General features: G+C 45.6%; 1 protein-coding gene and 1 long non-coding RNA gene across 2 annotated transcripts; one reads left to right on the forward strand and one right to left on the reverse strand.

The window, feature by feature from the left end:
* The first annotated feature begins 66,275 nt into the window (after positions 1 to 66,275).
* Positions 66,276 to 71,454, forward strand: LOC143962240 (uncharacterized). The gene is made up of 2 exons (XR_013270655.1): positions 66,276 to 66,572; positions 70,095 to 71,454. It is a non-coding gene; the product is annotated as an uncharacterized LOC143962240 (long non-coding RNA).
* Positions 71,455 to 113,030: 41,576 nt separating this feature from the next.
* LOC143963521 (NACHT, LRR and PYD domains-containing protein 3-like) lies at positions 113,031 to 234,547 on the reverse strand. Its single transcript, XM_077473190.1, has 10 exons — positions 234,398 to 234,547; positions 194,753 to 194,820; positions 192,672 to 192,974; positions 188,759 to 188,797; positions 186,083 to 187,799; positions 165,942 to 166,085; positions 130,789 to 130,959; positions 125,294 to 125,470; positions 124,131 to 124,204; positions 113,031 to 114,391 (listed from the first exon to the last, which is right to left on the reverse strand). Exons 2-9 carry the CDS (start codon positions 194,787 to 194,789, stop codon positions 124,165 to 124,167), a joined length of 2,628 nt encoding a protein of 875 aa, XP_077329316.1. The 5' UTR covers positions 194,790 to 194,820; positions 234,398 to 234,547; the 3' UTR covers positions 113,031 to 114,391; positions 124,131 to 124,164.
* Between the last annotated feature and the right edge of the window lie 53,811 nt (positions 234,548 to 288,358).

Below are 288,358 nucleotides of genomic sequence, written 5' to 3' on the forward strand. Positions count from 1 at the left end.
AGTTTGGCGAAGCTGACCATTTTTACAAGGTGGCACCTTCCCAGGAGCGAGAGGGGAAGATCCATCCAGTTGGTCAATTCTTGGGAGATCTTCGATAACAGAGGGGGGTAGTTTAGATGATACAACGAAGAGGGCAGTTTCCCAATCTTAATACCCAAATATGTAATAAAGGAGGGGGCAACCGAGAATAAGGAGTCAGTGGACCAGGAGGGAGTGGAATGGGAACCAATGGGAAGAATTTCACTTTTAGAATAGTTAATGCGAAGCCCTGAGCAGAGCCTAAAATTGTCAAACACATGTTTGATAGTGGGGATGTCAGCTGCTGGGTTAGAGGTGAAGATGAGCACATCATCTGCAAACAGAGATGTGCGGAGCTCCTTACCCCCTATGTCTATGCCGTGTAGTGGGGCGTTAAAAGTTAGGTGTCTGGATAAAGGTTCAAGAGCGATGTTAAAAAGTAGCGGGGATAATGGGCAGCCCTGTCTGGTGCCCTTGTGAAGCGTGAAGCTAGGTGAAAGGAGGCCCGCCGCCACCAGGCTAGCAGTGGGGGAGGCATACATGGAGTTTATGAGGTGGGAGAAGGGGCCCGTGAAGCCTAGTTTGGAGAGGGTTAGCGAGAGCCAATCGAAGCTAACATTATCGAAGGCTTTTTCGGCGTCTAACGTAATAATAGCATAGGACCCTTTAGGGTTTTGTTTGGCCGCTTCCAGGGCCAATAGAACCTTACGGATATTTAGAGTGGCTGTTCGCCCTTTGGTAAAACCCGATTGGGCCGAGTGGATCAGGTGAGGCATTATGTCGGCTAGACGTGTGGCAACAATCTTTGAAAGGATTTTGACATCCAGATTTAGGAGAGATATAGGCCTGTAGGAGCCGGGCTGCAATGGGTCCTTTCCTTTTTTGGAAAGCAGTTTGATAATAGCTTGATTCCCCGAAGGGAGGTATGGGCCTCCCGCCCAGATAGCTGAATAAACAGATAAAAGAGTGGGGGCCGCAATGTCAATGTGGTTTTTATAAAAATCGCTGGTGAAGCCGTCTGGACCGGGGGCTTTGTGGGAGTTGAGATGTCGTATGGTGGACTCTATCTCAGAGAGAGTGATGGGGGCATTAAGCGTGTCCAACTGGTCAGGAGAGATTGAAGGGAGGAGCAGGGTGTCTAGGAAGTGTCGAGCCTTCTGTTGTACTATGGGGTCCGGGGCATAAAGATTAGTGTAAAATTTCAACATTGCCTCGTTAATGGCTTGTGGAGTAAAAAGTGTGCGACCCGTATGATCAGATAAGGCGGTGATGTGGGTAGGGCGATGGCTACCTTTACAGAGCCGTGACAGAAGTCTTCCGGCCTTATTACCGAATTTGTGGAAGGTGGCATCTAGGTGGGCCCGTTTTGTATGTTCAAGGGTATCTGCCCAGGCATCAAAATTGGACTTGGCAGAGACCCATTCGTCGTGATGAGCAGGGGAACTGGCAGAGGATAGCTGCTGTTGGGCAGCGTGAAGTCTGGCACTGGCCGACTTGTAGTGTTGGAGAGCGTGGCGTTTAAAAGATGTGGCATAACTGATGATGCGTCCCCTGAGGAACGCCTTACCAGCGTCCCAGAAGAGGTTTGGGTCAGCGGAGTGGGGGGCATTTGTGGACGAGTACTCTGCCCAGGCCTTATCTAGATACGTACGAAAGTCAGAGTTGTTGTTTAGGAAGGCAGGGAAACGCCACAGGTTAGGATGAGGAGGTAGATCTAATCTATCGAGGGTGACTACTACCGGAGCATGATCCGAGATCACAATGTCTTGGATCTCGGTGTCGGATATGAGGCCTAAGAGATCGTCAGACCCAAAAAAGTGATCTAGTCTTGCAAGAGATCTGTGAGGGTTGGAGTAAAATGTAAATTCTCGGTCAGAAGGGTGTGAGAGGCGCCATAGGTCCGTTAAGTGTAACGAATCCATGGTGGACGCGAATAAGGTAGGATTATGGACGGTCGTGTTCGAGGATGGTGACTTGGGAGAGGATCTGTCTAACGAGGGGTGCATGACATCATTGAAGTCACCACCTACCAAGTGGGGTAGGTGAGTGAAATCAAGTAACCATGTAGAGAGTTCCTTATAAAATTGTCCAGTAGGACTATTAGGAGCATAGACGTTGGTGACGAACAGCTCTTTAGTACCCAGCCGAAGCTTAGCAGTGAGAAAACGGCCGTTGACATCTGAGGTAGAAGATAGGACAGTACATGGGAGGTTTTTGTTGATCAAGAGCAGGACACCAGCCTTCCGTCCCACAGACTCCGCTCCATGTACAGAGCCCACCCACAACTTTTGCATGCGAGGGAAATCAGATTCAAGTAAGTGGGATTCCTGCAGGAGGGCGATATCCGTCTTAAGACGTTTAAGATGTTGTAGGACTTTCATCCTCTTATGCGGGGAGCGGAGGCCCTGGACATTCCAAGAGACTACTCTAAGAGGGGCTTTTGTTGGGGGTATGGAAGGCTGGTGTGCTGGGTATAGGGCGTTGCAGAGATCAGATGGCCTATGCAATGGAATGATTGGATCAGGGGAGGAGGTCCTTGTATGAGGGATCTAAACATGTAGGGGGGGGAGCCCCGGTGAACAATGAGGAGGGGAGGGGGGGAGAGGGGACCGGGAGACCCAAAGGGGTAAAACAACGTAAATAAGGGAATAACCAAACAAGTAAGCAAAAAAACACACTTCACTTTTTTCCGCATGAGTTCACTGTGTAGATAGGTACGCTCCCCTGACAGAGCCCCAGGGGGGAAAATAGAGGTGCCAGCGGATCGTCACGAAGAATCTCAGTGAAACAGATAGTTCGGGGACGAATTTCGCTGCGGGGCGGCTGATAGGCAGTGGGAGATAGAAGATACACAGTGAAATCATGACAACTCTGAAAAACCGTGGTGACTATAGTAGTGCAAGACTAGACATAGCTATTCGAGGGAATACAACTTGCATGAATATAGTAACACAGTAAACAAAAAAGAAGAAAAGACACAAGGAAAACAATAAAAAAAATCGTTACCAAATATAACCTGAGTGGCCCTAATTGAGCATACAGAAGAACCGTGGCGGTGGGTCGGAGGAACATGATGTCTGCGGAGCCCAGTGTCCGAGTCCTCCATGGCCTGTGGGAGACCAAAACCGGGAGCTGGAGAGACAAAGGCCTCGTGACTCAGGCTACGGAGGAACAGATAATGTTAGAAAAAAGCAAATCATCAGTGGGAGAACAAGAGAGGTTTCAACGTGGATTGTTGCGGAGCCGGTGATCCGGTGCAGATGCCCTAAAGCGCTTCGGTGAGTCTTTTCTGGGGCTCCTCTGGTCTAGCGCACGCAGTGTCGAGGCCTGTTTGGATGGTGTAATTGGCAAGACGTCCGAGCGGATAGAGCGCAGAAATGTTTCTGCCTCGGTAGGGTCCTGGAAGGAAAGTTGTTCCCCCTTGGGGGACTTGAGGCGTAGAACTGCGGGGAATGCCAGGGAGAATTTGATCTGCATTTTAAACAGTTCCGAGCAGATTGGTTGAAAGGCTTTACGTTTCTTAGATACTTCAATAGAGTAGTCCGCAAAAATTAGGATTTTAACACCATCAATCAGTAAGGTGGGAGATTGCCGGAACGCTTGTAGAATACTGGCCTTATCTGCATAGTTAAGATACTTGGCAATAACCGGGCGAGGGTTTTTGCGATCAGCGTTGAAAGCGCCCATGCGGTGCGCCCTTTCCACTACGAAAGGACCTGGAAGACCCATGGCCTCTGGTACAAGTTTGGAGCAGAAATCGGTTAATTCAGCCGTAGGGAGAGCCTCGGGGACACCGACAAATCGCAGATTAGAGCGTCTGGATCTATTCTCTAAATCGTCTAATTTCTGGATAATGTATTGTACAGTTTTGTCCTGGGACCGTTCTGTGGCCTGAAACTGGAATAAATCATCCTCCACTTCTGAGACTCGGTGCTCAAGGTCATTTAGTCTGGTGTTATGTTCAGTAAGCTGGGCCTTAATTTGCTGCATCCCTGCCTGCACGGCTTTTTCGACCGAGGCCGTGATCATGGGGGTCAGTAAGGCCGCCACAGCCTTGGCAATGCGCTCGGTGTGGCCGTCTCCACCAGGGGATGTCAGATTGGCCTCCCCACGTGGGAGGTGTGGGGGCCCAGTGGCTTGATCCCGAGGTTGGGGAGGTCCGGCGTGGGCTGGGGAGGCGTGGGAGGTGTTCCCGCTTACCTCCATAACTGCATCTGCGAGATCCGGGGTTGAGGCCTGCAGCGCTGAAGCGGAGTAGGCCGAAGCCGGGGGCTCGATTTGCGGCCGGTCCGGAGGCGCCGCCGCGGCCGCGTACGACCGGGTCCCTGGCTTTTCCAAAAAGCGATCCATGCCAGGGGGATCGAATGGGGGGACACACCGGTCCGGTATCGGGTTGTGGATCCGCCAGAGGAGGCTTTATATGCCGATTTGTGAAGCTCTGTGCGGGAGCTAAGCTGAGACGCAGCTAGCCCATGCGGCGCCGGAACCGGAAGTTTCCCTTTTTTTAATATGGGTATGGGGTTCCCCTTAATATCCGTACAAGACCCAAAGGGGCTGGTAATGGGCAGGGGGGGCTACCCATGCCATTTTTCTCAATGATTTTCAACCATATTGCAGGAACCAGATATAACATTAAAACCGCAAGCAGTTTGAAATGACATTATTTCCGTTAAATATCATTTTGTGCAGGGACTGTTCTAAACACGGGAAACACGTGGCACTTCACAGGCATACTATATACTGTGATGGCCAGGGCTCATGATCAGAACAAGGCTTGGTTACGACACAGGATGGATGCTAATTTATGCCCAAGATGTGGAAAATCTTTCATATCCAAATATTCAGTCTTGTTTATATTTTGGATATTTGGTGGACATCTCTGATGGGGGTGATGCTATATGTAAGGATAATAAATATATATGGAGGAGTTTTTAATATATACACTTCCGGAACATGTGACCGAAAGTGACAAGTGCTTTCCGGGGTCATTGGTTATTTTGGGGTCATTTTGTACTAATAAGCAATGCTGTTTGGGGGGTCCACACCCCAGAGGATGACTGTTTAGTTGAAACGCGTTGGGTGGACCCCCTTACAGACATCGCTACTCTGTTTTATGTTATTACGATTGAACCAAATGTGAGTGTAATTTTATGAATTTTTAATAAATTGGATGTTAAAACGTTATCACGCTATGCTAGTTTAATACTTCCATGGTCTTTGATACCTGAGCCCCCTATTTTCGTGGGATGAGCACTATAGGACGATCGCTACGGATGATTTCATGACCTGAAGACTTGCGGGAGATTACACACTAGATGTATGATTATCTGGTTTGCTAACCTACAGGCCCATATGACTCGAGAGGCGTAAGCCTTCCTCTGAGTCCACGTCATTTGGTAAGCCTCCTCTCCCCTTCTTTATCACGGTGGTGGTGGTATTATTCTACACAGCAGAAGTTGAATTTCACCTTTTTTACATCACCTCCAGTTTGGAATTGTGATTGATATTACACATTTCAAGGACTATTAGACGTTCACTTGATGGACTGTATATGTTAAATTAATTGTATTTACTTTAACCTTTTGTGTGCATGAGGTTCATGCACTCTTCCACCTGGGAGTAAGATCTCTTGATATATAACAGAATTGACACATATTTTCCTTTTTTTGAAGTGTATGTAATTTTCTTTTCTTGAATTAGTGCCTTACTGTTTCATGTGGTTTGTTGCCACCTAAGCGCCACACTTTTTTGTTTTAATTTTTGCATCTTACTGTGTAGTCTTCTGTAGAGTTGGCAGCTGGGTAGAACACATCTTTTCATAGTGCAGTATTTTTTTAAACCTTTATTCCAGTAAGTGTGAACTTACCTGTGCTGAGAGTTGTGTACATGTAGTGTGTGTACTTACCTGTGATGAGAGTTGTGTGCATGTAGTGTGCGTATGTACTTACCTGTGATCAGTTATGTGCATGTAGTGTGTGTGGACGTACCTGTGATGAGAGTTGTGTGCATGTAATGTATGTGTACTTACCTGTGATGAGAGTTGTGTGCATGTAATGTGTGTGTACTTACCTGTGATGAGAGTTGTGTGCATGTAATGTGTGTGTACTTACCTGTGATGAGAGTTGTGTGCATGTAGTGTGCGTATGTACTTACCTGTGATCAGTTATGTGCATGTAGTGTGTGTGGACGTACCTGTGATGAGAGTTGTGTGCATGTAATGTGTGTGTACTTACCTGTGATGAGAGTTGTGTGCATGTAATGTGTGTGTACTTACCTGTGATGAGAGTTGTGCGCATGTAGTGTGTGTACTTACCTGTGCTGAGAGTTGTGTGCATGTAGTGTGTGTGTGTACTTACCTGTGATCAGTTATGTGCATGTAGTGTGTGTGGACGTACCTGTGATGAGGGTTGTGTACATGTAGTGTGTGTTTACTTACCTGTGCTGGGAGTTGTGTGCATGTAGTATGTGGACTTACCTGTGATGAGAGTTGTGTGTAAGTAGTGTGTGTGGACTTACCTGTGCTGAGAGTTGTGTGCATGTAATGTGTGTGGACTTACCTGTGATGAGAGTTGTGTGCATGTAGTGTGTGTGTGTGTGTGTACTTACCTGTGATGAGAGTTGTGTGCATGTAGTGTGCATATGTACTTACCTGTGATGAGAGTTGTGTACATGTAGTGTGTGTGGACTTACCTGTGATGAGGGTTGTGTACATGTAATGTGTGTGTACTTACCTGTGCTTTGAGTTGTGTGCATGTAGTGTGTACTTACCTGTGCTGGGAGTTGTGTGTGTGAACTTACCTGTGCTGCGAGTTGTGTGCATGTAGTGTGTGTACTTACCTGTGATGACAGTTGTGTGTATGTAGTGTGTGTGGACTTTGATGGAACCAATCCCACACTCCAATTGAGTGCTTCCGTCAGTATATCCCGCTTCCTCCAATCTGACTATCAGACAATATATTCTCATAGCTGCACTGAATAAGTCTAGCCGTAAATAGCTTGTAGAATCTTGAACTCTTTATTGGACAGAATACAGACTTTTATACACATTTTACACAAGGGGGTAGATAACGAGGTAGGGCTGCTCATGGATACTCCCCCCTCCCCTATAGCAACAACTTAAAATACAATTACACAATTAACATGTTAATTACCCCAGCACTTAAGTCAGCCTAGGTGACCAGACAGTCCGTCTCTGGAGGTCAATGTAATCAGCTCTTTCAAGGATTGTGTATTGTTCAGAATTAACAACCTAAGAATAGTCTTTACATATATCCTGGGAGATACTGGGGATAAATATTACTTATATTTTAAGTAATCCAAGATATATTCTCTCACTCACCCTGCATCTGGATGGCATAGGGTGACTTAGACATAAGAGTTATGTGGGGAGCTGAAACATGGGTTTCCCAACCTTTCCAAGGGATTCTGGGTTTCATGTGCCCTCCCGTCACATCTCTCCCCTTTCGGCAGAAGACTAACACAGGAGGAGACCCCAGGGTGGTTGGGCTCAGTTCGTCATGCTTTTGAGCATCTGGGCCTACTGTCCAGAATCCCTGGGGTATACAGGTGGAGACTGAGGTCCCATCTACCTTTACAGGAAATCTATCCTCTGTTTGTTGTGGGCAGAGGCCAGCAGTGCTCTGTTCCATTGCCAGCAGTTCAGGAGCTTCTCTACATCATCTGCTCCAGCTAACTGTTGGGGAGAGAGGCTGACTGCCCCAGATCCTTGGAACTCCAAAGTTGTTACCGGTGCTGGGCAGAGGTTGGTAGCACTCTGCCCGGTTGCCAGCACTTCTGCTGGTTTTCTGTTAGTGGAGACCACAGGCCCATCCACAGACACCAGATCAAGCTGCAGTTGTGAGGTGACAACTACATCCTCTCCTTGGAACCTGATCTGCAGCTCGTGATAGACTGCCACCTCCTCACCCTGGGCCTCCCAAATTGCAGCAGGTGTGGGGCAGAGGTCTTGGACCCTCTGTCCGGTTGCCAGCACTTCTGCTGGGGGTTTGCTAGGTGGTTCCTCCTCTATAGAAACTTCTATTAAATCCCCAGTCTCTGGAATTGCTAAAACTGTGGGACAGAGGTCTTGGACCCTCTGTTCAGTTACCAGATCCTCAGCTGGAGAAGATTGTTGTAACTCCATAGATGCTGCTGGCAGAAAATCACATGTCCCTGTCAGTGTTGTGGGAGAAAGGCCGACTACCTCTTCTCTCAAGAAGGCCGAAGCCACTGTTGGTGCTGGGCAGAAGTTAGCAGAACTCTGCCCTGTTGTCAGAACTTCAGGTTTGGGGATGACAATCTTCAGAGTTTTCACTGCCGATTCTCTGGCATGCTGCTGAGCGTGTTCTAGCAGTTTCCTGTATGCCCTTTCCAGATGCTGTTCCTTCCTTAACAAATGGTCCAGATCAGGTTTAAGCTTTGAGACCCCTGAAAGATCGAGCATAGCCTCTCTATATTCTCGCAGGTCCTCGAGGGTAGGTTCCCCTTCATCACCAAACACAAAACGATCTGTAAGGCTCTCCCACAGCAATCCAGGGCCTCCAAAGTCATATCCCTCCGGAGAGCATTCTGTTGTCTCCCCTAAATATCCCTGCTCCACGTGCCATTGCAGAGCCCGATAATGATTGTCCAGCTCAATCTCCTGCTGGACCAGCCTGTCCAACTCAGTCACCCATTGCTCCTGGGGCCACTCTCCCAGGAATGCCATCCGCAATGCCCGTTGGTCACTGGCCCATTGCTCTTGGGTTGGAAAGCACTTGCTCTGCTTTATACCAGCGAGCTGGAGAGCTCCAATCCAGAGCTCCACCCGAATCCGCTGCCTGAGCTCCAGGTATTCATCCTCAGACACAGTCCTGGTGTATGCTGAAAGGATGATCCGCAGCAGCCCCAGGAACTCTGATGCCAGGTCCATATCTCTACTTAGGTGACTTAAGTCTGCTATCCTGAGCATGGATCCCAGTGGAGGTTTGGATGTCCGAGACTGCAGGAAGCATCCCACTGCTTGCCACCAATGTGACAGAACCGATCCCACACTCCGCTTGAGTGCTTCCATCAGTATACCGCTTCCTAAGTCTGAATATAGATATCAGATATTCCAACCGCTCACAAGCACAAAACAAGACGACACTTGCTTAGCTGCTCAACATGGACTCATTTATTAGAACCAAAATGCCAAGTATTTATAATAGAGTAGAAGACTAAAACCTAACCTAATTAGCATGAGCTAATTGTCTAATCATTGACCCAGACTAGTTGTCTGAGGGATAAGACTTTTCGGCTCCTAGCTCACTAACAATTCAATAAACATTACCAAAAACATCAACACAGGGTTAATTAGCCCAAACAACAATGTGTGGAATACTATTACAAGCCAGAGTAGACTCGTTTAAATTATACAAGCCAACAGACAGGTGGCTGGAGTTCATGACATTAGCATCTGACAGTGTGTGTCCCAACAGCATGAGACAACACACATTATATATACATATATACAGCATTGAATCTGACTAGCACAGATTATTGTGGGGTTTTCATTCACCCTGTGCCCCTTAAAATCCAGGGCCCATAATCAGTCTGCAATAGGCTCGCATTCAGTCCTCTCAAAATGCCTCAGTCCCGGTAGGGTCTGTTACACATACTATACACACCCCCCAGGTATGAAATTTAAAGGAATATTACACTTTTATTGTTTCACTTTAATCATTATTTAAATCACTGCTCCTGAAAAAACTTTAAAACTTTTTTTTTTGCATTGATCCATGTCCCCTGGGGCAGGACCCGAGTCCCCAAACACTTTTTAGGACAATAACTTGCATATTAGCCTTTAAAATTAGCACTTTAGATTTCTCCCATAGACTTGTACAGGGTGTTCCGCGGCTTCTCGAATTTGCCGCGAACAACCCAAATTGTTCACTGTTCGCTGAACAGGCAATTGTCGAGTCGAAACATGAGTTCGACTCAAACTCAAAGCTCATCCCTATCCCCCACCCAATTCCAGAATCTTTTCTCTATATAATCTTGGACTAATAGAGGTAAGGTTAGGCACATTCCACCACAGGTTCAATAGACAGATTGTTATTGCCAGAGTCACGTCAAATCTCCTATTCTATATTGAACTGCTGTAACAACGAAAACGAAAATAAAGCATTTTTTTGGATCCTGCACTCTCGTTACCTTTAATTTTTTGGATCCTGCACTCTCGTTATCTTAAATTTTTTGGATTCTGCACTTCCGTTATCGTTTGTCAAAATGAAAACGAAAATACCTGAAATTCGGACAAAAACTAATGCACATGTCTACATATAATACTGCCCCCAACCCGATAACATAAACCCCACATATAATATTGTCCCCCCCACTGATAACATAAACCCCACATATAATATTGTCCCCCCACTGATAACATAAACCCCACATATAATACTGCCCCCCACTGATAATATACACCCCACATATAATACTGCCCCCCACTGATAACATACACCCCACATATAATACTGCTCCCACACTGATAACATACACCCCACATATAATACTGTCCCCCACTGATAACATACACCCCACATATAATACTGCCCCCCACTGATAACATACACCCCACATATAATACTGCCCCCCACACTGATAATATACACCCCACATATAATACTGCCCCCCACACTGATAATATATACCCCACATATAATACTGCCCCCCACACTGATAATATACACCCCACATATAATACTGACCCCCACATTGAAAATATGCACCCCACATATAATACTTCCCCCACACTGAAAATATGCACCCCACATATAATACTTCCCCCACACTGATAACATACACCCCACATATAATACTGCCCCCACACTGATAATATACACCCCACATATAATACTGCCCCCACACTGATAATATGCACCCCATATATAATACTGCCCCCCCACACTGATAATATACACCCCACATATAATACTACCCCCACACTGATAATATACACCCCACATATAATACTGCCCCCCACACTGATAATATACACCCCACATATAATACTGTCCCCCACACCTATAACATACACCCCACATATAATACTGCCCCCCACTGATAATATACACCCCACATATAATACTGCCCCCCACACCTATAACATACACCCCACCTATAATACTGCCCCCCACACTGATAATATACACCCCAAATATAATACTGCCTGGTGCCCTCCACTGATAATATACACCCCACATGTAATACTGCCCCCCCCCCCCCACCCAGGTTGTTATGGTGTCAGGAATATTGAAGCACATCATTTATATTATTACATTGTAATTTAAAATTTAATTATTCAACTCACCATAATGCAGAATCAGTGGAAGCCCTGAGCGTGTCACCTGCCACATCGCCTACAACCAGATGCCATCAGGTGTCTCCAGCAGAGTCCCTCCTTACATCAGGCATTGTCAGCAGAGTCCCTCCTTACATCAGGCATTGCCAGCAGAGTCCCCCCCTTACATCAGACATTGCCATTATTATTATTTGACTGAGTTCTCTAAAGGCCCGATGGAAAATGTCAGATGGAGCCTATACACGGTCAGAATTTCTGAAAAAAAAAATCTCCCATCAAACATTTTCCATTGGAAAATCTGACCGTGTGTACAGGGCATAAGACTGGGATGTCATTAAAGTTCATGTGTGTGTAAAGGCAGGTGTCCCAATACTTTTGGCAATATAGTGTTTCTCAGTGCTGCTGACTTATTGAAAACGATACTATTCTGCCCTGAACGATCGACTCCATTTGATTGAATCCTATCAAAATTAATCGGATGAGACATTAAGGCTATTAAATTGTTTGTGGATTTGATTGTTTTTATGGAATTACACAAAATGCAGCAAGCTGTACTATTTTTAAACATACATAAAGACAACACAATGGTATAAACAAGATTTATTGAAATATGTAAACATTTTTTTGCATATGCATTTGTACTGTGTTAAAAAAAAAAGGTTGCATCTGCATGTTATAAACATGTCCTGAAGGACTTGTACAGGCCCCTCTTGGAGAGCTCAGGAAACACAGGATATCCTGCTATGGGTGTGGGAGAGAGATACAATTGTGACAGATCCGATCCCACACTCTGAGTGCTTCCGTCAGTATATCCCGCTTCCTCCAATCTGACTATCAGACAATATATTCTCATAGCTGCACTGAATACAAGTCTAGCCGTAAATAGCTTGTAGAATCTTGAACTCTTTATTGGACAGAATACAGACTTTTATACACATTTTACACAAGGGGGTAGATAACGAGGTAGGGCTGCTCATGGATACTCCCCCCTCCCCTATAGCAACAACTTAAAATACAATTACACAATTAACATGTTAATTACCCCAGCACTTAAGTCAGCCTAGGTGACCAGACAGTCCTTCTCTGGAGGTCAATGTAATCAGCTCTTTCAAGGATTGTGTATTGTTCAGAATTAACAACCTAAGAATAGTCTTTACATATATCCTGGGTGATACTGGGGATAAATATTACTTACTTTTTAAGTAATCCAAGATATATTCTCTCACTCACCCTGCATCTGGATGGCACAGACTTAGCCCTTGTACACACGGTCGGAGAATCCGTCAGAATGTGTTCTATCGGACCGTGTTGTCGGATAATCCGACTGTGTGTGGTCTGCATCAGGCTGATTCCGTCGGAATATCCGTCCGACCCAATTTTCCAACTTGTTGGAAATATTTCCCGACCAACTGGGCCGATCGGACATACTCCGATCATGTGTAGAGAATTTTGTTCGGACCGAGTGCCATGCATGCTCAGATCAAATTCCTACATCAAAGCTATTGGCTACTAGCCTGAATGTAGTCCCATCGTAACAAAATTACGTCATCACGTTCTGAAAGATCGGATTTTTCGACACCTTTGTCCGACCATGTGTGTATGCAACAGTTTCGGACAAGATCCGTCGGACAAAATCCGATGGATTTGGTTGTCGAAAATCTCCGACCGTGTGTACAGGGGCTTAGACATAAGAGTTGTGTGGGGAGCTGAAACATGGGTTTCCCAAACTTTTTGAAGGGATTCTGGGTTCCATGTGCCCTCCCGTCACAACAATAGACTGTTATAAGGTTTTAAACATTGTCAGATTCCTCTGAACGTGTCACAGTGGTAAGAATTTGTATTTCTGAGTATTTGAGTCTGAGAAGAATGAGGAATGGAGGGAGAAAGAGAGAGAGAAAGAGAGAGAGAGAAAGGGAGAGAGGAAGAAAGAAAAGGAGAAAGAAAGAAAGGGAGAGAGAAAGAAAGAGAAAGAAAGAAAGGGAGAGAGAGAGAAAGAAAGGGACAGAGAAAGAAAGAGAAAAAAAGAAAGGGAGAGAGAGAGAAAGAAAGGGAGAAAAAAAGGGAGAAAGAAAGGGAGAGAGAAAGAAAGAAAGGGAGAGAGAGAGAAAGAAAGGGACAGAGAAAGAAAGAGAAAGAAAGAAAGGGAGAGAGAGAGAGAAAGAAAGGGAGAAAAAAAGGGAGAAAGAAAGGGAGAGAGAAAGAAAGAAAGAAAGAAAGAAAGAAAGGGAGAGAGAAAGAAAGAAAGGGAGAGAGAGAGAAAGAAAGAAAGGGAGAGAGAAGGAAGTAAAAGAAAGAAAAAAAGGGAGAGAGAGAGAGAAGGAAGTGAAAGAAAGAAAGGGAGGGAGGGAAGGAGAGAGAAGGAAGTTAAAGAAAGAAAGGGAGGGAGGGAAGGAGAGAGGAGGAAGTAAAAGAAAGAGGGATGGAGGGACAGCAGGCCCAGATCCTACATCATAATAGAAATGTGTGTATTTCAGAAAGTTTAACAATCAGCAGATAAAGATACTTCAAACACCTGGTGTTAGCGATTCAATTATCCCGGCACCATGGTTGTTATGGTGTCAGGATGATTGAAGCACATTATTTACTTTTTTTTTAAAACATTTAAAGTTTATTTTATTTAATCATTAGTACAGGTAGATTTAGTCATGCACAGTAATCATGTATGGATATTAATTGTATATCGTGGTGAATTTGGGTCTGAGAGTCTTGGCTTTGTTAACATTCAACTCAGATACAAAGGAAAAGCAGCAGAACATCTATGACTCAATAAACGTACATCACTTAAGATTTCTATGGATTGTGAAAGCCTGTGGCTGATTTACACATAAGTTTTTGAATGAGGACCCATGCAGGTGCTCCTTCGTGTTACCTGAGTTCTATACTAGTGTAGGTTAGTTAACTGAAAGTAAGGAACAGTTAGAGATGAAAGGGAATTCCAGTAAGAGTAAGGATTAGGGAAGTTTTGAGGTAGGTTTTGTTGATTGTTGTTTTGAAAATGTGCAGGTTATAGACATGTGCAGTGTAAAATATTTTGTTTCGGAATTTCATTTTCGTCCGAAAAATTAATTTATTTAGTTACTACCGAAATTAGTTTTTATTTATTTTGTTTTTCGTTCAAAAATTGCATTCATCCGAAAATCCACATTAATTACGGTCGAATCTGTCTTTAAAGGCTTATGGTGTCTGTCGAATGTATAAAGAAGATTCGACGGAGCTAGAATATAGCATACTTCGTGTGAACTTTAGAACCCTATTAAAGTCTATGGGACTCCAACGTTCAAAATCTAAAGTGCTCATTTTAAAGGATAATATGCAAGTTACTGTCCTAAAAAGTGTTTGGGGACCCGGGTCCTGCCCCAGGGGACATGGATCAATGCAAAAAAAAGTTTTAAAAATGGCAATTTTTTCGGGAGCAGTGATTTTAATGATGATTAAAGTGAAACAATAAAAGTGTAATATTCCTTTAAATTTCATACCTGGGGGGTGTCTATAGTATGCCTGTGAAGGGGCGCATGTTTCTGGTGCTTAGAACTGTCCCTGCACAAAGTGTCACTTATGCAGGGAAAAAAAGTCCTTTAAAATCACTCGCAGCTATTATGAATTGTCGGCTCCGTAATACAGAGAACACTCATTGAAAGTCATTGATAAATAAAAAAAAGCGTGGGGGTCCCCCAAATTCAATTACCAGGCCCTTCAGGTCTAGTATGGATATTAAGGGGAACCCTGCGTCAAATTAAAAAAAAAATTGACGTAGGGGTCCCCCTAAAAATCCATACCAGACCCTTTATCCGAGCACGCAACCTGGCAGGCCGTCACGGAGAAGCCTGGGTTTCCCCTTGTGTCAGAGGGGGGCGGAGTCTAGTGGGCCCGCCCTCCGCACATAACAAACTTCAGGCCGCCGGAATCCCCGTAGGGTCTCCTCAGTGGAGACAGATGGATTTGCTGAGCTCATTCAGATCAGCCGTTGCTGGATAGCAAGAGTGGATTACCACCACTGGAATCTATTTTTTTTTTTTTTTTAATGAAGGAATTTTTCAAAAGTGTGTTTGTCTTATTAAACTATTTTTTACACTTTCTTTGTGAAATGGTAGAGGTACTTTTGTACCCCCTTACCATTTCAAACAGGGGGGCGGGATCTGGGGGTCCCCTTGTTAAAGGGGGCTTCCAGATTCTGATAAGCCCCCCGCCCGCAGACCCCCACGACCACCGGCCAGGGTTGTGGGGATGAGGCCCTTCTCCGCATCAACATGAGGACAAGGTGCTTTGAGGGGTCATAGACCCCCAAAGCATCCTCCCAATGTTGAGGGCATGTGGCCTGGCACGGTTCAGGAGGGGGGCGCTCTCTCGTCCCCCCCTCGTTTCCTGCGGCCTGCTAGGTTGCGTGCTCGGATAAAGGGTCTGGTATGGATTTTTAGGGGTACCCCCACGTCAATTGTTTTTTTTTTTTTTGAGACGGGGTTCCCCTTAATATCTTTACATATTTAGGGGAACCCCACACTTTTTTATTTTATTTATTTTTTATCAATGACTTTCGATGAGTGTTCTCTGTATTACGGAGCCGACAATTCATTATAGCTGCGAGTGATTTTAAAGGACTTTTTTTCCTGCATAAATGACACTTTGTGCAGGGACAGTTCTAAGCACCAGAAACATGCGCCCCTTCACAGGCATACTATAGACACCCTCCCATACAAAATTTAAAGGAATATTACACTTTTATTGTTTCACTTTAATCATTATTAAAATCACTGCTCCCGATAAAACGGTAGTTTTTAAAACTTTTTTTGCATTGATCCATGTCCCCTGGGGCAGGACCCGGGTCCCCAAACACTTTTTAGGACAGTAACTTGAAGAATGTTTTTTCTCTGTCGAATATTTTCTCTATATAATCTTGGACTAATAGAGGTAAGGTTAGGCACATTCGACCACAGGTTCTATAGACACAGATTGTTATTGTCAGAGTCACATCGAATCTCCTATTCTATATCGAACTGTTGTAACAACGAAAATGAAAATAATGCATTTATTTATGTTAGATCTTTTGTTTTTCGGATTCTGTGCTTTTGTTATCGTTTGTCAAAACGAAAACGAAAATAGCTGAAATTCGGACGAAAATGCATTCGGACGAAAACGAATGCACATGTCTAGCGGGTTACTCTCATTCTGCTTCATTACACTCAGTGCAAATCCTGACCTCCCTGGGGCCCTAAGCAAAATTCTGCCAAAGGGCCCCCTACCTGACCCGTGATGCCGGGAGCTATGTAAACCATTTTCCATTGCCACATAGTCACACCTGACACTGTGACTCTGGTGTAAAGGGTGCTCTGCTCACAAAAGCCTGCCCCCACACTGATAATATACACCCCACATATAATACTGCCCCCCCACCCTGGCTGTTATGGTGTCAGGATTAGGGATGAGCCGAACACCCCCCGGTTCTGTTTGCACCATAACTTTCGAACGGACCGAAAATTAGTGCGAACTTTAGAACCCCATCTATGGGACTCAAGCGTTCAAAATAAAAAAAGCTAATTTTAATGGCTAAGATGCAAGATACTGTCCTAAAAAGGGTTTGGGGACCCGGCTCCTGCCCCAGGGGACATGTATCAATGCCAACAATGTTTTTAAAACAGCCGTTTTTTTGGGATGTTAATGACGTTTAAAGTGAAAAAAGTGAAATATTCCTTTAAATATCGTGCCTGGGGGGTGTCTACTTTATGCCTATGAAGTGGCACGTGTTTCCTGTGTTTATTGCAGTCCCTGCACAAAATGACATTTAACAGAAAAAAAGTAATTTAAAACTGCTTGTGGTTTTAATGTAATATCCAGTTTTGGCAATCTGGATGAAAATCATTGAGAAAAATGGCATGGGTTATCACCCCTGTATAATTTTTTTGCAGTCCATCTTTTTTCATCTCACTTCCTGTTGTCTCCTTCCGTTTGCAAGTAGGAGACATTTGTAAGTTGGATGTTTGAAAGTAGGGGCCTGCCTTATGTGCTCTGTAGAAATGGCGGAACAAGGTTTTGGTGTTGACACAAAACTGTAAGCCCTCAAAGTGACTCTTGGTGGGAGCGCAGGAGCGCTCTGCAGTGAACGATTATATCAAGAATTGTAATTACATGCCATTGTTGAACAGTGGTAGAAAAATTGGGCCTTTGGTGGTTGTGGTGGTGGTGCTGATGTCACAGTTGCTCTCGGTGGGCACAGGAACGGGCCCTGCTGTGAAATATTATATCAAGAATTGTAATTACATGTTAAACAGGGGATGAAAAGTCGGGCCTTAGGCACTGCTTGCTGGTGCCACAACACTGCAACCTCTCCCAGATGCTCTAGTTGGAGAGCAGGAATGAGCCCTGCTGCAAAGCATTGCATCAAAAATTGTATTACATGCCCCTGTTAAACAGGGGCTGAAAAATTGGGCTGGTGGCATCACCCAGAACCAAAAATGTTCTTCCAACATATCAGCGGAGGAGGAAGAGGATAGACAGTCAACATAACAGGACAGTCACTCAGCATCAGCATAGGCAGTCTTGAAGGGATGTGATATTTCAAAAAAATAATAATTTGGTTACATCAGCTTCAGGTGCTTGGTAGCTGGTGGTGATCCAAGACTGATTCATCTTTATGAAGGTCAGTCGATCAACCGAGTTGGACAGGTGCACCCTGTGATCGGTAACAAAGCCAACAGCAGCACTGACAGTGCGTTCCGAAAGAACGCTGGATGCAGGACAGGCCAGTAGCTCAATTGCATACTGTGCAAGCTCTGGCCAGTGATCCATCCTCAAGACCTAGTAAGCCAGAGGATTTTCGGTGGGAAAGGTGTCCAAGTCTGACCTGCCCCAAACATCCAACTTACAAACGTCTCCTACTTGCAAACGGAAGGAAACAACAGGAAGTGAGATGAAAAAAGACGGACGGCAAAACAAATTATACAGGGGTGATAACCCTTCCCTATGTTTTCCAAAAAGCTTAAAAATATATTTTTTGACTGGAGCTACACTTTAAAAATGTACCAGTTCAGAATTACAAACAGATTCTACTTAACACAACAAACCTGCACAGTCCCTGTCTTGTTTGCACCGCCTGTATACTCCTGTTCTGAGTATATAGGGCCTGGGGGTTCCACGCCTCTTCTTTTTTTAATATGGGTACGGGGTTCCCCTTAATATCCATACAAGATCCAAAGGGGCTGGTAATGGGCAGGGGGGGTACCTATGCCATTTTTCTCAATGATTTTCATCCATATTGCCGGAACCAGATATTACATTCAAACCGCAAGCAGTTTTAAATGACTTGTTTTCTGTTAAATGTCATTTTGTGCAGGGACTGTTCTAAACACGGGAAACACGTGGCACTTCACAGGCATACTACAGACACCCCCCAGGCACCATATTTAAAGGAATATTTCACTTTTTTCACTTTAATCGTCATTAAAATCACTGCTCCTGAAAAAACGTCCGTTTTTAAAAACATTTTAGGCATTGACCCATGTCCCCTGGGGCAGGAGCCAGGTCCCCAAAACCTTTTTAGGACAATGTCTTGCATATTAGCCATTAAAATTAGTACTTTTTATTTTGAACGTTTGAGTCCCATAGACTTCAATGGGGTTCTAAAGTTTGCAAGAATTTTCGGTCCGTACGAAAATTCTGGTGCAAACCGAACCGGGGGTGTTCGGCTCATCCCTAATCCTGACACCATAACAACCAGGGTGGGAGGGCAGTATTATATGTGGGGTGTATGTTCTCGGTGTGGGGGGCAGTTTATAGGTGTATATTATCAGTGGGGGCAGGCTTTGGTGAGCAGAGACCCCCCTTTACACCAGAGTCAGTGTCAGGTGTGACTGTGTGGCAATGGCAAGTGGTTTACATAGCTCATGGCATCACGGGTCAGGTAGAGGGCCCTTTGGCAGAATTTTGCTTAGGGCCCCAGGGAGGCCAGGATTTGCACTGAGTGTAATGAAGCAGAATGAGAGTGTAACCCGCACATTTTCAACACAACAATCAACTAAGCCTACCCCAAAACTTCCCTCATCCTTACTCTTACTGGAATTCCTTTTCATCTCTAGGGATGGCCGAACAGTTCGCCCGGCGGTCGTTTCGCGGCAAATTTTGGCTGTTTGTGGTCCGCCAGTTCGGCGGACTATTGGCGCCGTTCGCCCGGTGGACTTCCATGTTTTTACTGTGTAAAGGAACTTTGACCTGATGACACATCCATCATGGGGTACAGGACAGCCAATTGAGACATGACAGCACATGGACACTTGGACATTCCCCCTAACTTATAAATACACCCGATCCGGCGGCTATTTTACATTCTTTCTTCTGTCACTATAGGGAAAGGTTGCTGTGTGGAGCAGGGACAGATAAAACGCTAGCTATTTGGTACACAAAAGTTCTTTTCAGGACTGGTATAGGTGTTAGGTGTATATAGGTTTGCAGTGCTACTGATTGTTGCAGCAGCCTGAGTGTCTTTTGTCAGTTTAGATAAAGGGACAGAGCGCTGTGTGCTGCTATTTTAGGGACAGCCAGATTAGTCATCATCATTATCATCATCATTAGCTGTTACTATCAGGTCCACAAAAGTGCTATTCGAGTAACCAGTAATTGTTCCAGTCTCCTCTGTTTTGCCAGTTTGCATAGGGACAGGAAGGAAGCAGTGTGTCAGGCAGTGAGGGTCAGTTTAAACAGTAGCTGTTACTATTGGTTCCACAAAGGTTCTTTTCAGGACTGGTATCAGTGGTATGGTAATAGGCTTGTACACGTATAATATTCTTTCTTCCAAATATAGAAAGAATATTATACTTGACTGCTGCCCTTCTGCTGCAGTCTGCTAATCATTCACAACTCACTTGTTCCACAAAGCTCTTTATCAGGACTGGTAACTTGGTCTGTGTAGGGTGCTACAGTACATAGGGTTGAGTGAGGTACAGTCTGCCGTTCTGTAAGGACCGGTATCGGTCCACAATACATAGGGTTGAGGTGCACCACTGCTGACCGCTGCCCTATACTGCAGCAGTCCTTCATCGGTATAGGGACTAAGAGTTTTGTCACAGGGTGATTTAAAAAATGACAGGCAGAGGAAGAGGCAGGCCCTTCCGCAGGGGTGGTAGGGGTAGGGCAGGAGCACCAGCCTTGAGCCAAAGTGGGAAGTTGCAGAAGGTGCGTTCAATTACTTTAAAGGACGCACCAGACTTGGTTGAGTGGCTCAGTCAGCCTTACTCTTCTGCACCCTCCTCATCCTCTCGATCTGCACCCTCTTCTTCACTCTCTGCTATGTGCACCCCCAAAGACACTACCACCACCACCACCACCACATACCTTCCGCTTGAGTCACAGGAATTATTTTCCGATCCATATCAAGAGGACATTTCTGATGCGCAGCCACTCTTGGCATTGGATCAGGAAGAGGAGGCAGCAACAACCGCTACTCAGCAGTCTGATGACAGTACCCAGATCAGCCCAAGGAGGAGGTTGGTCCCCGGTGTTGCTGCTGCCTACTCCGAGATCTCTACTTATAGTGGTGGGGAAGGTGACATTGATGATGACGTGTCTAGTGATGTCACGTGGGTGCCCACAAGAGAGGAAGAGGAGGGGAATTCAGAGGGAGATATGGACCAGCAGATAGGGAGGAGAAGCAGGAATAACTTACATTGCACAGGAGGGACAAAGCAGACTGCAAATGTATCAGGAGCGAGTCATCGACCATGTACGGTCACATCTGGTGCTCCCTGGTAGTGATGGCCGAACAGTTCACCCAGCGGTCGTTTCGCGGCAAATTTTGGCTGTTCGCGGTTCGCCACTTCGGCGGACTATTGGCGTCGTTCGCCCGGCGGACTTCCGTGTTTTTACTGTGTAAGGGTCCTTTCACACTGACGTTCCGTATGTCCGTTTTTCATCCTTCCGTTTTCGGAAGAAAAACGGACATACATGTATCTCTATGGAATAGCGGATGTCAGCGGATGAATGTCCGCTGACATCCGCTGACATCCGTCTCCGCCATGTTCCGTTTATTATAACTAGGAAAAAACTATTTTTTCATCCGTATGAAAAACGGAACAGACGTAAAATGGATCTCAGCGTACGATCCGATTTACATCCGATCCGCGGACATCCGTTTTTTACCAAAAATATGGTGTTTTATTAATATTTCAATAAAAAGATAACCTATGACCCAGGTAGTGGTCTAACCAGGAAGTCACATGCAGCCCATGAGCCCAGTGTGTGGAGAGAGAGAAGAGAGAGAAGAGAAGAAGAGAGAGAGAGAAGAGAATAGAAGAGAAGAGAGACATGGCTAAAGATGTGTCCCATGAGCGCCTTATCAACCTGGTGCATGCCAGGCCAGCTATCTGGGACAAGAAATGCAGTGAATACAGTGACCGTATTACCAAATCCATCATCTGGGAAGAAATATTCAAAGAGGTCACACCAAACTGGACCACAATGAATCAAAAACAGCGCAAGATACGAGGTAAGAAGTTTGGGGTGGCTTGTGAGACTTGTAGCACATCCATATGTCACCCATCTGTCATCAGTGTCACCTGTCAGTGTCATGTGCCATCTGTCATCAGTGCCACCTGTCAGTGTACATTCCAGTGTCATCAGTGCCACGTCTTAGTGCCATGTTTTGGTGCCACATATTAGTGCCATGTGCCACGTATTGATGCCATGTGCCAACGTGGCACATGGCACTAATATGTGGCACAAAAACGTGGCACAAAAACGTGGCACCAAAACGTGGCATGTTGCACTAATACGTGGCACCAAAACGTGGCATGTGGCACTAATACGTGGCACAAAAACGTGGCACGTGACACAAAGACGTGGCACATGGCACTAATACGTGGCACCAAAACGTGGCACATGGCACAAAAATGTGGCACAAAAACGTGGCATGTGGCACTAATACGTGGCACCAAAACGTGGCACGTGGCACTAATACATGGCACCAAAACGTCGCACGTGGCACTAATACGTGGTACCAAAACGTGGCATGTGGCACTAATACGTGGCACCAAAACGTGGCACGTGGCACTAATACGTGGCACAAAAACGTGGCACGTGGCACTAATACGTGGCACAAAAACGTGGCATGTGACACAAAGACGTGACACATGGCACTAATACGTGGCACCAAAACGTGGCACATGGCACAAAAATGTGGCATGTGGTACTAATACGTGGCACCAAAACGTGGCACGTGGCACTAATACATGGCACCAAAACGTGGCATGTGGCACAAAAACGTGGCATGTGGCACTAATACGTGGCACTAATACGTGGCACCAAAACGTGGCACATGGCACAAAAACATGGCATGTGGCACTAATATGTGGCACAAAAACGTGGCACGTGGCACTAATACGTGGCACAAAAATGTGACACGTGGCACTAATACGTGGCACAAAAATGTGGCACGTGACACAAAGACATGGAGCATGGCATCAATATGTGGCACCAAAACGTGGCATGTGGCACTAATACGTGGCACAAAAACATGACATGTGGCACTTTTTTTGCCACGTATTAGTGCCGTGTGCCACGTTTTGGTGCCACATATTGATGCCATGTGCCATGTTTTTTTGCCACGTATTAGTGCCACATGCCACGTTTTGGTGCCACGTGCCATGTATTGATGCCATGTGCCACGTCTTTGTGTCACGTTCCACGTTTTTGTCCCACCTATTAGTGCCACGTATTGATGTCATGTGCCACGTCTTAGCGTCACGTGCCACATTTTGGTGCCACATATTAGTGCCACGTGCCACGTATTGATGCCATGTGCCACGTCTTAGTGTCACGTGCCATGTTTTGGTGTCACGTTCCATGTATATTAGTGCCATGTATTAGTACCACATGTCATCTGGTCACGAAGGGGGTTTAAGTGCCCAGGTGTCAAGTGGTTAAGCTTTTTACAGCTGCTTGCATGTGTTTTACAGATAACTAATAATTAATTTTCTGTTAATTTTGTCTACTTTTCATATGCAGGGAAAAAAATTGTGACACGTTGGACATCAATTAGGGACAGTTTTCGATGTGAATTAAATGAGGAAGCAGAACAAAATAGAAGTGGTGCAGGAACGCAACAAAAAAGAAGAAGCCCCTTCTATGAAATGTTGGGGTTTTTAAGAATAGTTATGGACTTAAGAAAGCAAGTACTAATTCCATACCTTTTTGCTCTCCAAAATTAAATTAGTTGACCAAGTCTATCAAATCATAGACTCATTTAGAACAGTAATGGGACACATGGATTCAGGGATGGACTGGACATTGTGACTACCGGGAGTTTCCCAGTGGGCCGATGGCTCAGTGGCCCTGGTTCAGCAGCCTCCTATTGCCTCTGAGGTCCGTATTGATCTACCTATCATTTGCTGACAGCTTGCACCTGACAGGTAGATCGAGATTTAGCCAGCATGCAGAGTAGCGCAAGAAGTGTCTGTGTGTAGTAAGTTCTCTCTCACGTCACGCAGCGCTGCTCGTTTCCCGGCAGCCCCTCCTCTGTTCTCGTCTATCCCAGATGATGTCACAAGCCAATGGGGATAGACAAGAAGAGAGGAGGGGCTGCCAGGGAGCGAGCATGACATGAGAGAGAACTTACTACACACAGACGCTTCCTGCGCTACTCTGAATGCTTGCCAGGCTAGAAAACAAACACATAATGTGCCCTGATGATGTGCCCATGCCCTGATGTGCTGTATTCTGATGTGTTGTGCCCTGGGCCAGTTTGGATGAATTCCAGGGCCACATTTTTTGTCCCAGTCCAGCTCTGCATGGATTATGTATTGTAATAAATCGACTGTGCTGTCCTGTAATCCATTGATCAACATAACTTTTTACAGTACAAGCACCAACATTTCAGCAACGGAAGAGGAGGAGGATTCGGACTCTGCAAATATATCCCAAGCCACAGAGATTGGAGCCGAAGAGATACCAGCTGAGCATGGTGCCGAACAACCCGGGTCATCCGAACCCTCTACAATTTCTGCATCATCAAGAGCAATCGCCCAGGAAAGACGTGTGCCTGTAAGAATCCCATACAAAATGACTCATTGTAAAATGTTTACATTGATAAATGTTCTAAAAACGTTCTCCCTCAACAGAATCGTTCTGTTCGTGTCACAAGTACAAGACAACGCGGAGGACAAAACAGGCCAGATTTGGAAGGAGCAATGATTCAATTCATGGAAGACATGAAGGAAAGGAGGAGGGCTGACCCAAGGGATCCTTTTTCTGACCCCTCAGATCAAGATGCAGTTTTCCTAAGGAGCCTGTACCACCAATTGGCACAGGTCCCCATACATTGAAAACTGGAGGTGCAAATGTTGATTTTTAGTTACACAGGTGCATGTGTAAGGTCTGCAATTTCCAATGACCCCATGCTACCACTCATAAATGAGCAACAACGCCCCTACCAGGGTTATACATTGGACCCTGCTACAGTTAACTTTTCACATCAGATGTATCATTACCCTCAAAGTATTACCCCCATCACCAAAATCAACTGGTGTCTGCAATGTACTGACCCAACCTCAAGTGGCACCTCTTAGTAGTAATCCCCATCAGCAACATCAAGCAACCACCAGTGTCCACAATGTATTGACCCCACCTCAAGTTGCTCCTCTTACCCAGCCTATCTCCAGTTCATATGAGGCATCAAGGTCTCAGATGCACTCCTTTCCTAGTTCCTCCCAATCGACCAATATATATTCTAATTCCCCCAAAGAGCCTTTTTACCAGGATCTTTAAAGTCATTGCACTAGTGTGACCCGGCACGTAAGGTCTGGAGACTGATTAGGTCAATCTTAGATCGTCTTGAGCAACTTTTTTGTTGGCTTGACTGTGAGTTTTAGCTGTGAGATGACCTGAGTTTGAGGATGCACCACAGATGATCAATATGGTTTAGGTTTGAAGACATGCTTGGCCAATCTATCACCTTTTTAACCTCAGCTTCTTTAGCAAGGTAGTGGTTGTCTTGGAGGTATGTTTGGGGTTATCAAGTTGGAATAATGCCCTGCGGTCCAGTCTCTGAAGGGAGGGGATCATGCTGTGATGCTTCAGTATGTCACAGTACATGTTGGAATTCATGGTCCCCTCAATGATCTGTAGCCCCCCCACTGTCGGCAGCACTCATGCAGCCCCAGACCATGACACCCCCACCACCATGCCTGACTGTAGGCAAGACACACTTGTCTTTCTACTCCTCACCTGGTTGCCACCACACACAATTGAACCAAATATGTTGATCTTGGTCACATCAGACAACAGGACATGGTTGCAGTTATCCATGTCCATAGTTTTTTGGTTTTTATAAAATGTGAGGGGTTTACTCACTTTTTTGTTCGCAAAATATGTTTATATACATGTTATTTTTTATGGTTACACAATACATGTTTGCATATAATATATTTTGAGATATATACTGTGGTCACTTATTTTATATGACATGAATAAAAAATATTTGACTGCATGGAAAACTGCATTTTATTTTTGTACTCTCAATACACTAGATAAAAATTTTAAGACAAAGTAGATGATGGATTACATAGGCAACGCATAGCAATGTTGGCACTACTTAAACATGAGCATACTGTCATGGAACCTCTCCATCAGGGGACATAAAATGGTCTGCAAACTGGTCATGCAGAGCAAGGATAGAATAGCTTGGGCGCAGTCCACAAAGATTGACAGAGGGCAAATGGATTTCATCTTCATCTTCCATGCTGATGCCTTCCTTCTCACAAATTAAGTTGTGCAGCACACAGCATGCTTGAATAACACCTTCAGCATTGGCCAGTTTCAGTTGCAAGGCTCTGTGGAATATGCGCCATTTGCTACTGAGTATGCCAAATGTGCATTCAATGTACCTCCTTGCTCTACTGAGTCGGTAGTTGAAGATTCTCTTTTTGCTGTTTAAATTATGTTTTGCATATGGCCTTAAAATGTGCCTTGAGAGCGCAAAAGCCTCATCAGCCACGAGGACATGAGGCATATCAGGTCCAGATGTTCCAGGAAGTGGTTTGTCAGACGGTAAGTTCATCCTGCCCTCTAGAAGCCTTCTCCCCATCCTGGATGCCCTAAACACTCGGGAGTCAGCAGTGCTGCCATACGCGCCAATATCCACTGCGACAAATTTATAGTTGCTATCACAGATTGCCATCAGAACCACTGAAAAATATTTTTTGTAGTTGTAATAGCTGGAGCCAGATCCAGGAGGCATTGTAATCCGAATGCGTTTGCCATCCAAGGCTCCAAAGCAGTTTGGAAATTGTGTGTTCTTCAGGAATCCATCTGCAATTTCCAACCACATTTGTACATCAGGAACTGGCATCACAAGCGGTTTTAACTCCTCCCATATAGCCTTGCAGGTGTCATGTACAATTTCTGATATTGTTAATATACCCAGCAGAAAATAGTGGCTTAAACTGGTGAAAGTTTGACCCGTGGCAAGAAACCTAAGATGAATATAAATGAATGTTACTAGACTATAAACGATAGTATATGTGCATATAAGCTCTATACATCCAATACCAGAGGAGGGGGAGAGGAGCGATGTGTCAGGAGGATGCTTCGCTGGACCATGGGACAGGTAAGTGGTTGTTTATTAAAAGTCAGCGGCTACACTTTTTTGTAGCCAATTACTTTTAATAGGGTGGAAGTCCGCTTTAAGCGGGTTTTAGGTGGCAGTTGAGAGGGGTCTAGGTGAGTGGCGGGGGGAGGGAGTTATGTACATGCCTTGGCAAATATCAAGGGTTTTGACTATTGGCTCACGGAAGTAGGGGGCTCATAATCTAAAATAAATAACAGCAAGGCTGGTGTACCTGAGAGTAAGTATGAGGCGATCTTCGGGGGGCACACAACGTCTCATGTTTGTGTCCAAACGCTGCAGACGTGGTTGAAGTTTTTCAAGGACGAAATCAAACGTGGGGATAGTCATCCTGGTAAAATTGTAGAATTTTGTTGGGTATCTTCGCAAATCGCCATAATGCAGAGAAATGAAACCCTCATAGGGCCTCTTCAGCAGCATGGGATGTGTCCAATAGGTACGACATTTTTGCTGCAATCTTCCCCTCCTCCGACTCTCCACTCTCCTCACATACTCCATAAGGACAACACATGTCACGTCGTCCCAAAATCGGGTAGAAATCATAGCTAAAAATACTACAAACGCACAGAGACAGGTAACAGGACAAAAAAAAATGTCTGCACACAATCACTGGGACCACAAAGCAGCATGGGAAACACAATGCATGCTGGGGAAGAGCAAAATCTCATGGGAGATTAGATAAAAAAAGGATGTAAAACGGATGAGAAACTGAAGAAAAAGCAATGAAAAACAGATGTCAATTTAAAAAACGGATGTAAAACGGATGTAAAACGGATGTAGACGGATGTAAAACGGATGTTTACGGATGTAAAAACGGGTGTCAAAACTTACATCTGCATCTGTTTTTCAACCCCCCCAAAAAAAAATGAACTGAACTGAACGGACTGAAAAAAGGAACGTCAGTGTGAAAGGACCCTAAGTACGTCAAACAGTTCGACCGTGTGTACGCGGCATTAGACATTGGTTTAAAGTTTGAATAACTACCATTGTTAACGGTATTAATAATCCTGTTTATTTACATGAATGGTGCATTATGACACATTAATATACGAGCACTATGCAGCACAAGACTACACTGACTCCCTCTAGTGGCCAAACTATTCACTTACACGTTCATTCTATCTATATATGTAATTACTAAAACACCTCACCTGTTTTATAAAATATAAAGTATCCTTCTACTGTACGGGGCATTATATCTTCTTAATATTGCAGACAATACAGAAACAAACCGGCTCATACACTTTACAATTAGACACCCAACAATAAAAAAGGAAGGAGAGGAAAGAGTGTGAAGGAGAAGGAAAAGAAAAAAAAAGGAAAGAAAAGAGAGAACACAAAAATTCTCCCAGGTCTTCCACAACATACAAACAACCTGAATCATTAGAACAATTTATTTGTGGCTAGCTTCACCAGAGTGCTAGAAAACACAATAAAGAAAAGGTATAACAAAACTGACATCTGGCCCTACTTAGACCTCACTCCACACAAGGGCTTGTCCTGGAAATGTTAGCCGTATGCAGAGCACACAGCCAGATCTCCTGTTTCTAATAACATAATTTCCTGTCTTAAAGATATAATACTTTACCTTACCTTTCAACCCACTCATCCAAATGAACAGACATGACCATCCTTCTTACGTTCTCAGTTCCATCAGCCTGACACCCCCTGCGAGTCATCTGCTGGCTCTTTTATTTACATATCAACAGGAAGCCACACCCTGGAGGGTTTGCCTCCAACCAGCTAAACACTTTCTACAAAGCTTGTGACCTCACAGCAGCAACACAGGATGTGAATGACCATATAAAGGACAATACAATACAATACAATACAGAAAAAGGTGGTGTCTTCACAGAACAATCAGACAACAGGAGCACCTCATCACGGCATATAGAAGGAATAGAGACAAAAACAACATGAGTAAATATACCCCGACTTCCTTCAACTATGATACGCTGCAAAAATAAAAATGAAATCCCCACAGATTCCCAGACCCTTAAGAGGATTCCAACCTTCACTAGCTATAGATCTGGCTTTGCCTTTTAGGTTTCTTAGCCTTATCCATATGGGCCTGAACTTTGTCACCAGTATCCCCGATCCAGGTATAGCAATCTTTACTTATGAAATCCCAGGAACCACCCTTTGGATTGTGGGAACTTCCTTGTAGCTTCAACAGTTATATAAAAACATCCCGTCCTCAATGGATGAGAAATTGTTCAATCATTTCATAAGCTCAAGTCCCACCGTGTACAAGCAATTCCCTTCCAGCTGTCCCTGACATTCTTACCTTCTCTCCCGCCATCAGATCCTCATGATCGGCCATTACATAAGATGCTGGGACAAGATTCACCAGCACACATGAACCTCTTGCCTTAGGGGAATTACCTTATAAGCTGTAGATCTACATTAATACTAAACAAAAGTTGAAACATACTTGTGGACTATCTAGTTTTTCCGATACCAAAGCTGGCAAGAAGCAGAGCAATTGTTAAAATTATAATAATTTTTACCCTCTAGAAATATATTGTTAAATTCTATTGACAAGTGTCTGTGTGGATTTTACTAGTTTTTCAAAACTCCTCACACCAAAATGAACGTCCTATATATCATACACCGCTGTCATTGCTGGGGCACTTAGAGCTCAGTGGAGACTCAGAGTAGACCCCACCATGTGTCATGTTCACTTTCTTAGCTAGTTGGAAAATGCACTTTGAAAATATAAATAAAAAGATACCACTCATCCTTTTCTAGGTCTTCAATCTTCTTTACAATGACCCAGTCACCTGTCACAGACTTGGCTAGAATAAGAGTAGTTAGGATTATTGGTTTGAAAATTTGTCATTCTCACCACTCTCATCCCCCTTTTCCTCCTCATTACAAACTGGAGGAAAACACACAGGGTTTAGAATGGAGCAGAAAAAAACATTCGTGTACATTGGTAAATTGTCATTGACATTCCTCAAAACCGATAATAACGAAACCCTCTGTAACCCTTACTTTCACGTTCTTACTAAAATACAACACCCGCCACACGTAAGAGGGCTGCTGCGGTGGGTTCAGACATCTTATTGTTACTACATACAAACACTTAGATACAAAATGTGGGGGAGATATTTAATAGTTCCAAATCAAAAACAACCAAATGGAATTCTGTCTTAACTCTTAGAGAGAGAAAAAAATACATACAATGGGAAAGACACGAGAACATCTCAGAATATTGTATGGACCAGCCACACAAAGTTCTAAAATGGGCATGAGAATTTTAACCACAGTTCCTCCTCTGAGAATCACAAAAGCAAGTACAACACATCCATCAACTCACTCACCATTACAGATTTCTGAATCCGCAGTTGCGCTACATCAACTCCAGAGGGATACCCAACATAGTATCCTTGGACCACCTATGTCAATCTTTAAAGGGGTCTAATGGCCTTAGCCCCAAAACTAGGCTGTTTATGTACTGTGCAGCAGTCTGACTGTGGGAATCCTCCAATACTTGCCTTGCATGGACCTCCTAGTGCCCATGGCGATTCAAATCGGCTTATCATCTTACCCCTGCGTCCAGGGAAACCATTTCACCTATTTAGGAGAGCACCGCCCGGTGTCTTCTTCTGCGGTGGATCGACAGACTACAGCGAGTCCCCCAACTAGAAACCCCATCCAAGGTGTAAACCCTACCCCCCGAATTAAGACTCTACCCCTCACAGTGTATGCATACACAAGCGTTTCCTTGGTACGCCCATACACTGCGTCGCCAGATTATGCCACACAGAAAACACAATTATGCCCGCTTACTCTACAGAACAATGTGGCTTCTCTCTCTGTATCTAGATATTACAACAAACAACATGGATGCCTGCTGTTTGCTCTCTACCCAAAACTGTATTACAGTATAAAACTAAAAAGATAACTGGAATTAAATTTAAAACACTCTTTGAAACGTCAGTGTTTTCCCATTGTCCTTCCAAACATGAGTCAGAAGACCCCAGACTCCTCCCGGCTCCTCCCACCAACTTCCTGCGGATACATCAACATGAACCCATCAAACTGGTTCATTTACATATCAATGTTACAGGAAAAGGGAGGGGGAGGGGGAGCCTGGTCCCATATGCAGGCTATACAATACAAGCCTAAAAAACAATGAATTGCCCTCTGAGAAACTCCCATACATTTGTAAAATAGAAATAACACACCGCTGTGTACAAAAACTCAGTTAAAACTAGTTTCACTATCCACTGAAATCCAGTGCAAAGTAGAGATTTCAATGAAAACCAAAATTCTATACAGAAAATGCTTAACTGAAAAATCATGTAAAAAGTACTAAAATAGAATTCGCTTAAAGGGAAATGGCGCCTAGAGAGAAGGCGACGGCCCAGACCACATGGCTACACACAAAGGAATTGGAGCAGTTTCCACTCTGGGATGATTTACAAGCACCTCTTAAAATGGCCGCCGACCATGACCTCATGGTGATTGCAACAAAAACCAGGCCACCACAAAATGGCGATTTCCCCGCCAAAACCAAAATCCAATACAAAAATCGCCACTCTGTATACTGAAAAAAAAATGCTAAAAAGTACAAACAGCTAACCTACAATAGCTTACATTAAATGATGCCTGGAAACAAGATGGTGGCTGCACCTTCCCCTATAGGAGGATTCAGAGATCCTCAAAATGGCCACCGACCCTGGTCACATGGCAGACAACAAAAGCTAGGCTACGATAAAATGGCGACTTTCCTGTCAAAACCAAAATGCAATACAAAAATTGCCACTCTTATACTGAAAAGCTGATAAAAAAGTACAAACACAGAAAATCTAAATGATGCCTTAAACTGCACCTCTATAAAGCAAAATAGAAATTCCACCAACAACACAGCGGACACAAAATGGCAGCTGGGACCAACGAAAATGACACGGCCACATGCTGCCTACAAGAAAATCCAGGCCACAACAAAATGGTGATTTTCCTGCCAAAACTATCACAAGCTTCCCTACTAGCCAAACCTTCTCCCCACACAAACTGACAAACATGAGACATCACATTTAACACATAGACACACACTTTAGGCTAACTCACATTTAAAAGTGTTAGTTTCATGAAAAAGCACAACTGAAACATACAATCTTGTCCCCACCTAAAGTTCATATACTCACTGTGACATCACATTCCATAACAAGCCATTGAGACATACAGTGATTGCTCAGAACATCAGAGATCCCCTCCCCCAGGGTGTAGCCCGTTCAACACAAAACATTTTCCTATTGCCCACAACCATGCCAGCCCCTCCTCCACTGAACCTCATGGTAGCTAGCAGGCATTTTCTCACATCAAAACTTTAAATCACACAACACAACACAATGTCTCCATTTCTCATTCAGTTTCATACACATACACTTGAGCTGATCCAAATCACACACACACACACACACACACACACACACACACAAACTTCCAGCATTATTTCAAAAAGATGAAAAATGTATTCTTTTCGCAAAGCAGAACCTCCCCAACACATCAGGCAGAGAAGACGTACCCCTTTTATCTCAGAACAACAAAGTTTTGATGTCCTGGACTAGGATCTGTTCTCCCCCTCTCTGCCTGTGTAGAGGGGGCTCCGTTTGCTCCATAAGACCCTGGCCCGCCATCTGTGCTAGCAATCTGGCTGTATGCTATGCACACAGCCACATCTACTGTTTCTAATAATAATAACATTTCCATCTTAATGCTATAATCCTTTACCTTGCCTTTCAACCCACTCATCCCAATGAACAGACATGACCATCCTTCTTACGTTCTCAGTTCCATCAGCCTGACTCCCCCTGCGGGTCGTCTGCTGGCTCTTTTATTTACATATCAACAGGAAGCCACACCCTGGAGGGTTTGCCTCCAACAGCTAAACACCTCCTACAAAGCTTGTGACCTCACAGCAGTAACACAGGATGTGAATGTCCATATAAGGACAATACAATGCAATACAATACAGAATAAAGTGGTGTCTTCACAGACAGCCAATCAGACATTTGTTTTCCTTCAATAGAACCAATCACAGACATGTATACATTCAAATAGTCAATGACATAAACTGACCAAATGCTTTCAATGATGGGAACCATACAAAACCAATGAACGATGACTACAATTTCACTGATAGAAATCTTTAATATACATTGATCCAGAGAACAATGTATAGCTGGATTATTCTACACCTCCGTGTGGATGGAAGGTTATCCACAGATGTGTGCTGCCTATCTCCATGTGGTGATCAGACACAGCAGAGACAATGAGTAGTGATGGCCGAACGGTTCGCCCGGCGGTCGTTTCGCGGCGAATTTCCGACTTTCGCCGTCCGCGGGTTCGAACGCCTTTTTCCGTCGTTCGCCCCGGCGGACTTACGTGTTTAATGTATACAAGAACTTTAACCTTTCGTGACACGTTTATCATGTGTTACAGGACAACCAATTGAGACATGACAGCTCATGGACACTTGGACATTCCCCCTAACCTATAAATACACCCGATCCGGTGGCCATTTTACATTCTTTCTTCTGTCACTGTAGGGAAAGGATCCTGTGTGGAGTAGGGACAGAGAAAACGCTAGCTATTTGGTACACAAAAGTTCTTTTCAGGACTGGTATAGGTGTTAGGTCAGCAGCCTGAGTTTCTTTTGTCAGTTTAGATAAAGGGACAGAGCGCTGTATGCTGCTATTTTAGGGACAGCTCAGCCAGATTAGTCTTTCTTCATCATCATCATCATCATCATCATTAGCTGTTACTATCAGGTCCACAAAAGAGCTGTTCCAGCTAATCGTTCCAGCCTACTCTTTTTTGCCAATTTGTATAGGGACAGGCAGGAAGCAGTGTGTCAGGCAGTGAGGATAATTTTAAAGACTTGCTGTTACTATTAGTTCCACAAAGGTTCTTTTCAGGACTGGTATCAGTGGTACAGTAATAGGCTTGTACACGTATAATATTCTTTCTTCCAAATATAGAAAGAATATTATACTTGACTGCTGCCCTTCTGCTGCAGTCTGCTAATCATTCACAACTCACTTGTTCCACAAAAGTTCTTATAAGGACTGGTAACTTGGTCTGTCTAGGGTGCTACGGTACATAGGCTTGGGTGCGGTACAGTCTGCTGTTCTGTAAGGACCGCTATCGGTCCACAATAGATAGGGTTGCCGTGCACTACTGCTGACCGCTGCCCTATACTGCAGCAGTCCTTCAGCGGTATAGGGACTGACGCACAGTCTGCTAAACACTAATACACAACCTGCTTGGTCCACAAAAGTTCTTATAAGGACTGGTAACTTGGTATAGGGTGCTACGGTACATAGGCCTGAGTGCGTTACAGTCTGCTGTTCTGTAAGGACCGCTATCGGTCCACAATACATAGGGTTGACGTGCACTACTGCTGACCGCTGCCCTATACTGCAGCAGTCCTTCAGCGGTATAGGGACTGACGCACAGTCTGCTAAACACTAACACACAACCTGCTTGGTCCACAAAAGTTCTTATAAGGACTGGTAACTTGGTATAGGGTGCTACGGTACATAGGCCTGAGTGCGTTACAGTCTGCTGTTCTGTAAGGACCGCTATCGGTCCACAATACATAGGGTTGCCGTGCACTACTGCTGACCGCTGCCCTATACTGCAGCAGTCCTTCATTGGTATAGGGACTGACGTACAGTCTGCTAATCACTAACACACAACCTGCTTGGTCCACAAAAGTTCTTATAAGGACTGGTAACTTGGTATAGGGTGCTACGGTACATAGGCCTGAGTGCGTTACAGTCTGCTGTTCTGTAAGGACCGCTATCGGTCCACAATACATAGGGTTGCCGTGCACTACTGCTGACCGCTGCCCTATACTGCAGCAGTCCTTCAGCGGTATAGGGACTGACGCACAGTCTGCTAAACACTAACACACAACCTGCTTGGTCCACAAAAGTTCTTATAAGGACTGGTAACTTGGTATAGGGTGCTACGGTACATAGGCCTGAGTGCAGTACAGTCTGCTGTTCTGTAAGGACCGCTATCGGTCCACAATACATAGGGTTGCCGTGCACTACTGCTGACCGCTGCCCTATACTGCAGCAGTCCTTCATTGGTATAGGGACTGACGTACAGTCTGCTAATCACTAACACACAACCTGCTTGGTCCACAAAAGTTCTTATAAGGACTGGTAACTTGGTATAGGGTGCTACGGTACATAGGCCTGAGTGCGTTACAGTCTGCTGTTCTGTAAGGACCGCTATCGGTCCACAATACATAGGGTTGCCGTGCACTACTGCTGACCGCTGCCCTATACTGCAGCAGTCCTTCATTGGTATAGGGACTGACGTACAGTCTGCTAATCACTAACACACAACCTGCTTGGTCCACAAAAGTTCTTATAAGGACTGGTAACTTGGTATAGGGTGCTACGGTACATAGGCCTGAGTGCGTTACAGTCTGCTGTTCTGTAAGGACCGCTATCGGTCCACAATACATAGGGTTGCCGTGCACTACTGCTGACCGCTGCCCTATACTGCAGCAGTCCTTCAGCGGTATAGGGACTGACGCACAGTCTGCTAAACACTAACACACAACCTGCTTGGTCCACAAAAGTTCTTATAAGGACTGGTAACTTGGTATAGGGTGCTACGGTACATAGGCCTGAGTGCAGTACAGTCTGCTGTTCTGTAAGGACCGCTATCGGTCCACAATACATAGGGTTGCCGTGCACTACTGCTGACCGCTGCCCTATACTGCAGCAGTCCTTCAGCGGTATAGGGACTGACGCACAGTCTGCTAAACACTAACACACAACCTGCTTGGTCCACAAAAGTTCTTATAAGGACTGGTAACTTGGTATAGGGTGCTACGGTACATAGGCCTGAGTGCGTTACAGTCTGCTGTTCTGTAAGGACCGCTATCGGTCCACAATACATAGGGTTGCCGTGCACTACTGCTGACCGCTGCCCTATACTGCAGCAGTCCTTCATTGGTATAGGGACTGACGTACAGTCTGCTAATCACTAACACACAACCTGCTTGGTCCACAAAAGTTTTTATAAGGACTGGTAACTTGGTATAGGGTGCTACGGTACATAGGCCTGAGTGCAGTACAGTCTGCTGTTCTGTAAGGACCGCTATCGGTCCACAATACATAGGGTTGACGTGCACTACTGCTGACCGCTGCCCTATACTGCAGCAGTCCTTCATTGGTATAGGGACTGACGTACAGTCTGCTAATCACTAACACACAACCTGCTTGGTCCACAAAAGTTCTTATAAGGACTGGTAACTTGGTATAGGGTGCTACGGTACATAGGCCTGAGTGCAGTACAGTCTGCTGTTCTGTAAGGACCGCTATCGGTCCACAATACATAGGGTTGCCGTGCACTACTGCTGACCGCTGCCCTATACTGCAGCAGTCCTTCATTGGTATAGGGACTGACGTACAGTCTGCTAATCACTAACACACAACCTGCTTGGTCCACAAAAGTTTTTATAAGGACTGGTAACTTGGTATAGGGTGCTACGGTACATAGGCCTGAGTGCAGTACAGTCTGCTGTTCTGTAAGGACCGCTATCGGTCCACAATACATAGGGTTGACGTGCACTACTGCTGACCGCTGCCCTATACTGCAGCAGTCCTTCAGCGGTATAGGGACTAAGAGTTTTGTCACAGGGTGATTTAAAAAATGACAGGCAGAGGAAGAGGCAGGCCCTTCCGCAGGGGTGGTAGGGGTAGGGCAGGAGCAACAGCCTTGAGCCAAAGTGGGAAGTTGCAGAAGGTGCGTTCAATTACTTTAAAGGACGCACCAGACTTGGTTGAGTGGCTCACTCAGCCTTATTCTTCTGCACCCTCCTCATCCTCTCGATCTGCACCCTCTTCTTCACTCTCTGCTATGTGCACCCCCAAAGACACTACCACCAACAACACCACCACCACCACATACCTTCCGCTTGAGTGCAAATGGGGGCCTTCATGCTCCAGTGTTTTAATAGGGACCCCCGTATAAAAAGCATGAGGGTCAAGGACCAGTACTGGGTGGCAACGTACTTAGATCCCCGGTACAAACACAAAATGGCGGAAATGTTACCGCCGTCGCAGAGGGCTGTCAGAATGCAGCACTTCCAGGCCTTGCTTCGAGAAATGCTGCATTCTGCTTTTGCGTGCGCTGGCAGAGGAGCAATTCCCACTCCCAGAGAAGGATTTGCGGGTACCAATCCAACAGCGCCTGCAAGAAGAGGCCGGTTTGAAGATGTGTTGGTGACTTCGGATATGAGGTCATTCTTTCAGCCGACCCATCGACAGGTGTCATCCGGATCCAGCATCAGGGAACGCCTAGACCGTCAGGTGTCCGACTACATTGGGTTAACGGCCGATGTGGACGCTCTGAGGAGTGATGAACCCCTAGACTACTGGGTGGGCAGGCTTGACCTCTGGCCAGAGCTTGCCCAATTTGCAATCGAACTGTTGGCTTGCCCCTCATCCAGTGTCCTGTCCGAAAGGACGTTCAGCGCAGCAGGGGGGATTGTGACCGATAAGCGTACTCGCCTAGCTCACGACAGTGTTAACTACCTCACATTTCTAAAAATGAATGAGGCATGGATCTCGGAGGAATTCAACACATGTGATCAGTAGACCATGTATATGTCTATAAACAATTTTTGGAATCAAGCACACAGACCTTCTTAATTCATTTGGCTCACTTCCCTGACCCAAAAAAGCACACCGTACTATATGCCCCTACCCTCCTCTTTGAAGAGGTTGAGCGGTGTCATATTTCTACTGGGGCTGCTTATTATGAGGGGTTCCCACCATCCCTGTGCTGTGCTGACTTCCTCCTGGGTGTTCTTATTATGAGGGGCTCCCACCATCCCTGTGCTGTGCTGACTTCCTCCTGGGGGTTCTTATTATGAGGGGCTCCCACCATCCCTGTGCTGTGCTGACTTCCTCCTGGGGGTTCTTATTATGAGGGGATCACACCATCCCTGTGCTGTGCTGACTTCCTCCTGGGGCTGCTTACGGTGCTGCTGTCAGCGCTGTATGTCACGGAGCTGCTGTCAGCGCTGTATGTCACGGAGCTGCTGTCAGCGCTGTATGTCACGGAGCTGCTGTCAGCGCTGTATGTCACGGAGCTGCTGTCAGCGCTGTATGTCACGGAGCTGCTGTCAGCGCTGTATGTCACGGAGCTGCTGTCAGCGCTGTATGTCACGGTGCTGCTGTCAGCGCTGTATGTCACGGAGCTGCTGTCAGCGCTGTATGTCACGGAGCTGCTGTCAGTGCTGTATGTCACGGAGCTGCTGTCAGCGCTGTATGTCACGGAGCTGCTGTCAGCGCTGTATGTCACGGAGCTGCTGTCAGCGCTGTATGTCACGGTGCTGCTGTCAGCGCTGTATGTCACGGAGCTGCTGTCAGCGCTGTATGTCACGGAGCTGCTGTCAGTGCTGTATGTCACGGAGCTGCTGTCAGCGCTGTATGTCACGGAGCTGCTGTCAGCGCTGTATGTCACGGAGCTGCTGTCAGCGCTGTATGTCACGGTGCTGCTGTCAGCGCTGTATGTCACGGAGCTGCTGTCAGCGCTGTATGTCACGGAGCTGCTGTCAGCGCTGTATGTCACGGAGCTGCTGTCAGCGCTGTATGTCACGGAGCTGCTGTCAGCGCTGTATGTCACGGAGCTGCTGTCAGCGCTGTATGTCACGGTGCTGATGTCAGTGCTCTGTATTACGGTGCTGCTGTCAGTGCTCTGTATCTCCTGCACCCTCTTGTTTGCCTACCCTGGTCCCTGACCTTCCCTCTCCTCCATTGCCTTCATTAGCTCCATAGTCCTGAATTGTCAGAACAATTTCCCAAATAAAAAAAAAATGCTTGTAGTTATCGATCCCAAATTCACCTCATACATGTATTATGCTATTGTCCAGGTGGTGGGACTACGTGCTACCCCCTAATAATTACCCCGTGGCCGCAAATTCGACCTAAAGGTTTGCGAAATTCGCCTCCCATTGAAGTCAATGGAGCCCGCGGCGAACGGTCGTTTTCGCGAACGTTTGTGCCCGTTCGCGTTTCGCGTTCGCGAAACGTCCCGTCGGAAGTTCGTCCATCACTAACAATGAGCACACATCCGCCTACAACCAATCCTTGCAGAGAAAGTATATGCCCCCAGACGATCATCTGTACAATGTACAGGGGCCTTTTCACTGGCGGACATACCCCCACTCAGCAAACACCTCTTTCCAATCCCAGGAAGTTATCCACTACCCACCGGATCTCAACCAGCATCAGTCTACCCCAGTCAGCTCCTTAGAGTGGGGGCAGGAGAGAATGAACACAGGGGGACTCTTATGACAATACATATACATTTTCCACAACAGTATGTCAGGTAGGTCATTGTATGTCAGTGTATGTATGTCAGGTAGGCACCTTCCTCCAGGGGAATTCATCCTTTGAAGTCCTTCATGAAGTACAATCTCCATTCTGGGCTGAGAGCCGCTCACAAGATCCAGAAGGAAGACCGAGGAGAGTCCAGAGGTGAGTCCAGCTGAGAGACCTGAGGTAAATGCTGACTCCGCCCACTGATAGGAGGGGATAAAGGGAACAGGTTACACTCATTGGCTAAGTGTTTCCCACCAAAGGATTTGTCACCAATCCGGTGCTCAGCAGCTGAGGTAAATCTTCCTAGCAACAGCAGGCGGCTTGTCACCTGAGAGCACTTCTAATGACCTCAGTAGACATGAGGATTAGAGCCCATTGTAAATATGTACACCAATAATAATAATAATAATACGGAGATGAGGAGATGAGAAGATGAGGAGATGAGGAGATGAGAAGATGACCCATAAAGGTGTCGGTTTATGAAGCAGTGATCAATGGGGATCCAGAGGAGCACCGCTGATCGCAGCCCATAAACAGTTTATGAAGCGGAGATAATCGGGGAGAAGTGTTTGATGTTCTCCCTCCGATGATCTCCACACACTGAGAGTCCTCATAGACTGACACCGTAACGATCGGTTTATGAAGCTGCGATCTCAGCGCTTTACTGGCGATCGGTGTCAGAATTCCCCCTCCCAGGGCCGATCCTAGGGGCACAGGAGCCTGGGTGCAGAAATATTTCTGGCACCCCCATGGGCGTGGTCATCTTACTAACTCCTCCCCTTTACTAATGTTTCTATGGCAACACTTTGCTTTGACAATAACTTAGTTTACAGCTTTGACAAGTGAAAATAAATGTTTTATTTATTGACAATTCCGTCTCAAGTGCTTGTACATCAAATAGTGTAGCAGAAAAAAAACAAACTTGGAATATAAATATGAACTGAACAATATTAAACTTTTGAACAGAAAATGAGGTAGCAGAAAATCTCTGACTACAGATGGAAAACATGCATGATAGATTTTAAATTTTCAATAAATACAAGGTATAAAATCAATCACTAAAGTGCAAATAAGAGATTTGCATAATGCATGCAATCGCAAAACAGTGCAAATATCAATGAAATAAAGATAAAGCAGCCGGCTTCCCATCCTCCTTAGGAACCAGCCATATACAGTGTGTTTAAAGAGAAAAAAAACCTGCAAAATGAATGAAAACTGCAAAAAACAAGGGTTTAAAAGTGCAAAACATGCCTGAAAAATGCATCAAGCACAGCAGCATAGATGTGAACCTAGCATCAGAGTGCTCGGATTAACACCAAATAAAGTTCAGCTGTTCTAGTAGGTCTTTCCTGACATTTTCTTAGTCACATCCTACAGCACTAGCCATGGTCCTCAGAGAGCTTCCAAGCATCAGAGGCATCTCCTTGTTAAAAGGTATCAGTCAGGAGAAGAATACAAAAGAGTTTCCAAGGCATTAGATACACCATGGAACACAGTGAGGACAGTCATCATCAAGTGGATAAAATACGGCACAACAGTGACATTACCAAGAACTGGACGTCCCTCCAAAATTGATGAAAAGATGAGAAGAAAACTGGTCAGGGAGGCTTCCGAGAGGCCTAAAGTAACATGAAAGCAGCTGCAGGAATATCTGGCTGTGTGCTACATGTGAAAATAATCCCGTATTATTCATATGTCTGGGTTATGGGGTAGAGTGATCAGCTTTTTCTTAATAAAAACATCTGTTGAGATACACGCGATCGTCTCACGGGGCAGCTGCCTAGCAACAAGTGATGCTGATCTCTGCTCCATGTGATTGGAGCAGAGATCAGTGTTCACTAAATGAAAGCCCAACCCCCCCACAGTTAGTAACACACCCCTAGGAACACTTAACCCCTACACTGCCACCCACTGGTTAACCCCTTCACTGCCAGTGTCATTTACACAGGAATCACTGCATTTGTATAGCAGTGATTGCTGTATAAATGACAATGGTCCCAAAAATGTGTCAAAAATGTCCAATGTGGAGGCGCATGCGCGGCAGCTCACAAGATGGCCACTGGCTACTAGAGCTCCGCTCCACCACGGCCCCGAATTGAAATCCGGAGCCCTCAGAACGTCCCACGACGATCACCACCGGGTCAGGCAGATAGACGAGACCGACCGGAATCCACGGATGTCGGTCTCGCATCTGCGGCGCAATCTCCTGGGGCAGATGTCAGCTCAAAACGTTCCTGTCAGCTATGCCAAGATGGCGGCGGCAGGACACAAGGCAGCTCACAGCACGGATCTCGCTGAGGATTCAATAGCTGACCAGGACCTGGCCCCGCCGTGCTCCCCAGGTACAGACTTTCCTCCTCTCCCCCAGGCAGCCTCTCCTGCATCCACAGAATCCTTACTTAGCAGAATGGACAGGGAAAGTCCTTCCTCCCCCATGCTGGATCCTCACACAGGCATGCTTCTCTCACATGCTGATTCAGATACTGCAGCCCCTGCTCCTAATGACTTTCCTTCCATGATGCAAGCATTTTCTCAGCTTTTAGCCAAAAGCCTGGCAGAAAATGCGGCACAGATTATTGCATCCATACACTCTGATTTGCAGCACATTGGGGTGAGAATTGACACTATTGAAAAGAAAGCAGATCAGGTAGTAGCACAAATTAATCAGAATACAGCCAGATTACAGGATCTGCAGGATCAGCTAGAAACCGCATGCGCAAAAATCGACGACCTCGAGAATAGATCGAGACATTATAACTTTAGGATCAGGGGACTCCCCGAAACCGAGAAAGATGTCCCTGCTGCTGTGAAGCAACTGATTAAGGACCTAATACCTGATATTGCTGAACAACGACTGGAACTCGACAGGGCGCACAGGGCCCTACAGCCTCCCCGCTCAGATGGCCTCCCTAGAGACATTATTGTCAAAACACACTTTTACTCTGTTAAGGAAGAGGTTATGAAAAGAGCCAGGTTCTCAGACAACCTCAAACTGCTGGGACATAAAATTCAGATTTTCACAGATTTGTCACCCTATACGGTACAGAAAAGACGTGCCCTCAAGCTCCTACTTCAGATTCTGGCGGATAAGCAGATTCCATACAGGTGGTCTTTTCCTCTTCGCCTTAACTTCTCTTATATGAATAAGAGTCATGGATTCTCATCGTTTGCTGACGGTGAGAAACTTTTACTTCAGCTGGGTTTGATCCCTCAGGACACATCCTCCAGGCAAACCATCAGAGGGACCCCGGCTTCTTCAAAGAGGCCTCCTCTGGCCAGTCCTCTACAACCAAATTGGCTGCAACAGCACTCCAAACGTTCCAAAGAAACTCTCCCTCCTTGATGCGGATTCATCTACAGAAGAATGGATCATTGTTCTGGATTTTTGCCAGAAACTTCCTTTTTTTTTCTCTGGATTTTTGGCCACTTCCAGAATCATCCAATGACTCTCTCTGTGTCTCCCTCCTTTGGCCCGGGACCATTAACTTGTCCTTCCCAATTTTTACCCTTTCTTAATTTTTTTTTCATTGTTTTTGGACTAGGGGACTCAGGTGGGGAGGGGTGCAGGGGAGTGATTGAGGGGTCTTGGCTCTTGGGGGGAGGGGGGAGGATGGGTTGTGAAAGTTTTGTTTATTTACGGATTTACAGGACTATAGAAGATTGTATTTTTCCTGACATGGGGGTTACTTTATTGCTCTCTACTTTCCAAATATTTCTCTGAGTTTTCCCCCGGCAGGTTCCACGGTTTTTGGGACAGGGGGGCATGCCTTTTTCAGTTGGCAATTACGGGGGGGTTTTCTGGCAAACGAGGTCCATACTGCTGGACGGGGTAGCCTGACCCAGCCCTACACCCGGCTGGTGTAGGCTGCTCTGTCGGGGCCTTGTAGGGGGGAGGGGGGGATATGGGAGTGTATGGACCTACTGAGTAGGCCTCTTGACTGCATTCACAGTGACCAGTAACAGGGTTCTGCTATTTGTTTTTTTAAAATTTTTCCGTTTCAATACTGGTGGTTAGTAATATTTCAGATTTGTTTTTATTTTCAGGGACGTTCTGCATATGAGTGTTATTATGGGCTTGTGTTTTAGCTCTCATTTTCTTGTTTTTTACTCCGGTTTCTGGGGCTGTGGTGGACCCAGTGCACCTCCGACAGGTTTCTAGAGCACCTCTGGTGCCCCTGGGAACTATACTGGTGGTCCTATAATTAGGACTTACCGGTCCTCTTAGATTACGGGGGCGGAATGACCCATACATTCCGCCTGAGGGGTGGGCAGGGGTCTGGGGACCCCAGTTTTCATGGGGAGACGTTTTTGTTAAGGCCTATGATTACATTTGATGTTACACTGGTGTCTTTAACTTTGTCTCTTTCTTCCCCTTCTCTATCCTTCCTTCCTTTTTTCACCTCTTTTCTAAGGCTTCTCTCTTTAGCTCAATTTCACAGTGCCTGGATCCGTGGCGGACCGTGGTCTTCCTTCCCATGCTCCGGCGAGTTGTCCTCCACTTTGCGCCTATTCCTCCAAGTAGTGTTGTTTCGCTACACAGGTAAGAATGCAGCCTATCAGCTAGCCGCTACACACATTTCTCATGCCTAGTCCCACTACGTCAGCTCCCACACTCAAAATCTTTTCTCATAATACTCAGGGACTTAACTCCCCTGTCAAACGCAGGAAAATGTTCCAAAGTTATCGGTCTATGCATGCAGATGTTCTCCTATTACAAGAGACTCACTTCCCAGCATCATATAATCCTGCCTTTCTCCACCAACACTTCCCCCAGTTTTTTCTATCCTCCGCTTTGAATAAAACAAAGGGGGTGGCCATATGCCTGGCCAAACATGTTAATTTCACACACCATGAGACTGTATCGGACCCACTGGGAAGATACATTGTGATATCGGGGAAGATTGATGGAGAGATGTATACTTTTATTTCTTACTATGCCCCCAACAAAGGGCAGAGGGCTTTCTTTGACTCCTTACTTCATAAGATTAAACCTCATCTTAGGGGCACTATCATCCTTGGGGGGGACTCGAACATTGCCTTTGATTCTTCCATGGACAAATCGGGTAACGGCTGTCAAAAACCCAGACATCCACCTAGACAAAGCGTTAAGATCGCCCAATCACTACACTCAGCAGGACTGATAGACATTTGGAGGGAAGTCAACCCCCATACAAAAGACTACACACACTTTTCAGCGCCCCATAATACTCTGGCCAGGATAGACCACATCTTTGTCCGACCCACGTCGATCCCCCTTGTCATTTGCTCGAGGATTGTGGATACTCCATTGTCTGATCACTCCATGGTTACTCTGAGTATAAACAGGCCTCTGGGGACGGGGTCCCCACCTAGTTGGCGTCTACAAGAATCCCTTTTAAGTGATCCGGCCCATTGTTTGGCTATTGAGGGCTTTATTCAAGACTATTTCCGTAACAATACAACTGATGACGTTTCCCCTATGACGATCTGGGCGGCTCATAAGACAGTAGTTAGAGGAGACATAATCAAATTATCGGCAAAACTTAGAGCGGAACATAAAACTGACACGGTTAAGCTGACTAATGAATTTAGATCGTTGGCTAAGCTTCACAAGCGTCACCCTACTCCGGCCTCCCTAGCACAATTAGATAAGGCTAGGACACTATTAAATTTGCACTTAACGACAGCAGCAGAAAGACATCTCAGATGGACAGGAGCTAGATTTTATAGTCAACGAGATAGGATCGGTTCCAAACTTGCTGTTAAACTAAGTCCTAAACACCGCATCTTAGCTTTTCCTAAAATTAAATTGCCATCAGGTGAGTTATCACAGAATCCAGAGAAAATAATGAAGGCTTTCCCACAGTTTTATACTAAACTTTATGAAAAGACACCTGATCTCTCGGATTCGACTAGGAAGACCTTCCTAGATTCCCTCCCACTGCCCTCCCTGACTACCGATCACAAAGACCTCTTGGAAACCCCGCTTACCCAGGAAGAAGTGTTACGTACAATAAACTCCTTGAAAACAGGCTCTTCCCCCGGTCCAGATGGTTTTTCTACGGGTTACTATAAGAAGTTTAGCTCCACCTTAGCACCTCATTTGGTCTCCCTTTTCAACTCCCTTAGGAAGGGGTCACCTCTGAGTGTGGACCTTAATTCGGCTTATATTTCGGTAATACCCAAGCCAGGAAAGGACGTCAGTGAAGTGGGAAACTATCGTCCTATATCTCTCATTAATAATGACATTAAAATTATGACAAAAATATTGGCCAATAGGATAGCGAGTTTTATTCCCTCATACATACATAGAGACCAGGTGGGTTTTATTCCCGGGAGACAGGGTCTGGACCAGATAAGACGATCCATCGATGTCATTTCTCTCCTCAATTCCCAATGGGATGGAGGTCCACACCAGGAAGGGTTCCTTCTTTCGATCGATCTACACAAAGCGTTTGACTCGATCGACTGGGATTATTTATCAGATATCCTGCACAGATGGGGATTTGGCTTTTCTTTCCTTAACTTAATCAATTCACTTTACTCCACTCCTTCAGCACAAATACGATTGATGGGTAGATATTCTACTCCATGCTGCATTAGAAGAGGTACTAGACAGGGCTGTCCACTATCCCCCCTGCTGTTTGCAATTGCAATAGAAACTTTAGCGATAGCTATTCGGACGAACCCTGACATTCGGGGGGTGGTATGTGAGGACCAGATTCATAAATGTGCGTTATATGCAGATGATCTTCTTCTGTGTATTACCTCCCCCCTAATTTCTTTACCAATGATCTATAAGGTGTTGGGTAAGTTTAGTGGGATTTCTGGACTTAGAGTTAACATGCATAAATCAATGGCATTGAACGTTAACATTCCTCCGGACCGCCTTCTGCAGCTTGTTAGAAACTTTGATCTTGTATGGGCTCCCAAAGAAATCTCTTATCTGGGGATCAAACTGACTCCTAACATCAAAGATCTGTTTAATGCAAATTATCCCCCTATGTTAACCAACTGGAGGAGAGATCTGGAACAGTGGTCGAAGTGTGGTCTGTCCTGGCTAGGTAGGGTACATGCTGTTAAAATGACGCTCCTTCCCCATGCTCTGTACTTGTTTCGCTCTCTTCCCATTCCGATTCGAAAACAGTTCCTTAACAAATTACAATCTGAGATCATTCGCTTTGTCTGGGGGAAAAAGGGTTACTGATGCCCATCTAGAAATTTGCTTCGCTTAAAATCACAAGGAGGGTTGGGTCTCCCTGATCTTTGGAATTATTATATGGCAGCACAATTGTCGCAGATTTCTATGGTCTTCTCCAAAGGTACTAAACCGGACTGGCTCTCTATGGAGAGGAAAGCAGTCCCACTTCACACTATAGACTTCCTTCTTTGGTGCGATCCGAAGGTGCGACCAGCCATCATATCACCTACACTATCTCACTCTGTAGCCCTCTGTTCAAAGCTATTCAAACGTAATACTCTGACCTCTCCACTGAAACCGCTGGCCCACATATTTAACAACTCCAATTTCCCTCCTGGGTTAAACATTCAGGCTTTTAAATGGTGGACTGACAAGGGGCTATACCGCATAGGCCACTTTCTTTCCCCGGGGGGTCCCCTGACCCTTTCTCACTGTAGAAAGAAACTGGAAATGCCAGATACAGAATTATTCAGATTTTCCCAAATATCTCATTTTTTAAAGTCAATATGGTCTGATCAACGGACACTCCCCTCCATCACGCCTTACGAACACTGGTGTGTCAATACTACAGACCAGAAAGGCGGCATCTCTCTGATTTACACAGCGCTCCTGACGAGGATGGGAAAGCCGACCTACGCTCAGGCATGGGAGGAAGACACAGGAAGCTCATGGTCCCTAACTGAGTGGTCTCAGGCAGCCACACGCTCTTTTACAGGTATTTATAATATTTCATTAGTAGAAGCTAGCCTTAAAATTTTATTCCGTTGGTATTATGTCCCAGCTAGATTGGCACGGATGTTCCCAGGTACATCATCTCTATGCTTTAGAGGCTGCGAGTTGGAGGGTACTATGATACATATATGGTGGTCCTGCCCACATATCCGTTCTTTTTGGCAGAAAATTTTTAGAACCATCAACACAGTTTCCGATACCAATGTACATCCTAATCCAAAAGTAGCTCTTCTCAATCAATTTATACCCAACCTATCCAAACATAAACAGAAACTTGCCTTCTTCATACTGTTGGGAGCTAAAACTACGATAGCGAAGGCCTGGAAAAAGCCTACGGTCTCTTTCCAGTGTTGTAAAAGGAAAATCTCTTGGATTATGTCGCAGGAACACCTAATGGCTAAATTGAATGATAAGGTTGAGAGATTCTATGCCACCTGGGATCCATGGGCCGCTTATTGCCACCTTCCACTTAGACCTGGTTTGTCATGTTAATTTGTCTTTGAATTCTCTTGTAGATACACAAGTACTACCCTTTCTGTTTCTAATCTCCTTTTCGCCCTTTCTTTTCCCACGTTTTCTTCTTTTCTCTCTAGGGGGGTATCTTTCCCTCGCTCCCTATTTGTTCTACTAATCTTGTTATGACACCCACACTTTTTTGAAGGTCAGAAGCTGGTTAAGGAAGTGGGGGAACATGGTCTGAGCTACTTCCTAAAACTACATATAGTACAATTTTCTATTTTTGACTTTGAGGCCCAGGAGGCCAGTTGAGTAGATAAACTCTACCATTAGGGGGTGGGTTTGATGGGGGATGTCGGGGTGGTCTCTGGAAGTCCTAGGCCCTCACACAGTTTGCTCCCACTGGGGTGGGGGGGCCTGGACTCTCGGGGGTCGCTCTGGGGTCTTCTACCGAATCCCCCGTTTTTATAATTCTTTCTCCTAAATTTTTTTTATTTTTTTTCCTTTTTATTGTTACTCTCGATTTTATCATACTCCTGATTTCCTGAACCTGCTTGATCTGTATTGGAGGGTTCTCCCCTTTCAGTTTAGACCATTTTTGAGGATGTTCATGAACAGGTTAAGTTTTGCTTTTTGTTTGGCTATCCCAGGATATTCTTTTTGTCTCAATTACAAGTATTTCATTTGTTTAATGGTACATGTTTAATGTTCGCCTTACTGTTCTATGTATCTTTCTGGCATTGGAGCCAATGTTATTCTGTTTAACTATGAAAATTCAATAAAACTTTCTTGAAATAAATAAATGATCAATGCAATCAGTGACACTGTGACTGGGGGGGGAGGCGGGGGGCGATCGGGGGGGGGGGGGGTTTGTGTGCCTGTGTGTTAGTTAGTGTCAGTGTATTGTTTGGTGCAGACTTACTGTGTCCTCTCCTCGTAGTCATGTCAATAAGTCCGCCCCGAGGAGAATGACATCACTTCCTCCCTGCCTGTGTTTACTATACACAGTGGGAGGAAGCTTCTCATTCGCCAGGAGCGATCCAGAGGGGATGGCCAGAAACCAACGGCCATCCCCTCATCCCAGATCGCTCCTGAAGCGATCCTCCACCCGCTGGAAGGCAAACACGTACATGCCATTGTGATGACGTCCAATGGCATGCGGCGGTTGTTAAGTGGTTAACAGCCAAAATGCAAACAAAAAACACATTAAAAAAAGCATCAAAAACACGTGTTCAAAAAATGCAACAGAAAACTGCATCAAACTTCACCGCATAGATGTGACCTGAGCCTTAGTCTTGTAAAAGCTCCAGCCTATTACAGTAACAAAAATGTCTGGTTTGACAAACGATGGAAAATCTGGAGCAATCAGTATAATAATAATCGTCTATTGTTCTATACTTTTTTTTATTTCATTACTCTGATAATCTTTGATATGTTCTTTCCTTTGTTACCCTGATTACTTCCCTCACTGATAATCTGCTAAGTATAAATCACAAGATGTTTGTCTGGAATTCCTTCATCTATAATCTTCTTCTCATTGAGGTTTGTGAATACTGAAGTGAAACACAAGAGACTTGTACTGAGCGTTTTCCTTCGCCTACATTATTATTATTATTATACAGGTTTTATATAGCAACAACAGTTTGCGCAGCGCTTTACAACATGAGGGCAGACATTACAGTTACATTACAATTTGGTACAAGAGGAATCAGAGGGCCCGGCTCATTAGAGCTTACAATCTAAGGCCGCGTACACACGCGGGGACTGTTTGCCGAAACTAAGTTCGTCAAGTTCGTCAAACTTTTGAATGAAGGAACTTGCCCACACACGGCACTTTTTTTGAGCGGACTTAGTTCGTCGTACTAAGTCCGCGCAACTTTTGAAAGCCCACACACGAGGCAACAGTCCGCTCATTTTGAGCGCGTGTGAAGGTAGGCGGGGCCCGCGACGGAGACGTCGCGGGCTCCGCCGCCTGGAATGGACTTAAAGGGGAACCCCAACGCCGAAAAAAATCGGCGTGGGGGTCCCCCCAAAGTCCACAACAGACCCTTGTCCGAGCACGCTACCCGGCTGGCCAGGAAAGGGGGGCGAGCGAGCGCGCCCCCCCTCCTGAGCCGTACCAGGCCGCGTGCCCTCAACATGGGGGGTGCCTTGGGGAAGGGGGGGCGCACGGCCCCCCCACCCCAAAGCACCTTGTCCCCATGTTGATGAGGACAAGGGCCTCTTCCCGACAACCCTGGCCGTTGGTTGTCGGGGTCTGCGGGCGGGGGGCTTATCTGAATCTGGGAGCCCCCTTTAATAAGGGGGCCCCCCGGATACCGGCCCCCCACCCTATGTGAATGAGTATGGGGTACAATGTACCCCTACCCATTCACCTGTAAAAAAAAGTACCCAAAAAAAAAACACAACACACGAGATAAAATATTTTATTGCACAGCTCCGGGGGTCTTCCGTCTTCGGGGGTCTTGTCCCCCTCTTCGGTTCTTCTGCCGGACCACCGCGCCTTCTTATAGCTCTTTTGCAGGCGGTGGCCCGGTCTTCTGTCGCCGCCGCCTTCCGTTCTTCTGTCGCCGCCTTCGGTTCTTCTGCCGGGCCACCGCGCCTTCTTATAGCTCTTTTTGAGGCGGTGGCCCGGTCTTCTGTCGCCGCTGTCGTCGCCGCCTTCCATTCTTGTTCTTCTTCTTGTTCTTCTTCTTCTTCTCCAGGAGATGTTGACACGTCGCTCTCTCCGGCCAGAATGCCAGAGCCGCGCTGTGTGGTCACTTATATAGTGACAATGGGGCAGGGTCACATGGTATATGTCACATGGGTTGGTCACATGGGTTGATGTCACATGGGGACTGTGACATCGTAAGGGGGCGGGGTCACCATGTGACCAACCCATGTGACATATACCATGTGACACCGCCCCATTGTCACTATATAAGTGACCGCACAGCGCGGCTCTGGCATTCTGGCCGGAGAGAGCGACGTGTCAACATCTCCTGGAGAAGAAGAAGAAGAAGAACAAGAAGAAGAACAAGAACAGAAGGCGGCGGCGACAGAAGACCGGGCCACCGCTTCAAAAAGAGCTATAAGAAGGCGCGGTGGCCCGGCAGAAGAACCGAAGGCGGCGACAGAAGAACGGAAGGCGGCGGCGACAGAAGACCGGGCCACCGCCTGCAAAAGAGCTATAAGAAGGCGCGGTGGCCCGGCAGAAGAACCGAAGAGGGGGACAAGACCCCCGAAGACGGAAGACCCCCGGAGCTGTGCAATAAAATATTTTATCTCGTGTGTTGTGGTTTTTTTTGGGTACTTTTATTTTACAGGTGAATGGGTAGGGGTACATTGTACCCCATACTCATTCACATAGGGTGGGGGGCCGGTATCCGGGGGCCCCCTTATTAAAGGGGGCTCCCGGATTCCGATAAGCCCCCCACCCGCAGACCCCGACAACCAACGGCCAGGGTTGTCGGGAAGAGGCCCTTGTCCTCATCAACATGGGGACAAGGTGCTTTGGGGTGGGGGGGCCGCGCGGCCCCCCCTTCCCCAAGGCACCCCCCATGTTGAGGGCACGCGGCCTGGTACGGCTAAGGAGGGGGGGCGCGCTCGCTCGCTCCCCTTTCCTTGCTGGCCGTGTAGCGTGCTCGGACAAGGGTCTGTTGTGGACTTTGGGGGGACCCCCACGCCAATTTTTTTGGGCGTTGGGGTTCCCCTTTAAGTCCATACCAGGCGGCGGGGCCCGCGAAGTCTCCTTCGCGGGCCCCGCCTACCTTCACACGCGCTCGAAATGAGCAGACTTTCCTCCGAGCGGGAACAGTTTGCTCATTTCGAAAGTAGCCTACACACGGGTGGACTGTTCGCTCAAACCAAGTTTCAGCGGACAGTTTTTCGGAATTTCCGAAAAACTTTGTTCGTCAAACTGTCCGCTGAAACTGTCCGCTGAAAGCCCACACACGGGCGGACTGTCCGCTGAAACACTGTTCAGCGGACAAAGTTGAGCGAACAGTCCGCCCGTGTGTACGCGGCCTAAGACTTTCTTCTTATGTCACACTTTGTTACCGAAACTTTTTTGTATTTCTTTTGCTGGACTTGTAAAAATGTCTAATAAATATCTAATATAAAAATGTCCAATGTATCCGCCATAATGTCGCAGCCACAATAAAAATCACTGATCGCCGCCATTACTAGTAAAAAAATATATTAATAAAATGCCATAAATCTATCCCCTATTTTGTAAACGCTATAACTTTTGCGCAAACCAATCAATAATCGCTTATTGCGATTTTTTTACCAAAAATTTGTAGAAGAATACGTATCGGCCTAAACTGAGGAAAAAAATGTTTTTTTATATATATGTTTGGGGGATATTTATTATAACAAAAAGTAAAAAACTATGTGTTTTTTTCAAAATTGTCGCTCTGTTTTTGTTTATAGCGCAAAAAATAAAAACAACAGAAGTGATCAAATACCACGAAAAGAAAACTATTTGTGGGGAAAAAAGGACGTCAATTTTGTTTGGGAACCACATCACACGACCGTGCAATTGTCAGTTAAAGCGACGCAGTGCCGAATCGCAAAAAGTGGTCTGGTCTTAAGCCAGCAAAATGGTCCGGTCTGAAAGTGGTTAAGTAGGCCAGTAAAAAGGATGTCCGTCCTTCAGATGTTGTATTGTATACTGGGCAAAAATCCAGGAAGTCTTCTCGAAATTACTATCTTTTTGCACTTTGATCTAGAAGAACAAATCGGACAGCAATGCTAATCTGCTGTATGTGGCTCACATCAGGAGTACAATCCAGGATAATAGCCACAACATTAAAACCACTGGACAGGTGAAGTGAATAGTATTGATTATATCATTACAATGGCACCTGTCAAGGGGTCGGATATATTAGACAACTACAATGGGGTCTAATTGGATCTGGGGGGGTCTCTTTACTGGAGGCCCTCTTGGTGTCCATTAGAGAGTCTGTTATAGCCCCCACCAGGCCAAACAGGGATATGCAATTAATGGACCTCCAGCTGTTGCAAAACTACAAGTCCCATCATGCCTCTGCCTCTGGGTGTCATGCTTGTGGCTGTCAAAGTCTTGCTATGCCTCATGGGACTTGTAGTTCTGCAACAGCTGGAGGTCTGCTAATTGCATATCCGTGATGTAAAAGAACAAAGCATGGTCATTGTGTGCATGTGACAACAATATCACAGATCCTACACAAATGTGGCTTGTATGGGAGGGTTGCAATTAAAAAATAAAACACTCCTCACGAAAAACCACGTGCATTTACTTGAGCCTTGTGAAAACACACCTTGAAGATTCTGAGGCCACGTGGAGAAAGGTGTTCAGGTCCGATTAGACTAACATTGAATTATTTGGCCTCAATACCAAAGAAGATGTCTGGCAGAAATCCAAATACTGCTCACCATCCAAATAACACCATTCCTATAGTAAACCACGGAGGTGATAATATCCTGGTATGGGGGTGGTAATATCCTGGTATGGGGTGATAATATCCTGGTATGGGGGTGGTAATATCCTGGTATGGAGGTGGCAATATCCTGGTATGGAGGTGGTAATATCCTGGTATGGAGGTGGTGATATCCTGGTATGAGGTGGTGATATCCTGGTATGAGGTGGTGATATCCTGGTATGGGGGGTGTAATATCCTGGTATGAAGGTGGTAATATCCTGGTATGAGGTGACAATATCCTGGTATGGAGGTGATAATATCCTGGTATGGAGGTGATAATATCCTGGTATGGGGGTGGTAATATCCTGGTATGGAGGTGGTAATTTCCTGGTATGGAGGTGATAATATCCTGGTATGGAGGTGATAATATCCTGGTATGGGGGTGGTAATATCCTGGTATGGGAGGTGGTAATATCCTGGTACGGAGGTGATAATATCCTGGTATGGAGGTGGTAATATCCTGGTATGGGGGTGGTAATATCCTGGTATGGAGGTGGTAATATCCTGGTATGGGGGTGGTAATATCCTGGTATGGGGTGGTAATATCTTGGTACGGGGGTGGTAATATCCTGGTATGGAGGTAGTAATATCCTGGTATGGGGGGATTTCTCTGCAGCAGAAAATCTGCTGCCCACTGCCAAAAGGTTGTTAATGGGAAGAAGGTTTACCTTCCAACATGACAATGACCCAAAGCACACAGCAACAATGAGCACATGGTGATTGAAGGAGAAAAAGGTGAGTGCCCTTGCATGGCCTAGTCAGAGCTCAGACTTAAATGCCATTGAAAACCTGTGGAATGACTTGAAGACTGCAGTCCACAAACGGTCAGCATGAAATGTAAGTGAACTTGAGCAGTCCTTGCAGTGGAATGAGGTCCTTACAGGATTCTCCATCTTACAAGCCACCCTCAATGCTCTGTTTTATTGGGGGACTATGTGGTAAAATGAGGTTTGATGTTGATAAATGAAGAGTTGTGCCCTTGGGTGTAAGAATTTGCACACATGATAAATAGTAGATCAGCTGGGGGATTAATGGGGGTGAAGGGTCTGGTGTATCATAAGATTAATAATAGCGTGCAATGCAGGGGGGGTTTGATTTCAATCCACTCGATAGAAATCATCATTTGTAAAGAGCAGCTGTCATCTCCGTCCCCCACCAGCTCCTCCCCCGACTCCCCGACAGTCCCATTCACTTTAATGGGAAGGCTGGTGATTGGGCGGTGACACAACAAGGTGAGGGGCGTGGTGGCAGCGGACGAGTGGACGCCGCTAACAGGCGCCGCCATGATGGATGTGAAATGACCGGCGCTCTTTTCATGGAAGGACTCGTTCTCGCTGGTAGTGAGAATCTTTAATATTCGCAAACAAAATGATTTCCTCTTTAGAATAATAATCTGTCAGGTTTAGTAAATCAGCGATATGAGAAGCGATTCAATCGTACAGTTTGTAGTGCACAGAGATTTGTAGAACAAGGAGATAAAAGAATATTCCTGAGCTTTGTTTTCTCTCCTGGGTCCTGTGACATTGTGTGATCATCAATGCAGGGCGTGTGATCTCAGCTTTCACAGCTTGGATGTATTGAGCCTGGCTTCATACATATGGAAACACAGACTGTGCATGCGATTCGCACTGCACTGATGGGGCGGATCACATGCGATTTCTGTGCGATGCAAATCCAGTCATACAGTTGTACGGCTGAACTCACATTGGATTCACACAAGAAAAAGGTGCAGCGACTTTATTTCTCCCCCACAATGAAATTGGATTGCATGGATGGAACTCAGAGTTGGCCCTGCGATCTGTGATCCGATCTGGGGGTGTCATTACCAGGGTACTGACCCCTGCATCGGTCTGCAGAATGGGGGAGGGGTGTGATGAGGGAACCGGCGCTGCGATTGTGCCGCTTCCTGCATTGCTGTAGTGTGATCCCGGGCTAAATGAGTTTACCGAAAATGTAAATATTGCAGAATATACAGCCTCATGTTACAGAACTCAACTCCATTCCATGCCGAATAAACTCCATTATTCATCTTCTATACACAATTATCTTCACAGCCATTTTTACTACAAGAGCATTTTATTACATCGGATACAAATTAAACACATTGGTTTAAATTTAAAAAAATCATTTTTTTATTTATTTTTTATTACAAATGATTGATTTCTATCCCCCCTGATGCAATGCCAAGCAGCGGTTTCCAGACAGAACATAATGATTTTTGTATTGCGCCCCCGGCCAGATCATGGTGTATTTGTGCCCTGCATACTGCAGCTGTGAGAAGAGGGGAGGGAGTGAGTTTCAGTATTACTGACGGGCGCACTGCCCATATAAAATGATATATACGCGGCACTCAGCGCTGACAACCCCCACCACTTCTTATATAAAGCCTAGAAAATGCCCCGACAGGACGCAATGTTTACTAACAATGTGACAGAAACTATTCACAGCCATTTCCCTTTACAATATATGGAAAGCGTTTCCAGTAAACATTATCAATACCTATACAGTGATCAATAATCTGCCGGCTTTACACTTGGAAAGTCAGCTTGGTAAAAAGTGGAGCCACTAAAATGATGGAAAACCAGGCAAAATCCTGGATGGGGGAGGGGAACACATGGAAAGATTCGTATAGCGCACTGAGAAAAAGCATTATTGTGGGCAGAACTTGGGCCTAGTCACTTTATACACTGCACTCCTATGTCATATTTACCCCCCACATTCCTCTAATTACTGTGCCACCGCTGACAGCCCCACCCCCACACATACACCCGGGGCCCACACATACACCCGGGGGCCCACACATACACCCAGGCAGGGCTGCTGTTAGAAATCATGGGGCCCCGTACAGCTTACCTGACAGGGCCCCCCTATAAAATATAAAAACAAAATTTTTGCTAAAAATACACAAAAATCATCATTAGTGGATACAAACACAACATAACTTATAAACTTATGGGGGGAACAGGAAGGCACGGTACAGCAGTTAGGAGGGTACAGTACAGGGAGCCACAGAAGAAGGGGGACTGGAAGGTACAGTACGGAGGGGCAGGAGGGCACAGTACAGGGAGGCAGGAGGGCACAGTACAGTGGTTAGGAGGGTACAGTACAGGGAGGCAGGAGGGCACAGTACAGTGGTTAGGAGGGTACAGTACTGTATTATACAGATACGGCCTCCTGAAGAAGAGCTGTGCAGGGAAGCTGACATTGCAGATTCTGACAGGCTGCCACTGGGCTAAATCTACAAATGGAAGAGCAATTCCCCCTCTACCTTCCCCTCCAAAGTTTCTGGTTTCTTCTGGTGCTTTGCAGGGGTTATGGAAGAACTCCAAGGTGGAGCATCTCATTACTGCTGCTACTTGTGTGGGTGAGATATGTACTGTGCCAATCACATGGGATGAATAGGAGGGGAGGGTCAGCAGGGATTGGGTGAGATATGTACTGTGCCAATCACATGGGATGAATAGGAGGGGAGGGTCAGCAGGGATTGGGTGAGATATGTACTGTGCCAATCACATGGGATAAATAGGAGGGGAGGGTCAGCAGGGATTGGGTGAGATGTGTACTGTGCCAATCACATGGGATGAATAGGAGAGGAGGGTCAGCAGGGATTGGGTGAGATATGTACTGTGCCAATCACATGGGATGAATAGGAGAGGAGGGTCAGCAGGGATTGGGTGAGATATGTACTGTGCCAATCACATGCGATGAATAGGAGAGGAGGGTCAGCAGGGATTGGGTGAGATATGTACTGTGCCAATCACATGGGATGAATAGGAGGGGAGGGTCAGCAGGGATTGGGTGAGATATGTACTGTGCCAATCACATGGGATGAATAGGAGAGGAGGGTCAGCAGGGATTGGGTGAGATATGTACTGTGCCAATCACATGGGATGAATAGGAGGGGAGGGTCAGCAGGGATTGGGTGAGATATGTACTGTGCCAATCACATGGGATGAATAGGAGAGGAGGGTCAGCAGGGATTGGGTGAGATATGTACTGTGCCAATCACATGGGATTAATAGGAGGGGAGGGTCAGCAGGGATTGGGTGAGATATGTACTGTGCCAGTCACATGGGATGAATAGGAGAGGAGGGTCAGCAGGGATTGGGTGAGATATGTACTGTGCCAATCACATGGGATGAATAGGAGGGGAGGGTCAGCAGGGATTGGGTGAGATATGTACTGTGCCAATCACATGGGATGAATAGGAGGGGAGGGTCAGCAGGGATTGGGTGAGATATGTACTGTGCCAATCACATGGGATGAATAGGAGAGGAGGGTCAGCAGGGATTGGCACAGTACACATCCCACCCACACAAGCAGCAGCAGTAATAAGATGCTCCACTTTGGGGTTCTTCCTTAACCCTGAAAAAATGGTGGGGGGAGGGAGGGATAGGGATGGGAACCATGGGGTAAGGGGAAATGAGGAGAGTTGGGTGGAGGTGGGTAGGGGGTGGGTAGAGAAGAACTGGAGTGAGACTGGGGGGATTCTGGGCTGTATAGAGATAAAAAAGGAGGATTTGTGATAGGATATGGGAATGGGGAGGCATATAGACGGGGTGGAGGGGAGGCATATAGACGGGGTGGAGGGGAGGCATATAGACGGGGTGGAGGGGAGGCATATAGACGGGGTGGAGGGGAGGCATATAGACGGGGTGGAGGGGAGGCATATAGACGGGGTGGAGGGGAGGCATATAGATGGGGTGGAGGGGAGGCATATAGACGGGGTGGAGGGGAGGCATATAGATGGGGTGGAGGGGAGGCATATAGACGGGGTGGAGGGGACTGGATGGTCAGGGATGGGCATGGGTAATACTGTTGGCTGGTGAGGAATTGCCACAGTATAATAAAAGCAAATTGTATGTCTGTCAAGGAGGGGTAGAGGGTGAGATTTCATTAACTAATAAAGATTCCGTGTTGGGGGTGTGCAGGGTGGGGGATTCCAGCAAGTTATAGTGTTTGTGTGTGGGGCACGGACCCCTGTGTGAAGGTGGGGGGCACAGGTACCTGTGTGAAGGTGGGGGGCACGGGCACCTGTGTGAAGGTGGGGGGCACCTGTGTGAAGGTGGGGGGCACGGGCACCTGTGTGAAGGTAGGGGCACCTGTGTGAAGGTGGGGGGCACGGGCACCTGTGTGAAGGTGGGGGTCACATGTACCCGTGTGAAGGTGGGGGGAACCTTTGTGAAGGTGGGGGGCACATGTACCTGTATGAAGGTGGGGGGCACCTTTGTGAAGGTGGGGGGCACGGGCACCTGTGTGAAGGTAGGGGCACCTGTGTGAAGGTGGGGGGCACATGTACCAGTGTGAAGGTGGGGGGCACCTTTGTGAAGGTGGGGGGCACATGTACCTGTGTGAAGGTGGGGGGCACCTTTGTGAAGGTGGGGGGCACATGTACCTGTGTGAAGGTGGGGGGCACCTTTGTGAAGGTGGGGGGCACATGTACCTGTGTGAAGGTGGGGGGGCACCTGTGTGAAGGTGGGGGGGCACCTGTGTGAAGGTGGGGGGCACCTGCATGAAGGTGAAGTGTCTGCAGAGAAGAGGACTGGGAGGGGGAGGGGAGTGAGGGACTCTTTTTTTGTGAAGTGTCAGGAAAAGAATGTGTGGAGAAGAGGCTGGAAAGGATGAGAAGTGGCGATGGGTTCCCAACATGTGGGAGAAGAGCCGTGTTACAGGCAGAGACTGAGGAGTGACCTGTGTGAAGATGAAAGGAAAGCAGGAGCAGAGAGTGTCTGAGGTGGAGGAAGATGGCGGGAGGGAGGGACACATTAGGACAGCCGGACACAAGATACATGACAGAACTGACCTGTACCAAACAGCCGACCAAAGCCAGAGGAACTTCCTAGCAGAGTACTGCGGGGGGCAGTGGGGGGCACCAAGGACCCGGGGCAGTTCTCAGAGGTGCCGGTGTTTTCATACAGCCTTGGGAAGGGGCCGTATATGACTTCTCCCCCGCACTTCCCCCGCTCTCAGTGTCCTGACACAACTCTGTGTTCCATGAGAGGAGAACAGACAGCGCTGCTTCCAGAGCCGCTGAGAACCGACAGGAGGAGAGAGATCGCCTTTCAGCTGCTGGATGGATCCTTTCTGTATTTGTCAATCCGCACCGACCTGCCTCCCTGCCCGGGCCCCTGTGTGTGTGCGGGCCCCGTACAGAAGGACCGGTGTCCCCCCTATCAGCGGCCCTGCACCCGGGGCCACAAACATGCACCCGGGGCCCCACACATGCACCCAGGGACCACACACATGCACCCAGGGACCACACATGAACCCGGGGGCCCCACACATGAACCCGGGGGCCCCACACATGAACCCGGGGGCCCCACACATGAACCCGGGGGCCCCACACATGAACCCGGGGGCCCCACACATGAACCCGGGGGCCCCACACATGCACCCGGGGCCCCACAATCATTTTATACAACATTTTCAGTAACATTTGTAGAGAATGATATGATTTCTCTGAGTCCACCTTACAGAAGATCTTTGTTCCAATCAGTAACTGGTGAGAGAATGAAGACTTTGGTCAGGACTGTACAACATACAGCATGGACTATGGGAACGAGAGAGGGGGGAGGGGAGAGATCTATGTATTATGTGATCTGACACTCCCGAGTCTGGGGAGTACATGTGCACCACCAGCGCCCCCTTCCCGGGGTGATTACACACAGTGGGATCTGATCTGCGGGTAACACAGACTCGATGCCCACCACAAACCGCGGATCATTAGGCAGAGAGGCAGAATGGCGTTCTGTGTATGTAAACAAGGCAGACCGCCATTCTGTCTGCAAGAACGCAGAATCCATTCCTTCCCCTAGTAAAAGCACTTCCCACAAAGTGCACAAGAAACAGCGAGGCACACAGCTAACCCTTTAATCACCCCTTTTGTTAACCCCTTCCCAGCCAGTGTCATTAGTACAGTGACAGTGCATATTTTTTTAGCACTGATCACTGTATTAGTGTCGGAGAAGGGATCTCACCGCTCCAGGAGCGCACATGCAGGCTGTAAACTGTCTCTTCGGATGGGAAGTCACAGGCGCCGGCTATTACCACTACCAACAGACGAGAAGCAAGCTCTGGAGTGCCGCACTCTTCAGAAGATCACTTTCTTTTATTGGAAAATCACATCACAGCTCAACAAACACAGCGAACAAGGAAACATTTCACCATCGGGGGCTTCATTATGGAGATCTGGCCTGGGGGGGTCTTCATCCTGAAGCATTTTTGTTGCTTCACCTTTTGGGCCAGGTTGTCGTGTTTCTCCCTTTTTGTGTTGTGAACACTTAGGGCCCTTTCACACTGAGGCGCCAATGGCTTTTTGGCCCCCAGTGGGGCATTTTTAGCAGCCAAAAAAAGGGTTAAAAGTGCCGGCAAAGCACCGCTGCTGATTTCCATGGCGGGGGCACTTTAGGAGCGGTGTATACACTGCTCCTCGGTGGCGGTGCGTCCATTAAGGGCACACGGGTGCCGCCCCCTCTCTCCAGCCACCCCCTTTTGTGTATAATGCATAGAATCTATCCATGGCCGCTGTAGCCACCCCCTATTCAGGCACCTGGCCTCCTTTTTGGATGCTACAGAATTACAACAGCGGCAGGGTTTTTTTTTTAAAGCACCCGATTAGAGCCATAGGCTCTAATAGGCTTCAAAAAAGGTGACCTGCAAGTGCAAAGCAGTTCACTCAGGTGTGTTAGGAAAGTGAATATTCATTTGCTTTTCTAACACTTTACCGCCTCTCAGGCAATCAGGTGCGTGGGCTACCCATCACCTGATTGGCTGAAATGACAGGCGCTACAATTGGATGCCTATCGGGAGGAGGGGGGAGACGCATGGAGCAAAGAGAGCCACTGTCTGACATGCTGCAAAGTCCCACCGCTTGCCGTCGTCACCTGCCACCACCGAGACAGGGTAAGTGCCGGGCGGACGGCGAGTGGGCATAGTGGAACAATCTGATGGGCACAGTGGCTGCGTTTCATGGGCACAGCGGCTGCGTTTGATGGGCACAGCGGCTGCGTTTGATGGGCACAGCGGCTACATTTGATGGGCACAGTGGCTGCGGTGATGGGCACAGTAGCAGCCTTTGATGATAGTAAATAGTTATTCCTAATAAGGGTTATGTATATGAAGAGCTGTATACACCGATATGGACCAAGCCGTGTCCAGTAGGGAAATATGTGAGGAAAGTTGATGTGGCGCTATTCTCACTCTATTGTGGGTTGGGGGCCGTTACACCTTCTACTTTATTTAGTAATGTATAAATGACTCTCATAACGTATATATTGGGATATACGATATCCTCTAAGTGGTTCTATATGATTAAACATTCATTATAGTGCGGGAATTTTATAGAAAAAAAATATAAAATAAGGTGCCAAGAAAAGGACTAGATTATTGAAATTGCACTCTAAAAAAACTGTAAACACACTTGCAAAGATGCTAACACCCAGTAATGTTGGGTGTATATAAAACTAGCGGGAGTGTGTTAGTGTTGGATGTTACCGCGTTATAATCAAATATGATACCAAAAAACAAAAACAAAAAAAAACCAATATAAATAATATAAAATAAATAAACGCACTACAGAGGCAACTATTATATGCATATAACTTTTCACCTGTTGAACTATATGTATATAAATGACATGAATATTACGTGGAAGAAAGTGCCACGTGCTCATAAGAGAAGTGCAACTACTTCCATATACTAAACACAACTAGAAGCTGTCTGATTGCATCATATATTGCCCAGTGTTGGCTGGGATTGTAATCAGTCGTAATAACCGTGTTAAATAGAGGAAGATATAAAAAAAAGTGTCAAAATAAATATAAAGTGCAAAGTGACAAAATGTAAAAACACCCTGCAGAGGTGTTAACACACAAAAGTATAAATGATCCAAAAAAAAACTTATTAATGTGGAATAATAGGTATCACACTCAGACTTGAAGTCCTAAAAACAATAAATATAAAGTGCAAAGTGACAAAATGTAAACACCCTGCAGAGGTGTTAACCCACAAAAGTGTAGATGATCCAGAAAAAATAAAAGTATTAATGTGGAGTAATGGGTATCTCACTCAGACTTAAAGTCCTATAAAGTGCAAGGGTGTGTAAAATAATATCCAAGAAAAAAAAAATGTGGAGTAAAAGTGAATGGTTTGAAAGAGAAAATGTGTGTGTGGAAGTTGAGTGGGGAGTGTAAACCGGTCCCATCCACTGACCACAAAGACTGCAAAGTATCTAATAATAAAAGAGATCTCTAAGGAGTCCAAACAATAGTCATTTGTAGTGAACAATGAATAAATGAACAAAACATTTATATAAGTAAACACCCTACAGAGCTAATAGAAAGCAGGGTGTGTAAAAAATATATATAAAAGAGAAAGAAACCAAAAGTTCAACAAGGAAGAGAAACAAAAAAGTCTCTTAAAGTGCCGGTGCTTTTCCGTGACAACCAATGTGCATACGAATCCAGTAACCCAGGGGTGTCCAAACTTTTTTCACAGAGGGCCGGATTCCAAGGAGTGAACATGCGGGAGGGCTGAACATTTTTCCCGACTTTTTTTGAACCGCTAAAATGAAATGCAAATGAAATTTTTCCCCAACGTTTATTGCAGGCGGCACACTTTTCATTCCGTCACACGGATGAGAAATGTAAAGAGGTGTTACACCCTCTGCCTGTCATTTATGAAGTCCGGATGAAAATAGAAATGCGGGAAGATGAAATATGTCGGGAAGATTGTAAAGTACATTAATAAAGGCCGTCTGGCGACTTTGAAGGTAAAAAGAAATGTGAAGAGGAAGATAAAACCAAAGTGTCCATCTTGTGAAATAGTCAGAGCTGAGATTTTCCATGAATGTGATTGGAAGAAGAAAACTTGTGTGCAGTAATGTGAAGGGTGAAATGAGATGTGGAGGGCGGCACATAGGCGGGGTGGGGGCTGGGTGAAAGGTGGTGGAATGAGATGTGGAGGGCGGCACATAGGCGGGGCGGGGGCTGGGTGAAAGGTGGTGGAATGAGATGTGGAGGGCGGCACATAGGCGGGGCGGGGGCTGGGTGAAAGGTGGTGGAATGTGGAGGGCGGCACATAGGCGGGGCAGGGGCTGGGTGAAAGGTGGTGAAATGAGATGTGGAGGGCGGCACATAGGCGGGGCGGGGGCTGGGTGAAAGGTGGTGAAATGAGATGTGGAGGGCGGCACATAGGCGGGGCGGGGGCTGGGTGAAAGGTGGTGAAATGAGATGTGGAGGGCGGCACATAGGCGGGGCGGGGGCTGGGGGAAAGGTGGTGAAATGAGATGTGGAGGGCGGCACATAGGCGGGGCGGGGGCTGGGTGAAAGGTGGTGAAATGAGATGTGGAGGGCGGCACATAGGCGGGGCGGGGGCTGGGTGAAAGGTGGTGAAATGAGATGTGGAGGGCGGCACATAGGTGGGGCGGGGGCTGGGTGAAAGGTGGTGGAATGTGGAGGGCGGCACATAGGCGGGGCGGGGGCTGGGTGAAAGGTGGTGAAATGAGATGTGGAGGGCGGCACATAGGCGGGGCGGGGGCTGGGTGAAAGGTGGTGAAATGAGATGTGGAGGGCGGCACATAGGCGGGGCGGGGGCTGGGTGAAAGGTGGTGAAATGAGATGTGGAGGGCGGCACATAGGCGGGGCGGGGGCTGGGGGAAAGGTGGTGAAATGAGATGTGGAGGGCGGCACATAGGCGGGGCGGGGGCTGGGTGAAAGGTGGTGAAATGAGATGTGGAGGGCGGCACATAGGCGGGGCGGGGGCTGGGTGAAAGGTGGTGAAATGAGATGTGGAGGGCGGCACATAGGCGGGGCGGGGGCTGGGTGAAAGGTGGTGAAATGAGATGTGGAGGGCGGCACATAGGCGGGGCGGGGGCTGGGTGAAAGGTGGTGAAATGAGATGTGGAGGGCGGCACATAGGCGGGGCGGGGGCTGGGTGAAAGGTGGTGAAATGAGATGTGGAGGGCGGCACATAGGCGGGGCGGGGGCTGGGTGAAAGGTGGTGAAATGAGATGTGGAGGGCGGCACATAGGCGGGGCGGGGGCTGGGTGAAAGGTGGTGAAATGAGATGTGGAGGGCGGCACATAGGCGGGGCGGGGGCTGGGTGAAAGGTGGTGAAATGAGATGTGGAGGGCGGCACATAGGCGGGGCGGGGGCTGGGGGAAAGGTGGTGAAATGAGATGTGGAGGGCGGCACATAGGCGGGGCGGGGGCTGGGTGAAAGGTGGTGAAATGAGATGTGGAGGGCGGCACATAGGCGGGGCGGGGGCTGGGTGAAAGGTGGTGAAATGAGATGTGGAGGGCGGCACATAGGCGGGGCGGGGGCTGGGTGAAAGGTGGTGAAATGAGATGTGGAGGGCGGCACATAGGCGGGGCGGGGGCTGGGTGAAAGGTGGTGAAATGAGATGTGGAGGGCGGCACATAGGCGGGGCGGGGGCTGGGTGAAAGGTGGTGAAATGAGATGTGGAGGGCGGCACATAGGCGGGGCGGGGGCTGGGTGAAAGGTGGTGAAATGAGATGTGGAGGGCGGCACATAGGCGGGGCGGGGGCTGGGTGAAAGGTGGTGAAATGAGATGTGGAGGGCGGCACATAGGCGGGGCGGGGGCTGGGTGAAAGGTGGTGAAATGAGATGTGGAGGGCGGCACATAGGCGGGGCGGGGGCTGGGTGAAAGGTGGTGAAATGAGATGTGGAGGGCGGCACATAGGCGGGGCGGGGGCTGGGTGAAAGGTGGTGAAATGAGATGTGGAGGGCGGCACATAGGCGGGGCGGGGGCTGGGTGAAAGGTGGTGGTTTTGATGCACAGAATGTCCCGCAGGTGAGAGTCGCTGATCCATCTTACATCATCCTGACCCCCGACTGATCCATCTTACATCGTCCTAAAGTCCTAAAGGTAAAGTCTACAGGTTTGGAAATATCAGTTTGTAAATGAATAGAAAACTGGCTTAATGACAGAATTCAGAGAGTAGTGGCTATTGATTCTTACTCTGAATGGTCTAAGGTTATCAGTGGTGTACCCCAAGGGTCAGTGTTGGGACCCTTACTTTTTAATATCTTTATAAATGATATTGGGTCTGGGATCAAAAGTAACATTTCCGTCTTTGCAGATGACACCGAGCTATGCAGTGGAATAACGTCCTTACAGGATGTCTCCAATTTACAAGCCGACCTCAATGCTCTGTCTAATTGGGCGACTATGTGGCAGAAGAGGTTTAATGTGGAGAAATGTAAGGTTATGCACTTGTGGGCTAAGAATATACATCATACATGCTAGGGGGAGTACAACTGGGGGAATCCATAGTGGAGAAGGATCTGGGGGTTTTGGTAGATCATAAGCTCAATAATAACATGCAATGCCAAGCTGTGGTTTCCAAAGCAAGCAAAGTCCTTTCCTGTATTAAGAGAGGTATGGACTCCAGAGAGAGAGACATCATTTTACCCCTGTACAAATCATTAGTAAGACCTCATCGGGAATATGCAGTTCAGTTTTGGGCACCAGTTCTCAAAAAGGATATCAGGGAACTGGAGAAAGTGCAGAGAAGGGCAACCAAACTGATAAGAGGCATGGAGGAGCTCAGCTATGAGGAAAGATTAGAGGAACTGAATTTATTCACTCTTGATAAAAGTAGATTAAGGGGGGGATATGATCAACATGTACAAATATATAAGGGGTCCATATAGTGAACTTGGTGTCGAGTTATTCACTTTACAGTCAAAGAGGACAAGGTGGACTCTTTGCGTCTAGAGGAAAAGAGATTTCATCTCCAAATACGGAAAGGTTTCTTCACAGTAAGAGCTGTGAAAATGTGGAATAGACTCCCTGCAGAGGTGGTTATGGCCAGCTCAGTGGATTGCTTTAAGAAGGGCCTGGATTATTTCCTAAGTGTACATAATATAACGGGGTACTAACATTTATAGGTAAAGTTGATCTGGGGAAAATCCGATTGCCTCTCGGAGGATCAGGAAGGAATTTTTTCCCCTGCTTTAGCAAATTGGATCATGGCCTGCTGGGGTTTTTTGCCTTCCTCTGGGTCAACTGTGGGTATAGAATTGGGTACATGGGCTGGTATGATATTTATTATATATATATATTTTATTTTTTATTTTTTGGTTGAATTGGATGGACTTGTGTCTTTTTTCAACCTGACTAACTATGTAACTATGTGTGTTCTCAGCCTGTACACATGACAGCCCAGCACACCCGGCATACAGTCTGCTATCCCAATGGTTGGATGGAGATGAGTGTGTGGCCCCTGCCATGGTGAGGGCCCCTCACTTTTCCATCATTTCTTACAGAGCTCAGTATGAGCCCCTCCCCCTTCCATCATCACAGCAACATTTCCTCCTCTAACACTCTCATTTTATTCTTCTATGAAGGATTGGAGGAGGCTGGGATGTATCTATAAAGAGGTGAAGATAAGAAGATGGTGTGTGGGAGCCCCTCCCCCTCTCAGGTAATACACGGATCCGGATATGAAGAGAATGTCCGGAATGGATGATATCAGAGTAAAGTCACATCAACTCTCAGCTTTTATTTTCTCTTTCTGATCCTTAAATATAGAATTCCAGTAATAGTAATCTTTCTCTTCTTTTCCTCTTCTAAATGGTGTCATTTCTGCTCAGTATTGCCCACTTCCTGTGTTGTTGTGTGACCGGTGCCCCCTTCACACCACTGATCTGATAGGGGCACCCGCGCATCCGCGCTCCCATCTATTGTACTACAAGCCTGCGGTGACACACTGGCTGCACCGCCCATCACATCACCGCTACAGCTCCGCCTCCATTGTCATCTGATTGGAGCCCCGCCTCTGCCCTGCCTCCTCTCTATGAGTGACAGCGGTCACCTGCACTTTCAGAGCTGCATGTGGATTGTCTCCTGGATGGTGTTCTGTGACAACGGCACAAGGACCAACCATTACAACAAACTTTATTCATACAACACACCGTCCTGTTGTGTCAAAGTTTACTGACAATACATTTTACTGACATTTATTTTCATTGGAAAAAAATGGTTTATTTTATTCATCACCACCAATCATTGTGTGTCACCCCCAGGAAGATTCTGTGTCACCCCCAGGAAGATTCTGTGTCACTCCCCAGGGCATTGTGTGTCACCCATCCCACTGCAGAGCATTACATGTCACCCATCCCACTGCAGAGCATTAGGTGTCACCCATCCAATTGCAGAGCATTACATGTCACCCATCCCACTGCAGAGTATTACATGTCACCCATCCCACTGCAGAGCATTACGTCTCACTATTTTGAAGGCTTATATGCAAGCAATTGACCATAAAGAGGGTATGGGGGCTGGGTACTGTCCTGGGGGACATCAATAAAAAAAAACATTTTTTTTAAAAACAATCTTTTTAAAGGAGCAGTGATTTTAATGATGCTTAATGTGAAACAATAACAAATAAAAATCCCTTTAAACATAGTGCTGGGGGTGTCCTTAGTCTGCCTGTAAAGTGGCACATCTGTACCATGTATAGAACCTGCTGCAGCAAAACTGACATTTAAATAGTTTTTTTCCTGCAAGCTTTATTTTATAAATAACGGCTTGGGGGCCAGTCTGTATGATGAGGTCACAATGCAGTGCACTGGCAGCAAGATTAGAGGATTATGGATACATTCTGGTGTCTCTTTGGCAGACTTTGTATGGCGATAACACATTGTTTGCACCACTTTGAGCAAGCCTTACTACTCTGCATCTGTTGGTGTGCTGCTGGAAGATGTGTTGCAAGGACCTGGGACACCCTGCACTATAATATCATCCCTGTCAGTGGAGGCTGCTGAGAGGTCATGGGGCATAGCGGGGACAGACTGAGGTGAGGAGGAGGGGCATATTTGTTCCCCTTTTGTATGGCTTTTGTGTACTCTTGCAATGGGCTGAGTGGTGGGAGGATAAATGCCTTGTCAAGCATGTGGAACCCAAATGGTTGGAGTTTTTGCCACGCTCGATGTGCTTGAGAAAAAGTTTGCAAATTACAACAGTGCGATCGGCTGCACATGTGCAAAAAATGTCCAGACATCTGAGCTGTGGGAAGTGGGCCGGGAGATGATAGCTCCACAATGTGATGGAATAGGGTGGCTGCTCTCTATTCTTCCATGATGGCTGCCTCGTTGGGGTTGTGCCTCACCCTCACTTTCCTCCTCTGCTCTATCCGGAACCCAAGTCACATCAGTGACCTCATCATCATCATCATCATCATCATCATCATCATCATCATCATCATCTCCTCCTCCATCCTCATTTCCACCGGAGACAACTTGGCAATACGCTGCAGCTGGGGAAACATGACTGCCAATTTGTGTACCAGTGTTCCTCCCTCTCTGTAGGCTCATGTTCCTGCCTTCCTCAACCTCAGAACCAACATCTGAATCCAGTAATGGCTGTGCATCATCAAGGAGCAAGTGGCTGACACTGTGTTCAAATAACTCCGCTGACTCCTCCATGCCTGATGCTGGGACTAGGGCAGGAATAGATGTGAACAAGGAGGCAGAATAAGCTGCTCTGGCAGCTGCAGGGGACTGTGCACTAGTCTCTGCTAGGGTGACAGAGGATGAGGAGGATGAGGATAATGAGGAGGGTGACAGAGGATGACAGAGGATGATGAGGGTTTAGAAAGCCAGTCCACCACCTCCTCTACATGCTGTGGCTGGATAGCACGGGCACCATCACTAAACAGAGGAAATTATGTCCTGCCTGAGGACTGACCACGTCCACCTTGGCCTGTGGTCACATACGCTGCTGGACCCCTCACAGTGCCATGGGGAACGTCTGCCTCTCCTTGTTGTCCTCCCAGACATGATGGGGGGTTATTACCCAAACTTATTATAAACTGGGAAATGTGTCATTGGATGCACTTTATTCAATGAAAAGTGGTGTTTGCTGCACTATAAATTGAGGACTTCCACTGACAGAAATGTAAAAACTATAAAAGAATAAAATAAAAAAAGGGAACACCAATGTCACAGTCAGAAAAAACTGCAGCTGACAATTTAAAAAAGGGGACAGGAAAAAAAAAAACATGCAGCAACCAAGAAGAAGGATATACAGCACTAAATGTAATGTGGTGTTAAACACTTCATTGCACAACACACTACACTATACTCACACACTATACTAACACTCTACACACACACTACACTATACTCACACACTATACTAACAGTATACTAACACACACACTACACTATACTCACACATTATACAAACAGTATACTAACACTCTACACTGACACAACATACTCGGAGTCACAATAAATGAACACACTAACTCACTAGTAGTAAACTGAGCCCGGCTCTATATATCTCCACTCCAACACTGCAAAGGCTTCCTATGAGAAGGAACCATTTATAGTGGGGGTGGGACTATGAGCACTGAGCCCTGGTTGGCAAAAGTCATCATCACTTTGTCCAATCAGGGCCCTGAAAGTGCTAATTGGCGAAACCTTGCACCTGACCGCTGGCTTCATCCAATTAGGTCCTGTAGAATGCACTGCGAAGCGCACAGAGCATTGAGGGGCGCTCAGCGGGCGAATATCCCGCCGAGCTAACTGCAAATTTGGGTGTTTGCCGAGTGGGTGAGCGGTTAATGTTCGGGGGAACTTCTGCCCAGATAGAACTGTTGGCCCATCTCTAGTGCTGATCAGTCCCAGTTCCTGGATTCCGACTTCTCCTCTCTATAAATCTGGATCACTTCCTAACAGAAAATAATAAAACCCGTCCTGGCTGAATACAATTGTCTCCTCAGTCAGCTTTGCTGCTGATATTGGGATCTGCAGATCTTCCTCAGGTCACATGATCCCAATTCTTCTGTGGATGGAAAGTAGCCAAATTACTGATATGACGAGTCCCTGTGTAACATGGAATGATATTCACATCACATTCACATATATATGTATTGGTGACACATTTCATGGAATGTATACAATGTAATATCGCTGTGTAATTGTACAATTATCTCTTGTAGACGGCCAGAGATTTGTCTGGTGATTGTGTCCCGGTGTTGGGTCTGCTGGACCTCTTCCATGTATAGAGGATCTCCTCACCGACACCTCAGACTTCTCTGCAACCTTCTAAAGGAAAGTCTTCTACTCTTCATGGATATAATGGTCGCCTCCCATTGTGAATTCCCTCTTCTCCCCTCTGTAGGATTCCACACTTTCCAATATTATCAATACTACTATGATGGTGATGAGGATCCAACTCATTTTTAGGACTCGTTCATGGTGGGAAAAAGACATTTTCTAAAGTTTCTCGTTACTAAAAGCTGACTGGAGCAATCACTAATACAGAGAAAGAGACCACATCTTCCTCTTACTGCTGTTCTACTCCTCTCCATCCTCCTCTCCACCCTCCATACTCCTCTCCATCCTCCCCACTCCTCTCCATCCTCCATACTACTCTCCATCCTCCATCCTCTGAATTCTCCATCCTCATTTCCATACTCCTCTCCATCCTCTATACTCCTCTCCATCCTCCCACACTCCTCTCCATCCTCCATACTACTCCCCATCCCCCATACTACTCTCCATCCTCAGCTCAATTCTCCAACCTCCTCTCCGTCATCCATACTCCTCTCTGTCATCCATACTCCTCTCCATCCTCCATACTCTACTCCATCCTCCTCTCCATCCTCCTCTTCATCCTCCATACTACTCTCCGTTATCCATACTAATCTGCATCCTCCATACTCCTCTTCATCCTCCGTACTACTCTCCATTATCCATACTCTTCTCCATCCTCCATACTGCTCTCCATCCTCCATACTCATCTCCATCCTCCTCTCCATCCTTCATACTCTTCTCCATACTCCTCTCCATACTCCTCTCTATCCTCCATACTACTCTCTCTCCTCTCCCTGCACTCTCTCCTCTCCTTGGATGTAATAAAGTGATGCGGCTCTATCTAACATATACGGCATTCCCGGCTCCCAGTCTCTCTCTGCAATGTCTTTCTCCATGTTGCTGACATTATCTTGTATAAGAACAGAACCCGATCCATCAGCAATCCCAAGGAGAGACGGAGATCTCATAGCCGGCTCTCTGCTGCCTTATATCAGAGTTTTTCTTCCACATCCAGAACTTTATCCCCCTGAATGACAAGCTTATCCAAGTCATCCCATTTCTAGAAGTTCATCTTTACTTCTGCCAACTCCCCCATCTCTGCTCTGCATGACTCTCTGCCAACACGGCTCCTAAGATTTCATTGTGCTGAGTCCGTTCAACCGCTTTGCCTTTCACTGACAACTTGCTGCAATTTTTATTATATCATCTAAATGGATTTATCCACCGATTGTTCTGATTACATTTCATGTCTGATATATTGTATATGAGGATCATGTATTATTCCCGGAGGATTTCATGCCATGGATCATTACCCAAAGGCGATTATCCTGATTGATTATTGGGCCACCAATATTATTACCTGGTTATTGGAAGGTGTTATTCTCTATAGATTTACCCCATTGAGAGTTTTTACTCATCAATAAAGTTTTGTATATTTTATTAGCCTTATTCTGTGATTACCAACTCCTTCTCAGCTTGTTCTCCACAGCCGATACCCTCTCACCTCTCCCTTCCCCCCTCACCTCTCCCTCTCTCCTCTCCCTCTCTCCTCTCCCTTCCCCCTCTCACCTCTCCCTCCCCCTCTCACCTCTCCCTTCCCCCTCTCACCTCTCCCTTCCCCCTCTCACCTCTCCCTTCCCCTTCTCACCTCTCCCTTCCCCCATCTCACCTCTCCCTCCCCCTCTCACCTCTCCCTCCCCCTCTCACCTCTCCCTTCCCCCTCTCACCTCTCCCTTCCCCTTCTCACCTCTCCCTTCCCCCATCTCACCTCTCCCTTCCCCCATCTCACCTCTCCCTTTCCCCCTCTCCCTCCCCCCTCTCACCTCTTCCTCCCCCCTCTCCCTCCCCCTCACCTCTACCTTAACTCTCTCTCCTCCCCTTTCCCCTCTCCCTTCTCTTTTTATCTGCCTTCTCCCCATCTTCACTTACATCCGTCACAAGTCCGACCTCCTTGGACAACCTCTGAGCGTCATTTAGGGAAGGAGTTATCATCTTCATCCGCTCAACAATGGAATCCACTTCCCTGCGTAGAACCTGTCCCGTCTCCCGTGCCTGGAGAGAAGATCGGAGGATGAAGGTGACCCCGGGAGGTCTTATATTTTATTGTACAGGATCAAAATAACAGTAAATTTCACTGATTTTTAATTCTTAATCATCATCAATAATTAAAAGAATTATAATTAAATTGTATCACAGAATTGAACACAGAAAGTAAGAGCACAGCGCACTGTTTCCACTGAGCGAGGGAACTGAATTGGGAACCATCAAGACTTTATTTTTCTCTCCAAATGTACAGTCCAGACTCCACCCCCTCCCCCCATGCCATGGCTTGTTGCCCATGACTGAATTATACACGGCTAAATCTGATCATCTTCATTGATCATGTTGATGACATTTGGCTGCTATATATTCCAATGATTATCATGATAGTCACACATTACAGGTGCTTTAAGTCACATGACCTGTACTGTGTGTGTAATTCTCATGGTGATGATGATGGGGCGGTGAAATGCATCCTTGGCACTCATTTAGGGCTCATTCACACAGGGCACAGACATCCATCTGCCATGCACAGACTTTTACCAGCGCAGTGTTGTGTGCGTCCCCATGTCAGTGTCCCGTTCATTTATTTTGGGACACAGAGACTGCGCCCCAATATGTCTTGAGGGGGCATGTCCTGATAGAAATGGAAGATCGGCCTGATGATGTACACAGCACTGTGCTGCTAAAAGTCTCTGCATGAGACATGGGTGCCGGTGCCCTGTGTGAATGTGCCCTCACACTTGTGTTTGGGAGGGAGGTAAAAACGTCACGCGTGTCTTTTTACCATCCCCAACCACTTCCCCTTATTTTGTAAATCAGCCGAAGGTGGATACTATATGCTGTGGCCATGAAGTGTTTTCCACAGCAAAAATGATCCCTGCTGTGTTCAGCCCCCCTCCCCCTCCCCCGCTCTCCCCTCCCCCGTTCTCCCCTCCCCCGTTCTCCCCTCCCCCGCTCTCCCCTCCCCCGTTCTCCCCTCCCCCGTTCTCCCCTCCCCCGCTCTCCCCTCCCCCGTTCTCCCCTCCCCCGCTCTCCCCTCCCCCGTTCTCCCCTCCCCCGTTTTCCCCTCCCCCGCTCTCCCCTCCCCCGTTCTCCCCTCCCTGTTCTCCCCTCCCCCGCTCTCCGCTCCCCCGCTCTCCCCTCCCCCGTTCTCCCCTCCCCCGTTCTCCCCTCCCCCGCTCTCCCCTCCCCCGTTCTCCCCTCCCCGCTCTCCCCTCCCCCGTTCTCCCCTCCCCCGTTCTCCCCTCCCCCGCTCTCCCCTCCCCCATTCTCCCCTCCCCCGCTCTCCCCTCCCCCGTTCTCCTCTCCCCCGTCCTCCCCTCCCCCGTTCTCCCCTCCCCCGTCCTCCCAGTCTCTCCCATTCCATCTGGTGGGATTGGCAGCACACAGAGAAGGAGGAACGTCAGTTTCTCCCTCTCCTCTGTGACAACTGAGGCCATGAAGATCTCATCACTTCCACTATCAGTTCTGCATTTCCCTGGCTGCTCCCAGCTTTCTCCATAGGATATGTCACTGCCCAACGTATCACAAGGATGATAAATATCACTGGAAGACAGCTCAACTCTTTTATGAGGTTGGGGCCGGGTCAGGGATGGGCCCAGGGGTGGGGTCATGGGCCCCATCAAGTAGGCTGTAGGGGGCCCCATGATATCTAACAGCCGCCCCTGCCTCTGATAAGAAGGGAGGGGCACAGACTCTGGCAGAGGCTGTGTATGTGCAGTCATCATTCTCAGTCATACTGTGTGGGGGGCGCTAGGGAGCCACAGAGAAATAAGAGCCCAGACTACTATGCTGGAGTTTGTAGTCCCATGGAGGTGGGGAAATGCTCACACATACTGGGGAGGGGGAGGGGCAGGTCATATAAAGTAAAAGGCTCTGTGCTGTTACAGGGCTGCCATGGCTGACCTGAGCCCTGTCTAGAAATACTTATTGTCTGGCTGTCCTTTCCGTTAAGGTTTTGATGGGGCAATTTTGATGGGACAATTTTGAAGGGGAAATATGATGGTGCAATAAGATGGGGCAGTTTAGTGGGGCAGTGTAATGGGGCAATTTTTATTGTGGCAGTATAATGGGGAAATTTTGATGGGGCAGTTTTGATGGAGAAATTTTGATTTTGGCAGTATAATGGGGCAATTTTGATGGGGGCAATAAGATGGAAACATTTGATGGGGCAATAGGATAAGGGCAGTTTTGATGGGGGCAATATGATGGCTCAATTTTGATGGGGCAATTTTGAAGGGGCAGTTTTGATGGGGCAAGTTTGATATTGCAATATGATGGGGCAATTTTGATAGGTGCTGTTTTGATGAGTCAGTTTTGATGGGGGCAATTAATGGGGCAATTTTGATTGTGGCATTATAATGGGGAAATTGTAATGGGGCTGTTTTGATGGGGCAATAGGATGGGGCAGTTTTGATGGGGGTAATTTTAATGGGGCAGTTTTGATGGTGGCAGCATAATGGGGCCATAGGATGGGGTAGTTTTGATGGGAAAATTTTGATGGGGCAGTTTTGATGGAGAAATTTTGATTGTGACAGTATAATGGGGCAATTTTGATGGGAGCAATAAGATGGCAACATTTGATGGGGCAATAGGATAAGGGCAGTTTTGATGGGGGCAACATGATGGCTCAATTTTGATGGGGCAATTTTGAAAGGGGCAAATTTGATGGGCAGTTTTGATGGGGCAAGTTTGATATTGCAATATGATGGGGCAATTTTTATAGGTGCTGTTTTGATGAGGGCAATTAATGGGGCAATTTTGATTGTGGCAATATAATGGGGAAATTGTAATGGGGCTGTTTTGATGGTGCAATAGGATGGGGCAGTTTTGATGGGGGTAATTTTAATGGGGCAGTTTTGATGGGGGTAATTTTAATGGGGCAATACGATGGGGTAGTTTTGATGGTAAAATTTCGATGGGGCAGTTTTGATCGAAAAATTTTGATTTTGGCAGTATAATGGGGCAACTTTGTTGGGGCAATTTTTATGAGGCAATTTGATGAGGGCAATAAGATGGCACAATTTGATGGGGCAATTTGATGGGGCAGTTTTGATGGAGAAATTTTGATTGTGGAAGTATAATGGGGCAATTTTGATGGGGCAATAAGATGGCAACATTTGATGGGTGTTGTTTTGATGAGGCAGTTTTGATGGTGACAATTAATGGGGAAATTTTGATTGTGGCAGCATAATGGGGAAATTGTAATGGGGCAGTTTTGATGGAGCAATAGGATGGGGTAGTTTTGATGGGGGTCATTTTGATGGGGCAGTTTTGATGGTGGCAGCATAATGGAGCATTAGGATGGGGTAGTTTTGATGGGAAAATTTCGATGGGGCAATTTGATGGGACAATTTTGATGAGGCAATTTGATGAGGGCAATAAGATGGCACAATTTGATGGGGCAATAGGATGGGGCAGTTTTGATGGGGCAATTTTAATGGTGGAAATATGATGGGCAATTGTGATGGGGCAATTTTGATGTTGGCAGTTTGATCGAGAAATTTTCATGGGGCCGTTTTGATGGGGGCCATTTGTATGGGGCAGTTTGATGAGGTAGTAATGATGGTGGCAATATAATGGGGCAATTTTGATGGGCCAATAGGATGGGGCAGTTCTGATGGTGGTAGTATAATGGGGCAATTTTGATGGGGGCAATAGGATGGGGTAGTTTTAATGGGGCAACTTAATGGGGTCAATATGATGGTGCAGTTTTGATGGGGCAATATGATGCACAGTTTTGAAGGGGCAGTTTTGATGGGGGCAATAGGATGGTGCTGTATAATGGGTCAATTTTGATGGGGCAATAGGATGGGGTAGTTTTGATGGGGACATTTTAATGGGGGCAATATGATGGGACCGTTTTGATGGGGAAATTTTGATGGGGGCAATATGATGGGACCGTTTTGATGGGGCAGTTTTGATAGGGGCAATAGGATGGGGCAGTTTTGATGGGGCAATTTTGGTCAAGTTGCATAAAAAATTGCAGCAAAAATTGCGGTAAAGTTGTGGCAAAGTCACGCAACTTTGGGGTTGCAGTGGTGGAGACCTAGCCTCAGTGGCATATGTGATCTTCATGCATCCAATTTAGTATGGAATATGACCACTTATATTAAACTATTGATTTGCACAATTTATCAGTATTTTTTATTGTGATATTAATATGTTATAAATGAAGCACACATTGGGGGGGTAGTTTACATCGCGATTTGCATTATCACCTTGGCTGTTAAGCCGTTGTTTCTTCTGCCATACACAGTGCAATCAAGCAAGATCACGATCTGCGGGGCGATTTATTAGAGGGTGACAAATGTGATGTAGATCATGTTGAATATATAATGTTTAATGATATCCCTGGTTGGATATAGGAGGTGTGCTTGGATTTTTGAATTGTTGAAATGCTCATATTGATTGTAGAATGCAGTGCAGCCCTTATGAGAATACAGGATAGCTGGAGAGTGCAGCTGGATGGGAGGTGAGAGACGCTCAACAGCAACATGAACACACGGCGGGGTTAATGTCCTTCTATGGGTATAAAAGGTTGGGAGGTGCGTTGTATGGCCATGCAGTGACCCACACCACCGAATCACCCTGCCAGCTCTCCAGTTGGCCTCACCCGGGATCATGGCTGTAGTGGTATAGAGGTATATAGAGGTATATAAAGGTATATAGAGGTATATCAGGGGGAGGGGCTTCATTATAATTCTATTCATGATTTTATCATCTGTTGTTATAGTAAGTGAACATCTAGGAGGAGCTACGGGATAAACACACCTTATTGATGAATTGGATTACGTTATGAGAACCTCTTTTCTCCGCTTATAACGAGCGACATATAGATGGAAAGATTCAGTGATTGCTGATTATAACCACCTGACATCCACACACCTTCCCACCGATATTGGAGGAAGATTCACAGAGCCACACCCAGAGATACGCCGTATATCCCCTAATATCTGGTCAGTGACCTTCCTTTGGGGGATGGTCATACAAGTGTCACGGAGATGGTCAATCGTCTGGATCCATGAATTATAACTCACCTCTAATTCTTATCTTCTGGAGAGGATCACCTTTCATCTCTTTTCTTACATTTTACTTCCTATTTTATCAAATCTACACGGAGCATCAAGTCTGAGGACTCTTGGATTTTATAAGCTCTATTAGTGTTTTATATATTTATATTTGGAGACATTTTCTGATGTATTGTTATCCTATTATAGTAGCAGCTTTGTAGATATTATACTGTGAGTGCTGAGGGAGAGATCTCTACCATTGTTTGATCATTTCTCATTTCTCTGTCATGTAGAAGAATAAATATCCAACTAAACTCAGGAAGAAATTCCATTTTATACATTTTCTTTGGATATTTATTATAAATAATATATTATATATTTTTATATAAAGTCAAAAATATGGTTTTGTTTTCAAAATTGTCACTCTTTTTTGTTAAAAAAACGCAGAGGTGATCAAATACCACCAAAAGAAAGTTCTATTTGTAGGGAAAAAAGGACGTCAGTTTTGTTTGGGAGCCGCGCCACACAACCGCGCAATTGTCAGTTAAAGTGACGCAAAAAGTGCTGTGGTCATTGGCCAGTGAAATGGGCCGGGGCTGAAGGGGTAACACGTTCTAGGTACCAATTTATCTACATCCTTTAATACCATTTGTATAAAAATCTCCCGATGTCTATTGGAAGGTTGTGGAGGATTAAATAAAGATTTATTGTTTAGCCCACTATCGCCCCCTCTGGTTGTGTGGTCAATTCTATTCCTTGGATCCCATTGAATTCCTAAGAAGTATCTTTTCATCTTTATTTCTCTTCTATATTTCTGCACATCTATATAAACACCACATTTGTTCATCGCTTTATTGGCGGCACGTTTGAGTCCGTCGTTTACAATCTTCATTTCTTTATGGTTGAATTGTATGTTTGGTAAATTATATATTATATTATTATTACTGGTAAGGGGCTGCGGGCTATTTCCCATTGGGGTGGATTCCACCCCCCTCGCTCCCTGGTGCATCGCATACTAGTCCTGTGTGGGCAGCATCCATCTTCTTGCCCTCTTCCTTTGGGCCCGTCGACTCCGGCAATGTGATTTGCCGGAGCCGTGTGATGTCACTCCCACAGAAGCCATGACTAGCGGCATAGGCTAGGGAAGAAACGGCATTTAGCTTTGTTTCTTCCCCGTGCATGCACTGTACAAATTTCCGGCAGACTACAAGTGAAATATCTCCTAAACGGCACATGTTTAGGAGATATTTCCACTACCTATAGGTAAGCCTTATTCTAGGATCACCTATAGGTAAATGTATAAAAAGTGGGTTTACAACCACTTTAACTATGGGTACTGTCTGTAGCTTTGGCTGGTTCCCACATCCTCTGTGGCTAGCTGGTTCCCACATCCTCTGTGGTTGGCTGGCTCCTGTGTCCTCTGTGGTTGGCTGGCTCCTGTGTCCTCTGTGGCTGGCTCCTGTGGGTGGCTGGCTCACTGGAGTGGGTCGGTCACCATGGGTGGCTAGCTGGCTGGCACCCTGGACCTGGTGTGGGTGGGTCACCATGGGTGGTTGGCTGCCACCCTGGCCCTGCTGTGGGTGGGTCACCATGGGTGGTTGGCTGCCACCCTGGCCCTGCTGTGAGTGGGTGGCTGACTGGCACTCTGGCTGGTTGGTGTGTCATCTTCTGCCATTTTGGGCACTTTTTGTCAAGGTGAGGGAGGTACTTGGAGGGAGTTTGTGACCTTTGCCCTACCCAGGACGGTAGATCTATAAGGTTTGCAGCAGGCCATGGGACATGTGGCGCAACACATAATGACGTTGCCCGTGTGTGTGGGTCCTCTCTGTGCCCATTTGAGAGTCTATGTTAGAAAAATCCCTCATCAGTACCCATCAGTGTATCCTCTCCAGTGCTTCTCAATGCAGCCTCACCAGTGCCAATCAGTGCAGCCTCACCAGTGCCCATGAATGCAGCTTCACCAGTGCCAATGAATGCAGCCTGATCAGTGCCCATCAATGCAGCCTCACCAGTGCCTATTAATGCAGCCTCACTATTGCCTCTTAATGCAGCCTCACCAGTGCCCCTTAATGCAGCCTCACCAGTGCCCCTCAATGCAGCCTCACCAGTGCCCCTCAATGCAGCCTCACCAGTGCCCCTCAATGCAGTCTCACCAGTGCCCCTCAATGCAGCCTCACCAGTGCCCCTCAATACAGCTTTACCAGTGTACCCTTCAATGCAGCCTCGCCAGAGTGGCCCCTCCATGCAGCTTTATCAGAGTTCCCCTCCATGCAAACTCACCAGAATGCCCCTTCCATGCAGCCTCACCTAGAGTGCCCCCTCCATGCAGCCTTACCTAGAGTGCCCTCCATGCAGCCTCATCTAGAGTGTGACCTCCATGCAGCCTGATCGGTGCACGGGAATAGAGAGGAGAGCCTCCGGATCACACAGAGCAGGTAACTCCCACTGTGACACCTGGAGACCGCTGTTATCGGATGTCCTGCCTCCTTTGTTAGATGTCACACGTCCCAGAATTGGACCAGTGAGATATCTATCAAAGGAGGCAGGACATTGGATGACAGCGTCAAGTGGGAGATCCCTACTCTATGTAATTCAGCGACGCCTGCCCTCCCCTTACCCTCCGAGGCAGTGCTGGGGCCCATGTGGGCCGAAAAGGTGATCACCAGCCCTACAGGGTCCAGCAGGTGGATCTGGCAGGCCCCCTTTAGTGTCTGGGCCCCCGGCCTATGTCCAAAGGGTCCGAATGGTCAGTCTCCTCCGTCTAAGAGTCACAATCACCAATATAAACTCACAGAAAAAGCCATTTGTAAAGTATAGAGTGACTACAGTTACCGGAATAGAGAAGAGCAGCGTGCCGGAGTGTCTCCATGCTGCTGGGAGCCGCTTTAAATACCATCCCTCCGATGTGAATATCGGATGCGGACGTAAGAACTGCGCTGCGCATGCGCAAGCCTCGCCGCAGTGACTCGCTCGTCCTGCTGGGTCCTAAGGCCCGGTTTGATGAATGGAAGCAAGACTCCCTCTGCAATTGGAATGACGTTGGATTTATTTATTGAAAGCTACAGCTTATCCCGGGATAAATGAAATGCTTTGTTACAAACTGTTCCCATAAGACCCTTATTTTTGGTACTTTGTTACTTGTCCCTCATCTACTTTATGGATTGTCCATCCTCCTCCTTCTCTCTGCCTTTCCTTTCCATTCCCCCTTTCCTTAACCTTCCCCCCTTTTCTTTCCCCCTCCCCCTTCTTTCCTCTCTCTTTTTCTCCCCCACCCCATTTTCTATTTATCCCTGTTCCCAGTGTCTTCATCATATTGTATTGGATCTCAACAACAAACCCCCTCTTTAATTACCCCCTTGACCTGCAGACCACATTCCACCTCATGTTCAGATGACTAAATGTCCTTACATAAAGTGGTGTCTCTGCCTTATGATTTGCTGAACCATTAATGGGCTCCTAATTATCACATATTTTTCATGTATATTATCGTTAAAACAAATTTATGCTCCCTTTATTATATTATTGCTGTCTTAAGTTTTTTCTTGATTTACTTTTGTATTTTTACTGATTTGGGTTCTTTTTATTATTATAATCATATATTGTAAATGCCATTGTGTCTCCAAGTTCATGGCTATGCCCCGCCTCCTTATGTCCACCTCTCTCCTAATTCCATCCAGCCGACCGCTCTGCAAAATCAGGATGTTGTTTTGCTGATTTTGAATCTCATATGGCATTAAGGTGAATGTATGGATGCCCCCAGATTGTCCTGGCGTACAGCCGGGCGCCCGTTCTGCTGTGCCCGAGGTGTGTGCGTCACTGCCTGTGTGAATTCTTTCCTGTCCTTGTGACTGGAGAGTTCTCCTCCCTCCACCCCCACAGGGAGTCTTATTTCCATTCATTGGACTGAGCCTTAGGACCTGGTGAGAATGGAAAAGCGAGTCACTGCGGCGAGGCTCACGCATGCGCAGCGCAGTTCTTACGTCCGCATCTGGTGTTCACACCGGAGGGATGGTATTTGAATTGGCTCCCAGCAGCATGGAGAGTCTGCGGGAAGCAGGGGACACCCCCGACATGCTGCTCTTCTCTATTCCGGTAACTGTAGTCACTCTATACTTTACAAATGGCTTTTCCTGTGACTTTAGATTGGTAATTGTGACTCTTATGCCCCGTACACACGCTCCAACTTTCCGACAGAGAATGTGCGATCGGAGGTTGTTGTCGGAAATTCTGACCGTGTGTACGCGAATAAGACTATTGAAGATAATTATTTCAGTTTGCTGGCCTTGTACAGCAAGTTACAAGTGTTGTTCTAATTGTGTTTACCAGATATCCCCAAAGTTACCTGATTATTGGGAGGTGTGTGGCCCTGGGCATTTAGCCAGCTGCTGAACCTGCCCCTGTAAGTAGACCCCACTTTAGCTTCTTGCCCCCTTGATGTCTGAAAGGATATTCCATCTCTCCCTCTGGCACTATGGGGGTCATTACTGTTTTCCCGTTTTCAGTTGGTCTTTATTCACCATTTTAAAGCCAGGTTCCTCTGATGCAGTAAAACATCCGGCCACCCCGGCAGTTCTCGGGCCCCTCTTAGGAGAGGTAGGTAAGCAGTGCTACCTTGAAAGAGGAGACCCATTTCTATAAGAATGTTTTCTGATATAAAAGTTTCTATTTTTGTATTCTTGAATTAATCCAATATGTCCAATTGTCTGTTTCTTGGTAGAAGGCACTGTACGTCACACATGACCAGCATCCCCTGAGGAAGCCCAACTTATGGGCGAAACATGTTGGGAAGTCCATCATATATTACTGTGTTGCCGTAACTGTAACCTATTGTACTAATAATCATTGTATCTCCTTTCCTTCTTTCCTTTTAATAAATGAATTCTTATTTTGTTCCTCAAAATAAAATATTTTTATATACTATTTTTGATATTAATTTTAATTTATGTGCACCTTTTAAAATTCCAATTTCTGTACCTTTTGATTGTCGCATCCTATTGCCCCATCAAAACTGTCCCATCCTATTGCCCCATTATACTGCCACCATCAAGATTGCCTCATAAAATTACCCCATCAAAATTGCCTCATCAAATCTGCCCCATCAAAACTGCCCCATCAAAACTGCCCCAACAAAACTGCCCCATACCATTGCCCCATTATACTGCCACCATCAAAATTGCCCCCATCAAAATTCTCCCATTAATACTGCCCCATCAAAATTGCCCCTGTCAAACTGCCCTATCAATAATGCCCCATCAAAATTCCCCCATAAAAATTTTCTTATCAAAATTGCCTCATAAAAACTGGCCAATATAAATAGCCCCATCTAAATTGCCTCATCAAAACTGCCCCATCCCATTGCCCCATTATACTGCCTCCATCAAGATTGCCCCATAAAATTACCCCATCAAAATTGTCCCATCAAAACTGCCCAACAAAACTGCCCCAACAAAACTGCCCCATATCATTGCCCCATTATACTGCCACCATAAAAATTGCCCCCATCAAAATTCTCCCATTAATACTGCCCCATCAAAATTGCCCCTGTCAAACTGCCCCATCAATAATGCCCCATGAAAATTCCCCCATCAAAATTGTCTTATCAAAATTGCCTCATAAAAACTGGCCAATATAAATAGCCCCATCTAAATTGCCTCATCAAAACTGCCCCATCCCATTGCCCCATTATACTGCCATCAAAATTGCCCCATCCTATTGCCCATCAAATTGCCCCATTAATACCTTCCCATCAAAACTTCCCCATCAAAATTGCCCCATCAAAATTGCCCCATCAAAACTGCCCCATTATACTGCAACCATCAAAATTTCCCCATCCTATAGCCCCATCAAGACTTCCCCATCAAAATTGCCCCCATCAAAACTGCCTCATCAAAATTGCCCCATCAAAACTGCCCCATTAAATCTGCCCCATCTAAATTCCCTTATCAAATCTGCCCCATCTAAATTCCCTCATCAAAACTGCCCCATCTAATTGCCCATCTAAATTGTCCCATCAAAACTGCCTCATCAAAACTGCCCCATTCTATTGCCACTATCAAAATTACACATCCTATTGTCCCATCAATATTGCCCCATCGAAACTGCCCCATCAAATTTGCCCCCATCAAAGCTGCCCCATCTAAATTGCCCCATCAAAACTGCCCCAACAAACTTGCCCCTTTCAAAACTTCCCCATATAAATTGCCTCATCAAAACTGCCCCATCAAAACTGCCCCGTCATTATGCCTCGCACTGCCACCATCAAAATTGCCCCCACCAAAATTGCCCCATCAATACTGCACCATCAAAATTGCCCTCATCAAAACTGCTTAATCAAAATTGTACCATCAAAACTGTCCCATCTAAATTGCCCCATGTAAATTGCCTTGTCAAAACTTCCCCATCCTATTGCCCCATCCTATTGCCTCATCAAATCTTCCAGTTTCAAAATTGCCCCATTCTATTTCCCCCTCAGCACAGGTATTTTGTCCCCACCCCCTCATGTGTTGTGTAATGGAATATTGATGGGTTGGTCACATGACATGTTTTGAGATTCTACTTCCAGCACTGGGAGTCTGGGATTATCTCCTCACAATGGATTTTGGCATTTTGGCGCCACCCCCTCAGGTGATGTATAATGACTTGGTCATGTGACATGAGGTAATGACTCATACACATACACTGTGATGTCATTTCTCCATGTATATATAGCACACATATAGGACTAAGCTCCATGCTGATAGAAAGATCAATCCACTGACATATGTGGGGATACAGATACCAGGTGTGTCTAAATAGTTCATCCATCGCTCCCATATCACAACACGGGCCAGGTGCACGCGCATGTACATGTCTATCCAGAAACACGCTGAGAAGAACCACCTAGTGTGGAATACATGTGACTGTCGGGGTAAATCCACTGTGGGCGGGGGGGCACAATGGGACAATGATGGAAGTTCTGCTACAAATGGGGGAAAACATCAATGGACACACATGAAATGTCAGACGATTGTACGGGACGGAAGTCGTGAGCAGAAGATGAGTTTATGACGGTTCAGGAAGGAAACGACTGAGGAGGAGCCACGCTCGGGTCACCAATCTACAAGCAGGACCCCACACACCATCCAACAAATCCCACAAATGCTGCCACCAGATTGGCCACTGACTCTACAATGGATGGTGGAGGAATTGGGCATTAGCCAGGACACGGTGCCCACCATCCCCCACCAAGATTTGGGGAAGCAGAAGATCTCTTCCATCATTCACAACATTTTATAAATTGGAGATGAATATCTCAATCCTTTCTTGTGATTGGTCAGCGCTGCCAATCTGATCACTTTTCTGGAGCAGATTTTTGTGACCATCGATTGATTGTTATAGTGGCTGCTTATGTTGTTTTGGGTCCTCATTCTGTGATTGGATGAGCGCTGGGGGAGGGGCCAACCTTTTATGTGACTATTTCTCATTGATTAGATATTGAATTTTGTTCCCTATAGCAGCCATGGAGGCGGGGAAATCGATCAGTAACCGAACAATTAATTCAGATGACTTATTTGCAGTAGATGCGGCACCAGGTGAAAATGTGGATCATCAATAATTCCTCACAACATCGGGGGACACATTAGAGAAGACAAATCGGCACTTGGTGGGATATTTGGACGATCGAACAATACCTAAAAGAGACAATCATCATGAGGAGCCTCAGGGGGGAAGGGACCCCACAGGGGGGTCTAAGTGAAGAAGGGTCTATGATTGACGGCTTACACTTCTTCAATGGGGGGTTTAAATTGCACCAACTGGTGTTATAAAGGAAAAAAAAGGTTATTATAGAAAACGATTGATGATTTGTAAATGACGTTCCATCCGATCAAAGACACAAATTTTAATGGAGACATTAAAGAAAAATTAGAAAAAAAATTGATAGAAAAACACAGAAAAAGATAATAAAACAAATCCACAGGGATATGGGAGACTTCAGAAATCATTCCATTTCCCTATGGCAAAACACTACCAGTGAGCAGAGGGATGTGGATGAGAAGGCTGAACTAGCACCACTGCCATTGATGAGGGTTCCAAATAATGGGGTAGAAGCTGGTCCGTCATCACCAAAATGGACTCCCATGCCCCAACCCTTCCCCCAATGAGGTAGAGGAGGCAAAAGAGGGAGGAGAGGAGAAGAAATGATAAAAATGAAGATAATTGATATTTCAATCAACCGTATCCTCAGAAGACTTCTGGGCCCCTATCAAGGCTCCCTACTAATAATTATTATACAAATAATGGTAATAGGGATCATTATAGACCACATCCTATTAATATTAGGGAACAACAGTATAGGAACCCATGGACCAATCGCCATCAGTATTCTGATGATAGAGATCAATGTAGTCCATCCCCTATACCCCCTTCTAATCAATATGAAATGTTACACCACTAGAACACCAATACCCAAAAACCAGCAAGGAGGAGGGGGAGGGGTGGGCAGAGAGAAAGAGGAGAGACTCAGTGGAAAGTCCACGCCCCCAAAGATGACACAATACCCCAGGGAGAGAGGGGGTGGAATCCACCCCAATGGGAAAGACCCCGCAGCCCCTTAACAGTAATAAGAACACAGGATATAAAGGCTGTAGATGGTGACAGAGAGTCAAAAAAAAGGGAGACGGATTAGAAGGATTTATAATTTACCAAACATCCAACTCAACCATAAAGAAATGAAGATTGTAAACGCCGAACTCAAATGTGCTGCCAATAAAGCGATTAACAAATGTGGTGTTTATATAAATGTACAGAAATATAGAAGAGAAATAAAGATGAAAAGATACTTCTTAGGAATCCAATGGGATCCAAGGAATAGAATTGACCACACAACCAGAGGGGGCGATAGTGGGCTAAACAATAAATCTTTATTTAATCCTCCACAACCTTCCAATAAACATCGGGAAGTTTTTATACAAATGGTATTAACCACTTTGCGCCTGTGCTATAGTCAAATGACGGCTACAGCATTGACGCTAACTGCCGGGAGGGCGTCCCTGGATGTCCTCTTGTTTACTTCCCCTCTGCGTACCACCGTGGGCGCGCATCGGGGAAGTTCTGTGTTGGCCGTGTCCCTTGGACACAGCCCGTCACAGACCACAGTAAATGGCCAATCACAGCGGTAAACATGTAAACATATGAGATCATCTCTCATCACCGGCTCTCCCTCCTCACACAGACAGCATGTGAGGAGGGAGAGATGAACCGCTGAGAAATGCAGCAGTTAGTGTAAAAAATGAATAAAACTAATGTGCCCATCTGTCCCCACTGCCAACTGTCCCCACTGCCTCACTGTCATCTGTCCCCACTGCCACCTGTCAGTGTCATCTGCCCCCAGTGTCACCTGCCAGTGCCATCTGCCCCCAGTGCCACCTGTCATTAGTGCCACCTGTCATCAGTGCCATCTGTCCCCAGTGCCATGTATAAGTGCCATCTGTCATCAGTGCCATGTATAAGTGCCATCTGCCATCAGTGCCACATCAGTGCCACGTGTCATGAGTGCCACATAGTGTCATCTGTCATCAGTGCCATGTGTCATCAGTGCCACATAGTGCCATCTGTCATCAGTGTCATATCAGTGTCACGTGTCATCAGTGCCACATATTAGTACCATCTGTCATCAGTGTCATCTGTCATCAGTGGCACCTGTCAGTGTCATGTGCCATCTGTTATCAGTGTCATGTGTCATGCCAGGTATCAATGCCATCTGTCATCAGTGTCACGTGTCATCAGTGCCACTTATCAGTGCCTTGTGTCATCAGTGCCACGTGTCATCAGTTCCACGTATAAGTGCCATCTGTCAGTGCCACATATTAGTGCCATCTATCATCAGTGCCACGTATCAGTGCCATCTGTCATCAGTGCCACATATTAGTGCCATTTGTCATCAGTGCCATCTGTCATCAGTGCCACCTGTCAGTGTCACGTGTCATCTGTTATCAGTGTCACATGTCATGACAGGTATCAGTGCCATCTGTCATCAGTGTCACGTGTCATCAGTGCCACGTATTAGTGCCATGTGTCATCATTGCCACATATTAGTGCCATGTGTCATCAGTGCCACGTATTAGTGCCACATGTCATCAGTGCCACGTATAAGTGCCATCTGTCATCAGTGCCACATATTAGTGTCATCAGTGTCTCGTGTCATCAGTGCCACATATTAGTGGCATCTGTCATCAGTGCCATGCATCAGTGCCATCTGTCATCAGTGCCACGTCAGTGTCACGTGTCATTGTCCTGGTGCTCCAGGGCCTTCAAAAGTGTAATAGGTAGTCAACAAGTTAGATGTGTAATTTATGCTCCTAGAACACGTGACAGTGCTCCCTGCATGTTGGCTATCTCTAAGTGGCCAGGCTGTGGAAAAGTCCCAGACATGTGGTATTGCCATACTCAGGAGGAGCATTTTGGGGCATTATTTGTGGTATACACATGCCAAGTGAGAGAAATAACTTATTACAATGACAATTTTGTGGAAAAAATAAAATACAATAAAAAATCTTCAATTGCAAAGAATTGTGGGAAAAAATGACAACATCAAAAAGCTCACCATCCCTCTTACTAAACACATCAGAATGTCTGCTTTCAAAAAAGGGGCCATTTGGGGGGTATTTGTACTTTCCTGGCTTGTTCGGGTCACAAGTACATCAGATGTGATCAATGTTGTATGATTTGCACCACAGCTTGTGGACTCTCTAACTTTCACAAAGACCAAATAATATCCACTAATTTTGGTTATTTTTACCAAAGATATGTAGCAGTATAAATGGTGGGCAAAATGTATGAAGAAAAATTAATCATTTGCAAAATTTTAGTTTTTTTTCATTTATACCACAAAAATAAAAACCCCAGAGGTGATCAAATACCACCAAAAGAAAGCTCTATTTGTGGGAAAAAAAGGATAAAAAATAAATTTGGGTACAGCATAACATGACTGAGTAATTGTCATTCAAAGTGTGAAAGCACCAAAAGCTGAAAATTGGTCTGGGCAGGAGGGGGTTTAAGTGCCTAGTTAGCAAGTAGTTAAAGGATGTAGATAAATTGGTACCTATAAAGTGTGTTACCCCAAAATACATAGCGCAAGGTTTAATCCCTTCAGCCCCGGACCATTTCACTGGCCAATGACCACAGCACTTTCTGAGTCCCTTTAATTGACAATTGCGTGGTCATGTGACGCAGCTCCCAAACAAAACTAACATAATTTTTCCCCACAAATAGAGCTTTCTTTTGGTGGTATTTGATCATCTCTGCGGTTTTTATTTTTTGTGCTATAAACAAAAAAGAGCGACATTTTTGTAAACAAAACCATATTTTTTACTCTTTTCTATAATAAATATCCCCAAAACATTGACCATCTCCGTGACACTTGTATGACCATCCCCCAAAGGAAGGTCACTGACCAGATATTAGGGGATATACGGCGTATCTCTGGGTGTGGCTCTGTGAATCTTCCTCCAATAGGAAGGTGTGTGGATGTCAGGTGGTTATAATCAGCAATCACTGAATCTTCCCATCTATATGTCGCTCGTTATAAGCGGAGAAAAGAGGTTCTCATAACGTAATCCAATTCATCAATAAGGTGTGTTTATCCCGTAGCTCCTCCTAGATGTTCACTTACTATAACAACAGATGATAAAATCATGAATAGAATTATAATGAAGCCCCTCCCCCGATATACCTCAATATACCTTTATATACCTCTATACCACTACAGCGGTGATCCCAGGTGAGGCCAACTGGAGAGCCGGCAGGGTGATTCGATGGTGTGGGTCGCTGCGTGGTCATGCCCTGATGCATTTCCTAATTGCTGTCATCAGAGGGCGTGGCCACACAACGCACCTCCCAACCTTTTATACACATAGACGAACATTAACCCCTCCGTGTGTTCATGTTGCTGTTGAGCGGCTCTCACCTCCCATCCAGCTGCACTCTCCGGCTATCCTGTATTCTCATAAGGGCTACACTGCATTCTACAATCAATATGAGCATTTCAACAATTCAAAAATCCAAGCACACCTCCTATATCCAACCAGGGATATCATTAAACATTATATATTCAACAAGATCTACATCACATTTGTCACACTCTAATAAATCGGTCCACAGATTGTGATCTTGCTTGATTGCACTGTGTATGGCAGAAGAAACAACCTTAATTGGTATAGAACGGCTTAACAGCCAAGGTGATAATAAAAACCTAGAAAACTACTCTCCCCAATGTGTGCTTCATTTATAACATATTAAAATCCCAATAAACAAATACTGGTAAATTGTCCAAATCAATCGTTTAATATAATTGGTCATATTCCATACTAAATTGGATGCATGAAGATCACATATGCCACTAAGGCTAGGTCTCCACCACTGCAACCCCAAATTCAAGCGATTTTGCTGTAATTTTTATGCAACTTGACTAAAATTGCCCCATCAAACTGCCCCATCAAAATTGTCCCCATCAAAATTGCCACATCCTATTGCCCCATCAAAATTACCCCATCATACTGCCCCCATTAAAATTTCACCATCAAAACTGCCCCATCAAAATTGCCCCACCAAAACTGCCCCATCAAATTTGCCCCATCAAAATTGTCCCATCAAAACAGCCCCATCAACTTGCCCCATCATACTGCCACCATCAAAATTGCCCCATCATATTACCACTATCAAATTGCTACCATAAAACTGCCCCATCAAAACTGCTCCATCACATTTGCCCCATCATACTGCCCCCATCAAACTGCCCCATCAAATTACCCTCATAAAAATTGTCCTATCAAAACTGCCTCATCATACTGCCACCATCAAAATTGCCCCATTCTACTGCCACCATCAAAACTTCCCCATCATACTGCCACCATCAAAATTATCCCATTCTATTGCTACCATCAAAACTGCCCCATCAAAATTCCCCCATCAAATCCCCCCATTAAAATTGCCCCATCATATTGCCCCCAACAACACTGCCACTTTCAAAACTGGCCCAACAAAATTGCCCCGTTATACTGCCATCATCAAAATTGCCCCATAAAAACTGCCCCATGCTATTGCCCCCATCATATTCCCCCATCAAAACTGTCGCATGCAATTTCCCCTATAAAAATTGCCACCATCAAAATTTCCCTATTATATTGCCCCATCAAAACTGACCCATCAAATTTTCCCATAAAAACTGCCCCCATCATATTGACACCATCAAATCCACACCATCAAAATTGCCCCCTCAAAAGTTCCCCATCAAAACTGCCCCATCGTATTGTCCTATCATATGGTCCCCATCTTATTCTTGTATTATAAATGATTAGTAATGGTGTGTCCCCTCCCCCTGGGCTCTTCCAGCCCCTCCCCCACCACACATCACTGTGTATAAGAAGCTTTGGTAACCATGGCAACAAAACCCTGGATACCCTTTTTAACCGCTTGCTGACCAGCCGCGTCATTATAGTGTGGCAGTTTGGCTCGGTATGTTGGCTCGCAGTATAGCGGGCATTAGAGGCAGAACAGGAAGGTGTGTGAGACAAATCCCAGTTCTGTTACCTGGGACCAACGATCCCTCATCTCCTCTAGTCAGTCCCCTCCCCCTACAGTTAGAACACACAGTCAGGAAACACATTTAACCCCTTGATCGCCCCTATTGTTAACCCCTTCCCTGCCAGTCACATTTACACAGTAATCAGTGCATTTTTATAGCACTGATTGCTGTATAAGTGACAGTGGTCCTAAAAATGTGTCAAAAGTGTCTGATCTGTCCGCCGCAATGTCACAGCCCCAATTAAAATTGCAGATCACCACCATTACTAGTGACATAAATCTATCACCTATTTTCTATAACTTTTGCACAAACCAATCAATATATGATTATTGCAATTTTTTTTTACCAAAAATATGTATAAGAATACCTATCGGCCTAAACTGAGGAAAAAAATGTTTTTTTATATATTTTTGGGATATTTATTATAGCAAAAAGTAAAAAAATATGTTTCTTTTTTTCAAAATTGTCACTCTTTTTTGTTTAAAGCGCAAAAAATAAAAAATAAATCAGAGGGGTGATCAAATACCACCAAAAGAAAGTTCTATTTGTGGGAAAAAAGGAGGTAAAATGTATTTGTGTACAGCGCCGCAGGACCGCACTATTGTCAGGTAAAGCAGGCTCCCCCGCTGACAGCTGAATGAAAAATATTGCCAAATTTGATGACAATAGAAAAATTATTTAAAAAAAAAAGGTGTGGGGGTCCCCCCAGTCCATACCAGGCCCTTCTGGTCCGGTGTGGGTTTTATGCCACCCTCTAAATGGGACTTTTTAGGGCATCCACAAAATCAATAATGTATATAAAAATGATATTCTTAATTGGAACAAGTTAAACAGGAAGTAAACCCTGGTGGGTTTTACTTCCTCATTTGCTCACTGCAAACCCTGCAAATGAAAAGCATAATGGGCTAGTATGTATCGCTTCGCATACTAGCCCATAATGTACCACTTACCTGCATAAGAATCCAGCAATGTCCCCTATGTAGGCAGCATCCATCTTCTGGCCCCTCCTCCTTCCGGCTGTGGACTCCGGCTCTGTGATTCGCTGGAGCCACCTGACATCACTCCCGCCCATGCGCACGGGAGCCGCGTTTAATAGCACTGGCTAGGGAAGAGACGGCACTTAGTTTTGTTTCTTCCCCGTGCATGCACAGTTGGAATTCTCAGCGGACTACACGGCACAGGTTTAGGAGATATTTCCAATACCTATACGTAAGTCTTATACTAGGATCACCTATAGGTAGAAGTCCAAAAAGTGAGTTTACAACCACTTTAAAAATAGTTACATATACAAGGTTACAGATCAGATGCAGTTTACATGGCAGATAACTATTGGAACAGTCAGCACATAGGATGGTGAAGACAAGGACAGCCCAACGCGTTTTGAATTTCATAAGCTATAACAAATTCTTGTTCAGGGGCGTATACATGACAAATATGAGGCAAGAAGGAAGTTCTGGACAGTCGCACTCTGGAATAGATCCTTTATTTGTAAAAAGTCCAACAGATACAAGCCACAATCAGGCTCCAACTGGCTTCACTTTAACCGGTTCCAGACCAGCGCACGCCGATGTACGTTGGCAGAATGGCTCGGGCAGGCATATTGGCGTACAGGTACTTCCAATCTTTAATGCCGCCCTGCCATCGCGAGCACGCAGCCGGCAGCGCTCTCGCATGCTGGTCAGGACCCCCGTGAGTCCGGTCGCCGCGGGCATACCCGCGATCATCTCACGGGGCGGCTGAACGAGGAAATGCCGTTGTAAACAGCATTTCCCCGTTCTGCCTAGCAACTAGTGACGCTGATCTCTGCTCCATGTGATTGGAGTAGAGATCAGTGTTCACTAAATTAAAGCCCAGCCCCCAACAGTTAGTAAAACACCCCTAGAAACACTTAACCCCTACACTGCCACCCACTGGTTAACCCCTTCCCTGCCAGTGTCATTTACACAGGAATCACTGCATTTATATAGCACTGATTGCTGTATAAATGACAATAGTCCCAAAAATGTGTCAAAAATTTCTGATGTGTCCGCTATAATGTCGCAGTCACAATAAAAATCGCTGATCGCCGCCATTACTAGTAAAAAAAACAAATTAATAAAAATGCCATAAAACTATCCCATTTTGTGAACGCTATAATGTTTGCACAAACCAATCAATAATCGCTTATTGCGATTTTTTTTTACCAAAAATACGTAGAAGAATACGTATCGGCCTAAACTGAGGGAAATTATTTTTATATATATTTTTGGGGATATTTATTATAACAAAAAGTAAAAAATAATGCGTTTTTTTTAAAATTGTCGCTCTATTTTTGTTTATAGCGCAAAAAATAAAAACCGCAGAGGTGATCAAATACCACCAAAAGAAAGCTCTATTTGTGCAAAAAAAAGGACGTCAATTTTGTTTGGGAGCCACGTCGCACGACCGCGCAATTGTCAGTTAAAGCGACGCAGTGCCAAATCGCAAAAAGTGGTCCGGTCTTTGATCAGCAAAATGGTCCGGGGCTGAAGTGGTTAAAGGTAACTTTAAATATGATAATAAAGGATGTGACTATTGTCACTATAATACAAGAGTGGTGAGCTGTAGTGTAAATGGGAAAACGTTTGACATCACATCCTTTATAAACTGTAATTCCAGATTTCTCATCTATGTTATCACATGTGAACAATGTCAGGTCCAGCATGTTGGCCGTACTACACGTAGGCTGAAAGATTGATTATACGATCATCTACACGACATTGAAAAAAACAAATCCACAAATGTAGCTAAACATTGGAACCTCATACATTTTATGGATGTCACTGGACTTTCTATACAGGATGTGGAGAAAATGACTACCCCCCAAAAGAGGAGGGACAAGTTCAGAATACTTTGCAAGTGTAAAGAATTCTGGGATATTTATTCTACACACCAGAATCCCGACAGGAATGAACTTTGAGTGGGACGTTTCTCACTATTATGAATAGATTCATGGCGGTGTATAAGGGTTGTAGTGCAGACAAGAGTTGCCATTCAGGCTTCAGTTTACTATGGTTCATACAATTTACATTGTCATGTGTATGCCCGTTTTTAACGGGAAGTGTGGCAATACTTTGGCCGTCTTGATACCGACCACTCTTTTTGCATAGTGTTGTGGACATGAGTGGGAGTATTACATTTAGACGGCTTTTACCTACATGTGGACAGTTTAGGTAGTCATCAGGACTCTAAACGGAACATGTTTTATGGACCATTGGGAGGTTTGAGCGAGTAAATGTCCACAAGTTAAAACGTGATTGGCCATACATAGCTATGTATTCCACTGCCTGTTCTCATTAACTATAATATTTTCCCTCATCTCCTCTCTTCTCCCTGCCTGGTGGTTGTTTTTTGTCTTTCTTTTCCCTCGTCCCCTTTACCCCATTCTAGTGCCGAGAGGTTCATTTGGTTTTGCATTATTTTGTATTCATTTATATAATTGGATTCTGTTTCAAGTTGGACACACTTATCACCAATGTCCCATATTATGTTGACCTGTTTGTACCGGTAGCTGACATCTTGCAATTCTTGGAGGTTTGCAATGCCGGCATGGGTTTAGACTATTCTGATGTGAATAGTGATTCTTTGATATAGAGGTTTGTTCTTATAGATATCCTCTATGCACATTTGCTTAGATACATTTATAGCTCTATAGCATGACAATGTGTGTTTCTTATCCAGCACCGGATCCAGTACCCCGTCTAATAGTTATACTTTCACTATGGTTGTGATATCGACATCATGAGATTGCTGTTTGTATGCCGATCACTAGCGGCCACTACACATTAGGGCAATTGTGGTATTTTTTGGATAGAGGAAATATAGATACCCCATGTCATATTTATTATATGTCTATATGGATACATGAAGGTTTCTAATTACAGTATCATTTTAATCATTTTTGTACTTGTGTTATGGTGGCCTTCATGTTTTCGATTATTTGACTAGTTACCATTTTTCTTATTTATCATTACTTATTTGTTCTACTTTTTGCTAAAGGTAGTTCCTGGATCTCCCAGATCATCATCATACCTAAAATGAGGGTTCTGCTATACGTTCTCCCCATGACCATTTCTTCGGTGTGGTCCGTTATAGAACCTTCACAATATAGTCTTTACATTTCAATGAATGGAGTGATTCATAGACTAGATTTGCTCAAAAGTTCTTTTGGACATCACTAGAATGCTCATAGATGCATATATATATATATATATATATATATATATATATATATATATATATATATATATATACACATATATTTTGTATCTGGTGTATATGCTATGATACAGTTCTTTTATACATAAATTAAATATTTTTAACATTTTGTGATAATAACATGTATAGAATTTTTCAATGATGATAAGTGTTTAATTGGATAGGCTATTAATTTACTTTTTATATGATGATAAATATTTTTGCCAAGTCCCAGAAGATGCCCATTTGTGACAAAACGTGTCGGGGGAGCCTCCAAATGGTGACATCATTACGCTATCCGTCTGCAACAGTGGTGAGATGAATGCTTTAGGAAATATGGAGAATACAACAGAGACGCCATGGCTTACATGACACAACCGCTCTTATGACACTTTGTTTTTGTAAGTGCAAACTCTCTTTTTATATTAAATTATTTGAAGTGATGTAGTGCACCATGGGAGTTTTATTTTTTATTCTTTGAGTAACAGCAGAACATCGGCAGGTCCGGATATCTATAAAGTTTTGAGGAGACTGTTAATTCCCTATGCTGTTAATCTAACAATGATCTGGACCTGTCGTGATCGTGGGGTGTAGGCGGGCAGGGATAGTGTAGGAGTCAGGAAGCGGTTGTGCGGGTAGGGAGTAAAGGTGGGTAGGGGGAGGGGGGAGGTGAGACGTGTAGGGTGATTGAAAGGGGTAGATCACTCTGCCCCTCCTGGGGGAGGAGTCAGCCCGGTGTCTGACTCGTTCCAACGTATGGTGACCCTTCCCCTGTGGGGGATAGTGGGAGGTTCGGTAGCAAGGTAGTGTTACGTGTTGCGCTATTTAGTAGCGCGGCGTATTTCTACCTGAAAGAAGGTCCGATGGGACCTGGGGACCCAAGACTTCAGGCCGGGGGGAGTTCCCCCCAAGAGGGTAGGATGTCTGGGATCAGACATAAAGCTAATCTTGTATAAAGGTTTAGCAGCGTGAGACGTCGCCTGGATTGACGGTGCTGCGTTTGGGCTATGCCCGAATTACTAATTATTGTCTTAAACTCTATCAACAGTGTATAACAGTGAAGAACTTACAAAATTGTCAAAGAGAGGGGACTCAAAAAGAGTAACAAACCTAGGTAATAACATTTCAGATCATATAGAGATAAAACATATCAAACTGCAAGCTAGAAGTGGGAGTGTAATACTCCATAACCCGGCATGTGAAAGTAAACATTAAATAATTCTACAGTTTAACAAGCCCAATGAACCTGATAGCAAGGAATATAGGCCTAAGGTATCTACTTAAGTCCGTTCAGCTACAGTCCCGTGCGTGTATCAAAGCTCTCCGCTATGGTAGGGTTAAAGTGTCCTGCATAGGGATCAGGATATCGCAGGTGGTACCCGTTGAGGCGTTTTGCCGCAGCCAGGTGCGTACTGTACCAAGCTGTTCCCGGAAGCCAACAGATAGTATGATTATTGGTACTCACAGTTCAGATGGAGGCAGAGGTGCAAGCTTGATCGCAGGTTACTCTGACCGGGGGTAAACTTTGCGTTGGTCTGTAAGTGGGGCTGGAAAAAAAAAGGGGGGTGGGAGGGGAGTAGCCGAGCCACCCTAAAGGCAGGTGCAGAGATGGGTTAAGCAAACGTTGGAGGCCAGCTTAATATGCTTGGCGGTCACAATTAGCAGTCGGGTGTAGCGCTCGCGTTAACATTGCGCATATTAACCTTAGGCGATCACGCGCTCGTATTGTTCAAAGGGTGGCGGGGTTCACAGTTTGTAGGTTCAGAACTTGTGTGCTGCTTCATCAAGTCAGTAGTCCCTCGCGTCCCTCCCTCTCAGGCTTCTGGCATTTATGGAGGGATATGGAGGCTCAAAACTGTTCCTGTCTGGGTTCCTGCGGTGTTTACCGGATTGGTAAGGCGACTGCGCATGGGACGGTCCCGGTGAAAATTGTGGGTTGTTTATTTCTGGAGGCGGACGGAATTCTGCGTACCATTCTGGGAGGTCCACGGTGTCAATCTGAAGGTCGTTACAGAATTTGTTAAGGTCCTCTGGTACTTTAAGCACATATTGTTTTCCCAAGAAATTTGCTTGGGGCGCAAAGGGGAACTTCCATCTGTAGCTTATACCTTTGTGCCGTAGCACCTCCAGCAATGGCTTCAGGGCCCTCCTGTTTTTGAGTGTAATGGGCGACAAGTTCTGGAGGAGTTGGATTACAGCTTCTTTATGCACAATCCATTCTCTGGTCCTGGCCTTCTGAAGAATGTCTTCCTTCAAGCAATAGTTGGGTAGACAACAAATGATGTCCCTCGGGGGATTTCCGTCTTGTGCTCTTGGCCTGAGGGCCCTATGCGCCCTGTCAAAATCAATAGGGGATTGTTCTGGCCTTTCTATGAGGGTATTAAATATGGCTGTGAGGGTCAGCCTAATTTGTTCTTGGGGCACAGTCTCAGGCACTCCTCTAATTCTGATATTGTTCCTACGTCCTCGGTTGTCTAAATCTTCGATTTGCCGGTTCATATCAATTAGGTGTTGGGAATGCGTGGCTGCAATGTCATCCAGTCTTATCAGAGCCCTGTCTCTTCTTTTCCCTGCCCGGTCCGTTATTGCCAGTTGTTCCGTTAGGCGCAGAATTTCCGTTTTAATGTCAGTAATTGCTGCTGTAAAGGAGCTTTTAATGTCAGCTGCAATGTCAGTCATGGCTGCGTAGGTGAGTAGGTGGTCAGTCTTATTGGCGCCAGCCGCAGAATCTTCAGAGGCCGGTAGGGAGACCTCATCATCCTCCATGTCTTCTATAATGCTGTTGCTCAGCGGGGGCGCTTTTTTGGTATTTTTACCGCTGCCTGAGTATTGAAATTTACTTAGGTTTGCAGATGATGTTTTGCTCTGTGGGGTCCCCAGAGAGCGCAGGGTATGGTTATGTGTACTTCTCCGTGAGTGCGTTGACATCCATTTTCACTACTCAGGTCCCCAGGTCATCAGGGTTCTCCTACAGCAACAACATATAGGCCATGCACCAGGCCACTGCCCCTACTGAGAGTGTATGGCAGTCTAGGGACTAAGTGGGGTGTACCTTAAGCACAGTCTTCGTTGGGATCTTTTTGTGGTCCGAACGGCCGACTCAAGCAAATTCAGTTAGGTGTAGAAGTGGGATAAGCAAGCAGGGTGTAGCAAGATGGCCGCTGGTGTCTTATCTGTGGGCCTGCTGGCTCTTGTTGTCCCACAGTCAGATTCAGCTCCCTGAAAGTCCCAGTGCATGCAAGGTGGGGCGGCAGGGGGTACTCTCCAATGGATAAGCCTCTGGCAGGGACCAGTTGCCAGGTAGTGTCAGCTATAGGGGGGGGTGGCGTGGGCTCTGTGGTACTCACTGTGTGCCCAGGAAGTAGGCCCAAGTTGCGGCTTATTCTCCTGCGGGTCCTGTCCACAATGAGGGGCTCACCAACAGTGGCCTGGATCTGTCCTGTGTGAGGGGCTGCCTGGAGGCCTTGCGTCTGGTGGCGGTGTGGAGCGGCCTGGCCATAGGCCCCAAGATGGCGCCCGTCTTATTACAAGGCCTCACTGCGGCCTGCTTCACCAGTGCCGCCCCGGGTGCATAGAGGGAGTCCTCGGCGGTGGTTTACTACCGCTCTGGGCCCGCTTACAGGCCGCAGCTCACGGCCCTGTGTGGATGGGCTCCGGTGAGCTGTGAGGCCAGCGGAGATGTGCGGCGCGCGGCGGCCTGTCTGTAGGCCCCAAGATGGCGCCCGTCCATCCTTGTGAAATCGCGGCGGCCCGCAGCACCGGCACTTCTCCTGGAGCTCAAATGGTCCTGCGAGGTGTTGCCCAGTAGTCACAGCAGCAGCCCCCTGAAGGATGGGTGTTCGGCTGTGCTCTTATTGCTCCGGATGGCGGTGGATGGTAGTCGCTGTCCTGGAGCTCTGCTATCAGACGTCCGCTCTCGTCCGCGGCTGGCCACGCCCCCCTGTGCTGTTAATCAACAGTCAGGGACTTTGTGGTAAGCAAGCTACCATACACTTGGGTGTTGACCTGAACGCACGTTTGATTTGTTTTGGGAAGATTGGTGTCACAACTGCTTTTTTCCTGTAATTCATCCTTTATCCACTGGAGACTGTGCATGGACTTTTTTTATTGATTTCTATGGCATGTTGCTTTAGTTTTCTCTTTTTTTTCAGTTTTTTCTTTTTTGAATATTTTTTCTTTTTTATATTTTTTTTGGAAGATTAATTTCTTCCATCTTTTATAGGTTATTTATGCTATGACACATATTATTCAACTTAATTTTTATCACATTTATATCATCTTTATTAGCGCTGCACTCATTTTGCTATAAATATTTAAGTGTTTATTTATATTTGGAGTCTATGTCCACAGTTAGTTGGGCAAACAAGGATTATGTTTATATGTATATATATATATATATATATGTACATAGGCTCATGTATATATTCTTTGGAACATATGTCCCTTCATGATATACAGTAGGTGGCCGCGATATTGTGTCAATCTCACCGCTTTTATCGGCAAGATTGACATCCTGCGAGCCCCATCGAGAGAGCCAGCACTGAGCTGGCTCACATCGGGAAAGGAAAAATGTGTTTTTTCCTTTCCCATTGAGTAACAAGCATTGCTGACATTGAGGCCAGGTTCACACTGGTGCGGGGATCCAACTTGGATCCTCGCCAATACCAGGCACTGTGTTTGGTATGAATCTTGAGGGGGAACTCCACGCCAAATTTTAAATAAAAAACTGGCATGGGTTCCCCCTCCAAGAGCATACAAGGCCCTTAGGTCTGGTACGGATTTAAAGGGGAACCGCTATGCCGAAAAAACTGTGTGGGGGGTCCCCCCAAAATCCATACCAGACCCTTATCCGAGCATGCAGCCCGGCCAGTCAGGAAAGGGGGTGGGGGTGAGAGAGTGCCCCCCCTCCTGAGCCATACCAGGCCGCATGCCCTCAACATGGGGGTTGGTACTTTGCTGCCCCCCACCCCAAAGCACCTTGTCCCCATGTTGATGAGGACAAGGTCCTCTTCCCAACAACCCTGGCCATTGGTTGTCGGGGTCTGCGGGCGGGGGGCTTATCAAGATCTGGGAGCCCCCTTTAATATGGGGGCCCCCAGATCCCGGCCCCCCACCCTATGTGAATGAGTATGGGGTACATTGTACCCCTACCCAATCACCTGGGGAAAAGAGTCAATAAAAAAACACACTACACAGGTTTTTAAAGTAATTTCAGGGTCTCTTCCGACTCATTTGCGCATTATTAACACAGGCTTATCATTATCATATTATCGCTTATTTAATGTAAATGTTTACATTGTATCACATTTTATTTTTATTTCATTTCATTTCATTTATTCACCAACTATTCAGGTGTTCACATATTTATTGGACAAATTTACAGCTCACAGTTTATTGGAATAATTTATTAACCACTTGACCACTGGGCACTTAAAGAGGAAGTAAACCCTGATGAGTTTACTTCCTCTTTCATTCCCTGCAAAGGTAAAGCATAATGGACTACTATGCATCGGATGTCACCACTGTCCCCTGTAGTCCGGTGCATCCATCTTCTCGGTGGGTCTCGCTGCTCCGCCGCTGTCATTCAGCGAAGCCTCGATGACGTCACTCCCATGCATGCGCACGGGAGCCACCACGCGTGGCATATCGCAGTTGACGGTGGCGCCATAGACAGCGGTGCCTGTCTTTCGGCAAATATCTCCTAAACCGTGTAGGTTTAGGAGATATTTCTTGGACCTTCAGGTAAGCCTTAATCTAAGGTCAAAGTGTGTTGTAAGGGTTTATAACCACTTTAACCCCTTAATAACCAGACCAATTTTCAGCTTTCGGTGCTCTCACATTTTGAATGACAATTACTCAGTCATGCAACACTGTACCCATATGAAATTTTTGTCCTTTTTTCACACAAATAGAGCTTTCTTTTGGTGGTATTTAATCACCGCTGGGTTTTTTATTTTTTGTGCTATAAAAGAAAAAAGACAGAAAATTCTGTAAAAAAATGAATTTTTCTTAGTTTCTGTTATAAAATTTAGCAGATTAGTAATTTCTCTTGATACATTCAAGCCAAAATGTATACTACTACATATCTTTGGTAAAAATAAGTACAAATTGGTGGATATTATTTGGTCTTTATGAAGGTTATAGAGTCCACAAGCTATAGTGCCAATATCTGAAAATTGATCACACCTGAAGGACTGATGGCCTATTTCAATTCTTGAGACCCTAACATGCCATAAAAGTACAAATACCCCCCAAATGACCCCTTTTTGGAAAGAAGACATTCCAAGGTATTTAGTAAGAGGCGTGATGATTTTTTTTTTAAGTTGTCATTTTTTCATACAATTCTTTGCAAAATCAAGATTTTTTTTTCCTTTTTTTTCACAAAATTGTCATATTATCAGGTTATTTCTCACAAACAGCATATGCATACCACAAATTACACCCCAAAACACATTCTGCTATTACTCCCGAGTACGGCGATACCACATATGTGAGACTTTTACACAGGGTGGCCACATACAGTGGCCCAACATGCAGGGAGGACTGTCAGGCGTTCTGGAGCACCCAGGACAATTCTGACATTTCTCTCCTACATGTAAAAATCATCATTTATTTGCTAGAAAATTACATCGAACCCCAAAACATTATATATGTTTTTTAGCAAAGACCCTATAGAATACAATGGTGGTTGTTGCAACTTTTTATCTTGCACGGCATTTGTGCAGCAATTTTTTGAAAGCTTTTTTTTGGGGAAAAACTGTTTTGTGCTTTAAAAAAAAAAAACAGTAAAGTTAGCCCAATGTTTTTGCATAATGTAAAATATGAAGTTACACCGAGTAAATAGATACCTAACATGTCACTCTTCAAAATTACACACGCTCGTGGAATGGCACCAAACGTCGCTTAAAAATCCCCATAGGCAACGCTTTACATTTTTTTTACTGGTTACTTATTTTGAGTTACAGAGGAGGTCTAGGGCTATAATTATTGCTCTCACTCTAACGTTTGCAGTGATACCTCACATGTGTGGTTTGTACACCGTTTTCATATGTGGGCAGGACTTACATATGCGTTCGCTTCTGCATGCGAGCACATGGGGACAGGGGCGCTTTAAATTTATTTTTATTTTTTTTATTGTTCATTTCACTTTATTTATTTTAGTTTGACATTTTTTTCCGCCAAAATAACATTTTTGATCACTTTTATTCCTATTACAAGGAATGTAAACATCCCTTGTAATAGGAATATGGCATGCCAGGTCCTCTTTACAGTGAGATATGGGGTCAATAAGACCCCGCATCTCACCTCTAGGCTGGGAAGCCTGAAATAAAAAAAGATTCTGGCTTTGATCGTTTTGACGAGTCGGTAGAAGCACCGGAGGGTGGTGGGAGGGGGGATGTCCCCTCTCGCCTCCTGTAAGAATGATCAAGCAGCAGAACAGCCGCTATGATTGTTCTTATGGTGTAGGTAATAACCGGCTGAAAAAGCTGATATCTGAATGGTGCCTGTAGCTACACCCATCATTCAGATATCCCCACACAAAGTCAAGGACATCATATGATGGCTGGCTGGGTATTGCAGGATATCACCAACTATGGCTGGGTATTGCAGGGTATCACGACTATGGCTGGGTATTGCAGGGTATCACCGAGTATGGCTGCTTATTGCAGGGTATCACCGAGTATGGCTGGGTATTGCAGGATATCACCGACTGTAGCTGGGTATTGCAGGGTATCACCGAGTATGGCTGGGTATTGCAGGGTATGGCTGGGTATGGAAGGGTATCTCCGAGTATGGCTGGGTATTGCAGGATATCACCGACTATGGCTGGGTATTGCAGGGTATCACCGTGTATGGCTGGGTATTGCAGAGTATGGCTGGGTATTGCAGGGTATCTCCGAGTATGGCTGGGTATCTCCGAGTATGGCAGGATATTGCAGGGTATCTCCGAGTATGGCTGGGTATGGCAATTTATGGCAGAGTATTGGCAGGGTATTGCAGAGTATTGCCAGGGTATTGCAGAGTATTTGCAGAGTATTGCAGAGTATTGCCAGGGTATTGCAGAGTATTGGTGGGTATTGCAGAGTATTGGCGGGCAGAGTATTAGCGGGCAGAGTATTGGCGGGCATTGCAGAGTATTGCCAGGTATTGCAGAGTATTGGTGGATATTGCAGAGCATTGGTGGGTATTGCAGAGTATTGCAGAGTATTGGCGGGTATTTCAGAGTATTGGTGGGTATTGGCGGGTATTGCAGAGTATTGGCGGGTATTGCAGGGTATTGGCAGGGAATTGAGGGGTTAATTTTTGGTGAGCAGAACTGTGGGCACTGCAGATGCAGCCCACAGCACTGCTGACACCGATCTTTTCCCCCTCTGCTGTACCGATCGGCACAGAGAGGGGAGGGAGGAACCGGCGTCATAACATGACGCCGGTTTGTTTACAAGTAATCACTCCATCATCTGACAAAGCGATCACATGGTAAACTGTCACGATGAGCAGCCGTTTACCATGATCCGTGATGTGCCGGGTCCAGAGGACCCAGCGGTCACGGATGCTCTCGAGTGCGCTCCCCAGGGGGCGCGCAAGAGTGGAATTCTGGGAGGACGTTATATAACGGCCTCTCAGAGTTAAGCAACTGCCCTGTAGCCGTTATTCGGCTATGGGCAGTTGTTAAGTGGTTAAAACAAAAAAGTTATTTAGACACTTTATTTTAGTTGGTTTAAATTTAATTTAAAACATTATAAAAGCATTTGTCTCATCTTTGCACTGAATTCACAAATTCATGTGTTTTCCCCCAACTCACATACGTTGAACACGTTTGTTAATCAAGGGTTTCTTTCAATTGAAGATCTAATTGAGTAATTAACCACACACAGAGTCACATATTTGAATTTTTTTATTAAGTATATATATTGCACTGTTTGTGGTGGTAAGGTAGCTATGACTAAGCACTGTTAAGTGTGAAGCGCGTCAACTCGTTTGTCCCATTTTTTGCTGTGGCTTGTATCTATTGGACTTTTTACAAATAAAGGCTATATTCCGGAGTGCAGCTGTCCAGAACTTCCTTTCTGCCTCATGTTGCTATATGCTTAGCCGGCACCTGGTATTCCAGTTCCAAGGAGAGTTCTATATCCACATTTCCCATACATGAAAAATAGTTCTCTATAATACAGAAATAAATGCTAAACTAAATATTATCTGAGGGTGGTTATGGGTTCACTCTATTTGTTGCATATATATATTAACTTGTCTATTCCTATAGTTAACTAGTCTATTAAAACTCTGATAGTTACTGTTGATAAGCACAATGATATAAGGTTAGCTATGGAAACAAACACACTGCTTATTAAAACAATGTCTTATTTATTTCCCAAGAAAATAGGAAAATGTTAACATGAAAACACTAAAGAAAAATGTTACAGAGACTATAACAAAAGAACATCAAAGATACTTATTGCAAGGCTGTCCTCTAGATATTGTTTTATCAGCTGGGCTCAAAATGGTAACAGAGAGAGGCATGAGGCTCAGAGAACCATCAGGCAAAAAAAGGACGACTTCCCTTCTGTGTGAACTTTTACACTGCATTCAGACCCACTCATAACCACACCCCACTAGCCTCCTGTCCAATGAGATATTACCAAGAGGCAGTCCTTTCAATATATTATATTTCTGTCCATCCTGATGTATTGGCCTCTAAGGGCAGTATTCGTCCATGGATCATCGCTATGTGACCCGAGCCATCTTCAGTCTTAGCTGGCCCTTTGATGAATGTCCTGCTACAGAAGATCAAACATCTTTCTTTGAAGCTTGCTTGCAGGAGTGCTAATCAAGGATTTCCATCACACCAGTTGGTCAGGAGTCAAGCTTTTGTTCTACAAAGCTTTGATGTGCAACTTGTTACATTTCAGTCACCTGGTATCAACCAGAAAGAGAAAACCCAGAAATATGATATTAAACCATGTTGCCTTCACACAGAGGACATGTGACAGATGTGGACATCACACAGGAAAACATACGTGTATATTGGGATGCTGCAGATGGTGTTATAGGGAGGAGTCATCTCCATGAACATGTCAGCTGGGATTAGTGCCACCATATTGGGGGCCCAATTTATATCCAACCAATCAGTACACGAGGAGCCACACACGGTGTCATCATATCTCACAGTGATTTGTGGATGGACAAAGATGGAGGCTGGCCTTCCATCCTTGGCCCTCAAATGGAATCAGACTTTAGATTTACATTACTTCTGTTGGGTGTGACTTTAATAATGTGAATGTGCTTTGCTGTTCCATATTTCCATGGTTGTAGTTCCTATGCAGATATTTTCTTTATGTATAACAAGGACAGTGAGTGGCATTGCTGAGGAATAATGAAGATAAGAGGACCTGCCCATGGATGGAGTGCAAGCAGAGGGCCTGGATCTGCACTGGGGGCCCCACTCCTGTCCACCAATGATTAGATCCCAGTGATCTGATAGGAACCCATCTGGGAGCTCATTTGAGGGGCAGCACATACTTTTGCATCAAACTGATGCGATCACACCCTACCCAATACCATCCCCTCCACCTGAAGAGATCCCTCTCCACCTCATCCGAAACCACCCCCTCCACCTGAGGACACCTGAGGAGACCCCACCTCAACCAATACCATCCTCCCTGCATGAGGAGACCCCATCTCACCCAATACCATCACCTCCACCTGAGGAGACCCCACCTCACCCAATACTATCCCCACCACCTAAAGAGACCCCACCTCACCCAATACTATCCCCACCACCTGAGGAGACCCAACCTCACCCAATACTATCCCCACCACCTGAGGAGACCCCACCTCACCCAATACTAGCCCCACCACCTGAGGAGACCCCACCTCACCCAATACTAGCCCCACCACCTGAGGAGACCCCACCTCACCCAATACCATCCCCTCCACCTAGAGAGACCCCACCTCACCCAATATCATTACCTCCACCTGAGGAGACCCACCTCACCCGATACTATCCCCACCACCTGAGGAGACCCCACCTCATCTAACATCATACACCACGTGGAGGACAAGGGTCTAGCTCGGCATTGCTGTGCAGAAATGTTGTGTCACATCCTATATCAACAGAAAAAAGGAGAGAACTCCCTATTGTTTGGACTTTAAAGGCAGGAACAATAGTCAAATAAAGTAAGATTTTTTTATTAGAACAAAGTATAAAAAATGTATAATAACAAAAAAAGGTAAATATCACAGAACAATTAAAATACATGCAGCGATGTCCGTAGTGTGATATGGATAATAAATATACAAGTCACCCATATAGAGTAAGGTGAACCGAGGTACTCAATACTCTACGCATTTCGGAGATATTCCGGTCTCCTTTATCAGGGTTGAGTATAGGGCAAAATATGTATTTCTAATAGAAAGCACAGATAACAAAACATTAAAATGTAGAGACGGCCAATAGGAAATGGGGGGGGGGTACATTGAAGCATTGTTGTACTTACAAATCAGGTTACAGAAATAGACACATGTAGCATATTGGTGGTTAAGAACAACACAGGTCAAGCGAATCTCATATGTGGTCTTCCAGTATCCAGGGCTCGCCTATCCAGGTGGGTATACAATGAAGTAGAAGTGCTCCAGTATGATGAGGGGACCAAAAGATCCCCAATCCCCTGTCCGATGGAATGAGAATGGCACCAGGGTATAAGATGAGGGGCCACTGAGGCGTAAGTGGCAAGAGACCCTGAGGGAAAGAGAGATAGATATAGGCAGTGACAAAGAAAGAAAAAAAGGGAAAGGATCCTTTGCGGCCAAAAAATGGGTCGTACGGATGCACACCAATGGGCACAGACAGCCGACGGTGAGTAGTGGAATAAAGGAATACTGAGGGCAGTTCCCTAGAGAGATAGTGAGTCAGAGACCACAGGACCCTCCGCTCGGCATCCCACAGCAATCAGCTGTGGAGTGCCGGCGAGCGCACAAAAGTTTACAAAGACACGTCCCTCCAATCAGCTGGCGCAAAGCTAATTGCAGCAGCTGATAGAGGGGGAGGAAACACAGGGTCAGGTGCCGGCACGCCCCCCGAGCCCCCCGTCCCAGCGTGCATGCCCAAAACACCAGTGTCGGAGCGTGGCCCCGCCCACTCCACCCACCGACACATCAAGCTTCTCGAGTGCACAGCGCATGTCCGCTGGAGTTGCAAGATGGAGAGCAGTCAGCGTACAATGAGCCGGTCACATCTCCACATAAGCCGCCATAGGTAAACAAACCCTGGCAGCTTAGTGTGCTGGGTGATCCCACATTGAATCCTGAGACCAAGGGGGAAAAAATAAAAAATAAAAACAGGAGCTAAGAGGTTGTGGAAAATGTAAACATAAAAGAAGATATAATGTAATGCAGGGAAGGAGGAGAAAAGAGGGGACAAAAAAGAAGGAAGCCAATGATCAATACATAAAAACCCCATAATGTGGTTTGGTAAAAAAAACACTTTAGCCCGGGAGACATCATACATGTCTTACATATACAGGCAAGAGATAATAACAGTATTATCAACAAATATGAATACAAGTGATACAAATAATGGAATTCTTACAAATGTTGATCCTACATACACTGGTATATCAGAATAGTGCACAACATACAAATATGGTGTACAAGATGGGGAATACGAATATAGAGAAAAAATGGTAAAAAAAATAAATAAATGAATAAATCTTTTTTTACCGATTGATTTATTTTTCCCTATGTCCTGTTGAAAAACCTTCGAGAAATGGTTTAAGCCAGATGCATTCATTAAGGCCTGGTGGCTGTGTGACTTAATTTAGAAATCCAATGGGATTCCACTTGGAGGAGGGTCTTATTTCAATCTCCCCCCTTTGGATTGGGGTGTACACGATCTAGGATTAGAAATTGAATCTTGGGAAATTTACCATTATGAACTACGGTCGTGTGTCGCCCCAAGGGTAAATCTGGGTCACATGATTGCATGCTTGTGATATGTCTGTAAGCTCTTCTCCAAAACTCCACTTTTGTTTTTCCAACGTAGAAACATTGGCATTCACAGAGCAGCAAATAGACTACCCCCACCGTACGGCAATTGGCAAAATGCCTCGGGTAAAAAATGTGGCCATTGGGTAGAATCTAATTTTTCTGTACTAGCATGTATTTACAATAATGGCATTTGCCACATATGAAGGTGACCTTGTATTTACAGTGGTGGTTCCTGTCCTCTCCCCAAAATTCGCTATTCACTAATCTATTGCCAATGGAAGTGGCCCGTTTAAAAGTGAAATGAGGTGTAGGGGTGACAAATCCACCCAGGGTCGGGTCGCAGACCAACAGATGCCAGTATTTATCAATGATCTATTTTATATCATTATGTTGGTTGTTATAACTCGTAATGATTCTAGTGATATTGGTATCATTGGAGCAATTGGTCGAGTAGAGTAGGGACTCCCTGGTATGGGTGCAGGCTTGCTTAAATGAGCGCTTCAGGGAGGCATGCAAATATCCCATGACAGTAATTGGTCGCGGAGTCTCCTCCATGAAGACCAACTCATCAGAACAGTTGCAACGTATTCTCAGATACTGACTGTAGGGAATGGAGTTCAACAGGGATTACGGGTGGAAGCTGGAGGCGTAAAGAATAGAATTGCCTGCCATAGGTTTTCTATACAGTTTGCTCCCAATAAGACCCGTCTCTTTCCTATATACTTCAACATACAGGAATGTGACGTGTTGTGAATCAAAAGACATGGTAAATTTCAAATTGAAATAATTTTTGTTAATTCTGGACAACCACTGTTCCAAGAGGTCAGGGGGTCCATCCCAGATGATGAAGATGTCATCGATGTACCGGTACCAACATAAAATGTGGTCCGAGTACATCAATAAGTCATCATCATCTAGGACCATAGACTCCTACTCCCCCAGGTACAGGTTGGCATACGACGGGGCACAACATGTCCCCATCGCTACTCCCTGCACCTGGAGGTAGTGGGAGCCGTTGAAGGTGAAAACATTATTTTGTAAAATAAAATCCAACATGGAGACGATAAATGAATTGTACATGGGATCCAGTTTATGTTCCCTTTGTAAAAGGTGTTTAATGACCGCCAGGCTTTTAGTATGGGGAATACAACTATACAAGGATGCTACATCCATTGTGACAAATAAAGCATTATCCGGGATTCGTAGATGTTCCAAAATTTGTAGGAAGTGTTGTGTGTCTTTGACAAATGAAGGCAGAGCCATAACCAATGGTTTGAGAAATTCATCTATGAGCTCACTCGCGTTATTTCTTATTGCCCCAACGCCCAAAATAATGGGCCTATCTGGGGGGTTTTATGTCCTTGTGGACTTTGGGTAGCGTGTAAAACATTGGCGTGTGAAGAAATTTATTTTGAATGCATTCCCAAGTTTGTTTAGTAATCACCTGGTTAGAGTATGCAGTGTCTACAAGAGAATAACATTTATTGTTGTACTTAGGGACAATGTCAGCCGGAACCCGCCGATACCACTCAATATTTCTCAATATGTTGGTATACATGATAATGTAGGAGGCATTGTCAAAAATGACAATATTGCCTCCCTTATCGGCCGCTTTTATAGTTATTCGATTATTGTTGGAAAGGTTTCTTAGGGCGCGGTGTTCCCTTGCAGTGAGGTTAGAGGGAGATTTGGTCTGGATTTTTAAAGTTTCCAAATCCTTATGAATAAGTCTAAGGAAGGCCGCAGCATTGGGGCATGTGCTTGGTGCTATACAGAAGTCCGATTTTTTCTTGAGGAGGGATTTGTTAGTTAATTTCGCTGGATATACCTGGGTTTTCTACTTCCTCAAGAATAGAGGACAGGTCAACACGATCAATAAGATCGGTTGGATGGTTTTCTTCCAACAGAGAGATTAATTGACTGATGGCAAGTTCCTCATGTGGGGTATATTCAATGGGGATTACCTGATGGGAAAATACATTTTTTTTAAAAGTAGTTTCCGGATAAAATCCTTAGAGATTTTAAAAGTGTCTACATTTTGGTGCGGGCAAAAATTAAGGCCTTTCTTTAAGACAGAAATTTCATCCATGGACAATGTGTATGAGGACAGATTAACAATGTTGAGATCAATAAGGGATCCATGGGTTGATGGTAGGGTGCTACTTGTGTGTAAGTGTTTGGGTTGTCCACTGAGGGAAGGGTCCCTGCTAGGACCCACTCTAAAAAAGATGGGTCATTGTAGATGGTGTCGAATGAGTCAATGGTGACAGTGTTATGTGTAACCAAGGAATCCTCTGTATTAACTGAAGAGGATTATGTGGGCGCCGATGGTGTAGGTGCTGGAGAATTGCACATAGAGTGCAACGGTGCGGGGCCAGAGGTGATTTTTTGGTAAAATCTAGAGTAATTTTTTTGCCTGTTGCTCTTTAAGGAGTCACCAGGATATTTGCACTTAGTGCTGGGTCCCGGTTTTGAACTTGTGACTCGCTGAGGAGTGAGATTGTTGAGGTGCAGGGGGCATATTGTTATTCCTCTGGTAAGTGCTCTTTGTAGTGTGCATAGAATTTGGGGGTCCTCTATTCAAGTTGGATTTGGTGGAAGTTGAATTCCATTTGTAGGCCCTGCCATCATTAAAGGCATTCTTATCATGGGAGAATTTTTGGCCTTTCTTCCTAAGGATGTCTCTGTTAAAGTTTTCAAAATGAGTTTTACGTGCAGGGGACCACAAGAAAAACATAAATGGGAGGAGCACACACATAGCTCTGAGGAAGGGGGTGCGCCCAAAAATGTGTTAGCTGTACCCCATGTTCTGTGCATGTCCAAGCATTGTTTTTATAACCTTTTGCCAGTTGCATTTTGTGAGTACCCACTTTTATATAAAACATTTTATTATTAAATTATCTTTGGTAATGCACTAGGTGTGTGCGCCTTCCATTTCTGTTTTCCTTGTAGTTCTTTTCGGATTACCCCATCTGAGGAAGGCGCATCCACCCAGTTTTGCATACCATATATACCTTTCACACCACCATTTTATTTAACATCTGTTACTCCTCACATTGGAAGACCTATTAGCGCTGGAAGTGACTGTGTTTTGTATCACAAGGTGGAGGGGATGGTATCTGTCAGTCTCTTATTCCAACTGTCTACAACACGGACATCTATTCCCTATTCCTACCTATAGCATTGGATGCTGCTCTGACAGACTCATATTTCCAAGGGAAATGTGCTTCACCAGAGACCTCAGGAGATTTCTGCTTCTTCTGCCTGCGCCTACCTTCTTACTAGGGATGAGCTCGGAGTTTGATTGGAATGCATGTTCGTCTCGAACATCGGCCATTCGTCTGTTTGGCAAATTCAGAACTTTGTGGACTGTTCGCACCAAATTCGTGTGGCACAAATGGCCCACAGTGCACTACACCATCGCAGTGCATTGCTGGCTCATGATTGGCCAAGCATGCACTGTGACCCCGCATGCTTGGCCAATCACAGCGCCGGCAGCAAGGAGAGCCATAATTGGCCACAGGCAGGGTGCCTGTGGCCAATTATAGCTCAGGGGGCTTAGTACACGCGCCACACTATATACGGCTGCCAGCACGGCAGTCTTGTGTAGTGTGTTGGTGTGCAGGGAAAGAGCTAGATAGGCAGGGACAGTGTGTTCTTTTCTTGTCCATCTGCAGGAGTTAGTAGGTGTTGTGTGCCTCCAGCGCAGTATATACTTGTATCTACCCTTTATTGCTGTTGCTCTCTAATACAGCCATCTGCAGGAGTTAGTGGGTGTTGTGTGCCTCCAGCACAGTATACACCTGTATCTACCCTTTATTGCTGGTCTTCTCTAATGCAGGCATCTGCAGGAGTTAAAGTGGGTGTTGTGTGCCTCCAGCACAGTATACACCTGAAGATACCCCTTATTGCTGGTGTTGTCTGTTGCATAGCTTGCATATTAGCCTTTAATATTAGCACTTTTGATTTTGAACGTTCGAGTCCTATAGACTTTAATAGGGTTCTAAAGTTCGTATGAATTTTCAGTCCGTTCAAATGTTCTGGTGCGAACCAAACCGTGGGGGGGGGGGGGGGGGGGTGTTCGGCTCATCCCTACTTCTTACTAACCATAGCAAGGTGTGATTGGACTGGGCTGTCATTTCTTCACCCACCATTAGGTGTCCTCAATGCTCCACCTGCATTCTGTGCATCTAACTTGGGGCTAATATATAAGAAACAAGCATGTATTTTATGGTAAAAAAAAAATATGTCATATTTACAAACAGTATATGGTAGGAATATATTATGTGGTAAATATATATAGAGAGAGAGAGGAGAGTGCAAGGAAAGGACATAATGGAGTGAGGGGGAGGGAGAGGTGAGGGGGGAGGGAGGAGAGGTTAAAGGTGAGAGGGGGAAGGGAGAGGAGAGAGGGGAAGGGAGAGGAGAGAGGGAGAAGGGAGAGGTGAGAGGGAGAAGGGAGATGAGAGAGGGGGAAGGTAGAGGAAAGATAGGGAAGGGAGAGGAGAGAGAGAGAAGGGGGAGGGAGAGTAGAGAGAGAGGGAATTGAAAGGAGGGGGGGGGAAGGGAGAGGTGAGAGGGGGGAGAGGAGAAAGGGGGAAGGGAGAGGGGGAAGGGAGGAGGGGAGAAAGGGGGAGAGAGGAGAGGTGCGAGGGGGAAGAGAGGAGAGGAGAGAGGGAAGGGAGAGGTGAGAGGGGGAATGGAGAAGTGAGAGGGAGAAGGGAGTGGTGAGAGAGGGGAAGGGAGGAGAGGTGAGAGGGGGAAGGAAGAGGGGGAATGGAGATGTTAGAGAGGGAAGGTAGAGGTGAGAAGGGGGAGGGAGAGGTGAGAGGGAGAAGGGAGTGGGGAGAGAGGGGAAGGGAGGAGAGGTGAGAGGGGAAAGGGAGAGGTGAAAGGGGGAAGGAACAGGGGGAAGGGAGATGTGAGAGGGGGAAGGGAGAGGTGAGAGGGGGAAGGGAGAGGTGAGAGGGTATCGGCTGTGGAGAACAAGATGAGAAGTTGGTAATAATCACAGAATCACAAAATAAGGTTAATAAAATATACAAAACTTTATCGATGCGTAAAATACCTCAATGTGGTAAATCTATAGAGAATAATACCTTCCAATAACCAGGTAATAATACTGGTGGCCCAATCAATCAGGATAATCACGTCCCTTTGTGTAATGATCCATGACATGAAATCCTCTGGGAATAATACATGATCCTCATATACAATATATCAGACATGAAATGTAATCAGAACAATCGGTGTATAAATCCATTTAGATGATATAATACAAAATTTCAGCAAGTTGTCAGTGAAAGGCAAAGCGGCTGAATGGACTCGGCACAATGAAATTTTAGTATCTGTGTTGGCAGAGAGTCATGCAGAGAAGAGATGGGGGAGTTGGCAGAAGTAAATATGAACTTCTAGAAATGGGATGACTTGGCTAAGCTTGTCATTCAGGGGATAAAGTTCTGGTTGTGGAAGAAAAACTCTGATATAAGGCAGCAGAGAGCCGGCTATGAGATCTCCGTCTCTCCTTAGGATTGCTGATGGATCGGGTTCTGTTCTTATACAAGATAATGTCAGCAACATGGAGAAAGCTATTGCAGAGAGACACTGGGAGCCGGGAATGAAGTATATGTTAGATAGAGCCGCATCACTTTATTACATCCAAGGAGAGGAGAGAGAGTGCAGGGAGAGGAGAAAGGACAGAGAGAGTGTGGGGAGAGGAGAAAGGACAGAGAGAGTGCAGGGAGAGGAGAGAGAGAAAGTGCAGGGAGAGGAGAAAATGCAATGAAAGGAGAGTGCGGGAAGGGGAGGGTCCAAGAAGAGGAGAGAATGTAGGGAGAAGAGAGAGAGAGTGCAAGAAAAGGAGAGAGAGTGCAGGGAGAGGAGAAAGGGCAGAGAGTGCAGGAAAAAAGAAAGAACATGCAATGAAAGGAAAGTGCAGGGAGAGGAGAGAAAGTAGGGAGAAGAGAGAGATAGGATGGAGAGTAGGGTGGAGGATGGAGAGGAGTATGGAGGATGGAGAAGAGTAGGACAGCAGTAAGATGAAAATGCAGTCTCTTTCTCTGTATTAGTGATTGTTCCAGTCATCTTTTATTGATGAAAAACTTTAGAAAATGTATTTTTCCCACCATGAATGGGTCCTAATAATGATTCGGATCCTCATCACCATCATAGTAAGTATTGATAATATTGGAAAGTGCGGAATCCTACAGAGGGGAGACAAGGGAATTCATAATGGGAGGCGACCATTATATCCATGAAGAGTAGAAGACTTTCCTTCAGAGGGTTGCAGAGAAATCCGAGGTGTCGGTGAGGAGATCCTCTATACATGGAAGACGTCCAGCAGACCCAACACCGGGACACAATCACCAGACAAATCTCTGGCCATCTACAAGAGATAATTGTACAATTACACAGAGATATTACATTGTATACATTCCATGAAATGTGTCATCAATACATACAGTGGTGTGAAAAAGTGTTTGCCCCCTTCCTCATTTCCTGTTCCTTTGCATGTTTGTCACACTTAAGTGTTTCGGAACATCAAACCAATTTAAACAATAGTCAAGGACAACACAAGTAAACACAAAATGCAATTTGTAAATGAAGGTGTTTATTATTAAAGGTGAAAAAAAATCCAAACCATCATAGCCCTGTGTGAAAAAGTGATTGCCCCCTTGTTAAAACATACTATAACTGTGGTTGTCCACACCTGAGTTCAATTTCTCTAGCCACACCCAGGCCTGATTATTGCCACACCTGTTCACAATCAAGGCATCACTTAAATAGGAGCTGCTTGACACAGTAAGGTTCACCAGAAGATCCTTAAAAGCTACACATCATGCCGAGACCCAAAGAAATTCAGGAACAATTGAGAAAGAAAGTAATTGAGATCTATCAGTCTGGAAAGGGTTATAAAGCCATTTCCAAAGCTTTGGGAATCCAGCGAACCACAGTGAGAGCCATTATCCACAAATGGCGAAGACATGGAACAGTGGTGAACCTTCCCAGGAGTGGCCGGCCGCCCAAAATTACCCCAAGAGCGCAGCAACGACTCATCCAAGAGGTCACAAAAGACCCCACAACAACATCCAAGGAACTGCAGGCCTCACTTGCCTCAGTTAAGGTCAGCGTTCATGCCTCCACCATCAGGAAAAGACTGGGCAAAAATGGCCTGCATGGCAGAGTTCCAAGGAGAAAACCACTGCTGAGCAAAAAGAACATCAAAGCTCGTCTCAATTTCTCCACAACACATCTTGATGATCCCCAAGACTTTTGGGACAACATTCTGTGGACCGATGAGACAAAAGTGGAACTCTTTGGAAGGTGTGTGTCCAAGTATATCTGGCGTAGAAGGAACACTGCATTTCATAAAAAGAACATTATACCAACAGTAAAATATGGTGGTGGTAGTGTGATGGTCTGGGGCTGTTTTGCTGCTTCAGGACCTGGAAGACTTGCCGTGATAAAAGGAACTATGAATTCTGCTGTCTACCAAGAGATCCTGAAGGAGAATGTCCGATCATCTGTTCGTGTACTCAAGCTGAAACGAACTTGGGTTCTGCAGCAGGACAATGATCCTAAACACACCAGCAAGTCCACCACCGAATGGCTGAAGAAAAACAAAATGAAGACTTTGGAGTGGCCTAGCCAAAGTCCTGACCTGAATCCTATTGAGATGTTGTGGTATGACCTTAAAAAGGCCGTTCATGCTCGAAAACCCTCTAATGTAACTGAATTAGGACAATTCTGCAAAGATGAGTGGGCCAAAATTCCTCCAGGACGCTGTAAAAGCCTCATTGCACGTTATCGCAAACGCTTGGTTGCAGTTGTTGCTGCTAAGGGTGGCCCAACCAGTTATTAGGTTTAGGGGGCAATCACTTTTTCACACAGGGCCATGATGGTTTGGATTTTTTTTCACCTTTAATAATAAACACTTTCATTTACAAATTGAATTTTGTGTTTACTTGTGTTGTCCTTGACTATTGTTTAAATTGGTTTGATGTTCCGAAACACTTAAGTGTGACAAACATGCAAAGGAACAGGAAATGAGGAAGGGGGCAAACACTTTTTCACACCACTGTATATATGTGAATGTGATGTGAATATCATTCCATGTTACACAGGGACTCGTCATATCAGTAATTTGGCTACTTTCCATTGTTAAGGCTAATTTGCCTACCTCACTTATATACTTATCTATACATAAAATAAGTGGATAAAAAACCTTTTATCTATATGAATCAAACCATGAAATTAAGAACGAATGATACATGTGCAAAAAGGATAACAATCTAATTTATTTAAACATACTATAGTACAGAAAAGAAATGTTAGAGAGTATACCCCATATAATGTGGAGGATACAACCTTAAAAATAACGATGTTACCAAATATTGCTATAATGGTCATACACATCCTTTCAAAAGATTAATAGTATATTAAAGCAAAGTCCTATGGTAGAAAGGGTTACAGAAATGAAAAGAGACATAATAATAATACAGACACAGTATCTAGTTTTTCCCTACGTTACCATGTTTGCAAAGAGGGGGGCACAGCGGGATGAAGAGAGATAAAGGAAAATACATTACATAGGAATCTTATGTGTCCAGTCCATGAGAGCTTAAGAGAGAGAAAGATTTATCATCTCTAGGGACTGATTTTATGTGGTTAGAAAACCTCATGCCTACTAATCAGAACTCAGGGACACCTCATTGGTTTGAAGTTGCCTCCAATTCTGATTGGTTATAATTTCAAGCCCAGTTAAGCATCAAACTTCCAATGCCTTTCTGTCTATATATATATTGAGCAACTTCCTTTGATCCCCAACCCTACCAGTTCCGACATTACACTTGTTTAATTATCTCTTGATTTACAACCGTCGGCCCTCTTTGATACAACATAAATTAGCATTTTAAGGACTTGATATAGATTGTGTCGTGTGAAGTTTGTTCTCAGCTACTGACAACCCACCCAAATGACCCCCCTTCTTTCTGACCAAGTCAGTGAGAATGTAAAGCAAACTGTATTGACATGCAAATGACCTGAGCCAAGATTTGTACTAAGGAATTGGAAAGGTGCATTTACTAAATTGTGTTTGTTTTCCAGAAAAGACAGTTCTGCCAGAGGAAATGGTACCCCTAAAAGGTTTATTACAAGTTGCAATTTTTTTCTCTCTCACCATGGTGAATACATTTTTTTGGGGGAATTATTGGTATACCATAAAACAAAAATCCACGTGGTATTAATATGTACTAAGTAATACATATTAATAATGAGTTGAGCTCAACAATTTTTTGGTCATAAAGTACACTATATATGAAATTTAATGTGATGTATATTGGTTTCACATGCTAATGTCTTATCACAGGTATATGACCAGTGTTTGTTTTTTCAGGCGAAAAAAAATGGAATGTTTATTACTAAATTCTATTGGTGTTGTATCCCTCAGATTCAATAATTGGGTTTTGTGGCTTACAGAACAAAGAATGTCACCACCTCCATAGACAATTTTTTTTCTTTTTCCTGGTGTCAGCGCCATTGTCTAGTGGATGCTTCTATTTGTCAGCTCAATCATCTGTGTTTTTGACTACCTAAGTGTGTGTGGTATGTTCTGATCCAACATGTATGAAGCTCTGGTATGAACAAGTTTCTTGCTCCACTGATTAGCCATGTTTATACTTGTAGTTCCATGGATTTAACTGGTAAGACTTGTGTTTAAGACTGCTTCACCCCCCTGCTGTCATTATAATTAGTTACACACCCAGCCAGTGCTTTCTTTGCAAGCGTAGCTCTTTGCCTTAGGCTAAGATATGTTAATGTGCCTAGCTATCTGGGTGTCCCCAAGTGTAGTTCACAACTGTTTCCTTCCGTGTCACCATGAAATCCTATTTTCTCCTAGAGTTTCCTGTTTGTCTGCTTTTATGTGGCTATTTGTTTTCAATTACCTAAGGAATATTGGTGTGTTTTAAGACACATCGGTCAGCTCGTGTACCTACTACTGTTCAATGATCTCAGCGCCTTAGTCCTGCAAGGGATTTTTCTTTGCCTGTTGGCCAGTTGTGTCGGGTAGCAACAGTTCCTCGAGCTGGATATACTTTATGCAATTTTTATTTTCCAATTTCCTTGCATTCAATTTACCTGCAGATATGTAGTTTGCATACTGTATGCCAGATGGCATACAAGTTGAAAGTGTATAGGTTTGGCCCCGTATTGTATAGTTTGGGTTGAGTCTGGAGAAAAGTTGTGCAGGAAGTTTGTATGGGGTGCTACCCGCTCTTGGCTGTTCCAAGGACCCTCACTTTGGTTATATGTGTGGGCATGCTGTATTCTCATCAGTTAATACCTATCGGTGTCCTCCCTGTCCTAGTGGTCTATGTCCTGCGTGCCAAGAAGACCAGTGCCCCAATGTTGCACTATGCCCCTGTCATTCATGGGAGTCCGGTCTAAAGAGTGTGGACAGTTTGTTTTGTATGGGTGAAGGATAGCATGGTCTGATTACCAAATTGATAAAGGAGGGAGAAGGTGTGCAGCCTCTATTAAGAAACTAGTGTACCTGTTGGCAGATGGTTTCAATTCGGGTACTCAGACCTTTTCCCATACTTAGGATAAAAGAGAGGGTTAAGGGAGACTGCCTTTGGAACTGGAGGTGGCACACTGGGTGCCTTATAACACTATGGAGCTGGAGATACTCAGGACCACATTGGGAGGTCTTGTGCTACATAACAAGGAAGGGGTTAGGAAAACCAACTTGCTCTGTCCAGCATCACTTTGCAAGGATAGGCAGGCAAGGGGTAGTATCCAGGTTGCCTATGAGTCGTAATAGATTGGTTGAGACTCAGTTCCAGGATCGTAAAAAAAATCTAACTTGCAATGTTCACATCCCTAATGGCAGGGATGGAACGTTGTGCAGATATTGTGGTCAATCTGTTACACCCTGGAGTCCATCTTGTTCTGATGGTTTGAGTCTGGACAGCCTCAGATGACTGGTACTGATGAGTGCTGGAGAAAGGAAGGTGTTGTGCTATGGGAAAAGACAACAATACTGGCACAGGAGGGATCATGTCCAATGGAGTCCGGGGTAGTGTCCCAACTGGTCCTAAACAAAGTTAAAAATAATCAAGACCTGAGACAAGGGTATTGGTGCTGGTATCGGATGTACAGTGATGCCCTATATTCTGCATACGGGTTGAACTGTTCTCAGCGTGGTACACTACGTCAGGCAGTCTATTGCACATCTTCCCCTGTCCGGGTAATAGATATAGCAGGGACACGAGGGTAGACCCCTATTACCCCAGAGAAAACGTTTTTTTTATAAAAAAAAAACTGACATTCCCTATTGAAGGAGTTAAAAGTTGGGTAGTTGGGTGGTTTGGGCAACAGAATTTAGATAGTGCCAACAGCCTGTGCAGGGCATAAATAGAAGGGCCCTGCTCAAGGGGTTTATGATCTTAGGAGAAGAGGGTGGTACAAAAAATAATAGCGGCTGGGAATATGGAGCTGGCTGAGGTAACATTTTAGGTGGAGGATGGGTAGGCTTCCCGTAATAAAAGTTTTTTTTTTAGGGATCACCTAGTGGTGCTCAGGGTAGGGGCTGGTTGGACATATGGGGATGGTGGAGTTCCAGAGGTTCTGGAGCGGTCCTGATGTTGAGCATGGGAGGAGGTAACAGGAGAGCTGAAAATCAGGATGTCTTAGGAGGAGTGAAGTGGACGATTTGGGTGAGCTCACAATCAAGAAATATTTAATCTAAATATCTCCAACTAAGATTTCTTAACCACTTGGCGCCCATACTACGTCTATGGAGGTCATGGGCTTTCGGAGGTTATATCTGAATGATGCCTGAGGCCACAGACATCATTCAGATATTGGCATTTTCAGCCGGCGATTCCCTGCACCATAAGAATGATCGTAGCGGCTGTTCCGCCGCTTGATCATTCTTACGGGCGGCGGGAGGGGACGCCCCCCCTCCTGCCGCCCTCCGGTGCTTGTACCGACTCACCGCTTCCATCGGTGAGTCGGTCACAGGATCTGCCGGCCCCCGCCAGTTACCATAGAGATTTCCGGCACACCAGATCGTCCCCAGAGTCTCTATGATTGTTTGGAGGCCGGGTGCGATGTTATGATGTCACGCCCGGCCTCGGTATTCAAATTAACGGCGCCGATTTGGCAGGGAAGCCAGGATCGTTTTTTTTATTATTAATTTATTCTTCCCAGCCTAGAGGTGAGATATGGGGTCTTATTGACCCCATATCTCACTGTAAATATGTCCGATCGTGCCATATTCCTATTACAAGGGATGATTACATTCCTTGTAATAGGAATAAAAGTCATCAATTTTTTTTTTAAGTGTCAAACTAAAAAAATAAAAATAAAATTAACAATAAAAAAAAAATGTAAAGCGCCCCTGTCCCCGTGAGCTCACACACAGAAGCGAACGCATACGTAAGTCCCGCCCACATATGAAAACGGTGTTCAAACCACACATGTGAGGTATCGCCGCGAATGTTAGAGCGAGAGCAATAATTCTAGACCTCCTCTGTAACCCAAAACATGTAACCAGTAAAAAAAAATTAAAGTGTCGCCTATGGGGATTTTTAAATACCAAAGTTTGGCGCCATTCCACGAGCGCATGCAATTTTGAAGCGTGACATGTTGGGTATCTATTTACTCAGCATATCCTCCTCTTTCACATTATGCAAAAAAATTGGGCTAACTTTACTGTTTTTTTTAAATCTCTGAAAAAAATGTGTTGGAAAAATTGCTGCGCAAATACAGTGCGAGATAAAATGTTGTTTGGGGGTTCTATGTAATTTTCTAGCAAAAAAAAATAGGAATTTTACATGTAGGAGAGAAATGTCAGAATTGGCCTGGGCGCGAAGTGGTTAATGGGGAAAGTTTATTCAGGTACCGTCTTAGGGCCACAGCTTTTAGTAAACTCCACCCTGTTGCTGCCCTGATGTGGGTAGCTATTAAGGGACTGATGTAGAGTATTGTGCGCATTTAAAGAGGACCCTTGAACTATATTTTTTCTCTTTTTGTTATTTTGGGAAAAAGCCTCTAAGAAAATTTGAGCAACAAAGTGCAGTCGGGTTTGACTAAATTCTAAAAGTTTTTTGGCAACCATTGTTTTATTCTCTCCTTTTTTTAATATTCTTTTTGTACCCAAATTTTTAGTGACAGTGATCCGGGTTACCTGTTGATCTTTAATATGAAAGAGTAGTTAACTATTTTTATTCTTTTGTTCCTCTTTATTTTTAATTTTATGCTAAGTTGCTGCGGTAACATTATTTTTCAAGGCACTTTGTAATAATTTTACAGGACAGTTATATATTGTTCATTTGTTTTTATGAATGCAGATTCAATGTTCTTTGACATCTGGGTTGAAGTAGCATTAAACCTGTATGTGTTCTTTTTTTTTTTCTTTTTTTTTGCTTATTTGATTTGTTTCCTCTTCTTTCTTGTTCCTACTTTCTTTATTTCATATTCCTATCTTTAATTACTTTAGGTGATGGTACCAGTCCATTAGCTGATAATGTACTTCTATATCTTTAACAGTAAATGTATTAGTCTTCTGCAGAGATGAGCTGTAAATTGGAAGGCTTTACCTTTTCTGCCTTACTTAATGTAATTCTACCTCCTGCTTTAACCTGAGCCCCGCAAGCATGTGTGGTGAACCCAGGGACCTGGCAATAACAGGCAGTGTTGACTATCCCTACCATCAAGGGCCATGGATGATACTGGCTGTTGCCTGGACTCTTTTCCCTGTGTGGAGCCCACTATACTCGTCCACGTTGCACCCCTTATAAGTATTAAGTCTTAATGGCCAACCCGCTGCTCCTGTCTGCCATTCCTCCACTATCTGTATACTGACAGTCTCCCTTTTTTGTTGTTTTTTTTGTATTTATGCATGACTGTCCGGAGGCCCGCCCAACCACCACTGGAAGACAACCAAGTCATCTCTTGAGACAAGAGCAACACATAAGACTCTCCTGAACTGTCCTTCACCATGCTGAACAGTGCTGTCTCCTGTTTCGATCCAATCGGAGTAACCATTACATGGTCTTACCAAATTACAGGACCAGTTATGCCAGGATCCCGTCATCAATGTTGGAGTTCTGCTCTTCCAAGGCAGAGGGGCGATGAAACATTGCAAGAAAGGAAGAGGAGGCCGTGGTGGTGGTGGGGAAGGGTTGGGACTTCTGGGCTGTTGTGTGTGGGTACAAAATCACTTAAGGAGGAAATAAATTCAAGAATGAACTTCAGGGGGAACTGTGGTGGAGATTTTGAAATATAATATTTATAGCAAGGAGCTTAAAGGAAGCCATTCTAATAAAATTTCCATGCTCCGTTTTAATTTGTGTGTGTGTGTGTGTGTGTGTATATATATAGGAATGTATGACTTAATCTTTTGAGGTTTATGTGTGTGTATGTGGGCAGAGGTTTTTACTGGAAGATATCCGGATGAGATTACCTTTTAGAAATACAGAAATGTCTCCTATCTCGTGGGAACCATTGAATGTCCCCAGGTGGTAGGTGCATTCCCTTTTTGTGTTACCAATCATCTTTGCAGTCATTGAGGCTCCATCTCCCCAGGGGACATTAAAATGCTAATGTCGGAACTGTTTGGGCTGAAGGATCAAAGGAGGTGGTTCATTAATTTATAGACTAAGTGGCACCGGAAGTTCAGACCTTAAACATGGACATTTCCGGGAGCTCCAGAATTAGCCAAGTATGTGTGAGCCGTCTTGAACCAATCGGCATTTAGACTTCAGAATCAGCCAATCAGAGGTTGATGCAAACTCTGAGCAGATGGATGCGTTCCATCTTCTGATTGGCCGAGAATGCATATAAAATAGGGCGAGAGTTAGCTGATGGCCTGTTCAGTTCCAGACCATCGGGGCGACAGGGTGTCTGTGTAACGTATACTTGTATCTCTCTCTCTCTCTCTAGTGCTCTCATGGACCGGGCACGTAAGATTCCTGTAATGTATTTCCCTAATCTCTCTTCATCCCGGTGTGCCCCCCGCCTTTTGCAAAAATGGTAACGTAGGGAAAAACTAGATACTGTGTCTGTATTATTATTATTATTATGTCTCTTTTCTATCTCTAACCTATTTCTTTCCTAGGACTTGTCTTGAAATAATGATAAATATATTGAAAGTGTATGTCTTTTGTAACCATATGGCCTAAATTATCTTTGCAGCCTAAGCGACACTGTACTTGTAACATCACTTGAGTTATATGATAAGTTCTAATTATTCTAAAGTTTCTTTTCTGTATAAATAAATGTAAGTGTTTATCTTTTCACACTGTTATCGTTCGTTTTTATTCTTATGTAGACAAAGGTTTAATCACTTATTTCTTGTATTGTTAATCATTTAAGTGAGATATAAAAATCGCCAGAACAGGAGTAACACAAAATCTTCCTGGGGAGGGTGGCACAGAATCTTCCTGGGGAGGGTGACACAGAATCTTCCTGGGGAGGGTGACACAGAATCTTCCTGGGGAGGGTGACACAGAATCTTCCTGGGGGTGACACAAAATGATTGGTGATGATGGTTAATATAAAACATTTTTTTCCAAAGAAAGTAAATGTCAGTAAAATGTATTGTCAGTAAACTTTGACACAACAGGACAGTGTCTTTTATGAATAAAGTTTGTTGTAATGTTTGGTCCTTGTGCCGTTGTCACAGAACATCATCCAGGAGCCAATCCACATGCAGCTCTTAAAGTGCGGGGGGGCGCTGTCTCTCATAGAGAGGAGGCGGGCAGAGGTGGGGCTCCAATCAGATGACAATGATGGCGGACCTGTAGCGGTGATCTGATGGGCGGTGCAGCCAGTGTGTCACCGCAGGCTTGTAGTACAATAGATGGGAGCGCGCATGCGCGGGTGCCCCTATCAGATCAGTGGTGTGAAGGGGGCACCGGTCACACAACAACACAGGAAGTGGGCAATACTGAGCAGAAATGACACCATTTAGAAGAGGAAAAGAAGAGAAAGATTACTATTACTGGAATTCTATATTTAAGGATCAGAAAGAGAAAATAAAAGCTGAGAGTTGATGTGACTTTACTCTGATATCATCCATTCCAGACATTCTCTTCATATCCGGATCCGTGTATTACCTGAGAGGGGGAGGGGCTCCCACACACCATCTTCTTATCTTCTTCTCTCCATAGATACACTCCAGCCTCTGCTCCTTCATAGAAGAATAAAATGAGAGTGTTAAAGGAGGAAATGTTGCTGTGATGATGGAAGGGGGGAGGGGCTCATACTGAGCTCTGTAAGAAATGATGGAAAAGTGAGGGGCCCTCACCATGGCAGGGGCCACACACTCATCTCCATCCAACCATTGGGATAACAGACTGTATGCCGGGTGTGCTGGGCTGTCATGTGTACAGGCTGAGAACACACATCTGATTGGCTCAGTTATACTGCCACATTGGATGGACCTCGGGGGATGGGGGGTATTTTCTGTAAAGGTAAAACCTTGTGGAAGATTGTAGGACCTGACTAAGATTATTATTGGTGGATCTGATTTTCCCCATCCCCCATCTGTAATGATAAAACTTGGGATGAGGAATAAATTCTCCATCATCTGGGAAATCTGTGACTGGCACAGGAAATCTCAATCATCTCTCTCATTATCTGTATAACTACAGAGACCTCCAATGGGCTCTACAGAAATTGTATAGAATGTTTGTCACCCGTCCTTCCATCTTCATTACAGAGCAGCCCGGGTGTCAGAAGACCTCCCAACAATGTCCCACCTCCATCATCTCATCTCCATCATCTCACCCCCATCATCATCTCACCCCCGTCATCTCACCCCCGTCATCTCACCCCCATCATCTCATCTCCATCATCTCACCTCCATCATCTCATCCCCATCATCTCATCTCCATCATCTCATCTCCATCATCTCATCTCCATCATCTCATCTACCTCATCTCATCCCCATCATCTCACCCCCATCATCTCACCCCCATCATCTCACCTCCATCATCTCACCTCCATCATCTCACCCCCGTCATCTCACCCCCGTCATCTCACCCCCGTCATCTCACCCCCATCATCTCATCTCCATCATCTCACCTCCATCATCTCATCCCCATCATCTCATCTCCATCATCTCATCTCCATCATCTCATCTACCTCATCTCATCCCCATCATCTCACCCCCATCATCTCATCTCCATCATCTCATCCCCACCCAATGTTGTCTACATTTTACTATTCACATTCTAAGACTTAGTATGTGTGTTACCTCCAATATAACAGATCTTACCCTCTATCCACAGAGAAGCCGGCATTCCGGAGGACCTCACAACGTCGTCTCACTTCTGACTCCGACATCTTCTCATCATCATCCAATGATATATGCAGATCGGTCAGAGTTCGGTTTGTGGAGATAACGGAACAAAGATCATCACAGCTCCATAATGTCACTTTACAGCCCCGGACACTGGAGGGAGAAGCAGGAAAGAAGGGGAATGTTCTTCCAGGGAGGGGCAGAAGTAGACACAGCTAATGAATAATCAGTGGGCGGGGTCTTAGGAAATAAAATGCAAAGCCGCCTCATATGAGCCCACAGCAGCCATTAATCAGTGCCCACCAGTGGTGCCGATCAGTATAGCCTCATCAGGCAATTTGATGGGGCAATTTTGATGGTGGCAATATAATGGGGCAAATTTGATGGGGCAGTTTTGATGGTGGCAGTATGATTGGGCAGTTTTTGTGGGGAAATTTTGATGGTGGCAGTATAATGGGACAATTTTGATAGGAGCAATTTCATGGGGAAATTTGATGGAGCCAATTTGATGGGGCATTTTGATGGGGCAATTTTGATTGTGGGAGTATAATGGGGCAATTTTGATTGTGGCAGTATGATGGGGCAATTTTATGGGGGTAATTTTAAGGGGCAATTTGATGGGGCAATAGGATGAGACAGTTTTGATTGTGGCAATTTTGATGGTGGCAGTATAATGGGGAAATTTTGATGGGGGCAATAGGATGGGGTAGTTTTGATTATGTCAGTAGGATGGGTCGATTTTGATGGGGAAATAAGATGGGGCAATTTTGATGGTGGCACCATGATTAAAGCAACAGACAACATGGATTCATGAAAGACAGAAGTTGTCAGACAAATCTGATTTCTTTTTATGAGGAGGTAAGTAAAACCTTGGACAGAGGGGTGGCGGTGGACGTGGTATACTTGGATTTTGCAAAAGCATTCGATACAGTTCCCCACACACGGCTCATGTGTAAGGTAAAGTCTACAGGTTTGGAAATATCAGTTTGTAAATGGATTGAAAATTGGCTAGAAGACAGAATTCAGAGAGTAGTGGTTAATGACTCTTACTCTGAATGGTCTAAGGTTATCAGTGGTGTACCCCAAGGTTCAGTGCTGGGACCCTTACTTTTTAACATCTTTATAAATGATATTGGGTCTGGGATCAAAAGTAATATTTCTGTCTTTGCAGATGACACCAAGATATGCAGTGGAATAACGTCCTTACAGGATGTCGCCAATTTACAAGCCGACCTCAATACACTGTCTAATTGGGCGACTGTGGCAGATGAGGTTTAATGTTGTTAAATGTAAAGTTATGCACTTGGGGGCTAAGAATATGCATGCATCATACATGCTAGGGGGAGTACAACTGGGGGAATCCATAGTGGAGAAGGATCTGGGGGTTTTGGTAGACCATAAGCTGAATAACAACATGCAATGCCAAGCTGCTGTTTGCAAAGCGAGCAAAGTCCTTTCTTGTATTAAGAGAGGTATGGACTCCAGAGAAAGAGATATAATGTTGCCCCTGTTCAAATCATTAGTAAGACCTCACCTGGAATATGCCGTTCAGTTTTGGGCACCAGTTCTCAAAAAGGATATCGGGGAACTGGAGAAAGTGCAGAGAAGGGCAACCAAACTGATAAGAGGCATGGAGGAACTCAGCTATGAGGAGAGATTAGAGGAACTAAATTTATTCACTCTTGAGAAGAGGAGATTAAGGGGGATATGATCAACATGTTCAAATACATTAGGGGTCCATATAGTGAACTTGGTGTTGAGTTGTTCTCTGTACGGTCAACCCAGAGGACACGGGGGCACTCTTTACGTCTAGAGGAAAAGAGATTTCATCTTCAAGTATGGAAAGGTTTCTTCACAGTTAGAGCTGTGAAAATGTGGAATAGACTCCCGCCAGAGGTGGTTCTGGCCAGTTCAGTAGACTGCTTTAAGAAAGGCTTGGATACTTTCCTGATGGTACATAATATAACTAGGTACTAACATAGGTAAAGTTGATCCAGGGAAAATCCGATCGCCTATTGGGGGATCAGGAAGGAATTTTTTTCCCCTGCTGTAGCAAATTGGAGCATGCTCTGCTGGGTTTTTTTTCGCCTTCCTCTGGATCAATTGTGGGCATAAAATTGGGTATCTGGATTGTACGATTATTTTTTATTTTATTTATTTGTTTTTAAGGTTGAACTGGATGGACTTGTGTCTTTTTTCAACCTGACTAACTATGTAACTATGTAACTATGATGGGACAATTTTAATGGGGGCAATAGGAGGGGGCAGTTTTGATGGGGAAATTTTGATGGGCAATAGGATGGGGCAAGCTCATGGTTCAAGAGGATGAGGCAGTTTTTATGGGGCAATTTTGGTGGTGGCAGTGTAATGGGGCAATTTAGATGGAGGTAATAAGATGGGACAATTTTGATGGGACAGTTTTGAAGGGGCAATTTGACGGGCAGTTTTGATGGGGGCAGTATAATGGGGCAATTGTGAAGGGGCAGTTTTGATGAGGGCAATAGTATGGGGCAATTTTGGGGGTGGCAGTATAATGGGGAAATTTCATGAGGAAATTTGATAGGGCAGTTTTGATTAGGCATTTTTGATGGGGCAATTTTGATGGAGGCAATTTTGATGGTGGCAGTATTATGGAACAATTTTGATTGGGGAAATAGGATATGGTAGTTTTTATGGTGACAGTATGATGGGGAAATTTCGATGAGGACAATTTTGATGGTGCCAGTATAATGGAACAATTTTTATGGGGCAATAGGATGGGGCAATTTTGGTGGTGGCAGTATAATGGAGAAAATTTTATGTGGACAATAGGATGAGGCAGTTTTGATGGGGCAATTTTGAATAGGGCAATTTTGATGGAGAAATATGATGGGGAAATTTTGGTGGTGGCAGTATGATGGGGCAATTTTGGTGGTGGCAGTAAAATGTGGCAATTGTGATGGGGCAGTTTTGATTGGGGCAATGGAATGGGGCAGTTTTGATGGGGCAATTTTGATGGGGGCAAGACGATGGGGCAATTTTGATGGTGGCAATTTGATGGGGCAATTTTGGTAGTGGCAGTATAATGGGACAATTTTGATGGGGCAATTTTAATGGGGCAATTTAATGGGGAAATTTGATTGGACAGTTTTGATGGGGCAATTTTGATGGGGCAATTTTGATGGGGGAATTTTGATGATGGCAGTATTATGGTACAATTTTGATGGGGCAATATGATAGGGCAGTTTTAATGGAGGCAGTATGATGATGCAATTTCATGGGTCAATTTTGATGGTGGCAGTATGATGGGGAAATTTTGATGGTGGCAGTATGATGGGGCAGTTTTTATTGGGGCAATAGGATGGAGCAATTTTGATGGTGAAAGTATAATGGGGCAATTTTGATGGTGGCAGTATTGTGGGGCAATAGGATGGGGCAATTTTGATGGTGAAAGTATATTGGGGCAATTTTGATGGTGGCAGTATTGTGGGGCAATAGGATGGGGCAATGGAGATGGTGGCAGTATAATGGGGTAATTTTTATGGGGCAATAGGATGGGTAAAATTTGGTTGTGGCAGTATTATGGGGCAGCAACTGGAAAAAGTAATTACTTTTTAATCAATGCCAATTGTAAATTATATCCCTCTTTCTGTGTTGATGTTATATACACACACACACACATCTGCACATAAACAAGGGATATCATTTACAATTATCATCTTTTATAAAGTAATTTCCTTTTGCAGGAGATTTTTGTATTTGTAGATTTATAATCTTTGTAAATGTAGATAAACTTCCTGCCTCCTGGAGGGGGAGGGGAGGTTTCCATAGCTAAGGGGCGGGAACTTCCTTTGACATTGCTGTTGCTATGGAAACCCGACTTACAACCTATTACACGGCTCGTGCTGCTCTGAGCATGTGCGAGATCTGGAGGTGCATGCTGGGTAACCTAACTTCTAACAAGTTTTTGGATGTGGCACTACTGAGAGGAAATCCTCACCGACTCCATTTCTACAATTACCGGGATAAAGTTGTTAGTTTTCTGTATAAAGTGTATTAATAGCAATTCATTATTCTGCAGCACATTGTTCCAGCACTGAGGTTGTGGTAGTAGCAGACATATATTCTATGTAGTATTTGCTTTGTATTATCATTTTTGTTGTGTAATTATTATTTGGAAGTTTCAGGATCAGGTGGTTAGGTGGTTTGTTACATAGTTACACAGCCGTATAGTAACACTGGGGTTGTGGTAACACTTACCTCTGTCTGCAGGTAGGTTGTCTGTCTGTGTAATATAGAGCAGAGCTACACTAGTTTGTTATTTAGTGTATAAAATATGTAGAAAGATAAAGAATGAGAGAAAATACAACAAAGACAAAAGGACAGACACAGTCTGGCTGTGAGAATAAAAGAGAAATAAACTTTTTCTGAGGATTATCCTGTGACAGGAACATGTCAGGAACATCCACTATTCACTGATTAGACCGGCACCATGGGAATCACCCTGTTAATATCTCAGGATCCTCAATTTATGGATGTGGGTGGAGTTTAGCCATCAGCCAATCAACCCTGGGGGGTGTTCCCTGCCCAGCCCACAAGCCGGTCCTGTGTTCTGAAGGAACCAGAGCTAAATGGGCCATGAATGGTTCTGATGGATAAGGATTGGATTTCCAACACCGGCATGTCAGTCTGATCCAAACAAGACCAATCAGTGCTTGTCTGGTGTGATCAGACCCCATAGAACCATTCTGGGGGTTCTCCTGGATTCTATCCTCACTACACATACAATGTTATATGTACATGTACCCCAACATGTCTACAATCAGGGGCAATTATTTCCATCTCTCTGCAACCAATATTTTATTTTGTATGAGAGATAAAATAGATTCCTCTGATATAAATCAATGTCTGGCAGACAGTTCGGGGTCTTCTCCCTGTATCGGCCTCCTCCCCTGCTGGGCTTGTAGATGAAATGACTAGGACTTCTCTTTGAGGCTCAGTGAGGTGACAATTTTATATCTACAAGGATGGGGGAATTTTATTGGCATCTAGGGGTCACTTCTGGTCTAGAGACTCGCTCTGTCCTTCCAGATTCTAATTGAGGACCATCTGTCTATGATTGGTCACTGAATGAAGAGAATACGGAGTCCTGTGCGTCTTCTGGTCTGTTTCAGGTCCGAATTCAGCCCAAAATTCAGACAGAAATCGGACCTGAAATGGTGAATGGAGACGCACCGGACCATCTGCTGTGACCCGCTGTGACCTCCAGTGTGACTCCAGCCAAAGACTGATCTCTGATAGTCAGTGGAGGGGATGAAAGCCAATAACTGTGAGTGACCTGAAGGACTATGATGGAAACTCCCAGTGTAACCGGCCAATTAGAAGTCTGTCTTTGTATAACTTTCATCTAGGTGACATGTCTGGATCCCTCACATAGAAGATTTATATCAGAATCCTGCAGAAGATTATATCATTTATAGGATAATTCTCACTTCAGCCTCTGCAGAGTACAGCCAGGATCTCTGAGCCCCTCACATAGAAGTTTTATTCCAGAGTCTTCCAGATTTTTCTCTGATAAATCCAGTGTGGTGAGGGATCGATTATTGATAAGAATGGATCGAAGATCATCACAACTGGAGGAAGTCACACCACAATCAACCAACCTGCAGAGACAAATCCAGACACATGATAGTATATTATAACATGAATATGAGGAATTATTATTATTAAGCAGGACCTCACACAGTGTCTCATACAGGGGCTTCTGAAATTGATAGATAATGGAAAGGATCTGGGGGGTTTATGAAATAAAACAGCAGAATTTCTGATGGTGGATACCCCAGTGACCCCAATATTCCATCACCTTCCTAAAGTCCACCAATCAGGAGTTCCCATTGAAGGTCACCGGATTTTGGCAGGAATAGGATCCCTTATAGAGAATGTAGGGGGAGGGGTGGATATACATTTCCAGCATTTATTGCTGAGACTTCTGGGATATATTAGAGATACAAGTACTATATTGGTGGATATTCCACATTTACAATGGGATTCTACATTCACGTGGGGAACACTTCACATTAAATCACTTTATTCTTCCATCCCCCATTCTTTAGTGTCTCCACCAATCAGATATCATCTCCATAGATATAGATCATATACTAGGAAGTTACAGGAATTATTACAGAGGATGGAAAGGATGAAGGTTTTTTACCTTAATCACTTTAGCCCCAGAAGATTTACTCCCTGAATGACCAGAGCACTTTTTACAATTTGGCACTGCGCTGCTTTATCTGGTAATTGCGCGGTCATGCAATGCTGTACACAAACAAAATGTTATCCTTTTTTCCTACAAATAGAGCTTTATTTTGGTGGTGTTTATCAGCTCTGGGAATTTTATTTTTTGCAATATAAATGAAAAAAGATGAAAAATATTGAAAAAATGATATTCCTACATTTTGTTATAAGAAAAATCCAATAAACTCAATTTTAGTCAATGTTGGAAAGTAAAGTAGATCGCCTCCAGTCATATATCTGCCAAAATATGCCGATAGTATCACACTGACACTGAATGAGATAACAACTGATGCAGTGTCAGTGTGATACTATCGGCATATATTGGCAGATATATGACTGGAGACGATCTACTTTACTTTCCAACATACGGGATACCAGCTGAAAGGCAGCCAGGTGATTTACAGACGGATACTGCAGTGGATGCCGACACCGTGATTCTCGGGTGACTGTGGTACTGATATACATATTAAAGTGGTTGTAAACCCGTACAGACCACTTTGACCTACAGGTAAGCCTAGATTAAGGCTTACCTGTAGGTCCAAGAAATATCTCCTAAACATATACGGTTTAGGAGATATTTAGAAAAAGACAGCCACCACTGTCTATGGTGTATGCGCCGTAGACAGCGCCACGCAGGCGCACTGGGCAGGCCGCAGATCATGGCGATATGCCGCTCGTGTCGGCTCCCGTGCGCATACGTGGGAGTGACGTCATTGCAGCTCCGGTGAATGACATCGCTGGAACAGTGAGACCTGGAAGTCACTCTGGGATACATGGCAGCGGTGAACATGAAGACGGAGGACCACTTCGTGGGCTTCGTTCTCAGGTAAGTTATTCATAATGAGCTAGTATGCTATGCATACTAGCTCATTATGCCTTTGCCTTGCAGGTTGCATTTTTTTTAAATAGCCTTTACTTCCTCTTTAACACTCGCTGACCAGCATTTGACTTGAGTTGCCTTTTGAAATAGCAGCTGATAATCTTTTCTGTTTATTCACATCAGAGACTAGTAATGTCATTCTGCCTTGCTACTTTGTCTGCCTAAATAAACAAAGGAGATAACTTGTTGCCAGTTGTTGAAACATTATAAGTCGGCCGGCCGCTTTGGAATGTGCATTGGAAGTGCGGTGAAGTGATTAAATAGAAGGCTGTTGCAATTAAATGCCACGGATTGGACGAGATTTCCTACTGTGCATTGGCTTTTTCTATCGTTACACTATTGTACATTGTTTAACCCTTCCCGCCGAGCGTTCGCAGATGTGCGTACTCGGCTTCCGGGGGTATACCGGGATGATGCCCGCACCTGCAGGCATCATCCCGGTACCGTTTTGTTCAGCGGGCGATTGGCTATCCAGGCATAACAACCGATGCGGCTAAAAGCCGCTCAGCTGTTATGCCGGAGGAGCGGGAGGGGGCGTCCCCCCCTCCCGCCGCCTCCCGCCGCTGTTACCGGTGCTCCCGCTCGATCGGGAGCGCCGATTCGCCATCCGATGCCTCCAGCTGCTGGGGAGGAACTGGAACGAAGCCGTAATCGGCTTCGTTCCAGTCTCCTCATAGTAAACACGGAAGCAATGTCATGACGTCACTTCCCGTTTACTCGGCTGCCAATGGCGCCGGTTTTAAAAAAATATCCGGTATTCAGAATCGCCGTTTTCGGCGATCTGAATACACTGAAGTCTAAAGGAGGGGTGGGGGGTCTTTTAGACCCCCGATCCCTCCATAAAGAGTACCTGTCACCGCCTATTACTGTCACAAGGGATGTTTACATTCCTTGTGACAGCAATAAAAGTGATCATTTTTTTTTTTTTTAAACAATTTAGTCATTTTAAAATAAATAAAAAAAATAAAAAAAAAATGTTAAAGCGCCCGCCGTCCCCGCGAGCTCGTGAAGCAAAGAAAATGCATACGGAAGTCGCGCCCGCGTATGTAAACGGTGTTCAAATCACACATGTGAGGTATCGCCGCGATCGTCAGAGCGAGAGCAATAATTCTAGCACTAGACCTCCTCTGTAACGCTAACCTGGTAACCGTAAAAAATGTTTAAAGCGTCGTCTATTGAGATTTTTAGGTACCGTACTTTTTCGTCAATCCACAAGTGCGTGCAATTATAAAGTGTGACATGTTTGGTATCTATTTACTCGGCGTAACATTATCTTTCACATTATGCAAAAAAATTGGGCTAATTTTACTGTTTTTTTTTTTTTTAATTCATGAAAGTGTCCCTTTTCCCAAAAAGTTGCATTTAAAACACCGCTGCGCAAATACCGTGTGACATAAAATAATGCAACAATCGCCGTTTTATTCTCTAGAGTCTCTGTTAAAAAAAATATATATAATGTTTGGGGGTTCCAAGTAATTTTCTAGTAGAAAATATGGATTTTAACTTGTAAACACCAAATTCCAAAAATAGGCTTAGTCATGAAAGGGTTAATCTTTCCAGCACCAAGGGATGGAGACATGTGACTATCATAGCAATATTATTAGCACTAACTACAGATAGGATTTAAAAAACATCCCAAAAACAAAAATATAAATATATACCCCTAGAAATAAACACACCCCAAAACTTGAGAAGTGCATGAGATGAAAGGCAAACAATTATACTAAATATGATCAACTCTATATAACATCCATATAATTATATGACAAATTATTAATGCAAAGTGTCCATATGGTTAAACCAACATCAGTGAGAAAATCTTCATGTGAATAACTGGATTTGAAGCACACAAATTAAATTTCCTCTCCAGAAGTGTAATGTGCTCTTTCCCGTCACCAGACAAATGAATTGGCTCCTTACCGGCTCCAAGCGACCCCCCGTTACAGAGGGTCACCACAAGCAGAATGTAATCAGATGGATATCCAGGTAGCTGTTCCCCTTTAAGCGATCCCAGATCTTTCACACAGTGGGACTATAGCTGTTACTCCATATATCACTCCCAACACAACGTAGTATCACATAGGGAAAAACATAGGCTCCAGATAGTGTAAAACCAATGACTTTAATTCACAAACAATGGACGTATACACTTACATGAAAGACTTTAAAAGCAGGCTCAAACAGAAGCGTGTGCCGGCCGGACACACGCCACAGGAAAACCAACCCGTCCTTCCTGGTATGTAACAAACGCGACTGGGGTGACGTCGACCTGTTCGCACCGCCCTACATGTTTCGTAATAACTTATGTCGTCCAGGGGCACGGGCGGCGTGCGACGTCACCCCTTTTATACCCATCCCCATACCCAAGCCTCGCTTTGGGTCAGCGGCCATCTTAGATGTCATATCAACGTTTAAAATCAATGATCGTGGACCAAGCCTCGCTTTCAATCCACGGACACCATGTGTGTGTGTATCCCAGCAAAACATCCTATAATTGCGGACCAAGCGGCGGCCATATTGAAAAGTGCTATCTCTCCACATCCACCCAGTGAGTGTGGAGACCCAGGGGAATGGTAAGTGGTTAAAACCAAGCCTCAGTCCCAATGGACCCTCGTGAAAGGTCAGTAAGAAACCAAACCTCATTCATGGTGGTCCATAATTGTTTGTATCGTTTGTATCCTCCTCCATTGCGGGATCATACTGAAGGAGTGATGCGATTAGCCGTTATCAACTATATGTGTCCAAGAGCTCCAGTCTAACCAACAATGCTATCTACTGAGCAGGAGGGAATATCTAGGTACCCAAAACATGTTGCACATATATCTGTGCTGCATTCGTATTCTGGGCGATCACGTGTAGTAGGGCACCCCCCAAAGGGAGGACTATCGTGTCCCAGGTTACTTAATGAAATTGACTGGAGCAAGTCCCTGTCGTTTTAGGTTATGGAGCTCGCACCCATGAGGCTGGGGGCGGCACCAAGCTGAGGTATCGCATTCAGGAGGATTTTCATTTTTATGGGGAGGAAAGATGAACGACACCCATGGTGTCACGAGAGAAAAGAGGGGGTAGCTTATAAGAAAGAATAAGGATGGGGAGGGAGGAGGGGGGGAGGATAAGGTGAGGCCCCGGCGAGGCCGCCGACCCAAGGCCCCATTGCCCCTAAGGGACTGTCTGTTCATGTGTAAGATTTGTAGCCATCTGAATATCGAAACAGATCCCAGTGTGACCACCGCGCACTATGTTCCTCCTCTCTTTCCCCTATAGCCGCCGTTAGATGTTCCATACGCTGTATATCGCTAATCCTGGCAAACCACTGCATAACCGTTTAGTTATTGGAAAAAATAGGGAATTTTGACCCTGTAATATTCAGTAGGTAATCTAATACGTGGGTTGCAATGGACTAAAGCAATTTGTCCGGACCTGAGAAGTGTTTTGTGTTGTTTTATGTATGTCCTGTTTGTCTTATTGTCTGTGGGTACACAATTAATTATATGAGAACCAATATTTTTATGAACTGCGCAGGTTTTTTTTCTATTTTTGATACTTTAACAAAATTGGTTAACTTATTTAAACTGGAATCAATTCATTTAGATTTATTTATTGTTGCCATTAGTAACCCCTTGTTAGCCTGCTCTTAGCAGGCTAACATTCTCTTTTTTCTATGTCTCCTATTCCATGCCCACAGCTTCTGACATCTTCTGTACCATGCCCACAGCCTCTTACATCTTGACATATTCTGTACCATGCCCACAGCCTCTGACATTTCTTGAACCATGCCCGCAGCCTCTGACATCTCCAGTACCATTCCCACAGCCTCTGCTATCTTGACATATTCTGTACGATGCTCACAGCCTTGACATCTCCTGTACCATGCCCACAGCCTCTACCTTCTTGACAAATTCTATTACATGCCCATAGCCTCAGACATATCCTGTACCATGCCCACAGCCTCTGACATCTCTTGTACCATGCCCACAGCCTCTGACATATCCTGTACCATGCCCACAGCCTCTGACATATCCTGTACCATGCCCACAGCCTATGACATCTCCTGCACCATGACCACAACCACTGCCATCTTGAAATCTTCTGTACCATGCCCACAGCCTCTGACATTTCCTGTACTATGCCCGGAGCCTCTGCCATATTGACATCTTCTGCACCATGCCCACAGCATCTGACATCTCCTGTACCATGCCTGCAGCCTCTGCCATCTTCGGTACCATGCCCACAGCCTTGACATCTCCTGTACCATGCCCACAGCCTTTAACATCTTCTGTACCATGCCCACAGCCTCTGCCATCTCCTTTACCATGCTCACAGCCTCTGACATCTCCTGAACCATGCCCACAGCCTCTGGCATCTCCTGTACCATGCCCACAGCCTCTGGCATCTCCAGTACCATGACCACAGCCTATGACATCTCCTGTACCATGTCCACAACTACTGCCACCTTGACATCTTCTGTACCATGCCCACAGCCTCTGACATTTCCTTAACCATGCCCACAGCCTCTGACATTTCATGTACTATGCCCACAGCCTTGACATCTCCTGTACCATGCCCTCAGCCTCTACCATCTTCAGTACCATGCCCACAGCCTTGACATCTCCTGTACCATGCCGCTGCCTAGGACATCTCCTGTATCATGGCCACAGCCTCTGACATATTGACATCTCCTGTACCATGCCCATAGCCTCTGCCATATTGACATCTTCTGTAACATGCCCACAGCCTCTGACATTATCTGTACCATGTCTGCAGCCTCTGCAATTCTGACATCTTCTGTCCCATGCCCACAGCCTTGACATCTCCTGTACCATGCCCACAGCCTCTGATATCTCCTGTAGCATGCCCACAGCCTCTGCCAACTGACATCTTCTGTACCATGCTCGCAGCCTCTGACATCTCCTGTACCATGCTCACAGCCTCTGATATCTCCTGTAGCATGCCCACAGCCTCTGCCAACTGACATCTTCTGTACCATGCTCGCAGCCTCTGACATCTCCTGTACCATGCCCACAGCCTCTGAAATCTCCTGTACCATTCCCGCAGCCTCTGCCATCTTGACATCTTCTGTATCATGCCAACAGCCTCTGACATTTATTGTACCATGCCCACAGCCTCTGCCATCTTGACATCTTCTGTACCATGCCCACAGCCTTGACATCTCCTGTACAATGCCCACAGCCTCTGACATCTCCTGTACCATGACCACAGCTTCTGCCATCTTGAAATATTTTGTACCATGCCCACAGCCTCTGACATCACCTGTACCATGTCTGCAGCCTCTGATATCTCCTGTAGCATGCCCACAGCCTCTGCCAACTGACATCTTCTGTACCATGCTCGCAGCCTCTGACATCTTCTGTACCATGCCCACAGCCTCTGAAATCTCCTGTACCATGCCTGCAGCCTTTGCCATCTTGACATCTTCTGTACCATGCCCACAGCCTTGACATCTCCTGTACAATGCCCACAGCCTCTGACATCTCCTGTACCATGACCAAAGCTTCTGCCATCTTGACACATTTTGTACCATGCCCACAGCCTCTGACATCTCCTTTACCATATGCACAGCCTCTGACATCTCCTGTACCATGCACGTAGCCTCTGACATCTCCAGTACCATGCCCACAGCCTCTGCCATCTTGACATATTCTGTACCATGCCCAAAGCCTTGACATCTCCTGTACCATGACTATAGCCTCTACCTTCTTGACATCTTCTATTACATGCCCACAGCCTCAGACATATCCTGTACCATGCCCACAGCCTCTGACATCTCCTGTACCAAGCCTGCAGGCTCTGCCATCTTGACATCTTTTGCACCATGCCCACGGCACCTAAAACTCCTGTACCATACCCGCAGCCTATGACATCTTCAGTACCATGCCCACAGCCTCTGGCATTTCCTGTACCATGCCCACAGCCTCTGCCATCTTGACATCTTCTGTACCATGTCACTGCCTCTGCCATATTGACATCTTCTGTACCGTGCTGCTGCCTCTGCCATCTCCTGTACCATGCCCGCAGCCACTGACATCTCCTGCCATCTTGACATCTTTTTCACCATGCCCAAAGCCCCTACATTTCTTGTACCATGCCCGCAGCCAATTAAATATTCTGTACCATGCCCACAGCCTCTGACATTTCCTATACCATGCCCACAGCCTCTGACATCTTGACATCTCCTGTACCATGCTCACAACCTCTGTCATCTTGACATCTCTTGTACCATGCCCATAGCCTCTGACATCTCCTGTACCATGCCTGAAGCCTCAGACATCTCCTGTACCATAACCACAGTCTCTGCCATTTTGACATCTCCTGTACCATGCCCGCAGCCTCTGACATCTCCTGTGCCATGCCTGCAGCCTCTGACATCTTGACATCTTCTGTACCATGCCCACAGCCTCTGAAATCTCCTTTTCCATGTACTATACCATGCCCGCAGCCTCTCACATCTCCTGTACCATGCCCACATTCTCTACCTTCTTGACATCTTCTATTACATGCCCACAGCCTCTGAAATCTGATTTACCATGCCCACAGCCGCTGGCATCTCATGTACCATGCCCACAGCCTCTGACATCTCCTGACATGCCCACAGCCTCTGATATCTCCAGTACCATGCCCGCAGGCTCTGACATCTTGACATCTTTTGCACCATGCCCACAGCCCCTACATCTCCTGTACCATGCCTGCAGTCTATGACATCTTCTGTACCATGACCATAGTCTCTGCCATCTTCACATATTCTGTACCATGCCCACCATGCCCACAGCCTCTGACATCTCCTGTACCATGTCCATCATCAACATCTCCTGTACCAAGCCTGCAGGCTCTGCCATCTTGACATCTTTTGCACCATGCCCACGGCACCTACAACTCCTGTACCATATCCACAGCCTATGACATCTTCAGTACCATGCCCACAGCCTCTGACATCTCCTATACGATGTCCACAGCGTCCGACATCTTGACATCTTCTGTACCATGTCACTGCCTCTGCCATATTGACATCTTCTGTACCATGCCCACAACCTCTGACATTTCCTTTACCATGCCTGCAGCCTCTGACATATCCTGTACCATGCCTGCAACCTCTGACATTTCCTGCACCATGCCCGCAGCCTCTGACATCTCCTGTACTATGCCCAGAGACTCTTCCATCTTGACATCTTCTGTACCATGCATACAGCCTCTGACAGCTCCTGTACCATGGCGCTAAACCCTATAAGTGAAGTGATGAATTAACTTATCATCAAAACCTGGTGTTTGTTTTTAAAAGATTTTTTGTGATCAAATGTGGAGTTAATTATCGTGTTCCATCATAATTAAAAATAAAATTAAAAATAAAATTAAAATTAAAACCAAAGTGGGTATTGAAATTATCTTATACGTGTCAGCCTATTATAGGTGGATGCTAAAAACATGTAAACTTTCAGTTAAGTGTGCAAAAATGGTGAAGTTATTGCTTATGTTCAGCGATGTGCTAATTTAACCACTTGCCGACCGCCGCACGACGATATACGTCGGCAGAATGGCACGGGCAGGCATATGGGCGTATATATAAGTCCCTGCCTGCCTGCGGGTGGGGGGCCCGATCGGGCCCCCCCCCGGTGCCTGCGGCGGTTGGCATTCCTTCGAGAGCGATCCGGGATGAGGGGGCGGCCATTCATTCATGGCCACCCCCTCGCGATCGCTCTCGACGAATGGAAATCCCCGGTGACATCACTTCCTCTCCTGTAATGTAAACACAGGAGAGGAAGTGATGTATTCTCTCCTCCGTGTCGGTATTTTTCGTTCCGACACGGAGGAGAGCGGATCGGTGAGTTGCACCAACACTCTACACACACAGTAGAACATGCCAGGCACACTCACACCCCCCCTTTACCCCCCGATCACCCCCCCAATTACCCCTGCCCCCCAGTCACAGTGACACCAATGTCATTTTTTTTTTTTTTTTTTTTTTTTGCATTGGTGTCATTTGTGACTGTAATAACTGTTAGGGCAGTTAGAGTTAGCCCCCTTTAGTTCTAATGTGCCCCCCTAACCCCCCCCAATAAAGGTTTAACCCCGTGATCACCCCCCGTCACCAGTGTCACTAAGGCTGGGTTCACATTGCAGCGGTTTATGAGAACGAATGTGATTCGCACCGCACTGCAGTGCAAATCACATCCGATCTCTGTGCGATTCGAGTTCAGCCATTCGCCGCACCCGCCGCACCCGCCGCACCCGCCGCAAATTCGCACGGGACCCTTTTTTTGGCCCGCAGCAGAATCGGATCGCATGGGTGTTCACACCATGCGATCCGAGTTTGCAGATCGCACTGCGATATGCGAACTGATCTGGGGGTGTCAGTAACATTTCACTGACACTCCCAGCAGTTCGCATAGGGCAGTGTGAACTGCCGCCGGGAGGCATGCGATGCGGGAACCCGCCGCGGATTCGCGGCGTTTCCGCATCGCTCCAGTGTGAACCCAGCCTAATAAGCGATCATTTTTCTGATCGCCGTATTAGTGTCACAGGTGACGCTAGTTAGGCAGGTAGGTATTTAGGTTCGCCGCAGCTTTTTATAGCGCCAGGGACCCCCATATACTACCGCATAAAGCCCCCTGATTGCCCCCTAGTTAACCCTTTCACCTGTGATCACCATATAACTGTTACAGGTGACGCTGGTTGGTTAGTTATTTTTTTATAGTTTCAGGGCACCCGCCATTTATTACCTAATAAAGGTTTAACCCCCTGATCACCCGGCGGGTGTCATTTGTGACTAATAACTGTTAGGGCAGTTAGGGTTAGCCCCCTTTAGTTCTAAGGTACCCCCCTAACCCCCCCAATAAAGGTTTAACCCCGTGATCACCCCCCGTCGCCAGTGTCACTAAGGCTGGGTTCACATTGCAGCGGTTTGAGAACGGATGTGATTCGCACCGCACTGCAGTGCAAATCACATCCGATCTCTGTGCGATTCGAGTTCAGCCATTCGCCACACCCGCCGCAAATTCGCACGGGACCCTTTTTTTGGCCCGCAGCAGAATCGGATCGCATGGGTGTTCACACCATGCGATCCGAGTTTGCAGATCGCACTGCGATATGCGAACTGATCTGGGGGTGTCAGTAACATTTCACTGACACTCCCAGCAGTTCGCATAGGGCAGTGTGAACTGCCGCCGGGAGGCATGCGATGCGGGAACCCGCCGCGCATTTGTGGCGTTCCCGCATCGCTCCAGTGTGAACCCAGCCTAATAAGCGATCGTTTTTCTGATCGCTGTATTAGTGTCACAGGTGACGCTAGTTAGGCAGGTAGGTATTTAGGTTCGCCGCAGCTTTTTATAGCGCCAGGGACCCCCATATACTACCGCATAAAGCCCCCTGATTGCCCCCTAGTTAACCCTTTCACCAGTGATCACCATATAACTGTTACAGGTGACGCTGGTTGGTTAGTTATTTTTTTATAGTTTCAGGGCACCCGCCATTTATTACCTAGTCTCACTAGTGTACCCCTAAATTTAGGGGTGTCTACTTTCCAAAATGGGGTCATTTGGGGGGGGTTTGTGCCATCTTGGCATTTTATGGCCTTCAAAACTGTAACGCCCTTAGAAAGCCTGAAGGCGGTGCTTGGTTTTCGGGGCCCCGTACGCGGCTAGGCTCCCAAAAAGTCCCACATATGTGGTATCCCCGTACTCAGGAGAAGCAGCAGAATTTATTTTGGGGTGTCATTTCACATATGCCCATGGCATGCGTGAGCAATATATCATTTAGTGACAACTTTGTGAAAAAAAAAATAAAAAAATAAAAAGTTTGTAATTTTCCCGCAACTTGTGGCAAAATATAAAATATTCCATGGACTCAACATGCCTCTCAGCAAATAGCTTGGGGTGTCTACTTTCTAAAATGGGGTCATTTGTGGGTGTTTTGTGCCATCTTGGCATTTTATGGCCTTCAAAACTGTAATAGGTAGTGAGAAGTGAACTCAAAAATTTACGCCCTTAGAAAGCCTGAAGGCGGTGCTTGGTTTTCGGGGCCCCGTACGCGGCTAGGCTCCCAAAAAGTCCCACATATGTGGTATCCCCGTACTCAGGAGAAGCAGCAGAATTTATTTTGGGGTGTCATTTCACATATGCCCATGGCATGTGTGAGCAATATATCATTTAGTGACAACTTTGTGAAAAAAAAAAAAAAAAAAAAAAAAGTTTGTAATTTTCCCGCAACTTGTGGCAAAATATAAAATATTCCATGAACTCAACATGCCTCTCAGCAAATAGCTTGGGGTGTCTACTTTCTAAAATGGGGTCATTTGTGGGGGTTTTGTGCCATCTTGGCATTTTATGGCCTTCAAAACTGTAATAGGTAGTGAGAAGTGAACTCAAAAATTTACGCCCTTAGAAAGCCTGAAGGCGGTGCTTGGTTTTCGGGGCCCCGTACGCGGCTAGGCTCCCAAAAAGTCCCACATATGTGGTATCCCCGTACTCAGGAGAAGCAGCAGAATTTATTTTGGGGTGTCATTTCACATACGCCCATAGCATGTGTGAGCAATATATCATTTAGTGACAACTTTGTGTAAAAAAAAAAAAAAAATTTTTTTTTTGTCATTATTCAATCGCTTGAGGCAAAAAAATAAAATATTCAATGGGCTCAACATGCCTCTTATCAATTTCCTTAGGGGGTCTACTTTCCAAAATGGGGTCATTTGGGGGGGTTTTGTACTGCCCTGCCATTTTAGCACCTCAAGAAATGAGATAGGCAGTCGTAAACTAAAAGCTGCGTAAATTCCAGAAAACGTACCTTAGTTTGTAGATGTGACAACTTTTGCGCAAACCAATAAATATACAATTATTGACTTTTTTTTTACCAAAGACATGTGGCTGAATACATTTTGGCCTAAATGTATGACTAAAATTGAGTTTATTGGATTTTTCTAATAACAAAAAGTAGAAAATATCATTTTTTTTCAAAATTTGCGGTCTTTTTACGTTTATATCGCAAAAAATAAAAATCGCAGAGGCAATCAAATACCATCAAAAGAAAGCTCTATTTGTGGGAAGAAAAGGACGCAAATTTTGTTTGGGTACAACATTGCATGACCGCGCAATTACCAGTTAAAGCAGCGCAGTGCCAAAGTGTAAAAAGACCTCTGGTCATTTACCAGCAAAATGGTCCGGTCTGAAAGTGGTTAAAGTAGACGGTGCAAACATGTGCAAAGAAATGTGCAAAAAATTAATGTGCAAAAAACAACTAAAGATCAAGACACACAACGTTGTGTGCACTCGTTTGAGACGAACGGCTGAGTTTTTCTCTATACGCATATGCTTTTAATGTCAAATGTGAGTACATTTTAATACTAATAAACGAACGATCTGGTTAAGAATGTATTACGCTATGGATATGTCTTTCCTCATATATAATTAACGTTGGATACCATACGGACGGAACAACGAAGCTTCACCCAGTGCACCAGCAACAGCCAGAGAGCGGCACAGTGGCTTACATTGTGAAGGTCCATCCAGCCCCATTAGGGGCATTAACTCTGGTGAGAGCATTCACATACTATAGCACTGAGTGGCGCACCGGGGATGAAGTTCTCTTATTGAAAACCTGCACCATTTGCACGAGTGAACCAATTATTCCCTATTGATTCTATGCACCAATAACAACAACAATCTGCAGAGGCAGTATTACTAAGCCAAACTTTTTATTTTTGGACTTATATTGGACATAAATGCGTCTTTATGCGATTATTGGTTGAAAATATTTCTGATCCTTAGCTGCTTCTGTACATATGTTGCGTCGTTATACGATTACTGGTTGAATTATTTATGACCCTTGGCTGTCTTGATCTTTAGTTGTTTTTTGCACATTAATTTTTTGCACATTTCTTTGCACATGTTTGCACAGTCTACTTTAAATTAGCACATCGCTGAACATAAGCAATAACTTCACCATTTTTGCACACTTAACTGAAAGTTTACATGTTTTTAGCATCCACCTATAATAGGCTGACACGTATAAGATAATTTCAATACCCACTTTGGTTTTAATTTTAATTTTATTTTTAATTTTATTTTTAATTATGATGGAACACGATAATTAACTCCACATTTGATCACAAAAAATCTTTTAAAAACAAACACCAGGTTTTGATGATAAGTTAATTCATCACTTCACTTATAGGGTTTAGCGCCATAGCCTTATAACTTACACTTCTTATTTCCCTCCCCTCCTTACTAAGGAAGTGAGGGCTCCAGGCATAGGCAGCTCTAACCCAATATATTTATTTATTATTATTTTTTTCTTCTTCACTAATATTTCCTTTTTTACATTTTTATCACATTGGAGATCTGATTTTTCCATAGCGCGACTTTATTTATTTATTTAGCTCCTGTACCATGCCCATAGCCTCTGACTAGGGATGAGCCGAACACCCTCCTGTTCGGTTCGCACCAGAACCTGCAAACAGACCTAAACTTCGTGTGAAATTTAGAACCCTATTAAAGTCTATGGGATTCGAACGTTCACAATCTAAAGTGCTAATTTTAAAGGGTAATATGCAAGTTACTGTCCTAAAAAGTGTTTGGGGACCTGGGTCCTGCCCCAGGGGACATGAATCAATGCAAAAAAAGTTTTAAAAACGGCAGTTTTTTCAGGAGCATTGATTTTAATAATGATTAAAGTGAAATAATAAAAGTGTAATATTCCTTTAAATTTCATAGCTGGGGGTATCTATAGTATGCCTGTGAAGGGGCACATGTTTCTGGTGCTTAGAACTGTCCCTGCACAAAGTGTCATTTGTGCAGGAAAAAAAGTCTTTTAAAATCACTTGCGGCTATATTGTCGGCTCCCCGTAATACAGAGAACACTCAATGAGTGTTCTCTGTATTAGCCGACAATTCATTCATTCATTGATAAAAACAAAAAAGCGTGGGGGTTCCCCTAAATTCAATTAACAGGCCCATCAGGTCTGACATGGATATTAAGGGGAACCCCGTGTCAAATTAAAAAAAAATTGACGTGGGGGTCCCCCTAAATATCCATACCAGACCCTTCAGGTCTGATATGGATATTAAGGGGAACCCCGCATCAAATAAAAAAAATTGACATGGGAATCCCCCTAAAAATCCATATCAGACCCTTTATCCGAGCACGCAACCTGGCAGGCCACAGGAAAAGGGGGGACGAGAGAGCGGCCCCCCTCTCTCCTGAACCGTACCAGGCCACATACCCTCAACATTGGGAGGATGCTTTGGGGGTCTGTGACCCCTCAAAGCACCTTGTCCCCATGTTGATGAGGACAAGGGCCTCATCCTCACAACCCTGGCCAGTGGTTGTGAGGGTCTGCGGGCGGGGGGCTTATCAGAATCTGGAAGCCCCCTTTAACAAGGAGACCCCCAGATCCCAGCCCCCCCTGTTTGAAATGGTAAGGGGGTACAAAAGTACCCCTACCATTTCACAAAGAAAGTGTAAAAATGGTTAAATAAGACAAACACACTTTTGGAAAATTCCTTTATTAAAAATAAAAAAAATAAAAAAAAGATTCCAGCGGTGCTAATCCACTCTTGCTATCCAGCGACGAATCTCCGGGGTCCAGCGATGGATGATCATATCCAGCAACGGGGGATCTCTCAGTCCAGCACTGTCCATACATCCGTCTTCTGTCTCCACTGCGGAGACACTGCGAAGATCCCAGCGCTGACGTTTCTTATATTAGAAGGGCAGGGCCACCCGTCACCTGACCCTCCCCTCTGACGCTGGAGAGGGAAGCCAGGGATTCCCCAGTGACGTATGGGTGACCCCGCCCCCTCTGATGTAACACAGGCAGGTTTCCGTTACATCAGAGGGGGTGGGGTCACCCATAAGTCACTGGGGAACCCCTGGCTCCCTTCACCAGCGTCAGAGGGGGCGGGGTCAGGTGATGGGTGGCCCCGCCCTCCTAATATAAGAAACGTCAGCGCTGGGATCTCCGCAGTGGAGACAGAAGACGGATGTATGGACAGTGCTGGACAGAGAGATCCCCCGTCGCTGGATATGATCATCCATCGCTGGACCCCGGAGATTAGTCGCTGGATAGCAAGAGTGGATTAGCACCGCTGGAATCTTTTTTTTTATTTTATTTTTATTTTTAATAAAGGAATTTTCCAAAAGTGTGTTTGCCTTATTTAACCATTTTTATACTTTCTTTGTGAAATGGTAGGGGTACTTTTGTACCCCCTTACCATTTCAAACAGGGGGGGCCGGGATCTGGGGGTCCCCTTGTTAAAGGGGGCTTTCAGATTCTGATAAGCCCCCCGCCCGCAGACCCTCACAACCACGGCCAGGGTTGTGAGGATGAGGCCCTTGTCCTCATCAACATGGGGACAAGGTGCTTTGAGGGGTCACAGACCCCCAAAGCATCCTCCCAATGTTGAGGGTATGTGGCCTGGTACGGTTCAGGAGAGAGAGGGGCCGCTCTCTCGTTCCCCCCTCTTTTCCTGCGGCCTGCCAGGTTGCATGCTCGGATAAAGGGTCTGATATGGATTTTTAGGGGGACCCCTACGTCAATTTTTTAAAAAAAATTAATGTGGGGTTCCCCTTAATATCCATTTCAGACCTGAAGGGTCTGGTATGGATATTTAGGGGGACCCCCACGTCAATTTTTTTTAAAATTTGACACGGGGTTCCCCTTAATATCCATGTTAGACCTGAAGGGCCTGGTAATTGAATTTAGGGGAACCCCCACGCTTTATTTTTTATTTTATTTTTATCAATGAATGAATGAATTGTCGGCTAATACAGAGAACACTCATTGAGTGTTCTCTGTATTACGGGGAGCCGACAAAATAGCCGCAAGTGATTTTAAAAGACTTTTTTTCCTGCACAAATGACACTTTGTGCAGCGACAGTTCTAAGCACCAGAAACATGTGCCCCTTCACAGGCATACTATAGATACCCACCAGCTACAAAATTTAAAGGAATATTACACTTTTATTGTTTCACTTTAATCATTATTAAAATCACTGCTCCTGAAAAAACGGCCATTTTTAAAACTTTTTTTTGCATTGATCCATGTCCCCTGGGGCAGGACCCGGGTCCCCAAACACTTTTTAGGAGAGTAACTTGCATATTACCCTTTAAAATGAGCACTTTAGATTTCTCCCATAGACTTGTATAGGGTGTTCCGGCTTTTCGAATTTGCTGCGAACAGCCCGAATTGTTCACTGTTAGCTGAACAGCCGAACAGGCAATGTTCGAGTCGAACATGAGTTCGACTCGAACTCGAAGCTCATCCCTACCTCTGACATCTCCTGTAAGATGTATTGAACCATGCCTGCAGCCTCTCACATCTCCTGTACCATGACCACAGCCTCTACCTTCTTGACATATTTTATTACATGCCCGCAGCCTCTGACATCTCCAGTACCATGCCCGCAGCCTCTGACATCTCCTGTACCATACCCACAGCCTCTGACATCTCCATTACCATGCCGCAGCCTCTGACATCTCCTGTACCATGTCCACAGCCTCTGACATCTCCGTTACCATGCCCGCAGCCTCTGACATCTCCTGTACCATGTCCACAGCCTCTGCCATCTTGACATCTTCTATACCATGCCCACAGCCTCTGACATCTCCTGTACTATGCCCGCAACCTCTGCTATCTTGACATCTTCTGTACCATGCCCACAGCCTCTGACTTCTCCTGTACCATGCCCGCAGCCTCTGACATCTTCTGTACCAAGCCCACAGCCTGTGACATCTCCTGTTTTATATCATTTCTGGAGTCTGGATAGGAATCAACAGTGGGAACACCGCCGGGATGGGGGTCATGGGAGAAGTCACACTTGTTTGTCAACTTCGGAGAGGATAGTTTAGGAAACCAGAACTTAGTGTATTCTTTTTTGCGGAAGGTCATCTTTGGTCATCAGAGTCCCCCTTAACGATTGCTCAACTTTTACCACTTATAACTGGAATTTTCTGTAATTATGTAAATATATATATATATATATATATATATATATATATATATAACTGAGTACCTGTGTGAGTATGGCACCAGCACAGGGTCAGGGCAGCTTGGCTTATTTTCACAATGCCAGTGGCTACTGATCAAGGATGCATGCACTGTCCTGTCAACATTTGAGGAGGCCACAAGGATGATGAGCAGCAACCATGCATGCATCAGTGACATTGTCCCTCTAGTCTAGAACACGTTTTGTGGAATCATGGAAAGGGCACTTGAGGCAGAACAGCGGGAGGAAGAGGAGGACTTCTTTTCCTCTCAAGGCCCCCTTTATCCAGATAGCATTCCTGTGGGTCCACCAAACACACAAGAAGAAGAGGAGGAGGATTGTGTCAGCATGGATGTTGAGGATAACATGCAGCAGTCTTCAGCGGATGGTTTTCAGTTCCCATAAACCCAAGGAGTTGTACATGGCTGGGAGGACGCAGTTATGGATAATGTGATAATTAGTGACCCAGAGGACTCAGAATAGAATGCCTCTGCAAACTTATGTTGCATGGCCTCCCCGATTCTGCAAAGCTTGTGAAAGGACCCAAGGACTTGTGGTATTAAGGAGAGGGATCATTACTGGCTGGCAACTCTTTTTGATCCATGTTACAAGGGTAAGGTTGCAGAACTCATCCTGCCTTCACAGAGGGAGCAGAGGATGAAACATCTTCAGAAGGCCTTAAAGAAAAGTTTGTGTAACGCATTTCCAGACCCCGGGAGGTTTCCATCCTGGTGCTGGACAATGTGTTTCTGAGGCTTTGTTCGGTCAGAGGAAGAGCGGTGGAGAAGGTGGCCGGCTAACCGATGCCTTTAAACAATTTTTCAGTCCTCAGTGCCAAGTTCTGATAGGGTCCAGCAACCATCATAAGCGTCTGCATTATATGGGGCAGGAATATCTAGGGGCAAGAGCAGACTTGGAGACCTTTCCGAGCATCCACTAGGTTAATGGGTCTTGAGGTTGGACCACTGGCCAGAACTTGCTCAATATGCAATCAAGCTACTGGCCTGTCCTGCATCCAGTGTTGGAGGGTTTGTAATGGATCAAAGAGTGCTCCTGTCCACAGACTCCATTGATAGGCTCACATTTATAAAAAAAAATCATTCCTGGATCAGCAGCTATCAAGCACCTGATGCTGATGTAACTGATTGAATTTGCTATTGCCAGGGCTCTGCTCACTCTTTGCGGGCAAATCTGTGTGCTCGCACGCGCACGCTCGCCGTTAGGCAACCCAAGCATCGGCGTGTGTGTGTGCACCAATATGCACCTCAGGTGCACGCGCGTGCACAACGGGCACGTGTGCATGCATCCCGCGTGCACACGTATGCGTGCTAGTGCGGTTTTGTGCCAGTGGCCCTATTTAAAGTTACAGCTGCATTTGTTTGTCTGCAGCTTGTACCTGAGACTCCTGTTACCTGTTCATCTGATTGCTATCACTGACCTGGCTTAAGTCTGACTCTGATGATCTCTCCTGCCCTGATCCCGGCCTGCCTGACTCTGTTTATGGACTACCTATTTGATGCTGAACCTTTGCTAGCCTGTGACCTTGCCTTTGCCTCTAGTTACTGCCTGATTGCCTATCTTCTCTGACCCGGCTTGTCTGACCAACCCTCTGCTTTATCCAAGTGTGCTGAGTCTATCCAGGATCCGCTGCCGCTGTTCCTGTGCCTTCTTCTACCCGGCTTGCTGTTCATCATCCTGCTCTGCCAGCTTCTGCCAGTTTCTGCAGTTCCAGCCATCCGGAGGACCATCTCCACTGCCTGCATCAGCTGCTGCATCCAGCTCAGACACTCCTACCCCGCTGTGCTCACAGGACCACTATCTTCACTCCAGTGGGCCCTGAACCAGAGTCATAAGAGAAGTCTTCTTCCACCAAATCAGGCTCACCACCCAGGTACCTAACAGCTATGGATTTGGGATCCCTTGAAGATTGCCTATGCTGACTATCCTATTCCTCCTCAATCATGAAGATTCCAGCTTCCAACAAAATTTTTGGCTTAGGGCACCACCACCACTGCCCAAGGCCAAATTTCTTTGCCCTTGTTTAACAGGGGCATGTAATTACAATTTTTTAAATGATATTTAACAGCAGGGACTATTCCTGTGCCCAGCAAGAGTAACTGTGAGGGATTACTGTGTTCTGGCACCACCAACACCTAAGGCCCAATTTATCAGCAGAGTATATAGTGCAGTCTCTATAATATATATACTGCAGTTCAGAGTATATAGTGCAGTCAGTGTGGTATATATAATAGATTGCAGAGTATACAGTGCAGTGTACAATATATTATATAGTGTATTGAAGTGGTTAAGGGTAGCCCTGTGACAGAATTAACAAAAAAACACATGGAATGGGTGGACTATCACACTATTTAAAAACAAAAAAATTTACGTGGAGTTACGCTTACTATCAATACCAGACCCGGAAAGGTCTGATATGGACTGGGGGGAAACCCACGCTGTTATTTTCAATGAATTTTTATGAATATTGCCGGGATCTGGCAATACATTACAGCCGTGAGCAATTTTAAATGACATTTTTTCCTTTAGAATTTTTTTTTGCTGTGGTACTGTTATAAACATGGGGAAAATGTGCTACTTTACAGGCAGACTAAGGGGACCCCCAGGCAAGATATTTAAAGGAATATTTCATTTTTATTGTTTCACTTTAAGCATTATTAAACCACTTCAGCCCTGGAAGAATTTACCCCTATCCTGACCAGAGCATTTTTTGCAATACGGCACTGCGTTGATTTAACTGACAATTGCACGTTGCACCCAAACAAAATTGACGTCCTTTTTTACCACAAATAGAGCTTTCTTTTGGTGGTATTTGATCACCTCTGTGTTTTTTATTTTTTGTGCTATAAACAAAAAAAGCGACAATTTTGAAAAAAAAGCAATATTTATTTACTTTTTGCTATAATAAATAAATAAATATCCCCTATATATATATATATATATATATATATATATATATATATATATATATGTTTTTCCTCAATTTAGGCCGATACGTATTCTTCTACATATTTTTGGTAAAAAATAATTGCAATAAGCGTATATTGATTGGTTTTCGCAAAAGTTATAGCATTTACAAAATAGGGGATAGATGGGGGACTTGGCTAGCCAGTGGAGCGGATGGCTGCTTTCTAAAACAGCTCCTCTCCACTAAGGGCCAATGAAGGTCAATACAGTGACGTACAGCCTTGTTTCAGTGCACAGACTGCACTACAAGGTCCAGTGAACCTCCAAAATGACATCCCGCAAAAGAAAGAGGTAAAACAACCAGGAAAGATTTCTTGATTTTCCTGATTTCTTTGCCATTCAGCGTCGTTACACGGACCAAGACAGGACTGGGGAGACACACGCGGCTCCTATACACAGCGCAGCGTGCCCACAGGATCCCAACTCGGCCGCAATATCAACAAGCAGGAATCGGAAAACTTTCCCTCACCCCCATCGGCATCATCCAGTCCAGCTAAAAGTAAACAGAAGCTGAATGAAAAGCCAGAACCGAATGGCTTGGAGGTAAGCTTAGACTCCTCTTTAGATGACACAAGAGAACTGCAGGAATCTATATCTGACTTCCCCACAACAAACAAACCAGTAATGGACACCACACTAAAAGACATGTTAATGTCCTTAAGATCCACTCTGCATGCTGACATAATGGCACTAACCAGCCAATTTAAATCAGAAATATCAGCAGTCAACAAGCGGGTCTCTCATGTAAAAACAAAAATGGGTGAATTTGCCTCCGCTTTCAACAACTTGGTGGATGCCCACAATGATAGGGACGATGAGATATTGCAGATGCAACTGAAATTGGCAAATTTAGAGGATAGGTCCAGGAGGCACAACATTAAAATAAGGGGAATACCTGAAACAATAAAACCTCCTGACCTAAAAGAATACTTTACTACAGTGATGAAATCAGTGCTTCCTGATGCACCTATAGAAGATCTAATTGTGGACCGCATCCACAGGCTTCCCAGGCCTAAACACATTGCATCACACCTGCCCAGGGACACCATAGTCAGGATTCATTTTTTCATACTAAGGACAGATTCATGGCTGCTGTTAGGCACTACGACAATATACCTCCTGACTTGCAATACTGGCTCTATATTCCTCCCCGTCAGCATATCTGTATATGGAGGGAATGTTCTCCAAATAATTTCAAATCACGAACGGAACAAGGCAGATCTGACCACTCCGTACAAGGCATAGCATCACAATCGTACAAGCATAAAATTACATTATTTGCTGACGATGTAATATTATCGCTCTCTAACCCAATCAAATCTCTACCTGCAGCCCACAGTATTCTCCAACAATTTGGCAGAATATCCTATTACAAAGTAAGCACAATGAGATCAAACGTACTAGGCATAAGAATAAACAAAAGAGTAGAAAATGATTTACAAGAGATTCTCCCATATCCATGGACCACACCGTCCATTACCTATTTTGGTATCAAACTCACATGTCCACTCTCTAAATTATACCAAGAAAACTATGTACCACTCATTGACAAATGCCAGAAAGAACTCTCAAGAATTCAAAAGTTTTACCTATCCTGGTCCGGACGGTTAGCAGCATTTAAAATGCTAATACTGCCAAAAATACTTTATGTCTTTAGAGCAATGCCAATTCAAATACTCGCTAATTTCTTTACAACAATACAAAAATAACTGTTGGGTTTTGTGGGGGGGAAGCAGGGCGAGGTTCTCTCCTTTCATACAAAATAAACATAAAAATGCAGGGGGTATGGGCCTGCCAATACTGAAGGATTATTTCACAGCACTAGTTATTGACCAGATTAAAAATTGGTTTGTTTTTTTGTCTTCAAACCATGGTGCCAACTAGAACTTACTAGATTTCTATCACTTTCACCACTTTCATTTCTCATGGCCTCTGTCATACCTACAGCTAACCAAACCACAGACCACCCCACAATTCAAACAGCGTGTAGGGCATGGCCTGAGATCAGCTTAGAAGGTTCAGCACATTACCCAATAGTCAAAGTCCCCATTCCTCTGGAATCCATCAAATAGTTAATCCCTAACATAGCATTGAATAAATGGCTTGAGAACAAAATAAGTAATATAGCAGATCTCACCACAGGGGATAAAATAAGGCCTTTCACATACATTCAGCAAAAATTCCGAATCCCAAACACAGAAATCTTTACCTACACACAGATCGCTTCTTTGGTTCAAAGTATAAAAGTGACACATATCCCCATCATAGAAAAAATATGGAAATTCCTTCAGTACTGCAACACCAAAGCTAAAGGTATAACATTAATATATAATTCTCTTCATTCTAAAGATGTCTTTCAGTAATATAATCCAATAATAAAGTGGAAAACAGAGTTGGGAAAGGCTTTCTCAGAAGCTCAATGGGAAAAAGCTATTAAATGCATCTATAAGTACTCTAGATGCTCAAACTATGACGAATTAAATCAGAAACTTATGCTGAGATGGTACTTTACTCCATACGTTGTAGCCAAATTCTCAAGGGACAATTCCAATCTGTGCTGGAGGGGGGGGGACAGGTAGGCACTCTTTTACATGTGGTCTGGGCCTGCCCTCTGCTCCGTAAATTTTGGTCAGATATATTTAACCTGATTTCAAAAGTGACAAAAGTAAGTGTTAAATCTAATGTGGAACAAGCCATTCTGAGTTTAAACACAGCAGATCATCCCTGCTCCATTAGATCCATATTTACACATATCCTATTATCCTATCCTAAGCAAATGGAAGTCCAGCGAAATTCCTAAACTGATTGAGGTTTCAATTAAAGTGAAGATGATTGCTGAATATGAAAATATAATAGCTTGCAGAGACGGTACATACCAAGCATATCAGTCCAATTGCATATCAGTCCAATTGGTCTTCTTGGAACAATTTCTTCAAAGCCCAGGGGAGACCTGTTCAGAAATAGTCTTCACTGAGCGGATGCTACTTTTCATCTTCATTTTATTTTTTGTTGTTATCTTGTCTATTCTTTTCCTTATTCATACTTCACCTTGTTGTGTCGGTACTTTCAAGATCCAGTGATCCTGGCTCCATTTTCAGTACGTACTTAGTAGATGAGACTATATAAGTAAAATAGAGGGAGGAGTGTGCCCCCTGAAGACACAGTGTGCCCCCAAAAGGGGTGTCTGGGGGGTGCCCTTATCCCTGTGACCATGGGATAGATCCTGGTAATTCCTAAAGCAGCAGAGTATATGTTGGAGCAAAAAAAAATCTTGAAAGTAGATTACCCGCGACAATTAAGACCACCTCATACTGTTCATTGTTATAATTGTTGTACTACTTAATCTGTTAAGATTGTAAATGGAATTCTTCTGTAATCAGCAACTCTTCAATAAAAACCATGAAAATAAAATAGGGGATAGATTTATGATATTTTTATTATTATTTCATTCGTAATAGCAGCAATCGGCAAGTTTTTATCATGACTGTAACATTATGGCGGACACATCGGACACTTTTGACACTATTTTGGCACCATTGTCATTTATACAGCAATCAGTGCTCTAAAAATGCACTGATTACTGTATAAATGACACTGGCAGCAAAGAGGTTAAACACTAGGGGGCGATCAAGGGGTTAAGTGTGTCCTAGGGAGTTATTCTAACTATGGTGGGATGTGCTACCTAGGACAAGACAGCGATCACTGCTCCCAATGACAGAGAGCAGTAGATCTATGTCATGTTACTAGGCAATATGGGGAAATGCCTTGTTTACATAGGCATCTACTCATTCTTCCGGTCCGTGACACGATCACTGGACACCATCCAACATAGAGTCCAGGGGTCCCGCAGGCACAGAGCACGTGGCAGATGTGCACACACCCACAATGCTGCATCTTAAAGGGGATGTACCTATATGCCCATTTGTGCAGCCGTGCCATTGTACCGACGTATATCATCGTACACTGGTCGGCAAGCGGTTAAAATCACTGCTTCTGAAATAATGGCCATTTTAAAAATGTTTTTGCATTGATACATGTCCCCTGGGGCAGGACCCGGGTCTCCAAACACTTTTTATGGCAATAACTTACATATAAGCCTTTAAAATGAACAGTTTATTTTTCAGATTCATGTCCCAATGGTGTTTGCATGTTCACACAAAGTTTTTGTGTGTTCGCAAGTTCTGGTGGGAACCAAACTGGGGGGGTGTTTGGCTCATTCCTAGTCAAGGTTACTAAAATCTGCTGTTTCCACCTGAATTCTGGGCTGGCCAATGAATGGGGGAAGTACAGGCGCTGCAGAAGTGATGGGCTGCTAATCAGGATTAAGAAGGGCACTCTGGGCTCTACGGGTCTTATTTTTAATTATTGGTGGCTGTGGGGCACTTCTTGTGCTAGCTACCGCACCAGTCAGGTACATCTGACCTTAGCAGGGACCAGTACGAGCTATCTGTGAGGATTCTCTCTACCAATTTGTATACTGAACCTGAATCTGACAGTGAGGTCTCTTTAATGCTGTACATTTATAGGTACAGCTAGTGTGACTAACAGGTAAAGAGCACCTGGTTGTCAGCGACTGCTTCAATCGCTACAAAAAATGAACTGTTAGTGGTCGTAGGGATCGGGCATGACTTTGATAATGCTGCAGTTTTGTGTGCTGTGTTTTGTAAGTGACAGTGATCTATTGGTACTGCACTTGGGTGGGCTGGGCTGGGCTGGGCAGAGGGGCTAAATGCAGGTGCTGGCAGGTATCTGGGCTGATTCTAATAACGCCACATTTTTGGAAACACTATACTATTGGGAATGCTAATATAGATCTGATCAGATCCAAGATATTGATCCATTCAGATACTATACTAGTAATGGAGCTATATAGTGTGAGTGTGTGTTAGTGTATCTGGCACTAATCTGATGATGTCTGGGATTGACACTGACCCTAACTGACACTAAAACTGATGTCATCCGACAAGAGATCTGTACATTATACTAGTGACACTGTGACAGGGATTGAAAGGGTTAAGTGGAGGTGATCAGAGGGTTAAACCTTTATTAGGGGGTTAATGGGGAGTACCCTAAACCTACCTGGGCCTACCACTAACTGCCCTAACACTGATTAGGGACAACAATACAGTGATCAGTGAAAAATCTGAAAAATGCACTTGGTGACACTGTGTCAGGGAGTGAAAGGGTTAACTGGGGGGGATCAGGGGGTGATCAAGGGGTTAAATGTGTACCTACATGTGTACCTACATGTCCTGGTGTCAGTGTAGTGTTGGTGTACTCACAGTAGATGTCTTCTCCTTGTTTGCTGGAAACTAAAAGGGCTCCACGAGGGGAGATGACATCACTTCCTCTGCCTGTGTTTGCATTACACAGGTAGAGGACAGTCTGCCATTCACCAGAACCGATCAGCAGGTCCAGGCCAGAGATCATTGACCTGGGCCTGTACACTGATTGATCCGAGAAATCAATCGTTGTGGGGACGGTGAAGGGGGCATGCAACCCCCATACCCACACATGTGACCGACATACGATGATGGCAATTCACGCAGGAGAGCCAACCTGCCGCAGTACAACTGTGTCGGCTGGTCGGGAACCGCTTAATGTATTTCCCCCCAATACTTACCTGAGTCTGATCTCCATTCCGCAATGTACACAAGAGCAGAGGATCTCTTGGCTCTCTCCCTTCTCATTGGCTCAGACACAGAGGGTGGGAGCCATTGGCAGAGGAAGACTTGAGGCTTTTTATGGCAGACAAGGACTCATAAAGGGGATGGGAGTTGGGGATGTTCATCATTTCTTCTAGTGATGGGGGAGGGGTAACTTTCCAGGATTTATAACTCCTATCCTGCAGAAGAGAGACAATGACAGGTGATATTTCTGGAGTATGAGTTGTATTGGTTATGGGACGGCCTTTTGTACAGAAGTGAGAACTGTCTGAGGTCTTTGTCTTCAGAGGAATGGATCGTGTTTTCTGTCTTTATTATGGTCAGGACAAAACATTCCATTCATAGATTTGTAAATATGAAATATTGGATATAAATAATTAGCATTTTCATTTTCAGCCAGCAGGTGGAGCTGAAATCTCTTTTCCACATGTTTACCTGCCTGTCCTTCCCGGATCACTGTACAATACATGTTATTTACAGAGCTCAGTAGCTCAAGATGTAATTTCCCTTCATAACTGAATGACTCAGAGGAGGGGGAGGGGGGAGCAGATTCCTGAAACCCACCGGAGGGACCTCACTGGATATTGTGTGAAAATTGAGGATGAATTGATCCATGGTGTCTGTAGCTACAGAGGTCAGTGAGGTGTCGGTCACACATGGGTCAGTACCATGTGATTATGTGACATTTATTCAGAATTTCTAAAGCCTGATAACTGCTTTCCATGCCTGCCATGAATATTACAATGGTGGCACACAGTTCTAGTCACACAGGAGCGGTAGCGTTGTGTCGTGTTATAAATGAAGCCCCATGTCGCTGTCATGAGACATCCACGCTTGTCAGTTGCCTCCATTCATTTCATGGTGATGTCCAATAATCGCTGGGCATTGGAGGACAGACAGCGGAGGCTCCGGTATCCCAGAATGCACTGGGAAATAATAGAGAAGTAGGACAGAGCAGCTCCGGTCACTTCTGGTTGTACAGAACAGCCGTGTTGTAACTCCAATAGCTTCTGTGTGCCGACAAAATCACCAACCAGCCGGCAATACTGACAGTGCCAGGCAGGAAATGTGTCACTGCACAGCCAAAAACCTCTTCCAATTATATATACTAATCAGCTGAACACAGAAGGATTCATCCACAAAATCCAACACCAAATACATAGAAAGACAACTGTGCAGCAGTACAAGTGAGACTCCCTAAACCTAAACATAGGATTTGTTTTTCAAATGTTTAAACAATCCACACGTGTTTCAGCACAATTATACAGGAATATTACAATGTTAGAAAAAACAATATACCGTATATACTCGAGTATAAGCCGAGATTTTCAGCCTCTTTTTTGAGGCTGAAAGTGCCCCCCTCGGCTTATACTCGAGTCATCGCCGTCTGACTGCTCGATCAGCGTATCGAGCAGACAGACGGCGGACATACTACAATTTGAAAGCCGCGCCTCCTTCTCCGCCTCCGCCTGTGATAGGCGGAACACTGAATTTCCCAGCAGCCTGTGTTCCGCCTATCACGGACATCGTCTCATCCTCGTCCGTAGTACGAGGATGAGACGATATCGGTGATAGGCGGAACACAGGCTGCTGGGCAATTCAGTGTTCCGCCTATCACAGGCGGAGGCGGAGGCGGGGCTTTTGAATTTTAGAATGGCCGCCGAGGCGATCCTGGCAAGGCACGGGACGGAGGCAAGGCAAGGCACGGCACGGGACGGGACGGAGGCAAGGCACGACACGACACGGGACGGAGGCAAGGAGGCAAGGCACGGCACGGGACGGAGGCAAGGCACGGCACGGGACGGAGGCAAGGAGGCAAGGCACGGGACGGAGGCTCGGGACACAGGTAGGCTGGACACACACACACACACACACACACACACACACACGGACACACACACATGGACACACACACACAGGGATGGATGGATGGAGACACACACACACAGGGATGGATGGATGGATGGAGACACACACACACAGGGATGGATGGATGGATGGAGACACACACACACAGGGATGGATGGATGGAGACACACACACACAGGGATGGATGGATGGATGGACACACACACACAGGGATGGATGGATGGATGGACACACACACACACAGGGATGGATGGATGGATGGACACACACACACACAGGGATGGACGGACACACAGGGACGGACACACACACAGGGATGGACAGGCATGTCTCACCCTCGGCTTATACACGAGTCAATAAGTTTGCCAGTTTTTTTGGGGGTAAATTGGGGGCCTCGGCTTATATTCGGGTCGGCCTATACTCGAGTATATACGGTAAGTAAGATATTGTCAAAGTGCTCAATATTGCAGTATGATGAGTGAGACCACATAAACTTTAGCATGCTATGTACATGCAAAAAACCTACTTTGTCGGCCACGTATGATTGGTAATGTGCAGTGACACCTCTCTTACAGGATAGACATAAAGATAGCTGTGCAGCACTAGAAGTGAGACTCCCTAAACCTAAAAGTATTAATATTTACACATTTTAAACTGTCAGGGATCCGTTCGTTCCGTGCGAGCGGATCGCCGTTCGCGCGTGCGCACTCGTGCCGCGGGTTGGCGCGTGCACGTGCGCCGCCGGGCGCCTCAGGTGCATGTGGGTGCACGCCATTCGCGTGCGCGCGCTAGCGCGATTGGCGCCAGTGGCCCTTTTTAAAGGTACAGCTGCAGATGTTCTGTGCTGTTCGTCTGCAGCTAGTACCTGAAGCAACCTGTTACTCTGCCTGAAAGCTTACCTGATACCCGACCTGGCTTCTGTTTGACTCCGCTGCCTTCTCCTGCTCCTACCCCGGCTTGTTTGACCTTTCTCGGACTGATACCTATTGCTGAACCTCTGCTAGTTGACTATTCTTCTGCCTCTCCCCTGCTGGTTCCTGTTTGCTGCTGGTCCTGCTTGTCCTCCTGCTCAGAGACCCTTCCGAGCCTGCTACTGCCTCTCCAGGTCCGTGGACCGTCCATCCGTCACCACAGCCAGCTTGCCAACCATCATCGGCTGCCATTTGCTGCAGAGAGTTCCTGCATCTGGAAGACCTCCATCTCATCAGCGTCCGCTGCTGCATCTGGCTAGACGCTCCTACCCCGCTGTGCTCTCGTCCCTCTGTTCCCTACTTCAGAGAGACTTGAACCAGAGCCGTAAGAGAGGTCTCCTTCCACAAAGTCAGACTCACCATCCAGAGACATAACAGTACGAACAGCCATGACTGAGTCTGTGGAAGGGGCCTCTGCCATGAAGGAGATCTGCTCGCACCTTGTGGCTCTTACCCAGGCCGTGAAATCCCTTCAGGACGGTTACACCAGGTTGGAGGAGCGTGTTCAGCATCTATCTGCCCCCGGCCCAGCAGTCTCAGCACCTCAGCCTCCTCCTGCTCAGCCAGCCACCCACTCTGCCGTCATGATGCTTCCACCTGAACCAAGGGTTCCCATCCCAGAGAGATTTGCAGGGGACCGTTCCAAATTTTGGGCATTCCGCAACGCCTGCCAGTTGTATTTTTCCCTTCAGCCCAGGACCTTTTCCCTGGAAGCAACTAAAGTGGGATTCGTTATTTCCCTTCTGCAAGGAGAACCCCAGTCCTGGGCCCATCACCTTCTGGAGAATGACAACTCTCTTACCCAGACCCTCTCTTCTTTCTTCGAAGGAATGGTTCAACTCTATGACGACCCCCAATGGACTGCTACCGCGGAATCTGCATTATCTGCGCTCCAGCAAGGCCGTAGGACGGCTGAGGACTATGTTTCGGACTTTAGACGCTGGAGCGCAGACACCCAGTGGAACGAGTCGGCTCTGAGACACCAATTCCGTATGGGTCTGTCTGAGGGTCTTAAGGATGAACTGGCCCGTGTTGGTACCCCAGACTCCCTGGAAGGCCTAATTGCTTTGGCTATTCAGATTGACCGGAGACTTCGTGAGCGTAGGGCCGAACGCTCCTCTCAACCCCAAAGACAAGCCTGGATGACCGCTAGAACTCCTACTCCGGCACCTTTCTTCACCCCTTCCCCTCAAGGGGGGCCTGCCAGTGTTGCTCAAACTTCTGAGGAGCCCATGCAGCTCGGACTACTGCGGCCTACCCTGTCACCTGAAGAGCGAGCCCGACGTTGGCAGATGAACTTATGTCTGTATTGTGGCGGATCCGGACATTACGTGAACAACTGCCCTGTTAAGACACGTAAGTGCCTTTCTGCTGTGTCTAACAGTTCCGTAACCTTGCCTACCAACACTTCCCATATTGCCCTTCTACTCTCATTTCAGCTTCAGGAAAGAACAGTCCGCGTCAACGCTATCCTTGACTCCGGGGCCTGCGGTTGTTTCATTGACTCCGCCTTCACCGACTTGTATTCCATACCACTTCGGGAAAAATCTCATGGACTTTCCATCTTCTTGGCCGACGGTTCTCAAATTAAATCCGGTCGGGTCACCCAGGAGACTTTTCCACTACTAGCTACCACCTCCTGCCAGCACAAGGAACTGCTAACACTCGATGTTATCTCTTCACCGCTATTCCCAGTGATCCTAGGCATACCGTGGCTCAAGGCCCATAATCCTTCCATTGACTGGTCCTCCGGGGAAGTGAGGTTTCTATGCCCTTATTGCCTGGATCACTGCCTTTCTGGGGTTCCTGCTCTGCCCAGAACGCTTCTCTGTCTGGACCCAGACCTGGACTTGTGTCAGTCAGTTCCTGAACCCTATCACAAATTTCTGGACGTTTTCAGTAAGCGGGGGGCTGACTCTCTTCCTCCGCACCGGCCTTACGATTGCCCCATTGAGCTTCTTCCAGGAGCAGAGATTCCGTTCGGACGTGTCTTCCCCATGTCTGAGAAGGAACAAGAAGCCCTGAAGGTCTACATTTCCGAGAACCTCAAGAAGGGGTTCATCCGTCACTCCGCATCTCCTGCTGGTGCCGGAATATTCTTCGTTACGAAGAAGGATCAGACACTTCGGCCCTGTGTGGATTACCGGGAGTTGAACAGAATTACAGTTAAAAACCTTTGATTCCTGAACTTTTTCAAAAGCTGAGGTCGGCTACTGTCTTCACCAAGTTGGACTTGAGGGGAGCTTATAATCTGGTCCGTATACGGGCTGGCGACGAGTGGAAAACTGCTTTCCGAACTCGTTTTGGACACTACGAGTACCTGGTTATGCCTTTCGGGCTCTGTAACGCCCCAACCACTTTTCAGCATCTGATAAATGATGTTTTCCGGGACTTTCTGGACATTTTCTTCATCGTGTATTTAGATGACATTCTGATTTTCTCCGGTTCTCTGGAACAGCATCGTGAGCACATTGGCAGGGTGCTGCTGCGGCTCCGACAGCACGGGTTATACGCCAAAGCCGAAAAATGCAAGTTCGAACAGCAGAACATTCAATTTCTTGGCCTTGAAATTTCCCCAGCAGGCATCAAAATGGACCCGCAGAAGTTTTCCGCTGTTCTTGAGTGGCCAGCCCCCACCGATAAAAAGGGGATCCAGCGCTTTGTGGGCTTTGCCAATTTTTATAGAAAATGTATTAAGGGGTTCTCGGCCATCATCTCTCCCATCACCCAGCTCACTAAGCAAAACATACGTTTCTATTGGGGTCCTGAAGCACAGGCTGCCTTTGAGAAACTCAAGAACTTGTTTACTTCTGCTCCCATCCTCAGCCATCCGGACCCGTCTCGACCCTATATCTTGGAGGTCGATGCTTCCGAGGTAGCAGTGGGGGCGGTGGTTTCCCAGCGTCAAGGTAAAGATGATCTGATGCACCCGTAGGGTTCTTCTCTCGAAAACTTTCTCCTGCGGAGAGGAATTATGATGTGGGGGATCGAGAGTTACTAGCCATCAAGTCTGCTTTAGAGGAGTGGAGATATTTACTGGAGGGGGCGGTTCACCCCGTACTCATTTACACTGATCATAAGAACCTTGAGTACCTCCGTACCGCTAAACGCCTGAAGCCTCGGCAGGCTCGCTGGGCCCTCTTCTTCTCTCGGTTCTGCTTTCACATTACCTATCATCCTGGTTCAAGAAATGTGAAGCCGGATGCGCTTTCTCACATGTTTGATAGTTCCAAGGACATCGCACCTCCAGACACCATCCTTCCCGCCAACACCTTTATGCTCGTCCAGCCAGACCTGTTGTCCCAGTTAAGAGGAGCTTCTCTCATATCCTCCTGTCCCCCAGGAATTACATTGGTATCCAGAGAGGGGCTGCTTTGGAAAGACGATCTAATCTTTGTTCCTGAAGACGTCCGAATGAGCATCCTGGGTTTCCTTCATGATCACCCTCTCGCAGGGCACTTTGGTTTCCGCAAAACACTAGAGCTTGTACAGCGTACCTTCTGGTGGCCAGGCATGAGGGAATTCTGCAAAAAATATGTAGACTCTTGCCCCGTGTGTAGTCGAAGTAAGGTTCCCAGAAACCGGGCCTGGGGTCTGCTTAAACCACTTCCCGCACCTGATCGACCCTGGCGGATGATTACAATGGATTTTATTGTAGAACTTCCTCCTTCTGAAAACTGTACAGCCATCTTTGTGGTTTGTGACCGTTTGTCCAAGATGGCCCATTTCCTACCCTTGAAGAAACTCCCTCCGCATCTGAGACGGCCCACATCTTCATTAGGGAGATAATCAGACTTCACGGGGTACCTGCTAATATCGTATCAGATAGAGGGGTCCAGTTCTCTTCTCGCTTTTGGAGAGCCCTATGTGAGACCTTGAAAATAGAACTGGCCTTGTCCTCCGCCTATCACCCCCAGACCAATGGGCAGACTGAGTGTACCAACCAAACCCTCGAACAGTACATTAGATGCTTTACGTCCTTTGTTCAGGACAATTGGGTTTCCCTTTTACCCCTGGCGGAATTTGCCCATAACAACGCCAGTCATGCTACCACAGGGCAATCCCCGTTTTTTGCTAACTATGGTTTTCATCTGTCTTTTCTTCCTGATATCCTTTCAGAATCCCATGTTCCAGCAGTCCAGGACACGGTGTCCTTTCTCCATCGTAACAACCAGATCCTACAAGAAGCCATAGCTAAGGCTCAGGCGGACAGTAAGAGGAACTTCGATCAAAGAAGAAGAGGAGAATTGATTCTTCAAGTCGGGGATCAGGTATGGCTTTCCACTTCTAACTTGAAATTAGCTTGTCCCTCCAAGAAACTGTAATCCCATGAGAAGAAAACCGAATGTGATCACAGGAAATCAAACTTATCGGTAATCACATAAGAGAATCAATGATCACATGGGAAAAGTCCATAGACAATTGCAGATGATAATAAAGTCCTCTATAGTGTGACTGGTGCACAAAGGGTGCACGCGCGCTGCCGGGCGCCTCAGGCGCGTGCGGTTGCGCGCCGTTCGCGTGCGCGCGCGGCGCACGCGCGCACATGTGCGCGCTAGCGCGATTGGCGCCAGTGGCCCTTTTTAAAGGTACAGCTGCAGATGTTCTGTGCTGTTCGTCTGCAGCTAGTACCTGAAGCAACCTGTTACTCTGCCTGAAAGCTTACCTGATACCCGACCCGGCTTCTGTTTGACTCCGCTGCCTTCTCCTGCTCCGACCCCGGCTTGTTTGACCTTTCTCGGACTGATACCTATTGCTGAACCTCTGCTAGTTGACTACTCTTCTGCCTCTCCCCTGCTGGTTCCTGTTTGCTGCTGGTCCTGCTTGTCCTCCTGCTCAGAGACCCTTCCGAGCCTGCTACTTCCTCTCCAGGTCCGTGGACCATCCATCCGTCACCACAGCCAGCTTGCCAACCATCATCGGCTGCCATTTGCTGCGGAGAGTTCCTGCATCTGGAAGACCTCCATCTCATCAGTGTCCGCTGCTGCATCTGGCTAGATGTTCCTACCCCGCTGTGCTCTCGTCCCTCTGTTCCCTACTTCAGAGAGACTTGAACCAGAGCCGTAAGAGAGGTCTCCTTCCACAAAGTCAGACTCACCATCCAGAGACATAACATAAACAAACAACACAAATATACATGATGAAGCCCCACGTAGGGTGTAACGTGTAAGGTGGAGATGTCATCACACCTGTCAGATACACTAGGAGAGCCGCTGCTATACTGTTATGAAGGAGAGGAGGGTCGCCCGGCGTTCTGTGCATTCTTACATGGATATATTGTGAGGATATATTACATGCTATTATTAATAAACTATTAATTACCCGAGTATCCCAGCTATTGTGACACATGCAAATAAAACAGATGTGGTAACAAGTCACCAAGCGGGTATTATCCTCAGACTGGGAAATCTGTCCTCCAGGGGGCAGGAGAGCGATAGTGAGTATGATGACATGGTGGCTGGTTTTCATTCTATAGAATTATTGTAATATATCCGAAATTCACATATCAGAGGAGATCATTTCCTCTACATCACTTCCCCTTTAGGCTCCTCCCACTAGAAGAACAACCCCTCCCCCGGACATTTCTCCAGCATTCTTATAGTGTTTCCAGAGCTTCATAAACACAATGAAGACACCTGATAAATGTCATAGAAATGTTACTGAGCATTGCTTCCTTCTACATAATCATCAGACGGGTGAGGGGTCTATTCCATCTTATTTCCTGCTTGTTAGGAATATGGAGGGTCATTCCATATGTACAGAGCCTGGTCACTGTTCTACTATAAGGGGAACCCCAAATCCCATGGATGAGATTACAAAGAGAAAGATTCCCTAAGAGAGAGGAGAAGACATGAGAAGAGGACAGGTGATGGAAGATTCTACATGGGTGAGGATGGAGGACACCCAGAGATAGAAGGAGACACTGAGAGACGGGAACAATCACAAGACGTCCCATTTCCCCATCACGGCACATCACACATTTCTCTTACTGTAATTCCTGAATTTTACTCTCCGGGTTCATCAAAAAGGAAAGAGAATCCGACTTCATATTATATCCTGAAGAGGAGGAATCTTCTTCTTCTGCTTTGTCCTCTCCCGGACAATCTTTATTGGAAATAGTACACCACAGAAATCTAAAATCCAATAATGAGATAATAATTATCACCAAGAATGTATGACCTCTGACACCAAGAATAACAATGTAACCCCCAACATTTCCCTTCCACATGGCTGCCTTCCCTCTGGCTCTACAGTCTCATACTGGACCTGATGAGGACTTCTCATTGGTGGTTATGAGAGGTCTTTGAAGTCAGACTCCAGACAAAACTTATATTCTTAATATCTAATATTTCAATTGGCTTTATTATACTTTATTTAGAATATGAATTATCCATAATTGTGTGTATGGTAACTTTGAATCAATTCATCTCCATATTATGACATGCCGAAACTGAAAAAGTAAACATTTAAAACTTGTCAGGATTTTGATGAATATTGTAAATCTTATATATGCTTTTAAAGACATATTCCTATGTAACTGATATTTTGTTTAAAGTCTAAAGCTCTCCTTCCCTCACTTCCTTTGATTAGGTCAGTCTATATGTCTGAGTGATACCAGATGTTAAATAGCTATGGTAACCACTCCTTAGCCCACACCCTTGGGAGGGAGTGTTAATAGAAGGTGGGTTTATTCTTTTGGCACAAATTTAGAAGCTTTGAGTTCATATAAGCAAAAGCTAGCTGGAAGACGGCCCTTCTGCATCTACACTCAGCTTTGAATACATCCATGTATTTCAGCACACAGACTTTCAGCTATTCTTCAGCATACAAAGGGTTATTCCGCCATTTCTAAAAGCTAGAACAATAGAACACATGGTCTAACTTGAAGAACTCTTTTTATATCTTTGAAACGAATGAACAATACTAGAATTTTATCATTGTACTATTTTTGTAAGTATTATTTTTCTACATTCGTGTGTACAATAAAACACACATTTTGATATACGCTGACTCAGAACTAATTAAGGAAATTTGTCTCACAATCGTAAGTTTGTCTTACCAAATATATATAAATAAGACATATATATATATATATATATATATATATATATATATATATATATATATATATTTACATATTTTTACATTGGCTCAGCCAGACAGTCAATCATATGTCGGAAGTTTTTTTTTCAACTTTCTTCTTTTGATCAGAGGGGAAAGAAGTGATGAACAGAAATTAACTTCGCAAAGATTGTAAAGAAACTAGAAGAAAATTATGATATTGATGATTGTGAAAGACCAGAGAATTTCAGATATACGGAAGTCTTGACAGACGGTTGAATTCGAGTCCAGCAGGAAAACAGAAAAGTTTTATATTTGGTGAGTAGAAAATTAATATGGAATTTGTAGATGTTTTAGCTGATGAAAGTACATTGGAATTTAAAGGTTTATCGAAACAGGTCTCTGATGCTGTTTTATGGAAATCAATGTATAATCAATGCTTTCAGGCAAATACTGACATTGAGAAGGATAGATTCTCATTAGTTAAAATAAAGAAAAAAATACATAATGTAATGAAGTTAATTACAGTTTTTAATACTATGATATTTGATGAGCCAGAAAAACAAATGATTTGTGTAGTGAATCAGGCAGCAATGCAAAGTGTAACAGAAATTGCACGAACGCAGGAGAAGTTATATATTGAACAATTATTGACTGAAAAAGTTGAATTGGAATATAAAATGAATGCATTATTGCAATTGTTTATAGAAAAAGAAGGTCAAATAGTTTTTTTGACTCAGGAAAAGATTGAACATGAGAATATTCAAAGTCTGCTTAAAAAACAATTACTGCAAGCTCAGGCTTCTGCACATGATCAGTGCTCAAAAATGGAGGCTCTTGAACATGTGACAAAGTTGGATGTGAGAGTTAATGATGTTGACTCCGGATTTGAAACAATGGAGTCTTCTGATGAGTCAATTGTTAATATTTGCTCAGACAATGAAAGTGTGAAGTCAGTTGACTTCAATAATACTGATATTAAACAGAAATGTCAATTTCCATTGCCATATGCTCAGAGAAAAGTGTATGCAAAAAGAGCAACTCTTAAATGTTTTGTTTGCAAAGGAGAGGGTCACATAGCCAGGTTTTGTTTGTTGACTAATAATAATAATTATTATAATGATATACAAAAGAGGTTGTATTATCCGAAAACTATGCCAAGGCATTATGAAGTATATTCTGTATGCTGGTGTAGTAATTTGAAGTATAGAGGTCATAATAATCAAACTTATTTTCCTTCTAAGACCCAAATGCAAAGATTGCAAACTGAAAATAGTCCATTAAGACAGGAAAGATATCATTATGTAGCATATAACACTGAAAAACAATGTTAGCAGTCCTTAACCACTTCAGCTCCGGACCAATAAACACCTTAAGGACCAGAGGTCTTTTTCCAATTTCGCACTGCGCTGCTTTAACTGGTAATTGCGCGGTCATGCAATATTGCACCCAAACAAAATTTGCGTCCTTTTCTTCCCACAAATAGAGCTTTCTTTTGATGGCATTTGATTGCCTCTGCGATTTTTTTTTGCGATATAAATGTAAAAAGAGCGAAAATTTTGAAAAAAAAAGATATTTTCTTCTTTTTGTTATAAGAAAAATCAAATAAACTAAATTTTAGTCATACATTGAGGGCAAAATTTATTCAGCCACATGTCTTTAGTAAAAAAAATGTCAATAAGCGTATATTTTTTGGTTTGCGCAAAAGTTATAGCGTCTACAAACTAGAGTACATTTTCTGGAATTTACACAGCTTTTAATTTATGACTGCCTATCTCATTTCTTGAGGTGCTAAAATGGCAGGGCAGTACAAACCCCCCCAAATGACCCCATTTTGGAAAGTAGACACACCAAGGAAATTGCTGATGGGTATGTTGAGCCCGTTGAATATTTATTTTTTTTGTCCTAAGGGATTGAATAATGACAAAAAAAAAAAAATTTTACAAAAAGTTGTCACTAAATGATATATTGCTCACACATGCCATGGTTATATGTGGAATTGCACCCCAAAATATATTCCGCTACTTCTCCCGAGTATGGGGATACCACATGTGTGGGACTTTTTGGGAGTCTAATCGCGCACGGCACCCCGAAAACCAATCACCACCTTCAGGATTTCTAAGGGTGCAAATTTTTGATTTAACTCCCCACTACCTATCACAGTTTCGAAGGCCATAAAATGCCAAAATAGCACAAAATCCCCCAAAATGACCCCATTTTGGAAAGAAGACACCCCAACCTGTTTACTGAGAGGCATGTTGAGTCCATGGAATATTTTATATTTTGCCACAAGTTGCGGGAATATTACAAACTTTTTTTTTTTGCACAAAGTTGTCACTAAATGATATATTGCTCACACATGCTATGGGCATATGTGAAATGACACCCAAAAAATACATTCTGCTGCTTCTCCCGAGTACGGGGATACCACATGTGGGGGACTTTTTGGGAGCCTAGCCGCGTACGGGACCCCGAAATCCAAGCACCGCCTTCAGGATTTCTAAGGGCATACATTTTTTATTTTACTCCTCACTACCTATCACTACCTATCACAGTTTTGAAGGCCATAAAATGCCAAGATGGCACAAACCCCCCCCCAAATGACCCCATTTTGGAAAGTAGACACCCCAAGCTATTTGCTGAGGGCCATGTTGAGACCATTGAATATTTTTTTTTGTCCCAAGGGATTGAATAATGAAAAAAAATAAAAAATATATATATTTTTTTTTTACAAAAAGTTGTCACTAAATGATATATTGCTCACACATGCCATAGTTATACGTGGAATTGCACCCCAAAATATTTTCCGCTACTTCTCCCGAGTATGGGGATACCACATGTGTGGGACTTTTTGGGAGTCTAATCGCGCACGGCACCCCGAAAACCAATCACCACCTTCAGGATTTCTAAGGGTGCAAATTTTTGATTTAACTCCTCACTACCTATCACAGTTTTGAAGGCCATAAAATGCCAAAATAGCACAAAACCCCCAAAAATGACCCCATTTTGGAAAGTAGACACCCCAAGCTATTTACTGAGAGGCATGTTGAGTCCATGGAATATTTTATATTTTGCCAAAAGTTGCAGGAATATTACAAACTTTTTTTTTTGCACAAAGTTGTCACTAAATGATATATTGCTCACACATGCTATGGGCAGAAGTCAAATTACACCCCAAAATAAATTCTGCTGCTTCTCCCGAGTACGGGGATACCACATGTGGGGGACTTTTTGGGAGCCTAGCCACGTACGGGACCCCGAAAACCAAGCACTGCCTTCCGGATTTAAATATAAAATGCTACCAAAAAAACTGTTAGCGATCGCAGGGATCAGGCCTGACTCTGCGATCGCTGCAGTTATGTGTTTAGTGTTTTGTAAGTGACAGTGATCGATCGATACTGCACTTGGGTGGGCTGGGCAGAGGGGCAAAACGCAGGTGCTAGCAGGTATCTGGGCTGATCCCGTTAACAATGCGTTTTTTTGGAACCCTGAACTGCTGGGGACGCTAGTATAGATCTGATCAGATCAGATATTGATCTGTTCAGATTCTATACCACTACGGGAGGTGTATGCTTTGCGTGTGGGTGTTAGCGGTACTGGCACTAACCTAGCGCTGCCTGGGGCGACGCAGACCCTGACCCTAAAACCTAATTGATATCACTCGCCGGGTGATCAGGGGGTTAAACCTTTATTGGGTAATAAATGGTGGGTGCCCTGATGCTATAAAAAGCAAACTAACCAGAGTCACCCGTAACACTTATACGGTGATCAGTGGTGAAAGGGTTAACTAGGGGCAATCAGGGGGTTCAAATTTTTATTAGGTAGTATATGGGGTCCCTGGCGCTATATAAAAACCTGACGGGGAACCTAAATAACTAACTGTCTAACCAGCGTCACCAGTGACACTTATACTGTGATCGCTGGTGAAAGGGTTAACTAGGGGCAATCAGGGGGTTAAAACCATTATTGGGTAGTATATCGGGGTACCTAGCGCTATAAAAACCTGACGGTGAACCTAAAAAAATAACTAGCTACCTAGCGACAGTAGCGACACTGATGCAGCGATCAGAAAAATGATCGCTTAGTGACACTGGCAAAAGGGGGTGAAAGGGTTAACTAGGGGCAATCAGGATGTTAAAACCATTATTGGGTAGTATATCGGGGTACCTAGCGATATAAAAACCTGGCAGTGAACCTAAAAAAATAACTAGCTACCTAGCGACAGTAGCGACACTAATGCAGCGATCAGAAAAATGATCGCTTAGTGACAGTGGCAAAAGGGGGTGAAAGGGTTAACTAGGGGCAATCAGGATGTTAAAACCATTATTGGGTAGTATATCGGGGTACCTAGCGCTATAAAAACCTGGCGGTGAACCTAAAAAAATAACTAGCTACCTAGCGACACTAGCGACACTGATGCAGCGATCAGAAAAATGATCGCTTAGTGACACTGGCAAAAGGGGGTGAAAGGGTTAACTCTAGGGGCAATCAGGGGGGTTAAATCTTTATTGGGGGTGATAGGGGGCTACCCTGGACCTAACACTAACTGTCCTGACAGTTTTTACTTTTACAACTGACACTGAATGCATTGATCAGTAAAGAAATGATCAATGCAATCAGTGACACTGTGACTGGGGGGGGAGGGGGGGCGGGGGGGATCGGGGGGCGATCGGGGGGGGATCAGGGGGGGTTTGTGTACCTATGTGTACCTATGTGTCAGTGTAGTATTTTGGTGCACTTACTTTTAGTCTTCTCCTCGTAGTCCGGTCAAAAAGACCGCCCGAGGAGAATGACATCACTTCCTCCTTCCTGTGTAAACAATACACAGTGGGAGGAAGTTCGTCATTGGCCAGGAGCGATCGAGAGGGGGTGGCCAGAATCCAACGGCCATCCCCTCATCACAAATCGCTCCCGGAGGGAAACGGACCGCCGTATCCAGCGGGAGGGGGTCCGATCGGACCCCCCACCCGCTGGAAGGCAGGCACGTACATCTACGTGCTTGTGCCTGCCTGTGCCATTCTGATGACGTATAATGGCAATACGGCGGTCCTTAAGTGGTTAAATTAACTGCATGGATGGTAAGAATTTTCTGGTTGATGTTTATTTGCTATGATTAAGGTTATGATTTGAGCTTCAGAGAGTTGGTTTTGACGTTTGGAATATTATTGAGGACTTATATATATTTTTAATATTTTCAAGGATAATCCTTTGTATTATTATTTTTTATTAATTTTTCTTTGTTATGACTATTATGTTTTTTATTTATTTTTTGTTCAGGCTGAACATTGAAAGGTTTAGTTCACCTGAAAAGGAGGGTAAAGAACAGCTTTGTATTCAATTAGTAACTGAATAAATTTTCAGCTTGGTACTCAATTAGCTGTAGGCAGTAGAACTACAGACACATTCAATTAGCTAAGAAAACAGATTAGTATGGAGAATTAGTGATTACATCCTGAATGGTTAAAATTTATGTTGTTAAGAAAATAGACACACAGAATTCTTCATTTGTAGAGAAACGTGAAGGGGTGATTTCTTTGCATTTTTCTCTGGTTGTCACAAAATTATTATTTTGGGTCATTAGACCATAAGTTTGTGTCATGACTAAAAGGGTTTTTGTGTTGTATATACCACAACACCTACAGGTGGGATTCACTAATGATGATGCTTTAACAATTCTTGGGATGTTGAGTAATCATGTTTTTTTCAGTTGGGGTATAACAGTAAACTGTTCCATTTATCTTAATGGGTGTAAGAAAGTATTCTGCTTTTGAGCTTAAAATAGGAAGGAAAATGGCGTTTGTGTTTCCCCGTGATTTTTTTTTGTTTTCACCTTCAAGAGAGACAATAGATAAATCAAATTAGTTGCAGAAGTTATGAAAAAAATGGTCCCTCTACACATTTCCAGTTGAGAAAGAAAGTTAATTCATGATAAAAAGTGTCATTGTGTTAGTTAAAATATAAGTCTTTTATATTACAATATTTCTTGATTAGGAGATTAAGAAATAATTTGTATATATACTGATATGTAGTATTTGTTTTTAAGGTAAAAAGGATTGTATATGTTTAAAATGTTTTTATACATAGCACTCATAGGCCTATCCTTAGGAATTTAGAATGAGTAACGCCCATTGTTTTAGAAAGGTGGGAGGGAAATTGCTCATTCTGTGGAACTGTATAGCCCAGATGAACTTTTAAGCTAGTCTTAGAAAGGAAAAAGGTGGGGGTTAATGTTTTAGGAGTAGAAACTTCTAACAGGAGTCAATTATTGGAGGGCACATATTGCAGAGAGATTTTCACTCCAGTACACACAAGGCACATATCGAATTTAATCTTCATTGTAAGAATAATTTATTTTTGATATTCTACAATTGATATTGTTCTTGTAACATTTTGTTATTTTGTTATTAAACCAAAATTATCTTTTGTACAAGATAAGCGGTCTATCAAGTTGACCAGGAACAGAAAGGTTTATTTGAAATAAAATTAGATGTTGTTAGCACAAGTCTAAGACAAAAGGAAATGGTGATTAAAGAATTGTCACATGTAAGGTCACACCCAGAGATGGTGAGATGCACGTCACAGGCGGAGCTAAAGTTTCAGGAGTTGAAACATGGAAAAGTAATTGGGAAGGTCCATTGACATTTTGGATGTTCCAGGGGTACAAATACCTTCTCAGTTCAGTGAAAAATGTATGTAGAAAAATGTGGGTATAACAAATTGTATATGCCGAGATAATGATGCTGCATTCCTTTTTTCAGGAATGAATTATAAAAATCTAATCTGGAGGAATCATGGATCCCAAAAAGATGATAAGATCAACAAAAGAAAAGTTTTAAAGAGAGAAAATGTATCATTATCACAGGATGCATCTTTTACCAATGTTATCTGTGGTAAAATATATCACAAACTGTTCCAGTTATGCAGAGGTTAACAGGATTGAAGAATTACACAACAAAGATCACACATTATTCAGAAATAAGAGAGATGTAGACATTGATATCAATGCAGATGAACTAAAAAATAAGAACATTGATATCATTACAAAGGACAAAAATGATAGAGTTATTGATATTAATGCATATGACAAAAATCATAATTTTAGAAATGTTGATATTAATACAGCAGAAGATTTGTATGGATTTGTATGTGTAGGACAGGGATATGATTCTGTTTACAATTGTATTTTATTCACAGCAATAATATTGAAATCAAAGTTAAAATAGAATCCAAAACATATTTTGTTGAAATGCAGGGATCTTATAGACTAAATAACAAAACCGGAACTTTTGAATGTAACATATTGTTAAGGAGTAGGGATGAGCCGAACACCCCCGGTTCGGTTCGCACCAGAACTTTCGAACGGACCCCAAATTCGTACGAACGTTAGAACCCCATTGAAGTCTATGGGACTCGAACGTTCGAAATTAAAAGTGCTAATTTTAACGGCTAATATGCAAGATACTGTCCTAAAAAGGGTTTGGGGACCTGGCTCCTGCCCCAGGGGACATGGGTCAATGCAAAAAAAAGTTTTAAAAACGGCCGTTTTGGCGGGAGCACTGATTTTAATGGCGATTAAAGTGGGAAAAAAAAGTGAAATATTCCTTTAAATATGGTGCCTGGGGGTGTCTGTAGTATGCCTGTGAAGTGCCACGTGTTTCCAGTGTTTAGAACAGTCCCTGCACAAAATGACATTTAACGGAAATAACGTAATTTAAAGCTGCTTGCGGTTTTAATGTTATATCTGGTTCCTGCAATATGGTTGAAAATCATTGAGAAAAATGGCATGGGTAGCCCTCCCTGCCCATTACAAGCCCCTTTAGGTCTTGTACGCATATTAAGGGGAACCCCGTACCCATATTAAAAAAAGGAAATGCGTGTGGCCCCCAGGCCCTATATACTCAGAACAGCAGTATACAGGCGGTGCAAACAAGACAGGGACTGTGTAGGTTTGCTGTGTTAAGTTGAATCTGTTTGTAATTTTCAACAGGTACATTTTTAAAGTGTAGCTCCAGTCAAAAAAACTATTTTTAAGCTTTTTGGAAAACATAGGGAAGGGTTATCACCCCTGTATAATTTGTTTTGTCGTCCATCTTTTTTAATCTCACTTGCTGTTGTCTCCTTCCGTTTGCAAGTAGGAGATGTTTGTAAGTTGGATGTTTGAAAGTAGGGGTCTGCCCTATATGCTCTGCAGAAATGGCGGAACAAGGTGTTGGTTTTGCCACAACATTGTAAGCCCTCAAAGTGACTCTTGGTGGGCGCTGGAGCGCCCTGCTGTGAACGATTATATCAAGAATTGTAATTACATGCCATTGTTGAACAGTGGTAGAAAAATTGACCTTTGGTGGTTGTGGTGCTGGTGCCACAACACTATAGGTCCTCACCGTTACTCTGGGTGGGCACAGGAAGGGGCTGTGAAATATTATATAAAGAATTGTAATTACATGTCCCTGTTAAACAGGGGCAGAAAAATTGGGCCTTAGGCACTGGTGCTGGTGCCACGACACTGCAACCTCTCCCATATACTCTAGTTTTATTGCAGGAATTAGCCCTGCTGCAAAGCATTGCATCAAAAATTGTACTTAAATGCCCCTGTTAAACAACAGGAATTAGCCCTGCTGTAAAGCATTGCATCAAAAACTGTAATTAAACGCCCCTGTTAAACAGGGGCAGAAAAATTGGGCCTTAGGCAACCTCTCCCATATAATCTGGGTTTATTGCAGGAATTAGCCCTGCTGCAAAGCATTGCATCAAAAATTGTACTTAAATGCCCCTGTTAAACAGGGGCCAGAAAAATTGGGCCTTAGGCACTGGTGCTGGTGCCACGACACTGCAACCCCTCCCATATACTCTTGTTTTATTGCAGGAATTAGCCCTGCTGCAAAACATTGCATCAAAAATTGTACTTAAATGCCCCTGTTAGACAGGGGCAGAAAAATTGGGCCTTAGGCACTGGTGCTGGTGCCACGACACTGCAACCTCTCCCATATACTCTTGTTTTATTGCAGGAATAAGCCCTGCTGCAAAGCATTGCATCAAAAATTGTACTTAAACACCCCTGTTAAATAGGGGCAGAAAAATTGGGCTGATGGCATCACCCAGAACCAGAAATGTTCTTCCAACATATCATCGGAGGAGGAAGAGGATAGACAATCAACATAACAGGACAGTCACTCAGCATCAGCATAGGCAGCCTTGAAGGGATGTGATATTTAAAAAAAAATATTCGGTGACATCAGCTGCAGGTGCTTGGTAGCTGTGGGTGATCCAAGACTGATTCATCTTGATGAAGGTCAGTCGATCAACTGATTCGGTAGACAGCCGCACCCTGTGATCGGTAACAAAGCCACCAGCAGCACTGAAGGTGCGTTCCGAAAGAACGCTGGATGCAGGACAGGCCAGTAGCTCAATTGCATACTGTGCAAGCTCTGGCCAGTGATCCATCCTCAAGACCCAGTAAGCCAGAAGATTTTCGGTGGGAAAGGTGTCCAAGTCTGACCTTGCCCCTAGGTATTCCTGCACCATGTAAATCAGATGCTGGCGATGGTTGCTGGAACCGATCATACCTTGGGGCTGCAGACTAAAAAATTGTCTGAAAGCATCAGTCAGACGGCCACCTTCTCCACCGCTCCTTCTGACCGATGCCTCAGCAACATGTTGTTCAGGACCAGGAGTTTGTAACCTCCCAGTCTCTGGGAACGCATTGCACAGACCTTTCTGCAAGGCCTCCCGGAGATGTCTCATCCTCTGCTCCCTCTGCGATGGCAAGATAAGGTCGGCAACCTTACCCTTGTACCGTGGATCAAGGAGAGTGGCCAGCCAGTAATGGTCCCTCTCCTTGATCCGAAGAATACGAGGATCCTTCCGCAGGCTTTTCAGGATCAGGGAGGCCATGCAGCGTAGGTTAGCTGAGGCATTCGGTCCGGAGTCCTCTGGGTCACGAAGGACAACATGATCCGCAGCTACCTCCTCCCAGCCACGTACAAGTCCACGTGTTTCTTGGGACTGTAAATCATCCCTACAAGACTGCTGCTGCTGCTGCTGATGCTGAGTGCCAGCCTCCACCTCCATGCTGACACAATAATCCTCCTCCTCCTCTTCCTCCTCCTCATCATCCTCTTCCTGTGTGATGGGTGGCACAGCAGGAACACTGTCTGGATAAAGGGGGCCTTGAGAGGCAAGGAAGTCCTCCTCTTCCTGCCTCTGTTCTGCCTCAAGTGCCCTGTCCATTATTCCACCCAGCTACCAGAAGATTGACCCAATGGGCAGTGAAAGACAGGTAATGTCCCTGTCCATGCCTGCTGGACCATGAGTCAGCGGTAATATGCACCTTACCGCTGACCGCCCTGTCCAGCGAGGCAAGGACATTGCCTTCCACATGCCGGTAGAGAGCCGGAATCGCCTTCTGTGAGAAAAAGTGGTGTTTGGGGACCTGCCACTGAGGAACCGCACATTGTACAAACTCACGGAAGGGGGCCGAGTCTACCAACTGAAAAGGCAGCAGTTGAAGTGCTAGCAATTTAGCCAAGCTAGCATTCAACCACTGGACATGTGGATGGCTGGGAGTGAACTTCTTTCGCCGGTCCAGCAGCTGGGGCAGGGACATTTGCCTGCTATAATCGGACGTGGGTGTACTGCTAGCAGAGTGCCCGGAAACCCTTGGCTGTGACACACCTAATTCTACACCTTCATTCCTCTCAGAGCAGGTTTCAGAGAGGACTGAAGGTCTAGTGGGGTTGGAGATGCCAGCTGATGAGGAGCAAGGAGAGGGCCGCTTTGTTCTTTGGTGTGGGTCTTTGAGGTACGCTTGCCAACGAGCTGCATGGCAGGTCAACATATGTCTGGTCAAGCATGTGGTGCCCAAGCGGCTGATGTTTTGGCCACGTGAGATACACTTGAGACATATGTTGCAAATAGCAGCGGTGCGATCTGATGCACTCGTCTCAAAAAAGGCCCACACCAAAGAACTTTTAGAATAACGTGCAGAGGCAGCGCCCTGCACAGGCGGAGCTCTGCGGTGTGATTCAGTCAGTGTGCTGCCCCTAAGCTGGCCCCCGGAGGGCATCCTGCCTCATTGGACATGTGCCTCCTCCTCCTCCTCCTCCTCCTCTCTCCTACCAGGCACCCAGGTGGAGTCAGTGCCCTCATCATCCCCCTTCATCGCTGTAGCAAACCTGGCAGTATGCTGCAGCTTGTGGAACATGACTGCCAGATTGCTGTCCTTCTTGAGCATCCCCTCTCTCTGCATTCATGCTACTGCCTTCCTCTAGCTGAGTGTCATCATCAGAGGCTACAAAACACTGGGCATCCTCCTGGAGCATGGACCCAACACTGTGCTCAAAGAGTTCAGGAGACTCCTCAGGAGGACGTGGTGGGTCTAGGGAAGGAGTCACTGATGATGACATTGGGAGGAGGGAAGACGATGTATTGGCAGCTGCTTTGCTAGTACCCTGAGACTGGGTGAGAGAGGATGAGGAGGATGAAGAGGGCTTGGTCATCCACTCTACCAAGTCGTTGGCATGTTGCGGCTCAACATGTCCAGCTGCCGAAAAGAAGGACAAGCGCGTCCCATGGCCACGTGCTGATGACAATGCACCGCGTCCACGACCAGCACTGTTGTCTCTAGACACAGAGCCTGCTTGCCCTCTTTTATCGGCTCGCGCCTTGCTGGCCTTCCAGACATGGTAATGGCCTGAAGGGAGTTGGGTAAAAAAGCAGTTGGGTAGTGTATATTGTGCTAGAGGCACACAACACCCACTAACTCCTGCAGATGCCTTTATTATAGAACACCAGAGATAAAGGGGTATACTGTAATGGAGTCACACAACACCCACTAAGCCCTGCAGATGGCTCTATTAGAGAACAGCAATAAAGGGTAGATACAGGTGTATATTGTGCTGGAGGCACAAAACACCCACTAACTCCTGCAGATGCCTTTATTATAGAACACCAGAAATAAAGGGGTATATACAGATGTATACTGTGCTGTGCTGGAGGCACACACAACTTCCAATAACTCCTGCAGATGGCAAGTGGGCTCAAATAGAGAAGAGCTATGTAGGTGAATATAGCGGTATGTACTGGGTACAGAGCACGCAGACAGCACGCACAAGCTCCTAACACTACTGACTGCAAGCTCTATTATAAAAGATAGATCACTAGCTATATAGGTGAGGTGAATATAGCGGTGTATACTGCGGTCAGGGCACGCAGACAACAACCACTACACAACAGCAAGATCAAAAATTGTCCAAAAACGATCGGTGTGTACTGTGTTGAAGGTACATAGAACACCCACTAACTGCTTCAGACGCCAACACACTACACAAGGCCGCCACGCTGGCGGCCTTATATAGTGTGGGGTGTGCACTACACAGCCTGAGCTATGATTGGCCACAGGCATCCTGCCTGTGGCCAATCATGGCTCTCCTCGCTGCTGGTGCTGCGATTGGCCAAGCATGCGGGGTCACAGTGAATGCTTGGCCAATCATGAGCCAGCAATGCACTGCGCCATCGCAGTGCATTGTGGGCCGTGAGCGCCACACAAATTTGGCGCGAACGGACCAAAACGTTCGGACTTCGCCGAACGGGCGAACAGCCGATGTCCAAGTCGAACGTATGTTCAACTCGAACGTGAAGCTCATCCCTATTAAGGAGTTTCTGGTCTATATATTTAAAAGGTAATGATTCAACAATGTGGTCTGGAGATGTTACTAATACTATATCAAGATCTGGGAAAATACTTTATCCCTTTGATCAATTTTATTACCTTTTTCAAAGTTTCGTGAAGATATTAAATCCAAAATATTTAAATATAATTGGAGATGAAAAAGGGGACGTTGTAAGAATATGGGATTTTAAAGTAACAAGAAAATTTACTCAAATAAGGGTCAAAATTGATATTTATATAGTTTATAGGATTGTTCCAGAAATTAATATTTTCCCACAATCTTTGAAAATTATAGAAGATAAAGATAATTTGCATTTGATATGTGATACAAAAATATTTTTACCTCGAAATTCATTGTTAACTTGGAAAAGGAATGATGAGTTTTGGGTAGTTTTCTTTATAGTTCTACTATCATAATTCATAAAGGAATTTTTGGTAGTGTGAATTGGATCAATGATACATTTGTTTATCAACAAATGAGAGTATCTTTGAATGATACTGGTATATATGAATGTTGCATATCAATAGGAAATTATCCGGTGAAATGTGCTAAGGCATGAGTTATTGTTATGTCTCCAAGGAAAACTCCATGTGTCAATCAGAAAAGTTTCTCTACAAGTCCTTTTAAGATTAACCATTTCCAATCCAGAACTCTTTTGAGAGAGGGAAAGTTTGTCATTATTTTGTGGAACTTTAATATTTCAGAATGGAAAATTTCTACAAGGTTTCCACAATGTCAATGACATTTGGTTAATATGGAATTGGGTATTGAGAGATGGTTTGGAATTAATAATAGAAATTACAACAGAAATAAGCGTGGTATTGTTAAAGGTATTTTAGGAGGGATTGGCACAATCGGCAGTATAACAAATAGTTTGGATATTAATACTTTAAAGTCTGATCTAGAAACCGCTGGTTTAGTGGGGAGTAATGGTATTAAAATACAAAGACATTTAAATCAGATTTTAGAAAATATGGTAAGTAAAACTGCTAATATAATGGGTCCATCTATTTTACAACTGCAAAATATTACTCTTGATTTGATGATAAGTGAACAACATTCTGATATAGCCAGAGCATGCTTAAAGATTCAAACTGAATATTCCACTAATTTTAAAATAATTGCGCAAGCATTTCAAAGTGGAATAACTCCTTTTGGCATTTTACAATATTTACCCAAAGAATATTTATATGCTATAAATCATACAGATTTATGGGTAAACAAATGGATAGGATGCAAACAGGATGTATGTTATAGTTCTTCTATGATTCCAATAGCCGGAAAAGAACAAATTTTGTTTCCAATCAAATCAAATGTTTTGGGATTACCTGTCGGTAATACACAATTATTAAACTATAAATTACAGTATACAGACTTTGTATTTAACAATGAAAATTCGGAATTAGAACAATTAGATCTGTCATCATGTTTACAATTCCAGTCTAAAGTTATCTGCTTACCCAATCAAGATAAAAGTATATTTAATTCTTGTTATCATAATCATACATTATGTTCAGCAAGAATAGAAAAAGTTGAAACAATTTCTGAATGAATTACTCGTGTAGATAAAAAGAAGGTTTGTTTTCAGATTATGTCAGATACAGAAAGGGAAAAATTTCAAAAGCTGCGCCACAACCCTTGTTAACTGACCAAACCAATATAAATAATGAATAAATAAATGAATAAATATTGATATATAAATAAATGATTACAATGATGGTAGAGATGAAGCAATCACCTGGTTTCAATCTGCTGCTCTGGCTGGCATTTCCAGTTTCACTGCCAATTCTTGAGCTTTCAGACTGGTATTTGGATTGTTGCAGGAAGCCACTAGTGGAAAAACACATAAGCCCTGGAACAGAGCAATTCTGATTGGTCACTGCCAGCACACAGCATCATTCTGATCTGTCCTGGAAGCAAGGCAGAGAGAAGAGGGAGGAGATCTGGGATTACATATCCCCAGACTGCTACATGGCTGCAGGAGCACTGACTTTTCAGCACCCGTTGAGTGCGATTTGGGATTGCTGATCGTGGGAGTTATTTGTGTGACGCCACTATACATTGGGGATAGCTGATCCATGAGCGTCTGATGTATGGAGAAAGACCCAGATGATTCATTATTAAGGCTGTATTTGGGTTTCCATCTGGTAAGCGCATCCACTTCTCGGTGACGGGCACTGGTTTGCTGTTTCGTGTGGATTCACTGTGGTGTCCTTAAAGGGACATTTATAGAGGACTCTATCTTATAAGCCCTGTTTTTTCCTTTAGGCTGATGAACTGTGACTTACAATTTTTTTTCCTTATCAATTTATGTGGGATTAATGTAATTTATTTATATATCAAATATGTATCTATTTATTTATTCATTATTTATATTCATTTATTTATATATCAAATATTTATTCATTTATTTATTCATTATTTATATTGGTTTGGTCAGTTAACAGGGGTTGTGGTGCAGCTTTTGAAAATTTTCTCTAGTCTATTTTAGTGTATGTATCCCACTTAGAGCTGCGGCCTCTATTTAGTTTTTTGATTATTTTTAGTTGTTTACTCCTGAGCGCAGTTCATTTTTTATTTCTATACTTTTGTCAGATACAATTTTGATTCCAATCACTGTTTTGGGATTACTTGTCAGCAATACACAATTATTATACTATAAATTACAGTATACAGATTTTTTATTTAACAATGAAAATTCAGAATTAGAACAATTAGATCTGTCATCATGTTTACAATTCCAGTCTAAAGTTATATGTTTACCTAATCAAGATAAAAGTATATTTCATTCTTGTTATCATAATCACACATTATGTTCAGCAAGAATAGAAAAAAGTTGAAACACTTTCTGAATGAATTCCTGGTGTAGATAAAAAGAAGGTTTGTTTTCAGATTATGTCAGATACAGAAAGGGTTAAAACTTTTTTCTCTTCTTGTACAAATACAGAAAACCTAAATCAAGGTTTGTATTGTATAGAAGGAGACATTGTTACAATAAGTATTAATGGGTTGAGAACAAATTTAACAAATATACTTATGAAAAATATTAGCGCTCTTCCTACATAGTATAATATTTCCCAAATAGATGAATTTCCATGGGAAAATGGGCAAATATAATTCAAAAGGATCAAGGTTTATTAATAGCTTTGGCTAAGGAATTTCAAAATGCAGAAGTATTGTTTAAACAAGAACAAGGTAATTTGCAAGAAATATCACATCAATGGTCAGAATTTTCAGGAAGTAATCGGTGGAAAAAAATTAGTAATAGTGTATCCATTTGGGGAAAAACTTTGATAACTTCAGCAGCAGGAAATATTTTATTACATCCTATTGTTATTCTTTTTATTATTATTATGTTATTCCTTATATTCCAGATATGTTTGATGTTTAGAATGAAAAAATTATATTATCGAATTAGAAGTGAAATTAGGAAAGGAGATGATTTACTGCAAAACAAGCTTAAAAGGAGAATGGGTTTTGGAGTTACGGATTCAGTTACACATGACAGAACATTTGGAGTTATTGAATCAAAATCTGCTTGATTGAGACATGAATGTTTGAATGGATTTATATCTGAAAAATATGATTTGTATTCATATTTCAGAGGGGAATATTATATTCTTAATATCTAAAATTTCAATTGGCTTCATTATACTTTATTTAGAATATGAATTATCCATAATTGTGTGTATGGTAATTTTGAATCAATTAATCTCCATATTATGACATGCTGAAACTGAAAAAGTAAACATTTAAAACTCAGGATTTTGATGAATATTGTAAATCTTATATATGCTTTTAAAGACATATTCCTATGTAACTGATATTTTGTTTAAAGTCTAAAGCTCTCCTTCCCCCACTTCCTTTGATTAGGTCAGTCTATATGTCTGAGTGATACCAGATGTTAAATAGCTATGGTAACCACTCCTTAGCCCACACCCTTGGGAGGGAGTGTTAATAAAAGGTGGGTTTATTCTTTTGGCGTGAATTTAGAAGCTTTGAGTTCATATAAGCAAAAGCTAGTTGGAAGACGGCCCTTCTGCATCTACACTCAGCTCTGAATACATCCATGTATTTCAGCACACAGACTTTCAGCTATTCTTCAGCATACAAAGGGTTATTCCCCATTTCTAAAAGCTAGAACAATAGAAAACATGGTCTAACTTGAAGAACTCTTTTTATATCTTTCAAACGAATGAACAATACTAGAATTTTATCATTGTACTATTTTTGTAAGTATTATTATTCTACATTCGTGTGTACAATAAAACACACATTTTGATTTACTCTGACTCAGAACTAGTTAAGGAAATTCGTCTCACAATCGTAAGTTTGTCTTACCAAATATATATGTATATATATATTCGACATATATATATATATATATATATATATATATATTTTTTACATATTTTTACACCCTTGATATGTATATGGAGTCTCTGGCCTTCCTACACAGGGGTCTCCATTCAGCTTCTGGGAAATCCTGGAACACCACTTTGGTTCCAGATATAAAATGCAGTCCAGACATTCCCATCTCCGCCCACTTCTGCAGACAATTGGTCCTTCCAATGTTGGGATGATGATGTCACACCCCTGACATTATTTCCCTCCCCCACATCTCTGAACATGAAGCTTTCCCTCCAAATGTTCTGTGTGATAAATGGTATAATTGGGGGCAGGGAAAGGGTTAATGCGATGTAAATGATGTGATTGTTCCCAGAAGTTGTGTAGAAGGTGATATGTGGGAACCACCATTTAGCTCTGGTTCACACAGCACAACATGAAAGTCGCAGCCACTTCCAGCTTGACTTTGCTCTACAACTTCCCGGCGACCAGGTGCGACTTCAAAGAGCCTTTACTGAGAAGAATTCCTATGTGACTTTGATGGATCCGTGTTTATAGCATGTTTTATCACATGACAAAACATGCGTCTGATAACCGTGATTGGGGCATCATTAACAATCAGGCTGCATTTACATCTGCATGATTCTGAATGCACATCAACCGCCAGAAATTGTGTGCCTAGCCGCACGCTTCAGAAATGCGATTCAACCGTGCGTCACGCTTGTACTGCAAAAATGGCAAGGCGAGCGCGATGCATGTTTCCAAAACGTATGGCAAAGCATGCGTTTTCCTGCAGGTTGCCGGGCATTCAGAAATGTTCAGATGCCAACGAATGGTATCGCAAGTGAAACGTGTGTTGTCACACATCAAAATGCACAGCAAAGCATGCGTTTTCTTACGGGTTGGCGTGCGTTCAGAAACATGAAGATGCAGATGAATGGTAACACAAGTGTGATGTGCATTGCCACACAAAACACGCAGAAAAGCATGCGTTTTCTTGCGGGTTGCCGTCAGTTGTAAATATGTTTCCATTCATTCACATCTGTACATTTCCAACTGCACAGCAACCTGCAAGAAAATCCATGCTTTGCTGTGCGTTTCATAAATGTGCGACAATGTGCGTCACACTTGTGTTATTATTCATTTGCTTCTGCACATTTTTGAATGCATGGCAGACCGCAAGAATACATGCGCTTTGCTGTATGTTTCAAAAATGCACAGCAAGGCGCATTGCTTTTGTGTTACCATTCATTTACATCTGTGCATGCGTGGCGTGCGTTGTTGTGCATATTTCAGACATATGAAAAATCGCACATTTTCTGTGTGGGTCACCTCGTATTCGGAAACACGCAGATATGAATGTCGGCTGATTGTTAATGACACCCCAATCACAGTTAGACGCATGTTTTGCTGCCAAGATGCATGACGCTCCATGAATGAGAAGATTCTTGAGCTACTTTGGGGTGTTTGTTGCATGTCGGGCAGAACATTCCAGTGAATGGGCTCCCTATACACAATGTGTGATTACACATGAAAAATACACAAATAATGGAAGTGGCAATGTGCGTTTCCTCTACACTCAGGTGTGACTGGGATGTGATTGGAGGAAGATTTTAGGCAGCAAGGATGACCAGGGAGGAGAGGTGGGGGTAAAGAAGCCTCAGAAGTCGCAGCAAAGTCTTAAAGATTCAGACAAATGTGTGACTTTCTGGTGATTTTACATTGAAGTCTATGGGAGTCGTGCAGCACAAGAATCACACAAAAGTAGTGCAGGAAGTATTTTGTTTTGTTGCAGTGACTCAAATCGCAGCAATTAAGACAACACCCAATAGAATCTTTATGTTTTCACCTGACCTGCGACTTTACATGTCATCAGAATGTCGCTGGAAAAATGCTGTAGAGTGAAGCAGGGCTTAGGGCTGAGGAAAGTGTGAGTTCCCAGGACTTCTAACAAGTGTGGTAGATGGAGAACATGTCTGATAATCACTGTTATACTGTATGCAGGTTCCTGCCCATTCTCTGAATTCAGTTAGGATATCCTCACACTCACTTACCTGACCTTCTGACTCCTGTGTAGGAATGGAGATAGAAGTTTCTGGCACTCTGGACTCACAGTGAGAAATAGAAAACTTAAAGACTGAAAACTTTCTCTCTTCAAAGTCTTCAAGCAATAGTTCAGCTGCTTGGAATAATTCCTGTCCATCCACAAGTGACCAGTACATGAGCCCCTCAGTACCAAATCTGTACAACCCGACATGACTCTCCTAATGAAGTCCTCATCCTGAGTCTCATACAGATAGAAGATGGTCTGGGTACAGAAAGTCTGATCACTGCCCTTCATGGCCCATTCTATGATTGCAGGTTTGGCTCGGAGTGAGATGGGGATTCCAGTGACCTCTGAGAATGTCTTCACCTGATTTTCATTTAAGAGACCAAACAGAATTTGTACAGATAATGATAAATGTGAGTAATCTGATCTGAGGCCACGGAGTGATTCCCCTTTACAGATCTCCGGGAGGAAAGTACCTTCCATAGACCCAGACCCATCATCCATCCCATAATAGAGAGCAGCAAGGAACTCCTGTACACTCAGGTGGATGAAGCTGTAGCAGGTCTGGTTACGGACGTCCCAACGAAAGATGTTCTCATTCAGAAATACAGACTCCACCTCATCCAGAGAAAGTCCATGTCTTTCTAGATCTTTCTTCTCAAATAAGATTTGTTGGTTCAGAAGTCCCTGATTGGCCAGAGCACACAGCTTCTTCAGACAGGTTTGTTTCCGGTGTACAGACTGCTCCTTCTTGCTGTGATGGGTTAGTAAAACCTCCAGGAAGAGAAGATAAATTGAAGTCGTTGTCTTACACTGAATTACACCCAAATCTTTTCTTATTTCTTGTGTCATTACAGTGCAGACAATCCAGCATGTGATGGGGACGGCACACATGGTGTACACAACGTTATTGTCTTTTATTATACGGAGAACCTTGTCTGCATCTTCTTTATTTCCGAAGAATGTATGGACATATTCCTCTCGATCGTCCCTTGTAAATCCCTGGATTTCCACATTGCGAGAATCATCGATGAATGTGTTAAGTTTCTCCATGGCCAGTGATCTTGTGGTGATGATCAGAGAAGATTCTGGGAGAACATGTCTCCTGAGCAAGCTTTGGAGAATTATTTCTTTGTGGGTTTCCATAGAAATGTCAGGACAACCCTCAGATTTCTCCTCCAGAGTCCACCTCAGTTCATCAAACCCATCAACTATGGTGAGAAGTTTTCTCTGACTTCCAGGATCCTTCAGAATAGACACCAGGTCATCTGAACTCAGTCTGCAGGTTCTGGATAAAAGTCCCACAAGACTTATGTTTCCAGGGATGGTGTTGAATTCTCTACAGCTCAGATAAAACACAAAATCAAACTTGTCTCGGAAGAGATCCCCAGAGGCCCAGTCCAGCATGATCTTCTTGGAGGTCATTGTTTTTCCAATCCCAGCAGGTCCTTGTAGCACCACAATCTCAGGTATAAACCCACATTCATCAGGGTCAAAGAGGGCCTGGATTGTGGTTGGGGATCTTTTCTCCATGATCTGTAGATGTCTTCTACCTGAACTCCTTATTTCTTCTTCCTTTCCCTCTTTATTCTGGGGTCCCTTTATCATCAATAAATTGGTGAATATTTCATGTAGATAAACAACCTCCCCCATACAGGAATTATATTCTGGAATCCTCTGGAACTTCTTTTTCATAGACTTTCTGTGTTCCTTACCGAAGTCTTTATGAGAGAAAGGAGAATATTTTATTCCTTGTACACACATGAAATATTATTTATAAGACAGAGTTGGGAATATTGTGTTCTAACCATAAACTCAAAAAATGGAACCTAAAAGAAAATATTCCATGAAATACAGGATGATTGTGGGAAACTATGGACACATCATCCAGATCAGAGGAGTAACTAGAACATTCAGGGCTCCTGTGCAAGAAGCCATGAAGGGTCCCCCTGACTACTGGTGCCCTTTCCTCTGGTCCCAGGGCCCTCCCCTCCAAGACTGGGGCTCTTCCCTCTGAGGCAGGGGCCCTTTCCACTTGTTCCTGTCATGGAAATCTTTAAAATCCCTTGTTCAGATTGCTGCGACTTATCATGTGACTCGCAACGCAAAGTCACATGACAAGTCAAAATACATTATTTTCAATGGGTGCTGTCCTAATCAATGCATCTCAAGTCACAGCAACAAAGAAAAAGGTTCCTGCAATACGTCTCTATGTCTTTGGTGTGATTTGAGTGCCTTAAGCCCCATACACACTATCAGATTATCTGCTGAGTTTTTCCTTCAGATTTACCAAAACCATATAGAATGAGGACAAACCTTAGGAGTTTCAATGTGTATGCAATCAGGCAGGCCCTTCTACTACATGGTTTTGGTAAATCTGAAGGAAAAACTCAGCAGATAATCTGATAGTGTGTATCGGGCTTAAGACAACAATGTTAAATCACAAAATCTCAAACAAGTCACAAGAAAATTGCAAGCAATTTGCACAACTTTGGGATCACAGCAGAACTGAGCTCATGTTCTACAGTGGGCCCCTTTCCTGCAATGTTGGGCCCCCTACAGTGGCAAAATGCCAAGGCAACCTTTACGACCCTGGTAGTTCCACCACTGATCCAGGTTACAGTAAAACAAAATGTTCATCCAGAAGAGATTTCATATGAAACGTGGATGTCCTACTAACCTGAGAATCTGTTGTCATGTGTCGTCTTCTTCAGTTTGGCTGGAAATAAGATTAGGGAAGTGATTAGTCCTGACAAACCTCTGAAAGTCTCTCCTCCTGGTGATGGGGAGAGTCTTTGTCTGCCTGGTAACATCTCAGCACATTGCAGTGACATGTGACCATGGTGGGGGGACCAGAAAAGCCCCCAATTCTCTATGCAGTGATTACAGGCACACACCTAGAATCTGGAGCCTTGACTCCTCTTTCTGATGGAGGTTCAGGTGGATGCATAGGGCACAAGGCTCAGAACCCCAAGCAACAATCATGAGGGTCTCCTAGGAATACAGATATAAATATGGAGGTTCTGTATAATAGACAAGTGGCTGTGATTGTATTGCTCTGCCTGGCATGCTGAGTGATGTCATTGTGTTATGGTGACTGACTGCCGGCATCCTGGAGAAGTGTTACTCCGCTTCCCTTTTACATTGTTCCTGAACTCTGTAGCCTTTTCCTTCATCCATAATTTTATACCCAAATGCATTTTATTCTGTAAACTCCCTCAGTAAAGATTGTTTAACCCCTTAGTGACCGAGGGGAAAACAAATGTTAATGCCTGAACACAATTTTGCAACTCTGACCTGTGTTAGTAAATCTGTATATATCATCACAACTACATTGTGTATCCAGGAGGATTATACCGGATTCATTTCAGGACACATTGACATTCTCTTGGTAACACTGGTACAAACACTGTTAGTTGTGGTTTGTGCCATAGTACGGCCTAAAAAACATTTCACACATTTAGATTTTTTATCCTACCTTAAAAAACCTGACACTGATACTAATTTAGAAAATGTTTTTCAACCACTTCCTGACCGGCTCACGCCGATATACGTTGGCATTTTGGCGAGGGATATCGTTGTTATGGCAGCAGCTACCATAACCCCGGTATCCTCTTCTTCAGTGAGTGGTCCGGTTTCCAATAAAAGTGATCTCTGTGGTGGATTCGCCGCAAGATCACATTTATCAGCGCCCCCCCTCCTGCCACTCTCTAGTGCCCTCCGCCGCTTACCGGAGCTGTCACTAGCGGCTGAGATGCTTGTGTGCAGAAGCAAACGCATATTTGAGCAGCGCCCGCATATGAAAACGGTGTTCAAACCACACATGTGAGGTATCGCTGCAATCGTTAGAGCGAGAGCAATAATTCTAGCCCTAGACCTCCTCTGTAACTCAAAACATGCAACCTGTAGAATTTTTTAAACATCACCTATGGAGATTTTTAAGGGTAAAAGTTTGTCGCCATTCCACGAGCAGGCACAATTTTGAAGCTTGACATGTTGGGTATCAATTTACTCGCCGTAACATTATCTTTCACAATATAAAAAAAATGGTCTAACTTTACTGTTGTCTTATTTTAATTAAAAAAGTGTTTTTTTTTTCCAAAAAAGTGTGCTTGTAAGTCTGCTGTGCAAATACGGTGTGACAGAGAGTATTGCAACAACCGCTATTTTATTCTCTAGGGTGTTAGAAAAATATATATATAATGTTTGGGGGTTCTGGGTAATTTTTGAGCAAAAAACTGTTTTTACCTTGTAAACACCAAATTTCAGAAAGAGGCTCAGTCCTTAAAGGGGTTGTAAAGGTAAAAATGTTTTCACCTTAATGCACTCTATAGAATAAGGTGAAAAAACATCTGACAGTGCCAGCCCCCCCAGCCCCCTGTTTTACTTACCTGCCCCCTCGAAAGTCTCCGACATCCTCTTCGCCGTTAATTTGCTGGAGTGGATGGATTGAAAGCAGTGCAGCCATTGGCTCGTGCTGCTGTCAATCACATCCAATGACGCAGCGCACCGGGGGTGGGGCCAAGTGATACAGTGAGCGGGCCCGCAAGTGCTTCTCACCATGCGAGGGAGCTCGCATGAATGTGAGAAGTACTTGCCCCCCGAAGCAGAAACAGCTTCCGAGACCAGGTTCGGGGCCACTGTGTGCAAAACGAGCTGCACAGTGGAGGTAAGTATAACATGTTTGTTATTTAAAAAAAATCTCTTTACAACCCCTTCAACCACTTGCTTACCGGCACTTAATCCCCCCACCTGCCCAGACCAATTTTCAGCTTTCAGCGCTGACGCACTTTGAATGACAATTGCGCAGTCAGACAACACTGTACCCAAATGGAATTTTTATCATTTTTTTTCCCACAAATAGAGCTTTCTTTTGGTGGTATTTAATCACAGCTGGAAAAGATGGAAAATTTGGAAAAAATATCATGTTTAATAGTTTGATATAAAATTTTGCAAACAGGTAATTTTTCCCCTTCGTTGATATGCGCTGATGAAGCGGCACTGGTGGGCACTGATAGGCTGTACTGATAGGCACAGATAAGGTGGCACTGATGGGGACAGATAAGGTGGTACTAATGGGCACTGATGGGTGGCACTGATAGGTGACACTGATGGGTGGAACTGAGGTGCATCACTGTTGTTGAGGCACTGATTGTGGGCACTGATGGGTGGCACTGTTTCTGATGTCCCTCTCATGCCCGCCAGCGATCAGCTTTTTTTTCTCCTCACGCTGTCAGTGCGAGGAGAAGAAATAGCCGATTACTGGCAATGTTGACATCACATGATCAGCTGTCATTGACTGACAGCTGATCACATGGTAAGGGGTCGAGATCGAGTCTCATAGACTCGCTGATCACAGAGCGTGCCATACACACCCTGAAGGGGGCATGCAGGCCACTCGGGCATGGGACAACGTCAATAGACAGTCCTGGCAAAGCAGGTCTGCGCTGCAACCAACATTCGGCTATAGCGTGGATCTGTAGTGGTTAAGTGGTTAAAAAGAAACCTACCTTAAAATACATTTACACTGACCACTAACATGACCTTTGAGTCCAAAATTAAATCTGGCACTGACCCGGATTAAACCTTGATATAGCTATTTTTTTCTTTATTAGAAAGAAAATGTAATGTATCCTGTATATGAAATGTATTGTATAATGGAATATCTATGTATACATTTTTTTTAATGTAATGGATTATGTATGTATACAATGTATTATATAATGGATCCTGTATGTATACAATGTATTATATAATGGATCCTGTATGTATACAATGTATTATATAATATATCCTGTATGTATACAATGTATTATGTAATGGATCCTGTATGTATACAATGTATTATATAATATATCCTGTATGTATACAATGTATTATATAATGGATCCTATATGTATATAATGTATTATGTAATATATCCTGTATGTATACAATGTATTATATAATGGATCCTGTATGCATAAAATGTATTATATAATGGATTCTGTATGTATACAATGTATTATATAATATATCCTGTATGTATACAATGTATTATATAATGGATCCTGTATGCATAAAATGTATTATATAATGGATCCTGTATGTATACAATGTATTATATAATATATCCTGTATGTATACAATGTATTATATAATGGATCCTGTATGTATACAATGTATTATATAATGGATCCTGTATGCATACAATGTATATTTTTCTCCATTTAGAAAAGAAAGAAAACATGAGGTGATCTGCACAGTGACTCATTACTGTGATTGCCAATCAGAGGTTATCACAGCGATCATGTGACAGGGAACCGGCAGTCCCAGGCTCTGATCATTAGTATGATCCCCGGGGCTCTTGGTGAGATCCTAGTCTCTGTGCAGCTCTCTCCCAGCACAAAGAGAGGTACCCAGATATGTGGCCCCCAGAATAAAGACTCCTTTTTATGGGGTCCCATAAGTGCGTACTGTCAGTGGGAAGGGGTTTGTCCAGTTGGATGCTCCTGATTGGTCACTGGCTTTCCCTGAATGACATTCCTAGTTCTTCCTCACACAGATATTGATCAGGAATTGGTAGGAAATGGTCATTATAGATGGGAACTCACCATTTTGTGCTCTCCTCTCCTTGAGGTCATCTGCAGGTCCCATCAGACCAATCAGTGTAAGGACATCAATGGTAACATCCAGAGCCCCTTCTTCTCCATATGCATCTATCAGGAAGTCCTTGGTGGTGATCCAGTCTGCATTTTCTAGTCTTCCTCGGGGGATGGGCTGTTTATCTCCATAGGAGAAATCAGACAATTTGTTCCTAAATCTCTTGAAGTCACTTCCTTTCAGATCCTCCAGAGAATATATGATAAGATCCCCGGGGGTTTGTTTTCGCTTTCCCAGGACACCAGGAGCTGACCCTGTAGAGAGGACAATCAGCAACCATAAACATTCATCCTGATTGGAGGATTTCTGACACATGACAGCAGATAAGTCTGTACTGGCAGCCAGCAATGCTATAAAGAGCATATAGAAGGGGAAGAAAATGTTCCCCAATATGTCTATATGTATATTATCCTATGGAGGGATTGGATTCCCTGTGGTAATCTCATATGATTGCCTCCTTAGTGGTAAATTACATCTCAGATGGATTAATATGGGGCAAACACCTAGGGGGGGGCTATTTTTTTGAAAAAACTCACCTTTGTGAATCTTCCCTATAATGTGTCTAATATGTTTATTTCCTATGATTATCAGCTCCATCTAGTGGTCATAATGCCATATCTTACTGGTTGAGGTATTTCAAGAAAATAATGTATTATTAGCTGATGATCATAGGAAATAAACCTATTAGACAAATTACGGGGATTATTAGTGATGACTGTACAAATGAGACAAATTCATAGTAAGTATTTTATATACAGACCTTCTAATGTATATGTAGGGATGATCATTTTAACCGCTTGCCAACCGCCTCACGCAGATATACTGCGGCAGAAGGGCACGTACAGGCAGAATCATGTACCTGTACATTGCCCTTTAAGAGGCGGCCTGCACCCCCCCACAGTTAGAAACATGCCCCTTGGACACACTTAACCCCTACACTGTCACCTAGTTGTTAACCCCTTTACTGCCTGTCATTTACACAGGAATCAGTGCATTTGTATAGCACTGATTGCTGTATAAATGACAATGGTCCCAAAAATGGCCGATGTGTCTGCCATAATGTCGCAATCACAATAAAAATAAAAAAATAAATCGCTGATTGCCGCCATTACTAGTAAAAACGAAAATAATAAAAATGCCATAAAACTATCCTCTATTTTATTAAACGCTATAACTTTTGCACAAACCAATCAATAATCGCTTATTACAATTTTTTTTTACCAAAAATATGTAGAAGAATACGTATCGGCCTAAACTGAGGAAAAATATGTTTTTATATATTTTGGGGGATATTTATTATAGCAAAAAGTAAAAAATTTGTTTTTTTCAAAATTGTCGCTCTATTTTTGTTTATAGCGCAAAAAATAAAAACCGCAGAGGGGATCAAATACCACCAAAAGAAAGTTCTATTTGTGGGAAAAAAAGGAAGTCAATTTTGTTTGGGAGCCACGTCGCACGACCATGCAATTGTCAGTTAAAGTGCGGTGCCGAATCACAAAATGTGCTCTGGTCAGAAAGGGGGTAAAATCTTCCGGGGCTTAAGTGGTTAAACATCATGTTTATTGATTGTTTCATAGTAAACAAAAAAAATATATATAAAACCTTTAAAAACCTCCACCCTGAATAATGATGTGTCTGATCAGTGTGAACTAAGAACTCCGATTACCCCCAAATCTCCCAGCAGTATGTGTCATGTGACACGGGGCTGTGTTCTCCTTAGGGTTATAGACAAAGGATTCCCCTGATCGCTACACAAATAGCCATAAAATGTGGGGTCCTCCAATCATTATGGATCACTGGACCATCTCAGAAGATCATTTCCATCAATGATAAATAAAATCTGAAGACACGGGAATGTGATGGTGGAATTGATGAAAAGCTCCTGAACTCTTCTAATGGGTGGACTGACCAGATGTCTACAGGAAATGTCCAGACTATGGAGACATAAGATGTCCTATCATCTAATTCCAATCTCTGGAGATGTGAGATGGAGGAAAACATTGGAAAGGATGGTCAGGATCGGCAGTCATACCTTGTGAGGAGGAGGATGAGGAGGAAGAGGTCGCCATGACATCAGAAGATGACCCGAGATGACATCACCTGGAAGGAGCACAAACAATAATAAACGTATTTGTAATGCGATGAATGGAAACAATAAGGAGGATTTTGTTCCCTTCTGTGGCTGACTGGCTGTCCAATTAGAAGGTATTAGAATTGGATGGATTTCTGTCATTTACAACCCATAAATATAAGAGGGTCAATCAGAACCTTCATCCCGGCATTCATCTGATTGGTATATCGGGGTCACAAAGGAATATTACCCTGTTTAGGGACACAATTTATACAGACTTGGACTTTTAGGTGTCACCTCCACAAATCTGTTCCATTCACAGCCAAGACTGGTACTAATCAGCACCAAAGTATCAGCCAGTAAGATGTCTACAGAGAGGTCAGGTGATAAAAAGGAGACCCCAAAATGAAATCCGTGTGGTCAGCAGAGACCTCCATTCACTAATAAGATGCTTCCAAGAGGACTCTTCAGGAAGGTCGGAATTTATTCATCATAAAAACAGGTTAAACACAAACAACACATTGTGTGTCTCTTTAGTGGCCACTTTGTCAGGAAACGTGTACAGGACACTTTAATGGGTGGGATCTGTGTGTGTCCTTCAGACCAGACTATACTGTACAGTATACGGATATGTCAGTTTTTTCTGATAATAAATGATAATTATTGATATGAATTCTGAAGGAGATATGAAGAATAACCTTCTGATGAACCACAGGCTACAAATGTTATAAAACTAAAGACTCGGAGAGTCGGCTGTGAAAGGAAAGTTTACATTCAGAGCAATGAGTTACAAGGACACATTTAATCCAGCAGACAATGTGTTATAATGGTCCTCACACAACACCGGTATAAAGAAGATTTATTTTTATATTAGATATTTATTAGATATTTTTACAAGTCCAGAAAAAGAAATAGAAAAGAGTTCCGGTAACAAAGTGTGACATAAGAAGAAAGTCATGTAGGAGAAGGAAGAAGGAAAGCGCTCAGTACAAGTCTCTTGTGTGTCTCTTCCATATTCACAAACCTCAATGAGAAGAAGATTATAGATGAAGGAATTCCAGACAAACATCTTGTGATTTATACTTCACAGATTATCAGTGAGGGAAGTAATCAGGGAAACAAAGGAAAGAACATATCAAAGATTATCAGAGTAATGAAATAAAAGAAAGTATAGAACAATAGAAGATTATTATTATACTGATTGCTCCAGATTTTCCATCGTTTGTCATACCAGACATTTTTGGTACTGTAAAAGGCTGGAGCTTTTACAAGACTAAGGCTCAGGTCACATCTATGCGGTGGAGTTTGATGCAGTTTTTCGTTGCATTTTTTGAACACGTGTTTCTGATGCTTTTTTTTAAATGTTTTTTTTGTTTGCATTTTGGCTGTTAAGGAGCAGGTGGATGCCACGTCCTTAACAACCGACGACTCATCAGCTGTCAGCAGAACTCCCTGCTGACAGCTGAATGTAAACAGAACAATGCCAGCATCAAAAATTTTTAAAAAAAAACAGCGTGCCCCCCAATCCATACCAGACCCTTATCCGAGCATGCAGCCCATTAGGTCAGGAAAGGGGAGGGACAAGCGATCAGGACTGGAAGGATTTTCCCCCTTAATGACCAGACCTTTTTTTTGCGATACGGCACTACATTACTTTAACTCACAATTGAGCGGTCATGCAATGCCCGACCCTAACAAATTGATATCCTTTTTCCCCACAAATAGAACTTTCTTTTGGTGGTATTTGATCGCCATTTTTTTTTTTTTTACAAAGAGCGACAATTTTGAATAAAACTATTTTTTTACTTCTTGCTATAACACATATCCAAAAAAATAATAATTTCTTCATCAGTTTAGGCAGATATATTTTCTTCTACATATTTTTGCTAAAAAAAAATAAAAAAAATTCAATAGGCGTATATTGATTGGTTTGCAGAAAAGTTGTCACGTCAAAAAAGGGGAAAGATTTAGGGACTTTTAATTTTTTAGTTTTTACTAGAAATGGTGGTGATCTGTTATTTTTAGTGGGACTGCGACATTGTAGCGGATGAATGTGACCCCAAATGACACGTTTTGGTGACCAGTGACATTATAACATTGATCAGTGCTATAAAAATGCACTGATCAATGTAAAAATGACACTGGCAGGGAAGGGGTTAACCCTAGGGGGTGATCAAGGGGTTAACTGTGTTCCCTCAACATGTTCTAACTGTAGGGGGATGGGCTGCCTGGGACATGACAGAGATCACTGGGAACAGTAGATCTCTGACATGTCCCCTGTCAGAATGGGGATCACCTTGTTTACAAAGGCAGATCCCTATTCTGCCTCTCCTCACTGTGACTTTGGGTCGCCGGCAGACATAGAGTCCGCCCAACCCACAGGCACACCCCGCAACAGCACCTGTGTGAGCTGATGTACAATAATGTCAGTAGGCGCAGGAGAGCCGACTGGCCGCAGTACAACTGCAGTGGGTGGTCATCAAGTAGATTAAAAGAAACAAAGAACAAAAAGAAAGTCCCCCAGTGCAGATCCAGCATCAATCACGCTGCCACCACCATCCAAAAAAAAGAGGCTCCGCCATCTGACAATTCCTAAATAATTAAGGGGCGGGGCCACCAAATTACATAATTCCTCATTTTAATGTGTATATTTGTAACCTAGTTTTTTTTTATGAATACGTAGATACTTTTTATATGCATTCATCTTTTTTGTATTTGAATAAACTGCAACATTTGATCAATACGTCAGATCACGCGCCATCCACCTCTGTCTTACACCTGGCCAACAAATGACATCAGAGGGTAGCCCCATCCGCTTTGTGACATCATTGACCCAGCATGACCCATTCGATGGGGCCCCAAACATTTGAATAACATCCACAATCTGGAAGTCAAAAACGAAACCTCCCAGATGTTACTGTTGTCACTTCCTTGACTAAACTCCGAACTGAACTGAGAGGGTTGATGGTTCAGCAGCATAATAAATACCTTCCGTCCCTAAAGAACCGCTATTGTGCCCCAAACAACAAATCGGGAAAAATCCTGGCTACTAGACACAAGACACAGAGCACAATCCACTAAGTGATATGTTACCACATCCGAGTGTGCTGCAATATATCTCACAACATTAAAAAAATTAGGTGTAATTTACAAAGAATCTCTCATTATAAACTTGCATGCATTATATATTCAAAAATAACAAGTGACATCATGTGGTAAGTTATCACAAGCATGTCGCAAGTGTTGGGGGGAACGGTTCACTAAACACCCGAATTTGCAGGGTTTTCACCGGGTGTTATCCCTTCCAAACACACTGCAATGCACTGAGTGCTGCACAATGCATCCTGTGGGCAAAGCTTTGCTCAATCAGGGCGCAATGTAAGCTGGTTGTTAAGGAGAGGGGCCGGGAAGACGGCCACGGCATCCTTGACAACTGATGAGTCAGCTCTCTATGGGTTTCCCCGCTGACAGCTGAAAAAAAAGCCATCAATAGAAAAGAGTGAAAAAATAATGTGGGGGTCCCCAATCCATACCAGGCCCTTATCCAGGCATGCAGCCTGGCAGGTCAGGAAAGGGGGGGAATGAGCAAGCAACCCCTCTCCTGAACCATACCAGGCCTTATCCCAAAGCTGCTTGTCCCCATGTTGATGGGGACAAGGGTCTCTTCCCCAAAACCTGTGGGCTGTGGTTGTGGGGGTCCCTCAATGTAAAGCCATTGTCAATCATGCCATCCACTGGACCTGAAAGATTTTTTTTAAAAAGCTCCACCTTCTGTGACGGTCGCCTGCTGAATGCCTCCTCTGCGCTTTGTCAGTTCTTATATAGGCAAGTGTGAGGCCACCTGGCAACATTACCTTGTGACCCCACCCCTTGTGACGCCACTGGCCCAGCATGCACCAGCCCATGACATCAGAAGAAACAGTGCCACTGGGTGATGTAGCCAGGTGACCCCATCCCTTCCTATATAAGAAATGTCAAAGTGAAGAGCAGGCATTTGGCAGCAGGCCATCCTTGGAATCTAACATTTACCAATTTATATTTTTGGTGATAATGGAAGTTCATGTTTATGTTGGAAGAAGAATACAATCCATGTCTCTAATCACAATCTCATTGTCCTTGTTTGCTCCACCTTCATACCAATTAACAGGACCAAGACTGAGACACACATCCATCTCCACATAATGTTTTACGGTTCAATGGTATGTCGGCATTAAACCTCCATCTTCCTGAAAATCATATATACATGTTCTGGTGCAAATATTATCCACTTACCGACCACCTGGCCGCATTCTACTAAGGATTACGGATAAGCCCAATGTTCGAGTCGAGCATAAGTTTGACTCGAACATCGGGTGTTCGCCTGTTCGATGAATACCGAACAATTTGGGGTGTTCGTGGCAAATTCGAAAGCCATGGAACACCCTTTAAAAGTCTATGGGAGAAAACAAAAGTGTTAATTTTAAAGGCTTATATGCATGATATTGCCATAAAAAGTGTTTGGGGACCCGGGTCCTGCCCCAGGGGACATGTATCAATGCAAAAAAAGTTTTAAAAAGGTCAGTTTTTTTCGGGTGCAGTGATTTTAATAATGCTTAAAGTGAAACAATAAAAGTGTAATATTCCTTTAAATTTCGTACCTGGGGGTGTGTATAGTATGCGTGTAAAGTGGTGCATGTTTCCCGTGCTTAGAACAGTCTGACAGAAAAATGATATTTAAAACTACTCATGGCTATAATGACTTGTTGGGTCTCGGCAATACAGATAAAATAAGTCATTGACCAGTCCCTTTGGGTCTGGTATGAATATTAAGGGGAACCCCAAACCAAAATGTAAAAACAAATTGCGTGGGGGTCCCCCCAAATTCCATACCAGGCCCTTCAGGTCTGGTATGGATATTAAGGGGAACCCTGCGGCAAAAAAATGGTATGGGGGTCCCCCTTCAGGTCTGGTATGGATTTTAAGGGGAACCCTGCACTAAAATAAAAAAATGGCGTGGGGTTCCCCCCAAAAATATATACCAGACCCTTATCCAAGCATGCAACCTGGCAGGCTGCAGGAAAAGAGGGGGGATGAGAGAGAGCCCCCCTCCTGAACCATACCAGGCCACATGCCCTCAACATGGGGAGGGTGCTTTGGGGTAGCCCCCCAAAGCACCTTGTCCCCATGTTGATGGGAACAAGGGCCTCATCCCCACAACCCTTACCTGGTGGTTGTGGGGGTCTATGGTTGGGGGCTTATCAGAATCTGGATGCCCCCTTTAACAAGTGGACCCCCAGATCCCAGCCTCCCCCCTGTGTGAAATGGTAACGGGGTACAAATGTACCCCTACCATTTCACAAAAAAGTGTCAAAATGGTACAAATGACAAGATAAGTCCTTTATTAAAAAATTAAAAAATAAAAATGTCCCACAAAGTCCATTTATCTTCTCTTGCTCCACCGGCAGACCGAAAAATAAAAAATAAAGACGCGACTGACCCGCTTCCATGGGAGGCACCCGCCATATGACACGTCCTTGCAGGTGACAGTTCTTTTTATAACTGAGGGCGGGGCCACACAGTGATGTTCCTGGGTGACCCTGCCCCCTATGATGCACTGGGACTTCCCTATGGCTTTCCCAGGGAGTTAGAGTGGGCGGGCCACCCAGTTTATGTAAACAGATGGCCCCGCCCCCTCTGACACACAAAGACTTCCCTATGGCTTTCCTGGGGCGTCAGAGGGGGCAGTGCCACCCAGTTATGTAAACAGGTGGCCCCGTCCCCACCAGGAAAGCCATGGGGAAGTCCCCATGCTTCACCGTGTGGCCCCGACCTCAGTTATAAAAGAACTGTCACCTGCGAGGACACATCATATGACGGGTGCCTCCCATAGAGGCAGGTCGGTCGTGGCTTTTTTTTTTTTTTTCGGTCCATCAGCGGAGTGAGAAGAAGATTAATGGACTTCGTGGGACATTTTAATTTTTTTAATTTTTTAATAAAGATTTTGTCCCAAGCTGTGTCTTTTCATTTGTACCATTTTTTTTACTTTTTTTGTGAAATGGCAGGGGTACATTTGTACCCTGTTAGCATTTCACATAGGAGAGCAGGATCTGGGGGTCCCCTTATTAAAGTGGTTGTAAACTCTCCCCCACAACTTTGTCCCATGTAAATCAGCATAAAAAAACCAATGAACACTGCTTGTAGATATCTCCTTACTTACTTAGTATTGTTGTAATCCTTTTTGTTTTTTACTTCTTATGGCACACAACACTGAACTCCCAGGAGACTTCAGAATCATTCAGAGCTTCCTCCTACACACCCTGTGACCATGTGACATGACATGCAGTGTAAACTTGGCCATTACTGCAGTCTTATCAGCTTTAAGGCTGACACAGGGAAACATTAGACATCGGCACAAGTAAATACTATGAAATAAAACAAGTCAGCTATGAGCAGGGAAGCAGGCTTGCAATAGAAATGTTGGATTGAGAAGGAGTCTTGGTTAACAGTACAGGAAGTGCTCAATGTAAGGGCGGAAATACCCTCCACTGTGGACTCAGAAAACAATACTTAAGATGGTGCTGCCTAACCCCTGGAAAAAAGTTTCTTTAAACAGTAAGTAATATGCGATATGGGCTGGATTACAGTGGCTATAGTCTGATAATTACTTATTATAATGGACTAAATGAAGAGAAGCATCAGAGTGGGAGAGTTTACTTCCTCTTTAAAGGGTGCTTCCAGATTCCGATAAGCCCCCCACCCGCAGACTCCCACAACCACCGGGAAAGGGTGGTGGGGATGAAGGCCTTGTCCCCATCAATAAAATTTTGGTTCGGGGGTTCCCCTTAATATTCATACCAGACCCAAAGGGCCTGGTAATGGACTGGGAGGATCTCATGCCGTTTTTTTCAATGTCTTCTTTTATCTGTATTGCTGAGACCCGACAATTCATTATAGCCGTGAGTACTTTTAAATTACCTTTTTTCCTTTAGAAATGTAATTTTGCTGTGGTATTGTTCTAATGGAAACATGTGCCACTTTACAGGCATACTATAGACACCCCCAGGTTCAAAATTTAAAGGAATATTTCACTTTTATTGCTTCACTTTAAGCATTATTAATATCACTGCTCCCGAAAAAAAGTCATTTTTTATTTTTTTTTACTTTTTTATTTATGCAAAAGGAAAGAAATACAAGAAAGAAAATATTACATCATATAGCCACAACAACATACAAAACTTTTTTCTTGTGGTCTTGCGGTTTAAACAGGGTTAATAGTCCTCCATTCATAACCTTCAATGTGTATACATTTTCTTTTCATAAGCCACCTCTATTCACCCCTAACTAACTTAATTCATACCTTTCCATGATATACAACCCAATACTTTCTATTCCTCCCTTCTATTTTATTTTTTCTGAAGGACACCCCAAATCATAATCAAAACCCCCGAAAGAATGTCTAACCCCCCTCCCATCCCTCCCCTTTTTCATCTTCCCTTCTCCTCTCATCCCCCCTCCCCACGGAGGATGGGAGCCTCCATATTATTTTCCATATTCAAAGGACTCGGAGCGTTTAAAAAAATTCAAAGGACTCAAAATATTCAAAGTATTCAAAGATGGGCAGACTCATTCCTCTATTGTATTCCCCAACAATTTCTTCCCTTCTTCGGAGTATATAAATAAGTTCCAAGCTGTCCAGGTTTTAGTATACTGCTCTTTTCTGTCTTGGGCCGAGAGAACTAAGTCCCCTATAGCTCCCACATTTCGGACCCTATTAAACCACATTGCAATTGAAGCTGGCCTAGTATCTTTCCAGCAAAGAGCAATACCAGCCTTAGCCGCATTAACTAAATGGCATAAAACTGATTTTTTTATGTCTGTAGAGGTATTTGTGAACAGTGAAGTAAAAAAAAAGCCGGGTCATCTGGTATTGAAAATGCTGGAATTTTTTGGGAAATTCTTTGTACCTCTAGCCAGTATTGTCTGATCTTTGGACATGATCAGAATATATGGATCAAAGTCCTCCGTTCCTTATTACATTGCCAACAGCGGTCCGAGGCCTCAGGGAAAAACGTAGAGTCTTGACGGGGTATAATACCACCACATCAGTACCTTGTAGTTAGATTCCTGGGTTTGTGTACAGACCGATGTAACGCAAGATGTATTATCTTCTGACGTTGTACTGGCATTAAGGTCTTTCCAAGATCTCTCTCCCATTTCCCAATTCCAGGCATCTTAAAGTCATCCATATCGTCCAGGAGAGGGGCTCTTTTTCCTCACAGTATTGCTTGAATTTAGTCAATTGTCATTGATAATTTATCGCCGGACCCAACAATTTAAAGAAATGGCACAATTGTAATGCCTGCCAAAACTGCCATTTTTAAAACTTTTTTTGCATTGATACAAGTCCCCTGGGGCAGGATTTGGGCCCCCAAACCCTTTTTAGGACAATAACTTGCATATTAACCTTTAAAAATAGCACTTTTGATTATTCATGTTCATGTCCCATAGACTTTAACAGTGTTTGCGTGTTTTAATAATTTTTTTGACCGTTCACATGTTCTGCTGCGAACCGGACCTGGGGGTGTTCGGCTCATCCCTACTAAGGATGTGGGGCACTGTACTGAGGACAGGGGGCGCTGTACTGAGGACGGGGGGCATTATACTGAGAACGGGGATGCTATACTGAGGACGGAAGGGGGAGCTGTACTGAGGATGGAGGGGGGAGCTGTACTGAGGACGGAGGGGGTCGCTGTACTGAGGACGGAGGGGGGAGCTGTACTGAGGATGGAGGCGGGAGCTGTACTGAGGATGGAGGGGGGAGCTGTACTGAGGACGGAGGGGGTCGCTGTACTGAGGACGGAGGGGGGAGTTGTACTGAGGACGGAAGGGGGAGCTGTACTGAGGACGGAGGCGGGAGCTGTACTGAGGATGGAGGGGGGAGCTGTACTGAGGACGGAGGGGGTCGCTGTACTGAGGACGGAGGGGGGAGTTGTACTGAGGACGGAGGGGGGCGCTGTACTGAGGACGGAGGGGGGCGCTGTACTGAGGACGAAGTGGGGCGCTGTACTGAGGATGGAGGGCATGCTCTGCTGAGGACGGGGGTGTGATGTACTGAGGACGGGGGGCACTGTAGGCAAAGCAATGTGCTGGTACATCTCTGCCTACTTCCAGGTTTAGGGTTCTAGGCATGTTAACCCCACCCGTCCTTTCATACTGCCCCCCTCATGTTATTCTACCTTCCCTCATATTATTCTGCCTCCCCTCCTATTATTCTGCCTCCCCTCCTGTCACACTGCCCCTCCTGTCACACTGCCTCCCCCACATGTCAAACTGCTCCCCCTTCTGTCATATTGCTCCCCATATTGGTACCCTTTGCCCCTCTCATGTCATAATGCTCCCCTCCTGTCACACTGCCCAAGTACCCTTCTTAGATGTGATGGGTACATTAGTTTTCTTTTTTAGACTGTATTTTATTTTCATCTGGTGATCTGGCCAGTAAGTCTCTAGGGGAGTGCCTAGGCACAGGACGTGAACTGATATCAAGAGTGCCTAGGCACAGGAAGTGCACTGATATCAGGAGTCCCTAGGGTCAGGAAATGTACTAATATCAGAAGTGCCTAGGCACAGGAAGTGCATTGATATTGGGAGTGCATAGGCACAGGAAATGTACTAATATCAGAACTGCCTAGGCACAGGAAGTGCACTTCTATTTTCTGGGAGGAATGTGAGAGAAAATGTAGATTTTTCAGGGAGGTGCCTAGGCACAATGACATTTTCTGGATGTTTCCCATAACGCAGCAAATCTTCCCTCTCTGAGTTCTGGATTACTTGGAGGCGGAGTCACCTACAGCTGTATTAGTTAGTGGCTGGCCTAGGCTGGGGGGAGGAGATAACATGTGTGTCTCAGATCCTGGGATTTTTGATCCCGCCCACTCACCAGTAATATAAATATAGGGGAAGAGCGAGTTCAGGCCCTTTGGTCATGTACTACTGTGCTTTGCAGTCCATTGGAGGCACCAGGGTTATGGAGAACACCCAAGCATGGGAAACACAGAGATGGACTTCTACCTTGCAGAGGTATGCCTGGGCAGTAGGGATGAGCTCATTGTTTGAGTTGAACACATGTTCGACACGAACACCAGCTGTTCGCCCATTCAGCAAAGCCAGAACTCTGTGGGCCGTTCGCATCATATTAGTGTGGCGCTCACGGCCCACAATGCACTGCGCCATCGCAGTGCATTGCTGGCTCATGATTGGACAAGCATGAATTGTGACCCCGCATGCTTAGCCAATCGCAGCGCCGGCAGCGAGGAGAGCCATAATTGGCCACAGGCAATGGCCAATTATAGCTCAGGGGTAAGGATGAGCCGAACACCCCCCTGTTCAGTTCGCACCAGAACCTGCGTACAGACCTAAAATTCGTGTGAACTTTAGAACCCTATTAAAATCTATGGGACTCGAACGTTCACAATCTAAAGTGCTAATTTTAAAGGCTAGCATGCAAGTTACTGTCCTAAAAAGTGTTTGGGGACCCGGGTCCTGCCACAGGGGACATGGATCAATGCAAAAAAAGTTTTAAAAACAGCCGTTTTTTCAGGAGCAGTGATTTTAATAATGATTAAAGTGAAACAATAAAAGTGTAATATTCCTTTAAATTTCGTAGGGGGGGTTGTCTATAGTATGCCTGTGAAGGGGCGCATGTTTCCCGTGCTTAGAACTGTCCCTGCACAAAGTGTCATTTTGCAAGGAAATAAAGTATTTTAAAATCACGTGCGGCTATATTGTCGGCTCCCGTAATACAGAGAACACTCAATGAGCGCCCCCCCTCCTGAACCATACCAGGCCACATGCCCTCAACATTGGGAGGATGCTTTGGGGGTCTGTGACCCCTCAAAGCACCATGTCCCCATGTTGATGGGTACAAGGGCCTCATCCCCACAACCCTGGCAGGTGGTTGTGGGGGTCTGCGGGTGGGGGGCTTATCAGAATCTGGAAGCCCCCTTTAACAAGGGGACCCCCAGATCCCTGTTTGAAATGGTAAGGGGGTACAAAAGTACCCCTACCATTTCACAAAGAAAGTGTAAAAAATGGTTAAATAAGACAAACACACTTTTGAAAAATTCCTTTATTAAAAAAAAAAAAAAAAAAAAGATTCCAGCGGTGCTAATCCATTCTTGCTATCCAGCGATGGATTATCATATCTCCGGGGGCCAGCGATGGCTGATCTGATCCAGCGATGGGTGATTTTCAGTCCAGTGCAGTGCATGCATGCATCCGTCTTCTGTCTCCACTGCGGAGACACTGCAGGGATCCCAGCGTTGACATTTCTTATATTAGGAGCAGTGGTGGCTGGTGCTCCATTTTTTTGGGGGGGCGCAAAGAATGCCTGAACCAGCCTCCCCCCCCCCCAGCCGCTGGTCACTCGCCCGCAATAGGGCCTACAGATTGATAAATAGACAGAGAAATTAGATAAATGGACACATGGATAGATAGACAATGGGTGGGGGGATGGAAGAATGGATGGATGGATGGATGGATGGATGGATAGATAGATACTGGGTGGGAGGGAGGGATGGATGGATAGACACTGGGTGGGAGGGATGGATGGATAGATAAATAGATACCGGAGGGAGGAATGGATGGATGGATGAACACTGAGCGGGATGTATGGATGGACACTGAGTGAGCGGGATGGATGGATAGACAGTGAGTGGGATGGATGGATGGATGGATGGACAATGAGTGAGTGGGATGGATGGATGGACAGTGAGTGAGTGGGATGGATGGATGGACAGTGAGTGAGTGGGATGGATGGATTGACAGTGAGTGAGTGGGATGGATGGATTGACAGTGAGTGGGATGGATGGATGGATGGACAGTGAGTGGGATGGATGGATGGATGGACAGTGAGTGAGTGGGATGGATGGAAGGACAGTGAGTGAGTGGGATGGATGGATGGATGAACAGTGAGTGGGATGGATGGATGGACAGTGAGTGAGTGGGATGGATAGACAGTGAGTGAGTGAGTGGGATGGATGGATGGACAGTGAGTGGGATGGATGGACAGTGAGTGAGTGAGTGGGATGGATGGACAGTGAGTAAGTGAGTGGGATGGATGGACAGTGAGTGAGTGGGATGGATGGATGGATGGACAGTGAGTGGGATGGATGGATGGACAGTGAGTGAGTGGGATGGATAGACAGTGAGTGAGTGGGATGGATGGATGGATGGATGGATGGACAGTGAGTGAGTGAGATGGATGGACAGTGAGTAAGTGAGTGGGATGGATGGACAGTGAGTGAGTGGGATGGGTGGACAGTGAGTGAGTGGGATGGATGGATGGACAGTGAGTGGGATGGATGGACAGTGAGTGGGATGGATGGATAGTGAGTGAGTGGGATGCATGGACAGTGAGTGGGATGGATGGACAGTGAGGGAGTGGGATGGATGGACAGTGAGTGAGTGGAATGGATGGACAGTGAGTGAGTGAGTGGGATGGATGGACAGTGAGTGAGTGGAATGGATGGACAGTGAGTGGGATGGATGGACAGTGAGTGGGATGGATGGACAGTGAGTGGGATGGATGGATGGATGGACAGTGAGTGGGATGGATGGATGGACAGTGAGTGAGTGAGTGGGATGGATGGACAGTGAGTGGGATGGATGGATGGACACACACAGATCAGTGATGAGTGAGTGGGATGGATGGACAGTGAGTGAGTGGGATGTATGGACAGTGAGTGAGTGGGATGGATGGACAGTGAGTGAGTGGGATGGATGGATGGACAGTGAGTGAGTGGGATGGATGGATGGACAGTGAGTGAGTGAGTGGGATGGATGGATGGACACACACAGATCAGTAATGAGGACTTACAGGTCTGTTAATGAGGCTCTGTCCTGAGCAGGAATCCATGGCTAGTGATTGGCAGCTGTGACTCCTCCTTCCTTCCATACACTGGGTGTGGTCTGATCTCGGTGTGTAGTCGGTCACACAAGGGGTCGCTCTCCTTATATATACAGGATGGGCTGTGTGTTTAACAAGAGCCTCCACTGACACCGCCAAACCGAGACACGTCAACACCAGTGGAGATAATAGAAGCACTGAGGATCAGCACTTGTTAAACTCACAGCCTGTGTGAAGCCTCCCCCTCCATTCATCCTGTAGAAATAAGGAGACCGCCTTGTGTGATCCTCAGTGATTCTATCATCTCCACTGGTGTGGCTGTGCCTCGTTTGGCTGTCAGTGGAATCATTCAGCTCTGCCCCCTCCTGCGGATTTCCAGCATCTACCTTGTTGTTGTTGAGTTTCATAGAGGCAAGTGCGGGAGTTCACTCCTCCGCTCGGCGCACTGGTCTGACACAGGGAAATCCGGAAGTGACATACTAACTAGTCTGTCACTCAAAGCACATAGTATAGTAATCCTATGGGCACCGGGCGGATGCAGATCGGCACTTTTCATTGCGCCACAAGGCGGGTAAAAACCCCGCAAATGAAGCACCACGTCTGCAATCTTGTGATTGCATTGACGTGGCGCTTCACATAGTGCGGTGTGTCCGGCGCTCCAACACAGTGCACTTAAGCACTTTTTTTCACATTTTTTTTGTGACTGACTGCATGGAGGGGGGCAGCGCCCGGGCGCCCCCTATGGACGAGCCGCCACTGATTAGGAGGGTGTGGCCACCCGTCACCTGACTCCGCCCCCTCTGACGCTGGTGAGGGAAGCCATGGAGTTCCCCAGTGACGTATGGGTGACCCCGCCCCCCTCTGATGTAACGGAAAGCTGCGTTACATCAGAGGGGGTCAGGTGATGGGTGGCCCTGCCCTCCTAATATAAGAAATGTCAGCGCTGGGATCCCCGCAGTGTCTCCTCAGTGGAGACAGAAGACGGATGCATACATGGACAGCGCTGGACTGAAAATCACCCGACACTGGATCAGATCAGCCATCGCTGGACCCCGGAGAGATGATCATCCATCGCTGAATAGCAAGAGTGGATTACCACCGCTGGAATATTTTTTTTATTTTTAATACAGGAATTTTTCAAAAGGGTGTTTGTCTTATTTAACCATTTTTTACACTTTCTTTGTGAAATGGTAGGGGAACTTTTGTACCCCCTTACCATTTCAAACAGGGGGGGCTGGGATCTGGGGGTCCCCTTGTTAAAGGGGGCTTGCAGATTCTGATAAGGCCCCCGCCCGCAGACCCCCTCAACCACCGGTCAGGGTTGTGGGGATGAGGCCCTTGTATCCATCAACATGGGGACATGGTGCTTTGAGGGGTCACAGACCCCCAAAGCATCCTCCCAATGTTGAGGGCATGTGGCCTGGTACGGTTCAGGAGGGGGGCGCTCTCTCGTCCCCCCTCTTTTCTTGAGGCCTGCCAGGTTGCGCACTGGGATAAAGGGTCTGGTATTGATATTTAGGGGGACCCCACGTAAAAAAAAAATTAAATTTGACGCAGGGTTTCTCTTAATATCCATACCAGACCTGAAGGGCCTGGTAATTGAATTTAGGAGAACCCCACGCTTTTTTTTTAATCAATGAATGAATTGTCCACTCCCTAATACAGAGAACACTCATTGAGTGTTCTCTGTATTACGGGAGCCGGCAATTGAAAGTGATTTTAAAAGCCTTTATTTCCTTGCGAAATAACACTTTGTGCAGGGACAGTTCTAAGCACGGGAAATATGTGCCCCTTCACAGGCATACTATAGACACCCCCCCCCCCCCCCCCCAGGTATGAAATTTAAAGGAATATTACACTTTTATTGTTTCACTTTAATCATTATTAAAAATCACTGCTCCTGAAAAAACTGCAGTTTTTAAAACTTTTTTTTGCATTGATCCACGTCCCCTGGGGCAGGACCCGGGTCCCCAAACACTTTTTAGGACAGTAACCTGCATATTAGCCTTTAAAATTAGCACTTTAGATTTCTTCCATAGACTTTTATTGGGTGTTCCGGCTTTTCAAATTTGCCGCGAACAGCCCAAATTGTTCACTGTTCGTTGAACAGGCCAACAGGCAATGTTCGAGTTGAACATGAGTATGACTCAAACTCAAAGCTCATCCCTACTCAGGGGGTTTAGTACACGCCCCACACTATATAAGGCCACCAGCGCTGTGGCCTTGTGTAGTGTGTTGCGGCTTTCAGGGAGAGAGCAGGATAGGCAGGGACAGTGTGTTCTTTTCTTGTGAACCTAGCGCTGTTAAAGTGGGTGTTGTGTGCCTCCAGCACAGTATACACCTGAAGCTACCCTTTATTACTGGTCTTCTGTAATACAGGCATCTGCAATAGTGATGGACGAACTTCCGACGCGACGTTTCGCAAACGCGACCGATAGTTTGCGAACCGTAATGTTCGCAGCGGGCCCCATTGACTTCAATGGGAGGCGAACTTTGCAAACCTACAGGTCAAATTTGCAGCCACAAAATAATTAATAGCTGTGCAAACATAGTCTCACCACATGGCCAATGACATAACACATGTATGAGGTGAATTTGGGATCGACAACTACAAGCATTCTTTTTTTATATGGGAAATTGTTGTGACAATTCAGGACTGTGGAGCGCATGAAGGCAATGGAGGAGAGGGAAGGTCAGGGTAGGCAAAGAAGAGGGTGCAGGAGATGATCACCAGCAGCGGGACATACAGCAATGACACCTGCATCGTGATAGAGTGATCTGACACCAGCACCGTGATAGACAGCACTGACATCAGCAGCGCGACATACAGCAATGACACCTGCACCATGATAGAGTGATCTGACACCAGCACCGTGATAGAGAGCACTGACATCAGCAGCGTGACATAAAGCACTGACACCAGCACCGTGATATACAGCACTGACACCAGCACCGTGATAGAGAGCACTGACATCAGCAGCGTGATATACAGCAATGACACCTGCACCGTGATAGAGTGATCTGACACCAGCACCGTGATAGAGAGCACTGACATCAGCAGAGTGACATAAAGCACTGAAATCAGCACCGTGATATACAGCACTGACACCAGCACCGTGATAGAGAGCACTGACATCAGCAGCATGACATAAAGCACTCACACCAGCACCGTGATATAAAGCACTGACACCAGCACCGTGATATACAGCACTGACACTGGCACTGACACCGTAAGCAGCCCCAGGAGGAAGTCAGCATAGCACAGGGATGGTGGGAGCCCCTCATAATAAGCAGCCCCAGGAGGATGTCAGCATAGCACAGGGATGGTGGGAGCCCCTCACAATAAGCAGCCCCAGGAGGAAGTCAGCACAGCACAGGGATGGTGGGAGCCCCTCATAATGAGCATAGTACAGGGATGGTGGGAGCCCCTCATAATAAGCAGCCCCAGGAGGAAGTCAGCACAGCACAGGGATGGTGGGAGCCCCTCATAATAAGCAGCCCCAGGAGGAAGTCAGCACAGCACAGGGATGGTGGGAGCCCCTCATAATGAGCATAGCACAGGGATGGTGGGAGCCCCTCATAATATGCACAGCAGAGGTACAGCCCCAGGAGGAAGTCAGCACAGCACAGGGATGGTGGGAGCCCCTCATAATAAGCAGCCCCAGGAGGAAGTCAAGTATGTGCAAGTATTTTATACGTGTATTACACAACTATATACTGAAGACCAAATAGTACACTTATACCAGTCCTTAAGGACCTTTGTGGAACTAGTAGCTAGGTATTAGCAGACTGTATCTCAGTCCCTATACTGATAAAGGATTGCTGCAGCAGAAAGGCAGCAGTCAGCACCTCAACCCTATATAGTGTGGACCTATACCAGTCCTTAAGGAATAGCAGACTGTACCTCACTCAACCCTATGTACTGTAGTACCCTATACCTTACCAGTCCTTATAAGGACCTTTGTGGAACTAGTAGGTTGTGAATGATTAGCAGACTGTACATCAGTCCCTATACTGATAAAGGACTACTGCAGCAGAAGGGCAGCAGTCAGCAGTAGTGCACCTCAACCCTATATATTGTGGACCTATACCAGTCCTTAAGGAATAGCAGACTGTACCTCACTCAACCCTATGTACTGTAGTACCCTATACCTTACCAGTCCTTATAAGGACCTTTGTGGAACTAGTAGGTTGTGAATGATTAGCAGACTGTACCTCAGTCCCTATACTGATAAAGGACTACTGCAGCAGAAGGGCAGCAGTCAAGTATAATATTCTTTCTATATTTGGAAGAAAGAATATTATACGTGTACAAGCCTATTACCATACCAGTCATGAAAAGAACCTTTGTGGACCTAATAGTAACAGCTACTGATTAAACTGACTGTCCCTCACTGCCACACGCAGCTTCCTACCTGTCCCTATTTAAACTGACAAAACACAGGCTCCTGCAACAAGAACTTGAATAGCACTCAAAACTATATCCTGTACTACTTTACCATACCAGTCCTGAAAAGGACTTTTGTGGACCTAATAGTAACAGCTGATGATTAAACTGACTGTCCCTGCTGCACACAGCATCCTGTCCCTCTCTCTACACTGACAAAAGACAGGCTGCTGCAACAATCACTAGCACAGCAGTGCCTCAAACCTATATCCTGAACTACACCTAACACCTATACCAGTCCTGAAAAGAACTTTTGTGGACCTAATAGCTAGCGATTTGGGTCAATGCAGTCTCTCCCTGCTCCACACAGCAACCTCTCCCTATAGTGACATATGAAAGAATGTAAAATGGCCGCCGGATCGGGTCTATTTATAAGTTAGGGGGAATGTCCAAGTGTCCATGTGCTGTAATGTCTCAATTGGCTGTCCTGTACCCCATGATGGATGTGTCATCATAGGTCAAAGTTCTTTTACACAGTAAACACGGAAGTCCGCTGGGCGAACGGCGGCAATAGTCCGCCGATCGGGCGGACCGCAAACAGCTGAAATTATCCGCGAAACGACCGCTGGGCGAACCATTCGGCCATCCCTAATCTGCAACAGTTAAAGTGGGTGTTGTGTGCCTCCAGCACAATATACACCTGAAGCTACCCTTTATTACTGGTGTTCTGTAATACAGGCATCTGCAGCAGTTAAAGTGGGTGTTGTGTGCCTTATACACAGTATACACCTGAAGCTACCCTTTATTATTGGTGTTCTGTAATACAGGCATCTGCAGCAGTTAAAGTGGGTGTTGTGTGCCTCCAGCACAGTATACACCTGAAGATATCCCTTATTGCTGGTGTTCTGTAATACAGGCACCTGCAGCATTTACAGTGGGTGTTGTGTGCCTCCTGCACAGTATACACCTGAAGCTACCCCTCATTGCTAGTGTTGTTCTGTTTCTGTAACACAGGCAGGCAGCTGCAGTAATTACAGTCAGTGTAATGTATCATCTGCTCAGTTTGCACCTAAAGCTACCCAATTGCTGGTTTTCCCATCTCCCTGCAGGCCATTACTATGTCTGGAAGGCCAACAAGGAAAGGCAGACAGTCACGAGTCAATAAAAGAGGGCAAGCAGGCTCTGTGTCTAGAGACAACTGTGCTGGTCGTGGATGCGGTGCATCGTCATCAGCACGTGGCCATGGGACGCGCTTGTCCTTATTTTCGGCAGCTGGACGTGTTGAGCCGCATCATGCCGAAGACTTGGTAGAGTGTATGACCAAGCCCTCTTCATCCTCCTCATCCTCTCTCACCCAGGCGCAGGGTACTAACAAAGCAGCTGCCAATGCATCCTCTTCCCTCATCTTAATGTCATCATTAGTGACTCCTTCCCTAGACCACGTCCTCCTGAGGAGTCCCCTGAACTCTTTGAGCACGGTGTTGGGTACATGCTCCAGGAGGTTGTCCAGCGTTTTGAAGGCTCTGATGATGATACCCAGCTAGAGAAAGGCAGTAACGCAAGCGCAGAGGGAGGGGATGCTCAAGAAGGACAGCAATCTGGCAGTCATGTTCCACCAGCTACAGCATACTGCCAGGTTTGCTCCAGTGATAAAGAGGGAGGGGGTAATGAAGTCACTGGCTCCACATGGGTACCTGATAGGAGAGAGGAGGAGGAGGCACATTTCCAATGAGGCAGGATGTCCTCCGGGGGCCATCTTAGGGGCAGCACACTGACTGAATCACACCGCATAGCTCTACCTGTACAGGGCACTGCCTGCGTTATTCCAAAAGTTATTTGGTGTGGGCTTTTTTTGAGACGAGTGCATCAGATCGCACTGCTGCCATTTGCAACATATGTCTCAAGCGTATCTTGCGTGGCCAAAACATCAGCCGCTTGGGCAACACATGCTTGACCAGACATATCTTGACCTGCCATGCAGCTAGTTGGGAAGCGTACCTTAAAGACTCACGTCCGATTGTAGCAGGCAAATTTCCCTGCCCCAGCTGCTGGACCATCGAAAAAAGTTCACTCCCAGCCATCCACATGCCCAGCAGTTGAATGCTAGTTTGGCTAAGTTGCTAGCACTTCAACTGCTGCCTTTTCAGTTGGTAGACTTGGCCCCCTTCCGTGAGTTTGTGCAATGTGCGGTTCCTCAGTGGCAGGTCCCCAAACGCCACTTTTTCTCACGGAAGGCGATTCCGGCTCTCTACCAGCATGTGGAAGGCAATGTCCATGCCTCGCCGGACAGGGCGGTCAGCAGTAAGGTGCATATTACTGCTGACTCATGGTCCAGCAGGCATGGACAGGAAAGTTACCTATCTTTCACGGCCCATTGGGTCAATCTTCTGGCAGCTGGGAAGGATGCAGAACAAGGTGCAGTAGTGTTGGAGGTTGTTCCGCCACCACACCTCCAAAATGCTACTACTGGTTGTGACACACCTCTCTCCTCCACCCCTCCTCTTCTTCTTCCTCCATGGCATCTTCCAGTGCTTTGTCCTCAGAACTAGCGGTGCTCCATAGGCATTCAAGGGGCTATGCAGGTAAGCAGGCAAAAATATGCCATGCCGTGCTTGTGCTGGTTTATTTGGGGGACAGGAGGCACACTGGGGCAGATATTTTGTCAGCTTTGCAGAGGCAGGCCGAGAGGTGTTTGACGCCATGCCAGCTTAAGCCAGGAATGGTGGTTTGTGACAATGGCACCAACTCGTCTCCGCCCTCTGACAGGCACAACTGACCCATGTGCCCTGTGAGGCTCATGTGCTTAACCTGGTGGTACTGTGGTTCTTGGGCAGGTACAGGATGTCCTGAAGCAGGCCAGGAAAGTTTGTGTGCATTTCCGCTGATCATTTGATGGCAGTCCTCGGCTGGCTGAGCTCCAAAAGGAGTTGAACCTGCCCAAGAATCTTCTTATATGTGACATGCCCACCAGGTGGAACTCAACGTTGGCCAGGCCAGGAAAGTCTGTGTGCATTTCCGCCGATCATTTAATGCCTGTGCTCAGCTGGCTGAGCTCCAAAAGGAGTTGAACCTGCCCAAGAACCGCCTTATATGTGACATGCCCACCAGATGGAACTCAACATTGACCATGCTGCAGTGGTTGCACACGCAGCAGAGGGCCATCAATGAGTACCTGTGTGACTATGGCACCAGGACAGGGTCAGGGGAGCTTGTTTTTTTTCACCACACTAGTGGGGCATGATCAGGGATGCATGCACTGTCCTGTCACCATTTGAGGAGGCCACAAGGATGGTGAGCAGTGACAGTGCATGCATCAGTGACACTGTACCTCTTGTCCACCTGTTGGAGCATACGTTGTGTGAAATAATGAATAGGGCACTTAAGGCAGAACAGAGGCAGGAAGAGGAGGACTTCCTTGCCTCTCAAGGCCCCCTTTATCCAGACAGTGTTCCTGCTGTCCCACCCATCACACAGTAAGAGGATGAGGAGGAGGAGGAGGAGGCTTGTGTCAGCATGGAGGTGGAGCTTGGCACTCAGTATCAGCAGTCTTTTAGGGAAGATTTACAGTCCCACAAAACCTGTGGACTTGTACGTGGCTGGGAGGAGGTGACTGTGGATCATGTTGTCCTTAATGACCCAGAGGACTCTGGACCGAATGCCACAGCTAACCTACGCTGCATGGCCTCCCTGATCCTGCAAAGCCTGGTGAGGTAGGTGTGTCTAAAGCCGCGTACACACGTAGCCGTCTGTCCGACGTACTTAGTCTGGCGGACTTTCCGCCAGACTGTCCTGGCCGGCCGGGTAGCCGGGTAGCGTGCTCGGACAAGGGTCTGTTGTGGACTTTGGGGGGGACCCCCACGCTGATTTTTTTCGGCGTTGGGGTTCCCCCTTAAGTCCATACCAGGCGGCGGGGCCAGCGACATCTCCTTCGTGGGCCCCGCCTACCTGGAGACCCGCTCGAAATGAGCGGACTTTTCTCCGGGCGGGAAAAGTCCGTTCATTTCAAAAGTACGGCGGACTGGCATACACACGGCCGGATTGTCCGCCGAAATGCGAGTCCGGCGGGAAGATTGGAGTGTAAAACTACATTCTAAGTCCTCTGTACTTTCGGGTCAAAAAAGTATGCCGGAGGCTACACACGGGGGGATTGTTTGGCGGACTTGAGTTTGCCGGACTTTTCCACCCGCTTGTTTGATCGTTAGGGGTAGTACTACATACAGTCATAATGTCTGAGCCCAGTGTGATGGTGGCTGTAATGAACTGAGGAATACGCATAGGTCTATGAGCTGTTGAGGGTATACACAAAGGATAAGGGAACATAGGAGGGTAACGTAAAAAAGAGAAACAATACTGAAATAACAAAAATAACAGAGTTGGGTGGAGTAATCACCCAGTAACCATAACTGACTTCACCTTTTTCTACATGAGGTTCGTCACTCATATAGGGTTCCCAGAGAGTGCACGCACCCCCTGGAATGGTCTTGTTTAACACCTCGGGGAGGGGGGAGGGAAAAAATAGGAGGGGGTGAGAAAGGCCAAGGAGTGACTCTCAGGAAGGGAGTGGAGGGGTGAGAGGTGGGGAAGGGAGGGTGGAGGGGGACATAGCAGAAAGGCGCCAGGACACTAGGACGTGTCTATAGTGGCATCCAATAGCCAGCATGTGAACTGACAGGGCTAAATAAAAGTTGGTAAGAGAAATAAACAAACATGCAAAAACAATAACTAGCTTTGCATTGCTGTACCAAAGTCTAGCTAGTAATAGTTATAAAGGTTATGTCGCAGCAGCAGCCACTGCAGATGGTAGCCGACAGATGAGGTACAAACAAAAATTACCCAATCCCAGCACGTTCAATGCGGTCCAGGAGGAGCAGGAACAGGTCAGCGGATCTCTGTTTGATGGGGATGTGTTGTCGGGCGGCTGCATTTGTACGCCAGCTTTTCAGGACTCAGCTGATGTTTGATGGAGGCCCGAGGGTCAGTCGCAGATCCCGAGGGGGGGTTCCTTGCCAAGGGGTCTTGTTCCGTATCCATTTCTGTTGGATGGTTGAGATAATGTTCCGCTTCAGCAGGGGATGTGAAGGTGTGGCGTGAGCCAGTCGGAGAAGTGATGTGGAGAACTGCTGGGTATGCCAAAGTGAATTTAACATGGTTGTTAAATAGTGTTGCGCAGATTGGCAAAAAGGCTTTGCGTTGTTTCATGACCTCAACTGAGTAGTCTGCAAATAGTAGCAAATTAATACCGTCAATGGTGAGGGATCGTTGGCTGCAGAATTTCTGTAAAATGGTGGTCTTGTCCACATAGTTCAGGTATCTGACAATGACGGCTCTGGGCTTGGTACGCTGGTCATTGCATTGGCCTATGCGGTGAGCGCATTCAATAACGCACGGAGTACGGAGACCTAGCTGTGCAGGAATGCTAAAGCGCAAAGGTCTGTGAGTTGCATATAAGTAAATGATTCAGGCAATCCCACGATCCGCAGGTTGTTCCTCCTCAAACTATTTTCTAAATCATCTAATTTGTCCCACAAGTCCCTGTTGGAGTGAGTGAAGCGTGCTATGGCAGCAGCATGTGCAGTAGTGTCATCCTCCATTATGGATAACCTCTCCTCAGCATGTGTAATGTGCTGAGCCTGCAGCTGGATTTCAGCCTGAAATTGCTCCAGGGCTTTCTGGAGAGCATAGTCTATTGTGGAGGTTAGTGTGGGTGTCAGGAGAGAGACCACTGCCTGAGCTATGTCGGCAGATGAAGCACATTGTGTCCAAATATATTCAGAACTGATTTAGACAAACTGAAAAAACAAACATATAAATAAAAGAAAATGCAGCGCTATGTGATATTAACCTTACTAGTGCGACAATAAATACCACAAATTGAGGCCGTGACACTTACATCCAAGTTATGAGAAAAAAACAATATATGAATAATAAAAAACAAAACATCTTTGTGTCGAGCAAGTTTACAGTGAAAAAAATAATATCAAAGTATCATCAAATATCAAAAAAAGTCTCAATTTTCAGCAAGTCCAGATTGAAAAGGGTATATGCTGAAAAAATATATTGAACAAAAATATATCTAATAATGTCCCATAAGTGGCTCTTGTGATGATGATCCAGGAAATAAGCTCAGTGACTTCACACACTTGTTCCCCTCCCCCCATGTGTGACTGCGCTCACCTCAAGGAATGTGACTGCATAATCACGTTTGGTCTACAAAAGCAGCTGAACCACCTCTGGGCTCTAAGTATAACGGGCTTTGCAGGATCCCCCCGGTGGTATAATCCAGAGATGTTGTCTTCAATTTAAAGTAAGAAAGAGGCAGGATAGTGCATTATCATTTGAGTATAAATTTATTGTAGGTAAAAAACATCATCAGGGTCCTCACATTTCACAGGTGCTTCCAGCGCACCTGTCATGGTCGGTCCCGAGTCCCTGCAGCCCGTGGAAGACTTACCCACAATGTCGGTCCGTTGAGCGCTGATGGGTCTTCCCGGGCGCGCGTTGGCGCGAGCGGACGCACGCGGGTGCGAGCTGGTACGTTCGGGCGCACGCGGGTGCGCAGAGTTGTAGACGTACGCACGCGAGTGCGAGCTGGTACGATCGGGCGCACGCGGGTGCGCAGAGTTGCGGACGTGCGCACGCGGGTGCGCGGGGCCACGGTCGGTTGCACGGTTTGACGTGGGCACGAACTGACGTGCCGTGCGACCGTCTTTGGCGCCCAGAAGGCTTCTTAAGTGATTCACTCTAGGGGCTCGTTGCTGTCCTGTCTACAGCGTTCCTGAGAGTTGCTCTGTTTGCCTGATTGTTCCTGTCTCTGTTTACCTCGGCTTGTTCCTGATTATCCTGCCTGCTGCCTGCCCTGACCTTCGGACCTCCTGACTACTCTTCTGCCTTATCCTTCGGTACCTCTGCTGCCAGCCCGTTGACGACCCGGCTTGTGACCACTTCGCTTCTGCCTGCTGTTCCACTTCGTGTTGGTGCCCACCTGCTTGCTTCCAGCTGCTGACGTCTTACCGTTCCTGAGTCACCTGACTTCGTCCTTCGCTGTCTACGCCAGTTCCTGACCAAGGCCCACCTTCACGGACTTGGCACTTGTGCCCTCTGCCCTCCAGAACCCCTGTTCTCACCTTCAGGGGGTCTCGAGCCAGAGGCTTACGAGAGGCCGCTCCCTGCACTCCGGGCTCCTACCACCAGGTACGTGACAGTACAGGACAGCCATGTCCGAGCCCACGCAGGGAGCGTCTCCAATGGACGAACTTTGCCACCATCTCGCAGGCCTCACTCAAGCGGTGAAAAGCTTACAGGAAGGCTACAGTCAACTGGAGGAACGGGTTCAGGCCCTATCCGCTTCCTCTCCTGCTTCCTCCGGATCTCCTGCTACTCCTGCTGTAGTAATGCTGCCACCCGAACCCAGGGTGCCTACACCCGAGAGATTTTCCGGAGATCGAGGGAAATTCCGGTCTTTCAGGAACTCTTGCGAACTGTTCTTTGCCCTACAGCCAAGGACTTTCTCCCTCGAGGCCACTAAGGTGGGCTATGTGATCTCTTTGCTGACCGGTGAACCTCAGTCTTGGGCCCACCGTCTTCTTGAAAGAAAAGATCGCTCCCTCGAAACCCTGGACACCTTCTTCCAGGCCATGTCGCGGTTGTACGAGGACCCACAGTTAACCGCCACCGCTGAAGCAGCTCTGCACTCGCTGCAGCAAGGCCGTCGGCCTGTAGAGGACTACGTGTCGGAGTTCCGACGCTGGAGCTCTGACACGGACTGGAATAATGCAGCATTACGTTACCAGTTCCGGATGGGCCTATCGGAACCATTAAAAGATGAGCTCGCCCGAGTAGGCATCCCAGAGACTCTAGAAGCCCTAATAGATCTGGCAATCCAAATTGACAGACGGCTGAGGGAACGCCGTCTGGAGCGGTCTACAACCACATCTCGTCCGGTCTGGATGCTTCCACGAGTCCCCAGCTCTCCTCATCTCATCCCTCCTGCTACCACCACGACCAGTCAAGACCTCCCTGAGCCCATGCAGCTGGGTTTACTCCGGCCTTCTTTAACGCCTGAAGAACGCCAGCGCCGTCGGGAAGGAAACCTCTGTCTCTACTGTGGTGGGTCTGGACATTTTGTGCGCAATTGCCCTGCTAAGCTCCGTAAGTCCCTCCTTGTTTCTCCTGCCCTCACATTAGACTGTCCTAGTGCTGCTTCCCATTTGACTGTGTCCATTTCTTTGCAGCTACCAGGAGGGAACGTCCAGACCAACGCCATTATTGACTCCGGTGCTTGCAGTGGCTTTATGGATTCAACCTTTGCCTCTAAACATAATATACCACTTCGGCCCAGGGCAAGGGGTCTTTCTATACACCTGGCCGATGGTTCCACTCTCAAGTCCGGACCTGTTACCCAACAGACTCAACCCCTGTTAACTACAATTGCTGGAGCCCATCAAGAATTACTCTGCCTGGACATTATCACCTCTCCCCTCTTCCCTATCATTCTCGGCATGCCCTGGCTGAGGGCACATAACCCCTATGTTGACTGGACCACTGGGGAGCTGAGATTTCCTTCTCCTTACTGCCTCCAACACTGCCTTCCGGGAACCGACCAGGCCTCTTCTTCTTCCTTGTTCTGTCTGGAAGCTGACGAAGAAACCCGCCAAGTTGTACCCACTGCCTACCACGATTTCCTAGACGTATTTAGCAAGAAGGGTGCAGAGACCTTACCCCCTCACAGGCCATACGACTGCCCCATTGAGTTACTTCCTGGGGCAGAAATTCCTTTTGGGAGGATCTTCCCGCTGTCTGAAACTGAGTTGGTGACTCTGAAGTCTTATTTGGACGATAACCTCAGGAAGGGATTTATCCGTCCCTCCACTTCTCCGGCAGGGGCAGGGATCTTTTTCGTGGAAAAAAAGGATCAGACCCTGCGCCCTTGCATTGACTACCGGGCCCTTAATAAAATAACGATCAAAAACCGTTACCCCCTACCACTCGTACCGGAGCTTTTTCAGAGACTGGGATCAGCAGCAGTATTTTCAAAACTGGATCTCCGGGGGGCTTACAATCTGGTCCGCATCCGTGATGGTGATGAGTGGAAGACGGCTTTTCGTACTCGCTTCGGGCACTTCGAGTACCTTGTCATGCCTTTTGGATTATGCAACGCTCCCGCCACGTTCCAACATTTTATTAACGACATTTTCAAGGATTACCTAGACCTGTTCGTCATCACTTACTTGGACGATATCCTGATCTTCTCCTCCTCTCTGGCAGAGCACCGGGAGCATGTCAGGAAGGTGCTATCCCGACTTCGTCTGCATGGGTTATACGCCAAGCCGGAGAAATGTACCTTTGAGCAATCTAGCATTCAATTCCTGGGGTTGATAATCTCTGTAGATGGCATCAAGATGGACCCTCAGAAGGTTTCCGCTATCCAGGATTGGCCCGCTCCCACTGACAGAAAAGGCGTCCAGCGTTTCATAGGATTCGCAAATTTCTATAGGAAATTTATCAAGGGGTTCTCTACTATCATTGCCCCCATCACCAGACTGACCAGGCAGGGTCTAAAATTCCAATGGTCTCCAGAAGCTCAGAAAGCCTTCTCCACCCTGAAGGACTTATTCGTGTCAGCTACCATCCTCAAACACCCTGATCCAACCCGGCCCTATATTTTAGAGGTTGATGCCTCTGAGATCGCGGTTGGGGCAATTCTCTCCCAGAGACATGGTCCTAGGGCCCGCTTACACCCGGTGGCATTTTTCTCCCGCAAATTAACGGAGGCAGAAGCAAACTATGATGTCGGAGATCGAGAGCTATTGGCCATTAAAGCGGCTCTCGAGGAATGGCGTTACCTACTGGAGGGAGCTACGCATCCAATCCTCATCTATACGGATCACAGGAACCTGGAATACTTGAAATCCGCTAAGAGGTTGAAACCACGCCAAGCCAGATGGGCTCTTTTCTTTTCCAGGTTCCTGTTCCACATAACGTATCGTCCGGGTTCCAAGAACACCAAACCGGACGCCCTGTCCCGAATGTACAATGAACCAGAGACTACTCCACACCCGGATACCATCTTGGCCTCAGGGAACTTTCTTTTTCTTCAGGCCGATTTATTGTCCCTGATCAAACAAGCCTCCGTGGGTGCCACTCCTCCGCCAAATGTCACGCTTCTGACCCAAGACGAACTTCTCTGGCATGAAGATAAAATTTTTGTCCCCCAGGAAGCTCGGGTATCAGTCCTCAGTGCATGTCATGACCACCCGTTGGCCGGTCATTTCGGCGCCTTCAAGACTACCGAGTTGGTCAAGCGCTCCTTTTGGTGGCCCCAGCTGAGAGCCGATTGCAAGAGGTATGTGGAAGCTTGTGTCATTTGCACCCGTAATAAGAACAGCAAGTCCAGGGCCTGGGGTCTGATGAAGCCATTACCTGTTCCAGAGAGGCCCTGGCGAATGATTTCGATGGATTTCATCGTAGAACTTCCTCCATCAGAAGGTCACTCCACTATCTTCGTGGTGGTGGATAGGCTAACGAAGATGGCCCACTTCCTGCCAATGAAGGGCACCCCGTCTGCTGCAGAGACCGCTGAGGTTTTTATTAAGGAAATCGTAAGGCTGCACGGTGTTCCCGCGAATATTATCTCGGATCGGGGTGTGCAGTTCACATCCAAGTTTTGGAGAGCTCTCTGCAGGGCTTTAAAGATTGACCTCTGTCTTTCATCAGCCTACCACCCGCAGACCAACGGGCAAACAGAACGGACAAACCAGACGTTAGAGCAATACTTACGCTGCTTTTCGTCCTTCTCCCAGGACGACTGGACTTCCTTGCTCCCGTTAGCGAAGTTCGCTTACAACAATTCCATCCATTCTGCCATAAGTCAGTCTCCATTCTTTGCTAATTACGGCTTCCACCCTTCATTCTTGTCCCAAGACCTGCCTGAAAGCCCGGTACCTGCTGTCCAGGAGAGTATCAACTTCTTTAGTGCCAATAATAAGCTTCTGCAGGAGACCTTGGCGAAAACTCAAAAACGTAATAAGGAAATCTTTGACAGGAAAAGAAGGGGGGAGCTTGAACTTAAAATTGGAGACCAGGTGTGGCTCTCCACACTAAACCTGAAGATGGCCTGCCCTACCAAGAAGTTGGGACCAAGGTTTGTGGGTCCCTTCCCTATTATTAGAAGAATTAACGAGGTAACTTTTGAGCTGAAATTGCCTGAGTCTTTCCGGATTCACCCCGTGTTCCATGTGGCGTTACTCAAGCCAGCCGTTCCAGACCCCTTTGTCAGCCGGAGGATTGTCCCACCGGAACCTGTGGTCGTCGACGGTGAAATCGAATACGAGGTGGAGTCTATCCTGGACTGCAGGCGTAGACGGAATCAAGTCCAGTTCCTGGTAAAATGGAAGGGGTATGGACCCGAGGAGAATTCTTGGGAACCTGAATCCAACCTTCATGCCGAAAGATTGATTCTCGCCTTCAGAAGGGCCCATCCTGATAGAATAGCCCAATTGGGCATCCGGAGGCTGCCCCTCGGGGGGGGGCAATGTCATGGTCGGTCCCGAGTCCCTGCAGCCCGTGGAAGACTTACCCACAATGTCGGTCCGTTGAGCGCTGATGGGTCTTCCCGGGCGCGCGTTGGCGCGAGCGGACGCACGCGGGTGCGAGCTGGTACGTTCGGGCGCACGCGGGTGCGCAGAGTTGTAGACGTACGCACGCGAGTGCGAGCTGGTACGATCGGGCGCACGCGGGTGCGCAGAGTTGCGGACGTGCGCACGCGGGTGCGCGGGGCCACGGTCGGTTGCACGGTTTGACGTGGGCACGAACTGACGTGCCGTGCGACCGTCTTTGGCGCCCAGAAGGCTTCTTAAGTGATTCACTCTAGGGGCTCGTTGCTGTCCTGTCTACAGCGTTCCTGAGAGTTGCTCTGTTTGCCTGATTGTTCCTGTCTCTGTTTACCTCGGCTTGTTCCTGATTATCCTGCCTGCTGCCTGCCCTGACCTTCGGACCTCCTGACTACTCTTCTGCCTTATCCTTCGGTACCTCTGCTGCCAGCCCGTTGACGACCCGGCTTGTGACCACTTCGCTTCTGCCTGCTGTTCCACTTCGTGTTGGTGCCCACCTGCTTGCTTCCAGCTGCTGACGTCTTACCGTTCCTGAGTCACCTGACTTCGTCCTTCGCTGTCTACGCCAGTTCCTGACCAAGGCCCACCTTCACGGACTTGGCACTTGTGCCCTCTGCCCTCCAGAACCCCTGTTCTCACCTTCAGGGGGTCTCGAGCCAGAGGCTTACGAGAGGCCGCTCCCTGCACTCCGGGCTCCTACCACCAGGTACGTGACAGCACCAAACTATAGAAAACATTCAGTATAAAAATCCTCTCCAAACGACTTGTAAACTTGTGTGTATCAGCAGCTTGCTCAGAGAGCATGTAACTGTCTCCTCCACCTCCTGGCTCCTCCCCTACACGTGACGACACAGAACTAATCATGTGTCTTCCTCAGGGGGATCCCCTACAATAAATTTATACTCAAACGATAATGCACTATCCAGCCTATTTCTTACTTTAAATTGAGGACAATATCTCTGGATTATATCACAAGGGGGGGGGGAGCACGTGTGTGAAGTCACTGATCTTATTACCTGGATCATCATCACGAGAGTCACCTTATGAGACATTATTATATATATTTTTTCAATATATATATTTTTTTTTCTCAAACAAGTTTACTAGAACACAAAGCAAAGAAAAACAGTACATTTCACAAAGATACAACGCCAACTGTCATAGATTCTGAATACAATATATACAGTGGTTCATTCAGCACTGGCAGCGCTCAGTACACATTAGAATGGGATACAGGTTATCTTTAGCCCTGAGCACCTCCTGTACACATTACAGCCATACGTTCTGGTCCCTACTCCAGAAGAATAAATGTATCAGTCCCAACAAAGCATATTAGAGCAACAGTCTATTCAGCACAAGGTCTAAAGGAGAGAGGCCGGGGGTATCCAGCCAGGGTGACCACAATTTAGCAAACTTTTCTAGATGCCCCCTATGATGGAAGATGTATTTCTCTAACCGGATCATGTCTCCCATCTGAACCAGCCACACCTTCTACTTGGAGGGTCGGCCACCTTCCAGTGTCTAAGGATTAATTTGCAGGCCTGAAACAGAGCCCTGGCTATGGTCTGCTTCTGATTGTCCTCAATGGGGATGTCATACACAATCCCCAGTGCACAAGGCTTTGGGTCCGTTGGACCTGGAAGGCTCTATTAATTGTGGACAAGACCCCCGTCCAGAACAAATGCAGCTTCAGGCAGCGCCACAAGTGTATGAGATCTCCATGATCTCTCAGGCATCTAGGGCAGTTTGAGTCCGGTCTCACCCCCATTTTGAACAGTCTGGCCGGTATATAGTGAACTCTGAGGACAATATACAGGTAGGACAGACTCTGGGCCACATTCAGAGAGCATAGCTGTACCGCCTGCAAAGCCTCCTCCTACTGTTCTTCCTCGAAGCAGCATGAGAGAAGACTTGGAGCAATTGATCACAAGTCCTGAGTAAACGCCAAAGCGTTTGATCAGTGACATGGCCTTCCCCAAGGAGTCAGCCATGTCCCCAAGAAATAGCATATTTGCGTGAGTTTCTCAAGGATCTCTCCATGCTGGAAGCCCCTGATACGCTGGTTAGCCCTGATCAGGGCCGGCTCAATGGCAATGGTGAAGAGGAGAGGGAACAATGGGTACCCCTATATAGGTGGAATGGTAAGGATATGTGCCCTGCCTCCCATATAACCGCCTGTGGCGAGCAGTACAGCAGTTGGACCCAGAACAGGAACCCTTTGCCAAAGCCAAATTTGCCCACGATCACCCAAAGGTACAATATATTTTTTCAACATATATATTTTTCACTGTGGACTTGCTGAAAATTGAGAATTATTTTGATATATGATAATATATTGATATTAATGAATTATTTCACTGTGAACTTGCTTGACACAAAGATGTTCTTTTTTTATTACTCATATATTATTGTTTTTTTCTCATAACTTGGATGTAAGTGTTCATGGCATCGATTTGTGGTATTTATATTCACACTAGTAAGGTTAATATCTTATCTTGTCTTGTCATTTCTTTGAATGATTGTCATCTGAGACATTTTAGGGTGATTAAAACAAAGAGAATGATAATTGTGATGTATGAATAATGTGTGGAGTAGAAATGTAATTGCATTGTGAATTTGTTTCTACAATGACAATAAATCTTATCTTAATATCTCATAGCGCTGTACTTTTTTATGTATATACTTTTTTCACAGATTATGGGAGTGTGATTAATGCTAAGCTGCTGTGTATTGCTTCTTTCTCCACATTTATCTTTTTTATTTTTCAATACTACACCTTATGTTGGTTGTAATTGTAGTGGCGGGCTCCTGCAGAGCACACGCTATGCGTTTTTCAAAGTTAAAACTTTACCCAAACTACAGTTTGGTTTGGGTCTATTTGCCTAAATTTGACTTCTGTGTCAGTCTGACTGGACTGTGAGATGTTCAGCCTGGCCACAGGGGGCACTGTCTCTGGTGGCAGGCGTGGAACTATGGTCTGGTTAGGTACTTAAATTATTCTCTCTCGGAGTCAGGTCAGTGGGAATGGCCCTCTCACTGTGCCCTCTGGGAGAGGGTATTTAAGATGCAGATGTCACGTGGTTCGGGGTTCCGGCCCAGGATAATTTACGGGGAGGACTCTTTAGAAGAACACCACATACGGGTTGGTTTTATTAACAAGAGCCTGGAAGGGCTGAAGTAACTGAGAAAATCCGGTCTTGTGGATATTGCCAAGCGGGCTGAAAGATCCAGGAATCCTACAAGTGTTCTACAGCTTAGTTTCCCTATGTGTTCTGCAACAATGTCTGTAACAAAGACTGTGTTCCCGAGTAACACCTTGTTGGCTGCTAGACCTTGTGAGAGAGGGACTGTCCAACCTGAGTGTTCATCCAGCTGCAAATGGCTATTCTCTGGATGCAGTCAAAGAAAGTTCTTTAACGTTTATAGACTATGACATTGAGAGAACCTTAACTTCCTTTCCAACCCTCTGATCCCAAGTTGAAAGACTGTTCAATGATTTAAGTTTGCAAATAAAATTCATTCAAGTGGATCTATTGTCAGTCTCAAGTTACTGGGCCATCTACCATGGGACATCCCCTAGACGAGCAACAAGGAGAACAGAGGGTAACGGTAAGCCAAAAAATAACAAGCAGCTCCTTCGGGGGTTAGTGCTACATAATCTAGGTTGGTCTTCTCTAATGGTAGCTCGCAAGATTTCTATCTATCTATATTGAAAAAAAAACTCACCTGCACTAATGTGAAGGGTGAAACTTGTAGTGATGTAGTAGTGTAGTGCAGTGGTCATCAACCCTGTCCTCAGGACCCACTAACAGGCCAGGTTTGCAAGAAAAATGAAATACCTCACAGTCGATATAATTTGCTGCTCAGTGATTGCCATATTCTAATCTGCATTTTCCTCAAGGTAATACATAAAATCTGGCCTGTTAGTGGGCCCTGAGGACAGGATTGATGACCACTGGTGTAGTAGATGATTATTATTTAGTTATTATAATGTGAGTAATTTCCTGCAGCAACCCGATTCTTCCAGAGAGATGCATTTATTGAAACTTCAGACAGAACAAAGTCCATAAGATACTTGCAACAGATGACAAAATCCAAATATGACAAGGAACAGTAGCCTTCAGAGTCCCATTTGTCCTAGACAATATCTAGACCTGTGGCCTTCATCTTCATGGATAATGAAAAGACTGACTGCCAGCTTGAATTGTCCACCTGAAATACTAGTCTGACACTGGGGGGGGGGGGGTCTGAATACCCCCTCAAGTCCAATTACCATCAATGAATACTTCTTCGATGGTCCTTTATCATCTTTAAGTATGTAAACAATGTACCCTTTGATATGGCCTATACCTAGATAGACTTGTATATGATCAACACATCAAAGGGTCATCAGTTGTCCCTTTGATATGTTAAAATTGAGTTGGCAACTCAACCATTATCAACTGAATTCTGGCCTGGTCAATATGTTAATATTGTACTGTATGTGTACACATATATCCTACATAAATCGGCCAACATATTATAACAAAATGGAGATCTGGACTGCAGCACATAGGCTAGGTCTGGGACAAAGGCAGTGGTTTTGATGCACAAAATGTCCCGATGGTTAGAGGGTCACTGAGTCTTGTCCTCACGTGGTTCTTGTTAAAGTTCATAGCAGAGAATGTCTTCTCACACAATTTGTCAGGAAAGGGTTCTCCCGTTGGTGGCGCTGTTGGTCTCTTGGATCGCAGTACCAGTGTCCACCAGCGGGTGTCTTCCTACACTCAGGATCTGTAGTGGAGGGATTCACCTGTTGGATCCTTGGGCTGTAGTACCGAAGTCCGCCAGCGTGGGTTTCCTGGCAGTGTGGAGCAGACAGCACCTCCTGCATTCAGGTTTCACTTGTAGCTAATCACAGGCATACAGATAAATACCCGGTGTCCTATCATATATGGTCCCCCATCGGATAGTGTCCGCTGTGTACTGCGCATGCGCAGCACACAGCACACACAGATTCCGAAAATAGCCAAGGATGAACGGCGCATGCGTCGTGAGTCCAGGTTCTATCCCCACCAAAAAAGAGCAGATCACAGTGAGGCCAAGCCCGCGGCGAGGGGCCCTCTAATTTTCCCAACCCTATGTCCGCTTGGATGGTGGGGCTACCACCTCCACTCACGGCGCAGGCGCCGTTCATCTTCAGAGATTTTCTGAAGCTTCTTCTGCCCCGGAATACCGGCAAGCACTCACATGTTTGCCTTGGTTTTGTCCTTAAGCCCTGAACTGCTAGCCTGTGACCTGAACCTGAACCCGAGCCTCCTCATCCCCATCCCGAGCCTGTCCCTCCTGTGTTCAAGTTCCCTTTCATCCTAACCTTGGGCCCTGATTTCCATTCACCTTCCCCATCTGCTGATTCCCTGTGTATGGCCCTGGCTTGGCTAACGTTTGTTATTCTGGAACTGCCCTTGTTTATCTGCTCATCCTCTGTGTATGACCCTGGCCTGGCTTACGTTCTTGATTACAGTATTCCCCAGCTACAGTATATATTATTTGTATGTCAATGTTGGGTTTATTGTCACTGTTTGGTATTGGAGGTTTTGTGTACTTATATATATCACTCATCTTAATAAACATTTATTTACACTTTACATGCATTTTGGTTCTCTTTGCAGTCCACACAGTCTGGTCACACTTGGTTCATACAGTAAACCAAGGCCATCTCTGGCCAGAAGTGGCTGCATAGAGGGACCATCTTGGTTCTGTTTACGCTGCGGAGATGAATTTGGATGTAATTATTTATTATGCTCTGCTGGTATCAGAGAGTAGTGAAGATCTCCGCCAAACATTAAAAGAGTGGTCCAGGGATCAGCTGCTGGAGGTGATCCGTTTAGCTCACACTGTGGTTGATCAGGGCAGTACACTGTTTGAGGATGTTTGGCCTTTGATTAAGATATGTATAGAGCTGGCTCTGCCCTCTATTCCAAAGGGCCATGATGACTTCTCTCCCCCTTCAGCATTAATCAGGTTGCGTCCTTAGTGTGGCTGTTGGAAGATGACTCTGCATCCTTTTTGGAGCACTATTTGGTTTGTCACAAACAGTTGTTGAAATATTGTATAGATGAAGTTCAGTCCCTGGTCAGACTGGCCACTTTTAATATAACTGTACTTCAGGCATGGTCAGACCTGTTATGCCCAGCTTCTGTCAGTTCTCCACAACCCAGACCTGCTACTGAACACCTGCCTGCTCAGAAGTCATTTCTCCCATCACCCATGGCAACCTCAGCTACAGTCCAATATACCCTGCTCCCCACCAAGTATCAATACCCTGTTTCTACTTCCTGCACCTATCCCACCTTAAACCCACCTGCCTCTTCTCTACTACCTGAAACTTCCCCACAAAAACTTCCTCTGGCTGCTGTTCCCCCTTCCTTGCCATATCACAGCCCTTTGCTTCAGTATGCCTCACCTCCTACCTACAGTACTACAGTCACCTACAGATCTCCAGCAGTTAAGCCAAAGAAGAAACGGAAGTTCTTCCCCACTCACACGATCCTGCCAGTAACCCAGCTTGCTTCCACACCAACCAATCTGCACCAGCCCCCCTTCATTACAGGTGAACCTGATAACCCACTTAATCCAGCTTAAAGTTCCTGTGCCCCAGTCTGATGTTCCTGTGTCCATGTTCCAGTACAATGTTCCAATACCTGCCGACAAGTCTGATGCACCTGCTGTTGTTCCAGTGCCTGCTGTTCAACCTGTTGTGCCAACGCCTGTGTCCGCTGTCCAGTCTGACTTCCCAGTGCCTGCTGTCCAGTCTGACATCCCAGCACCCATGTTCCAGCCTGATGATCCTGTGCCCATGTTCTAATCTGATGTCCCGGTGTCCGCTTTCCAGTTTGATGTCCCGGTGCCTGCTTTCCAGTCTGATGTCCCGGTGCCCGCCTTTCAGTCTGATGTCCAGCTGCCCACCTTCCAGTCTGATGTCCCGGTGTCTGCCTTCCAGTCTGATGTCCCGGTGCCCACCTTCCAGTCTGATGTCCCGGTGTCTGCCTTCCAGTCTGATGTTTCTGTGTCTAGCCTGAGCTACCCCATCTGTTGCTCAGCTTGATGCCATGGATTATGGACAATTACAACTAGTTGGAGCATCAGGAGGCCGCTCCTTTGAGAAGGGGTACTGTCAGAAAAGGGTTCTCCCGTTGGTAGCACTGTTGGTCTCTTGGATCGCAGTACCAGTATCCACCAGTGGCTGTCTTACAACACCATAGTTGCCAACTGTCCAGAATTTCCCAGGACATTCCCAGGATTAGGACATTTGTCCCGAATTTATTTTGTCCCAGGAAATGTCCTGGGAAATTTGGTTTGTCCCGAGAAATTGAATTTCCCGGTTTTTTTTTTCGCCGGCCACTAGAGGTTCGCGGCCGGCGGAGACAATGTCTCTGCCAGCCGCCATTTTTAAGAAGACCAGAAGTTGGTCTACATTAGAGTACCTGTGGTGCCGCCCACCCCCGCTGCCAGTGTGTGTATGTGTAAAGTGCAGTGGGGGCGGCGCCACAGTTAAATGACTCTCTGCGCGACAATGGCGGCATGTTGGGGGCCAGTCTGTCACTGTGGATGTCGGGGCAGGGGGCCAGTCGGATGTCGGGGGCCAGTCATGGTATGATAATGTCGGGGGCCAGTCTGTGGATGGTGGGGGCCAGTCTGTGGATGTCGGGGGCCAGTCTGTGGATGTCGGGGGCCACTGGTATGTTGGGGGCCAGTCTGTGGATGTGGGGGCCAGTCTGTGGATGTCAGGGGCCAGTCTGTGGATGTCGGGGGCCAGTCTGTGGATGTGGGGGCCAGTCTGTGGATGTGGGGGCCAGTCTGTGGATGTCGGGGGCCAGTGGTATGTCGGGGGCCAGTCTGTGGATGTTGGGGGCCAGTGGTATGTCAGGGACCAGTCTGGAGATGTGGGGGCAGGTCTGTGGAGTATGTGGGGGCAGGTCTGTGGAGTATGTGGGGGCAGGTCTGTGCAGGATGTGGGGGCAGGTCTGTGGAGTATGTGGGGGCAGGTCTGTGCAGGATGTGGGGGGGCGGTCTGTGGATGTCAGAGGGGCACCAGATGTAAGTAGGGACTCCACTGATGGACACAGATGTGAGGAAGGTACCTCTGATGGGGCACCTGATGTAAGGATAGACTCCGCTTAGGACACCTGATGGCATCTGGTGGCAGGCAATGTGGCTAGTGACACGCTCAGGGCTCCCACTTATTCAGCATTATGGTGAGTTGAATGATTTAATTTCATATTACAATGTAATAATAGAAATAATGCACTTCAATCATCCTGACACCATAACAATCATGGCGCCGGGATGATTGAAGCGCCAACATCAGGTATTTGGAGTATCTTTATCTGCTGATTGTCAAACTCTGGAAAACGCATATTGCTATTGTGGTGTAGGATCGGGGGGCTGCTCTCTGTGTGAGGAGGGAGAGACATGGCAATGGGAGATGATCTCATATGTTTACATTTGAGATCATCTCCCATTGGCAGCTGCGATCACGCTGTGAACGGCCGCCTTGATTGGCCGTTCACGGCGATCTATGTTTGCCTGTCTCCGGGAGACACAGTGAGCACAAAACTTCCGCGATGCGCACCCGCGGCGGCGCGCATTGCGGAAGTAAACACAAGGATGTCCAGGGACGGCCACCCGGATGAAACCACCCGCTCTACGGCCGTCATTCGGCTATAGGGTGGGCGGGAGGTGGTTAATAAACATTTATTTACACTTTACATGCGTTTTGGTTCTCTCTTTGCAGTCCACACAGTCTGGTCACACTTGGTTCATGACACATATATGTTGGGCCAAACAAGCTCAGAATTATCTTTCATATTCGGCCTGGATGTCCACTGGAAACTGTGTAAACTGTTGGTGGCACAGGGCTTTAGAGCGAATAAAATGAATAGTCTTTACCACCGGTTTCATTTATGAGATGTTTGGCACAGAGAACTTGTTGATGATAAAATGGAGTTTAATATCTTTGCCTCCTTCTTCGATCACCTTGTTACAGATTGGGGTTGTTAATCCACTTCTCTCACCAGAAGATTTGCAATTATTAGCAATTAACGTTGCCACCTCATAGCTCGCCTTTGTGGCATTTTCATTTGACTCGCGGGATCTTGTGAAACATCTCTGTTGTGACATTAATACAGCTTCAGGTTACTTCAACTTTGCACTGTGGTGGCGCCCTGTTAGCTTGTGGTATGTGCCATGTCTCCACTGGTATTGTCTCTTGACATTAAATTCCTTATAAACAGCTGGAAGTCACTTTTCCTTCTCTTATTTGCAGTCACCATTTTAGAAAATGACCAGAAGGGGGAGGGATCATAGGAGCGCAGCGCCTGAGGTTTTGGTCTAAGTGTATTTGTCCGATACACTAATACACCGCCCAACAAGAATCCTCCTCATACCTTTGTGGATGTGTGTGGTGAGTCTAAGGATGAGCTCCAGCGTGTTATTTGGAGATATAATTAATTTTATCTTCTTTATCCCGAGAAATCCGGCCCCCACTTGTCATTTGCCTTTATCACTTCTGTGGCTTCCAAGCTTTAAATTATATGCTCTTTATTGACTTATCTTATCCCCTGAGAAATCACTGAGTGCCTCTCACTGCAAGGATGAACTCAGTCGTGTTCCCAAGTCGATGTGCCCGAGCCCGTTAGGATGCTGATCGCGCGGAGCGCCGCCATCAATCACAGGCACTGAGACACTGAGAGGTCTGAAGCTGTAGACCGGGAAATGTCTTAGTGCTTGTTATTGGCGCTGTGTGTGGTCAGCTTCCCAATGGGCTTTGGAACACGCCCCAGCAGCACCCAGCAACAAGACCCAGCTCATCTTTACAGTGAAAGGTGCTGGGGGATTTGTCAGGAGATAAGAGAATATATATATATAAAAAAGTGGGGCCATATAAAACCAGAACACGGGCCGCAACTGGCCCATGGGCCGGACTTTGGACATGCCTGAAATAGAGGAATAGTTGTCCACTTCCCCTCTTACATCGCTACCATGGACTTTGCCTTCTTTACGATCACAAACATGTTTTATATCCCTGAGTGTTTCATTTAGCTCTTATGCCGCGTACACAGGACTGGACTTTCCAGCAAACTAGGACCAACAGACTTTTGATGGACTTTCGGTGGAGTTCGGATGGACCTTCAAAATGAATGGACTTGGCCACACACGGCTGGACTAAGTCCGTTTGTTTGTAACGTGATGACGTATGACGGGAAGTTCAATAGCCAGTAGCCAATAGCTGCCCTTGCGTTGTATTTGGTCCATCGGACCAGCGCACAGACAAACGTTTTTCCGAAAGTCCATCGAAATTGAGTCAGTTGGATAGCTTTGAAACATGTTCTATTTCTAGGTCCGTCAGATTTTTTTCCCCAAAAAACATACGGATTAGCCCACACATGGAAATTCCGGTCGTGTGTACTTGGCATTAGAGTTTGGGACCATTTACTTTGATTATTTCCACTGTCCTCTTATGTGAGTGTTGAATTCTATTTCATACACTTTTGATACCTTCACCAGATTAGTATTGTTATATGCGAGGCAGGAGGAGGTATTTCCCTCACATCCTGCCCCATATATGATTTGTGATTGTTTTTATAGTGGTTCTTTCACTGTTAATTTCTTTGTAATTATTGCTATACTCTAATAAAAAATATATTGTTAAAAAAAAGCAGAATGAATGATTGGTGGGGTCTCACCTTGTTAGATTTGTCCATACATCCTCCAATCAGATTGTTCTTTCCTGACCATGAAGAGAGCTGAAAATAGCAGAAAGGTGAAGAGTCCGATCACAGAAGATTCTTGAAGAGAAAATCTGGAAACCCGGCACTGGCTGCGTCCAACTATACTATGAAGAGCAGGAGTGAGCAAAGATGTTTTCTGCCTCTGAGGTCCAGGGGTGGGAGGGGGAGGGGGATTTCCAGTAACCTAACACAACTTCACCTGTATAGACAATTCAGATGTCATTATTCTCTAACGCAACACAACACAACACTGACCATGTCCACATTCCTCATCCTGTATAATGAGCTGAACAATTCTCACCCAAAGGCTTTTTCTTATTCTATTTCCTTTAGATTTACATATAGATATATATATATATATATATATATATATATATAATTGTGCCTGATGACATACATGTTGAACGTGTTTAGATTTGACCTCATATTATATGATTTTGGTAAATTTAAAGGAAAATTGTACAAGAAAATTGTATAATGTATGGCCAGCCTAAGGGGTCTATTTATAAAAAGATCTGCAGAGCTATTCAACCAGAAAAGTGCCTGTCTATCTGTCATGGACGGGGGGCTGAGGTTGGAGGAATGAGGGATTCTGGAATCTCCATCTGTTGTATGTTCTCAGAAATAAACCAACATTCTTGCAGATTAAACATTCCTCTGTATTTCTATATTTATTGCTGAACAACTTGGATAGGATACCGGGAGCCGAGGGATACCCCAGAACACCAAACAATACCAGGAGGGCCCTTTTCATTTCTTGGAAGAGTCCCTTTAATGGTAGCTCAGGGAATGGACAGCACCGGGACACCATAAGCAATGTTCCAGGCCAGGCAAGCCTTAGTATTAGTACACCAGGGGTTAACAGCAGCAACAATCACCCAGAGCCTTCCCTCAGGTCTGTACTCACAAGTCCTTGGGTACTTGGATGCCTCCCTCCAGTGTCAGGTAGACATTTCCTTAGTGGCCTCTCTAGACTAGATCGGACAAAGTTGTCGGAAAATCTGATCGTTCAAAACGTGATGACGTTATTTCATTACGACGGGACTACGTTCAGGCTAGTAGCCAATAGCTTTGGTGTAGGAATTTGATCTGAGCATGCGTGGCACTTTGTCCGATCGGAATTCTCTACACATGATCGGACAAAGTCTGATTGGATCATGTTGTCGGAAAGTTTTATAGCCAAGCTGGAAAACTTGGTCCATCGGATATTCCGACGGAAACAGTCCAATGGAGCCCACACACGGTCGGATTATCCAACAACACGGTCCGATCGGACATTTTCAGTCGGAATGTCCGACCGTGTGTACAAGGGCTTAGACAAGCAATCACTGCTCCACTGATTACAGAACAGCCCAAAAATAACTACATTTACCTAACTAGGAGGGTGCTACATATAGATGAAGGGAATCTCCGGCCATGTGAACAAAGGAGCTGGACATCGTTCTTTTCTTTCAGCAGATCAGTGTGTGTTGGGCGATTTGATTCATGTGGATCAATTTAATAAAAGATGACCGACAATAAATGTACATCATGTTATTTTTATTAAAGTCTTATCAAAAACTGGCTTTTTTTAACTTTAACAATTTTTCTCATAAATCAGTAGGGGCACTAGTTATCCTTTACTAATTTACAGAAGGCAGTATATGGGTGCACACTTCGGATAGGTTCACATCTATACAGATTTATTTTTCCAGTGCATTTTGCTTTTTTTAACATGTGTTTTGATGTGCGTTTTGCATTTTTTTGGATAATAGGAATGTTCTTCACATTTGATGCAACTTTACACTCTCTGGCACTCAAGTCGCATGAAAGTAATGCAGGAACCTGTATGTGTCCAAAGTCACATATTAGAATTAGGGTTAAGGGCTAGGATTAAATGTTAAGGTTAGGGTTAGGGTTAGGGTTAAATGTTAGGGTTAAAGATTAGGGATAGGCATAAGGGCTTTCAAAAATTGTGTTGTTTTTCAAACAAATCTGACAGCTGTGCTCACCAGAACAATTCATGCACGGCACGATGTGAACAAGTCGCATCCTGTGAGAGCTCCGGCGGACGGCGAGACCGCAACGATTCCCACAGGGCTTTAAAACCTCAGATTTCCGCCCGTCCTCTTCTGCAACCCTGTGGGACTACAAGGTGCATGTCGTCCGGAAGGAAAAGCGGGGAAAAAGCAAATTCCAAGGCTCCCTCACCTCCTATCTGCTCAGGACCTCAGAACAGACCAGAATGACTAAAGATGTCACCCAGACCCAGCGTGTCTCCACACAGCCGGCTCCTTCTCCTGCAGCCTCTCCCTCAGCCTTCAGCTATCACAAAGAGGATTGTGAGTACCCTCCCCAGCTCAATAGGGCTGACCTAGACCTCTGAATTGAGCAAGACAGAAAACACACTGACACAGGAGATTGCAGCCCTGGTCTCCCACACAGACATTTTAGAGACAAAACATGATGAACTGTCTTTAGCACACACAGACCTCCGCAAGGATTTTGAAGCCCTGGCAGAGAGCTACTCTTTTCCGCAGTCCCAAGTTGAGGACCTTGACAACCGAAATCGAAGGAATAACCTGCGACTGAGAGGTATTCCCGAGTCGGTCACAGAGCTTACCTCAGCCACAGTCAAGCTGTTTTGATCCCTTCTCCCAGATGCCCCCACTAAAGCATTCCCCTGTGACAGGCTGCATAGAGCATTGCGCCCGAAGCCTTCAGCAGACAAACCTCCCAGGGACGTGATACTCTGCATGAAAGATTTCCCGATTAAGGAAGAAATCATTAGAGCTTCAAGGAACACCAACCATATAGAGCTTGACGGTGTTAAAATTCAAATCTACCCTGATCTCTCCCAGTCCACCTTAGACCGCAGGCGTAGAATGAAGGATGTCACCTCAGTACTGCAGGCTGCTCACATCAGATATCACTGGGGATTCCCATTCAAGCTCACAGTGCCTCATAATGTCACTACCTATACAGTCTATAACCCAAACGAAGGTAGAGATCTTCTGATCAAACTGGGGCTCTTGGAGCCGGAGGTAGCCCTCAATAACTCTACTACACCTCGCGCCAACCCTAACCCAGTCTAGGCAACACCATACCCCTGTCGGGATCGCAGATGATGGCGCCAGCTGTTCTGAGACCTCCCAACCTAACAGACATATGCCTAACTACAGCATTCATATGTCCTTTAGAAACAAATGACTGGTTCCTTCGCCTTATTTTTGACTCTACTACTGGAGCCTCATTATTATTATTATATACTTAAAGAGGAGGGACGGTTTAAAAAAAAAAAAAATTAAAGTCAGCAGCTGCAAACACTGTAGCTGCTGACTTTTAATAAGCACACTTACCGGTCCAGGGCACCCGCAATGTTGGCCGCCCGAGGCTGACCCGTCCCTTGGTCTCGGGTCCAGGCGCCGCCATTTTGGCTAAGGGAAACAGGCAGTGGAGTCTTGCGGCTTCACTGCCCGTTTCCTACTGCGCATGCGGGAATCGCGCAGCACTTTGTGAATGGGGCGCGCTGCGTTCTGGGACACACAGTTCCCAGAACACAGCGCGACCCATTACCCAGAAGACACCGCGCGGAGGAGAGAAGACCAGAAGATCTCCGCGGAGGAGGAAGAGGCAGATTAGGATGATATGCCTAGCAACAGGCATTTCTGGTAGGTTAAAAAAAAATTCCTTTTTTTTTCTGATTTTTTTCTCATTTTTAATGTATTTTTTTTTTCAGGGTGGCCCTCCACTTTAACTCAGATGTGACTGTCCTCTACTCCCTGTGGAGAATCCTATCCCTCACTGACTGCACCAAAGACTCATCCTCCATCTGGACTGTCACTTGAGGTACCCCTATACAAGAATTTTCTCCGGTACAGCTATCTGACATCATGGACAAGACGACACCACCTCTAGAGGATAAAGGCCCATAAGGTCTCTCACTGCCTGGTGGGAGACCTCTCCAGGTATCCCCCCCTGCCTGCTCCCGGATCCAATCTGTGTTGGTGCTTGGCGTAGCGTGTGTTTTATTGCTGCGTGGTGTGCCATTGCAGATTTTCTTGGCTCTGGTGGCAGGTATCAAACGTTTAGTCTGAATTACATTATGTTTTGGTCAGTTTGATGGATTTCCCCTGACCCCTTCTTTCTTTGTATTTTTTTATTTTTTTTTTGGTTTCATTGGTTTTTGTTATATGGTTATGGTAGATTCTGTTCTAAGCCTCAATTGTACTGTAGGTCTCTTTTTACAATTAATACTTGGAATGCTCTTGTTACATTACTTGATTGGGTTTGCTCTAGAGATCTGGCCATCTCGCTGGGATTTCTCGCACCTTGGATAAGAGTTCTTTATACCTCCTTACACATAGCCCCCACATTGGTGGTGTTACATGGCACTTAAGATAATTACCCATAATGTCCAAGGGTTTAACCTCCCACAGAAGTGCAAAAAAGCTTTTCGCCATTATAAAAGCCTGGGAGCTGATGTGCTGCTTCTGCAGGAGACACATTTTTCTGCTTCCAATCACCCACATATTTCGATAAGGCCTTTAAACAATTCTACTGTACCACCCATACAGTGAAGTCCCGGGGAGTGGCCATATTCATACGCAATAATAATGAAGCTTGATGTATGCCATGTGTATAAGGACCCGTAAAGTCGACTTATTATCCTCCAGGGCCACTGTGGTCTCAGTTTATGCCCCCAATGAGGCACAGGCCTAATTTTTCAGACACTTTTTTGACACTCTTGATCGATATCTTTCCCCACATTTAGTTGTCGGGGGTGATTTCAATCTTACTGTTCTTCCGGTATTATAAGCAGAGTTACCCCATCCTTGAAGGCTTTTCCTAAGTCATTAGTTGGTTTTCTCAGTGCGTTACAATTGATAGACGCATGGAGGGCACATAATGTGGGCGCCAGAGCCTATACCTTTTGTTCTGCTTTGCGTTATTGAACTGTTGTATAACACTAGTCAGACAGCTTAACAATAATTCAGAAGTCAAGAAACAAGAGACATCAGATCTGTATGTATTATTTTTTCCGAATAACTTTGTAAAACTACAACATAAGCATAAACAAACATATGTGTCAGTACATTAAAACATTATACAGCAGCCTCACTCTATTAGTGAAAGTACTCACAGACAATTCCAACATTAGTCCAGGAATAGTTAAGAGCTCTACTGCATGCTGCTTGGATCAAGGAACAATCATGAAATGAAGGAAATACAGTTCCAGGTTAAAGGTTACTACCTTTCACTTTGAAGAAAATACCACTTCCTGTCAAGCTTTGGCAAAATAATAACTAACTCTGACCACTAGATGGCAGCAACGTGAAACTAACGTTACAGTATAATCTGAAATAGAACATAGCATATGAAAAATATGGGCAGAACACTCCCTGTCTGGCATAATTTATTATGTCACTCCCTAAATAACTACTGCTATGCAGAAAACAAATATAAACAGGAAAATGGAATCCTAGCTAGTCCGAAATCAAAACTATAATGTCAGTTACAGGTCTGAGATAAATTCTGGTGGTCTCATTTTTTGCAGTCAGCTGCGGACCCTGCCTCTCAAGCTTGGTTTTCAGATTTGCCGCTGCCCACTCTGTCTGCTCAGCAAGGGGAAACCTTGAATGCCCCATGTACCAGTTCAGAAGTCGCCGACATTATTAAATCCCTTAAAGCATCCATGGCCCCAGGTTCAGATGGATACTCGACCACTTACTATAAGAAATTTTCCCCCATATTGACTCCTAGATTAGTTATCTTATATAACCACACCCTGAAAGGTAACACGTTTCCATCAGAGATACTGCTGGCAAATATGTCACTTATCCCAAAACCACATAAGCATCATTCCACCCCCCAAAACTTTCGACCCATCAAAGTTATAAATAATGACTTGAAAATATTTAGAAGGGCAGACAGACTGGCTTTGGTAATTGCTACACTTATCTCCCACAACCAAATTGGTTTCATACCAGGTAGGCAAATAACTGATAACATCAGGTTAGTCTTGAATGTTATCCAGGACGCCAATATACATTCTTTCCAGGTATTATTATTCAGCCTTGATATACACAAGGCGTTCGATAGTGAGAGTTTATATTTAGAACACCTTTTGCCTAGATTTGGTATTACAGGAGCTTTCATGGAAGGTTTCCTAGACTAGACAAGGCTGTCCCTTATCCCCTCTCCTATTAGCTTTGGCGATAGAGCCTCTGTCCAGAGCCATCGCGAATAATGTCGATATTAGGGGCTACTGTAAAGGCCTTTATGCGGACGATGTCCTCCTATTCCTGACAAACTCCCTAATTGCCCTGCCCAATTTAAAGTCCCTTCAAGCCTCATTCCAACTATTCTACGGCCTTGGGGTTAACTTGTCCAAATGCATTGCCATGTCAATTAACATCCCTGAGGACTTAGCTAATACCCTACAACGGCACTTTGACTTTACCTGGTGTACACAAATGTTCTGCTACCTGGGAGTTCAGCTAACTCCCACCTTCCGTGACCTTTTTCACCTTAACTATAGCCCGATAGTTGCCCAAATTAAATCCCTCCTAAAGTCCTGGGCCCTGTACCGCATATCCTTTTTAGGTAGAATCATAACCATCAAAAGGGCAGCTTTGCTTAAATTACTGGGTTTTTTTTTAGAACGCTTCCCCTTTATGTTTCTAAATCCAATATTGAATCCATTCAAAAAGATATAAATAAATTTGTCTGGCATGCCAAACACCCAAGATTTAATACATCTTTACTGTACAGACCCCAGCCCCTCGGAGGTCTAGGCCTCCCTCACTTGTGGCGTTATTATCTGGCCCCCAGACTCCCCCAGACAGCCCAGTGGTAAGCCCCAATAGCAGATATCCCTTGGTTATGCTTTGAAATGCACACAGTTTTACCATATCACCTCCCCAGACTGCTATGGTCAAGCTCCATTAAAGTGGGTAACATAGCTCCTCTTAATACAATCACTGGCCAGTCCTTGCATCTATGGTCCCTCTACCATGCTAAATTCAAATTAGCCTCTCCCCTGGCACATCTTCTCTCCTTTATAGGAAATCCTGATTTTCCTCCAGCCTTCCATAACAGAGATAATATGGCCACATGGAGCTTCAAAGGTTTAACCTTTTTCCCAGCCTTCAAAGATGGCACACAATTTAAATCTTTTGCACAATTTCGCACCGAATATGATATTGAACCAGTTGAGCACTACCGATATCTTCAAATAAGGCACTTCTACTAGAGTAGAGGTTCATTATCATCCAGTGTTCAGCATACCCAGTTTGAACTCATCTGCGAGCACACATCCAGAGAAAAAGGTGTTATCTCATGCATATATAGATACCTGAATGAAACATTCCTAGTAAATAACACCAACCCTATGACTAAATGGGAAGGGAACAAGACACAAATCTCACATTTTCCCCCCTCGAGTGGGAGGAGATGTTGGCAATGGCAAATATGTTCAAGAATTCAATCTCAATGTCTACCTGAGAAACTGCTATTAAATTGCACACTAGATGGTATAGGACGCCTTCTAAGCTTCACACCATCTACCCGGCCGTATCTCCCAGGTACTTTCGTGGCTGCCCTGAACCCGGTTCGTTCCTTCATACTTTTTGGAGCAGCAGACACCTCAAGCCAATTTGGCAACAGGTAGCCACGAAGGCCTCCATGATAGCGGGTCACCAGCTCAATCTGACAGTACAGATGTGCATATTTTTTTACGACTATTACAGATGTTCCAGTCCCCTGTCAGAAACAAATTCACACAATGTTTGTAGCCATCCACTGGATGACAACTCTGAACTGGAGGTCCTCTTTGGTATCCTGGCCTCAGGTCTTGGCCAGAATGGAAACGATTAAGCTTTCTGAGTGCACCCACCACACTCTGTATGACACAATTCATCTCTTTGATAGGAAATGGGAACATTGGGATGTCCCTCACTAATCTAATTTCTTTTGTTATTCTGACTGCCGACAATATATACAGAGCTCAATTGTGTAGTTGATGTTTTTGTATTAATAGTACAATTGTGTCTATCTGTAACATTTACGCATGTTGTTTCTTATATACACGCTGTTTTTTTCTGTATCTTGTATTGTATTTTGTATTTGTAACAAATCTTCCAATAAAAGCTTTGTAAACAGAACAATTCTGTAAAAAATACAGTAAAACTGTAATAAAATTTTCAGTTATAAACAGTATATTTTACAGTTTAAAACTGATGTAATTTATAAAAAAAAAAAAAAAAATGTAACCACTTGCTGACCGCACTATAGCCAAATGATGGCTACAGTGCAGTCCGCCAGTTCTAGGTGGGCATCTATTGACTTCCTCCCAGAACCACGCCCCCCCAAACACCTGCTGTAGCACACATCCAGTGCACTCCATGATCGCCGTTTCCTTCAGATGTAGCTGATCACAGAAGAGCCATGAGTCTCTGGTACATTCTGGTTGTGATCCTAAGGGCCTGAAATGCAAAGGAATATACAAGCTGAATCTACCCCCCCTCCCCCGTTGAGGTGATTTCGATAGGATCTTATAACAAAAAGAAAAAATTTTGGATTTTTTATTTAGACTGCATGCATTTGTTTGGGTTAAATAATGATTGCAATTTATCAGTCTTCTTGGAAGAGTGATGACATATACATTTTGATTTATATGTGCAATCTACCTTCAACAAAGTATATTTTATGATCTAACCCATATTATTTATATTTATGTATCAAAGGTAGCTACTTGATTTCATTACTGTTCCGTTATCTAATTTTCTGTGCTTGTTCTTTGTTTGTTTTGTGGCCTGTGTCTTTATTCTCTAATTATGTCTCGTAATTATGTAATGTATAGCCACTTTTGGACACTACACGCACAAATAAATGATGTCCTTGCTATTTGGCTATCAATTTGCCTTATGCCCCTTTTCCCCTTCTATTGAAAAGGGAAAAGGAGATTAAAAGAATTATACGTTTAAAAAGGAGAGATTGATATATACAAAGAGAGGCTGTGTGTTTTTAAGTATATTGGGGCTGATTTACTAAGATGAATGCACTGTTTGGGGGGGATATGTACTGGTCACCTATTGCCGGATGGGAACAAAGTGCCCCACCTGGTCAATAGTCACAACCAATGTCTTCTGTAACGGGCTCTTAAATTAAATATAACTGCACATACCTTAACATTAAGCCCATAGGGTAGACCTCAGAGAGGCACAGAGCTCTGATGCAACCATGACTCCACAAAAAAAAAAAAAAAAAAAAAGCAAAATTAAATTGGTTCTAATAAATATGGTACCAGACTTGCACACCAGATTACTATGCTTTGCCCTAAAATAAAAATAGCTTGCCTTCGTTACTCCATAGCTGAATCTACTGGAATAATGTCCTCCTGAACCACCCCAGAGGGGATAACCCCCTGTACAACCCACAATGCCTTTTTCAGGTTGCAGTTAAAACTTGCAAATGTACCCTCAAACTTAGAGATTTTCTCTTTCGTGTCATAAATTGCTACCCTTTCTCCAGTTGAGATGTTCCATAGTTCATAAGGTTATGCTTAATTACCTCTACAACAGGGACTGCCCCCTTTCTGAGGGAACCACAACCTCAGAGGGTTCCCCACAACCTAGGGGAAAATGGCTCAAAATATATATTGAACCACACCCCTGGGTCTAGCAGAAAGGTTATCTTACCCATTCTGACTAAGTTTAGTTGTTTACTAATGTTACTATACTGTTACTAGTTTTTAATGTTATATATGCTGGGAATATCTACACTTTTGCTGGCCTAGTTCATAACTGAATGAGCCTAACTCTTGAAAGATACAAAGCTGCATCCCCCACACACCCTCCGGGTATAATAGAGACAGATCTCCAACTAATCAGCCCACCTATAAACCATTCTGACCTCTCTGGAACTCGAGATTGAATCCTTCTAGGAACCATAGTCAACTACCCTCACACACAGTGGACTCTGTGAGATCCAACTGACCCCCTCTGGAACTGTACACTATGGGTTGGACCAGAGGTTCATACCTGCATCCAGTGAATACACAACCCACCCTTTTACCCCACTTGAGACATATATTACCCCTCCCCATACTTGCATAGACCCCTCACCTTTCCTATCTTTCCTTTCCTTCCTCCGCCCCTCCCCCTTACCTCTTCCCACCTCACCATCCCAGCTAATCGATCCCTCTTGCTTCCCTCCCCGGACAAGCCCTCCCTTGGGGGCCACGTACTCCAAACCACCATGACACCACCTAAAACTAAATCTAAATATCCTACCCTTAAATTGGTATTTCTCAATGCCAAAGGCTTAAACATACCAGAAAAACGCACAAGAGTCTTATCCAACATGCAGAGTTTGGGCGCGGACATAGTCTTCCTGCAAGAGACCCACTTCTGCTCGAAAGCCATACCAAAACTATCAATTTTTTTCTACCCTCACAGCTTCCACGCAACCTCCCCAGAATCTAACTCTAAAGGAGTCACGATTCTTATATCAAAAAATGTACCCTTCTACGTGTTAGACACACTCAGGGGCGGGCTGGGCTGGGGGGCAGGGATGCAATTGCCCTCCGGGCCGCTCTCATGTTCTGTACAAATGCCACTGAGCTGGCCAAGTGAGGCAGCTTGAGTGGCAGGCACGGCCGGATTAAGTACTGCAAGCTCAACGATGACCTCTGTCACAGTGCTGATAGTCTGTTTACAGTGTTGAGCACGACCCCTCCTTCTTCCACAAGAAGATCTATCAGAGGCGGGATCTGCTTTCTCTTTCCCCGCCCACACTCCGGGCAGCCCGTGTGTTGTCTCTGTGAAGAGGATGTGTGGGCGGGAAAGTTAAAACTGAGCAGTCGGACTTGGCTAAGCTGGGCAGCCACAGCCTTAAAAAAAAAAAAAAAAGTGAGCCTCCTGGGACTGCCCATTGTGTCCAAGTACTTCAAGTGAGCTTCTCCTCCCTCCCTTCCTGCTCTCTCTCCCCCTCTCTGCATATTACTAGCAGCCTGTGACAGTTGTTTGCCCTCCTAGGTGGTATGTAGGGATGAGCTCAGGCGTGTTCACATGGAACACGTGCAGAGCTCGTCAGGAAGTGGGCACAGCACTGCGCTAATCACAGGCAGTGTGACATTGTCCGATCTCTGCAGCCGCACATCGAGGCAATGTCTCACTGCTTGTGATTAGGGCAGTGCTGTGCCCACTTCTTGGTGGGCTCTCCGCGTGTTCCATGCAAACACGCCTGAGCTCATCCCTAGTGGTATGATTTGGGTTCACACTGGTATGCTGTGGTTTGGCTGCAGTGCTGGGGTAGTGGCAGTCTTCCTGTATGTTACCTCCGGTCCCATAGACTTCTTTTAGGTTGTACATTTTTGCTGAATGTCCTGAAAGTGCACAAAAAGTCCTGCATGTTGCATCGTTGGTGCAACGCCAGAAAATGCAGCAAAATCCTAAAAGAAGTTTGAGGGACTGCGGCTATGGAACACCGCCAGCACATCAGTGGTGGCCCATCCATTAAGGACACACAGGCGCTGCCCCCTCCATCATGCCACCCCCGATATAAAATGGATAGATTAATGCTTTGCATGAATCTATCCATGGCCACTGTGCCCACCCCCTATTTAGGTGTCCGTGTCCGGAGGGGATTGTCACAGTGGCTGCATTTGGTGGGGCACGGTGGCTGCATATGATGGGGCACAGTGGCTGCATTTGGTGGGGCACGGTAGCTTCATTTGGTGGGTCACAGTGGCTGCATATGGTGGGGCACAGTGGCTGCATTTGGTGGGGCACAGTGGCTGCATTTGGTGGGGCACAGTGGCTGCATTTGGTGGGGCACGGTGGCTGCATTTGGTGGGGCATGGTCGGTGCATTTGGTGGGGCACGGTGGCTGCATATGGTGGGGCACGGTGGCTGCATATGGTGGGGCACGGTGGCTGCATATGGTGGGGCACGGTGGCTGCATATGGTGGGGCACAGTTAAGCTGCAATTTATGTTTTTTTTGTTTGTTTTTTCAGTATTTTTCAGTTTGCTTGCCCCCTCTTAGCAGGCACTGTCACTCCACTGAAAAGTGATCAATGCTCAGGTCACTTTTCAGAGACATTTGACAGGCAGGGATGCGGTGATATCCAATTTCCTCCCTTCCTGTTTTAACCTCCTGAACGCCAATCCCTCCAGGTAATTCACTTTGAACTCCACCTTATTTCCATTACTCTCTGTAGGTATTCAATGTTCTCTTACCTTATTCTTTGCACATCTAATACATAATGAGAGTTCTGGAAATAAGGTAGAGTTGAAAATGAATTTCTACACCTAAGGCCGCGTACACACGGGCGGACTGTTCGCCCAACTTTGTCCGCTGAACAGTGTTTCAGCGGACAGTCCGCTCGTGTGTGGGCTTCAGCGGACTGTTTCAGCGGACAGTCTGACGAACAAAGTTTTTCGGAATTTCCGTAAGACTGTCCGCCCAAACTTGGTTTCAGCGGACATGACTAGTGTAGTCTGAATGTTCCCCTTATATTATTCCTTACCCATACCTTCCCCTATTAGAAACGAGACCACACCATAGGTTGGAGTAAACTGGCCACAACAGCCTTTATTAAACATAACTCAAAATTCACTCCAATAACTTGTAAATATGAAAATATCTAAATATATATAGATATATAAATATAAATAACTTTATTACCATTAAACCACATTAAATAACATTAACTGCCCATTCTGGTGATCTCTGACGGTGACCCCACTTAAGACAATACCAAATCACTGCGGTACACCTCACCAACTTCCCAAAGGCCTCCACCTGTGACCGGTCGGAGACAACTTCCGCCAGTGAACATAACCGTATTCCCTCCAACGTTCAGGAATACCCAGAGGGGCCGATCGTTAGATGAGCCCCCCACACCCTCAGATCCCTTCTGAGTACCTGTCTACCGTCAGAAACCACCAGAAAACACACCGCCACAGCCCGAAAGGGTGACCCCCTCAACCTTGAGGGCCACCCCACACCCTAAGAGCTATTTTGTATACCCTCCTGCAGACCCAATGACCAAAGGTCAATACCCACGTCCGACCCCCATCCTGGTTTTGTTGATGCTTACCATGGACCTAGCCCACCTCCACACCGATCTGCCCGCAACGACCTACCAAACCAAGATGGTACCCGGGAAGCGGACTCAGTGCAAAACATCCGCCCTAACATCAGCTAAGATGTCCCTTTCCTTCCGTATGCCCAGGTCGTTGCCCCCTGCGTAAATTACCAACACATCCGGGGGCCTGTCCCTCATTGCAAAGCGCTCAACTTCCTTCATCACACGCTCCCACCGCATGCCCGGGAATCCCAACCACATCAACCTAGCCTCCCCCCAGGAATTCCCAACGGCCCGCCTGCCGGCTGAGCATCACCTCTCCCGGCCCCCCAGCACACGTCCGAGTGCCCTAGGATCCAAACGAGGCGTGAGGAACCTCCATCTGGAATAAAAAACATAACACAGAACACATAACAACCAACAAACGTAATATACCATAACACCTGTAACTCCCAACCCCATACTGCAAAACACTCCCAGCCGCGCCCCCACTCACCCCAGGATCAACTGCGGCCGGACATACGAACGGAACCTCTTAGATTCCCAACGACCGATCCGGCGAACAATCACCTCAGCCAGCCCACATCGGGCCGCCTCAGTGGCCGCCCCAATACGGAAGGAGTGCGACGAGTACTCCCGGTCGTCCAAACCCACAGTCCGCAGGCACCGTTGAAAACTGACACGAATTGCAACCTAGAGAGAAAAGAGCCCCCCGCATGCAGCAAGAAAGCCCCCCCCCCCCTCCAGCCGCACCGCCCGAAAGGCCCTTACCGCCACCACAGGGCCCACTGCCGAGCCTGGCAAGGCAAACAGTATAATCACCACTCCCCTGCCCAGCTGGTCAGGCTTGGACCTCCGCCACCGTATACTCACCCGATCAGCAGCCACCTGTACATCCTGATCCAACAGCCCCACAGCACCCCGTTTAAACCGACACACCAACTCCCCAGTCCCAAACGCCCCATAAAACGCCAATAAAAAAGCCGCTGTGAACAGGATGGCCTTGTAAGCGGAAGAACAAACTTCCACAAGCCGGGAACAAATCGCCACCAAGTTATCACACTTCACCAGCCTGTGCGCCTCCCGACCTTTCCGTTCCCTCCTATACCCCTTCAAGGTTTGCCGCACCCAAAAAGCCGCATTCCCGTCCGGCTCTCCCCACAGCTTAAACAAAATGCCAACCCCGCCAATTTCCGATCAATCGACGCAGGTGCCAATCCCATCTCAATGTTCCGTGCCACCCAATACAGCCCCAACCAGCGCTGGTCGGAGCCCCGACCAACCGCTCCAACTCAACCATTCTGACCACACCCTAGAATAGGCCGCCCACGTGGACTCACTCAAAGACCCCTGAATCCAACCTGCGGCGACTACAAGGGCATCCCCCACATCCACCCAGGGCAAGACGCCCTAGACTCCTCCGTTCTCTGCGCCAGATCCCGGAACTCGTCCCACTGAAAACGAGAGAGCGAGTTAGCCAAAGAATTCTCCACCCCAGGTATGTGCACTGCCGAAACGTAAACATTGAGCCGTAAGCACCGAAACACCAGCCGCCGTAGCAGCCAAATGGTTGAGGACCTGAACCACCCCCATGCCGTCTCAACTAATGCGCAACTTCATATTACTGAACTCCTCCCCCCACAGCTCCACTGCCAACACCACCGGGAATAGTTCAAGCAGAACCAGGTTGCCCAACAACCCCGCCACCTCTCAAGATTGCGGCCAAGGGTCAGCACTCCACCGTCCCCGAAAATACGCCCCATAACCCGCCGACCCAGCCGCGGCAGCGACCAATTCCACATCGAAATTGCTCGCTGGCCCCGACATCCACATGTCCCGCCCGCTACAAGAGGCTAGGAATTCACGCCACGCCCGCAAGTCTTCCCTGTGTTCCTTCCCGCAGACGCACAAAATGGTTAGGCACACTCACCCCGGCCGAGGCTGCCGACAGCTGTCTGCAGAACACCCGCCCCCATAGGGATGATCCGGCAAGCAAAATTAGGCTAGCCCAACAGAGACTGCAGGGCCCTCAACCGGACCTTCTACTATCCTTGCATCTCCACCAATTCCATTCTCAGATCAAGTAATTCATTCTCGGGCAATCGACACTCCATTGCCCTCGAATCGATCACTATCCCCAAAAAACTCAAGTCCGTAACTGGTCCCTCTTTTTTATCCCCCCGCCAACGGTACCCCGAACTTACCTGCAATGTGCTGCAACGTGGACAGAAAATCGCACCCACACTGGAGGCAGGCGGGGCCCACGCACAGAAAGTCGTCCAAATAGTGGATGACCGACTCCAGGCCCGAAACGTCACTCACCACCCACTCCAAAATGAGCTAAACGCCTCAAAGTAGGCGCAGGAAATGGAACAACCCATGGGCAGGCACTTACTCATATAGAACTGGCCCCGCCAATGGCACCCCACATCTGCCTTGGCCATAAGAGCCCCGCATCCAGAAAGCCTGACCCACCTCACCGCCGCATCAAAAGACGTGTATGAGACCGTACACGCATCAGGGCCGATGAAGTCATTGACCGACCCCCCTTTAGGAAAGGACAAGTGATGAAGCAAGCGAAATTTCCCAGGCTCTTTCTCAGGAACTACACCCAGCGGGGACACCACCAGGTCGCCCCACGGTTGCACTTCGAAAGGCCCACCCATCTGGCCCAACGCCACTTCCTTGCCCAAGTTTTCGCCTACCACCCCCCGGGTGTACCAAAGCCGATCGCAAGTTCCGGGCCACTGGGGGCACCTCCGCCAATGAACAAGGAATCCTGAAACCGTCCCGAAAACTCAGAAATCAACCCCCGCGCCGCCTCACCATCCGGATACTTACTTAGGAAAGGAAGTATCCTTTCCAGGGTTACCGGCGTCATCCCTTTCGTGAGCAACATCGCCGGAATGCTTTTCTTTCCTGAAACAGCGGGACAGTGCGAGGGCGCCGCCGCAGCCGGAGCACTCGTGCTTAAATCGGCACGCTCTCCCGAATTTACAAGCCCCCCATTAAAGGGCCAGCACACACCCCACTTTTTCCCGGCCGGCAGCCCTGAGGACAACACACTCCCGCCCCCCCCTGAAGAAACGGAGCAGGAGTCCGAGCCGCAGACATAAGCCTCATCCAGAGGCTGATGTCCTTGTGGTCCCAGCGTAGTTCCGGCCGCACCGCTGCCTGGACTGTTCGTCATAACGCAGCCATGCCACCCCCCATACACCCGATAAGCCTCTCCAGTCGCGTCCATACAGCAGAACAACGCCGAGCAATGCTCGGGGTTCTTCTCCCCAATCACCCTAGCTAAGCCAGCGAACGCCTGAAGCCAATTGGAGAAAGTGCGCAGAATCACCGATACCTACGCCGCTCCTCGTTGTCCTTTTTGAACTGTCCGGCTTGACCCTATCCAAGTTGAACTTCTCAAGGGGGAGCAAAGAGAAAATCTCCACATACTCACCCATGCCAATATTCTCCCGCACCTCCTGCTCCAGGCACGCCCCCACCGGGCCCTCGAATCAACATATACTTCGCACCGGGCAGCATCCGCAATCCTGACCACATCGGTCCACGCCCCAGGTTCCGTGACCACTGGGGGGACCCCCGTGCCCCCAGGCCCCATGTCTACCACCCCCCCAGAAGCCGCAGCGGTCGGGGGGTCCACCACCGGCGTGGCCCCGGACCCCCCTCCCCCCGACCCTGGGCCCGCAGCCATCCAGGGACCCACTTGCGGCGCCCCCGAACCCCCGGCAAACTTACCCACCAGGGCCCGCAGCCCCTCCAAGAAGGTCCTGCAGCTGTCCGTGGGCCCCCCCAGGGCGACATGCCATCCCCTTGCCGTTCTGGGATACCGGGTCCCCCAGCAAATCCCCCAAGGCTTCCGTCAGAACCAAAAGATCACGTGACTTACCTGGCCGCACCGGGGCCTTGCCGACAGTCATGGTTTCGTGCGCTGCATGTGAAAATTCATCCTCCTGCGACAGCTCACCCTCGGACTTGTCCTCCGCGGTGCGCGCTGGGGGCGCCGCCATCCCCCTGGGCGAATCGCAGACCTCCTGGTCCGCGCGTTCAGGCGCATCCCACAGTGCCTGTGGCCCCCGACCACCCCCGGCATGCTGGTGTCCAAGACCAGCCCTGCCAGGCACCTCGGTGGCTCCCTTCATCCCACCCGCCCCAGCCCGGGAGCTGCGACCCCCCCCCCCGTGCCAACCCTGCCCCCCCACCGCGCGTGTCCCCATGCTGGAACCCCCAGTCCGAGGATCCCCCCCCCTTCCGCTGCACCCCCAAGGCGGCTGGACCCAGAGCCCCCCGCCCGTTCCCCCCCCCCCCGTTCCCGGGTGCCGGCCCGACCCGTAGCCGGCGCCATTTTGCCGCGAGGCCCCGCCCCCCTCCGGTCGGCGGCGCAATGACCACCCGGACCAGGGAGAGCCAGGCACCTTCCTCTTCGCCAGGGGGACCGAGCGGTCGGCCCCCGGGCTCTGCCAGTCACGAGGTGGACGAGGTGTAGGCCCGGGGAAAAAACGCGCCGGAGGCCGAGACCTCCGCGCACGCAGCGGCGCCTCACCTGCATCCCCGACATCCTCCGCGGTGTCCTCCAGGTCCCCGCTCGGTCCCGCAGCCACTCCGCTCCGCACGCCTCCGCCGCCCGTCTCAGCCTCTTGAAAATCACATCCAGGTCGGCCATTACAGAGGAGCAGAGAAAAACTGCCTCCTCTGTGTCACGCTGGGATCCGAATGATCCCCTAAAGCCACACCCCTCCCTTTTATATGACCCCTCCCCTACACTGAACTTGCTTCCTGCAAACCTTTTTCCTCAGCTCCACCCATAAAGCTTAACCCTCTGTGTCCCTCATCCACACTGTCATGTCCAGCACTCCTTATATCATTGCATTCATAATCCGTGCTTCTCTGTCCGCTCGTGTGTAGGCTCGTTCGACAGACTAAGTTTCGCGCATGCTCAGAAAGGATTTACACGGCGAAGGTTGCATTGCAGTGTATTGGACGTCGAATTTCTCGTCCCGTCGTACGTGCCGTTCACGTCATCGCGCACGCTTGCAGCGGACTGTCTGCTCATCGTGTGTGGTCAAGTCCGTTCATGCAAATTTTGAGCGGACTGTTTGTCAGATTGTCTGACGAACTAAGTTGGGCGAACAGTCCGCCCGTGTGTACGCGGCCTTAGTGGAGCCCCCCTTTCAGAAGATTTGAGGATATTATTAAACTCAGACTGGTGGACTTAGGCCACCATAGACAGACTGACATTTCTGCTGAACTGGCAGAATTTCAATCTATCAATGTGCAGTCGGGTTATACAAACTCCCATCTATCAACTGACTCCAGTACAACCAGCGTGTCCTTTTTTATTTTTGTCAATCACTCCTGGCTGCTATAGCTTCCGGCAGTGATCACTGTATTCTGATGGCTGGGAAACGTTCCCCTCAGAGCACGCTAAGGATGAGCTTCGGCGTGTTCACACAGCCCACGTGCAGAGCCCGCCAGGAAGTCGTCGCAGCGTCTGCGCTAATAACAAGCAGTGAGGCATTTCCTGATGCACGGCTGCAAAGATCGGGAAATGTCTCACTGCCTGTGATTAGTGCAGCGCAGTGCCGACTTCCTGGCGGGCTCTGCACAAGGGCTGTGTGAACACGCCGGAGCTCATCCTCAGAGCACACACTGACACACGGCTCTTACAGAAGCTTGGTAAATCAAGTGCCAGGCTTCCCTAGCATTACACCTGCCACCAAGTCTGGGCACAAGCCAGCACAGGCTCCTGGAAACACAGGAAGGTGGCCAGTAAGAGGAGAGCTGGGATAGGACATTACTTACATCATATACCTACCGCTCCTAAACCTGCTTCCCTGCCGCACCAGGGCCACAATGCCTTTAATCTGGTCCTGGGGGCAGTGCACAGGCCTGTGCCTGCACAGCACTGCCCACACAGAGGGAGGGACTGTGCAACATTGCTTCCAGAGAGAGACTGCAATGTGGGGCGATTTCTTTCTCTGTGAGGGCAATGTGGAGCAGTCTCTCTCTCTCTGTGAGGGCAATGCGGAGCAGTCTCTCTCTCTCTGTCTCTTTCTCTCTGTGAGGGCAATGTGGAGCAGTCTCTCTCTCTCTCTGGGCAATGTGGAGCAGTCTCTCTCTCTCTGGGCATTGTGGAGCAGTCTCTCTCTCTCTCTCTCTCTCTCTCTCTCTCTGTGAGCATTGTGGAGAACTCTCTCTCTCTCCGTGCGAGCAATGTTGAGCAGTCTCTCTCTCTCTCTCTCTCTGTGGGCATTGTGGAGAACTCTCTCTCTCTCTCCGTGCGAGCAATGTGGAGAAGTCTCTCCCTCTCTCTCTCTGGGCACTGTGGAGCAGTCTCCCTCTCTCTGGGCACTGTGAAGCAGCCTCCCTCTCTGTGAGGGCAATGTGGAGCAGTCTCTCTCTCTCTCTCTGAGCAATGTGGAGCAGTCTTTCTCTCTCTCTTAGGGCAATGTGGAGCAGTCTCCCTCTCTCTGTGGGCAATGTGGAGCAGTCTCCCTCTCTCTCTCTGGGCAATGTGGAGCAGTCTCTCTCTCTCTCTCTCTCTGGGCAATGTGGAACAGTCTTCCTCTCTCTCTCTCTCTGTGGGCACTGTGGAGCAGTCTTCCTCCCCCCCTCTCGCTCTCTCTGTGGGCAATGTGGAGCAGTCTCCCTCTATGGGCAATGTGGAGCAATCTTCCTCTCTGTTTCTCTCTTTGGGCAATGTGAAGCAGTCTCTCTCTCTCTCTCTCTCTCTCTCTGGGCAATGTGGGGCAGTCTTTCTCTCTCTCTCTCTCTGTGCAATGTGGAGCAGTCTCTCTGTATGTCTCTCTCTCTCTCTCTGTTCAGGCAATGTGGAGAAGTCTCTCTGTATGTGTGTCTCTCTCTGGGCAATGTAGAGCAGTCTCTCTCTCTCTCTCTCTCTGTGCGGGCAATGTGGAGCAGATGGATTTTTTCACAATAGCACTTTGTCTCACTTTTGTCACTTTATATAGGAATTTAAATGAAATGTATTTTGTTGGTAACTCAATTATGTCATATTTTGATTTGTATGATTTATTTAATGAACCTATACACTTTTAGAGTATCAATTCACTGTTATTCAAGCAGTGCTTATATTAACCACTTTACGACCGGCGCGCGCCGTTGTGCGTCCATTTTTTGAAGAGGGATATCTCGCTAACGGTAGCAGCTGCTGCCACAACCGAGATATCCATCTCTTCAAGCGCCGGTCGTGTTTATGATAATGGTGGTCTCCGTGGCGGGTTCGGCACGAGATCACCGTTATGGGCAGTGGGAGAGGTGCCAACTCCCCCCCCCGCTGCTCTCCCACACCCTCCACCCCTTACCGGAGTCGTCGGTAGCGACGGAGGCGATTGGGTCCTTCTTGCTGCTGGGTATGGAGACGAGTGAGGCTAAGATGGCCTCCCCACTCATCTCTATACCATAGAAGGGCGGAAGCAACGTCAAAACGTCACTTCCGCCCATACCTCTGAAAGGCACATTTTTTCAGAGTGATTTTTTCAAATTACTTTTTTATTTATTTTTTATTGCATTTAAGTCCAAATATGAGATCTGAGGACTTTTTGACCCCCCCAGATCTCATATTTAAGAGGACCTGACATGCTTTTTTCTATTACAAGGGATGTTTACATTCCTTGTAATAGGAATAAAAGTGATCCATTTTTTTTTTTAAACAGTGTAAAAATAAATAAAATCAATTAAAATAAATGAGAAAAAAAATTAAAACACCCAGACGAGCTTGCGTGCAGAAGCAAACACATACGTGAGTAGCGCCCGCATATGAAAACGGTAGTCAAACCACACATGTGAGGTATCGCCGCGATCGGTAGAGCAAGAGCAATAATTCTAGCCATAGACCTCCTCTGTAACACAAAACATTCAACCTGCAGAATTTTTTAATTGTCGCTTATGGAGATTTTTGAGGGTAAAAGTTTGATGCCATTTCACGAGCGGGTGCAATGTTGAAGTGTGACATGTTGGGTATCAATTTACTCGGCGTAACATTATCTTTCACAGTAAAAAAATGGGCTAATTTTACTGTTTTATTTTTTATTCAAAAAAGTGAATTTTTTCCCAAAAAGTTCGCTTGTAAGACCGATGTGCAAATACGGTGTGAAAAACAGTATTGCAATGACCGCTATTTTATTCTCTAGGGTGTTTGAAAAAAAAAAAAAAAACAATATATAATGTTCGGGGGTTATAAGTAATTTTCTAGCAAAAACAATGTTTTAAACATTTAAACACAGAGTCTGAAAAAGAGGCCTGGTCCTTAAGTAGTTAAAGGGGTGTAAATTCCTCGTGTATCCTATGTATTAAAGTCAAGAAAACACCTGGCAGTGACCAGCCCACCAGCCCCCATTTTACTTACCTGAGCCCTGTATTTCCCTCAGCGGGGACGTGTTCCTCTATGCAAGGGAGCCCATGATTGGATATATTAATAGCAGTGTAGCCATTGGCTCCCGCTGCTGTCAATCAAATCCAATGATGCGGGTGCTGAGGGGCAGGGCCAAGTTCGGTATTCTTGTCTATGGACGCAAATGTTGGACCCGGGAGCGTGCCCACAAGGTAATCCCACCGGGATAGCGCTTCTCCTAGGGGGTTATCTGATGCAGGGAGGAGCTGCCGAGACATCCCAGAAGAGGAGGATCGGGGCCACTCTGTGTACAACGAGCTGCACAGTGGTGGTAAGTATGACATGTTTTTTATCTTAACCACTTTCGGACCGGACAATTTTGCTGGCTTAAGACCAGAGCACTTTTTGCGATTCGGCGGTGCGACGCTTTAACTGACAATTGCGCGGTCGTGCGGCGTGGCTCCCAAACAAAACTGACATCCTTTTTTTACCACAAATAGAGCTTTCTTTTGGTGGTATTTGATCACTCCTGCGTTTTTTTTTAATTGTGACTGTGACATTATGGCGGACACATCGGACATTTTTGACACATTTTTTGGACCATTGTCATTTATACAGCAATCAATGCTATACAAATGCAGTGATTCCTGTGTAAATGACACTGGCAGTGAAGGGTTAACCAGGGGGTGGCAGTGTAGGGGTCAAGTGTGTCCTAAGGGCATGTTGCTAACTGTGGGGGGGGGGGGCATGGCTGTGTGGTGTGCCACGTACACACATAGCGTACTATTCAACGTACTTAGTCTGGCGGACTTCCCGCCAGACTGTCCGCCGGACTTTCCGAACGGGCTACTTGCCCACACACGGCACTTTTTAAGCGGACTAATATGGCGTACTAAGTACGCCGTACTATCCGCAATACTTTTGAAATGAACGGACTCGCCCACACACGCGGAGGAAAGTCCGCTCATTTCGAGCACGTCTACAGGTAGGCAGGGCCCGCGAAGGAGACGTCGCTGGCCCCGCCGCCTGGTATGAACTTAAAGGGGAAACCCATCGCCGAAAAAAATCGGCGTGGGGGTCCCCCCAGGTCCACATCAGACCCTTGTCTGAGCACGCTACCCGGCCGGCCAGGAAAGGGGGGATGAGCGAGCGCCCCCCCCTCCTGAGATGTACCAGGCCGCGTGCCCTCAACATGGAGGGTGCCTTGGGGAAGGGGAGGCCACACGCCCCCCCCACCCCAAAGCACCTTGTCCCCATGTTGATGAGGACAAGGGCCTCTTCCCGACAACCCTGGCCATTGGTTGTCGGGGTCTGCGGGCGGGGGGCTTATCGGAATCCGGGAGCCCCCTTTAATAAGGGGGCCACCGGATACCGGCCCCTCACCCTATGTGAATGAGTATGGGGTACAATGTACCCCTACCCATTCACCTGTAAAATAAAGTACAAAAAAAAACACAACACACAAGATAAACTATTTTATTGCACAGCTCCGGGGGTCTTCCGTCTTCGGGGGTCTTCTCGCCGGACTCCTCCGCTATCTTCTTGTAGCTCTTTTGCTAGCGGAGGAGTCCGGCTTTCTTCCTCGCCGCGGCCTCTTCTTCCGACTTCGGGGGTCTTGTCCCCCTCTTCGGTTCTTCTGCCAGGCCACCGCGCCTTCTTCTAGCTCTTTTGCAGGTGGTGGCCCGGTCTTCTGTCGCCGCTGTCCTCGCAGCCGCCGCCTTCCGTTCTTCTTCTTCTGCTTCTCCTTTATCTCCTGGAGATGTTGACTCGACGCTCCCTCCGGCCGCAATGCCAGGGACGCGCTGCGTGGCGACTTATATAGGGACAAGGGGCGGGGTCACATGGGTTGTCACATGGGTTGATGTCACATGGTGACCCCGTCCCCTTATGATGTCACAGTTCCGGAGGATGCTGGGACTGTCGCCATGTGACATCAACCCATGTGACATCAACCCACGTGACAACCCATGTGACCCCGCCCCTTGTCCCTATATAAGTCGCCGCGCAGCGCGTCCCTGGCATTGTGGCCGGAGGGAGCGTTGAGTCAACATCTCCAGGAGAAGAAGAAGAAGAAAGGAAGGCGGCGGCGGTGAGGACAGCGGCGACAGAAGACCGGGCAACCGCCTGCAAAAGAGCTAGAAGAAGGCGCAGTGGCCCGGCAGAAGAACCGAAGAGGGGGACAAGACCCCCGAAGTCGGAAGAAGAGGCCGCGGCGAGGAAGAAAGCCGGACTCCTCCGCTAGCAAAAGAGCTACAAGAAGATAGTGGAGAAGTCCTGCGAGAAGACCCCTGAAGACGGAAGACCCCCGGAGCTGTGCAATAAAATAATTTATCTTGTGTGTTGTGGTTTTTTTTGTACTTTATTTTACAGGTGAATGGGTAGGGGTACATTGTACCCCATACTCATTCACATAGGGTGGGGGGCCGGTATCCGGGGGCCCCCTTATTAAAGGGGGCTCCCGGATTCCGATAAGCCCCCCGCCCGCAGACCCCGACAACCAATGGCCAGGGTTGTCGGGAAGAGGCCCTTGTCCTCATCAACATGGGGACAAGGTGCTTTGGGGTGGGGGGGCCGCGTGGCCTCCCCTTCCCCAAGGCACCCCCCATGTTGAGGGCACGTGGCCTGGTACGGCTCAGGAGGGGGGGCTCGCTCGTCCCCCCCTTTCCTGGCCAGCCGGGTAGCGTGCTCGGACAAGGGTCTGATGTGGACCTGGGGGGAGCCCCCACGCCGATTTTTTTCGGCGATGGGTTTCCCCTTTAAGTCCATACAAGGCAGCGGGGCCAGCGACGTCTCCTTTGCAGGCCCCGCCTACCTGGAGAAGTGCTCAAAATGAGCGGACTTTTCTCTGAGCGGGAAAAGTCCGCTCATTTCAAAAGTACGGTGGACTGGCATACACACAGCCGGATTGTCCGCCGAAATGTGAGTCCAGCGGGAAGATTGGAGTGTAAAACTACTTTCTAAGTCCGCCGTACATTTGGGTCAAAAAAGTGTGCCGGAGGCTACACACGGGGGGATTGTTTGGCGGACTTGAGTTTGCCAGACTTTTCTACCCGCTTGTTTGATCATGTGTACGCGGCATAAGTGAACACTGATCTCTGCTCCAATCACATGGAGTAGAGATCAGTGTCATTTGTTGCTAGGCAGAACGGGGAGATGCTGTTTTCTTCTGGATCTCCCTGTTCAGCCTCCCCGGGAGGCAATTGTGGGTATGCCCGCGGTGATCGAGTCCAGGGGACCCGCGACTGGACTCACGGGGTCCCGACCGGCGTGCACGTGATGGCACAGTGGTAATTTCAAATGGACATACCTGTACGCCAATTTGCATACCCGTGCCATTCTGCCAACGTACATCGTAGGGTTGCCACCTGTCTAGGATTCACCCCGACAGTTTGGGTTTGGAATCATGCGTCCGGGTTTCAGACTGCCTGAAACCCGGACACATTATTTAGACTGGACTATGGCTTCCCAGCACGGTTGCTGGCTGCAGTTGTCTAAGCTGAAAGTATCTGTTACACTCTTTCACACTGCCCAAAGCCAACACTAACCCCCCCCCCCCCGAAACACACACACAGACGGGAGAGGAGAGAGGGCTTGATCAGCACTTATTCCCCCCACCCCTACCCCTCTGGGTCTGCCCCACACTCCAATCCCCGGCGCTGTTCTTTAGAAAAGGAAAGTTGGGGCCGGAACAATTTGAATTCAGCAGCCTCAGATACATCTGGATGACAGGTGCTGACTGCCAAGGGGTGAGTGAGCTCACCATCCATCCCTGTCTGTGACTGAAGTCTCCCCCCTTCTATCTCCTGCCTCTGAGTGAGTACACTAAGGTAAATCAGGGTTCTCAGAGCACCCCTTACATCAGATTTCCCCTTTAAATCAGAAGCCACAGTGTTCCCCCTTACATTAGAGTCCTCTCTCCGTACATCAGAGTTCTTAGTGTTTCCCCTTACATCAGGGTTCCCAGAGCATCCCTATGTTAGAGTCCCCAGAGTTCTCCCTTACATCAGAGTCTGCAGAGTCCCCCCTTACAGTGAAAGGGAACTCAGCGAGTTCAGATGTAAAAAGGGGATTTCTGTGGACTCTGATGTAAAGGGGAACTCTTGTTATTAACTTCATATGATTAGAAATGTCCTTTAATAGCAAAATATATGTATAGTTTATACTATAAAAAAAAATTGGCGTGCTCCGCTAAAGTGTTCGGGTTTTACTTGAACAAAAGGTGGCAACCCTAGTACATCATCGTGCGCCGGTCAGGAAGTGGTTAAAAAAATGAGCTTTTACAATCAGTTTAATGCAATTTTGTATATAAGCAATTCATGAATTGTATCATATTACACTGCTGACACTTTATTTGTTCACTGCTGTTAATAGAAATATATTACTTAGACAGCGCAGCATTTCTTTTATATTTATGCACACACAATTGTATGGGACGTGATTTGCGCCAGCAGCTGTCCGTATAACCTTCATTTAAATAGGTAGCTTGCAAGAATTTCTAAGTTTAATTGACTCTACATGCCTCTGGCCTCCTTTGTGTGGACATAGCTTGCTATCACCTAGTATGTGTGTTGCACTGAAAACAGAAGATTAGAAGACCTTTAACGTACATAGGTGTCCCAGGAAACGGAATTACGTTTACACGTTACCCTTGGAGAAGATTGTGGTCACCAAACGTGTATTGAGCTGGGACTACACAAAGGAGCGCACCGTACCTTTCATCACGTAACTAATGTATTTATGGAACAACCATTGTAGTGGGGGGGATCTATCCCAACACACGCACACATAGAAAACATCTACAACAAACCATTGACAGAAATAAAATCAATACAATACAGTAACAAGTCCATCACATAAGTACAATAAATGAAGTGGCCGTTCTTTAACTACTTCAACCCCGGAGGATTTGGCTGCCAAATGACCGGGGCCCTTTTTGTGATTCGCCACTGCGTCGTTTTAACTGACAAATGCGCGGTCGTGCGACATGGCTCCCAAACAAAATTGACCTCCTTTTTTTCCCCACAAATAGAGCTTTCTTTTCGTGGTATTTGATCGCCTCTGCATTTTTTTTTTTTTTTTTGCACTATAAACAAAAATAGAGCGCCAATTTTGAAAAAAAACAATATTTTGTACTTTTTTGCTATAATAAATATCAAATTTAAAAAAAAAAAAAAAACATTTTTCTCAGTTTAGGCCGATATGTATTCTACATATTTTTAGTAAAAAAATAGCAATAAGTGTATATTTAATGGTTTGCGCAAAAGTTATAGCATGTAAATAGGGATAGTTTTATTGCATTTTTATTTATTTATTTTGTTTTACTTGTTATGGTGGTGATCTGTGATTTTTATCGTGACTGCAACATTATGGTGGACACACCGGACACTTTTGACGCTACTTTGGGATCATTCACATTTATACAGCGATCAGTGCTATAAAAATGCATTGATTACTGTATAAATGTGACTGACAGTGAAGGGGTTAACCATTAGGGGGCGGGAAGGGGTTAAGTGTGCCCTAGGGAGTGATTCAGTTAGGGGGCGTGGCTTAATGTGACACGTCATTGATCGCTGCTCCTGATGAAAGGGAGCAGACTATCAGTGTTGTTTCACTAGGCAGAACAGGAAGATGTACAAAGGTATCCCCCCGTTCTGCCGTTCCGTGACCCAATCGCAGGACACCGGCGGACATCGAGTTTGCGGGTCCTGCAGGAGCGGTCACAGAGACCACGGCGGGCACCCGCTAGGGGGCAGGTTCAAAGCAACGTATATATAACAGGGGCGTAACTAGAAATCACAGGGCCCCATAGCAAAATGTTGTATGGGGCCCCCCCTTCAAACAGCCCCCCCCCACAAAAAAATGGCGGGGCTTAAATTAAATAGTGGGCTTGGTTTAAAATGCGTGGCTCAAAGGGGGTGTGGTTCGAGTCTGAGATGAAGGAGGAAAGAAGGAAGGAAGCAAAGAAAAGGGATGGAGGGACAACAGGCCCAGATCCTACACCACAATAGCAATATACATATTCCAGAACGTTTAACAATCAACAGATAAAGATACTCCAAACAGCTGGTGTTAGCGCTTCAATAATCCTCACCTGTACCCAATGTGACCTGCCTGTTCCCAATGCAGCGTGGCCTGCCCATGCCCAATACTGCCTCACCTGTGCCCACTTGTGCCCAATGCAGCCTGTCCAGTGCCCAATACAGCCTTACCTATGCCCAATGCAGTGTGGCCTGTGCCCAAAGCACCCTCCCCTGTGCCCAATGTAGCGTGACCTGCCTGTGCCCAATGCAGCCTCACCCGTGCCCAATTTGGTCTCACCTGTGCCCAATGCAGCGTGGCCTGCCTGTGCCCAATACAGCCTCACCTGTGCCCAATGCAGCCTCCCCTATGCCCAATGCATCGTGACCCATGCCCAATACAGCCTCACCTGTGCCCAATGCAGCGTGACCCGAGCACAATGCAGCCTCACCTGTGCAGAGGGAGAGGCGAGCCAGTGGCGGAACTACCGGGGAGGATGAGGAATGCATACTGGAGCCCTCAAATGGCTGCTGGCAAGTGTGGGGCTGCCTCACAGTGGGGGGGCTCTGGCTCTACATCCAACTCCTGGCATGTCTCTTCCAGAGCTTTCCACTGTGATTTCCACTCACCGACACCTGGCCTGGATCCCTCCTGAATGACTTTACTCAGGACGTGCTGACCGCGCTGGTCGGGACCCCCGTGAGTCCGGTCGCGGGACCCGCGGACTCGATCGCCGCGGGCATCCCCGCGATCGTCTCACGGAGCGGCCGAATGGAGGAAATGCTGTATAAACAACATTTTCCCATTCTGCTTAGCAACTAGTGACGCTGATCTCTGCTCCATGTGATTGGAGCAGAGATCAGTGTACACTAAATGAAAGCCCAACCCCCCCACAGTTAGTAACACACCCCTAGGAACACTTAACCCCTACACTGCCACCCACTGGTTAACCCTTTTTACTGCCAGTGTCATTTACACAGGAATCACTGCATTTATATAGCAGTGATTACTGTATAAATGACAATGGTCCCAAAAATGTGTCAAAAATGTCCGATGGGTCCCCGACAATGTCGCAGTCACAATAAAAATCGCAGATCGCCGCCATTACTAGTAAAAAAAAAAATAATAAAAAATTTATAAAAATGCTATAAAACTATCCCTATTTTGTAAACGCTATAACTTTTGCGCAAACCAATCAATAATCGCTTATTGCGATTTTTTTTTTACCAAAAATATGTACAAGAATACGTATCGGCCTAAATTGAGGGAAAAAAATATATGTTTTTTTATATATTTTTGGGGGATATTTATTATAACAAAAAGTAAAAAATAATGCGTTTTTTTCAAAATTGTCACTCTATTTTTGTTTATAGCGCAAAAAATAAAAACCACAGGGGTGATCAAATACCACCAAAAGAAAGCTCTATTTGTGGGAAAAAAAAGGACGTCAATTTTGTTTGGGAGCCACGTCGCACGACCGCGCAATTGTCAGTTAAAGCGACGCAGTGCCGAATCGCAAAAAGTGGTCTGGTCTTTGACCAGCAAATTGGTCCGGTCTGAAAGTGGTTAAAAATGCAAACACTAATACTGTTAACTTTATAGCTGTAAAAAAAAAAAAAAAAAAAAAAAATCTGAAATATGTAGTAAAGAAAATTCCTACATGCAAAAATGCACTGTACATTACATGTTCTTTAGACATAAATTTTTTTTCAAACATTAGTTTCCTTTGCCAATTCAAATTCAAAAAATTACCATATAACACCAATTAAAAGATCAGCATTTGTAATTTTCCTTTATGTAACCAATGTAACCACAATTGCAGCCTCACCTGTGCAGAGCAAGAGGCGAGCCAGTGGCAGAACTACCAGGGAGGATGTGGAGTGCAGTCCAGTATGGAGCCCTCAAATGGCTGCGGGCAAGTGTGGGGCTGACTCAGAGTGGGGGGGGGGGGCGAGCACCGTCCGCACGGTCCCCCAGCCAGGGGAAGCGAGGAGAGGAAGAGGCAAGCTGTCTGTACGAGCAGAGAGCTGTAATAGCTTTCATTTGAATGTCCTGTGTTCCCGGGGATCACCGTCACATAGCCCCACCTCTTGGCCTGCAGCCTTTGATGATGTCACATGTCCCGCATTGGACCGGTGTTCTGTCTATCAAAGACGCCGGGCCAAGAGGTGGGGCTATGTGACGGTGAGCCCCGGGAACACGGGACATTCAAATGAAAGCTATTACAGCTCTCTGCTCGTACAGACAGCTTGCCTCTTCCTCTCCTCGCTTCCGCTGGCTGGGGGAACATGCGGGAGGTGATGCCCCCCTCCACAGTATGCATTCCTCATCCTTCCCACGGGCCCCTCTCAGCTGCGGGCCCCATAGCGGCTGCATGTGCCGCTATGGCGGTAGTTCCGCCACTGATATATAAGTTGCTTTGCCTGCCCATGCCATTCTGCAGACGCAAATCTGCATGAGGCAGTCGGCAAGTGGTTAAAAAGGACGTGGCATGTGGCTGGCTAGTGGAATGGAGACATCCAAGGAGGTGAAATAACAATTTAACCAATGAGGGGAACTGATAAGAATGATCTGAAGCTGTGTGTAAGGGAAACTGTGTGGCCATTGTGAATTTGGGTGTTCCAGTGGAGGATAATGCCAATGTGATTGGGCAGTGAAGGAGGCAGGGAAGACATTGGCTGCAGGAAAAGTTGTTTTTCTGCCAAATAAGTCTTTCTTGTCAATTGTCCATTGACACCTTTTATGAAGGACTTTCAGCAGCAACATCTCAGCCATCTGTCATTGCTCATCTGACATGTTCCTGAATTTGTTAGATACAACTATTCCGAACGTGTCATAGTCATCCGGCTTTCTTTGCAGCACAGCCTTGTTGTGTTGCCTTGGATAGAAATGAAGATGTAGAATTTAAGATTTCTCCACTTCTTGGCTCTGGGCACAGGTGGTAATGGAGTGACCATAACACTTTAAAGAGGGATTCCACCTAAAAAAAAATATTAAAAGCCAGCAGCTATAAATACTACAACTGCTGACTTTTAATAAATGGACACTCACCTGTCCCGGGGTCCAGCGATGCCGGCAGCCGAGGCCGATCGAACGCTCGGCTCTCGGCTGCTGCCGTCACCATTCTAGGTGAGGGAATCAGGAAGTGAAGCGAATCGGCTTCACTTCCAGGTTCCCTACTGCGCATGCGCGAGTCGCGCAGCGCAATAGGAATTGTCTGCGCTGTCACTGCGACCCGTGTGTGTCCCAGCGGACAGCGCGGCAGGACAGGAAATGGCGTAGACTCCCACGGGAGTCTATGCCCGGAAGTGGGTGTAAATACCTGTCTTTGACAGGTATCTCCACCCCCTCCCCCCTGTAAGGTGCCAATTGTGACACCGGAGGGGGGGAGGGTTCCGATCAGCGGAAGTTCCACTTTAGGGTGGAACCCCGCTTTAATCATTAGTGTCCTGTGATTGGAACACAAATGGATCAGAGTTAGTATAACATTTGGAAAGTTTAGTGTGAAAGTTTCATATATGTAATGTTTGAGTTGTAAACACAACACTGCATGCAATGAAATGTACATGGCATACAAATGATATGTATCAATAAAATCAAGCATCATACCTATAACCATACATATCCGCCCCCCTCCACAAAAGAAAACTACTCAGTCCCATGAAACTCATGCAAAAACAAGAAAAAGTGTATGTAACTATGAAAATAGTTCTTCTAGTTTTCAAGTTCCTGTTCAGGGGGAAGGGAATCTGCTGGTTGGTGAGGCTGTAGAAGGTGACTGAAGAGTACATAGAGAGGCTCTGCCATCAATCTGTTGTGTCAGGAAATGAAGGCTTTCATACTACAATGATATGTTACAAATATCTCATCCCTTCCTGCTCCTGATTTTTGGGATGCTCATATTTTATTAAACTTCTTTTTAACCACTTGCGTATTGGGAACTTTCACCCTCTTCTTGCCCAGGCCAGCTTTCAGCTTTCAATGCTGTCGCACTTTAAATTACATTTTGTTTAAATCAGAACAAGTTTCTTTTGGTGGTATTTTATCACCACAGCGGTAACCCCACCCCCCACTTTTTCCACTAAAAAAATTGAAAAAAAGACTGAAAATTTGGAAAAAAATATGTTTTTCTTACTTATTTGCAAAATTTTATAACAAAAACTAATTTTATTTATTTACTGATATGCACTGATAAGGCTGTATTGATGGGCACTGATGGCCTGCTATGATGGGCACCGATGAGGCAGCACTGAAGTGGCACTGATAGGCGGTACTGATGAGGCTGCACTGATGGGCACTGATAGGTGGCACTGATATGCAGCACTGATAGGTGGCAATGATATGCAGCACTGATGGGCATTGACATGCAACACTGATGGGCACTGCTGGCCACTGATATCCAGCACTGATAGATGACACCGATAGCTGGCACTGATGGGCATCGATAGGCAGCACTGATTATTATTATTATTATACACAATTTATATAGCGCCAACAGTTTACGCAGCACTTTACAATGTATAGGGGGACAACACAATTACAGTACAATACAAAAGGTACAGGAGGGCCCTGCTCATAGAGCTTACATTCTAAAGGGAAGGGGCGGTGGAACAAAAGGTAATAGCTGCAGAGAATGATTTGATAGGGGTGGCTCGGGGACAGTTGTTTTTAGGTGGGTGTAGGATAGGCTTCCACTGATGCACACTAATTGGCACTTATAGGGCTGCACTGATAATCAGTGCCTTGATCAGTGTACAGTAGCTGTCCCCTGTGAGAATTGCCTATTACTGGTCTCTTCTCCTCACACTGTGACAGTGCTTGAGGAGAATACTGCAGATAACTAGCAAGTCTGTTTAAACTGTGACCAGTTGTGATTGGTCCTTTACCGCAATCTGTGATCAGCTGTATCTGAGCCTGCCCAATGCACACCCCAAGAGCACATAGGGGGATGGGGTACTGAGAGGATGTCAATAGATGCCCTCCCAGAACCAACAAAGTGTGCTGTAGCCAGTAATTGACTATAGCATGATTTACAAGTTGTTTAGCATTAGCAATCCGAAAAAAAAAGAATCCTGTTCCTTTAAAGCATGTTATACAGCACAATGTTTGTGCTGTATAATGTGGCTCCCTGTAACACCTGAAATACCTGGCTAATCCTGCCAGTTTCTAGCCTCCCCTATGTAAACTGACTGTGGTATATCTTGGCTGCTGAGCCTGGACACCGTGGTCAGTAGGGATGGGCCGAACACTCCCCCTGGTTTGATTCGTAAAAGAACATGCGAACAGGCAAAAAATGTGTTGAAACACGCGGACACCGTTAAAGTCTATGGGACGCAAACATGAAAAATCAAAAGTGCTAATTCTAAAGGCTAATATGCAAGTTATTGTCAGGGGACATGTATCAATGTGAATTTTTTTTTTTTTTTTTTTTTTTACACACCCATTTTTTTGGGAGCAGTCATTTTAATAATGCTTAAATTGAAACAATAAAAGTGAAATATTCCTTTTAATTTCGTACCTGGGGGGTGTCTATAGTATGCCTGTAAAGTGGCGCAGGTTTCCCGTGTTTCCCAGCAATACACATAAAATTTCATTGAAAAAAACGGCATGGGATACCCCACAGGGGAACCCTGAACCAAAATAAAAAAAAAAAATGTGTGGGGGTCCCCCAAATTCCATACCAGGCCTTTGAGGTCTGGTATGGATATTAAGGGGAATCCCCATGCCAAAATAAAAAAAAATACATTTTTTGGGGGGGGACCTACACCTTTTATGGTATGGATTTTAAGGGAAACCCTGCGCCATTTTTTTTTTAAAATGGTGTGAGTCCCCCAAAAAATCCATACCAGACCATTATCTAAGTACGCAACCTCGCAGGCCACAAGAAAAGAGGAGGGACAAGAGAGTCCCCCCTCCTGAATGGTACCAGGCCACATGGCTTCAACATTGGGAGGGTACTTTGAAGTAGCCCCCCAAAGCACCTTGTCCTCATGTTGATGGGGAGAAGGGCCTCATCCCCACAACCCTTGTCTGGTGGTTGTGGGGGTCTGCGGGCGGGAGGCTTATCGGAATCTGTCAGCCCCCTTTAACAAGGGGACCCCCAGATCCCGGCCCCCATGTGTGAAATGGTAACGGCCTACCATTTCACAAAAAAAATGTGAAAATGTTAAAAGACAATACGCACCTTGGTACAAGTCCTTTATTAAAAAAATTTAAAAAAATAAAACTGTCCCACGGAGTCTTCTTCTTCTTGAGCTCTGATGGACCAAAAAAAAAGCTGCACATTGCCTACGATCTGCCTCCATGGGAGGCACCCACCATAATGACAGGCCTCTCAGGTGACAGCTCTTTTATAACTAAGGGCGGGGCCACACAATGACGTAACCAAGTGACCCCGCCCCCTCTGATGCTACAAGAAAGCCATAGGGATGTCCCCGTGTGTCAGAGAGGGGCGAGGTCACCCAGCAATGTCATTGTGTGGCCCCGCCCTCAGTTATAAAAGAACTGTCACCTAAGAGGCCTGTCATTGCTGCAGGTGCCTCCCATGGAGGCAGATCGTAGGTGGCTTGCGGCTTTTTATTTATTTGTTGGTCCGTTAGAGCGAGAGAAGAAGAAGATGAACAGACTTCGTGGGACAGTTTTATTTTCATTTTTTTTAATAAAGGTCTTGTCACAAGGAGTGTATTGTCTTTTTTTTTTACCATTTTCACACATTTTTGTGAAATGGTAGGAGTACATTAGTACCCTGTTACCATTTCACACAGGGGGGCAGGATCTGGGGGTCCCCTTGTTAAAGCGGCTACTAGATGCCAATAAGCCCCCCGCCTGCAGACCCCCACAGCCACCGGGCAAGAGTTTTGGGGATGAGGCCCTTCTCCCCATCAACATGGGGACAAGGTGCTTTGGGGGGCTACCTAAAATCACCCTTTCAATTTTGAGAACGTGTGGCCTGATACAGTTCAGGAGGGCGCTTTTTCCCATAAATTGCGGCTCTCTCGCCCCCCACTTTTCCTGTGGTCCGCCAGGTTGCGTGGTCGGATAAGAGTCTGGTATGGATTTTTGGGGGCTGTATTCTTGTTGTGCAAGAAACAGGTAGCTGCAAAGCGGATGGAGTAGACTGTGATGTTATTCAGACTTTCCTGAACTGACCTGGGGAGGATCTCAGAAGGCAAGATGGGCAAGTGAGGCCTGGGACTTCCAGCATACAATTACCAAGGTGTTTTTCAGAGGGGCACCGACCAGTTCATTAAGGAAAGGGACTTAGCTACTCAAAGGGAATCAGAAGGAAGAGGCAGCTCATATTTCCCTCAGAAACATTACACAACGAATACCACCAGAAGAAGAATAAAAGTTATCTGTTCAATCGTTTATTGGCAGTCTGTTGTGAATCAGGTGGGGTAGAAGAACGGAGGTAAACTAGCAGTACTGTAATGAACTACCTTAGCAGCTCCCTAGGGACTAATGCGCTACAGAAGTGTAACAGAATGTCCCACACTCCAGTCAGTATACAGCCTCCTCCAGTCTGAACATCAGAGATCACATATTATAGCCCCGTGTCCCTAATGCCGTGTACACATGATCAGAGCGGACTGAAAGAATGAACCTCATATCAGAAGTCACCAACACATCTTCAAACCGCCCTCTTCTTGCAGGCGCTGTTGGATTGGTACCCACAACTCCTTCTCTGGGAGTGGGAATTGCTCCTCTGCCAGCGCACGCAAAAGCAGAATGCAGCATTTCTCGAAGCAAGGCCTGGAAGTGCTCCATTCTGACAGCCCTCTGTGACGGTGGTAACATTTCTGCCATTTTGTGTTTGTACCGGGGGTCCAAGTACGTTGCCACCCAGTACTGGTCCTTGACCTTTATGCTTTTTATACGGGGGTCCCTATTAAAACACTGGAGCATGAAGGCCCCCATTTGCACTAAACTGGAAGCGGTGTGGTGGCCTGGCTCCTGCTTATCATCCAGGATAATGTCGTCCTCCTCGTTTTCCTCTCCCCATCCACGCACAACAGGGATCCTAAAAGCATGCTCTTTTTGCTCCTCCTCATCCGCCCCGGCACCATCCTCCTCTGACTCCTCTTCAGACTCCTGTTGTTGACTTGTCTCAGATAGAGTAGCCCCCCCTGGGAATTCATCCAGCATTTCGACTTCCTCATATTCCTGCTGCTCCATGGCTTGATCAATGACACGACGCAATGCACGCTCCATAAAGTAGGCATAAGGTACCATGTCACTGATGGCACCATGGCTGCGACTGGCCTGTTTGGTGATCTCATCAAATGGCCGCAGAAGTCTGCATGCATTGCAAATGAGCAGCCACGGGCGCGGTGAAAAAAAAACAGCTCCCCAGAACCTGTTCTGCCGCAGAGTTCGTACAGGTAGACGTTAACTGCACGTTTCTGCTGGAGCAGCCTATCAAGCATATAGAAGGTTGAGTTCCATCGCGTCGGGCAATTGCAAACAAGACATCTGACCGGCAGATTGTGTCGCCGCTGAATGTCAGCAAAGCGAGACACATTTCTTCTGAAATGGGCCGAGATTTTCCTTGCCTGCCGCAAGATGTCCTGGACCCCAGGGTATTTGACAACGAATCACTGCACGACCAAGTTTAAGATGTGTGCCATGCATGGCATGTGTGGGATTTTGCCCTGTTTCAATGCGCTAAGCAGATTGGAACCGTTGTCACACACCACTTTACCAACTGTCAAATTGAGCGGTGTTAGCCACTGATCTGCCTGTGAACGCAAAGCTGAAAGGAGTGCCGGGCCAGTGTGGCTCTTGGCTTCCAGGCACAACAGAAGCAGCACAGCTTGGCAACGTCTCACCTGGCATGTCGAATAGGTTCTGGGGAGCTTGGCGGCGCAGCGGAAGACGCTAGCAGTGGAAAAGGAGGAGTCAGCCGAGGAGGAGAGGGAGGAGGATGGAGTAGGAGGAGGAGAAGAGGCAGGCCTGCATGCAATCCGTGGCGGTAAAACCAAATCTACACGGGTGCCATGGGTTACATGCTTGACGGCCGTCAGAAGGTTCACCCAGTGGGCAGTAAAAGTGATATACCTTCCCTGTCCATGTTTGCTAGACCACGTGTCTGTGGTCAGATGTAACTTGGCACTGACACTGTGTGCCAGAGATACATTCACTTACCGCTGAAAATGGCCATATAGCTCTGGGATGTCCTTCTGTGAGAAATACTACCTTCTTGGGACCTTCCATTGTGGTGTTCCAATGGCCACAAATTTTCGAAAGGCCTCCGAGTCCACCAGTTTATATGGCAGTAGTTGGCGGGCTATCAGTTCTGACAAGCCAGCCGTCAACCGTTGGGCAAGAGGGTTATCCGGCATCATCATTTTTTTTTTACGCTCGAACATTAGGCCCACGGAAGCCTGCCTTTTTGCAGAAAAACGTGAGGATGGCATGATGGAAGGTGGAGTGGAGGACAATTGAGAGGAGAAGGATAAGTAGAAGACAAGGCTGGACGGTGAGAGCCTGGAGTGTGGCTTTGTGGGTTCCGTTGCTCCCACTGGGCTCGGTGATGGCAGCTCATGTGCCTTCTTAAGGTGGTGAGTGTTGGGCTTACCGCGACTTATGCGTTGACTGCAAAGATTGCAGATGGCAACACTATTGTCAGCAGCGGACACATTAAAAAAAGCCCACACTGCGGAGCCATGTGCCGGCGTCCTGGGAGCGCCAGATGTGACCGTACATGGTCGATGCCTCACTCCTGATACATTAGCAGTCTGCCTTGTCCCTTCTGTGCAATCTAAGTTCCGCCTGCTTCTCCTCCCTATCTGCTGGTCCATATCTTCCTCTGAACTCCCCTCCGCTTCCTCTTTTGTGGGCACCCACGTGACATCACTAGACACGTCATCATCGACGTCACCTTCCCCACCGCTATAATTAGAGATTTCGGAGTAGGCAGCAACACCGGGGACCAATCTCCTCCTTGGGCTGATCTGGGTACTGTCGTCAGACTGCTGAGTGGCGGTTCTTGCTACCTCCTCTTCCTGATCCAATACCAAGAGTGGCTGCGCATCAGAAATGTCTTGTGATGGATCGGAAAATAATTCCTGTGACTCAAGCAGAAGGTATATGGTGGTGTTGGTGGTAGTGTCTTTGGGGGTGCACATAGCAGAGAGTGAAGAAGAGGGTGCAGATCAAGAGGATGAGGAGGGTGCAGAAGAGTAAGGCTGAGTGAGCCACTCAACCAAGTTTGGTGTGTCCTTTGACGTAATCGCACGCACCTTCTGTAATTTGCCACTTTGGCTCAAGCCTGTTTCTCCTGCCCTACCCCTACCACCCCTGCGGAAGGGCCTGCCTCTTCCTCTGCCTGTCATTTTTTAAATGACCCTGTGACAAAAGTCTCTAGAGAAGTGCAGTATGTATGTGGAAGAAGGTATATAACACCCCGCTTCAATCTGTCATTTTTGGGGGCCACTGGTTTATCAAACCAGTTATAATACTTTTTTTAATTGCATTTGTTACTCTTTGTAGTATCGCTGCAGAACCACTCAGCAGTCACAATGCTGCACAGTGGAAATGTACTATACTATGCTTTCTATATGTGCAAGTATTTTATACGTGTATTACACCCCTATATACTGCACACCAAATAGAACACCTATACCAGTCCTTAAAAGGACTTTTGTGGACCTAATAGTAGCTAGCGAATTGCAGACTGTCCCGGCTCCAAAAACCAAACTGTCCCTCCCTACACTGAGAAACGGCAGCTGCAGAATTGGTCAGCAGCACTGCATGCAGTGCACTATAATATGCTTTCTATATTTGAAAGAAAGTATATTATACGTGTACAACCCGGTATACTGTACACCTATAAAAGGACTTTTGTGGACCTAGTAGCAAGTGATTTGCAGACTGTCCCTGCTCAGAACACCAAACTGTCTCTCAGTCCCTACACTGATAAAAGCTGCAGAATCGGGCAGCACAGCAGTCAGCAATGCACCATAATATACTTTGTATATTTTGAAAGAAAGTATATTATACATGTACAACCATACCAGTCCTTAAAAGGACCTTTGTGGACCTAATAGTAATAGCTAGTGATTAAACTGACTGTCCCTGCTCCACACAGTGTCCTGTCCCTACACTGACAAAAGACATGTGCAGAATCGGTCAGCAGTGCACTCAGCAATCAGCAGAACAGCAGTCAGCAGCAGTGCACCAGAACCCTATATACTGTACACCTAGACAGTCCTTAAAAGGACTTTTGTGGACCTAATAGCTAGCGATTTGTATCACTACAGTCTGTCCCTGCTCCACACAGCAACCTCTCCCTACACTGACATAAGACAGAATGTAAAATGGCCGCCAGATCAGGTCTATTTATAAGGTAGGGGGAATGTCCAAGTGTCCATGTGCTGTCATGTCTCAATTGGCTGTCCTGTACCCCATGATGGATGTGTCATCATGGGTCAAAGTTCTTTCACAATGTAAACGCATATGTCCGCCACACGAACAGCTCCAGAAGACCGCCAGCACCTAAAGCCACTACCCACACAGTACCCCAAATAAATTGTCTCAAACATAGCATTACTCACCCAACCAACCTCTGCCTCTCTCATAGAACATACCTGCCATTGAAGAGACGTCCAGCATATCGGTGCCCATCAGTCCAGCATATCGGTGCCCATCAGTCCAGCATATCGGTGCCCATCAGTCCAGCATATCAGTGCCCATCAGTCCAGCATATCAGTGCTCATCAGTCCAGCACAGTGGCGGCTGGTGCTCAAAATTATTTGGGGGGCACAAACAAACTGAAAAAAAAAGCATCAATTGCAGCTACTGTGCCCATAAATTGCTGCCACTGTGCCCATCAAGCGCAGCCCTGTGCCCATAAAGCGCATCCACTGTGCCATCAAATGCAGCTACTGTACCCATCAAATGCTGCAAGTGTGGATCGCCGGCACTTACCTGTCGCACAGTGGGTCAGCGGTGGTGTCCGACACGCTCCTCAGTGTCTTCTTCTGTCCTCTCTATAAGGTGTCTAATCACAGCGCCTGACGTTTCAGCCAATCAGGTGACAAGTATCAGACCCAAGCACCTGATTGGCTGTTCAGTGTTAGCAAAGCAAAGGAATTTGCTTTGCTAACAAAGCTGAGATAACGCACAGCAGCGCGCCCACTGTTCACATTTTTGGGCACCTATTAGATAGAGCCTATGGCTCTAATCAGGTGCTTCCAAAAAACCACCCCACCGCTGTAATTCAGGTGCTCGGCGACCGGAAAGGGGCCTGACACCTGAATAGGGGTGTCAGCAGTGACCATTCACTGCATGAATCTATCTACGGTGATAGAGCAGTGCCAGGAGAGAGGGGGCGGTGCTCCTGTGTCCTTTATGGACTCCCTGCCACTGGTCCAGCATATCATTGCTTGTCAGTCCAGCATATCAGTGCCCTTCAGTCCAGCATATCAGTGCCCATCAGTCCAGCATATCAGTGCCCATCAGTCCAGCATATCAGTGCCCATCAGTCCAGCATATCAGTGCCCATCAGTCCAGCATATCAGTGCCCATCAGTCCAGCATATCAGTGCCCTTCAGTCCAGCATATCAGTGCCCATCAGTCCAGCATATCAGTGCCCACCAGTGCAGCATATCAGTGCCCACCAGTCAGGCATATCAGTGCCCATCAGTCAGGCATATCAGTGCCCACCAGTGCAGCATATCAGTGCCCACCAGTGCAGCATATCAGTGCCCACCAGTGCAGCATATCAGTGCCCACCAGTGCAGCATATCAGTGCCCACCAGTCCAGCATATCAGTGTCCATCAGTCCAGCACATCAGTGTCCATCAGTCCAGCACATCAGTGTCCATCAGTCCAACATATCAGTGCCCATCAGTCCAGCACGGGTGTCAGAGGGTGTGGGGTCAGCCATTTACATCACTGGGTGGCCCCACCCTCAGCTATATAACAGCTGTCACAGTGAGAAGAAGCGTTGATTGGCTAGAGCCTCCCATGGAGCCAGAGCTGTTGCAGTTTTTTTTCTTTTTTCAGCTCATCGAGCGGCGTGAGATGCATCTACATGGTGGGACATTTATTTTTATTTTTTTAAGAAAAGGACTTGTTTGTCTTTTTTACTATTTTTGACACTTTTATTGGTGAATGTGTAGGGGTACAGTGTAAGGAAGAAAAAGTCCTGGGCAGCTGCACACCGTTGAAGGCATCTTTATTAATATCTTGAATGGCAGATAAAATCCAATACAGTTACTTCATGTTACAGCAAAGACAGGTGTGCGGCCATCCAGGACTTTTTCCTTCCTTCCTAATCTGTTGCAGAGCCAGTACCTGTAAGTTCTTAATATGGCGTGTGCTTCGGAGGTCTGGGGCTTGGAGTGGCAATTCTTTTCTACTTTATCTTCATCAGGGGTACCCGATACCCATTCACATGGGGGGAGCAGGATCTGGGGGTCCACTTGTTAAAGCCCCCCACAGACCCTCACAACCACCGGGCAAGGGTTGTGGGGATGAGGCCCTTGTCTCCATCAACATGGGGACAAGGTTCTTTGGAGGGCAACTCCAAAGATACCTCCCCATGTTGAGGGCATGTGGCCTGTTATGGTTCAAGAGGGGGGGCGCTCTTTGATCCACCCCACTTCTCCTGCCAGGTTGCGTGCTTGGATAAGGCTCTGCTATGGATTTTGGGGTTACCCCTACGCAATTTTTTTTAATTTTGGTGCAAGATTCCCCTTAATATCCATACCAGACCTGAAGGGCCTGGGGTGGATTTTGGGGTGACCCCCACACATTTATTTTTCCAATTTTGGTTCGGGGTTCCCTTTAATTTTCATACCAAACCCAAAGGGCCTGGTAATGGACTGGGGGAACCCATGCCATTTTTTTCAATGATTTTGTATCTATATTAACAATTATCTCAGTTGTTATCTAGATTAGAGACCCGACAATACATTACACCCATGATCCATTTTGAACGACTTATTTTCCTTTAGAAATTTCATTTTGCTGCGGTATTCTAAACATGGGAAAACTGCGCCACTTTACAGTCATACTATAGAAATCCCCCAGGCACAAAATTTTAAGGAATATTTCATTATTATTGTTTCACTTTAAGCATAATTAAAATCACTGTTCCTGAAAAAACTGACATTTTTAAAACTTTTTTTGCATTGATTCATGTCCCCTGGGGCAGGACCCGGGTCCCCAAACACTTTTTATGGCAATAACTTGCATATAAGCCTTTAAAATTAGCACTTTTGATTTTTCATGTTCATGTTCCATAGACTTTAACGGTGTTTGCGTGTTCGTCTGAATTTTTTGTCTGTTCACATGCTCTGGTGCAAACTAAACTGGGGGGTTTTCAGCTCACCCTTAATATACTAGAGGGGTCACCAGCAGGAGGAAGGAGGTCCTGATTCCTCTATATAGATCTTTATATCAATAAAGGGGTCACCGGCAGGAGGAAGGAGGTCCTGATTCCTCTATATAGATCTTTATATCTCTAGAGGGATCACCGGCAGGAGGAAGGAGGTCCAGATTCCTCTATATAGATCTTTATATCTCTAGAGGGGTCACCAGCAGGAGGAAGTCCTGGTAATGGACTGGGGGAACCCATGCCATTTTTTCAATGATTTGTAGATTTATAGATCTTTATATCTCTAGAGGGATCACCAGGAGGAGAAAGGAGGTCCTGATTCCTCTATATAGATCTTTATATCACTAGAGGGGTCACCAGCAGGAGAAAGGAGGTCCTGATTCCTCTATATAGATCTTTATATCACTAGAGGGGTCACCGGCAGGAGGAAGGAGGTCCTGATTCCTCTATATAGATCTTTATATCACTAGAGGGATCACCAGCAGGAGGAAGGAGGTCCTGATTCCTCTATATAGATCTTTATATCACTAGAGGGGTCACCACCAGGAGGAAGGAGGTCCTGATTCCTCTATATAGATCTTTATATCACTAGTAGGGATGAGCCGAACACCCCCCTGTTCGGTTCGCACCAGAACCTGCGAACAGACCTAAACTTCGTGTGAACTTTAGAACCCTATTAAAGTCTATGGGACTCGAACGTTCACAATCTAAAGTGCTCATTTTAAAGGGTAATATGAAAGTTACTGTCCTAAAAAGTGTTTGGGGACCTGGGTCCTGCCCCAGGGGACATGGATCAATGCAAAAAAAAGTTTTAAAAACGGCCGTTTTTTCAGGAGCAGTGATTTTAATAATGATTAAAGTGAAACAATAAAAGTGTAATATTCCTTTAAATTTCATAGCTGGGGGGTATCTATAGTCTGCCTGTGAAGGGGCGCATGTTTCTGGTGCTTAGAACTGTCGCTGCACAAAGTGTCATTTGTGCAGGAAAAAAAGTCTTTTAAAATCACTTGCGGCTAAATTGTCGGGTCTCCGTAATACAGAGAACACTCAATGAGTGTTCTCTGTATTAGCCGACAATTCATTCATTCATTGATTAAAAAAAAAAAAAAAAAAAAAAGCGTGGGGGTTCCCCTAAATTCAATCAAAAGGCCCTTCAGGTCTGACATGGATATTAAGGGGAACCCCGTGTCAAATTTAAAAAAAAAATTGACGTGGGGGTCCCCCCAAATATCCATACCAGACCCTTCAGGTCTGATATGGATATTAAGGGGAACCCCGCATCAAATTTTTAAAAAAAATTGACGTGGGGGTCCCCCTAAATATCCATACCAGACCCTTTATCCGAGCACGCAACCTGGCAGGCCGCAGGAAAAGAGGGGGGGACGAGAGAGCGGCCCCCCCTCCCTCCTGAACCGTACCAGGCCACATACCCTCAACATTGGGAGGATGCTTTGGGGGTCTGTGACCCCTCAAAGCACCTTGTCCCCATGTTGATAAGGACAAGGGCCTCATCCTCACAACCCTGGCCGTTGGTTGTGAGGGTCTGCGGGCGGGGGGCTTATCAGAATCTGGAAGCCCCCTTTAACAAGGGGACCCCCAGATCCCGGCCCCCCCCCCTGTTTGAAATGGTAAGGGGGTACAAAAGTACCCCTACCATTTCACAAAGAAAGTGTCAAAATGGTTAAATAAGACAAACACACTTTTGAAAAATTCCTTTATTAAAAATAAAAAAAATTTAAAAAAAATTCCAGCGGTGCTAATCCACTCTTGCTATCCAGCGACGGGTCTCCGGGGTCCAGCGATGGATGATCATATCCAGCGACGGGGGATCTCTCAGTCCAGCGCTGTCCATACCTCCTTCTTCTGTCTCCACTGCGGAGACACTGCAGAGAGCCGAGCGCTGACATTTCTTATATTGGGAGGGCGGGGCCACCCGTCACCTGACCCCGCCCCTCTGACGCAGGAGAGGGAAGCCAGGGGTTCCCCAGTGACGTGTGGGTGACCCCGCCCCCTCTGATGTAACGGAAACCTGCGTTACATCAGAGGGGGCGGGGTCACCCACTCTTTTCCTGTGGCCTGCCAGGTTGCGTGCTCGGATAAAGGGTCTGGTATGGATATTTAGGGGGACCCCCACGTCAATTTTTTTTTTAAATTTGATGCGGGGTTCCCCTTAATATCCATATCAGACCTGAAGGGTCTGGTATGGATATTTGGGGGGACCCTCACGTCAATTTTTTTTTTTAATTTGACACGGGGTTCCCCTTAATATCCATGTCAGACCTGAAGGGCCTTTTGATTGAATTTAGGGGAACCCCCACGCTTTTTTTTTTTTTTAATCAATGAATGAATGAATTGTCGGCTAATACAGAGAACACTCATTGAGTGTTCTCTGTATTACGGAGACCCGACAATTTAGCCGCAAGTGATTTTAAAAGACTTTTTTTCCTGCACAAATGACACTTTGTGCAGCGACAGTTCTAAGCACCAGAAACATGCGCCCCTTCACAGGCATACTATAGATACCCCCCAGCTACGAAATTTAAAGGAATATTACACTTTTATTGTTTCACTTTAATCATTATTAAAATCACTGCTCCTGAAAAAACGGCCGTTTTTAAAACTTTTTTTTGCATTGATCCATGTCCCCTGGGGCAGGACCCGGGTCCCCAAACACTTTTTAGGACAGTAACCTGCATATTACCCTTTAAAATGAGCACTTTAGATTTCTCCCATAGACTTGTATAGGGCTTTTCGAATTTGCTGCGAACAGCCCAAATTGTTCACTGTTCGCTGAACAGGCGAACAGGCAATGTTCGAGTTGAACATGAGTTCGACTCGAACTCGAAGCTCATCCCTAATCACTAGAGGGATCACCAGCAGGAGGAAGGAGGTCCTGATTCCTCTATATAGATCTTTATATCACTAGAGAGATCACCAGCAGGAGGAAGGAGGTCCTGATTCCTCTATATAGATCTTTATATCACTAGAGAGATCACCAGCAGGAGGAAGGAGGTCCTGATTCCTCTATATAGATCTTTATATCACTAGAGGGATCACCGGCAGGAGGAAGGAGGTCCTGATTCCTCTATATAGATCTTTATATCACTAGAGGGATCACCGGCAGGAGGAAGGAGGTCCTGATTCCTCTATATAGATCTTTATATCACTAGAGGGATCACCAGCAGGAGGAAGGAGGTCCTGATTCCTCTATATAGATCTTTATATCACTAGAGGGATCACCGGCAGGAGGAAGGAGGTCCTGATTCCTCTATATAGATCTTTATATCACTAGAGGGATCACCGGCAGGAGGATGGAGGTCCTGATTCCTCTATATAGATCTTTATATCACTAGAGGGGTCACCGGCAGGAGGAAGGAGGTCCTGATTCCTCTATATAGATCTTTATATCACTAGAGGGATCACCGGCAGGAGGAAGGAGGTCCTGATTCCTCTATATAGATCTTTAGTGAGACCACATTTAGAATACTATGTCCAGTTCTGGAGACTTCACTTACATAAAGATATTGATAAGTTAGAACCAGAGATGGGTTGGGGGATAAAACATATCAATAGTGACTTCAGGAACTTATATGTACAGTGTGGAGGAAAGAAGAGAAAGGGGAGACATAACTGAAACCATTAAAGTCTTGAAGGACATGAAAAAGGTTCAGGAGGGCAGTTTTTTTCATATGAAACCAAAACAAACAGATCTAAACTCAGACAAAAAGGTTAAGGAGAAAAAATTACAAAAAACATGCAGACTCCATGGACTACTCTGTTTTTTCTGCTGTCACATGTCTCGGTTTCTATGGAGTCGGTTTGTTTGATCTGTAGGGACAATGCAAAGTACTCCGTGTACGTTGTAGGCGTCTCCTCTGAATTTCTGTGTACATTGTAAAGAAGGTTCATACAAATTCCTGCAATGCTTCTTGTCATTTACTGTCCATAGTTCATTGTATGTGAAAAGAACGCTAAATGTAAAATATCTAGCGGGCAAATCACCTTGGTGTGCTTTCCATAACATGACCCTTTGAATGTTCTATTACTGTGTCAGGATAGAATACAAGAAATGCTCTCCTGATATTAACCATCTCAACTCCGGAAGGTTTTACCCCTATATGTTAAGGAAATTTTTTGCTATTCAGCACTGCATTACTTTAACTGACAATTGCGCGGTCATGCAACACTGTACCCTATATCATTTAAATAGAGATTTATTTTGGTGGTATTTGATCATCTTTGGGGGTTTTTAATCTTTTGCGCTATAAACTAAAAAAGTCTGACAATTTTGAAAAAGAAAACAAAAACAATATTTTCTACTCTCTGCTATAAAAATTTCCAATAAAATAAATTGTCTTCATATATTTAGGCCAATATGTATTATGCTACATGTCTTTGGTAAAAATAACCAATATCAGTGTATATTGATTGGTCTTCTTAAAAGTTAAAGTGTCTACAGGGCACATGCGTGGCACAGAGTGGGATGGCAGCCTGAAGCTGTTGCTCCATCACACATCGGTAGTCCAACTGCTTGCCGAGGGTCACATGCCACACGGATCGGCATTCTAACACCCCTCACTGCCTCTAAGCCCTGTCCATGCCTGCATCATGCAGGAAATCGCAGGACTTCGCTCATAAACCCCTCACCCGCTATCTTAATGCCAGAGAGAAAGATGGGACCTCAGAACAAGCTTTGCCTCTCACAGAACCTGCTTCTTCTACACAACAGTCGGCCTGCTCTCCAACATCTGCATGCTGTGAGGATATTCCTCCACTAACTAAAGCCCCATACACACTATCAGATTGTCTGCTGATTTTTTCCATCAGATTTACCAAAACCATATAATATAATATGAGGTCAAACCTTAGTGGTTCCAATGTGTATGCAATCAGGCAGGCCCTTGTACTACATGGTTTTGGTAAACCTGAAGGAAAAAATCAGCAGACAATCTGATAGTGTGTATGGGGCTTTAAACTGACCTGGAATGAAGTTTAGACGCCACGTACACTGTACGCCACAGATATCTGCCAAATGTCAATCTGAATTGTGGAACCAACTGCTCATAAGAGATGGCAGCTCTGGGCATAAGCACAGAAACTGAACACGAGGAACTTCACATCACCCGCAGTGAGCTCAGCAGAGAACACCAATCCTGGTCTGCTGCCTTTACACAATTACAATCACAGGCTGAAGATCTAAATAATCGCAGCAGATGGAATAATCTCAGGATCAGAGGTGTCCCTGCATTGGTTACAGACTTGGTTCTGACTACTTTATGGCATTGGTTTAAATCCCTCTTGCCAGATCAATACTCTTTACATCTGACCACATACATCAGTCTTTACATCCCAAACCATCTGCAGATAAACCTCTTAGTGACATCATACTGTGCATTAAGGATTTCCTTGTAAAAGATCTGCAAGGAACACTCCTACCAGCATGCTGGATGGATAGAAGCTTCAAATTTCTGTGATATACACTATATTGCCAAAAGTATTGGGATGCCCGCCTTTACACACACATGAACTTTAATGGCATCCCAGTCTTAGTGCGTAGGGTTCAATATTCTATAGGGATTCTATCCCTCTTCTGGGAAGGCCATCCACAAGGTTTAGGGGTGTGTCTATGAGAAGGTATGTCCACAATGTTTAGGGGTATGTCTATGAGAAGGTCTGTCCACAAGGTTTAGGGGTGTGTCTATGGGAATGTCTTCCACAATGTTTAGGGGTGCATCTATGGGAAGGCTGTCCACAAGGTTTAGGGGTGTGTCTATGGGAATATCTGTCCACAAGGTTTAGGGGTGTGTCTATGGGCAGGTCTGTCCACAAGGTTTAGGGGTGTGTCTATAGGAAGATCTTTCCACAAGGTTTAGGGATGCATCTATGGGATGGCTGTCCACAAGGTTCAGGGGTGCGTCTATGGGAAGGTCTGTCCACAAGGTTCAGGGGTGCGTCTATGGGAAGGCTGTCCACAAGGTTCAGGGGTGCGTCTATGGGAAGGCTGTCCACAAGGTTTAGGGGTGTGTCTATGGGAATATCTGTCCACAAGGTTTAGGGGTGTGTCTATGAGAAGGTATGTCCACAATGTTTAGGGGTATGTCTATGAGAAGGTCTGTCCACAAGGTTTAGGGGTGTGTCTATGGGAATGTCTTCCACAATGTTTAGGGGTGCATCTATGGGAAGGCTGTCCACAAGGTTTAGGGGTGTGTCTATGGGAATATCTGTCCACAAGGTTTAGGGGTGTGTCTATGGGCAGGTCTGTCCACAAGGTTTAGGGGTGTGTCTATAGGAAGATCTTTCCACAAGGTTTAGGGATGCATCTATGGGATGGCTGTCCACAAGGTTCAGGGGTGCGTCTATGGGAAGGTCTGTCCACAAGGTTCAGGGGTGCGTCTATGGGAAGGCTGTCCACAAGGTTCAGGGGTGCGTCTATGGGAAGGCTGTCCACAAGGTTTAGGGGTGTGTCTATGGGAATATCTGTCCACAAGGTTTAGGGTTTGTGTCTATGGGCAGGTCTGTCCACAAGGTTTAGGGGTGTGTCTATAGGAAGATCTGTCCACAAGGTTTAGGGATGCGTCTATGGGATGGCTGTCCACGAGGTTCAGGGGTGCGTCTATGGGAAGGTCTGTCCACAAGGTTCAGGGGTGCGTCTATGGGAAGGTCTGTCCACAAGGTTTAGGGGTGCGTCTATGGGAAGGTCTGTCCACAAGGTTTTAGGGGTGTGTCTATGAGAAGGTCTGTCCACAAGGTTTAGGGGTGTGTCTATGGGAAGGTCTGTCCACAAGGTTTAGGGGTGCATCTATGGGAAGGTCTGTCCACAAGGTTTAGGGATGTGTCTATGGGAAGGTCTGTCCACAAGGTTTAGGGGTGTGTCTATGGGAAGGCGGTCCACATGGTTTTGGAGTTGAGTTGGGCCAAACACCCCCCTGTTGGGTTTACACCAAAACTCCTGAACAGAGAAAAAGTTCAGACCCAAACAGTGAACTAAATTAACTACTTCAGTCCTGGAAGGATTGCTGACCAGAGCACTTTTTCGATACGGCACTGGGTCAATTTAATTGACAATTGCGTGGTCGTGCGACGTTGCACCCAAACAAAATTGACGCCCATTTTTTCCCACAAATGGAGATTTCTTTTGGTGGTATTTGATCACCTCTGGGATTTTTATTTTTTGCGCTATAAACAAAAGAAGAGCGCCAATTTTGAAAAAAAAACAAACAATATTTTTTTATTTTTTGCTATAATAATTATCCCAAAAAAATATATATATAAAATACTAATTTCTTTCTCAGCTTCGACCGATATGTATTTTTCTACATATTTTTGGTTAAAAAAAATTGCGTATATTGATTGTAATTGGGGGGGGGGGGGTTGTGGGCTACCAGTGACATAACAGTAATCACAGCTCCCGATGACAAGGAGCAGTAGATCTCTGTCATGTCACTGGGCAGAACAGGAAAATGCCTTGTTTACATAGGTATCTCCTCGTCCTGCCTCTCCATGTCACAATCCATGGAACTCCACTCTAAGAACAAACCTACAGACCCATCTTGTTTTTAACCTGGGGACTGCCTGTTGTACCAAATTTAAACAAATTCAAAATAATGAAAAAAATAATTCAGATGAAATTCAAATTTGAATCATTTTAGAATAGTTTTTGAATACTTTTCAAATAGTTTCCTAATTTGCAAAGAGAGTAAAATAGAATAGAAAATAATGGAATATAGTAGCAAAAAATAAAAAATAAAAGACTAGAAGAGAATATAACAGAAAATAAAAGAATATAATAGAGTAAAACAGAACAAATAGAAAATAAAAACATAATAGACTAGAATATAAGAGAAACAAATAGAGTAGAATGAAAAAAAATATAGTGAAAAAACAACTCCTGTATTTTCTTAAAATTTTTTCTCATAAAATGTGTTGAAAACAGAAACCCGGCTGTGCAGATGCTCTGTCTCTGGAGTATAATGCTATGTGCACACTATCGCCAAACTCCACCACCAGACTCCACCACCAGACTCCACCACCAGACTCCACCACCAGACTCCACCACCAGACAAAATGGCCGCTCACCTCAAGGGTGAGTTAAAAACTCCTAGAAAATATCTTGTAATAAAATCCTCCTCATTCCTTTCTACTTCTCGGCTTATTGGTTCAGCTCCGCTTTACTCAGTGTGGTTTGTAACATGGAACAACAAACACAACTACCATAGTGCATCTGTTACATTTATTAAACCCCCCCTAAGGCCCCTCACACTGGGGCGGTTTTCAGGCGCTACAGTGCTAAAGATAGCACCTGAAAGCTTTCACACTGGAGCGGTGTGCTGGCAGGATGGTAAAAAAAGTTCTGTTAGCCGCATCTTTGGGGTGGTGAAGGAGCGGTATATTCACCGCTCCTATCCATTGAAATCAATGGGGCAGTGCAGCTATACTGCCGGCAAAGCGCCACTGCAGCGGGGCTTTGCGGGTGGTTTTAACCCTTTTTCTGCCACTAGCGGGAGTTAAAAGCGCCCGCTAGTGGCCAAATACCGTCTCTAAAATGGCGGTAAAGTGGTGCTAAAAATAGCGCCGCTTTACTGCTAACGCCACTCCCGCCCCAGTGTGAAAGGGGCCAAAGAGTTACATTACAAAGTAAAAACATCAGATAAGCATATAAATCATTGGCTTGTTCTCACAGACTCCTCCCCTCTATTCCAGATTCACCCTCTCAATGGGCTTCCTCAGTAGATGGGTGAGGCCGATTAATACTAAATATACCCCTCCATTGCCTAGGCAATTCTCTAGGCGTCGCCACGGCTATCTGCGGGCTCAAAGGACACTCCCACTTCTCGTGTCCCCAGGAACTCAAATAAGCTGAGTAGGAGAGTGTGTCACCAAGGCAGATACAATTAATCTGTATAATTACACAGCGTTTTCATACTTTTCCAGTGCTAATTTCCATGGTGATGTCCTGTTACATACTACACCCATTGATATATAAAAACTCTATAAATAACATAATCACATATAATCATATAGAATAACCCCTTGTTACAAACAATTAATATCCCTATAAATGTGACGACCCACAACAAGTTATTTATTATTAAAAAATAATATCTAATTACAATACTGGAGCTAATAGATATTATAATTCCATTTTTATAAAAACAAAGTATTCTTAGAAATTAAAAAAAAAAAAAAAATATTATATATATATATATATATATATTTAAATTACTTCCAAAAAAACTTTCTTAAAAAGCATTGCAAAAAATTATTAATATTAAAATCAATTAATGCTTAAATACTGAGACCACATAAAATATCATTTATACGCCTATTTAACAATTATAAATGAAACAATTTAGGTCAAAATCTATATTGAGCCCCCTGGGCACTAAAACTTGCGTCTTGTATAGCCAGGCTGACTCACGTTGGCTTAATTGTTTAATAAAATTGCCCCCCCAATGATGTTTAACCTTTTCAATCGCCCAAAATCTAAGTTGATTTGGATTCCTATCCGGTACCTCCCTAAAATGTTTAGAGACACAATATTCTCTCCTCCCTTTTCTAATACTGTTGATGTTCTCACCCACCCTTACCAATAGAGGTCTAGATGTACGACCCACACATTGGAGTTTGCATGAGCACTCCAACATATACATCACCCCCTCAGAGGGACACGTTATACAATCTTTCATATGTGTTTTCCCTGTAGCCGTAGCAATAAATTCATGTTTCTTTTTTACATTACTTCCCTCGTTAGTCCTACATGCCAGGCACCTCCCACAGTACCGTTCTGTTTACTCGGAGGGTCAAGTCCCCCTGGTGCTAAAATGAACCTTAACCACTTGACAACTGGGCACTTAACCTCCCTCGTGGCCAGACCAATTTTCAGCTTTTGGTGCTCTCACACTTTGAATGACAATTACTCAGTCATGTAACACTGTACCCAAATTATTATTTTTTTGTCCTTTTTTCATACACATAGATCTTCCTTTTGGTGGTATTTGATCACCTCTGGGTTTTTTATTTTTTGCGCTATAAATCAAAAAGGGCGAAAATTTTGAGAAAAAAAACAAACACATTTTTCTCAGTTTCTGTGATAAAATTTTGCAAATTATAAATTGTTCTTCATAAATTTTGGCCACAATTTATACTGCTACATATCTTTGGTAAAAATAACCCAAATTAGTGGATATTATTTGGTCTTTGTGAAAGTTAGAGAGTCTACAAGCTGTGGTGCGAATCATAGAAAATTGATCAACCCTGATGTACTGGTGGCCTATCTCATTTCTTGCGACCCGAACAAGCCAGGAAAGTACAAATACCCCCAAATGACCCCTTTTTTGAAAGTAGACATTCCAAGGTATTTACTAAGAGGCATGGTGAGGTTTTTGATGTTGTCGTAATTTTTTCCCACAATTCTTTGCAAAATGAAGATTTTTTTCCACAAAATTGTCATTGTAATAGGTTATTTCTCTCACATGGTATGTGTATACCACAAATGACACCCCAAAATACATTCTGCTCCTCCTCCTGAGTATTACCATACCAGATGTGTGGAAATTTTCCACAGCCTGGCCACATAAAGAGGCCCAACATGCAGGGAGCACCATCATGTGTTCTAGGAGCATAAATGACACATCTAACTTGTTAACTACCTATTACACTTTTGAAGGCCCTGGAGCACCAGGACAATGACACGTGACACTGACATGGCATTGATGACACGTGACACTGATGAAAGATGGCACTAATACATGGCACTGATGACAGATGGCACTAATATGTGGCACTGATGACATGTGGCACTGATACGTGCCACTGATGACATTGATAACAGATGGCATGTGACACTGACAGGGGGCACTGATGACAGGTGGCACTAATATGGACACTGATGACAGCTGACACTAATAGGTGGCACTGAGGACAGATGGCACCGATGCGTGGCACTGATGACACATGACACTGATGACAGATGGCACTAATAGGTGGCACTTATGACAGATGGCACTGATAAGTGGCACTGATGACACATGACACTGATGACACTAATAGGTGGCACTGATGACAGATGGCACTAATATGGGCACTGATGACAGATGACACTAATAGGTGGCACTGATGACACATGACACTAATAGGTGGCACTGATGACACTAATAGGTGGCACTGATGACACATGACACTAATAGGTGGCACTGATGACACATGACACTGATGACAGATGGCACTAATAGGTGGCATTGATGACATGTGACACTGAAGACAGATGGCTCTAATAGGTGGCACTGATGACAGATGGCACTGATACGTGGCACTGATGACAGATGGCACTGATACGTGGCACTGATGACACGTGACACTGATGACAGATGGCACTGGGGACAGGTGGCACTGACCTGCACTGTAAGCACTTTATTTTCAACCTTTTTTTTCACTCACAGATCTGCAGCCGTTCGCTCTCCCTCCTCACACGTGGTCTCTGTGTGAGGAGGGAGAGCCAGCGATGAGAGATGATCTCATATGTTTACATATGAGATCATCTCTCATTGGACACGCTGATTGAGTGCTAAATGGCCGCTGTGATTGGCCATTTAGCACGATCTGTGATTGGCTGTGTCCAAGGGACATGGCCAACCCAGAACTTCCCCGATGCTCACCGCGGCAGTGCGCATTGCGGAAGTGAACAGGAGGACATCCAGGGACGCCCTCCCAGCAATTGGCATCTGCGCTGTAGCAGTCTTTTGGCTATAGCGTGGACACCTAGTGGTTAAATTAGGTACTTTTTATAAACAAATGTGAGAAGGGGAAGGACATTCCCTAGTACCTTATCCCTTAACAATACACTCCAATGCTTCCTAATTATATTTTCTATCTTATTTTTCTGGATATTGTAACTCAAAACCATCCTATATTCATCACCATCTTTCTTTTCTACATTCTGTTTAATTGCCAGTAATTCTTTCCTTTCCATATGTTTGACCGTTTGTAACTGTTTATTAACAAATTGTCTATCATAGGCTTTTGTATGAATTTCTCCTCAAACAAACCCGCCTGTTCCTCAAATCTTGAATTTTAGCACAGTTCCTTCCTAATCTCACAAACTGCCCCCTTGGTATGTG

This window comes from Lithobates pipiens, unplaced genomic scaffold (assembly GCF_037356315.1).
Source record: "Lithobates pipiens isolate NorthernLeopardFrog02 unplaced genomic scaffold, aLitPip1_a1.2 Scaffold_8, whole genome shotgun sequence".
Taxonomy (NCBI): Eukaryota; Metazoa; Chordata; class Amphibia; order Anura; family Ranidae; genus Lithobates; species Lithobates pipiens.

Coding starts and splice junctions, on each gene's coding strand:
- LOC143963521 (XM_077473190.1), bottom strand. CDS start 194,789: ATGGCGACCTCTTCCTCCTCATCCTCCTCCTCACAAG. Junction 192,975..194,752: donor CTCATCCTCCTCCTCACAAG/GTATGACTGCCG, acceptor TCCTCTCTACAG/GGTCAGCTCCTGGTGTCCTG. Junction 130,960..165,941: donor AGTAAAATTCAGGAATTACA/GTAAGAGAAATG, acceptor TTGTCTCTGCAG/GTTGGTTGATTGTGGTGTGA.